This window comes from Rattus norvegicus, chromosome 9 (genome assembly GCF_021556685.1).
Source record: "Rattus norvegicus strain SHRSP/BbbUtx chromosome 9, alternate assembly SHRSP_T2T, whole genome shotgun sequence".
In the NCBI taxonomy this organism is placed as follows: domain Eukaryota; kingdom Metazoa; phylum Chordata; class Mammalia; order Rodentia; family Muridae; genus Rattus; species Rattus norvegicus.
The window spans coordinates 53,871,160-54,113,549 of record NC_141542.1 but is presented as its reverse complement, the minus strand read 5'-3'; the positions used below and the strand labels follow the sequence as shown (position 1 = coordinate 54,113,549).

The following is a 242,390-nucleotide window of genomic DNA, read 5'->3' as shown; positions in this document are numbered from 1 at the left end:
GCCACCAGGAATACTGTATTGGTCAACCTAGCACATTAACAGGAGGGGATGTACCTCGGTGGTCAAGGGCTTGCTTGGTATGTATGAGGCTCTGAGGTAGAGCCTCAGCACCAAGAAAACAAAAAGGGATCACATTCGTGAAGTGTACTCTCTATGGGTTGGGTCTGGAAGGGCCGGATATTAAAGATCTGGTCACCAGCCTGTGGTATCATTGGAGATGACAGACCCTTGAGGAGGCGGGACCTAGCTGGAAGATCACCAGAGACAGGCTCTGACAGGGATGTGGTGATCTGAATAAGAATGGCCTCAATTGGGTCATATATGTGAATGCTTAGTCATCAGGGAGTGGCACTGCTTGAAAAGGACAGAGGAGGTGTGGCCTCGTTGGAGGAAGTGTATCACTGGGGGTGGGGCTTTGAGGTTTCAAAAGCCCAAGCTGGGTCCAGTCTCTCTGCTCTTCCTGCTGCCTACAGATCCATATGTGGAACAGCCAGCTACTTCTCCAGCACCATGTCTACCTGTGTGACACCATGCTTCTCACCATGATGATAATGGACTAAACCTCTGACACTGTAAGCCAGCTTCGATTAAATGCTTTTTAAAAGTAAGAATTGCCATGGTCATGGTGTCTCTTCACACCAATAGAAGAGTAAACAAACAAGGGGACACTGGGACCCTGCCCCATCGTGCCTCTTGGCCATCGTAAGGGAGGATGCTCTACCAAGCACTCCTGTTTCACCATGATGCTTTGCCTCCCTGGGTTCACGTACTGAAACTGCCAAAACAAAGAGTCAAAGTAAACCAGAGTAGACCAGGCTGGCCTCGAACTCAGAGACCTGACTGTCTCTGCCTCTTTCTAGTGCTGGAACTGAAGGCATGCGCCACAACGGCCTAGCTGAAAATCATCTCTAATAGAAGCAGTGTTTACAGTAATGGAGTAATCTTGGTCTATCTGAGGAATAATTACAGAATAATAGTTTGTGTTTAAACTAGAAACTAGACTGTCTCTACAAGCAATTAATGGTCAGAGAGAGAGAGAGAGAGAGAGAGAGAGAGAGAGAGAGAGAGAGAGAGACTGATTGACTGACTGATTGACTCAGTCTTCTCCAGGTCAAGCTCCTGATAGGTTATTCAGTCCCAAGAGGTCAGTCCTGAGTACATATGAGCAACATTAAATTATCTCAGAAGACTGTACTTAAATACACACATACATCATTATAGTTAAAGAATAATAGGCTATGAGCTTCACAAGTGGGAGGAAAATGACAGGATTTGAGGAAAAAGAAGGAAGGAGATTGATATAAATACAGTACTCATATGAAATTCTCAAAAAATAAAATTAAAAATTTTTAAAAAGAAAAATACTTTTAAAAAATTCTATTTCTGGGGTTGGGGATTTAGCTCAGCGGTAGAGCGCTTGCCTAGCAAGTGCAAGGCCCTGGGTTTGGTCCCCAGCTCTGAAAAAAAGAAAAAAAGGGGGGGGGGGCTGGAGAGATGGCTCAGTGGTTAAGAGCACCCAACTGCTCTTCCAGAGGTCCTGAGTTCAATTCCCAGCAACCACATGGTGGCTCACAACCATCTGTAAAGAGATCCGATGCCCTCTTCTGGTGTATCTGAAGACAGCTACAGTGTACTTATATATTACTTATTTTAAATATTATGCATGTTAAATGATTTTAATAGGATATACATACTAATGAAACAATACATTCCCTTACAGCATATAAAGTAAATTTTAAATGTGTATGTATCTGGGTGAGTGAATGCCATGTATGTGTGGATGCCCCCTTGGAGACCAGAAGATGTGGATCCCTGAAATTGAAGTTACATACAAGTTGTTGTAAGGGCCCCACCTGGGTATAGCAAGTGTTCCTAATATCTGAGCCAAATCTCCAACCTTCATATGAAGTATTTTGGGATTTTTTGAGAGTTTTTTTTGTTAAAGATTTATTATATATATCCCATTACAGATGGTTGTGAGCCACCATGTGGTTGGTGAGATTTGAACTCAGGACCTCTAAAGAGCAGTCAATGTTCTTAACCACAGAGCTACCTTGCCATCTCTCCAGCCCTGAGATAGGAGGGTTTTTTGTTTGTTTGTTTGTTTGTTTGTTTGTTTGTTGCTCTAATTGGCTGTGTGAACCTGGGAGGATAGAGCCTAAAAAAGGAGGGAGACTAAAGTCTCATGCAATAGCCAGCATTCTTTAGAGCATCAGACAATTTATACTCTGTGAGTTAAGAGTCATGAGAGTAGGGGTTGGGGATTTAGCTCAGTGGTAGAGCACTTGCCTAGCAAGCACAAGGCCCTGGGTTCGGTCCCCAGCTCCAAAAAAAAAAAAAAAGAAAAAGAAAAAAAAGAAAAAAGAAGAAGAAAAAAAAAGTCATGAGAGTAAATTATCCAATCACACAGGAAAGCAACATGTAGCGAACAAATCACACATAACAAAAAAACAAACATGTTTTTCCATAAAGACATAAAAAATAATAGTCATTTGTAATGAACAATCTGAAGTTAACTCACTCCTATCTGATATACCTGGGAGGGGTAAAAAGCATACTCCAAAAACAAGTCTGTGTTTTTGAAGGAACTGAGACTCTTGCCTCATTTTCTTGGAGTTTTCTGACAAACATTCAGAATTTCTCTTGAAAGACTCCATCTTTGGACCTTGTTTGTCCATGTAGCACAGGCTATCCCGGATCTTACTCTATAGACCGGGCTGGCTTCAATCTCAGAGATCTGCCTGCCTCTGCCTCCCCAGTGCTGTTATCAAAGATGTGGCTAGGATGCCCAGCTGACTGATTCTTGGTGTAACATATGTTGTTTCATTGTTTCTGTTGAAGGCCAGCATCAGGCTGTCTTACATTTTGAATACTTTCAGTAATTATTTAAAAATAATTCAATTATATATAGAAGGGGCTTTGGGTTTTGTTTTTTGTTTTGTTCTAGGGGAGTGGGGTTTTTTTTTGTTTGTTTGTTTGGTTGGTTGGTTTTTTTTTTTTTTTTCTTTTTGGGACAGGGTTTCTCTGTATAGCTTTGGCCGTCCTCTGCAGACTCACTCTGCCGACAAGGCTAGCTTTGAACTCACAGAGATCCACTCACCTCTGCCTTCCAAGTGCTGGGATTAAAGGCATGTATCACCACTGCCTGCCTTACATTGGAGATTTTTAAATTAAAATTGTTATGTAAATCTGGGGCATGCATATGTAGAGTGTATTTTGTGTGTGTGTTCATGTGTAGAGGCAAATTTGTGAATATCATTAGTATGGGAACCCAAAGTTCATCAACTCTTTGTCTTCTTTGAACATTTTCTGATTTACTTATAGAGACAAGGTCTTTTCCTGAGCCCAGAGCTGGCAGACTCTGACTAATCTTGATAGCTAGCTTGCCTTGGGGAACCCCACTCTGGCTCCTGACTTTATGTTGGCACTGTCACCTGTTGGCTTTTGCATGGCCTCTAAGGATCAGAACTCTGGTCCTCAAGTACAGGCAGCAAATGCTTTGCCCACTGAGCCATCTCCCCAGCTTGGGTAAATTCTTTACCCTACATTAGAAATGCAAAAGGTAAGTCCATATAGACAGAACAAACAGTTCTTCACGGGAAAGACCTGGGGATGAATTAGGGTGGGATTTCAGTCCAGACAGAGGCTGAGTACAGCTGAGACTCATTTGCTCTAATATTTCATACAATTCTGTGCCTTGTTGTTTTTTTATATGTATTTGTTTATTTGGAATGTGTGTGTGTGTGTGTGTGTGTGTGTGCGTGCGCGCGCATATGCATTAAAAATGCAAGCACCATTGGGAAGACTAGTCAGTGAATTCCAAAGTCAGTGTTTTGAGGAAATGCTGTGACCCTTTAATACAGTTCCTCCTTTTGCGGTGACCCCTAACCATAAAATTCTTTTCTTTGCTACTTCATAACTGAAATTTTGCTACTGATATGAATCATAATGTGAATATCTTATCTTCCCCCTGGTCTTAGGTGACTCCTAAGGGGTCACAACCCACAGGTTGAGAACCACTACTCTAGCCAGCTTGATCAGGATTTAAAAAAAAGAGGAGGAAGGAAGGTATCTCAGGTGTCCAATGAGAAGGGAAACATCTCTACAAACACTGAAAGAAAAACCTGGGTACACCATGAACATCTTTTCTGCCCATTGAATTTACAGAAAGCTGACAAATTCCAGGACAGATACAAAGTAACAAAACAGGGGCTGGGGATTTAGCTCAGTGGTAGAGCGCTTACCTAGGAAGCGCAAGGCCCTGGGTTCGGTCCCCAGCTCCGAAAAAAAGAACCAAAAAAAAAAAAAAAAAAAAGTAACAAAACAATGTAACTCAAGAAGATACAGCAAGACCACAAGTGTGGCTCAGTGGTAGAGAACTCGCCTAGGTGCAGGTTCCATGTTCAGTGACCAAAAGGAGGAGAAGGAAGAGGAAGAGGAAGATGAGAAGGGGAAGCTGCTACTATCACCAGAACCTGTCTGCATCTCTTTTAAAGAAACATAATTTGTGTATTATAATCTTCCCATAAAGAAAACTCAAGAGCTAGGTAACTTTAGTGAACTCTACCAACAGTTAAGAGGCAATCATCTTAAGATGATTTTTCTCCGATGTTGGGTCTAGTTACATAAAACTGACAGCACAAGTCAATGTATCATTGGCTACTGGATCAATGAAACATAATAGAAGGTAGACAGAAAATATCAACTATTGACAAAGGCACCAAGGCAATTCGACGAAGATTACATATAGTTTCACATGAATTCATATAAATATAAATTATATATTACATATAATTTTTTGAGGCAGGATCCCACTACATAGCCTCTGTCAACCTCTGGAACTCAGAGACTGGTCTGCCTCTGCCCCCCTACTACTAGGAATAAAGGCATATGCCAGCACCACACCCAGCTTCTCCCTGCCAACCCCCTACTATTTTTAACGTTATTTATTTTGTATGTGCATGTGGTTGTCCATATTCCATGGTGCACTTGTAGCGATCAGACAACTTGTGGAAGCCGGTTCTCTTCTGCTATGTGGGTCTCTGGGATCAAACCTCGGTTAGGCAACTTTAGTAATAAATGCCTTTACATGCCGAGCCATCTCATCTACAGAAAGCATATTATTTTCAACAATACTGGAATAAGTTGATGAGTAGTGAAAAAAAATGAGCCCCAATGCTTACCTGATACATGTACAAAAACTAACTCAAATTAAACATAGGCCTAAATGTAAACCTACGATACTTCTAAAATAAAATACAAGAGAAATTATTCACCTAGGGTTTGAATTTTATTAAATCCAAAACTAATGCTTGGTATAGTAGCGCGTGCCTGTAATTCCAGCATTTGTGAGGCAGGAGGATCACAAGTTCCAAGGCCAGCCCAGGTATCACAGAGACCCTACCTCTAAAAACCAAAAAGATGAATAAATCTATTCAAACCGACTCTCCCATTGAAATAATCTTAAGAGCTGGCTTCCTAAGAGGAGGTGTGCTCACAAACATCTCATCAAAAGACGAGCTTCCAGTAGATGAACTCAAAAGACTTCCCAATTAGATATAGACCAAGCACCTCCTTTTTAACTCCTGCCCCCTTTAAGAACCCAGCCATGACATCATCTTACTGACACCGCGCAGCCTACCTTGGCAACGCCCAGCTGTCCTTCCGGGAAGCTTCAATTGGTCAGCCGGCTCCAAGAGGACCCTCCCACTTCCCCCAGCAACCCTCCCCGGCACCCACTGTCAATCACGTCAGTTGGCACCTGTGATTGGCTGCGGGGCCGCGTTCGCGTAGGCAGCGCACTGGGGGAGGGGAGCGGCGCGGTGTCTGGAGTCGCGTCCGTCCAGGTCTCCCCGCGAGCCTTGTAGCCTGCCGGTCCTCCTGCAGCCCGCCTGCTGGGCAGGGCCGGCTCGGCCGGGCCATGGAGTCCTACGACATCATCGCTAACCAGCCCGTGGTCATCGACAATGTGAGGCCGGGCAGCGGGGGGAGGGCTGTGACCCATCGCGGGGTCGCAGGCGGTGGCCCACGCGGGTCGGGCCAGGGGTGGGCCTCGGGAGCACCTCCAGGATGTGCGGGACAGCTAGACACAGCCAGGCGATCTTTGGTATTCTAGGCTGCTGAACACGTCTGTCTGGGGTGGAAGCGCTGGGCAAGTTAAGACCCCTGGTCCTTTGCTTGGTGGTCAGCTCTGGCAGCCTCATGGAGGTTGGCTGACATTTGGTCTCTTGCACACTGCTAGCTTTATCTCTTGGAGGGCCTGGTGATCTTTACAACACTTCCCAAGAGGCTGCACCCAGAGGCAAACACTGCAGGTTAATTTCCTCCAGCCACCACCTGGTGGCCTCTTTGCCGCTTTAACTAACCCCCCTCACTCTAAATGATCCTTTTGGAGAGTGCAGGACCACTTTCCCCAGGACGGAGCAGTTTGGGGTAGTAGTTTGCAAGCCTGGAAGAAAAGAGGTCCTGCTTCCCGGGGCTTTGTCTTCCAGCCTGGGTTTTGCTTGCCTTCAACGGCCCTAGGAGCTATCTAGTCTCAGAGGCCTTGACGTGGCTGGGGTTTTCTGTGGCTGTACCCAGAGCTGATGCTTCTGGTGTGTAGGCCTTGGAGCACTTGCCGGTGACACATTTCTCTTTCTGGGAACTGACTCCTTCCCACGTGAGCCCCTGAATCCCTTTGCGGCTGCCTTTTTTTGGAGCACCCATGTGGGCTCCCTTAAATCATAACTTGTTTATGGGGGGCGGGCTAGTCCTGGACTTGGGGGTGTGCTTGTGTCAGGCTACAGTGTATATCAGGCTACCTACCTGTTTGATCGCCAACAAGCTTATGGGCTCAGAGGTCCTGGCCTCCTTTGGGCTTGGAGCCCATCTCTAGTAACTTGGACTTGTTTATTTAGGCCCTGATAGAGACTGGTAGACAAAGGGTGTGAGTAGGTGACTCATTCGTGGAAGGTGTGCCAGGTTCACGTTGAAAGCCTAGGTCCAGCTTCCAGCAGGGGCAGGGACTGTCTCTGCTCTTACTACCCAAGGAACGTACTTGGAGACCACCAAGTGGTACCCCCTGCCCACAGGCCCAGTATGTGCTCTGTCTGCTGGTGAAGACAGGGATTCTTGAATAGAGAGAGGAAGGCTGAGGTATAGCATTAGAGTGTAGCTGTCTGTTTTCCTCTCCCTTCAGGTACTAACCACAGCATTCACAGAAGAGATGTGTGGTTTCTCCTCACTGATGCCCGTCTGGGGCCAGTCATTGTCGTTAACCTCCACCCACAAGATGCCCCTAACAGCTGTCTCCCCCTTGAGTCCCCACACTCCCCTGCCAAATAAAAAAACCCCAGGACAGGCAATGCAGCATCACACCTAGTTTTGAACCGCTAGTGCTTGCAAGTGATCTTCTCTAGGTCAGGTCTCTGGCTTCCTCCCTGCCCAGCCTTGGTGGAACTGCCAGCTCTCTCCACTTGGGGACACTGACTGCATCTGGAGTCATTAGCAGGAGCTAAACATTGCTTTTTCTTTCAGGGTTCAGGGGTGATCAAGGCTGGCTTTGCAGGAGACCAGATTCCTAAGTACTGTTTCCCAAACTAGTAAGTGTCACTGGGGCAGCAGTTCCCCGAGCCCCTTATTTGCTTTTGGGAATAAGAGGCCCCTGTGGTGTTACCGCTCCCTTCCAGGAGGCCAAGTCCCTCTTCTACCTGGAAGAGGAAACACTAGATTGATGGAGGTGACCCTGAGAGAGTAACTGCTAGATTTCCTCTTCAGAGCCTCCTGCCTTTGTTTCTGGATGAGTCTGTTAGAAGCAACCAGCATTGCCCTGGGGATGGGGTGTGGTGAAGGCGGGAGCAAGAATAAGAGGGACCTCTCCCGGGGGAGGGGTGGGGGAAGAGCTAAACTCCTAAGAGAGTTGGGGGAGGGTTCACAGCCACCCCTTCTTCCCTGGAAAGTTTTTTCTGATTATCATGGAGTTTGGGTGAACCCAAAAAGCTAAGCATACATTCTAAGCTATATCCCCCAGACCTCAGAAATGTTTTCTTTGGGGCTCAGTTACGTATAGCATCTAGGAACTGCTCCTGTCCAGCCCACTCCACACACCCCAGGTAGTGCCAATGGTAACAGGAATGCAGGGTGGTTCTGTCCCAAAACATGGAGCGCCCAGGTCCTGCCTGCCCACTGGGAAGGTTCCCCCTGAAGCACCTCTCAGAGCTTGAAGGATATGTCAGTGGCCTGCAGATCAGAGCTGGACCCTGGAGTGACTTTAAGAGCTCCAAGCCTCTCTGGGGAAAAGGCCAGCCTGGGCTCACAGAGGGCTTCATCTTTCCATCCCAAACTCTGAGTGGGTATCAGGGAAGGCTGTTGGCAGTCTGTGGGGAATGTGGGTCACAGTTTAGAATGGTAGCTCCTCAGATACATGCTTGCCAAGAACTGAATCTCTATTCTGGAAGCCCTCGCAGTCGGGGGAAGAGTGGCCACCGTGGGAGGGATACACCAGGAAGCCACCACAGAGTTCTGGGGCTGTCTTCCATCCATCAGCAGACAAGAGGGTGGGGTGGGCTCAGTGTGGCTACAAAAGTGTGGCCTTGCTAGAGCCAAGCCCCGACGGAATCCAGTCATTCACACTCAGCCCTCCCTGGGGAGAGACTCGTTGCTTCAGACCCCAAACTGCTTGTGCTTCTAAGACCCACGCTGCTGCCCCACTCCCCATAGGTCTAGGCTCTGACCTTTGCCCTGAGCCATTTCCCAGTGCTTAGCAGGCCACCCCCCACCCAGAGCTCTGCTCTCAGTTAGACTATAGTTTTCCTGGACATGGGTTCAGCCGTGCACCTGCCTAACTCACTGACCTGTGACCTTACAGTGTCGGACGGCCAAAGCACATGCGGGTTATGGCTGGAGCCCTGGAGGGGGACCTGTTCATTGGACCGAAAGCAGAGGTAACTGTCCCTGAGTTGAGTTCGTTGTCAATCATAGAGAGCTTGCCGGTGGTCAGAGCAACCTGTTCAGGATGTCTGTGCCTTTTTGGGCCTCTTGCCTTCAGTTTGGTTGTGTGTGTGTGTGTGTGTGTGTGTGTGTGTGTGTGTGTGTGTGTGTGTGTGTGTGCGTGTGCGCGCGCGGGCATCCCCTTTCTGTGCGATGCCAATGAACCAACATTCCTGAGGAACTCCTGGTTCCACCTCGTCGTGTCTGATTTTTAGAAACTGTATGAGAAAGAACTGATTAAGATCACAAGTCTTCTGGGGTCACAGCACTTGGGAGGGGTGAAGGCAGGAAGATCAGAAGTTCAAAGTCATCTTCAGCTACCCCCAAAAGTGAGTTAAGAATTAGAATCACCTAGGTTGGGTGGATCTGATACCTGCTCTGAGGAAGGCTGGGGGCCATTTCTTATTCTGGCTAGGATGGCCTACCTGGGGACTGCACAGCGGGTCAGACTCTGAGGGAGCCAGTATAAGGTGTGGGGGAAGAGCCAGCCGAGCACGAATAGAAGGGCACTTGAGAGGCTGTGGGAGATGAAAGCCAGCCACTGTTGTACAAGAAGCCAAGTGTCCCCTAGACGAACACCTGAGGGCAGGTGGACGTGGCATCATCCTGTAGGAGACAGATGAGGACTAATGGGAGAACTGGGCCAAGAGGCCAGAGCTCCAGCTGTACTCTGGAGGAATGATGGGCTCAGGTGGCCTAGGAGGGACAGTGCTGACAGAACATTGGCTGCAGTGCTACAGGTGGATGCCAGTCAGTGCATAAGGAGATGCTGGGGAGAGCCTAGGCAGTGAGTGAGGAACATCTGTGAGGAAAGAGGGAGTGGGATGGGCATGTTTGAGAGAATTCTTTCCCTGGGTGGATGTGAACAGTGGTTCCTAGGCAAGCGCTCTAACCACTGAGCTAAATCCCCAGCCCCTTTTATTTATTTTTTTATTCATTTATTATATATAAGTACACTGTAGCTGTCTTCAGATACACCAGAAGAGGGCATCGGATCTCTTTACAGATGGTTATGAGCCACCATGTGGTTGCTGGGAATTGAACTCAGGACCTCTGGAAGAGTAGTCGGGTGCTCTTAACCGCTGAGCCATCTCTCCAGCCCCACAGTGGTTCTTTCTAAGGCCCCAGTAAGAAACCAGACTAGGATTCCACCAGAGTCCACCCTGGGGAAGAAGGTTAGAGGGAAAGGGAGTGTAGACCTCTTGAAGCTACTTCCTGCTGATTAGAGACACTGAGCTTCTAGGGTGAATCCAGTCTTCATCGTTAGCTTCAAACAACAACAACCAAGGATGGGGGGACTGTCTTCAGAGTGGTCCCAACCCCTCTAGGGGCTCTGGCATTTATGCCTTCTCCAGAGTTCCCAGAATTTAACTATCTCAGTTGGCAGAATCATACCCCTGCTAGTGCACGAGGTATAATCACCTGCTGGGAAGCAGGCTCTCGTCACACACCTGGGATTAAAACAAAAACCTATTCATACAACTGAGCTTTTAAGGAACCCCAACTCTAACTGCAGCAAACAGTGACGTTATCGGGCTTACTCAGCGTGCAGATGAGGGGATAATCATAGGGAAACCTGAAGCACCTGGAAAGTTTCCACCCATCGTGAGTGGAACTCCCCTTCAGTTGGCCTTCACCTGCTTGTGATGTTGTCTTGCCAACAGGCACAGCTGATCTGATGAGAATGGCTGCTGTTTGGCTCAGAAGACCGTATTCTCTGTGTGTGTGTGTGTACACATCCAGTGGCTCAGAAGACCGTATTCTCTGTGTGTGTGTGTGTGTGTGTGTGTGTGTGTACACACCCAGTGACCGCCAGGCGGAATGTTCCAGGGCCTGGGCTTTAGAGCATGTTGTCATTTTCCTTCGACCTGAGAGAGCTGAGCCCTGAGCTCTTGGAGTCTCTGTACACAGCAGGAGATTACTAGTAGGCAGAGAGAAGCAAGAGGTAGCTTCATGGTTTGCAACATGTAGGGTCAGGTGCTAAGTCTGGCTTTCTCCCTGTCCTCCAGGAGCACCGGGGGCTGCTGACCATCCGATACCCTATGGAGCACGGTGTGGTACGGGACTGGAACGACATGGAGCGCATCTGGCAGTACGTCTACTCTAAGGACCAGCTACAGACCTTCTCCGAGGAGGTGTAGTGCCCACCCTTCCTTCCCACTACACTGCCAGCTTTCTGACTGCCTATTCATAGGACCTCCTGTTCTGTGGTGTGTGTATGTGTGTACACCCAGTGACCACCTGGCGGAATGTTCCAGGGCTTGGGCTTTAGAGTTGATTCATATGGTGTCCTCAGGAGGGACAGACTGTTCAGTGCTTTTAGCCCAGGAAAGCTCTTAGAGGGCCTAGCCTGTTCTGTTTGTGTGACTCCCTCATCTCTCACAGCATCCTGTTCTTCTAACGGAGGCCCCACTGAACCCCAGTAAGAACCGGGAGAAGGCGGCAGAGGTGTTCTTTGAAACCTTCAACGTTCCTGCACTGTTTATCTCCATGCAGGCCGTGCTCAGCCTGTGAGTGCCCTAAGCCCTGATGTCCCAGGAGGCAGCGCCTCATGCTCCCCTCCATGCCTTCTACACTAGTAAAAATAATATCCCAGGGGCCCCTGCGGGGTTGAGATCTCTCACCTCAGTGGCTGGAGTATAAGAATACTGACCTGGTGACAGGTACGCAACAGGACGCACTACTGGAGTGGTTTTAGACTCGGGGGACGGGGTCACTCACGCTGTCCCCATCTATGAGGGCTTTGCCATGCCGCACTCCATCATGCGGGTAGACATTGCGGGCCGGGACGTCTCCCGATACCTGAGGCTGCTGCTGCGCAAGGAAGGCGCTGACTTCCACACCTCAGCTGAGTTTGAGGTTGTGCGGACCATCAAAGAGGTGATGAAGAGCATGGGGTTGTGGGCGTGGCCATGGGTGGGGGTGGCCGGAGCTGGGGATAAAGAGCTTGGGACTTGGGAGTGGACGGGGCAGGGGAGCGGGGGTGATAAAGAGCATGTGGGCGTGGACGGGACTGGGGATAAAGAGCGTGGGGCGTGGTTAAGGAAGCCAAGATAGCAAGCTCTGTCTACAAGTGTACCTGCTACAGCCTGCTTAAGAGCCTGCCCTGCCCATACAGCGAGCTTGCTACCTGTCCATCAACCCACAAAAGGACGAGGCTCTAGAGACTGAGAAGGTGCAGTACACCCTTCCAGACGGCAGCACGCTCGATGTAAGTAGACAGGTCTGACTCCACGATGGTAGCTAATGCCAACAGTGGGACAGTGGGGGCGGAAAGGACCTGCTTCCCTGGAGATCCTGTGCCTCAGGCGTGTTCTCCACAGGTGGGGCCTGCACGCTTCCGAGCCCCTGAGCTGCTGTTCCAGCCAGACCTGGTTGGGGATGAGAGTGAGGGACTCCATGAAGTTTTGGCCTTCGCCATCCACAAGTCGGACATGGACCTCCGCCGGACGCTCTTCTCCAATATCGTGCTGTCAGGGGGCTCAACACTCTTTAAAGGTACTGTTGGGGAAATGGTAGCAAGACCACAGGCCCAGGATGTCTGGCACCTCAGAGCACTCTCTGGAGCCAGCAGTGTGCCGTTGCCATCACCTGTTTGGTAGTTCTCAGTGAGCTGAGTTTTCTGATAGGAGATGCTTTTAGCTTGTTGCATGCTAGGTCTGAGGGCTCACAACTGCCATTTTGGTACTCAGGAAGATCATGAGTTGAGTGCCAAGCCTGGATTACATGGGATGAGACACTCCTTTTAAAAAATGTAAAGAAAGAAACGAAAACAAAATCAGGCACTAAAGTAAGATTTCCTTAGCCATGGCTTTGCAGTGCTCATGACCCCATGCAGAGGACATGGAGTCAAGTGGAGCTGTGTGGCCTTAGACTATATTCCAGTCAGTCTCTGAGTAAGCTCTACCCACCCACAGCCAGGGTGCTACAGCATGGCCACTCAGCCCTGGGAGGGTGTGCAGGATGAGGGAGAGCAACAGCCTGGGTCTACAGGCCACCGTGGCAGGGGGACTGGCTGTGGTCCAGGCTTGGTCATCCTTTGTATCTGCAGGCTTCGGAGACCGGTTACTAAGTGAAGTAAAGAAACTTGCCCCAAAGGATGTGAAAATCAAGGTAGGACTGAGAGCCTCAGGACAGGGCGCTGGGTGGGCAGATGGGACCCCTGCTGGGCCTGTTGCCCATTCTGCACTGTGTCCCACCACCCATGCATGGGCCTAGCTGCCTTGGTTTAAGGGTGGCAGCTGTGTGTTCACACAATCCTTTGCTCCTCCTAGATCTCTGCTCCTCAGGAAAGGCTGTACTCCACATGGATCGGGTGAGATGGGGCTCACGGAGAAGGGCTTGGGGAGAGGCTGGCCAGGGAAAACCAACGGGCTTCTTTCCCAAGGAAAGGATGTGAGATTCGAGGACCCAGGGATGGCAGGTGGCCCATCCCACAGGAACTAACGAATATTGCCTCTCCACCCCCACAGCGGCTCCATCCTCGCCTCACTGGACACCTTCAAGAAGATGTGGGTATCCAAAAAGGAATATGAAGAAGATGGCTCCCGTGCGATTCATCGCAAAACCTTCTAATGCCCAAGGAGGGTGGACATACTGGGAGAGGGAGGAAAGGGGAGCCAGAGCCCTGACCCCTTTTGGTCTGGGTTCGTGTTCTAAGATTAGGGTCCCCTGCATGCCCTGTCCCCGGAGCAGATGGTGCAGTCATGGTCACCTGTAGCCCTCCCCTCCCCCTGTGCTCAGCATACACACAGACACAGAGATTAACGTTTAGCTGCGTGGACGGCTGTCCCAAACGGGAGCATAGGGACTGAGGAACCCAATGTTGAGTTGGTGCAAGTGACCCTCTCAGCAGGGCTACTTTGGCCTGTGGTTCCTTGCTCTGGCCTTGAAGCTCAAAGACCAGACCCACGTGTTCCACTTGCTGTAACAGTGGGGTGGGGCTAGACGCCCTGAATCTCTGGAGTAGGCTGAAGGGAGGGACAGCCAGGAGCTCCCTTCAGGGTGTTGAGGCTCACTGGTGTGTTTCCTGCCGCTGCCTCTTTCTGGCCTGAAAAGGCAAGTGTCCTGTCTAGGACTGACTAGGGGCAGTCCTACATTCCCATTGAGGGGATGTAGCCAAGGGTCAGAGCATCAGAGCCATGGGCAGCCACAGCTCGTGGTTTGCCCCACTCCCTTTGAAAGCACTACACTGATTTGCTACTCCCTCCTCTTTCCCTCGGTGCCCTGGACAGGAAGGGGTTAATGGTCTTTATTTGCTGAGGTAAAGCCATTTAACCAGGACTCAGACCCCAAGGGTAGGCATGTTCTCACCTCCCTCAAGAAAGGTCTTCACCCCCCTCTCCAGATCTGAACAGTAATTTAACACAGTTGCCTGAAAAATACTTGTTTTTATAAATCATAGTAATAATTATGGACAAGGCCCGGTGTGTGGCTCTGATTCTTGTGGCTCTGTGCTCTCATTTGCTCAGCAGTCCCTGGGCGCGTTGAGAGAAAGGACACTGGCAGAAAGCTCTGGAGCTTGAGGCAACAGAACAAGGGAGAGCAGCCTCACCCTCCTGCGAGGCTTGCTAGGGCTGCTGTGTGTGCTTCATGTGATGTGTGTTGGCAGCAGAGGTGTGCAGGTCCCAGCTTAGGGCAGGACCAGAAGGAAGGGCAGCCTAAGAATGGACCAGGTTCCACAGGAAGGAGGACAGTCTGCAGGAGGCCTGCAGGCAGCAAGAGCTCAGCAAGTAGAGAAGTTTGCTTGTTTGGTACTTACTGCACAACACATGTTTGAGGCTGATGGAGAACAAGGTACAATTTTGCCCCCCAAAAGCGTTCATCTTAGAGGAGAAAAATGCCAGCCATTTTGGAACGGTGTTGGGCCGACAGGCTGTGCCAATAGGCGGGGCCCGCTGGCTTATAAGAGCTTGGACAGTCAGTGGGTAGGGAGAGTACTTTGACAGTGAGGCTGGGGAGGGAACATTGGCAAGGAAGGGTAAATTGGTCTGTGGCACAGTGACATAAACCAAAGAGGTCAGTTGGGCTAGCATGTGGAGGATCTGAGGAAGGAAGGACGTTAGCTGTGTGCTAGGTGACAAGTTTCCACTATGGAAGACTAGTGAACAGAGCCAAGTGTTGAAAGCTGTAGGCCAAAGTGCTGATCAGGAATGTGTGCAGCAGATTCTGTGCGGCCCTGTGGTCGTAGCATAGCATCAAAAGTTTACACAAAAGCCTGTGCTAAGGGACCCTGCAAACCAGCTCCAGTGCAGGCCTCCGTTGGCACACTGGCTCCCAGCCACCTGTGTTTGGAACTTCCCTGCTAAGCTCCTCCCTCCTCATGCCCACATTTTGTCCGTCTGAGTCTGGTCTCCTACAGTGCCTCTGCTACCCATGCTTTCCTGTTAAGCCCCAGCTCACAACCCTGCTCCATCCTGCCCACCAGTGTGTTTGCTCATAATCTACTGTGCGGGTAACCACCTCAAACCTGTAATGAGTTATAAGCCATACAATAAAATATTCATGAGTCCTTATGAGTAAATCTAGCCGTGGGGCGTTGGGGGAAGAACTGCAGTTATCTGTTGAGTAGAACACAAACCAGCTGTGTAATGCTGGCCAAGTCACTTCGAGGAACCTCAGGCTGCCACATCTGGGGTCTTCTAACATCCCTACCTTAAGCATACCTAGCCTGTGTCCTGTTTTGCTTGCTAGCCCTGCTGCATTCTTCACGGGAACAGCCCCTCTATCTGCCAAAAAAAAAAAAAAAAAAAAATCCCATTCTTTAAGGTAAAGCCCTGCATCACCTCCATACTCCTCTAGCAGGGATAGCCTGGTAAGAGGTAGCCTGCTGTAATGGAAGAAGCTACAGCTGAGGAAAGCAGCCAGACTAAGCCTCGTTTTGTACTGAGTTACAGGTATGAGCTGGTTTTACTCTTCTAATGCTGACAAGAACACTTCCCTGTGTTCAAGAAAGCACCAGGTTGGGATATGTACATGGGTTTTCTACCTGTCTGCTGGGAGACCTAGAAGTAGTGACACCCCAGAAACAGTGAACATGGTGTCTAGGCCTTGGCTTCTAGTCACTAGCCTTCAGTTCCCTAAGGGGGAAAAAAAGATCCAAATGTCTCATGGCATTGTACAGAACTCAAGTGTCTAAGCAACACATGGGCCAGCTTGAATCAGGACCCCATACTCTCATCTGTAATATAACCAATACGATAAAATAGTTGTGAATCCTTAGTGATCCATGACTAAGGGCTGGAGGGATGGCTCAGTTGGTAAAGTGCTTACCATGCACTGAAAGCCTGCCATCATGTATAGACTCCTCCCACTAACCCCCTTCCCTGCCTTGTGTTGCTGCCATATCTGGGGGACTCAGATTCAGGGATTCAGGCTGTTGCTTCCTTCTGGCTACCCCCAGTACTTGATGAAAAGACCGTATTGCTGAGGATACCTACACATTGGTGATAGGGCATGTAAAAATCAGACTGGAGGGGTTGGGGATTTAGCTCAGCGGTAGAGCACTTGCCTAGCAAGCACAAAGCCCTGGGTTCGGTCCCCAGCTCTGAAGAAAAAAGAAAAAAAAAAAAAATCAGACTGGAACTGACAGAAGCTTTCTCCCTGCTGGCTCACAGCACTGCAGGGTATTATGCAGGCTGCTATGGGGGAAGAATTGTCTTACCCAGCTGGGAACTGAAATGACTGGCTCGGCAAGAGATGCCCATGGGGGCAATTGTGACACCAAAGTCTAGGGAGCAACCAACAACGGATTGAAGAAATGCACGCGTGGGCACAGCAAATCTGCCCAAGGAGTGGCTAGGGCAGCTTACTGCCTCCAGGGTGAACATATGGCTATTATTCTGCTAAAACAGCATCAAACTCTCCTCTAAATTCTCATTTAATTAGTGCAGCTCTCAGACCTTAACAGAGAAGTTAGTTTGTACAGTGGGTGGTGGTTACCACAAACTCATAACTGGTCAAAGTGCAAAGACTCCGTGACCCCTTAGAGATCTCAGACACAGAAGAGACACCTGTGGTGGGACTCCTTCCCCTCCCCAAGACTCAGACCATCACGAAGAGGCAGAAAGTTTGTATGAGCCAGAGGTTGGGAAGGACTGAAACTGTCTTCTGGCGTGGCAGGCAGGACCAGTGCACTCGGGAACTCACAGCAAGCAGCTCTGGCCACCTGCGCAAGATCAGGCCAGTCAGCCTTCTAGCATGGCTTGGAAACATGTTCATGAACTCCCACCCCGGGGTTGGGGATTTAGCTCAGTGGTAGAGCTCTTGCCTAGCAAGCGCAAGGCCCTGGGGTCGGCCCCCAGCTCCGAAAAAAAAAAAAGAAAAAAAAAATGAACTCCCACCCCTATCTGAGGAACTACAGGCCGTTGATTGCTTCTGTGGGAGAGAGTCTGTTCTTTAAGTGTTTAAGTTACTGCTAAATTGACAATGTTCCAATAGATGGCTCCACACCCACAAGTATAAAATAGCACAAATGGAAGTTGGGCTATTAAAATTTAAAAACTATAGACAAGGTCAAAAGAATGAATAAGACAGGAACTGCCCCAGACATCACAATGGAAGGAAATTCAACTCTGAACTGGACCCTCTCACTGGAAAGGACACTGAACTGCTGAATGTGGTGACACACACCTGTAATCCCAGCAAGTAGGAGGCTGAGGCAGAAGGACCTTGAGTTTGTAGCCAGCCTGGGCTATATAGCAACATTTCCCACTCACACACACCATAAAAAATAAATAAAACTAATGAACATTTAGGAAGTCGTGATGCCTAGGGATTATGTGCCTTAAATATATAAACTGTGCTTTCCTAATTTTGATAGCCATCCCGGAGGGATTAGGCAGAGTCTATAAGATGTAAGAGATGAGGTGCAGCTCAGTAGGTAAGGCACACAAGCCTGGTGTCATGAGTCAACCTCCCAAACCCATGCACAATGGATGGCCAGAGCCGACTTCACAAAGCTGTCCTGACTTTTATGTGTGCTACAGACCATATGGTCACAAACTATGTGTACGCATGCATGCACACAGAATAAACTTAAAACCAAAACCAAAAGCCACACCAGTGGTGGCATGCAGCCTTAATCCCAGCGCTCAAGAGTCAGAGGCAGGCAGGTTTGAGCCAGCCTGGTTTACACAGAGTTCCACACCAGTCAAATCAAAATAAAAACAAAAACCATACATACACAGATGATGGAGCACCAGATTGGCAATTTGCAAGTGGTCCTAGAAATGTTTATTCCTGAACTTGCAGGACTATCTAATGACTATTTTCCCTTGTGACAGGAGACAGAACCAAAGGCTCAGATGAAGCCCTCTTCTGTGCAGAACACGGCACTTCCTTCCAAGCCCAAGTGCTCCTGGGAGGTACAGGAGCTACTCAAGCCCATGTGGTTAGATAGCCAAGTGTTCTCAAGTCCCACCCCCCCCCACACCCCCGGACTGCTTCCGTGGGATGGATGGCCTGGGTCCTAAGCCTTGTAGGTCTTGGGTAATTCCAAAGTGCAGCTAAATTAGAGGCCTATGCATGGACTCAAGAATTTACTAGTCTTTTAGTTTATTGATGCTATAAAAAGTTAAATCACGAATGTAGCAACTTAGGACATAAAATCTTTGCTATCTCACACACCAGCTCAACATGGGTCTCACTGAGCTAAACTCAGAGCGTCTGTCTGTAGGCCTTCGGACCTGGAGACTAGGTAATCACTCTTGCCTGCCTTCCAGAGACCATTTGCATCTCTTGGCTCATTTATTCGTGTGTACCTATGCCACAGCACATGTGTGGAGGGCAGAGGACCACACATGGGAGTTGGTTCTGTCCTGCCATCGTGAGGGTCCCTGGGATCAAACTTGGTCATCAGGCTGGGTAGCTGGTACATTTGTTTACCTGCCGAGCAAGAGGTAGCCAGCCAGCTGGCCCTAGCTCCAAGGTCAGCAACCTCAATTCCATCTACCTTAATTCCTATTTCTCCTATATGCTGTATGACCTAAAGTACGGACAGGGTTGGGGGTCGGGAGCAGAATGTGGACACCTTGAGGGGATTACTGTTCTGCATATCACAGCCTGGAAATGTCCTGGAGACTTTACTTTCTGTGCGGTAACAATTGTTAAAAGCAGCGAGGGGGATTTGGCAGTGAGAAGCCTGGGAGAGCACAGACTGACCTAATGATCTAGATCTTTCTGCACAGTGTGAAGGAGTGTGAAAACAGCGTGGTGTGCACCAGGCTGCAGACAGGAGCGCTTCCCAGCAGTATGCACAGTCTTCAGTGTACAGCTAGTGAGGAACAGCACTGAGTAAGATTTAATAGCTCTGGGGATTCCCTTCCCACAGGAAAGGCCAATCGATGCCTGAGTGCCTGGAAGATGATCACTCACAGAAAAGATTGGGAGCAAAGGCTTAGACTACACCTTCTACAGGCCACCAAGATGGTGGGCCTCTCTCCTCAGCTTGCCATCCCTGAAATCAACCCTGAAATTATGTATGTATTATTTAATAGATAGTAACCAAAGTCAACTCTGGCAAATTTCAACACAGAATGATAAGATATTCCCATTTTGGGGTTGGGGATTTAGCTCAGTGGTAGAGCGCTTGCCTAGGCCCTGGGTTTGGTCCCCAGCTCCGAAAAAAAGAAAAAAGGAAAAAAAAAAAAAAGGTATTCCCATTTTATAGGTCTCTGCTTTGAGAATTCACCATTTCATAAACTGGCTGGCTGAGATGAGCTGTTGTCCTCCCCAGTTTATATTCCCACGAGTATTTCTAAAGAAAAACTCCTCACACAGAAAAATTTAGTAAATACCTTGATACCAATACTAAGTTCAAATTATCATTATTATTTTATTGGGTAAAGTCTGTTACCCAGGCTCAGGTAATCTCTCAAGTGACTGGGACTTCCACGACATCACTGTGTCCAGCTTAGTGTCTCTTTTTCTTCATTCTCTCTCCTTTAAAAGGAGCCATGACAGGTGCAGCGATCACAGTGAGGGGTCTCTGGGGGACAGAGTGGACTGGAGCCCTACAATGTCCTTCCCCTAAATCCAGTGTCAGGGTTGGAGTGGCTCAGGAGTGTATGGCTCAGGAGTGTGTGGCCCAGTCATTCAGTCATTAGCAGAGCAAACAGAACCATGAAGGCCCGAGTGAGATCAGCATCTCCTCACTGGTCTTGCCCCTAACAACCCCCTTGGTTGGTCTACCATTATATAAAAGTTAAAGTTTAAATTTTTTTTAACCAGGTGGTGGTGGCAGATGCTTTTAATCCCAGCACTCAGGATCTGATTCAAGGCCAGCCTGGTCTACAGAGCGAGTTCCAGGACGGCCGGGGCTACACAGAGAAAAGAGAAACCCTGTCTTGAAAAACAAAAATATAAACAACAAAAGGTTTAAAAAAAATTTTTTTTAAATAAAAATCTAACAACTCTATACTGGTTTTACATTCTAAGTGGATGTCAAGCCAGAATAGGTGCTCTCAATTAAAAAAAAAAAAAACAAAAAACAAAAAACAAAAAACATAGAAATCAGACTAGCCAGCCATGGAAGGAGCCAGTGCGTTGGCTAGTCTTTATTAGAGAGACGTTTTCCTTTACATTCTGAAATGTTAAACCAGGGGTGGGCTCAGTGGACCATTTGGTAGGGCACCAACTTGTAATGTGTTCCACAGTTGGGGCATCGCTGGCTCTCGCCTTGGTGCAGCCAGAACCAGATGACAGTGCAGTTGTCCTCTTCACCTGAAAAGGAAAGACGGCTCAAAGTCATCCAGCACCTGGGTACCAAGGGAAGCTCTCAATGCTCACCTCCTTCCTTCAGATACCCAGACATAGCAACAAAACTGCTGCTGACTAAGTGACTACATCAAGCTCTGCTCCTTCAAATGAAAAAAAATGGACCTGAGTCTATCTGTAAGATAACCACGTATGGGGTCCCTGTAGGTTCTAACAATCCTAGTTCCTACGCAGAATTCCAAAACAGGATCTGTACTCATATGTATCCCTAGTGCCTGAAACAAACAGTACCTGACATACAAGTTTGTTTATATATATATAATTTTTCACACACACACATAAATATACATATTTGTATGCACATATAGTCAGTCACACACACATATCTGAAGCAATTTATAGATGTTCTGTGTAGCAGGTTATAAACAAAATGGGCCAGAAAATAAAAACAAGGTAGTGGGCTGGAGAGATGGCTCAGTGGTTAAGAGCACTGACTGCTCTTCCAGAGGTCCTGAGTTCAAATCCCAGCAACCACATGGTGGCTCACAACCACCTGTAATGGGATCTGATGTCCTCTTTTGGTGTGTCTGAAGACAGCTACTGTGTACTTATATATAATAAATAAATAAATCTTTAAAATAAAAATAAAAACAAGGTACTTACAGATGCAGCCCACTATTCTCTTGTTGCTAACGGATGGGACTAGATTGGGGTCTTCCTTGGTGCCCGAAGCTGCCTTTGGAGGTAGCATATTGTATGGATCCTGAAAGAGACAAGTGATGACTGTTGTGACAGATAACCCCTGCCACTGCACTGCAAGGGGGCTGTTCTACAAGCTGAGTTGTCAGGACCAAAAGCTGGCTGAAAGGAGACTCCTCTGATCCCATCCAGGCCCAAGGTCTCCAGAGGACACAGAGCTTCTCACCAGTCCCCTCTGTGCTGCTATCATGATCTCCCTCTCCAGCCCGGTAGCCTGCTCCTCATCAGTAGGGACACCACCTAGAAGAAGAAAAATGAATTATGGGACCTGATATGACCAAGATGAATACGCGCTAAAAAGATCAACACGGGAAAGGTGACATTATACGGTTCTTTGGTGGGCTCCCAAGCTACCCATTTCCACAGTCCCCTAAGCCCACTGAGGCATGACTCCTAAACCGAACCGGTTTTCCCTTCCTATCGCGGAAGCTTGGTTTTCGACTTTCCCTAAAATCAAGTCAATGACAGTATATTGGCTGGAGGCGGGCAAGTGATTTGAATGTCGGTCCAGCGCTTTCTCTTCCCTCCAAGTCCCTATCTCCCAAGGTCACCCGGCACCTTCCAGTTAGGGCATTTTGAAAGCGAGGTCAATCGGGAGAGCGGCCGAAATTACAGCAAGACCGGGCGGGGCGCCGGCTCCCGGAGACTAAGGTGGTCAGCAGGGCTCGAGGGAGCTCTAATGGCCGACCCCGCTCGACCGCCCATTACCAACCACGTCGGAGGCCAAGGACACCGACCTGGCGCACCCAGCTAGTCACCTACCTCCAGAAGCCATGGAGCGGGTAGCGGCCACGCCACGGGGTCCGTGGGCCCTCAGGGCCTGAGCCGCCAAAGCGCCTACTCCGCGAAGTAACCTTGAAGCCATCTCGCTCGAGACAAGCAGATGCACTTCCGGGAACAGACAGAGCAAGACAGGCGGGACTTCCGTTGGTAGGTGTCTAACAACGCCCAGTCAGCCTTCCGCTTCCTGCCCCCGGCCAGCCGAAGAAGCGCTAAAGGTAGATGTTGCACATGCGCAGCTCTGACTCTTCGCCGGTCGCGCAGACTCCCGCCGCCTTGGGGGCGTAGCGTCAGTTACCGTGATACCTTGTGGCTATCGTGACTGTTCCGCTTGCTGCTCGCGCCCCAGAGTCGAAGCCACTTAGTAGTGGAGGTGCTGTGGAAGCCGAAGTCCCTCTCAGTTAGGGATTTGAAGCACGAATGGTACAACCTTGGGCGTGAGCTCGGGAAGACTGTTGAGTTTGTTATGCCTGTGAGCTGCAGGTTCGTGTCTGCAGACAGAGCTTTAGCCATTACCAACTTGTTGCAATGGCCCACTGGGTCAGAATTTGACAGGACCTCCCCACAGTCTTAGCCTCAATCCCCGCGCCTCCACTCTCTTGTTTTGTTTTGTTTTTTAAGCACGGTAACACTACGTAGCCCTGGCTGACCTGGAACTCCCTATGTAGATCAGGCTGGTTTGGAACTCACAGAGATCTAGTTACCTCTGCTGGGATTAAAGGTGTTGCACAGCCCTCAATTTTCCTGCTACAGTACTGTCATGGGAGGTGACGGTGTTGACCCCAGGGAGGGAAGAGGGGAGGGAGGAGTGCGGGGGGGGGGATTTGGAAGCATGGATGTAGGATACCGCCTGGTGGCCACTCTATGAAGTTATGAACAAATAAGGATTCTAGGAGAAGGAAAGGATGGAAGGAAAGTTAATAATACAAGTGGAAATCACAATAAGCACTGTAGCCAGAGTCTCTTAATTTAGACAGAAAATATCCCCCACTGCACACAGGTGAAGCATGACAACTTGTGGCAGAGCGTTCACTAGAGACTTCCAAACACTGGCTTCTTCATTTTATTCTCGTTGTGGAACATTCCCGAAACACTCTGGCTGCGTACAACATCTATGCTTCCCTAATTGCGTCCCAGGGATGGACTCTTAAATACTTTGCAGAGGCCTGTCATAATATCAAATGACTTTAGTAAATCCTGCCCTTGGACCAAATATATAGTTTATAGGGCTTGGGACCCCAAAAGGTAAATTTGAGGAAAACTACAAAGGACTAAATTCCTGGGTGTTGCCATTACCCCTTGTAGGTTATTTTCAAAAGGGTCTGGTGGAACTTTCCTTCAGAGGAACTAACCTGGTCTTTGTGGCTGCCCTCATCAAGAAAAAAAAAAAAAAAAAGTCTATACCGGAGCTCTAAATTTCTTGACTCTGTTTGAAGATGTGCTTACATTTTGCATGGTTTTCATTGCTACTTCTTTATCCCCACTACAATTATCTGGATTAAAGTGGAAAAATAATTCCTTAATTCAAGGCATCTTTCCCCCTGTGGAGAAATTATTTTGTGCCTGTATTAAGAGGAAAAAAAAATCCAGGCAGCCCCATCAGCTAGCTCTGCCATGTTTTCTCCTTTAAGTAACACTCAGGAAAACTAAGACTAGATGTCTTAGTTAGGGTGAAGAGACACACGGTGACCACAGCAACACTTATGAAGGAAAACACTTCATTGGGGCTGGTTTAAGGTTTAGAAGTCTAGTTCCTTATCTTCATAGAGGGAAACATGACAGTACACAGGCAGACATGGTGCTGGAGAAGGAGCTCAAGACTTCTACCTCTGGATCCACAGGCAGAAGGAAGAGAGACTCTGGGCCTGGCTTGGATTTTTGAGACCCCAAAGCACACTTCCTCCAACTAGGCCATAGTTCTTAATCTCTGTCAAGTAGTGCCATTCCCTAATGACTGAGCCTTCAAATATATGAACCCACAGGGGCCATCTTTTTCAAACCACCACAGCCAGCAAACGCACATTGTAAAAAAAAAAAAAAAATCACATAACACAAATAACACAAACTGGCAATTTGGCATTTATTCTTTCTGTCCCGCCCCCTTCCATACTAAACCTGAATTTCTCAACCTCAGCACCATTAATATTTTGAGTCTGGAAATGATTTGAAGCAAGGAGGGGTTGAGGGTTTCCTTTGTGTATTGTGGGACTTGTGAGCTCTACCTCCTGGAATTCTCCAGGGTGGCAACAGAAGTATCTTGAGTACAAAGGAATGCATATACACGAGATGTATTTGCTTGTGAGATAAAAATATAAATGATTGAGAAGTTGCTTTTCTAATTTAACAGAATATTTTGTGGACATCCCTTCAGATCAAAACATAAATATAAGATATATCGCATAATATTCTTTACGGATGTGCTGGAATGGCTCCAACTGTCCTCCTGGTGGATACTGAGATTTCAGAGGTTTTGTTTGAGCTCAGTCAGAAGCACCAGAGACACCATGCGGTTGAGCCATTGCTGTAGAGTATTTCTCTAGGCTGGTGTTCTACCACTGAACTACATCCCAGCCCTTTTTGATTTAGACAGTAGTTCTTAATCTGTGGGTCAGGACCCCTTTGGAGTTCGAGTATTAGAAATCCTACATATCAGATATTTACACTGTGATTCACAACAATAGCAAAATCACGGTTATGAAGTATCACTGAAATAACTTTATGGGTGGGGTCACTACAACATGAGGAAATGGATTACAGGGTCACAGAAAGATTGAGAACCCTTTTTTTTTTTTTTTTTTTTTTTTGACAGTCTCACTCTGTACCGCAGGCTGGCCCTTGAACTCTTTTTTTTTTTTTTTTTTTTTTTTTTTTTGGTTCTTTTTTTCGGAGCTGGGTACTGAACCCAGGGCCTTGCGCTTCCTAGGTAAGCGCTCTACCATTGAGCTAAATCCCCAACCCCGGCCCTTGAACTCTTAACCTTCCTTTTTTCCACTTCATTTTTTAAAAAAGATTTATTTATTTATTATATATAAGTACATTATAGCCATCTTCAGACACACCAGAAGAGGGCATCCAATACCATTACAGATGGTTGCAAGCTACCACATGGTTGCTAGGAATTGAACTCAGAACCCGGAAGAGCAGTCAGTGCTCTTAACCACTGAGCCATCTCTCCAGCCCAGTTCTTCTTTTTATTATTTTATTTTTTATTAAGATGTATTAAAGAGTGGTGGTATCATCCTTTAATCTCGAGACTCAGGAGGCAGATGCCAGCAGATCTTGGTGAGTTTGAGGTCATCCTGGTCTATGGAGTGAGGTCCCAGTCAGCTAGGACTACACCGTGAGGCCTTGAATGGAGTTTTCTGCATGTGATATTCCCAAATGTATATGGCAGGCAATAATCAAAGCTAGCTTTCCTTTATGCCCTTCCCCTCCTCAGCCTTCCCAGCTTCTAGCAATTACTATCTGTCTTTGTTAGGGTATCATTGCTGTGAGCAGACACCAAGACCAAGGCAACTCTTATAAAGATAACATTTAATTGGGGCTGGCTTACAGGTTCAGAGGTTCATTTTTGTTAAGGCGGGAACATGGCAGCATCCAGGCAGGCATGGTGCAGGACGAGCTTAGAGGTCTACATCTTCATCTGAAGGCAAACAGAAGACTGGCTTCAAGGCAGCTAGGAAAAGGCCCACAGTGACACACCCACTCCCATAGGGCCACATCCACCCTCACAGGGCCACACCCACTCCCACAGGGCCACACCCACTCCCACAGGGCCACACCCACTCCCACAGGGCCACAACTCCAAATAGTGCCACTCCCTGGGCCAAGCATATTCAAACCATCACACTGTTCTACAGTTAGGGAAACTTATTCAGCTTCCACGTGTAAGAGGAAACCTGTGGTGCTGGTTGTTCACTCTGCGTCTGTCTCTTCTGTCACTTGACACAGTATCCTTCATGTCTCCACATTTTGCTGCAGATGATGAAGCAAGTGCCTAAAACACAGTGAATGTAAGCTAGTGGTAAATGTTGGCCTAGAGGTGTTCTATTCAATGTGCTCATGGTTTTATCCTTTCACAAAAATGGAATTCTGGGGCCAGGAAAATGGCCAAGAGCAGAAGGAGTTTGATACTTGGAACCCCCAGGGAAGGAGAGAACTGACTCCCACAGTCATGCCATAGTACACATGTGCCCACAGACTTTACACTGAATGAATGAATGAATGAATGAATGAATGAACGAACGAGAGGGGAGAGGAGAATCCTAGACATGAAAAAAAAAAAAAAAGCAAGCTGGAGAAGTTGCTCGGTGGTTAAGAGCACTGACTGCTCTTCCAGAGGTCCTGAGTTCAAATCCCAGCAACCACATGGTGATTCACAACCTTCTGTAATGAAATATGATGCCCTCTTCTGGTGTGTGTGAAGACAGCTACAGTGCACTTATATATAATAAATAAATAAATCTAAAACAAGAAAAAGAGAAAAAGAAAAAAAAGAAGCTGTTACCTTTGTGAATACGGACGTTGAAGGGTCGACTTGGAGGGAGCTGGGCCGTGAGGCAAGGCAGAGGTTGGGGGCGGGAGTGCAAAGAACACTTCTCATTATCTGTTTTGACTCTTTTGAGTTTGTGTTTAACTCTGTGACTGTGTTACTGTAATGGTTATTCCTTGTTGTCAACTTGACTATATCTGGAATGAACTATAATCCAGAATTGGAGGGCTCACCAGATCTTGAGGCTGGAAGACAAGTTTCTTAAATGAATCTTGGTATGGAGATGTTGAGGCATAGTGGCCATGAAAAGTTTAGACTCAGGCAAAGTAGTACACACCTTTAACCCCAGGACAGTAAGGCAAGGAGATCTCTGAGTTTAAGGTCAGCCTGGGACAAAGCAAGTCCCAGATCCACCTTTAATCTGGGACGCACCTTCTGCTGGAGACCTACATAAGGACATTGGAAGAGGGAAGATTCTCTCTTCTGCACCTGTTTGCATTTACTTGCCAGCACATCTGTTGGAACCCACTTCTGCAGAAGACCAGCAGAAACAACTAGTCTCATGGGTCTGAGCAACTACTAGATCCTTGAACTTCCCCTCCACAGCTGACCATCATTGGGTTAGTTGGACGACAGACGATAAGTCATCACCATAAATTCCCTCAATATAGACAAATAGTCCATGAGCTCTGTGACTCTTGAGAACCCTAAGACCTGTTCAGAAATTATGATATTCTTTTTCAGGGGAACTGTTTTGCTTTTTTTCTGATTCTTATGTGTTGTCTGTCTGTCTGTCCGTGGATCTGTGTCCTTAGTATGGTCAGAATCACCAAAGCTGAAATGGTGGGGTCAAAAGACTCTTCAGTTGATTGGAGAGATGGCTCGGCTCAGTGATTAAGAGCACTGACCGCTCTTCCAGAGGTCCTGAGTTCAAATCCCAGCAACCACATGGTGGCTCACAACCATCTGTAATGGGATCTGATGCTCTCGTCTGGTGTGTCTGAAGACAGTGTATTCACATACATAAAATTTAAATCTAACAACAACAACAAGGCTCTTCAGGTTCAGATCTGCTGCCTGTGATAGAACTCTGACCTCTAGTGGCCCTAGAGGCCCTGGACACCATTGGAAGATGCATGCTGGGCAATTTTTTAATTATAGTGGGGGTGAGGAGGTAGAGGCTGCTCAGGCCTGCTAGGCCGAAGCCTAAGACCCCTCTGGCAGCCTCAGGAGGACGAGACCCGAGGCTGACCCTCTCTGGTCTGCTGTTTGGAGCCAAAAGCCTTTCAGGTCAGAGTGAAATGTTTTATGCAGACACCACAAATCCAAACTGGGTCATCTGAAATTGCTGCCAGCATGGAGCCTGGCTACCACAGGGCTCAGTGGGGTTAGACTAAGACGCTTATTGAAAACATCTTTTATTTTATGGAATGGAGTCTAGCGTGACAGCTGGGCAGCTGAGTCAGCCCCTACCCCATTTTCAGGTGCCTCACTGAGTTTTCTGAGACCCACTCAGAACCTAGGGTTGTCAGTGGTAAGGATTGTGCAGGGCCGTGGGAGGGATTCGGGTGTGAGACAAAAGCCCACACCTTCCCCCCCCACATACCCCGAACACCCCCATTTCTACCATTGAGCTCCACTGGCAACTCAGAGGGACAGTCTAGACCCCAGGAAATCCTTTGATATCCAGATGTGGAGGAAAGCACCCCTCCCCTCCCCCCAGCACAGAGAGCAGGGGAACAGTTCAGGGAGGTTCTGGGAGGGCGGAGTGCTCAGCCTTGTTCTGTCTGGACAGTCTCTGCTTCAGCCTAGACTTTTAGCCCTAAAGCTACCTGTTTTACTGTGTTAAGAGAACAATTCGCAGTCGTGGGTGGTAGCTAACCTCCATAGCTCGCCATTTGGAACGCTGGGGAAGGAGACTTAGAGTGAGTTCAAGGCTATGTAGTGAGTTCAAGATCAGCCTAGGCAGAGGGAGGGATGGAGGTGGGGAAGAGGGGAAGGGGGAGGGGGAGGAGGAGGAGAGAAAGATTGATTCTGACTCAGTAGTCTCACCAAGCAGGTGTGGGCACACACACATGTGGTTCCCTAGAACACGATCAAAGGAAGTAGATCCTAAGAGGAGAATGGGTCATCAGCTGGCAGGTCAGCTGGAGAGGGCAGTCAAGTCTACAGGGTCTGAAGCAGTCTGGCTTACCAAACCACAGTTTCCACTCTTTCCAGGATCCCCTGGATGAATGCAAATATCCTAAAGACACAAAACTGGAACATGGGAAGTCCCTAAAATGAAAGGAATCCCCTGAGAGATTTGGGGAAAGACAGGTCAGTAGAAACAACAGCCCCAGGGTCCAGTTGGGCTCTCAGAAACCTACAGTGGCTCTGGGCCCCAGCAGGTGGCCCTACAGTCTGTTTCTTATCTGGAAACTGGTTACCTGCACCCTCTAGTAGGGCAGCAGGCAGCAAACGGACTCTGTCCACTGACTTGCTGGGCTTGGCTCTGTGGCTTTCTGTTAAACTTTCAAATGATGCTCATTAATAGAAACCCCCCTGTACTGGCTGGTTTTGTGTGTCAACTTGACACAAGCTGGAGTTACCACACAGAAAGAAGCCTCAGTTGAGGAAATACTGCTATGAGACCCAGCTGTAAGGCATTTTCTCAACTAGTGATCAAGAGGGGAGGACCCAGCCCACTGTGGGTGGTGCCATCCCTGGGCTGGTGGTCTTGGGTTCTATAAGAAAGCAAGCTGAGCAAACCAGAGCAAGCAAGCCAGTAAGTAACATCCCTCCATGGCCTCTGCATCAGCTCCTGCTTCCTGACCTGCTTGAGTTCCAGTCCTGACTTCCTTTGGTGATGAACAGCAAGGTGGAAGTGTAAGCTGAATAAACCCTTTCCTCCCCAACTTGCTTCTTGGTCATGATGTTTGTGCAGGAATAGGAAACTTGACTAAGACACTGCCTAAACATTTAAGATAGCCTGTGCTTTCCAAAGGAAAGTAAGGAGCCCAGAGAGGACTGGCTGATTCCTTGAGTAAACCCAGCCCTCATGAGGCTAAGGCAAGAGGAGATTGGCTATTTTAATTGGAGTTTGAGGTCAGCCTGTGGTGCACAGTGACTACCTGTCTCAAAATCAATTAATGAAATTAAAAGTAAAAATGCTTGAATTAACCAGACCACTATAAGAAATAAAGGTCAAAGAGGAAGACTCCCCCAGCACTCTAGGGCAGCTGTAATCCTGCCCATACCGTCCTGGCCACCAAAGAAGGGCTCCCTCGGGAGACAGGTTTTGCTAAAATCTCAGAGACAGGCTGGCAAAACTCAGCTCCACTGCCCTCCTTCCTGGAGAACAGGGCTGGCAGATCATTAATTAGCTACAAGTAATGCCTAATTAAGTAGCGGTTCCTAAGAGTGTAGGGCACGAATTTTTCACTGAAGACAGATCTGGCTGAGGTTATACCGAAATAACACATGTAAATGGCCTCGCTCAATGTTAGATGCTGGGACAGGGCTCAACCAGTGTTAGCTCACTGTCAATCCTGGAGGGTCGACATCCCTTAAGCCTCCTCTCATTCACACTTGCATGTCCACACTGATGTCCACACCCAGAACAGATCGGTTCTCAAAGCAGAAACATGGCCAATGCTAACCGCTGAAGGGCGTCGAGCTACGCACAACTGCAGCAGTGGCCTCGACTTTTGGAAAAGTGAGATCATTTGGCCGCTGAATGCTAGCTGTGCGTTCCAAAGAGTTCAAATCTCCGCACCTTCCCTCCTCTCTTGGGCCACAAGCCCAAGCTATCCTTGCCGAAAAACCGGAAGTCTGGCTGAACTTCCGAAGCCGAGGGGCACCACGTGACCTGCGTGCACGTGGAGGTTTGCCACGTGATTGGGGGTGGGCACGTGAGAGGCTGACGCCTGTCGCAACGGTCGGTCGTGGCAGGCACAGTGGCCTCCACAGAAGGTCCCTCCTCTCCCCCGCCCCTGCTGACCTGGTGCCTCCCTCCACCGTGGTATCCTGCTCCAGTTTCTTGAGCCCCATCTTCTGAGGCTGCCTTGGGGCCTCTTTCCTGCTCCACAGCTTCCTGTTCCTGCTCTTCAGGTTCTTAAATCCGGGCCTCCTGGAAGTAGGCCTCCATCACAGCTCGAGAGGTAGCTTCATTTTACTGGTGAGTTCCTCGGGGAATACGATTTTACTCACCCAGGGCTCGTGTCTGTCATTAGCCTGGGCCTGGGGGGCCGCTCTAGCACAGTCGCCTGGGTCCCTTTTTAGTTTTCCTGGGTTAACTCAGAGTTAGCCCTTACTAGTAGGCTAAACCCCCATGCTCTCAGGTTAGCCCACAACCCTGTTCTACGGAAGGTGCTGCTGTATGCCAAGGCCTGGTGCGATGGTTTCTGTTTGGAGTGGTGTGGCCTGTTGTGTTTTGTTTCTTAATATTTCCCAGGGCATAAAAATGAGTTGTCTTTCTGGAAACATTGGTTTACATTCCCAGGCCCTGCTTGGTTTGATGGATATAAGAGTTTACAACGCTGGGGTCTGCTTAATTTTTTTTTTTTTTTGAGGATGACACTCCTATCTTAAAGCCTTTCAGCTTGTGAGCTGAGTCCTCCCTGACCAGAGCCACTGCCCTTGCTAGCATTCCTAGCCAGTAAATATTTGTTTAAAAGAAGACATAAAACATAATGTCGGGAGGAAGGCATGTCGCTGCAGCAATATTCGGGAACTTAAGGCAGATGTGATTTTTCCACGTTCATCTTGACTGTTTTGACATCGATGCTCAAAGCGCTTTGGATTTTCTATGTTCAGTGTAGAAAATAGTATATTCCTATTTTTGGATTATCTGTTCTTATTTTCTTCTCCATAAAGCCAGGAGAATAAGAAAGACAAAAGGGTGGGTGGTCACGTGTTGAAATCACACCTTGAGCCCGAGATGGAGAGTGGAGAGAGCTTTGGTTGTCCGTGATTTGGGGGAAGCAATAACTCAGGAGGGAGTGCTTGCTGGGCATGGTCTCACACCAACCAGGGGGCCTGAGGTCACCCGTGAGTGAAGCAGAGGGTCTGGGTTCTAGCTGGCTGAATAATGAGGGATTTAGGAAGGAAAAGAAAAAAGTAGAGGTTGGGTCTTAATTCTGCCTCTCTGACCATAGGAAGCCTTTGTCTCCTCCTGTGTTCTACCCTGGACACCTAACAGCTCACCTCTTTCTAATTCTAAGATGTGTGTTTATTCACATGGAGACAGCTCTGAACTTGGGTCCGATAATTGCTAGGATAGGGTCTCTTTCCTTTGCTGTCTTGAGTCTTAGAGAGCTCAAAAGTCACCGGTGTCCTTGAAATCATTAGCGTCTCTGTCAACTGCTTTGTTGATGGAGTGATTTCAGGTTTCAGATTTTGAGAGATTGATTTGGAAAAAGAGTGAGCTGCTGTCAGACTGGATTCCGAAATCCTTGGACTGACTTCTTTGAAAATCTTTATGTAGTCAAGAAATGTGAGCCCAGGATGTATATAAGCGTGTATAGAGTGTGTGTGTCTGTGTGTGTGTGTGTGTCTGTGTGTGTGTGTGTGTATGTGTGTGTGTGTGAGTGTGTGTATGTATGTTATGTTCTTTTGTGGATAGACAAATGCCTTGGAGTGAAAGGCATTTAAAGCAGCCAGATTTAGTTGCCCAGCAAGCAGCAGGTCCTGCCCTTGGGTCCCAAACGTCTGCTGCTATAGCTGCTTTATGAGTTACTAGTACTCTGAACTCACTTGGAGATGGTCTTTCCCTCCCACCCCACCCTTTCGTGTGTGTGTGTGGGGGGGGTACGTCAGGGAGTATGTACATATACTCGAGGGCACCTAAAGCCAGAAGAGGGTGGAGGACCCCTTGAACCTAGAGTTACAAGCAGTTGTGAGCTGTCTGATATGGATGCTAGGAGTGGAACACAGGTCCTCTGAGGAGCAGTCCGAACTCTACTACTGCACCACCTCTCCAGCCCTATTTCTTTTGTTTCTAAGTTAGCTTGCCAGATGAGCCTTGGGGATTCAGTCTACTTACCATAGTCTAAACCGGCTTAGCGACTGTGCTCCCGGTGAGGTTCTCTAATTAAGCTGCAGGATGTTAGAGTTGCCAGTCAGGACCACAGGTTGTCTGTCAGGTTGTCTGTTTAAACAGATGGACAGGTACTGAGCCTGTAGGGCTGAGTAAGAATCTCCTGGCGACCCAAGGCCGAGGATCATCCTGGCCTCTGTCCTTGTGAGAGAAGACACAGGCTAGACCCCAGGGAAGCCTTGTGTTCTGTGGATTTGACTCCTGCTGTGCCCAGTCTTGGATGATATTTTAGCTCCTTCTAAAATTAGGTTCTTCAGCATGCAAAACATTGCAGCTAACATTGCAGTGGTATGTATGGCCGTTGCCTTTCTCACCTCTGGACAGCACACTCCCAGCTCTCAGACAGAGTCACACCTACTACCACCCCCAAGCCAGGTGGCTGGCTTTGCCTTTTCATCTCCTTCTGCTTTGTTTTGTTTAAACAGGGTCTTTTTTTATATAGCCCTGGCTGTCCTAGAACTCGATGTAGGCCAGGCTGGCCTCAGATTCACAGAGATCCGTCTGCCTCTGCCTCTGAATACTGGGTTAAGATGTGGGCACCAGGGCCAGCTTTGTGTTTTCTTCATCTTTGAGAGTGACTTTGGGGTGCCATTTTAATTTTATTTTGCTTTACTGTTATTTATTTTGTATGTGTATGTATATTTGTGGGCACACCAATATACATGTGGAGGTCACATATATTGTACCATAAGGTGTATGTGGAGGCCAGAGAACAAAGTTCAGGAGCCAGTTCTCTCCTTCCAAAGGTAGATATCCTCCGATCCAACTGAACTCATGCTTGGCAGCAAGCATCCTTACCTCCTGAGCCATGTTGCCAGCCCTGGGGAGGTTTTACTTGTAGATTTCACTTGATCTTCTGTTTTTGAGTTTGATTCATTCGAAGTACTAAAAGTTATTTTTAAAAAGTAAACAAAACTAGTTGTCGAGCACCGAAATGAAAATCTTTCCCGGCAAAGATCATCAGTGGATGCTGAAACTGGGGAGAGAAAGTACGGCAGGAAATGAGATGTTTATGTTGCCTCAGGGCATCTTCCTGGAAGGGACTGATAGTTAGAAGAAGAAAACTGGGTGGCAGCACAGAAACGAAGTGGGTCCATGCTAGCAACAGCTGTACTAGGATAAACAGGCACTGCGTGTGTGCCTTCTGATGAGGGGCACAGAGGGCTGCCCAAGGCATACAGCCTGAGTCTCATCCCCACACAGCCTCCACACAGACCCTGACTGGTAACCTACATCCAGGATGACTCACCAGAACTCACAGTATGAAAATCAGTATTGAGTAAGGTGTGATGGCGACCCCCCCCAACCCCCATCCCAACACTCAGGAGGCTTCAACAGGAAGAAGTCATGGAGGCAAAGTCTGTCCTTTTGTTTTTCCAGACATGGTTTCTCTGTGTAGCCCTGGCTGTCCTGGGACTCACTCTATAGATGAGGCTAGCCTCACATTCAGAGATCAACCTGCCTCCACTTCCCAGGTGCTAGGATTAAAGACCTGTACCTCCACTCCTGGCTGGCAAAGTCTATTTTAGCAAAAGTAGAAGCCATGTGTAGATGTGTGGAGAGTAAAGAAAGTACTGAGAGAGCGTGTACAAAAATGGGCACATTTTGGGAATTTTGATAACTGGCTAAATCTTTCTACTCTATGGAAATTGAGTCAAGTCTGGAATTTTTTCCAAGTAGAAAATAGATCAAGGGCAGGGTGGTGGTAGTACATTCCTTTCATCCCCGCACTTGAGAAGCACCTACCTACTCAGGTGGCTGGATCTCTGAGTTTGAGGCCAGCCTGGTCTACAGAATGAGTTCCGGGATAGCCAGGGCTACATGAAGAAACTCTGTCTTGAAAAACCAAAATGGAAGGAAGGAAGGAAGGAAGGAAGGAAGGAAGGAAGGAAGGAAGGAAGGAAAAAAGTTATACATGTAAGATGAGAACATTTCACAGGTGCCTTTTATGGTATGATAACATCAGTTTCTCATATGATCTAGTGAATTTGGGACAGAAATAAGTTCTTGCATTCCTAAAGAGACAGTTTGAGACTCTCAGCAGTAGAGAGGGGCTTTCAGTGCTCTGGAGGAAGGGCACTGCAGTGGATCAGTGAGCTGTGAGGTATTCCTGTGATAAAATGCCATGTGGCAAAGACAAGTGGGTTAGCACCTCATGTGGCAACATGGTTGAGTCCCACATATGATGCTGGGTAAAATGCAGTCAGGCACAAAGAAGATAAAATATATGTTGAAGCTGTGTGTGGTGGCACATGCCCAGAGAAGGCAGAGGCAGGCAAATCTCTGAATTGGAGGCCAGCCTGGTCTACAGAGTGAGTTCTAGGACAGACAAGGCTATACAGAGAAATGCTGTCTCAAAAAATTAATTATGTATATAATATATATTAAGTAAATACAAAGAAAAGAAAAACATATGGTTATAAATTCGCGTTGAGTTCCAGAATAGGCAAAATAATTGTCACTGTTCAAGCTAAGGTGTGTTTCCTCAGTGAGGGATTATTGACTAAGAACAAGAAGTCTTTCTAGGGTATAAAATGTTGGATATTTGGGGCTGGTGAGTTGGCACACTGGGTAAAGGTGCTTGCCAGCACAGATGCCCTGTTGGAATTGCAATGGCTATTTCTGTTGTCAGCATTCCTACGCCTGGAATTAACTAAAACCCAAGCACTGTATACACTTGTGAGGGTTTTTTTTCCTTAGTTAAATGGTTTAAAGTGTGAAAACCCATTTTTTAATATGGACCTTTTGATGTAGAAAGATCTGCCTTTAACCCGGGCCACACCTTCTGTGGGCAGCTGTATAAAGGACACTCTCAGCAGATGTTACTCCACCCCTCTCTGCTTTTGACTGAGAATTAATTCCTCACTGTCCTTTATCTTTGAAGGAGATGCCAGGCGAGACAATGTTGGTGTCCCTCAGGACCCATCAGTAGTGTACAACCAAATTAAGCAGGCCACCAGAGGAGAGCCAGAAAGTATGATCCATGAGGAGTGTGTATACTACTAAAAGGGTGATGAGTTTGCTAATTCATTCAAGCAGAAGTCTGGGAATATGTGTGGGAATGGATTCTAAGGGTGTGGGATAATGGTGGAAGGAATAAAACTGGATCAGGCTGAGTTTATTGATATGGGTACTCTGAGTGAAGATTCTAGGTTTAAAATAGAAGCTTGTTCAGTTTTTTAAATTTTTTTTTAAGATTTATTTATTTAATGTATGTGAGTACACTGTCACTGTCATCAGACACACCAGAAGAGGGCACCAGATCCCATTACAGGTGGTTGTAAGCCACCATGAGGTTGCTGGGAATTGAACTCAGGACCTCTGGAAGAGCAGTCAGTGTTCTTAACCACTGAGCCATCTCTCCAGCCCCTTAAATTTTTTTTAAGATTTATTTATTTAGGGGTTGGGGATTTAGCTCAGTGGTAAAAAAAAAAAGATTTATTTATTTATGTATGTGAGTAGACTATAGCTCACCACACACCAGAAGAGGGATGTGTTTGCTGGGACTTGAACTCAGGGCTTCTGGAAGAGTAGTCAGTGCTCTTCGCGGAGCCATCTCTCCAGCCAGATCCATAATGTTTAATGAAATAGATATACTTAGAAGTTGGCAGAATTCACACATTGGTTCCCTGACTTGAAGAGAGGGCTACTATGGTTGGAAAGGCTAAATGGAAGCCTTTTGAGTTGCCTCTGCCAAAGAAAACTGAAATAAAACCTTAGAAGAAATATCTCTACGTACCCCAGACCATTGGCTCCTATTGAATCCCTGGAGGAATTGCAGAAATTCGTGCCGCCGTCAAGGACCTGAAAGATGCATGAGTGGTGGTCCCTACCACTTTTCCCTTAACTCTCCTCTCTAGCCAGGGCCGAAGACTGATGGATTGTGGAGAATCCAGTTGACTGTCAAAAACTTAGTCAAATAGCAACTCTGATTACAGCTACTGTACCAGATATGGTGTCCTTATTCAGCAGAGTAACACCTTTTTAAGTAATTGGTATGCAGCTATTGGCCTATCCAAACACCTTTTTCTTGGAACCTGTCCATAAGGACCACCTGAAGTAATTTGCTTTCAGTTGGCAAGGCCAGCAGTATACCTTTACAGTTTTGCTTCAAAGATGTATTAACTCTCCTGCTATGTGACATAACTTAGAAGGGATCTTGATTGCCTCTCTCTTCTACAAAATATCAACATTGGTACATTATATTGATGACATCATGCTGATTTGACCAAGTGAGCCCTAATGGCCACCACTTTGGACTCATTGGTAACCCATATGGGTTATCAGAGGATGGGAAATAAATCCAACCAAAATGCAAGGAACATCCACTTCAGTGAAATTCTTAGGAGTCCAGTGGTGTGGGACATGCAAAAATATTCCTTCTAAGGTTACTGTACCTGGCCGCTCCCACCACCAAGAAAGAAGCACAATGTTTAGTGGGTCTATTTAGATTCAGGAGACAGCACATTCCTCATTTGGGTATGTTACTCAGGCCCATTTACCAAGTGATTCGGAAAGCTGCTAGCTTTGTGTGGGCCCTGGAACAGGAGAAGGCTTTTCAGCAGGTCCAGGCTGCTGTGCAGGCTGCTCTACCCGTGGACCATGTGATCCAGCAGACCCGATGGTACTTGAGGTGTCGGTGGCAGATGGAGATGCTGTTTGGAGCCTCTGGAGGCCCCTGTAGGTGAATCACAGAAGAGACCTTTGGGATTTTGGAGCAAAGCTCTACCATCATCTGCAGACAACTATTCTCCCCTTGACAAACAGCTCTTGGCCTACTGTTGGGCCTTAGTGAAAACTGAACATTTGACAATGGGCCACGAAATTACCATACAGTCTGAGCTGCTCACTATGAGCTGGGTATTATCTGACTCCCAAAGTCACTAAGTAGGACATGCGCAGCAGTAGTCTGTTGTCAGACTGAAGTGGTATATATACATGATCGAACCGAGCAGGTCCTGAAGGCACAGGCAAGTTACATAAAGATGTTTCCTGTGGTTTCTACTTTTGCTACAATGCAGACTGCTACCAAACATGTACCTATTGCCTCATGGGACCTGACATATGATTGGTTGACTTAGAAAGAGACGACTTAGACCTGGTTAACTGATGGTTCTATACATTATATAGAAAGCACCCAGAAGTGGACAGCTGCAGCATTACAACCCCTTTCTGGGGCAACCTTGAAAGACCCTGATAAAGGGAGATCTTCACAGATAATAGAACTTAAGGTAATGCACATGATCATACATTTTGTTTGGAAAGAAAAATGGCCAGATGTGCAAAAATTCACTGAACCAGTGGACTGGCTGGATGGTCAATGTCTTGGAAAAATCACAATTGAATAATTGATGAGAAACACATCTGAGGAAGAAGCATGTGACTAGATTGTCAAGTGGGCAGAGGATATGAAGATACATGGGATGTATCCCATATAAATGCTCATCAAAAGATGACTTCAGTAATCAAGTAGATAGGACAGCCCATTCTGTGGACAGTTAACCTCTTTCCTGGGCCATCCCTGTCATTACCTCATGAGCCTATGAACGCAGTGGCCACAGTAGCAGAGAGAGGTTATACGTGGGCTAGACAACATGAACTTCCAGTCAGCAAGGCTGATCTGACTACAGCTGCTGCTGAGTGCCAGATCTGCCAGCAGCAGAGACCAACACTGAGCCCCAGGTTTGGCACTATTCTCCAGGGGTGACCAACCAGCAACCTGGTGGCAGGTTGACTACATTAGACCACTTCCTTCATGGAAAGGATAACACTTTGTCCTTACTGGAATAGATACTTGTTTTGGTAATGGATTTGCCTTTCCTGAACATAATATTTCTGCCAAAACCATTATCCATGGACTTAGAGAATGCCTCATCCACCATCTTGGCATTCCACATTGTATTCTAGGGCATTGCTTCTGCCCTAGAAACTCACTTTACAATCAGAAGTGTGAGAGTAGACCTAACGATCATGGCTTCCACTGGTCTTACCATGTCCCACTGTCTGAATCAGCTGGCGTGACAGGAAGATGGAATGGCCTTTTGAAGACAGTTACAGGTCTAATAAGGTGGCGGCATCCTGGAAGGGAGGTAGGGCAGGGTTCTCGAGAAGTCAGTATATGCTTTTAGTCGTTGTTCATATATCAGATATGTGGTGCAGTTTCTCATGTAGCCAGGAACCAAGGGGTGGAAAAGGAAATAGTACCACTCACAATCACCCTAGAGACCCACTAGGAAAAATCTTGTTTCCTTTTTCTGTGACCTTAAGTTCTGCTGGCCTAGTAGTTTTGGTCCCAGAGTACGGAGTGCTCCTGTCAGGAGCCATAACAAGCATTCTGTTTGTCACTGTGAACTTGTTTGGTTTTTTGACAGGGTTTCTCTTTGTAGCCTTTGTTGTCCCTAAACTCAGAGAGCAGCCTGTCTCTGCTTTCCAAGTGCTGGGATTAAAGGTGTAAATCCCAACCTCCCCCACCACCACCACTTTGAACTTTTGATGCCCTTAAACCAATGGGCTAAGAGGAATTATGGGGTTAGGAGAGATGATTGATGAAGATCGCCAAGGGGAAACTGGATTGCTTCTCTACATGTAGGTAAGAGATTGTCTAGAGTGCAGGAGGTCTTTCAGGGTGTCTCTTGGTGCTTCCAGGGTCCAAGAGGAAAGTCCATGGGGAACTATGACAGCCTAATCCAGGCCGCATGACAAAGGGCACAGACACTTCATGGTCATGGATGAAGGTGTGGTTTACTCCTCTAGGAAAAGGGTCAAGACCTGCTGAGGTGCTTAGTGGGGGTGAAGGATAAGGGGGTGAGGTATAAACTGGGTAGTAGAGGAAGTATAAATACCAGTTAAGATCACGTGACAAGTAGAATGAAGATTATAGTTAACGTGAGTATTTCTGTTATATTTTGTCAAGAATGTGATCTAACTACTGGGTTCTTGAACCTTCTGTTGATAAAGACAACCAGTGGTGGATTAGCTGGAGCATAGCCTGTGAGGGAGGCATTCTAACAAATCCCCTTGATCTACATATTCATTCTATAAGTTTTGTTCCTCTAGAGAACCCTAAGTAAAGCAGCTACCTGGAGCCTATATGGTAGAAGGAAAGACTCCTGCAAGGTGTCATCTCACTTCACATGTGTGCCATCGTACGCACACATGCACACACACACACACACACACAGTAATATTTTAATTAAGAGTGTCTTTGTTCTATTGGCACTTGTGTACACTTGTCTGTGTGTATGTTGTACAGTAATAACTGCGTCTGCATCTGTGTTCTGTGTCTAGTGCGTTCCACATTGGGGAACAACGGCCCCTAGCTTTCTGCGAATCCTTACTGAGCCAGGCCCTAGGCTGGGCACAGAGACTCTTCCTCTGTGTGCCGAGTGACTCAGGCTCATCAATGTGCTTGAGACACACAAGCCTTTTTGTGAGGTTGAAGAGGGGCTGGGTGTCACGTCATTTTTTTCAGTCAGTGGTGACACATTTTCTCCTCTGATCCACATTTGGGATTACCCCCATTCTTAACCCCTACCCCCAGCCCGCCACCAGTTCCGGGGGGTGGAGCACTGCTGACTTGTAGAACCGCTGGGTGATCTTGAGGAGCAGCCGAAATGGGAACAGCAAAACCGGAGTGGACTGAACAAAGGCTGGTATTATGTCTCCTAAACTTAGCAGAGGGCTCTGCATTGTCAGGATGACACAGACAGCACTTGTGCTCAGAAAAGAAACGGATCTAAAAAGAAGAAAATCCCCCCCCACTCCCGCACACGGCCTGACCACATGGAATTCCTCTCATCCCTCCATCAGCCATTCCTTTTGTGTTTGATTTATCATCTCAGTAGCTGCTCACTGTCTTCAGCAGATGTTGCAGACTTGCTTGCTACTTTAAAATCCTCAGATAAAATAAACTGTCTTTTTAAAGAGAAGTTTTATGACTTCTGTCCCACACTTGGAAGACCTCAAGAGGCATGACTACTCCCAAGGAGCTTCCAGGGGCTTTGTCTCTCCCTCTTGTCTCTCTGTCAGCAGTACGACAGACACCGGCCACTTTCAGAATAAATATTTTTATGTGTATGGGTGTTGCCTACATTCATGTCAATGTACCACATGTGTGAGTGCTTGTGGAGGCCAGAAGAGGATGTTGGAACCCCTGCAACCGTACTTAGAGGCAGTCATTTGCTACCATGTTCACCCCAGTCCTCTGTGCTCATAATCACTGAGCCATCTCCAGCCCTGATGTGAGTAACTTTGTTTGATATGTCTCTCCATCATTGTCCTCTTTTGTCTTTTCTAGAGTCCAGCTTGAGCAGCAACAATGACTTTTTGCTTTCTTCTCCCTCCTCCTCTCTCCTCTCTTACTTCTTTCTTCCTCCTCACTGTGTTGCCAAGGACCACCCCAAACTCCTGGATTCAAGGGACCTTCCTGCCTCAGACTGTCCAGTAGCCAGGCAGATACCACTGTACTGCACAAGGCTGCTCCCGTTCTTTCCTGCAGCTTTACTGAGCTGTGTGTGGTTCCTGAAGCACACTCCACCTGCTCGGGGGATGGGAGCACAGTGGAATTGTGCTGCTTCTCCACTGTTGTCAGACATTGTCATCGCTGCCAAAAAAGGAGTATGCATGCCTTTGCTGCCACACCCAGCGTCCCTCCTTTCTCCAGCTAGACACAGTTACTGACCTACTTCCTATTCTGAGGACTGGCCTTTGGTGGACATGTCATTCATGCAATCTGTACTCGTTTGTGAATGGGTGCTTTCATAAGTTCATCTGTGTGGTAGCATTTGCCTGGATTCCATTCCTTTCTAATTAATGAACAATATTTCATTATGTCACTAATAGCATTTTTATCCATTCAACCACTGGTGAGCATTTGCGGTTTCTGCTTTTAGCTGTTATGAATAATGCTGTCCTAGATGTCTATATACAAGGCCTTGTATGGTTCGTTGGTGGACAATGCCCCCTTCGTGTGTTTTTCAGGATTATGTATATCCAGCTGATATAAGGTGGAGGTGTATGTTAGACCCAGCTTTAGTACTGCTCAGATCCCACACTTTCCTTCAGAATTTTAAACTGTGTGTGCAGTGTTCCTTTCCTGTAGCTGTGCTAAAGCTCCACAAGCAATGCTCTGCCACTCTGTGTGGGCCTCTGCTACGCTGAGCAATGCTCTACCACACAACAGAACCACACTCTGGGTTGTAGTAGTGTTACATAAAACCCACCTATCATTGCCTGTTTTTTTCCTTCAATTCTGTCAGCTTCCTTTATATATTCTAGAGCTCTGTTTTTAGGTAACTATAGTTAATATTTATAGTTGTTACAGATCCTTAATTTTAGCTGGCAAAACTTGTGTGTCCTCGTCGTGCACAATCTGTCACTTTGAAGGACTACATTATGCAATGGCTAAGTGTGATAAGGAGTGTAAGCATTGGTTTACACACTCCTAGGTGGCTGTAGTTATTAATTTGGCTCAGACTTGAGTTATCTGATGGAACCCAACTGGAGATTGTCTCCATCAGATTGGCCTGTGGGCATGTCTGTGGGCTGGGGGTAGGGGTGGGGTTCTGAGATGCCTAAGAAAGCTAGGTGAGCAGAAGCTCCAGAACAAGCCAGCAAGCAGTGTCTCTGTATGATTTCCGCTTCAGTTCCTGCCCTGATTCCTTAATGGTGGATTGGGACTTGGAAGTAGACATTGAAATAAATCCTTTCCTCCTCAAGTTGCTTTTGGTCACCATGCAAGCAGGTTGGCTTTTGTTTGGTTGTTTGGTTTGCTTGGTTTGGTTTTAATCAACAAGCTACAGTCATCTGAGAAGAGGGAGTCTCTTCTGCCTCCATAAGACTGAACTGTAGGCCAGCCTGTAGGTTATTTTCTTGGTCTGTGTCCTCTGCACCGTGCCCTCCCTCTAGACTCCTGCCCTACTTGATTCCATTTGACATGAACAGTGAAGGGCTGGTGGAAGCCAAATAAACCCCCCCCCCCAAGTTGCTGTTGGTCATGGTGTTTACCATGATTATAGCAAAGAAACTAAAACACATACTTACATTTCCTAGTGAGAACACAGACCATGCTGGCTTTGAACCCAGAGATCCATCTGCTTCTGCCTCCCTAGTGCTGAGTTCAAAGGCATGTACCACCATCACCTGGCTGAGAAAGCTTGTCTATTTTCAGCAATTTTAAAGACTGCTATATACATTGTTATTATCTATAGTCATTGACATATCATCTATTTCTTTTTATATTTTTCTGTATATATAGTGTTTGTGAGGACCTCGGAGTCAGAGGCAGCTTTTGGGAGTCGGTTCTGTCTTGTGGGAGTTTGAACTCAGGTCAGTCAGAAATGGCAGTAAGCACTCTTCTTGCAGATCCCTGGCCCCTCTAATAGATTTCTTAAGAGTACTCATTGTAACTGGAACTCTGTGTCCTTCTGACCAGCATCCCTGCTACAGTTTCTTGATGACAGGCTCTGATACTGCCCATGACTCTGAAACTGCACGTGATGTCTGTTTTGTCTCCCATACTAAATTTAGACGTCAAGTGCATCCTGTCTGATGCCAGTAGAGCTCTCATCCAGTTACTATTTGTACAGAATATCTTTTCCCACCCTTAACTTTTCAACCTCTTTTTGCCTTTGGATTGCAGGGTTTTTAAATTTATTTTGGCAATACTAGGGATTGAATCTAGGATGTGAGACGCACTAGGCAAGTGATCTACCATAGGCTGATTCTCAGTCTTGACCATGGTTAGTGAGTCGACTTTGCTAGGGTCTCCCTTTTGTTTGAGAGGCAAAACATCCATACACATAAAATAAATCTAGAATTTATTTACTTATTTATTACTCATCCATTCTCATGAATGTGGAGCTGAGGATGAGGCCCCAGGAGTGAGGACAGGACTGTTTGCCTCAGTGCAAGAGGGCCTGTTGTATAAGACATCTTTCATGCTGTGGTAAAGACCATGGCGGCCAGTAGAAGGAAGGAAGCACTTACTTGGAGCTTAGGATTGCAGAGGGTTTGACCATGATGGTGGAGTGGAGGTGACAGGTGGAAGGAAAAGCAGCCAAGAACTCACATCCTGAAACAGGATCAGGGAACAGAACTAACGCAAAAGGGTCAGAGTCTTTTGAAACCTCAAAGCCTGCCTCAGTAACACACTTCCTTCAGCAAGGCCTCACCTTCTGATCCTTCTTAAAGAGCTGCCAACTGAGGGCCAAGCATTCACATGCCTGAGACTCATGGAAACATTGGGCCACCAACCTAGGTTCAACCCCCAGTCTAACATACTCTTTATATACACAAAACATGGTAACACTTGCCTGTAACCTCAACGTGTAAGAGATGGAGAGAGGAGGCTCAGAAGAGTCAGACCATCCTTGGCTACATAGAGAGTGTGAGGCAGCCTAGGCTAGAGGCCTTAAATTCAAACACACAAAACCCTTGTACACCAATACAGATATAGTCTTCCTTTATGTTGATATTATTATATAAATAACAGCTTTTAAGTCAGTCAGGAGAGAAGGAGTTATCGCACACTGCTTACACTCATCTGCATACTGGTGTGCCATTTAACACCTTTCCCTTAGTTTTTTATATGTATGAGTATCTGGCGTTCATGTGTGTCACTGCATACAGACATGCAGTACCTACAGAGGTTATAGGAGAGCATTGGATCTCCTGGAACTAGAGTTAGAGATGGTATGTGACACCACGTAGGTGCTGAGAACTGAACCTGGGTCCGGAAGAGCAGCCAGTGCTCTTAACCAGTAAGCCATCTCTCCAGCCCTGATACCCCATTCTTTTGTTTGTTTCACTTTAGATATAGCGCTCTCTCTCTCTCTCTTTTAATTTAAAACAATTTTCAGACAATAATTTTAATCATGTTTTCTCCTCCTGAGTTTCTATTCTTTCTCTTAATAAACCATACAAACAAAAGAAAAAAACCCAGGAAACACACACACAACCACAAAAATGGAAATCAGAATAAACAAAATACCAATAAGACAAAAATATCCAAACAAAGCAAAGTGAGACAGAAGGCCCGCAGTTCTGCTGAGCTTGTTTTATGTCTCCCGACTCCTGACTGCTCCTGGCATGAGGTCACCCTAAGGTGTGGCTGCTGTACCCAGTGAGACTCCATTGGAGAAACTGACTTTCCCTTTGCCCATACTTTGAGCTTGGTATATTTGCTAAGACAAGTTTGCTGGCAGCTTATTTTCTTCCCTGCGTTTTTCCAGGTTTCACTGTCTCTGACTTTGTTTGAAAATAATTTCATTCGCTATAGAGTTTTCATTTCTGTTTTTATTCTTTTTGAGCTCCAGAGTTCTGCTTGGCTCTTTTTCTCCTACCTCTCTGCTGACACACAGCTTGGTGGTGTATCATTCTCTTGATTTCTTGTCATGGTCACTCCTTGAACATACTCCAGACTGTTGGTTACATTTGGTCTAAAAGGTCCACTGTCCGGGCTTCCTCGGGAACTGTGTCTGTCTGTTGCCTCCCACCTTTCCTATGAACGGATCATAATGTTGGGATTTGTTCTACTTTTTGCATCCTTTTAATTTTATGTAGAAAATTGACACAATGTGCTTGTCTTGTTAGAGGCAGGAGAAGCTCTGTGCGGCCAACTGGTCTACCTAGCAAGTTCCAGCATAACCAGAACTACAAGAGAGACTACAAAACATTTAAAAAAAAAAAAAAGCACAACTGGACATTGTGTGGGTATATTTAATAACACCTGGCTTGCAGCTGGCTTCTTTTTTTTTTTCTTTTTCTTTTTCTTTTTCTTTTTCTTTTTTTCGGAGCTGGAGACCAAACCCAGGGCCTTGCACTTGCTAGGCAAGCGCTCTACCACTGAGCTAAATCCCCAACCCCTGCAGCTGGCTTCTTACTACACTCCAGGATTTGTTGTCCCTATGGCTCATATATATGTGTGTGTAATGAGTTCTCTAAAGACTATTTTGTATTGGTTATGATCACTTATTTCTGTTGCTTTAGTTCAGTGATTATTACATTATTTAAAAGCTGGGAGTGTCAGGGAGCTGAGGCAGGTATGAATTTGAGACCAGACAGAGCTGTATATTAAGACCCTGTCTGTCTGTCTGTCTCGCCCTCCCTCTTACATTCTCTTCCCCTCCTTCCCCTCCTGTTTCTTACGCTCTCTCACCTCCCTCCCTCCCTCCCTCTCTCTCCTCTCTCTCTCTCTCTCTCTCTCTCTCTCTCTCTCTCTCTCTCTCTCTCTCTCTCTCTTTCTTTTTTTTTTCTCCCTTTGGAGCTGGGGACCGAACCTCTCTTTCTTTCTTTCAAAGAGACTTAATAGAGATTGCCTTAAACAGCCAGAGCTTAAAGCAAAAGAAGAAAAAAGAGAAGGGAAGTTAGGGAAAGAGGAGAGACCTGCAGCAGGAGAGGTCCTGGCCTTGCTTATTGGTTCCCTTGAGTGCTCCTTTAGCTCATAGCCAGGCCTTCTGCCACTGCCTAACTGTGGCTTCCTCACTAGGAGCTACTCAAAGATCAGCCAGTGGTTAAACCTGAGGGTCTTCCCAGGTACTTCCCCAGGGAGACCCACAACAGCCTTATCTCCATGTGATCTCCTTTCCAAGAGTCCTCTGTTCTCTCTTCTGTTTTCTCTGCTGCTCTCTCCATCCAGCCCAGCGTATTTGCCTGGGACGCTTTTGACAAACTTCCCCAAAGGCCACTCCAGCTCTGAAGAAGTTCTAAGTGAGGGGAAGGTGGAATAAAGGCCCAAGAGAGTATTTTTGGGACCAGTTAGTCACCAGATTTGGCTGGGGTCAGAAAATAGAACCAAGGCCTGGTAATTATCTCAATGGTAAAGAGTGAGAGGCCCCAGGTTGCATCCTGGGTACCACAAACCTCAGCCACAGCTCTTTGAGAATTAATTAGATGTCGTCTAAAGTTTCAGAGGTTAGCATATTATCATAGCAGGAAGCATGGTACCATGCAAGCAGACTGAGAGGGCTACATCTTGACCCACAGGCAGAGAGGAGGGGGTTGGGGGTGGAGAGGTAGAAGAGAGAAGAGACTGGGCTTAGTGTTGACTTTTGAAACCTCAACTTGGCACAACCCACTTCTCCCTGAGCATGGGGTCATGGGTTGATTGTTATGTAGGTGCTATTAGATACAAAAATTACTGTTGATGCTAATAAAATATTTATTATAGGTATGCCTTCATTTTATTTTGTTGTGTGTGTGTAGGCATACCTATGTGTATATGTGTGGGAGTGTGCTTACCTGTACAGGTGCAAAAAGAGGCTAGAATTTGACATCAGTAGGTAGGTCTTCCTCAATCTGTTCTCCACATTTTGTTTTTTCTGTGTGTGTACATGTGCGTGTGCGTCTGTGAAAATGTCCAGGATCCCTTCCTTGTCTCCACCCTCTAAGCACTGTAATTACCGGTGGGTGGCCACACCCCCTCAGCTTTTAAATAGGTTCTGAGGCTCTGTACTCTGGTCTTCATGTGCCTGCAGCCAGCACTTTAACTGCTGAGCCACCTGCCAACCTTGCCTTATTTTTTGAGATCAGGTCTCTTCACTGATCAGAAGCTGACTGTTTTGTTTAGACTGACTGGCCACACGTCCCCAGATGTGCGCCCCCACAGCTGGAATTTAAATGCACGCTAAGGATCTGAACTCTGCCACATGCTTGTCCAGCAAGCACTGTACCCATTGAGCCATATTTGTAGGCCCTGGCCACCATTTCTCAGGGTTTTATTGCTGTGAAGAGACACCATGGCCCCAGCAACTCATAAAAGAAAACATTTAATTGGCTTACAGTTCAGAGGTTTAGTCCATTATCATCATGGTGGAAGCATGGCAGCATGCAGGCAGACATGGTGCTGGAGGAGCCAAGAATTCTTCATTTTGATCAGAAGGCAGCAAGGAAGAGGCTCGCAGTCCACACTGGGGAGCCTGAGCATAGGAAAGCTGAAAGCTCACCCTCACAGGGGACACACTTCTCCAACAAGACCATACCTCCTAATAGTGCCACTCCCCATGGGCCAAGCAACAAACACAGGAGTCTGTGGGGACATCCAAACCACCACAACCTCTTTTACTGCTTGTTTTTCCTTTGAATCAGGCACAGTGTTAGGGAGTAGGAAATGTGTGTGACACACACAGACATCATTTGATTCTTCGCTGGTGCACTGCTGCCTTGCATGAGGACTGTGAGCCAAGCACCAGCTGAATGCCCACATGCCAGCCACAGTTGAATGTTCCATACACATCCTTAGTAAGCCTTAGTGCAGCCATAGCTGGTTGCTGCTGAAGGAGTCCCAATTCCAGAATGCTAACTCAGCAATGACTGTTTCAAAACAACTTTTGCTTGACTGGTTGTCATCAAAGCCTCTTGGCACTGTAGCCAAGTTCTCACCCAGGCCAGAGGAGGAGCACCTCTCCAGGTGGCCTAGCAGAAACTCTGTGATTGGTTCACTTGTGGTCCTTCATTTGCACGAAGGGATACAGATAGTTTGCCAATCCCTCTACTGGGGTGAGCAGGCTGTTCTTTTCTGAGTCAGCCAGGAGACATGAGCCTGCGCTGGTTCCCAAATGTTATAGCATTAAGCCCAGTTGCTCTCACTGGTCTTTTTAATTCGCTTGTTTTAAATTTTGTTGTTGTTATTGTTCTAGAGGCTGTTTTGCTTTGGTATGACTGTTGTTCTGTTTTTGTGTGACAGGGTCTCAGAATAACTCAGGCTGGCCTTGTACTTAATGTGTAGCCAAGAACAACAGAGATCATATCTTCCTTGCTTCTACCTCCCAAGGGTAGGATTTAGGAGTGCACTGCTGGGTTTGTGTGGGGGAGTGGGGACGCTGCTAGAGAGATGGCTTCAGTGGTTAAGAGTTCCTCCACAGTATTGGAGTTCGGTTCCCAGCACCCATGTTAGGTGGCTCACAACCACCTAAGACTACAGCTACTGGGGAACCAGTGCCTCTGGCCTGCGTACAAATACACGGCTTTGGGTGTTGGTTCTCTCCTTCCACTGTGGATTTCAGGAGTTGAACTTGCTTGCATCAGACTCACTGGGCAAAGGCCTTTCCCCACTGAGCTATCTTGATGGCTTCGATATTATCACAAGAGGGTGGGTGTGGCTACAGAGCAACCCTGAAGATAGCAACAGCAGCCACAAGAGGGCAGCTGAAGAGTTCCAGAAGTACAGCAGGGGAGGGGGGTGAGGGGTGGGGAAATGGACACAAAAGTTCCAGGAAGCTGCTAAGCCTCAAAGACCAGAGTTTGAGGCCAAGAGCTGTATCACCAGCTTCTGTCAAGAACTGAGGATGCACTGACCACTGCAGGACTGAGGGTTCCAGCACCGGAGGCCTGCTAGGAGGCCACAGTTGGAGCTGCTGCTACTGCTGCTGCCACACACTGCTGCTGGAAGTTGAGGATTACAGTGGCCTCCAAGTGCCAGGACTGCTGGACTGCTGGCAGTCAAACTTCTTTTTTTTTTTTTTTTTGTAAACCCCTAACCTGATGCCTAGAACTTTTAAGTCTCTAGCTTCTACAGCCTGAAACTAGAGGCTCGTAGCTCTTATGGCTTAGAGCCATAAGCTTCTGATCTCTAGTCTGGTCCCTGGGCCTTGGGCATTTGGGGACTTGGGACTGCTGACAACCCTGAAGAGTATTTTCACTTACACTCCTGTAATCTATCCAGCTCGAGCAAAGGGATCCAGCTGGTGGATCCCTTATTTGGATTCATTTTTTGTTTTCTGGGTGTTTTAATTATTGTGTTGTTTGTTTGCTCATTTGTTTGTTTTGAGACAAGGTGTTCCAGTCTGGCCAAGAACTCTATGTAGACCAAGCTGGTCCCAAATACAAGAGCTCTGCCTGCCTCTGTCTTCTTGAGTGCTAGGATTAAAGGCCTGCCACCATGCCTAGTTGTTTGGTTTTGTTTTTAAAGATGATTTCATTTTAAATTTTAATTATGTGTATGTGTATGGGAGTGCAAGTGTGCACAGCACATGTACACAGTACCCGTGGACACTAGAAGAGGGCGTCAGACTGCCCTGAACTAGGGTTACAGGCAGCTATGAGCACCTATAAGGGTGTTAGAAATGGAATCCAGGTCTTCTGTAAAAGCAGTGAGTTCTAAACCATTGAGCCATCTCACCAGACCCAGTTTAGTTTAGTTTTTGAGATAGTCTTACTTTGTTGCCTGGAATGGCCAGGAACTCCAGAGCTCAGGTGACCCTTCTTTTGACCCCAGACTCCTGAATAGAATGTCTGCCTGCGGCCACTACCACATCCAGTTGTTTTTAGGTGTTTCGTTTTGTTTGTTTTTATTAAACTTCATAGTTCATAAAGTGTTGGTTCTGAGAGCTTTACCGGCTTATAGGCCAGTGGCAGCTCATATCCTAGGGCTTTCTTGAATCACTTTTTGTTGATGTTGTTTCAGGGTACATGCATTTTTAATGTTTACATTTCCTTGACAGGTTGGTCCCTTAAAGAAACAAAGCCGTTTAGCCAGTAACGCATGCCTTGGCACAGCACTCGGGAGGCAGAGGCAGGAGGATCTCTGTGAGTCCAAGGCCAGCCTAGTCTACAGAGTGAGTTCCAGGACAGTCAGAGCACTACATAGTGAGACCCTGTGTCAAAAAACAAACAAATTAACAAAAGAAATAAGCCATTTAAAATTTATTATTGTTATTGTATGTGTGTGTTGTGTACATGAACTTGTGTGTAGTAGTATGTTGCATACCCAGATTCATGCACAGAGGTCAGAAGAAATTTTTGTGAAATTGATTCTCTTCTCCCACCTTTATCTGGGTTCCAAGGGTTGGGCTCAGGTCTCCAGATTTACATGGCAAACACCTTTACCAGTGAGGTCCCTTGCTGGCCCCAAACAAGCCATTCTAAGTGTAAGCAGTAATCATCTCTCACATGTCAATATTCATTGTAATCATTTAATTTTTGATTAGTTATCTAAATTAATTTTTGGTGATATCGTGCAGTTATATAGATTTGTTTTTTTTTTTCTTCAAGACAGGGTTTCTCTCTGTAGACCAGGTTGACCGCAAACTCACAGAGATCCGCCTGCCTCTACCTCCTGAGTGCTGAGATCACAGGTGTGTACCATGCACAGCTGATTTGAACTTTTCCACTGTTGTTGGGTGTGAACCTAGTTGGTTTAGAGAAAACCTCTATAAACTCATTTCCTTAGATCACTGGACTCCAGGCTTTAATTCGCTGCTGGCCATCCATTTTCACTGCAGCCTGGTCTTCCGAGCCTGGTCCTGAGTCGATGTCAAGTTTATGTGTGGGACACGTCCATCCTGGCACTCCCAATGTCTCTTTAAAATGCTCTTTGTTCAAGACAAACGTATGGACCCTAACCATGTGCCAGGTCTGGGCAGGTTTGGGGGACATGATAGAGACCAACACAAACACACACACTGAGAGAGAGAGAGAGAGAGAGAGAGAGAGAGAGAGAGAGAGAGAGAGAGAGAGAGAGAGAAGTCCTCTTGGGTACCAGGTCTGTTCTGGAAACATAGGGATCTAGAATCTCTAGGTTCCTTCTGGCGGTCACCTCACCGGTAAGGAGCTCCACTGAGGACAGAGTATCCCATGGGCTTCCAGTGTGGCTGCAGATGACTTTGCTAGCCCTTCCTTGTGGAGAGGCCACATCACCTGCACAGGTAGAGATAAGATGAGGGCAGGGCTGTAGACAGCCATATGGAGGATTACAACCCTAGCCGTGCACATCTAGCAATTGCAAGCTGGCTCTCCCCTTACCCAGTGTGGCCAGATGTCCTGCATACTAATGGGGTGGACTCCTTACATATGCAAAGGGGTCCAGGCAGCCTCTCATTTGCCTATCCTTTCACCTAGCCTGAAGTGCAGCCCCTGGACCACCTCCTTCTCCACTCAGTGTCACAGCTCTGCAGCCCCACAGTGGCTCTAACTCCCAAATCACTGAAGAGGCCCAAGATGCAGATGCCGCGGGACTCATTCCCCACTGACTGGAGCCCACCACCTGTAGAGTTCCTAAACAAGAGCAAGAAGGTACCTCCTGCTAGAAGGAGGCCCCTGGAGGACTTGGAGATGGACCTTCCAGATTCAGACCAGAAGGTGGAGCTGGCCTCACTGGAGGAGCTCTTCTGGAACATGTCAGGTCCAAGCCAACAACAGGCTGGGACCCCGGAGGTAAGCAAGCCAGCGGCCATCTTGGTTTCTCCTCATTGGCCTCTCCTTTCAGTAACCCAAGCCAACCCTTTTTTTTTTTTTTTTTTTTTTTTTTTTTATTAACTTGAGTATTTCTTATATACATTTCGAGTGTTATTACCTTTCCCGGTTTCCGGGCAAACATCCCCCTCCCCCCTCCCCTTCCTTATGGGTGTTCCCCTCCCAACCCTCCCCCCATTGCCGCCCTCCCCCCATAGACTAGTTCACTGTGGGTTCAGTCTTAGCAGGACCCAGGGCTTCCCCTTCCACTGGTGCTCTTACTAGGATATTCATTGCTACCTATGGGGTCAGAGTCCAGGGTCAGTCCATGTATAGTCTTTAGGTAGTGGCTTAGTCCCTGGAAGCTCTGGTTGCTTGGCATTGTTGTACTTTTGGGGTCTCGAGCCCCTTCAAGCTCTTCCAGTTCTTTCTCTGATTCCTTCAATAGGGGACCTATTCTCAGTTCAGTGGTTTGCTGCTGGCATTCGCCTCTATATTTGCTGTATTCTGCAAGCCAACCCTTTTTGTTGACCCCTTCTACAGTCATGTTCCAACTCTCACTCTACACCCAGTCTCTCCAATTCTTGCTGATCACATAACTTACCTCTCCCAAGTCTCATAGCCAAGAGTTCAGGCTTCAAGTCAGATTTCACTCCTCCCCGTGTTTCTACTCCTAACTCTTTTTTTTTTTTTAAGATTTATTTATTTTATGTATGTGAGTACACTGTAGCTGTCTTCAGACAGACCAGAAGAGGGCATCAGATCTCATTACAGATGGTTGTGAGCCACCATGTGGTTGCTGGGAATTGAACCCAGGACCTCTGGAAGAGCAGTCGGTGCTCTTAACCGCTGAGCCATCTCTCCAGTCCCCACCCCTAACTCTTACTCATGAAAGTCATGGGGTAACAGCAGATCGAATGCATTTCTGCATGAGCCCCCTCAAGACTTCCCTGACTAAGGTTAGGGGTTGGCTTTGGAGCAAATAGGAACCTCAGTATCAGGATCCAGTTTTGGTAGCACACAAAGTCATGACAGAAGTTCAATAATAGAGATCCTAGGTAACACTTCAGTGATGTTGTGGGGAGTAGAGTGTGGCACACTCTTTAGGACCATGGGCTCAGGAAGTTTATTCTAAACATAGTGCTTCATTTTTTGCCATAACCCAAGATTACTAGTAACCTAAATGCCTGCCACTGGGGAACTAGGAAACTATGTTCTAGCCATGTGTAAGAATACCCTGATAATGTTAACTGAGCGCACACACACACACACACACACACACACACACACACACACGCAAACCTGTGTGTGCGCACATGTATGCTGTATCACACATACATGCAAGTACATACACATGCACACATGCAGTCCCTTTGGCATTAATATGAAATAACACTCAAGATGTATTTCTGATTGGAAAGAGCAAAGTGCAGGATGAGGTATGAGGCATATGTCTATGTCTACTGAGTTACAGGGACTGAATTACTGCTTGTGTGTGTTTGTATAGCAACATCTGAAAGCACGCAAGCCTGTGGGCAGGCACTGGGAGAGATCCTTCATACTTTTGAATTTTTTTAAAAAAAATCATGTGATCTTTAAAAATCATATATATGTTAAGAAATGTGACCAGAATACATTAACATCAATCTTCCCGCCTGCTTTTCCCTTCCTTCCCATACCTGTGTCCTGTCTTTCCAGGTTTCGTCTGGGGGCTCGGAGTGCTATGTCAATAATTTAGATTACTTACTGCAAGAAAAGAGGTGAGTATGTGAGGTCTGTGATGGGAGCGGGCCATTTCTGTGAAAGACTGGTAGACCAGGGCCTGAGCAGCCTTTCCCAGCAGGTATGTCCTGCCCTGTGTGCTCATAGGCTTGAAAGCAGGTCCAAAATGGAGGCTCGGGACCCCACCCACAGGAGGAGCAAAGCCCTTATCCCAGGTCCTTCTTCCTCCCAGCCTCCAGCCCTGCCCAGTTCATGCCACAAGATGTCCCCTCCAAGGAGCCTGGCCTTTGGCCTGTCCCGGTGCTGGAACACCTTTGGCCGATTTCCTTCTCACATTATCTGGTCCTGCTCCTCTTCTTCCTGCTCACAGCACATCACATCTCATGAAGAGGCCGGGCACGGCATGGCTGTTCCCCTCTGCAGTTTCTGAAGGCACAAGTCATATTGGTCAGATGTAGACATGTCTTAGTGGGGTAGAGTTGGTGTCAGACACTTGCACCTTTCAGTCCCTTGGAGTGACCTTTCAGGGAGAAGGCTGGCTTGTGTGGAGGGGCCTTTGGAGTGGAACTGTAGGCTCCTCCCGTGCACAGCAGATGCACTATAAGGTGGCCAGGAACAGCTGCTCACATGTGGGGCCTGTTTGCTGGCCGGCTGTTTGATGTACTGTAAGCAGATTGTTCTCATGACCTAACTCTCTCCTGTGCATGTGTGCACATAGACCAAAGTCAGGTTCGTGTACACACATGTTGAGTGCAGGTAGAGCTCCTGCCTCTTGACTCCCTCTGGAAGTATCTATGCCTGCCACCTTCTCAGAATCCTTTCTTAGAACCCACGCCCTGCCTTCTTGCCCACAGAATGTACTTAGACACACTGGGTGACAGTGTTTTCTCTGGTTTTATGCATTCTGCCCACTTCAGAGTCAGTCCACCTTCTTCTTCCACACAGTGACTTGGGCTTTTAATATCTCAAAGCTATTGTTTGGGACTTGATGTAGGGAGTCGATGGTGCCACTCTACTTGCCTGGAAATTCATCTTGATTTTGGCTCCTTCCATACTGCTGAGAAGGGCTTGCCTTTGAACCTTGGAGAGGGAGGGGTGCTGTCTTGTAAAGGCGGATAGCACAGACCATGCTGCTCCTGGGGGGGCAGCTGGGACAGGAAATTTGGGTGCTGACAGGTAGGAGGGATGTGGCCATAGATAAAGAGGTGATGTGGTAAAGTCATCGGACACAGACACCCACTGGGTCTTGAGAGCTTCTCAAGAGACAGAAATGTTCTTTTCTGCATGATAAAGAAAGATCACACAGAGCTGGAGAGGTGGCTCAGAGGCTGAGAGCACCGACTGCTCTTCCAGAGGTCCTGAGTTCAATTTCCAGCAACCACATGGTGGCTCACAACCATCTGTAATGGGATCCGATGTCCTCTTCTGGTGTGTCTGAGGATAGCTACAGTGTACTCATATAAGCAAAAATAAATAAATCTTAAAAAAAAAAAAAGACTCACACAGACTGCCCTGGAAGAAAGGGTACAGTGCTGAGAACTAGCAGAGCTGAGAGAGTGGGCTCCTTGGAGGCTAGGGGGTGGGAGGTATGCAGGCTCTTGGTGGTCTTGTGGCCAGAGCTGCTGGGCTCTAGCTTGTTTGAGGAATAAAGACTTAGGCATGTGACCTGAGAAGAATTGCTCACCTGAACTAGAAATGGTCAGGTCTGAACACGTGATAGAGACCTTGGTAGGAGAAAGAAGTTTTCATCTTGAGCTATGAAAACTATAGGGACCCCAAGAAAGGCCAGGTAGAGGGTGAGGACTCCCCAGATTTTTTTCAACAGCCTTCAGAAGCAATGACAGCAAAGGCTAAAGTGTGCTTTCTGCTCTCTAGGGCTGTACAGGACTGTTAGGGTCAGAGGAAGTGAAAGGATCTATTAGTCCTTTTTCTGTTGCTGTAACAGAATACCTGAGACCAGGAGGTTTATAAAGAAGAGAGGCTGTTTGGTTTGTGGTTCTGGGAGTCCAAAAGCATGGTGCTGGCATCTGTACAATGTCTAGTGAAAGCTTTATGTTTTCTCCCCCTTGGCAGATGGAAGGGAATGCAGGAAAACAGCATTAAAAAAAAAGTATTCACCCGTAACTGAGCTCCATCTCAGAGCCCAGTGCCTCTTGATAGCCCTCTACCTCTCTGTCAGTAGTGTTTCTCTGAAATGTGCATTTCCACACGAGTGTGGAAAGGACAGACTACAGGCAGGGCATAGCATGGAGGTGTGGGTCCAGCAGGGTAATGATGGAAAGGCTGGCCAGAGGTGGGAGCGAGGTTCATTGGGTGAGGAAAGGAGATATGGCACTCCTCTCTGTTGCTGGAAAGGGCCAAAGGATGAGGGAGAAGGGTGTGCAGGAATGGGAGGGCTCCGGCCTCTGGAGGATTGCCATGCAAGTGATGAGTTGGGGCTGCCAAGGACCTGAAAAGACAAGCCTCCTCTCGTCATGTGCTGAGCCCTGGGGTAATGGAAGAGCAGACCCAGTTCTGGGGGTGTTAGAGAATGGGGGGATGTCAAAACAAGATCCACAAATAGACACACTGGACACTGTGTGGCAGACACTTTCTACTTTCCCCATTGCCACTGGAGACAAAGCAGAGCTCTGTCCTGCAGAGAAGTCTCAGAGCCTGCTTCAGCATGTGGTCTTCACTCCCTAGCCATGCTGTGTTCTGGGGTGGGGGTGTCCTGCAGCCTGGGGACAGGTGGGCCTCAGGTAGCAGTGACAGTGACTGGCTCAGACTCTCCTTTCCCCCAAAGGGAGCAGGCCCTGGAGCAGGAATGGGAGCAGCTGCTGCAGCAGGAACATCCCAGGCTAGAGTCCTCTACTCGTGATGACGACGACAGAGAAGCAGTGCTCACACCTGAGCACAGGTAGGAGCCAAGCCCTGTAGGGATGGGAGTTTCACCTGGAATGTGTGTCACCTCCTCTTCTTATAGCCAGAGTCACAGATAACAGAGTCACCTGCTGCTGGCCTTCAGAGGGCCAGTGGCCTTCTAGGAGACAGATGATAAAACAGCCCAGTTATCAGCCAAGTTCACAGGGCTCTGTTTCATGGGGAATAGGCACACAAAAACCACAGTCGTAACTGAAAACTGCCTAGAAGGAGATTATGGCCACAGGAAATTGTTCATCTCCCCTGACTAGGGGAAGGAAGATGGCCATCAGTGCTGTCCTCAGCTTTGCTGGCTCTGATTTCATTGGGCTATGGTTTGAGGAAGGGCTGAATTTATCTCTACCACAAGGTCTGAGATGCTGGGGGACATCAACGGAATCCATCTTTATGATAGTCTGTTTTCTGTGTGTGGTAGTTTGAATAAGATGGCCCCCACAGGTTCATATATTTGATGCTTTGTTACAAGGAAGTGGACTCTTTAAAAGGATTAGAGAATTGGAGGAAGTGTGTCACTGGGCCTGGGCTTTGAGGTTTCAAAAGCTGATGGTGGGCCCAGTCTCTCTGCCTGTGGGTCAGGATGTAGCTCTCAGCTACTGCTCCAGCACTGGCTCCAGCAGCCCAGCCTGCCATGCTCCCTGCCATAACAATAATGAACTACTCTGGGAGGAAGTCCCTGATTAACTGCCTTACTCTCCAAGAGCTGCCTTGGTCATGGTGTCACTTGAAAGCAGCAGAACAGTGACTGAGATAGTATGACTCTTAGTCCTTCAGGGCTGCTGTGACGTAGGTGTGGAGGGCAGCAGGAATCTGCTTCTCTGTTTTGCTTTGCTCTGCTTTTTCTTTGTTCAAGATTTCTGTGTAGCCCTGGCTGTCCTGGAACTTGCCCTGTAGACCAGGTCAGCCTTGAATTTAGAGATCTGCCTGCCTCTGCCTCCCCAGTGTGGGGATTAAAGGCATGCTTTGCCACATCCAGCCCTTAGAAGTCTGCTCTCCACAGTGAATTCCAGAGACTGGGAATCTGAAATCATGGTGCCTGCCCAGCTTCTGCGAAGACTCTCAGTCCTCAGATGGAAGACAGGTGGCCTCTCAGAGGCCCCGCAGAGCTCTCTGACGTGTTTTGGGTGTGTTTAGAGTTTTTTCTTTCTCTATTGGAGGACTTGATGCATGCCAAGAAGACATTCTTCCACCAAACTATAACCCCAGCCTGGGTTCTCTTACCATGATGCTCTCATTGATAAAGAGACTCTGCATGTTGGGGACTAGAATTCACTGAATTCACTGTAGGTGACTCAGAAGGACTCATTCTATCTGTATGTCACCAGGCATCTGTCTGTCTGCCTGTTCACTGACTCATTCATCTGTCCATCAGTGTTCCTCAACTTGTACCAAGCTCTGTGGCACCATTTGCTCTCAGCTCAGAGAGACAAACAAACAAGACAAGGCTGATGAGAGAGGAAGATATGGGAAGGAAGTGCAAGGCATGCTGGGAAAGGCCTTTCAGAAGGTGACTGTTGAGCAAATCTAAAGGCAGTAAGAGCCAGACACAGGTCAGGGAACTAGAAGTAAGTCTTGGAGGCCTTTGTTCCGGGTGAGTAGGCACCATTGATCTGACACACACCCAAATGGCATCCTATAGCAAGGGCAGACTGGTGGGACAGGGGCAGAAGGAAGCCACAGGGTGGAGAGCATGTGTTGATAAAACATTAAAATGGTTCCTTTTCCTGGATTCACCCTATAACACAGAAGATGGGGATTTCTCTCTACCAGGAATCAAACCAGGTGATATTTTCTAAAGTCTGTAACTGTCTACCTGGAGACAGTCAGATCCCACAGTAGGGATTCCATCCTGATAATAGCGCCCTGTCCCCACTCCAGATACCTGTCACAAGCCCAGGTTGTTTTACTTGTCCTTCCGACTGACTCAGTATGAATTGGGGATTCAGACACACAACCCATTCCTAAGATAGCTCACAGGACTCAGCATTGCTTCCATAAAAGACGATAGGAAACCTGTGAAGAGACACATGGGTTTTGGGGAGGGGCACAGAGCTTCCCCATCTCTGGGCATGCCGCTGCCCAGGAGCCTCCTTAACTATCAGGAGTCCTCTGAAATCTGCCCTTTTGGATCTTTCTGGAAATTTCCTTGCATAGGCATGATGGGCTGCACAGGAAACACCCCCTGTGCCCACTTGTGGAGGGTCTTAGCCTCCATCTGCATGCGGCGTTCCTCACAAAGGCATGAGTCCTTTGTGATGGGGGGTGTCTTATGACTGTCAAGTAAGGTAGATCAGAGGAAGATTCTGCAGATTCAGGGAGCTCCTGTGACTTTAGGGGACTCCTTTGGGAAGGAGAGTTTTTTTAGTCTCCATGGTTCCCCTGAAGGAGGGAGTCACAAGCCAAAAATCATGGAAAAAAGACACGACGCTATAGAGATGGCTCAGTGGTTAAGAGCACTGACTGCTCTTCCAGAAGTCCTGAGTTAGTTCCCAGCAACCACATGGTAGCTCACAACCATCTGTAATAAGATCTGATGCCCTCTTCTGGTGTGTTTGAGGACAACTACAGTGTACTTATATATAATAAATAAATCTTTAAAAAGAAAAAGAAAACACAAGACACTCGTGTCGTGGTATCACGCACAGTCCCAGCAAGTAATCTAGGAAAAATGATGCTGATCAGACCCATAGGCAGGTGGGAAGGGCAGGCAAGTGCTGGCTGTTTCAGGGAGAAGTGACAGTTTGCTATGGAGTGGGCTAGAGAGTAGGAGAAAAAGAAGCAAAGCAGGGGCACCAAGGTCTTGGGCCTGAGCAACTGGAAGATGGGGATAGGCTTTGTTTTTATCTTTTGAACTAGGTCTCCCAGGCTGGCCTCAAACTTCATCCATCTACCTCTGCCTCCCAGTTTTTTGGGGATTACAGGTATGTTAGTGGTTTGAAGGAGACTGACCCAATAGGATCATATATTTGAATATATATGAGCCCTTAGTTGGTGGAATGTTTGAGTAGAATTAAGAGTTGTAGTCTTGGGGTTGGGGATTTAGCTCAGTGGCAGAGCAAGGCCCTGGGTTCAGTCCCCAGCTCTGGAAAAAAAAAAAAGAAAGAAAAAACAAAGAAAAAAAAAAGAGTTGTAGTCTTGCTGGAGGAAGTGTGCCACTGGGAGTGGGCTTTGAAGTTTCAAAAGCCCGTGGCAGACTCAGTCTCTCCGGTTGCTGCCTGAGGATCAGGATGTAAAGCTCTCAGCTACTTCTCTAGCACCATGCCCGCCTACCTGCCTGCTGCCATGCTCTCGCCATGATGATAATGGACTAGTCCTCTGAACCTGTAAGCCAGCCCCAATTAAATGTTGTCCTTTATAAGAGTCGCTTTGGTCATGGTGCCTGTCCACAGCCATAGAATACTAAGACAAGGCGAGCACCATCACACGTAGCATGGAGGCATCTCTAATTACAGGGAGAGAGATCCAGAGCAGAGGCGGGCTTAGAAGTAGAGTTCAAGGGGCTGGGGATTTAGCTCAGTGGTAGAGCGCTTACCTAGGAAGCGCAAGGCCCTGGGTTCGGTCCCCAGCTCCGAAAAAAAGAACCAAAAAAAAAAAAAAAAAAAAGAAGTAGAGTTCAAGTTCAGGTAGATGGCTGAGGCAAGGTTAGGAATCACCACAGGCAGGTGACGTTAAACAGCCTGTAAGAATCCAGACATGACATGACATACCTGTTACCTTAGAACTCGGGAGGCAGAGGCAGGAAAGTCACCAAAAGTTCAAGGCCAGCCTGGATTATGTAGTGTATTTCCAGGGTTGCAAAGCAAGACCCTGCTCAAAAACAAAGAAACAGCATTGAAACAAGATGAGACGGTGTTGGGGGCTAGTGTACCTACCGCAGGAAAAGCCAGTGTCCAAGAGCTGAGGTCCACAGCTGAGGCAGGGAAACAGAAAAGGCAACTGATCGTGCTGGGGAAGCTGTCCCAGAGCCAGCGCTAGTGGACAGCTGGGCAGTAGGGGTCAGGAAATGCAATAGCATGTAGCAGCACAGCAGTAACTGTGACCTTGTCAAGAGCAGCTGTGTGGGAACAACCTGTCTGGCAAGCGGGCAGACAGGCCAGAGAGAAGGTCAGGAAGGAGCTTCAGAGGAAGGTAGGGCAGAACTTCAGGTAGGGCAGAGGCTTGATGGACTAGTTGGTCAGCTTGTGGTTGTTGATCACTTGTTTCCTTTTTACCTTCATGGGGACACTACAAGAAATGAGGAAGCTGATGTGCTGATGTTGGAAGACAGAATGGCTGTCTTTTGTTGTGGTTGGAGAGGCTGGGGGACATAATAGAATGCAGGTGACAGGAGAAGCTGGAGGGGAGTAATAAGAAGGTGGCCTCAGGTAGCCTTACTTGTGTGATGTCCAGGTGTGGCTTTTTTGTGAGTTTGAGTGCACAGATTAGCCTCAACCCAGGCATAATGACTGTAGCTTTGACCATGCTCAGGGTTTGCTCAGGGACAACATGCTGACATCCTTGGGACCCTGCCTTAAGAATGCCCAAAGGCATCACACTATTTTAAGTTATCCAGAGATGATTTTAGGGTCTTTGTGGTTGGCCATTTGCCTTTTTCACAGATTATTCCTAGACAAAGGTTTTGGGTTTTTGTTTGTTTGTTTGGTTGGTTGGTTGGTTTTTGGTTTTTTGGTTGGTTGGTTTTTGTAGTTTAAATAGACAGTAAATGCTTTAGGCCTGGAGCCAGCCGGTCTCTGGCATAGGGAGTAGGCTCTGGAGTTACAGTTTCACAAAAGTTTCCTAAACATAGGTCCCCTGTAGGCAAGAGTTCAGTGACAAAGTCTGACGATGCAACAGGAATACCCGGGTGTGGAAATGGACCCTGGGCAGGGACTAGCTGGCAGGCTTTAGTTTAGGGGACCCTGCCTCCTGACTGGTATCAGGCTTTGTTATAAATGGGTAGTCTTTTCCCCATTCAGTGTGCCAATCACCAAAGGAAAAAAAATTGCAGAAGAGTTTATTCACCAGACAGTCAAACTAAGAAGAGAGTCCCAAGTCTTTAACATAACTACCTCCCCAAACAGGGCAAGGCAGGGTATAATTATAACCCTGGTACTTGGGAGGTAGAGAAAGGAGGGTTGGGAGCTCAGGGTTATCCTTTGCTACAAAATGAGTTCAGGGTCAGCCTGGGTTACATGAGATCCTGACTCAAAAAAAAAAAAAAGAAAAGAAAAAGAAAAAAGGAAAAGAAAGAAAGAAAGAAATGTGACTCTGCCACTCTTAGGCCAGAGCTTGGGGATAAGGATGCAGGTGTGGGGAGAGATGGCTGGAGAGAAAAGTGAAGGACTGAGGGTCTACACATGTCCAGTCAGCTTTATAACTCTACATAGAGTTGGTTTTAACAAGATTTTAAACATTGGATTTTACCAATAAAGACTCAGGAGCCAGAGCCTACGGTGAAAGCCTGCCAGCTGAGAGAGTCAGAGAAAAGTGCCCAGCTGACCTTCCTACTCCACCGAAGTCCCAGAGGAAAGGGCTCCTTTTCCTTCTCCACGCTGCCTTAAGTGCCCTTCAACACAAAGTCCCTCCTCTCTTTCCTGGGTTTCCTTATGTTCCCGCCCTGTCAACTGGTTGCTTGCTCTGCCTCTTGACCTATCGTTGACTTTATTTAGCTCTTGTTTACAGAAAGCTCTTGGATTAGAGATGTGTGCTAGGGCTGAGACACCTCTCAACAAGAAACAGATTTTTCCAGCTCACAATGTCAGGGTTCGTAGTGCGATCAAATATCCTGCAACAACGTAGGATTCTTGTTCAGAAAATGGCTCCGTGGTAGAGGTCAGAGGGTAAGGCTTTTTGGTCTTTTAGTGTCAAGAGATAATCCACTGGACATGTATGAAGCCCTCAGTGCACAGGGCGTGATTCCAGCTGATGTGAGCTGGACTAATGCCCCCCAAAGAACCAGTGCCACCCGACAGCAGCTGCTGCCCTTTGGATTAAAGGGAGCAGCAGTGATCACAAGCAGGTGAAGCCGTGTGTTTATTCTGGTTTTTCCTCTGTTTCCTCTTCGCTGTGAAAGTCTCAGAACATGTCTTGACAGGAACAGCCACCAGATGGGCACAGCCAGCTCCTTTTGCAGGCTTCCTAGGGACTCAGGGTTGCTAAGAGGTCGTCAGGCTTTGGCCAGATCCCCATAGGGCAGGTGCTGGGTCTGCCTGGTGTCCAGGAACCTCTGTAGGGAAGTGTGGTAGCCGGAAACTGAGCTGAATCAGTGTGTTGGGAATGTTGTGACTGCGTCACTGGGAATGGTTCCAGGCTGTGGACTTGACTTCAGGGATCATAACATGGGATATGTAGCCTTTAGTTAAGGCCTCTTAAAACTTTGGTAAAGTCTCTGAAGTGAGCTGAAATGATAGCAGCTCCATGGACAAAGCGAGTTCATAGCCCCAGAAGCACAGCATTCATTTCTTCTGAGATTCTAGGAATCTAACACAAGATGGAAGGCAGAGTCAGGAGACATCCTAGAAACTGGCTGGCCAGCTGTCCTAGGGTGCATAGTCCTAGGGACACAGAAAGGAGGGAAGAGGAAAAACCAAACAAAAATAGGTGTAGTGCATAGCCCGAGAATGACACAGGCCTGCGGGTCTCTAGAGCCCCAGGCCAACCTGGTCTATGTATTGAGTTCCAGGCCAGCCTTGCTTTGGAGTGAGGCTGTGTCTCAAAACAAAAAACAAAACCAAACAAAAGCAGAACAAACAAAAAAGTCAGATAAACAGACATTGTCTCAAACAAGGTAGCCAGTAAGAACCAACATTCAAGGTTGTCCTCTGACTCCCCAGATGAACACACGGGCACATACGTCATACAAAGTACAAACAGAGACATTTAAAAAAAAATTTAGAGGTAATAATATGAGATATATTTTTTCTTTTTTTAATTTGGTGATTTTATTTACATTTTAAATGTTATCCCCCTTCCTGGTTTCCTCTCCATAACCCCCCACTGGTCACCTCTCCACTGTCTTCATGAGGGTGCTCCCCCACCCACCAACCCACTCCCACCCAACACCCACCCAACATTTAATTTTATTTTTTTCTTTTTTTTTTTTTTCCGGAGCTGGGGACCGAACCCAGGGCCTTGCGCTTGCTAGGCAAGCGCTCTACCACTGAGCTAAATCCCCAACCCCAACATTTAATTTTAAACATCTGTATTACATCTAATTATTTGGAGTGGGGTGTGCATGGCCACAGCTCATAAGTGAGGTCATAAGACGTTTGGAGGAGTTGGCTCTCTCTTCCACCATGTGAGCCGTCTTCCTGGCCCAAAATTAAAAAAAAGTTTTTAAAAACTTGGTAGTAAGAATAATTTTGTTGTCTTTGACCTTTCTACTGAGTGCACACAGGATTGTGGAAGTCATAACTTAAAGGTCAGAAAACTCCACACAAAAGGGAGCTGTGCGTGCAGCTGCTGCCAGCAGAAGGTGTTTGTGCTTTGAAAGCATGGCTCATTTTCTGGGCACATGACACTCTCCAGTGGCACTCTGAGAAAGGCTCTCAGACAACAGCCACTTTGAGGTGGTGGTTTGATGTAGGATCATTGTGGTGTGATGGTTCAATCTTACACTTTAAAATTAAAAATGACTCACTGGTGTAGAAAAGTACCAACCTGTTCCATCTCTGAATGGGACCAGAGGAAGTGGTGAGGGCCAGCAAGGCAATATGGGTGGGGGCTAGGCACCATCTGCCAGACAAGACGTCATGTGATTGCCACAACTGTCTGTGTTAGAAAAGGACCCTGATCTGAGTGTGTGCTCATACACTAAGAATTGGCTCAAATCTTGACAGGATGACATCCTAAATTATCTCTTTCTTAAACTTAAAAGACTTTATGTGTGCGCTGAGTTGGGGAAGGGCAGGGGAAGGGAAAGAGATATTTAAACCACAACATGGCCCTTTATTCTCTGCTCTAGGCTACACAGGAAATCCCTAATTAGACGTGTGACAGTGTCTTGGAATCTCTAATGATACACATACATTACAGTTAACATTACAAAAGTCCCTTTGAGTGATGCCTTAGGGAAAAGGGCTAGGACCCACTTTACAGATGAACCAACTTATTATTGATTTCTTAATAATTTTCACATTTTTCTAGCTACAAAAGTAACAAAAGAAGCTATTAACATTCTAATAGCAAGGACAGGACCAAATTAGGTTATCTTACCATGTATATGGTAGCCATCAAACTCCTTGTGAACCCACAGAGCCTGAACCTTCTGGGTTCTACCATCCTTCCCACACATAGTGCCATTTGTCCCCAGGACAGCCCTCAGAGTCTTACCTTGGGTCACCTGGCCAGAGAGTGATTCAGGTTTACCAGGCTGGCTGTCAAGTGGCAGGAATGTGACCCCAAGGCCACGGCCAACTGCTCATGTCCCAGTTCCTGAGTTGTGATGCCTCCTCAGACAGCATATCTGGTTGGGAACCTGTGGGCTCCCTTCCAGGTAGAGAAGGGAATGAACATGTTTCTGTCACCATTGTCAGTTGGCTTTCATATTGCTAAAATACCAAATAGAAGGTGGCTTTTTTTTTTCTTTTTTTCGGAGCTGGGGACCGAAGGAAGGTGGCTTTTTAAAGCAAGGAGAAAATGTGTTTTCCTCTGCTCCCTACCTAAGTCTGTTCAGAAGGGCGGTAGCTGGGAATATCGGTAACGGGTTGGGGGAGCTTTTGTGTCCAGGTATGTTATCTCTGCATGTGTGTAGAGAAGTCACTCCTTATCTGGTTTCCCTTGTGGTTCTTTTGGTAACCATAGTCAACTGCCATCTGAAAATATTAAATGGAATTCCCAAACACACAGTGCATAAGTAGTGTGAGTAAAGTTTGTGGTCTCCTCCATCTTGCCCAGGACACTAATTACCCCTTTCCCTTTGGGTCCACACTGACTGTGATGCCCACCCATTATTCGCCTGGCCTGACAGAGAGCAGCCACAGGATCAATCAATGCATGTGTTCAGGTCACGCCTGCTATACTTAATGCAGCCCCAAAGCACTGAGTAGTGGTGCAGGAGACACAGATGTGCAGCAAATGCTGTAAAGCGCTTCCTTTAAGAAAACAGGTGAGCATTTAAGAAGGGAAATGGTCTGCTGCTGTTTGCTAAAGTCTGCAGAACAGATCTTCCACCTGCAAAGCTGTGGGGAAGGAGGAGAAATTGGCGTGTCTCCCTGTCACACTTCAAACTGTGTAAGTTACAGCCATGGTGTGTGACAAGAATTCGGTTGTGAAAAATGCATTCTGTCATAGATGACTATATACTATAGTACTGGCTGCAGTGGCAGGCGTCCATTCAGGATCCATCTTGGAATCTATTAGGAGATGACATGCGTGCGCACACTTGCACACCCTCACACCCTAGTCTTCAGCTCGGCATCCCGCCCATCAGTGCACTGTAACTGGCTGTCGGTGTTGGTCAGCTGTGTGGAGACTCAGTTGGGTCTTCCTTCCCTCTCGATTCAACAGAACTGCAGAGTCCCTTCTTCACTTTGGTGCTCCACTCCTGTCTGTGTGTGCAGGGCAACTCTCCTAACTGGCTGACAGGTCCGGGTCTGCATTTCAGTAGGTTTCTTGGGCAGTTGTCCTTATAAGTGCTGGAGCTCGAGGGTCACTGGCCCAACTAGCATGGAGACCTACACTGATGGTGCCCTGTCAGGTGGTACCTCCTCACCCCTTCCCAGACATCACTCTGGCCCTGGCTACACAGCCACTGTTCCCCTCTTAGCACTGTATAGGCTGCTACAGAGCTAGGCACATCTCTAACCCTGCTGTACCCCTTGCCTTGCCAGGATGCTGGTGGAGAAGTTCTCCGTGTCCCTGCAGGTCATTCCACCAGTGCACCCAGGTGAAACTGTATTCTTGCCTAGGCGTCACCCTTTGCCTTGCTTCCTGGACTCCTCTAGTCTAAGGCCACACAGCCAATTGGAAGAGCTCTTCCTCAGGTAAGCATACTGTGCTTGCTATTTTATATCAGCTTGGTACAAGATAGAGTCATTTTGGAAGAGGGAACTTCAATTAAGAAAATACTTCCATTAGATTGGCCTGTGGTCAAGTCTATGGTGCACTTAATTGATTGATGATTGATGTGGGAGGGCCCTGCCTACTGTGGGTGGTACCACCCCTAGGTGGATGATCCTCAGGGCTATAAAACAGCAGGCTGAGCAAGCCATAGGGAGCAAGCCAGTAAGCACCACTCTTCCATGGCCTCTGCATCAGCTTCTGCCTCCAGGGTCCTGCTTTGCTTAAGTTCGTGCCCTGACTTCCCTCAGTGGTGGGCTGTTACCTGGAAATATAAGATGAAATAAACCTTTTCCTCTTCAAGTTGTTGATGGTTATAGCATTTTATCACAGCATGAGAAACTGACTGAGACATAGGGAACACAGAGGAACAGTTCTGTTCTAGGGACAGGAGCCACCTCAGATAAGAAAATGCAAAGCATTGATCTGAACAACATGGATATGTAACCTTTTATGAAAACTGGTGGTGGTATTTGTTACTTTCTGCCCCCCTGCAACTGTAGTAAAACAGATTGGCCATCATGAAGGGATGTCAGGGCAGAAGCTGAAGCAGGAACCTGGAGGCAGGAACCTGGAGGCAGGAACCTGGAGGCAGGACAGCAGAGGACGCTGCTTACTGGTTGCTCCCAGGCTCATTCATGCTCAGGCACCCTTCCTAGAGAGACACCAGGTTTACATGCTTAGGAATGATGCTGCCCACGGTGGCCTGGGCCCTCTTATGTCAATTAGTAATCAAGAAAATGTCCCATAGGCGTGCCCACAGCCAATCTGAAGGTGACAGTTCTTTAGCTGAGTGTCCCTTTTTGTCGGTGTATCAAGTTGACAACCAAGATTATCTGCCACAGTAACATGGTTATGTGTGTCTTGTAGAAAATTTACTAATTTAGATACACAAACTCATTTTAATTGAAAGATTTAAACTTGTGTGTGTGTGTGTGTGTGTGTGTGTGTGTGTGTGTGTGTGTAAATGTATGCTATATGTGTGGGCAGTGCCTCAGAAAGCCAGAAGAGAGTATTAGGTGCCCAGGGCCCATCAGCTGTAGATACTGGGAAGCAACTTTGTGTCCTCTGAAGGAGCAGAAGGTGGAATAAACCTGTTCTTCCCTCAGAAGCATATGCTCTTAACCTCTGAGCCCTCTCTTCAGCCCCTAGAAGCAAAGACTCTGTTAAAGCCTACATTATAGTAAACATGAGGCCGCACGTTACATGTCCATACTGCCTTCCCTCCCCCCACCACAGTTTCAGAGAGCATTCTGAGCCAGACTCACCATGCATGGCCTGATGAGCTTGTTTCATAGCACAGGGCCAAGCTCTGGGGTGTCAGAGACGGTGACGGTCACTCCTCCCTACAGCAGGGCCCTTACCATAGTTATAGCGCATGTCATTTCAGTTACCTGGGGCCAGCTATGGTCTAGGCATATTACATGGACAAATCCAGAAATAATTTATGGGTTTTTACCTTATTTACTATTATGAGTGTTGAAATTTGTGCCATCCCATTCCATCAACCTGGCATATGCATGAACCCTGCCTTTGTTGTATTGCCACTGAGCATGCTCTAATCAACTAGTAGCTGGCTCCATTATCAGATTGATCCATCCAGTGTGGGAGGGCTTTCATTAAGGAACCTCTGCTGTACTTGGTGACCGCCGCAGAGCACAAGTAGAGTGTTGCTGGGGCTTCACACGGGCCAAAGAGACGACATGATGATTCCTTCCTCCAAGTGAAAAGCAGAAAGAAGACTCATAAGCTGGGGTTGCTGGGACAGTAGAGCAGGAGAGACGGGACAGTGGTTGAGTGCACACTACTCCATGTGTGCAGCTCTCAAGCATTGTACCGTACACACCACACACAGGTAAACTGTGTAGGAATCAGTACCAGACACCGTTTTGACCATCTCTTGAGGGTCAAAGGGTCAGATCCCCCACAGACAGAGAAGGAGGAGTGCATTTGCCGGGCGTGTCTTCACTCTCTGTGCCATCGTTCAGAAAGCCTTCCCAGCCAGAAGCAAGCGTGATAACAAAAGGGCAGCTGCCTGGCTCCTCCTCGCTGGGGAGTAAATTCATGCTCATTACCTTGTAACCACTGACAGATTGCTCTGTAAGGGGATTTCTAAACCATTTACCACAAGCATGCCCCAACACTTGGCAGTTGTGAGCTCATCTTCAAGAATATAACAAAGATAAGGAGAATCCAGAGCTGTTGCTCTCTGCCTGGTACACCTACAGGCTGGTGACTTTGGTGGAGGCCAAACGAGTAGAGAAAAGGCCACCACCACCCTTCCATTCAACCACAGCATGAGCCATGTCAGTTTGGATGTTTCTTTTAAAGTTTCAAAAAATTTACATTTATTCATTTTATATATATCTATTTTATATATACCTCTACACATACATATATATGAGTGTTTTGCCTGCACATGCCTGGTGCCCTGAAGAGTCAGAAGAGAACACTGGGTCCCCTAGAACTAGAGTTAGGAATGGTTGTGAGCCACCGTGTGTGTGCTGGAAATCTAACCGAGGTTCTCTGCGAGAGCAACAAGGGCTCTAACCACTGAGGCTTCTCCAGCCTCCTCTAAAGGCTTCTCTTCTATCCTGGATGTCTTATGTGTGTGTGTAGAGGTCAGGGGACAGCTTCTGGGAGTTGGATCTTGCCTTCCACATGGGTCTTGGGAATTGAACTCAGGTCATGAGGCGTGGCAGCAAATACTGTTTCCATCTCAGCCATCTTGCTGGCCTATACGCTTATAGATCATTCTGATTGGTGTCAGAACCATGACCCAGAGAATTGCAGTTTGATCATGTGATGCCACCATAACAATTCCATCCACATTGCTCTAATGTCCTGGCACCCACCTTCTTAGTCTTTTGGAAATTACATTTCTTTCAACTTTTCTCTGTTGTAAATAATGCACCAATGCCTAAAAGTCTAGAAGGTGTCCCTACCTGCAACATGATTATGAGGTGTGCATGTGACCTCTGATAAAGGATCACCTTACCCCAGTAAAAAGGGGCCAAATAAGGAAGTGATGAAAGGCAGAAGGAAGGAAGGACGGGGCAGGCCAAGGAGCAAGGACAGTGGCTGACTGGGCGTGGGCAGGCAAGGCTGGGTGTCAGGAGAAAAAGACTGCCTTAGCACCCAGGTGCGTGCGTGCGTGCGTGTGTGTGTGTGTGTGTGTGTGTGTCTGTGTCTGTGTCTGCATCTGTGTCTGTGTGTCTGTGTGTGTGTGTCTGTGTGTGTGTCTGTGTGTGCATATGTGTGTGTGTGCATATGTGTGTGTATGTCTGTGTGTGTGTGTGTGCATGTGTGTGTGTGTGAGGGCTGGGGAGTGAAGGGAGTGGGATATATGGGGGTGTTGGTACCACCAGCAGATTTCTGCCTCTAACAGGCTGGCTGGAGGCAGGAAATATTTGACAGATGAGATGGCCTGTGGAGCAATGACCTAGGATCCAAGCTGCCCTGCCCAAGGGAGCTAGGTGTCTGCCCAGCTTCCCTAGAGGAAGAATTCGGACCCTCCTCCCTCAGATATACTAATGAGCAGTTGCAGTGGTGCCCAGGTCAGTGGTGTTGAATCATACTTTGCTTTCTGGAGAAGTGCCCTTGTGACATATCCGTGTCACAGTGTGTATGTAAAGGGGGCGAGGCACTGAGTAAGGGCCACTTCCTTAGATCGCCTTGCATTTCCTTATTATACCCAAGTCTTCTAGACTAGATAGAAGAGTGGGAACAATAGCCATTCAATCATGACTCTACGGTATTGGTCAGAAACATGACCTTAGAGCAACGGTTCTCAACCTTCCTCATGTTGTGACCCCAACCGTGAAATTATTTCATTGCCACTTCATAACTGTAATTTTGCTACTGTGCTCAATAATAATGTAAATATCTGAAATGTGAGCTTCTGGGGTCAGAACCCACAGGTTGAGAACTGCTGCCTTAGAGGAAGGTAAGAGATCATGAGGCCTTTCCATACAGTCGATCGTGGGCCCCTGGAAAGAGACCAGGTAAAGTGGCCAGGTAAAGAGACTTGCTGCTAAATCTGGTGACCCAAGTTTGATCCCTAGAACCCACAGTGAAGAAGACTAATTTCCAAAAGTTGATCTCTGACCTCTAAATGTGAACTAGGGTATACATGTACCTGTACTGATACATCACACATGCACATGTACGTACATGCACTTGCACGCACACACATACACACATAATTTAAAATTAATGCTTTGTGAACTGACAAGTAGTTTTTCAAGTTGCTTTCCTGTATTTTTAAACTTTTTTGTACAGTTAGCAGGTATCACAGTAGCCCTTGGAGAAGGGGAAACCTGCTGGGGAGAGGGGCTTGTTTTTTGTTTTTGTTTTGTTTTGTTTTTTTTACAGTATTGTTTCTGAGACAGGGTTTCTCTGAGTAGCCTGGCTGTCCTGGAACTTGCTCTGTAGCCCAGGGTGGCCTCAAACTCAGCAATCTGCCTGCCTCTGCCTCCTGAATGCTGGGATTAAAAGTGTAATACCACCACTGCCCAACGAGTGCTTTTTTGTTTTGTTTTGTTTTTAAATACCTCTTAAAAAGAGTTACCTCTGTACCTTTCCAGGAAGGGAGGAAATTTTTCCCTCTGAGGAAAGTGGAAGTGTCCTCAAAGACCAGGCAAGCCATCCTTCTGGAGTAGCAGGGCAAGACAAAGGGCAGCTGGGCTCTGCCTCCAGCTCTGGCCAGCCTTGTACAGGAATGCAGCCTTAGGTCCCACCACTTAAAGGGAGCAGCCCCCAACCAGCCTCCCGATCTGTCACCCAGATGACTGACAGATGACCTGGGATCAGCTTCATGGGACCACAGGCATCAGCTCCCAGGGTCCAAGAAGGCAAAGCTTGTTTCCCCTTCATTGGCAGCAGTTGAAAGGAATTTCGATCTTCCCAAATAGAGGAGTCTCTGGAGGGCATCAGACTAGGTGAGGGACCACATGCTGTGCCAGGGCACAGGTCCCAGAAAGGTTGAGGCTGCCTCCCCAGCCCCTGAGGAGTTCACAAGGATGTAGGGCATGTGTGTGTGTGTGTGTGTGTGTGTGTGTGTGTGTGCATGTGTGTGTCTGTCCATCTGTCTGTCCTGCTGTGAGGGCAGACGAGCTGTCAGGCAGCCCACGTGCAGACTGGGCTATTCCTTTGTGACTATTAGAGGATTGGGAGGAAGCAGGAGATGGTGAATCTGAACTTCACCCCATGTAGCACCTGTATTATCCTGACACCCCCACAGCCCAGGCTCCTGTTTTGCTGTATGTACTGTTCCTGGAAGAGGGTTGTCACATTGAAGCCAGCTATGGAATGTAGACCGTCCTGCCCATGGCACATGCCCCCCGCCCCCAAAAAAGGGGGAAGCAACAAAGCTGAACCACCTTGCTTGCAGACCTGGGCTTCTGATGGGGTGGTATTCGCACTCTTTAAACAAAGGAGAAGAAAAGTGGAGCGCAGGCAGACATGCCTACCATTATTCATTCTCTTCTGTTTGGGCATTTTATTGAAACTTTGCATCTGAAAAATTGGCAAGGCCCCAGAAAGTCATACTGTATAAATAGTTCCCCTTGGTGTTTATCCTTCTGCTGTCCCTGGGATTCGCACACCATTTAGAGATTCTTCCCAATGGGACTGCTGCCCATACAGTGGACTTGCAGGCAGAAGCTGTAAGGCTCCTCCCTTAGACAATATCAGGGTCAGACACTCCAAGGACACTGCAGCTTTGTTCAGAAGCCCACCATGTGAATGGTCCCCCATTTGATATCTGCTGCTCTCTCTCTCTCTCTCTCTTTCTCTCTCTCTCTCTCTGCTGAGTTTCTGCCTCCCTCCTGTTGCAGCAAACATTGAGGAGGGAATATATCTGCCCTCTGTCATAGCTGCGATAACTGGGGATTAGCCTGTGCCCTGTCCCTCTCATTTCCAGTCATAGCTGAGGGCCTTCCAACTGATCCTTTCTTCACTGGCATCCTGGGAATGACAGCTGGACTGAGTGTGTCTTGCTCAGTCTGATCTGTGTAGCATCTGCTGTCCCTTCCTTCTCCAGAGCCTCTGACATTCTCAAGCTAATTTTTGAACTCAGCATTGGCAAAGGCGTGAACTTGGACCCAGCATCAAGTGTTCTTATTTGGGGTTTTTGTTAATGTTGTCTAATTTTTTATTAATTTGCGCGCGCGCGCGCATGTGTGCGTGTGTGTGTGTGTGTGTGTCTGAGTGTGTGTCTGAGTGTGTGTGTGTGTGTGTGTGTGTGTGTGTGTGTGTATACCACATCAAGCCAGTGGAGACCAAAGTTTCCAGAGTCAGTTCTCCCCCTCCCGTATTGGTCCCAGGGTCAGACTGAGTTATCAGACCTAGCAGCAGCACCTTTACCAGTCGCGCTGTCTGCGGCTCAGAATCAGTGCTCCAGCTGTGGAGATCGGACGTCTCCACATCTATACACCTGACAAGTGACTGTGCCACCCAAGGTTTTGAGGATTCGTGGCATAGCCTCCTTCCTTTCTGTTCCAGGCCTCCATGCCCAGGAGTGTTATAGGGTCTGTCCTTGCTCTTCAGGGTCGAACCCCTGTCATTATGATCAGCAGGCCCCTCCTATCCAGAGACCCTCACTTGCTCATTCCCCAGTCACATCTTGCTTCTTGCAGCTCATTTAGCAAGAGACCTAGAACACCTAGGAAGCCATTAGCTGCAAAGCACTGTGGGGCAAGGCCTCTGGCTCCCTGGCTCCTTCCCTTAAGGATAAAATCAACCTCGACAATGATGAACCTGCAGGCAGCTCTCATTTCCTCGGCAGGAAGTGCACTGGGAAGCCAGAGGAGCAGGAGACACAGTGACACTCCCTCAGAGCAGCAATTGAAAATGTGTTGCTCCAGGCCAGCAGGGGCCTGTACAGTTGGTCCCCCCACCGAGCAACTGGCAGGTTGCCCCACCCCAGCAGAATGCCAGAGCTAGTATCTCCCAGATCTTCCACCAACCCCCCGATTTCCAGTGGCCTCAACACATGTCTCTAGCAAGTCTTGTCAGTGTGTAAGCGCTCAGGCTTTCCTTTGCTAGGGGGTGTCGTTCCTTCCCCTGTGCCAAGAAAGCGTCTCCGTGACAGGCACCTGGAACAGAATGGGTGGGACCTGTACACACACAGGGAAGTCTGTTTCCGCAGTAGTCATCCCATCGTCAGCACAGACACAATGCTTCTTTCTCTTGCAAATTTAAATGACTTTTAAAAATATATATAATTTGTGAATGGCCTGGACAGGCTCAGAGAGACAGCAGCTTGGCTCAGGAAAAGCCTTGGTTTTGGAGTGTTCTGTTCCTGGCAGATGGCAGTGTGATGTCCTTTTCAAAACGGGGTAGGGCAGAGGGCTGGCCAAAGAGGATTGGGACATAGGGTATTATCTGAGTATTCACTTCATGGGTTCATTTCCTGGAGTCCACGTTGGCCATCTTTAGGCTATTCTCTAGAGAGAAAGGGTAGAGCACCCTACCTTACACCCAGTTTCAAGGAATCGGAAATTCAGACAGAGTCTAGTGTAGCCTTCCAAAGCCCTGCAGCTACACACACTGCCCCATATAGCTAACTCCTCACGACCGGGGTCCTGCAGGGCAGGGTGACTGCCAGAGTTCATGTCCCTGCCAGGACTGTTCTGACAGGATACAGAACTACACATGCAGGTTTTGTTTAAAGCCATGTGACTGGCCTGAGCATGCGCATGCACTCCTGGGATGGGTGCAGCCCGAACAGTGTGGGAGCTTTCATTGAACCCTTCCTGGGTATCTCCTTCCAAGATGTCCCCAGCTCTGGGCCTCTTTCTGTTATTTTCCCATCTTCTCAGGTGTCCCCTCTGTGTCAGAAAAACACAAGATGAGGCAGAAACGCTGTGTAACTGGACCCAAAGATGCAGGTGCCCATGGGTAATCCTGTCCACCCCTTGCAGCTGGAGCCCCAGAAGAAGCCTCAGGCACAGGTGCCTGACCCCAAGGATCTCTTACCTGGTTTCTCCTTTGTCATGTAACAAGGACAAAAATACTAGTCAGTTGTAGGTTTAAAGCATCATGCAGTGGTGTGTAAGCAGCTTTGGAGACAACAAGCCATTCTGAGGATGTCACGACTAGTTTTCTCTTTCCCATGATACTTCATACCAAGAATTCTAAAAGTACCTTTGTCCTATGTGTCTCTGTGTGCTTCATGGCTTCTTCCTCTCAAAGCAAGGTGTAGCTGCAGCAAGGCTATTGAGACTAGCTGGCCAGAGAGCCCCTGCTGAGGGAGGCTACCCTAACCTAATTGCCTGACCCCACAGGTCCTCACTGCCCGAGCAGCTCTCCTTTCTGCACAATGGCTTCCTGAGCAACCTCTACCTGCATGCTGCTGATTGCCCTCGGCCTCTGCTGCGGTGGCTGTTCCAGGTGAGAAGCACGGGACTGCCACTAGGTGGCGGGAATGAGGCAGCCCCATAGCCTAGGCAGCACAAGGGGTGGCTGGGTCCTCAGTCTCTTCTGGTCTTGGGTGCTTCTGCTACAGAGGATGGAGGAGGACTGGCAGGGATTGATCTCCACCATGATGCTAATGTGCCAAAGTCAGGGAGGTTCAGGGGTCTGAACCCAGAAATGAAGACTGCCTGCAAGTGTCTGTTCAGCATCCCCAGCCTGTGTGCCTCTAGGGTATTCCTATGCCACTGAGTAAGAGGTGTGGCTTTCCTGGGGTGCCTGGTGTTCCTAATAAGCTTAGAGCTGAATGACTGGGTGCATTCTTTTCAACCAGAGTCTGTCGTGAACACCACTCCTTTCTGGCTGTCCCAGTCATGAGGTGCAGCTGGAGGGGGGCTCCTCTGCAGCAGGGGAGGTTGGGGCTCATGAGTTCACTGCTGTCCACTCTCTGGAGCTTAGGGCTTTGCTGCTCTCTATGAAGTTGTAGGTGGTCTGGAAAATTGAAGAACAGCTGCTCCCTCTGCCCCAGGTTCCTCCCTGGAGGAAAGTTTTGCCTCGAGGCAACACACCTTCTGCCTGAGAATATAAATGTAGGTGAGAGGCTAGCAGACAGTCCAGGACCTAATGCTGCTATCCAACTGTCCTGTATCGCCTTGGCCCCTGCTTAGGCCTGTCCCAGAGCTTCCAGCTGAGGCCTGGAGCCCGGCTGTCAGTCAGGGCTAGCCTAGCATGCTGGGCACTTCTCAAGCTTGGCCTTCCAGGGAGAATTCACTCTGCACCCTCAGGATCCTTGTGGTTCTCTTGTCCTAGAGGGGAAGGATACTGGGCCCCGGAACCCTTGTGCATAGCCGTCCCCTCAGTACCTCCCTCAGTTCCTAGGGTGGGGAGATTGGGCCTGCAGGGTGAGTAGGAGCCAAGAACAGTCGAGCTATTATTCTGCACCCCCAGTGCGGTCTCTCTCTGCTCCTTCCACAGACTATGACAAAATGTACAATTGGCCATTGGGAGGCACAAAGAACCCCTCTCACACATCGCCCACAGAGGATCCTTGTGTGACCCTGACAGGCGAGAAGTGCCCTCCCTTTTGTGGCTTAGACTCCACTAGATTCTGAAATCCAGGCCATGGACTGGATGGAGAGGCCTCCCCTAGCTCCTGTGCGGTATCCTTTGGACCAGAGGGGTTGACAGGGGAGCAGAGTTTAGGCCTAGCCCCAGGTGTAAGCTCAGACTCTGCCGCTTTGACTTCTGCATTGCTTCGACCAAGTCGCAGACATCAGCTGTATGTGGTGGAGCCAACAGTCCAGTGTGGGTTAAATGAAAAAGCCCTACAGTCTGTCTGTCCTTAAACCTGTCTCCTCCCCCAGATCCCTAGCTCTGCTCAGGACCTGGGCAAGGGAGGGACAGCAGCAGCAGGGACACAGTACTGCTGTTCTGTCAGACTCCTAACAGACAGCACTGGGGTCTCCTAAAGCCACTGCAGGGGATCCTCACTGGAAGTCAGACATGGCTAGGCCTCAGCTGGGGGCAGAGAGCCAGGGATGGGGAGGGTGAGCACTCAAGGCAAGAGCATGGCCCAACTGGACTTCTGAATGGGAGACTAGCTAACCTGGTCCAAGGAAAGCAGCTAGATTGGGCAGGTCACAGGTTGTCTAGCCCACTTGGGTCCATTCTAAATGAGGAGTGACCATCGAATCTCCATCGAATCTTGGTTGACCACCTCTGCTTGGTTGACACTCCACTGGTCCTATTGTCACTGGGACTTGGTGGCCCTGAACTTGCATCTTCCTTGCTCCAGGGCCTCTTGAAAATATGCTGCACACACCAAGTGAACCTCCAGGCCTTGGCACTCTTGACTTATCAAGCCAGAAGCTGAGCAAATGATTCATTGTCAGCAGTGTCCTCATTGTGTGTGGTAGGGGTGGAGAGTGGGCTGGGGACATGTTTTGGAGCCAGGAGACCATGTGAGTCATTGTAGTTGAGTATGAAGTTTTGCTACCATTACTTGTAATAAAAATTGTTTTAGGGCTGGAGAGATGGCTCAGCGGTTAAGAGCACCCGACTGCTTTTCCAGAGGTCATGAGTTCAATTCCCAGCAACCACATGGTGGCTCACAACCATCTGTAAAGAGATCTGATGCCCTCTTCTGGTGTATCTGAAGACAGCTACAGTGTACTTATATATAATAAATAAATAAATCTTTAAAAAAAAAATTGTTTTAGAGCAGGTGGGTCTCTGTGAGTTCAAGGCCACCGCCATCTACAGAGTGAGTTCTAGAATAGTCAAAACTATGCAGAAAAACCCTGTTTTGAAAAAAAAAAATCTAACTGAATGAATGAATGAATGAATGAATAAATAAATAAATAAATAAATAAATAAATAAATAAATGTCTTTTCTTTTTGTTTCTAGTTGTTAACATGGCCTCCAGAAACATCTTCGAGAGCATTTGGTCTCCTCTGGGATCTCAGTATAGACGGGCTGTTCCGTCAGCCTGGTAAGTACCCCGGTGTACGGTGGGCACTGTCCTCCCCCAGCATGCAATGGGACACTGCATCACCTGTGCCACAGACATCAGGCCACACATCTTTGGCTCTGGCTCCAGTGTTAGTGACAAGCTGAGCCAACTGGCTCCTCAGCACCTCTGCCAGGGCCTAGGTGCAGTTCTCAGTGAGTGAGTCCAGGCTGACCTCATGGCCACCTGGGACCCCCTACTATCCAGGAAGGTGAGTTTTGCCCCAGGCAGGCTTTGCTTCAAAAGGGACAGTTTGTCATCTGGGCTCTACCAAGGACCCAGGAAGGAGAGCCGTATAGCATTTTGGGCTGACATTACCAGGAAGGAACCTCAGAAGCTACCCCTCTACCCTCATGCTGTCCTGTGAGCCCCTTGAGTGACAGACAGCCTCTGGTCTGTATCTCGGCTGTGGCATTTGGGTATGTTTGACTCAGCATTCCTGGGAAGCATTCATGTCCTGCTGGTGGCTACACCTTCCTCAGCTGTCATCATTCCGTACCTGAACCTAGACACTTTGGCACCAAAAGATATTACGTAAGCAGTTGGAAGTTGCTTAGGGTTGGCAATAAGAGGGCTTCTCAGAGGACTGGACTCCGCCTTTGTCCAGCCATAACCCTCTACCCCAAACCGCACATACACACGTCTCCGAGGGCCAAGGTCATAGTCCCTGGTATGCCAGAACCCTCTGCACTTTGAGTGTCTTCATTGTGTTCCTCTGCTTCAGGAGTTGCCAAGCTGGGGTGATCTGTCAAATCAGAGCATTCCACACACCCCCACGGGCCCCTCACCAAGGGCTAGCTAGTGACAAGCCACCAGTCCAAGCATCTTCTCCCTTTTTGTAACCTCTGCCCCTGTGACCTGTGCTGCCATTTGCAGCCCCAGGGCCGCCTCTGCAGCACGCCTGCCCTTTTGGAAACAGAGGCCTTCCTTGTCTACCCTCTCCATGCTGTCTGTGGTATGCGTCTCCTCCACTCTCCTCTCCTACAAGCCCAATCACTCCCAGGTTCCTGATTCTCAGCTCTGGCTCCTTAAGAGCCTAGCATGGGGTCCTGTCCCCACGAGCTGGCCTAGAGAACTCCCTGTCTGAGGTCAGGATCCCTACTGATTAGGAAGAAGTCAGGCCTGATCCACAGAAGAACTAACTAAAGCACACACAGTACACCTGTGTTCACTGTGGCATCGTTCTTAATAGACAAAAGTGGAAGCAGACTATTGCCTGACGGGAGGGTAACAGAGCGTGCATACTGTGTGCGTGCTGAAACACAACGCATACTCAGATGTTCAGAACGGCCATGTGGTGGGGCAGTGCTAAGCCACAGAGGAGCCCGAAGCCAGGTTGACTGGAATAAAACACTAACCAATGAGACGCCTCGATTTCACATGAAGTGGAGAACTGTAGCCACCAGGGGTGAGGAGGCCATGGGGGTTGTTGAGCAGGTTGGCTTGAGAGGCTGGCTGATGGCTGTGCAGCAATGGAAAAGTACATTGTACACTGCCCCTCTCAGGGCCACTGTTGACCGCTCAGCTGCGCCCAACAGAGGGTGCATGTCTAAGGTTAAGTTAGATCCAGGAAGCTACAGAAGAAAGCCTGCTCATCAAGTTCACACAGCTGGAGGCCTGGGGTGGGGCCTCTGTGAGCACAGTAGAGCTCATGGCAAAACCTCAGCACTGCCTCATGCCTTTACCACCTGTGGCCATGAAATCACCTGACCCCTTCCACACGTAAGTTCCTGTCCCCTGGGGGTGTGCTCACCTGGGGCTGTCCTCTGATGGCTGTCCTGTGGAAGGTCTTATTCGATTGCTTTTAGCCCCACCCACTTCCTTTGTCTGGAGTGGGACTCAGTTTCAGCACATCCTGTGAGGGGAGTTAAAGGCCAGAGCAGTCCAGGGTAGGATGTGTTGAGAAGGAGCTGTTGATAAGCATGGAGTGTGGAATATTCAGGAACATTGTTGGTCTTTACCTCAGGGAATGTCTGCTCATCCACTCACAGATACCTGGAGGTCACCTGCATTAGAGCCCAGCAGGATGGCAAGTGGACAGGGTGACCCAGGCCAGCCCTTGTCCTCAGAAGACTGATAACCTTCTGAGGGCATGGAGGGAGTGCATGGAGTTGGCAATCACTATCAGAGAAAGGGGAACCAGAGTGGGGACTGGACTTCCAGCTGGGTAAGGCTGGCTTCCAGGAGCCAGGACTCAGGAATTGTTAGTCCACCTTTGGAAACTGCAGGATTGCCCTCACTCTCACTTGCCTGGAGACCAAGTAAGCCCCAATGGAGCCCCTGCCCTATGTAAAGCTTGGTTCAGGTCAAGGCATCACATAGACTTTCTCTTGTCAAGCCATGTTTTCATGAAGCTGTACCTTGATTGTTAGCACAGAACAGAAAACCCACAGTGCTTGTTTGTATGGTGTGGGTTACATATACTTCCTTTCTTGATTGTGTGTGTGTGCACATGTGTGCACACATGTATGTGCACACATGCCACAGCTTACTTGTGGAGTCAGAAGGCTATTGCAGATCTAACTTAGATTGTCTGACTTGATGGCATGCACCTCTACCCATTGAGCCATCTTGCCAGCACACATTTCCCTTTTCACCAGGATTGTTTAAGTTTTTTAAGACAGGGTCTCTCTACATAGTCTTGTCCTGGAACTAACTCTGTAGACCAGGCTGGCCTTGAACTTAGTAGAGATCTGCCTGCCTCTGCTTTTGATGCTGGAATCAAAGGAATGTGCCAACATGCCTGGCTTTTTACCAGGGCATTCCTCTCATTTCTAGAACTGTCCACAAGCTTCAAGGCTGCTTGCCATATTTTCTGACTGTCAGTGTCCTTTGAACACCTTGACTGTGTGTGAAGTTTCCATTTCCACAAATCAACCCTCTAGGACAAAACCCAAGAAATCCAGCCTTCCATTAGATATTCCGGAATAATGATGATGAGGAGGAGGAAAATGATTTAAGAATGAGTCTCTCGGGGATGGAGATGGCTCAGTGGTTAAAAGCACTGACTGCTCTTCCAGAGGTCCTGAGTTCAGGTCCCAGCAACCACATGGTGGCTTACAACCATCTGTAATGAGATCCAATGCCCTCTTCTGGTGTGCATGAAGACAGCAATGGTGTACTCATATACATAAAATAAATCAATCTAAAAAAAAAGAGAGAGAGAAAATGAGTCTCTGATCAATCAGCATAACGAATCATACAGCCTTGCCCCTGTGTTAAATACACTGAAGACTATGGAAGGAACCTGATTTGAAGAATAAGAAGTGGTTGGGGATTTAGCTCAGTGGTAGAGCGCTTGCCTAGCAAGTGCAAGGCCCTGGGTTTGGTCCTCAGCTCCGGAAAAAAAAAAAAAAAGAGTGCAGTGACTGAAGAAAAAGAAGTGTGTGCAGCTTTCTTTTTTTTCCGGAGCTGGGGACCGAACCCAGGGCCTTGCACTTCCTAGGCAAGTGCTCTACCACTGAGCTAAATCCCCAACCCCGTGTGCAGCTTTCAATAAGGGATCCGAGGAGCTTCAGATTTTGAAGAGGATCTTGGAACCAATCCCCAGGATTACAAGGGCAGCTACATTGTCTGAGCACAGTTACCACCATAGCCTGTGTCTGTGCCTCTAAGGTCCAGTCATTTAGTTCCTTACATGGCAAAGGTGGCAGGGAAGTAACAGTTTAGACTGTCCAAAGAAACATCAAGTGCTCATCCCTGGAAGGCTGAGTCTCCTAGATGTCCTCTGTTCCTTTCTGGAAATGTTCCAATGGTACACACACCCCGAGCTCTGGCTTCATGAGCCTTCCCCACAGGGCCGTCTGTCAGGAAATAACCTGGGCTGTTTCTGCAGATGTTGGCCCAGAGCCCGTCTGCCACCCACCCTCCCCAGGCTCCTGCACTAAGTGCTAACCCTTGGGCATGCAGACGTGCAGTCCCGAGAGCACACAGCAGCATAAATGGAGTTCCCTTACCAAAGAAGAAAGGATGTGACTGTCATCTCAGCAGCCTAGAACCTGCCACTGTCAAACCAGGACATTTTCAAGTTTCCTTTCTGTTGCTGTGAAAAAACACTGACCAAAACCAAGTTGGAGAGGAAAGTGTCTATTTGACTCAAACTTCCAGGTCACAGCCAGTCATTGAGGGAGGTCAAAGCAGAGAACCAAAGTGGGAACCTGGAGCTTGCTGGCCGGTCACTCACTGTCTCTGCAGCTCAGTCCCCTCTGCTGTCTACCTACAGAATGCTTTTGTCATTCCCAAAGGAACTTTATAGACATTGGCAGTCAGACCCTCCCAGTATGCCCTTCTCCCTAGTTCCTGGCAACCTTGAACCCCCTGTCTCTAAGGCTTTGCCTTTTTGAGACATAGTTACTTAGTTTGCTTTTCTTTTGTTTTTATGGACAGGATCTTATGCTGCATCCTAGACTATTTCATGGATCTGAGAGTGGCCTAGAATTCTTTTTCTTTTGAGACAGGGTCTCACCATGTCCCCTGGCTGACCTGGAACCCACTAGGTAGATCAGGCTGAACTCAAACTCACCTCTGCCTTTTGCCTCTGCCTCCCAAATGCTGGGGATTAAAGGCTTGGACCAGTATGTTCAGCGTCACAATGGCCATTGTGTATACTATCACATAGTCTGGGATGTTTATCTCTGGCTTCTTGCAAAATGCTTTCAAAGTTCATGCCTGCTTTATTCTGCCTTACCCTGAGACTGACTGTCCAGCAAGTTCATGGACATGTTGGAGTTGTAGGCACACATGCTGGTACCGGCTTTTTACATGGGTGCTGGGGTTTCGAGTTCAGATCTTCTTCGTGCAGAGCAAGTAGTCTGTCTATTGAGCAACCTTTAGCTCAGACCCTTACTCCCAGCTTGTGTTTTGGCAAAGTTTAGTTCACCAATCTGTTTCCCCTGTACCTGTACTTTGGATGCCAAATTTAAAGATGCCATTGCCTGGTCCTGACAACTGTGGTTTCTTCTAGATTTCTCCTTTTAAACCATAAGTTTGGGCCTTTTGGCCAGCCTGTGGTGGTACATGCATTTAATTCTAGCACTTGGGAAGAAGTAGAGGCAGGCGTATCTCTACGAGTTTGAGGCCAACCTGGTCTGCAGAGTGAGTTCCAGGTCAGCAACCTGGTGTGGTGGTGATGCACGGCCTTAATCCTAGCACTTGAGAAGCAGAGACAGGCAGATCTCTTGAGTTCCAACCCAGCCCAGGGCTGTACTGAAATACCCTGTCCCGAAAAACAAACAAATAAACTAACTGTAGGCCTTTTGATTCACTTTGACTCCCCTTCCCATATGCATGGTGTGATACTGAGGCTCAGCTTGATGCTTGCACTGGAGCCACCTGTTTACCTGGCACCTTTGTCCCAGCTCCCTGCCTTTTCATTCAATTGTCTTGGCAGCCTTGTTGGAAGCCAATTTGACCACAGATGTAGGGGGTCTTTTTCCGGACTCCTAAGTTTCCTCATTGGTTAATGTCTTAGAGTTTTACTGCTGTGAAAAGACACCATGGCCAAGGAAACTCTTATAAGGACATTTAATTGGGGCTGATTTACAGGTTCAGAGGATTATCATCAAGGTGGGAGCATGGCAACCTTCAGAAAAGCCTGGTGCAGGAGGAGCTGAGAGGTCTACCTCTTCATCTGAAGGTGACTAGGAAAAAACTGGCTCTCACATGGTCTCATTGCCCACCCTCACAGTGACACACTTACTCCGACAAGGCCACACCTCCTAATAGTGCCACTCCCTGGACCAAGCATATTCAGACCACCACAGTTAATGTGCTCGTCTTTACTCCAGCACCCCAAATTGTTGACTAATTATAGATTTCAACAATGAGGTATACCCATCTCTACCTGACCTGAAGTGGTCGCACAGTTGAGAGTTCCACGTTTTCATCTGAGACAGTGTGGGATTCTTTTTTTTTTTTTTTTTTTCTTTTTTTCGGAGCTGGGGACCGAACCCCGGGCCTTGCGCTTTCTAGGCAAGCGCTCTACCACTGAGCTAAATCCCCAACCCCGACACTGTGGGATTCTTAATAGTTATGTAGAAATAACAGCTGGAGTTTTTATTCTTGGTTACGTTGAATCTTTAGCTACCCGAGTAGTGCTGCCTTCTGTCTGAGTCTGTTTGGTGTGCCTTAGGAATTGTGCAGACTGGATTATTTGGAAACAGTAGACATGTGTTTCACTCAGTGTGTTAGAGGCTGAAGTCTAAGCCTGAGGGCCACTCCTGGCTAGGACCATGCTTCTGTGTCACTGTGGGTCACCAAAGGCATCACAGTGTATGTAAGAGAAGGCAGATGAGCTCAGCCTTTGATTGGGAGGCTGCTTTCAAGATAATCAACCCATTCTTTTTTTTTTAAAATTTTTTTTTTTTTTTTTTTTTTTTTTTTTTTTTTAAAGATTTATTTATTTATTATATATAAGTACACTGTAGCTGTCTTCAGACACACCAGAAGAGGGCATCGGATCTCTTTACAGATGGTTGTGAGCCACCATGTGGTTGCTGGGAATTGAACTCATGACCTCTGGAAGAGCAGTCGGGTGCTCTTAACCGCTGAGCCATCTCTCCAGCCCCCAACCCATTCTTAAGAATTCTCTCCTCCTGACTTCATCTCCCGTGAGGATCCCATCTCATTGCCATGGCTTTGGAAACCGTGCAAACCACAGCACCATTGTAACAATCTTGTCCTCCAGTCCATGGGCATGGGATGTCTTCCCACAATGTTCTGTAGTTTCAGTGTACATGAGCTATGCTTCTTTTGTTAAATTTATTCCTAAATACTGGGGCAGGAGAGAGAGCTCAGCAGCTACCAGCTCTCAGCACTCCTGCAGAGGACTCAGGCTCAGCCCCCAGCACCCACAAGAGGCAGTTTGCTCGTGACTTCAGTTCTGGCAGACCAAGAGACCCTTTGGAATCCATGGGCTCCTTCTGAAGGTTACACAGACTTACACATACACAACTAAAAAGAAAGAAAGCTTCTCATACTGTCACTCCTAACATGGCAAAATATGAGAGGCGTTTCTGTCCACTGACCTTATGTCACAGCCTTGCCAAACCTGTTTATTAACTATAATTGTTCTTGTGGGGTTTCTCTTGTGGTGGAGTTTGGTTTGAAAGCAAACATTCTTTAGCAATTAACTGCTTGGAAGTAATGACTTTGTTTGTTTAGCAATGTGTCTTGGCTGAGTGGTCCTAGGGCTTGCAGAGCTGTGGGACTGCCCATTCCCTCTACCCCAGTCCCAGTGAATCGTGTGGACTAGACCCCGGCTGGGGACCAACCCAAACTCTCCAGAGAAGGGACGAATGGCACCAAGGCCTTTCCCACTTCTAGAACAATATAGTTCATTTTCACCTACGCAGTCCACACTATCCCGGAATCTATCCTATCTGTGTGGGAGGAGGGGGTCAGAGTAAGATAGCTCGACCCTGGCCAGGACATTCTTTGGATACTTTGAAAGTGGGCGAGCAATTCAACTCTAAGAATGGACTTAGTTTATTTTTCTGAGCAGGGTCTCTGGGCACTCCTTCCTCCTTGGTCACTGTCAGTCATGGCTTCTTGTGTAGTCTCTCCTTCCTCCCCTTCCTCTCTTCCTTTTGGAGCTCTCCATAACTCCACAGTGTTCATAAGGTGCCTTCTTACAACAAAAGAAAGTCGGTAGAGCACTTGTGGAGCACACAAAGCCCTGGGCTCAGTCCCCAGCCTGCACAAAGCGCTCATCTCAGTGCTTAGCAGGCGGCTCGGAAGTTTAAGCCCATCCTTAGCTACATAGCAAGTCTCAGCCCAGCCAGGCTACGTGAGACTGTCACCAAAGTTGTGTCAAGTTGGCCACAGAAACTAACCAGTGTACCCACAAAAGTTTTAGTGATAATAAATTATAAAGCAGATTATCTTAAACTAGTTCTTTAGAATGTGCATAGTCTTTGTGTTTCCTTGAATTCGTCTGTTTCATCAGTACCGGGATTAGTCATTTACCTCTAGAGCAGTGGTTCTCAACCTTCCGAACGCTGCAACCCTTTATTTAATATAGTTCCTTGTGTTATAGTGACTGTTATAGTGAGAAGCCCTAAAGCTTTTCCTTCACAGGTTGCTGAGGGTCATATGTCCAGGAGTGGCACAGTCCGATCATACACTAGTTCTCCTTTTAGCTTTTAGCGAAGCCTCCATGTTGATTTGCAGAGTGCTGCATCAGTTAATGCTCCTGCCAACAGTGAGCCAGTGCCACCACCCCACCCCACCCCCGCTTGTCACCTGCTCTGCTTGTCACCAGTTTGCTGTGGCTTTCACTCGTTTTTTGAGACAGGGTTGCTCTATGTAGCCCTGGCTGTCATAGAACTTGTTCTATAGACCAGGCTGGCCTCAGACTCAGAGATCCACCTGCCTCTGCCTCCTGAGTGCTGGGATTAAAGTGATGAGCCACCACTGCCCAGCACCACTTGTTTTCTTGAGGATAGACATTCTGACAGGGCTGAGATAGAACCTCAGTGTACTTTTGAGTTCTGATGATGATGGCTAAAGATGTTGAACACTCCTTAAGATATTTATTAGCCATTTGTATTTCTTCCTTTATGAGCTCTCTATGCAGTGGCATGGACTCTGTTTTAAATAGGGTTGTCTGTTTGCTGTTTTTTGTTTTGTTTTGTTTTATTCTAACGTATTCTGTATCGTGAGATTAAGCCTTTGTCAGATGTGTAGCTGGCAGAGGTTTTCTCCCATTCTGTGGGCTTCCTCTTCTCTTGACTGACAGATTTCCTTTACTGGACAAATGCTTTTTAATTTCCTGACACATTTCATTCATCAATTGTGGCCTGACTTCCTGAGTAGCCAGAGCTCTCAGAAAGCCTTTACTGAAGTGCAATTTGGAAGTGTTTCCCCTGCCTTTTTCCTTAACAGTTTTGGAGCTTGAAGTCTTACGTTAAGGTCTTTGATCCATTTGGAGTGTTTTGTGTGCAGGGTGAGAGACAGCAATCTAGATTCATTCTTCTATGTGTAAATATCCAGTTTCCCCAGCACAAATGTGTAAGTTTAGTTTTTTTTTTCTTTTTAAATTGGGGGGTTAGGCTTGTATGAGTTTCTACTTGGACTTCTGTGCATTAACATACATATCTGGTTTTATGCTGGTGCCATGGTCTTCTGTACTATGCTCCGCACTGTTCCTGGAAACCAGCCACAGCTATTTCTCCAGCACTGTTGCTCAGGATTGCCGAGCCTATCTGGGATCTTTTGTGCTTCGACAAACATTTTATTATTTGTTTTCTGTTTCTGGAATTCCAATGCGATTGTTTCGGATCTGCGATGTGTTTTTGGAAGGACAGCCACTTAGTCTTCAACTCCTCCTCCGTCTTTTTCAGTGTGCTAAGGTCTTCACTGAGGGGGTCTCTCGCTCCCCTGTTCGGTTAGTCCAAGGCTGGAGGTGGGCTGGGGCCTGTTTTCTTTTTAGCTTGCTTCCTGTTGGTTTAGAGTCTCTTTTAAAATCACATCTGCGGGGTTGGGGATTTAGCTCAGTGGTAGCGCTGGGTTCAGTCCTCAGCTCCGGGGAATGGAGGGGGGCGGGGGGAGTTGGTCCTTAAAAAAAAAAAAAACAAAAAAAAAAAACTCTTATATGTGTCTGCATGTGGACATCTGCACATAAGTGCAGGTACCCATGGAGGCCAGAAGAGGGCATCAGATCCCTGAGAGTTCCTGACATGGGTATTGGGAACCAAATTCGGATCCTCTAGAAGAGCAGCAATAAATGCTGTTAACCAATGAGCCATCTGTCCAACCACCTTAAGTATTAGATTTTAAAAATCTCAATCGGAGAACTAGTAGCTTCCCAATAGTCAGCATCTGGCCAAAGCCATTCTCCTCTGCTGCTATGATTTCAATAATGTCACTGTCTTCTGTGGCCTGACATGGGGCTACAGTGACTAGACCCCTTTTTCCTGGGCCATGGGACAAGATTTCTGGGTATTCAAGGAGAATTGGTATGCAGGAACTCCTGATCACCTAATCTCCTGTCATCAGCCACACATACTGTTCTATAATGACAGCAAGCTTTCATATGCTTAATGGGACTCAAACTTGGCTGTATATTAATACTACTTGATGCCGTGGGTCGTCCTTGCTTATACCTTACTCATAAAGGCAGAGTTGCTTTCTTTTTTTCTTTATTTTGTCGTTGTTCTTTTTTGACACAGGGATTCTCCGCGGCATAACAGCCCTAGCTATCCTGGAATTCACTCTGTAGACCAGACTGGCCTCCAACTCAGAGATTCGCCTTCCTCTGTCTCCCAAGTGATTGAGGTTAAAGGCATGAGCCACCATGGCCCAGCCTGGTTCCCAGTTTTTATCAAGTATGGATAAGCCTGCTGGAAACACATGCAACTTCTCACAGGCCCTGTTTTCAGCTCAGCTGGCTGCCTCCCAACGAGCGGCGGATCTGCTTGTAAAAGCATGGCGAGCTTTGTGAGAAACGCTGTACTACCTTCCAAAGCAGTGAATGAAGACTCCTGTCACTCTGGACCCTTGCCAGGATATGGTTCCGTCTCCTTCTAGAGATCAGGCATAGTCCTGAAACCCAGAGTGAGGGCCTGCCCTAGGCCTGCATGCCGCAGTACCAGGAGGCTTTTTAATCTAAGTCACTTTGGAACAGGTGTGTGAAGTTGGAAGGGAAGGCTGGTTGGTTGGCATGGTCTCCTGAGTCACACTAAGCCCCACATCATTCCGAGCAGTACAGCAGTACACACTTAGAGGATGTCCTACTTGGCTTTAACTGTCAAGTTGACATAGCTACAGTCACCTAAAGGGATTCTCAATCAAGGGATTGCCCACCTCAGAGTGACCTGTGGACATGTCAGTGGGAGACGGTATTTTGAGGATTCATGTGACAGGACTACTAGGAGCAACACAATTCCCTGGGCTTTATAAGAAAGCTAACCGAGCATTAAGTTCGAGAGAGTAAGCCACCAGGCGGCCTCCTCTGTGGTTTCTCCTTTCTTACTTGAGTTCCTGCCCCGACTTCCCTCAATGACAGACAGTGATCTGGAAGCATCAGCCAAATACACCCTTTCCTCTTCTAAATTGCTTTCGGTCACAATGTTTTCTCATAACAGAGGGGGAAACTAGGACAGATGGAGACATCTGCAGTGACCTTAGCCATCAGAGATATGCAAATCAAAGCTGCAACAGGCCACATCTCACCCCCACCAGAATGGCTGTCGTCAGGAAGTCAAACAGCGTCCAGGCAGGGTAGCACATGCCTCTGGTTCCAGCACTTTGGAGGCAGAGCAGGCAGATCTCTGAGGTGGAGGCCAGCCTGGTCTACAGAGTGAGCTCCAGGCCTGTCAAGGCTATATAGTGAGGAGGAAACTATATCATTTTGAGGAAAATGGATAAAACTGGAGATCATGTTAAATGCATCAAGCCAGACTCAGACAAACAGGTTTTCTCTTACATATGGACCTCAGGGGTGTGTGTGTGTGTATGTGCAGGACATGAAGTACATGTAAGAAAATGTTATATTTTATTTTACATAATATATGCTTAAGAAAGAGGAAAATGGGGGTGGGGGATTTAGCTCAGCGGTAGAGCGCTTGCCTATGAAGCGCAAGGCCCTGGGTTCGGTCCCCAGCTCCGAAAAAAAGAACCAAAAAAAAAAAAAGAAAGAAAGAAAGAGGAAAATGCCTAGAGCCAAGATGTGATAGCTGGGTCTGCAGTTGTCTTCTTGGACCGTAAGATGACCTTGAGTTTGAGAGCCCAAGGCTGAGAATAACAAGGCAGAGCAGTGGGCAGTGCAGACCCAACAGGTACCGTCAGGCCTCAGTACCTGCTGTGGTCTGCACTGCCCAGCCCCCTTTCAGTGTAGAAACCTAGACTTAAAGCTTCCTTAGCGCAGGTGAGCTTTTGTTTTGCTTTTGTCTGTTTTTGTCTAGCAGGTATGCATGCTTCTGTGTTCTGGCACAATACAGTCTGAATGGTAGGGGCCTTGAATACCCTGGTGTTTGGTGACACCAGGCAGTGGTGTATGTTACAGAGGGCAGAGGAAAGGAGAGGTGGCCCGGGGACGGCATCATGTATTCTGTGCACAGAGCCATGAGTAAGCAGGCCAGAGGCCCATGGAGATGCCAGGGGTGAATTCAGGAAGTCACAAACGGGGGGGGGGGGTGTGAGAAACGGCAGAGGAAGGGCCCTCTGCTCAGGATGACTGGGGGGAGAGAAGACAAAAGCAGCCTTGGAGCTGGAGCAAGGACAGAGACCAAACTGCAAGTTCCCAACGACAGGGCATGATGGCTCATACCTGAATTCCCAGTACCTCGGAGAATGCAGGCAGGATCGCAGAGAGTTCAAGGCCAGCCTAGGGTTGCATAGTGAGACCCTCTCTCAGAGGGAGAGGGAGAGGGGGAGCAGGGAAGAGAAGATTTGGAAAGGAGTTGAAGCCTCACAAATGGGGCTGGGTGGGGAGGATAGGGACACCAAGACCAGCAGGATTTATAGAGGATGCTGGGAGAGTGGCTGTGCCCTGTGCTTACATGTGGTCAGAGTGATGAAATGTACATGGGTTTACAATAGGAACTCTAGGCCTGGGTATGTAGCCCAGTGGTGGTAGAGCATGTGCTTAGCACGTGCAAGGGCTGGGGTCCATCTCCTGATCGGATGGAGGAGCGTCCTTCTTCATTCCGTACATAGGTCCATTTGATAACAGGGTCACCTCTCAAGTTCAGCAGCTTCCCTTTGCCATTCATTTCTGGACACGCTACTGCCTCTGTGCCTTTGTCTACACCCTAAAGCCAAGCACCCATTCCTTTGATTCTGAAATCCACCATGGGTTCAGGTTTCTCTGAGCCTATTCTGTCACCATTACTCCTCAGGGTATGTTCCACCTCACTCTGACCACCCTTTTCTACCTGCATGCCACTTGGGCCAACTGGTGTCTCAACCCCCCATCCCCCACCCCCCACCCCAGGTTCATTTTCCACTTGTGCACTGTGGCCTCCCACCAAACTGCCACAGCCAGAATCAGGCCTCTTTCTTATCCAGAGAACATTTACAGCGGCACCCACTCAGCGTTCAGTTAACAGTTGCTGAGTGAGTAAACATCTCAGTGTGTGAAGTTGAAGCTAACGGCCTAAAGCAAGTGACACTGAAGCTAGTTCAGATTCAAGCACCACAGAGCTGTGGGAAGTTAAGTAATGCAAGCTGGGATGGGAAGTAAGTCAGTTCCCAGCCTCCTGTGAGTTCTGTGAACTCTACAGCCTGCGGATGTAAGGATGAAACCTTCCTTTTTCTTGAGAGTCAGTTTCCTCCCCTTCCTGGGGCCTCCGCTCCTCCTGAGGTATGTGGGACATCAGAGACTTAGGAGCCAGGCTGATGGGGCTGCGCACGCACCGAGACACCTGAGCTGAGCTGAGCTGAGCAGCCAAGAGCAGAACCTGCTTCACCGTTGTCAAACCCGCGCTGGCCTAAGATGAGTGCTGGAGGCCCAGTGAGGGAAGAGAGCTGGGCTCAGCACCGCTGGGGCTGGCCAAGTGGCTGCAAGAACGCTTAGGAGGCGCGAGGTGTTCTCATCCATGTCACCGGTGCCCGGAGCACGGCCCTGGAAAACAGCTTCTTCCGTGACACAGATGGAAAAGTCACTTTTATTTTAGTCCAGATGCCCCCCCCCCCCTTAAAGCATCCATTCCATCCCAGGAGAGCCACTGAAGGCTGCCTTCAGCCCAGCTGCCCACGCTGGCATTTGAAAAGACCCCGTGCCCAGGGCTGCTCTGGGAGTCACCTAAAATGACTGCCTTGGGTGTGGAGAAACTGAGGTAGGGGGAGAGCCTGTCAACTTAAGTCTGGATTTTCTTATGTGTCAGCCTCCAGAAATCCCTCATTTGGGACACAGAGCTGAGGAAAAGCTGAGCGCATGGCCTACTTAGGAAGCCTTAATTATGGCCTCTGGGTGGTGTTTTCCTGTCATCCAAGACCCAACTTCCAAGGCTGTTGACGGGGATGATTTACTCTGACATCTGGGCCCCTTCCTTTGAAACTGCATGTCACTTCAGGCTTGGTCCCACTGTGCGGGAGAAAGAGGGTATGGTACCAATGTCCGCTCTCAACACTGCTGCCCTCAGGGGGTTAGAGCCCTAAGCACCTGCGGGGAGGGGGGGGCGGTGCTGAGGTGGGGCAGGACACATCCCCTCCAGGCTCTGGCAGGATGTTCCAATCCAGCCCGGCCTCACCCTAGGTCCATTCTCTTACCCTCTCTGGAAAGTTCATGCTCCCGCCCACGTGTGCGTGCACGTACGTGCACAGGCCCCCGGAGGCCCAGGTAAACACCCTGGTGAACCAACACGTATTGTGTTTTGGAGCCTTTAGTCTTCTCAGCTCATTTGTGAGGAGGCTGAGGGCTGTCATTACCGCTCTCTGACTTGTTAGGTTGCCAAGATGGGAAAACAGTTTTTCCTTCTTTAAGAATCTAATTACTTACTTGGTTAGTCCCAACCCATATACCTTTCTTAGGAGAGAGACACCTTGTGCCTGCCGAGAAAAACCTGGCCTTGGCCAGCTTTCAAAGACTCTGGGCCTGGCCAGGTGCTGTCTGTCAGCACAGCAGACGGTGCGACCTGTAGAAAAGCCCTCTCCATGAGTTTAGGAAACAGAGCCTTGCATGGTTCTTGTGGAAGGAGGCCCCTGTTTTCTATGCCCTGAAGACCCTGCCATTTCCCTTTTTCTGTGCCCTGTCTTGCTAACCTGCTTTTGTCATGGCTTTCCTCTTCAGACGGGTGCCTCCCCAAGCACTACCTCACTGTTCACCACAGTCAGCTCCCCAGCCCTGGACTGGTTCAGTTCCATTTCAGTTTGGGGTTTTATTTTATCTCATTACATTTATTTGTGTGTGGGTGTGTGTGGGTGTGGGTGAGTGGGTGTGGGTGGGTGTGCTTTCACCATGCTTTGATATGGAGATCAGAACACAGCCAGTTGACTCTGCATCCACTGAATGGGTCTAGGGATGAACTCAGATTGTCAGGTTTAGATGCAGGCACCCTTACTGTCTTATCTTGCCTGCCCTCCTGTGCTGGAGCCAGGGCTGCAGGTACAGGAGCACCTGTGAGATGGGAGCTGTGAGATGGACCTTTCGCCTGCCTTGAATTTTTGTAGGAAGACCCTGGGCCTTTGCTTATCTCCCTGGCCCCAGTCTCTCCTGGACCTGTGCTCCCAGAGCAGAGGATGAGGCCTCCACTGGGTTACTCTTCACCTTAGGGTGGGGACACTCATCCTCCCTGCTCTACTCAAGTGTCTTAGCCCAGCCCCCAAGGTCTTGATTCAACATTTGAGAACACCTGTGGCTTTGCACCCAGCCTGCTCATCTCCAGGCTGTTTACTGCTTCCTTCTTACCTGTGAAGCGCTTAGTCACGCTGTTTGGAGTTCTTCTTTTTGTTCACGCGTTCATTCCTTTGTTCATTCATTCATTCATTCATTCATTCATTCACTTTCATGCTGGCTGCTTCTAGGTCCTGGAGGTATGGACATGGCCCACGCCAGTGTGGCCCTTCCCCAGTGGTATTTCTATTTTTATTTATCTTTTTTTTTCTTTGAAAGATAGTCTCATTTCGTAGCCAAGACAGCTCAGATTCACAGCAATCCTCCTGCATCATCCGTTCAGGTGCTAGGCTTATAGACATGAACCAGCACACACTTTTGTGCTGTTGGGGAAGAGACAGATCAGAAGCAAGTAAAGGAACAGATAAGATAATGTAGAGAAATGTTAACAGGACAGAGACAGAGCCTGGGCCTCCCAGTGAGCATGTGAGGGGTCAAGAGGCAGAAAGGCCTGTGGGATGGGTGATCTCCCAGCAGCATGGCCAATCATTGTTTTGTTGTTGGTTTTGAACCTGTCCTTAAATGGTCTGAAGGCAAAAGCCCCAAGGATACAGTTCCCCCTTATGTGGATGTGGGCTGAAAGGGAGGCCAGTGTCCCTCCTGGCAGGGACAGTGTCCCAGCAAGCCCACAGAGGTCTCTGCAGCAGTCCACGGGCTGCAGTGGGCATGAAAGGACAGGAGTCGTGTGTGTCGGGGAGACTTTAATGCTGCGGCTGTGTCTCTCACTTGGCTGGGAGCTGCTGAGCCCAGCTGCTACCTGGTGTGAATGGATGGTCAGGTGATGGATGGTCAGGCGACCGGCCGTTTTCTCTGACTTCGTGGCTTCAGAGCAGCCCATTCTTTGAAGGCCAAGCAAGAGTCCCCAGAGTCCTAAAACACAAAGCACCTGTTGCTTCATTTCTGCAGTGAATGTTCCTGGTGCAGGACGTGCAGAACCTGCTTACCTGGAGCCGGGGACCACACCCCCTCCACTCCTTGGCCTAACTCTGCTCTCCTTTGGCCTGACAGATGAAGACATGCGTTTGTGGTATCCCTCACTGCAAGAGGTCAAGGAGGTGTTCCGCTGCCTGGGAGCCTACAACCCTGCCCTGTACCCACATGGGCCCTTCCAGCACAGCTCAAGGTGTGTCCCTCCCTCCTCACTGCTGCCTTCTCTCTAGACAGTGACTCTAGCCTGTAAGGTAGGAACTACTGCATAAGCACACAAGTGTCATTCCATAACCAGTGTGACCAGAATCCAGACCTTGGCTACTTAGACAACCGGTGTGAAAGAGTTTTGCCACTTCTTTGGCCCCTGCCCCCTCCCACTGGTAGACCCCAGACTTCTCAACCTAGTCAGTACCTCCCTCAGCAGATTTCAGTCTCTATTCAAATCGGTTTGGCTAGTGCTTATAGCAGCTCTTGGCCAGCCAAGCACAGTTTTCTGTCACCTTGGGCTGGGAGGGGATGTGTGTGTCAGAGGGTGTTTTAAGATAGGGGCTCACACCTCTCAAGCAGGCCTCAGACCCTCTGTGTAATGCAGGAGCTTAAACCCAGGACTTCCTGAACTCTAGCCAAGCACTCTGCCAACTGACCTATGCCCCAGACCATTGTTTATCAAGACAGAGTCTTGCTATACAGCCCTAGCTGGCCTAGAGTTTTCTGTGTATACAAGGCTGCCCTCGAACTCAAGGCTACAGGTTCTCACCAGTGTCTCTGGCTTAAAATGGAAAATGTCCTTGAATATCCTTTAGTCCCAGGAAGAAGAGGCAGGCAGATCTTTGTGAGGTCAGCCTGATCTCCATGAGGTCCAAACTAAACAGAGCTACACCCTAAGACTCTGTCTCAAAAAAAAAAAAAAATTGTATCTATAATAAACTTTGTTGTCAAAAGAAAAAAAAAAGAAAAGGAAAAGAAGGAAGGAAAAAGGAAAACCCCCTTTACCAAGGGGCTCACAACAGCTAGACAGACCACCAGCTGAGACTCCCTGCGCCAAGCTCTGTCTTGCTTAGCGTGCCCACTCGGACCTATTTTCTGAGAGTCCATTTTGAGCCTGTACTGGGCTTGGTGGTGATGGGGAGTGAGTGGAGCTAACTGTGCGAGTGCATCCCTGCCCTCCAGGGACAGAGCCACACAAATCCCAAGTGGTGGTTGCCTCTGCCTGCTGACCGGTAGGACAAAAAGGGCAGAGGCTGTGGAAGTGTTGTGTATCACATTGTTCTCCAGATCACAGCACATCCCAACCTCCTTGAAAACTCTTTGCGACATCCCCCACCCTGCATCCGGCAGCAGGCCCTCCACCCAGGCAGAGCTGGGCCCTTTCTTTAGCTGCGGATGTTCCTCTGCAGGGAAAGCAGAGCTTTCTTAAGAACCTGTTCCACGACTGTGTTTAGTAATTGTCTGCCAAACCCAGCCACACTTGGCTCTGCTATAAATACCCCATGCATGTGCCAGCCCGCCACGCTCCTGCCCCTCTCCCTTCTGGAGCACAGCGCTCCATACCGGGTGTAATAAGTCTCTTGCTGCCTTCTAACATACCCTGCTGTGTCTGGGATGAGTCTGGAGAATTGGAATTGCTCAGAAAAGCAAAGTAGAGGAAGGGCCTGGTGTGGAGGGGATCGAGTGAGACACTGTGACACAGAGCACACCTGGGAGATCAGAAATGGGTGAAGACTTTCCCTCCAGGAGGAGGCTGTCCTAGGGTTCCATGCACAAACATTAGCACATGGACTTCAACTAGACCAGGTACAGTGAACCCCTGAATTAGAGGAGGAGACTTGCTGTGCCACGTGGTGTCGCTCCTAGACATGTCTTTGACCCCCTCCTTCACATGAGCCCTGGACATTGGCATAGCTGTTAAGACTGTTGCTTGAAGGAGGGTTCAGAGTAGTCCTGGAGGACCCATCAGTGGTCATGGCGTTTTTTCCTGCTTGTGTCTTATAAGAGCCGGCTGGGAACTGTCTGGAGAGGTTTTCTGCCTGCATTCATTCTCCCTGCATCTCTCCTGGAGCAGGCAGGTGGAGAAGATGTCGGGCATTTCTTGGGTTGCTATGATATTTGATGGTTGAGAACGCTGCAGATTTCATCATGGAGCTGAAAGAGAACTCCTGATAACTATTCATGAAACGTCCCGATAGTCCTGCACTCCTTCCCCGGAGCACAACGACACTCAAGGAGTAGACAAGGGAAACGATGGCTCAGGCCACTTTGTCCCATGGTCCTGTTCCTCCTAACTCTTGGCTGGTCTTGGGTACTGGCATTGTGCCATTTGTTCACCATAGTGTGGTTTGTTTGATTTTTGTTGTTGCTTTTTGGTCTTTCAAGACAGAGTTTCTCTGTGTAATGGCTGTGGCTGTCCTGGAACTCTCTCTGTAGACCAGACTGGTTTTGAACTCACAGAGATCCACCTGCCTCTGCCTCCTGAGTCCAGGGGTTAAAGGTGCCACCACTGCTCTGTGGTGCTAGGTATTTCTCATCTCTATTGGCTTCAAGGCATGTCCCTACCTGGCTCCCTCTGGGCCACCTCTGGTGACACCCCCAGAGTCTCTTAAGAGTAGAAGGGTAGAAGGAAGGAGTTTCCTCTGCACAGAGCCACACAACTGGCTGTCTCTCTACTGTCTCTCTAGTTACCGTGAGAAACTGTGTCTTGCACTATTTGTTCTAAGCTCAGATGTCTGCCACCATCTCTCTTCTGAAATGTGCAGCACGGTTTTCTAGCAGGGCTGGGGAGATGGCTGGTAAAATGTTTGCTGTACAATGTGAGGACCTGAGTTTGGATTCCCAGAACCCATGGAAAAGTGAGGCACGGCTTTGCAGGGGTGGAGACAGAGGATGCTGGAGCTCTAGCTTCAGTAAGAGACCCTGTCTCATAAAATAAGGTGGAGAGGCAGCTTAGCTGCTAAAAGCTAAGTAAAGCTGAGCTAAGGTCACAACCAGAAAGCAAGGTGGAGAATGACAAGAGGGAGGCACGGACAGTCACACATACACGCGCACACACGTGCGCACACGCACACACTTATACCCCTGCAAGCTGAACTATGTCAATCATCTGAGGTCCAGAACAGAAGGACAGAGGAGGGACCAGTGTGGGGGCACAAGAAAACAGGAGAGGAGCATCAGCATCCCTGCTACACAACTAGACCTTGCTTCCCCTGGGAACAACAGCAAGGTCCTTAGGTAACTCCAATAGTCCGCTAGTGCTGCTTCCTGATTACAAAGCTGTCATTTGGCTGTGACAAAACAACCTAAGGGAAGAGGGACATTTTCTTTGGGCTTATCATTTCAGAGGGATCTGTCCTAGGTCAGCTGACTTCATTTCTTTGTGGCAAGGCCGAGGGCCTGGTGGAGGACATGTGCTCAGCTGGTAGTGGGGTCAGGCTACATCCTTGTGACCATGTCCTACAGCCACACCTCCTCTCCTAATAGCCCACTGATCTAGAAAGGTGCCAGTCCATAAGGTTAGCACTCTCACGGGACGTCTCCTGTCCAATCGTAACAAAGGCAGGCTGAAGAGGTGCCCTACATACATGGATCTGGCCTTCCAGGAAAGTTCTGCTACTGTTCTCTGGAGTCAGGGGTCAGGGTCCCCTTGGTTCTCAGACAGGACGTCTCTTTAGAGGCCAGCAGGTGAGTAAATGGATGAACTCACACTGGAGGAACACCCAGCCAGCACTGGGGTAGTGGGCAGCTTCCTGCGGTGCATTGGATCTGGGTGTAATTTGTATGCATACACACAGTCTTGTTGGTTTAGTGAGGAGAACCCAAGTCCAGTTCCTACAGACTTCAGCCGGCTCACTGCTTAATGTCAGATGGTTGTGCACAGTGGTGGTGCTTATGCGTGCCATCTCCCTCCGCAGGTGTCACAGTGCCGTGCAGATGCTGGCTTTCATGTGACTCTTCTCCTCTTACTTCCTTTGGTTTGAGTTTTTAATACAGGGTCTTATGTCACCCAGACTGGCCTCAAGCGCACTATGTAGCAGAGGCTGGCCTTGAACCCCTGATCCTATCTCTACTTCTACCTCCTAAGTCCTGGGATGACAGACATGTACCTCAACATCCAACTTTCTCCTAATGTCTTCCCAATCCTCCAGGGAAGGCAAATGTTGATGTGTAGGAAGAGGTCAATTGATGTGCTCTTGCAAGTTTACTTTATGGGTTTAAAACAATGTGGCTCAGACTTAATGTGGCTCCAGATCCTTAAGGCGGGCCATGAGCCTCAGCAGCAGCTGAGGAAGAAGCTGCCAGGAACTGTCAGCTCACTCCTGGCCTGCTGAGCTCAGGCTGGAAGAGTGGATCCTGAACTTTTGCTGAGTGTTGGCTGTTCCATGGCATCTTGCTAGGTAAAGCCCTGGGGATTAGCCAGTGCTTCGTCCAGAGTAGCAGTCACAGATGTCACGGGATGATGTGCCGTCTTTGCCTCGCAAGCATGATGCCCTGAGTTCATTACCCAGCACTGCCAAATGCGTAAATAAATCACCCTTTCAATAGCAGTCACAGGGGGCTGGGGATTTAGCTCAGTGGTAGAGCACTTACCTAGGAAGCGCAAGGCCCTGGGTTCGGTCCCCAGCTCCGAAAAAAAGAACCAAAAAAAAAAAAAAAAAAAAAAAAATAGCAGTCACAGATGCCAGCAGTGAGTACAGGGCCCCGATGATGTTGCTGTCCAGAAAGAGAAGAGCTGGGAAAAATGTGTCGATCAAAAGGGCAGGTAACTGTACTTGAGAAGGCTGGCGCCCCTTCCCAAGGAGTGGAGGCTCTGTGACAGCCGTACTTCCCATCCTCAGACAGTTCTAAAAAGGCGTGTCGCCAGCTCACACTTTCTTTGCCCTCCTCCCTTTGGCAGCAGCAAACTGTCTGCAAGCCTGTTTCTCTGTAACAGCCCATGGCTGCCCCACTCTTTGTGAACGTCTGAAAACACGCCCAGCCCATGCTTGCGCCAGGTGCCTGCTCTCAGGCTGGTACAGACCAAGACACCCACTCACATATTGGCGTGAGACCAGCAGGCACCCAGATGTGCAAACCCCAGCCTCGCCTACTCTCTGGTCCTAATAAATGCTAAAATCCAGAAGAAAGGCTGAGCCCAGCCCCAGCTTCCCCACCACCAACTTTGGTGTGTTGGCCCCAATTTCTTGGTGTAGAAGACAGATCTCTTTCCCATCTGTGAAACACCAAGGCCGAGAAGTGAAGAAAAGGGAGACTTTTCCTGAAGCCGCAGTAGGTGCTGCACTCACAGTGCCTTGCCAGAGCAGCTGTGCTAGAGTCAGTCCCACTGTTCTCAGCAGTGTGTGTAGCTAATTAGGGTGCACTGCTTTTAGGGACTCCGAGCAGGTTCCTGAGAGTGGGGAAGACAGGATGGGCCTGGTGGCAGCTCTCTTGGCACAGCCCTTGCCTAGCAAGCATGAAGCTCTAGGGTTGATCTACAGCACCATATAAACCAGACATGGTGGTACACACTTGTAATCCCAGCACTCAGGAGATAGGGGGTCAGAAGTTTAAGACCATCCTCCACTATGTAATGAGTTTCAAAAGAGTGTGGATGAATGAATGAGACAGCAGAGGGGAGCTTTGCCTGAAACCTACTTAACTGACCCAAAGTGGCTAATGTATATTTGGTCTGAAAGAGAATAATTGAGTGAACTAAGAAGCTCTCAGGGCTGCCCACTCATGCCAGCCTTGCCAGGAGCAGCTCCAGGCTGGCCGTGTCTGATCTTTTGGGAGGGGACTTCTTTACCCAGCCCCCCAGTCACCAATCTGCCCCATCACTGGAGGGGCTGGCCACACGGGGCATGTGCACGCACGACCTGTCAGATGCAGCATGACAGCCTTTGGTGGGGGTGTGTGGCTTTGTTCTGACTTCTGTCTCACTTGCTAAGTGTTACCATGTGGTTCTGTGGTGGGTGTATTTACCATCATGGAACAGGCAAAGTGATGGCTTTTGTGGAAGGAAGACCATTAGAGAGATCAAAGGTAGGGTTTCCTGCTTTTGAGGTCCCAGAATGCTGAAGCTGGAGAGCTCATCTGACTGTTGAGCAAGTAAGAGGCACTCATGACCACCCCTCAGTGTAGACTCTCCCCACACCAAGGCAGGCTGGCCAGGGTTAGACATGAGTAGGAGCAATGGATGTCATTTCAAGCTCAGGTCTGAAAGGCCACAGCTTCATGGGAGTACTTCCCTCCTGCTCTGGGGAAGGGACTCCAGTCACCATGTTGAGGAGCCCCATGTGGCAGGGAACCAGGAGCCTCCCCATCCATGGTTGTATGGTGGAGCTGAGGGTCCCTACTTAGTCAAGCCTGATGTGAAGGTAGCCCCACCGGCATCATGAAGACAACGGTAGACCCACCCCAGAGCTGTTCCTGGACCCTTGGCTCTCAGAATTTCAGTGGCATTAGGATTGTTTGTAGTTTTCGTTGTTGTTGTTGTTGTTGGTTTTGTTTTTTTTTTTTTTCTTTTCTTTTTTTCAGAGCTGGGGACCGAACCCAGGGCCTTGGGCTTCCTAGGCAAGCGCTCTACCACTGAGCTAAATCCCCAGCCCCTCGTTGTTGTTTTGAAACAGGGCTTCTCTGGGTATCCCTGGATGTCCTGGAACTCACTACATAGACTAGGCTGGCCTCAAACTCCTCCTGCTTTTGCACCCCGGGCGTTAGGATTGAAGGCATGCACCATCAGTGCCTGGCCATAATAAAGGTTTTTAAGTCTCTGCTTGGGGAAGGTCTGTCCTAGCATATGGATGGGACACACATCTACAATGGCCCAGGACAGTGGTCCTCTGTGCACTCTCTGTTCCTCTGACTCTGCTGCTCTTTCTCCTTGAGCACTTCCTACTGCCCTGTTATATATAATGTCCCTGTTTCTGTTTTGTGTCAGGGCGCTTGAGAGTGAGGCCAGCCTGGGCTGCTGGGAACCACAGGATCCTCCCCAGGAAGTGGCTTTGGACATTAAGCTGAGCTACATCTACAGGGTGAGCCAAACTTTCCTTTCCTGACTCACCCCAAAGTCCTGGGGTGCAACCCTGACCTACACAGTGGTTTAGGTGGGTAGCTTCACCAGGCACCCACAGTGAGCCAGCTCAAGCCCAGTGCAGGCTCAGTGGTGGCCCTGGTACCCATGCTACAGAAAGGTGGAGTGCACTGTGACTGCCAGGATGGCCAAAGGGGTCATAGAACAGGTGCCACGCTGGTCTTCAGGGAGCTGGTCCCACAGACACCCCCCCCCCCCGTTCTCACTCTCGCTCTCTCTCCTTCCAGTTCCTGATCCTGTGTTTCCTAGTCCAGCCAACATCCTACACTGATGCCAGCATCTTAGGCCTGATGGAGCTGTTGTGTCGCGCAGGCCTGGATGTGGGGTTGCGCCTGCTGCCCAAGACCGACCTCCAGCAACTCCTGCTCCTGCTGCTGGAGAACATCCAAGAGTGGCCTGGAAAGGTACACAGCCTGGGACTCTGGGGTCTCCCTTGCCCCTGGAGCACTCTAGTCGGGAGAGCATCACTTGGACCTTCTTCCTGAACAGACCTTTGCTCCCCTAAGTTAGCAGGGCATAGGTGAGGGCCGCTTCCTCCAGCAGCTTACTGGGTGCCTCTGTCTACAGCTCCAGCCCCTGTGCTGCGCCCTGAGCTGGGTGTCCGACCACCACCACAACCTGCTGACCCTTGTACAGTTCTTCCTGGACGCAACACCCCGGGGCAGGTGGGTGCTTCTCAGCCACTCTGCCTACTCCCTGATGCTCATCCCCTACCAACCCCAACAAACAAACTGTCTGCCTGGTTTCTAAAGTCTCAGAGGAAGAACTAAAAATACAATTGACTAATGAGTTCTTTACAGATGAAAAAACGCCTAATTTTCTTAACATGATCTTATTAGTAAAACACTGTCTTATGCAATTAGCTTCTGCCAGCAGTGCCCGCCCACCTTTCTTTGGGGCTCTCTCTGCCTTAGGTTTCTTGTCACTTCTTCCCCTCTCTCCACCACCCGTCCCTGCTCCTAATCTATCATCACTTATTTTCTGCACAGCCTTTTTCTGCCATAAATTATCTTACTATTTATTTCCCCGTCTGGACTCCCTCTCCCTCCCTTCCCGGTCACCTCCTGAGCAGGTGCCTTGTTAGGATCTCTGCCATATCTCAGCCCCAAATCTCAGCCGTGCGCCTGGCAGCTGGGAGTGTTTTGTGAAATTCCTGTGGAAGATGGCAGGGACAACAGACTCTGCCCGGAGGATAAGAGCTGTGGCTGGACCCAGCCTTGCCTCCCTTCATCCTCACCCTCCTCCTCCTGCTCCTTACTCACAGCCACAAGGAGAGCCCTGCCTGACAGGCAGTTGTGGTCCCTGGGTGTTCCCCTGTGACCTCCCAAGAGACCTCACGCCAGCCAGGCCTATCAGGCAAACGTACTCATACTCAGTGGACTTGGTGGGTCAGCCATCGCCTACTGGTTTCAGCTTCAGGCTCCTCCCTGTGAATCTGCCCAGTCCACACCCCGTCTGAGGCTTGTCCATGCAGCCTGGACGGGGTTTCTTTCCATCTGATTGGAAAAGACTGAGCCTGCCCCCATCGTCTGTCCCCCACAGGACATTCACTCCAGAGAGCAAGCTGGACTCAGTCATCCTCCAGGCTCCTCACCTCCCACCCTTCTCCCCTAAACCCATGTTCCGTGTGCTGCCTTCAGAATCCTAAATCCCTATTTTTGGGTGCATCTTTCTGTCAGCTCCATGAAGGCCATTGTGTTGACTGGGTCATTTTAAAGCAATCCTCTACCCCCACCCCACCCCAGAGGCAGCCTTGTCTGTTCCTCTCAGCCTTTAGACACCTACTGACCAGTTGCTAATACTAGCGCTTACAGGAGTGCCTGCCCACCGTGTGCACTGCATGTCTCACGTTCACATCTAAATCATCCCCAATCTGATGAATAGAAAATGGTGTCCTCTGTTCTTAATTCTCACCTCCCCAATTGCCAGTGAAGCGAGCAGCTTCTCGCCTTCCCGCTATTGGCTGTTTGTTGTTCCCTTACGGTATCCCTTACCTGACTTCCTGCCAGGTGATTTGTCTTCTCATTAACTACCCTGATTTGCATGTTACTCTCATATTTGTCACAATCAGTATATTTTCTCCTAAGGTTGAAAATTGTCCTCTTTTGAAAGTTAAATTTAGTTTTGCTGGGCAGTGGTGGCCTATACCTTTGGGGGGGGGTTCTTTTTTTCGGAGCTGGGGACCGAACCCAGGGCCTTGCGCTTCCTAGGCAAGCGCTCTACCACTGAGCTAAATCCCCAACCCTGGCCTATACCTTTAATCCCAGCATTTAGAAGGCAAAGGCAGGCTGATCTCTGTGAGTTCAAGGCCAACCTGGTCTACAAAGTGAGTTCCAGGCAACCAGGGTTATTACACAGAGAAAAACTCTGTCTCAAAAAAAAAAGCAAAAAAACCTCTTAGTTTTATTTTATGTATGTAGTATGTAAGTGTTTCTCCTGCGTGTTCGTGTGTGTGTGTGTGTGTGTGTGTGTGTGTGTGTGTGTGCGTGCGTGCACCACATGCATGCCTGGTGTCCAGGGAGACCAGAAGAAGGGAACAGGAGTTTAGATGGTTGCTAAGCTGTCATGAGCTGTCAGGTGAGTGTAGGGAATCAAACCCAGGTCCTCTGCAAGAGCAGCAAGAGTTTCAACCTCTGAGCCAGTTCTCCAGCCTGTTCTTAATTTTTATTGCATTTACTTATTTTGTGTAACTGTAAATACATGTGTACCACAATCAACTTATGGGAGGCAGTTTTCTCCTCTCACTGTGTGAGACCCAGATATCGAACTCAGGTTGTCAGGCTTGGCTGAAAGCTCCTTTATCCAGTGATCTTCTTCCTGAACCATTTTTAAAATTTTGTTGTTGTCATTTTGTTCTTTGAGACAAGGTCTTGCAGTGTAGCCCAGGACGGCCTAGAACTCTTATATTGTAGCTCAGGCTGGCCTTCTGAGTGTTGGCTAAGGTGGCAGGCATGGACCACCATGCCCAGACTGTAAGTAAATGAGTGTCTTTCTCTGCAGTTTCTTTAGTGAACTGGCTTGTACTTTGACTTTGTCAGTGAGTGGGGTGGCCCATTTCCAGGGGTCAAAGCTAGAGCCTGACCCTGCTCAGGCTCTGCTGAGCTGAGCCTTAAGCCCCTCAATAACGGAGTCTGAGGACAGACTTAGATTTGTAGGAAGTGGCCTGCACCGTACAGAGCACTGACTAGGACTTAATGATATAACCTCTACGTCTTCCCCATCTTAAAACCACATGTACATTTTTTAAAAAGTTTTCTTTCAGTACTGACTAGAGTAAAATCTTTTTCAGTATTTTGTTCCCAATATCTCTTAATCCTGTCCAAAATCCAAAGATCTAACTGCAAAGAGTGTGGGTGCAATGCCAATTTATCACTGGAGGTGAGGGAGAGGAGGCGGAGTGAAATGTAGAAGTCAGGTGTGGCACACTAAGTAGTCCATTATAAAAGAAAGAAAAGAAATGTGTTATATACCTTAAGTATATTTATAAATGTATTTACATATAAAGTAAATTATGTGTGTTAGAAGTTTTCACATCTGTATGATCATGAATAATAAGTTTTAAAAGTCATATGTTTTAATCCATCATTTCCTGAAGCGCTAAGGTATTACTGTCTTATCAAACCATGGCTGTGCTTATTCTTCTAGCCATGTTGTAGGCACTGATTTGGGGACTCAGTGTCTTTGTAGCTCCCAGGCCTATGACAAATGCCTCTTGAATGACAGGGAGTAAAATGGAGCATCCTCCCCCTGTATTTCAGACAGAATGTCAACAGAATGCCTTAGGCTGCCAGTTTGCTGGGAAGAGGGTTCCTCATTGGGGTGCCATCCATTTAGATTAGGTGGAGTGGTGGCGAGCACTGTAGTTCCAGCTCTCAAGAGGCCAAGGCAGGAAGACCTTGAGTTCAAGGTGAGATCTTGCCAAAAATAAATAAATACATAGATAAAAAAGAGAAAGAAAGAAAGAAAGAGAGAAAGAAAGAAAGCAGGCAGGCAGGCAGGCAGGCAGGCATAGTGGCCTATAATCTGACCACTTGAGAGCCCCAGGCAGAGGGTTGCCAAATTGGAAAGGTACCTTGAGCTACAAAGTGAATTCCAGGCCAATCTAAACTATAATGTAAGACCTTGTCAAGAGAAGAAAATGGAGGAGGGAAGGGGGAGGAGAAGAGAGGAGGGTGAATCAAACTTGAGGTTGGGTGTGGCAGCAGCAGCACACAGCACCTGCACCCCCCAGCACTGGAAGGGGGAGGGCAGAGACAGAGACAGGAGGATCCCAGGTGTTTGCCCAGTCAGCCTGGCTAGCCAAACCATCAAGCTACAGAGTCAGATTGTCCTGGTTAGGTTCCTGTCAATTTGACACAGGCTACAGTCATCTTAACTGGGAGGAGGAGCCTCAATTGAGAAAATGCCCCCATCAGATTGGCCTGTAGACAACTCTGTGGAACATTGTCTTGATGAATGACTCGGGTCTGCCCAGTCCACAGTGGGCAGTGCTACCCCTGGCCAGGTGGTCCTGGATGACATAAGAAAGCTTGAGCTCTCTGAGTAGCAAGCCAGTGTAAGCAGTGCTCCTCTGTGGTCTCTGCTTCACTCCTGCCTCCAGGCTCCTGCCTGAGTTCCTGCATATACGTACACACACACAGTAATAATAATAATAATTTTTTAGAAGATTTATTTATTTATTATATATAAGTACACTGTAGCTGTCTTCAGACACACCAGAAGAGGGCATCGGATCCCATTACAGATGGTTGTGAGCCACCATGTGGTTGCTGGGAATTGAACTCATGACCTCTGAAAGAGCAGTCGGTGCTCTTAACCGCTGAGCCATCTCTCCAGCCCAATAATAATAATTTTTAAAAGAAGAAACTTTACTTATTTTTCTAAAGAGAGCATTCAAGAAGTACCAAGTTAAGACAGCAGCAAGGAATGAGAGAAGTATCATGCCAGCCCCCACCACCCACCTTCCACCTTATTCACAAACCTGTGTGTTCACAGGCCCCCTGCAGGGTCTTTCTGCCTCAAGGTGTATTTCCTCAAGCCTTGCAAACTGGCTTGGGAAGAGCCAATTCCGGTTCTTTTTCACATCCTGCTGTGGGCTTTAGTTAGAGCTGCAGCAATGGTGGTAATGCAGGAGCTTGCTGAGTGCCTGGCTCTGCCCTTACTGTGCAGCCCCACTGGGCTCAGTGCCCAGACTGACCCCGGGAAGAACAACAGTGCACGAAACTGCCACACTCTGAATCTAATTGATTGGTTAAGTACAAAGCAAGAACTCCCTCCGATGTCCACACCCACAGATTTGCACAGTGCGGTCAGCACCCCTGCCTTGATCAGGACTTCAGGGGAAGCGCCCAGCTTAACCATGAAAAAATGAAGACAAATTGTAAAACAAGCCACCTGAAGTGGGGACAATAGGAAGTGGGGGGAAAGTGACCCCGCTTGGATGAGCCGCAGGGCTGTTGGAGAGAACACCATGCTGTTCTGCACAATGCCAGGGCAGTGGTTCTCAACCTTCCTACCACCCTGACCCCAACCATGAAAGTATTTCCATATTTCTTCATAATTGTAATTTTGTTACTGTTTTGGATGGCAATGTAAGTATTTGGGGAGATAGAGGTTTGCTAATCGGGTTGAGAGCCACGGTGCCAGGGGCTCTATTGCCTGCTGAGCCACCCCCTGCTGCCACTGGAAGGAGCCCCATCGGAAAAGAAGGAGGCTAAGGGCTGTGCTGGCCCCACAGAGCGCTAATGTTCCAGGCTCCAAGGACCTGCCTCCTTCACCATCTGTGACTGTTTACTAAACATCCCAGCCTGCTGCTGCACTGTGGCCTTCAGAGGAAGCCCACTTAAACAGACTGCCTGGTCCAAGGCTTACTAGAACATGCCACAAAATCGACAGCGACCCAGAGTTCTTTGCCTAGCAGACCAGCGCAGAGCTGAGAGAACCATCTCGCCTGTGTTGACAAGATGTGAGGAGACAGGACCAACTCCCAGCTTCACTGTGTGCTCATTTGCTCCGTGCCTCTCAGGAAGGCCATGTGACAGGATCCAATAGACTAAAGTGTACAAACCTGATTTGGAGAGATGGCTCAGTGGTTAAGAGCAGAAGCCAGAACTCACATCACAGCCACCTGTACCTCCAGCTCCAGGAACATCTGTTAACTCTGAAGCACTGGCACTGTACACAAACCCACACACAGACAAACACACACAGTAATATAAATAAAATATAAACATGCATGCAAAGTTGGCTGAACATGGAGATACACATCTTTAATCCAACACACAGGAGGCAGTGGCAGGCGGATCCCAACCTGGTCTACACAGCAAGTACCAGGCCAGCCAAGGCTACATGTAAGAGAGGCTAGGGATACAGCACAGTATGTGGAATGCTCGCCTTGTGTGGCTGGCGTTCCAGCCCAGTGATGGCTGAGGGTGGGACGTAGGTAGAAGAAAGGGTCCTGATGAGAAGGCTGCAGAGCCAGAAAGCTTTACACAAAGGAGAGCTGCCGAACCAGCCCATACCAGCCCATACAGCCCCTGATCTGAGAGGCTGAGGCAGGACCATCAGAAGGCCCATGTGGACTTGGTGAGACTCTTTCTCACAAAGTAAAAAACAAACCCGACGGAGTGTGGTGTCACACAGCTATTATTCTAGCACTTGGAAAGTGCAGTTGAAGGACTGGAAGTACTGGGCTAGCCTTTGCTACCTGAGTCTGAGGCAAACCTTGGCTACATGAGACTTTGAATGTGTAACTGCACCAACACTGTTGAGGGGCAGGTCTCAGGGCACTGAGATCAGCACAGTGTCTTTGCCCTTTGGGCTCATCTCTTCCAGATTCCTTCCCGTTTTGCCTTTTCTCCCAGAGTCGTGTTTACAGCATCACTTTACTCCATGAGTATGAATAAAATGAAGAACCCTCTTCTTACGATTGCAGCCTCAGGCGCTCTAACTCAGGTCACCAGGCCTGGCAGCCTGTGCCTTACCCACTGAGCCGTTTGCTTGGTCTGAACTTAAGATACGATGGAAAATGTTGAAGTTCGTGCAGGAGTGGCCATCAGAGCCCTCTGTAGCCACTGTGGCTCCTGCTGACACAACCCTCACCCCAGGTCACGGAAACAAACCCCAAACTTCTTGTCTTTTTATTTCAGCTGGTATTTCTGAAAGATCGGGCTCCTGTGGGGCAGGCATGTATGTATGCGTGCGTGCATGTGTGTATGTGTGCATGCATGTGTTATATACTTAGTGTGAGCCACAGCATCATGAGTACATCTGAAATATTTGACAAGGAATTGCCACAGCCGATGAGTCTAGTCCAGAACCTTCCAAAGGCAAGCTTCAGCTTCGAAGTCTAGAGCACTTGGGAGGCAGAGGCAAGCGGATCTGAGTTCCAGCCTGGGCTACGGAGTAAGCTCCAGAATAGCCAGGGCTACCCAGGAAGCCCTGTATTGAAACAGAGTTAGAAGGAAACTAAACCTGAGGAAGGCACCCTGGGGACAACAGCCCCCAGGCTTTTCCAGAACCAAGTCCATTGTCTGTGGGTCCAGTGAATTCCAATGCCTCCCCCCATGCCCTCTTAGCATCTTTTAGTTTGAAGTGGCTAATCAAGGAAGTTCAGCCTCCTTGATCCCTCCACCAGGAGTTAGCAGAAATGAAGGCAGCCTGGGAGGAAGGGATTTCATAGGGAGCAGGTGTGAGCATTGGGGACAAAGCAGAGACATGCGCAGGTGCAGAGGGGCTTTCCCTGGACCCTCCCTCTCCCTGCTGTGCTCCTGCATTTCGTGCTCCTGCTGCACGTGCTGAGGGACCAGAGGGCCCACCTTTGCTTCTCTGAGCTCCACACAGCATTCAGGTTCTAGCTCAGTTACAGCACCTCTTGCCCACTGTTCAATCCCTTCCTGCATCTGCTTTAGATTTACCTGCCCCAAAATGGGGTGAGATGGAGCCCCTGACCCCTTCAGGTTTCCTCTTTGTGGGTTGCTGAACAGCCTTGTCCAGGCCCTCAGCAGATCCCAACGCTATGAACAAGCACTGTTGAAATGCTCCACTGCCAGCAAAGGCAGAGTCTCTGCACTCCCACCCCTACAGTTCCACTTCCTCCCTTCCCACCAGAACCCCTAGTTCCAGATCTTGACAGTTCTTTCTTTCCTGGATAAGGCTGTACTCTAGCACCCTGCAGTTCCTCCTGGAGAGTCCAGGCCAGCTGTCTTCTTTCAAGATGATCCATCCTCCTTTCTGTAGGAGCGTGACGTTCCTTACCAAACACTATCAGTTCCCCACTTTGCTGAAAATCCGTTCAGGATGGTGATAGAGAGATGGCTCAACAGTTAAGAGTACTGGCTGCTCTTGCACAGGACCTAGGCTTGGTGTCCTAGCACCCACACAGCCATCTGTTTTTCCACTATCAGCATCAGAGGTCTTCTGAACTAAGCACACATGTGGGCACATACATAAACGCAGGCTCAACACTCGTATACATCTTAACAAATTCTTACCCAGCTAGTGTTCCAGGGCCTCTGGCTTACTCTTTCACACCACCTCTCTCAAACTCTAATCTGTGCTTCCCCATCCCTGTCCCCTGTCCCCTGTGTGTGCCCACATATCTGCCACACCCCAAAATTATGCAGCCATCTGAACTTAAACTGAGCATCTGCTTCACATTTCCTGGAGGAGGCTCCATTCCCGTCCTCACCTGACTGGCCAGGCTCAGGCTGCCTGCCTCACACCAAGCACACCCACCCCCACCCCTAGGGCTAAGGGTTAGCTGGTTTTGCTGAGCCTGGAGCTAGAAGAATGAGAAGGACCACAGGTGGTTTTGCTCTGAGGCTGGGTGAGCATACCTCTTGAATTTAGAGCATCAGGGAGCACCCAGAAGCCGATTCTAGAGGCAAGGTGGCTCCAGCAGCTGGGAGGTCTGTCCTGAGCTCTGTGCAGATGTGGTAGGGAAGGTGGCCTGTGGAGGAGTGTAGCTAGCTGCAGGCCCTGGACCCCTGGATTTCAGCGCTGCTCTCTCATGACCTTAGGGTGAAAGATAAGGAACCGGAAAGTAGAGCACAAAACAAAGCCCAGCCGGGAGTCTGGATGGGAGACAGGCCTGCCAGAGAATGCCCTCAGAGGGGCTGCCTCCCGCACCTGCTCTGCTGCCTTTGAAGTGAGGGGTCTATTTAGGGGCTGATTGTGAAACTTCAACACTTCATCCTTCCTGTTTCACTTCTGTCGTCTGTGCGGTGAGAAGAGTGATTTTATATATGGAATCAGAAGTGGTTGGAGGGGGCTGAAGTCTCAGTGTGGAAGTGACATTTGACAGCCCTAACAGTGTGGCATGAGGATCAGCTCCCCTGCTCTCCCTGACACGCACACGCGCATGCACGCACACACCCACACCTCACCACTGGGAGATGTATAGGTGAGGCACTCTGGCCCTTCATTGGGAGGCTCTGGGAGGCAAGACATCATCCCTGGAGATGGTGGGTGAGCACAAGCTCACAGAAGGAAGCTGTGGTGTCTTGAGTGTCTAGGAATAAATACTAGAGAGGACACTATGGAATGTGTGTGGAGAGTCCTACAGCATTTGATGAAGCCGTCATGACGTCCTAGGGACACCATAGATGGACAAACTGATGCTTCCACCTGCAGCGCAGCATTCTGTGATCACCTAGTTCACTTTTGGAGCAAAACCAATGTCTCGAATGAGGCGATTAGTGAACAATGGTCGTATTCAGAGGCAAGGAGGATCCCAGAAGATCTCAGCCAGCGCAGTGATGGGCTGAGTCAGAAAGAGAGGCTCTAAGAAATGAAGAACAAGGTCTGAGAAATGGGCTTTGACAGGAAGACATGTGAAAAAGAGAAAAAGACTTGGGTTCAATCTGTTAACTGCTTTGAGCCCCACAGTTGCCAAGACAATGAGCATCAGTGTCCAGCCCTGGGAGCATGGACGGCCAGGGTCTTCCAAGGACAGACACAAAGGGAAATGGTCAAAAAGATGGAAAGGCCAGGCTGTCCTGGAGCCTGCAGTAGACAGAGCCACCTGCTGCCACCTGATCACAGCAAATGTGGTCAGGATGGGATGACCCTACCCACCAGCCGGCTCCCGGAGCACAGACCCCACAAGCCTGCTCAGAACCACAGAAGGGCAGATTTTGGCAAAATATAGGGAGAACTCCCTTTGTTTACCCAGAGAATGGGCTGGACCAGCTTGTCAGGCAGATGTTGCACTTCTGTGACATAAATCCTTGGGGGAAGGCCCAGGGACTGTGACACTGCTCGAGCAGTAGACTAGGGCTCGGGGAGGTATGGCTTTGGTTCAGGTGTCCATTGCCTGTGGGTGCCATGTCGTTTACTTAGAACTACACATGAAGGAAAGGACATGTCAGACAGCCAGTCAGGGAGTGTGTTTGCCATCTATGTACACGCAGACTCTGGACAGAATGTCACCTGGTTTCCAGAAACCCCTTTAGGCCCCTTCCACTCATCCCTTCTGCAAAGGAAACCACTTTCCTGGTGATTACTTCATCTTATGATTCGTTTACCTGTTCCTGAACACTGCTGCCAGTGAGCCTGTGCAGCAGGTCCTGTGAGGCTGCCTCCCTATGCTCACATCTTGGGGACACCAGGACAGCTCCCTGGTGACATGAATGCTTGTTGCCTCATCCTGCTGTGTAGCCATCCATTGCCGGGGTTAGTGGACACTGTAATCCCCCTCATCCCGTCCACACTGTTCGTGCCTGCCTCCTCCATGCCCATGTGATTACGCGAGCACATGTGGATAACCAGGCTGCATGGTGGCCTGTACTTGTAAACACAGGCAGAATGGGAGTGCTAACCAAGTTCAAGTCCTGGTTCTTCCTGCCTGGGGAGCAAACACTCGCATTGGAGAGGATTCCCATTAGGGACCGAGGAGCCAGCTATGTGACAGGTGTCCGTAGGTGACAGGTGGAGATGTAGGTCATACAGCGAGGTGTCAGGCAGCATTTCCACAGAGGAACAGGTCAGAGGCTGCTGCATCCTGGGCTGCCCTGGACACATCGGAAAACTCAGCTCACGCCTTTGGCCAAATGCCTGGTAGCCTTTTAGGGCAGTTCAGTCTCAGCAGGGCCTGGTTCCCTTCGGAGGGAGTGAAGACAAGGGAGTAGGGAGGGTGTGTGTGTGTGTGTGTGTGTGTGTGTGTGTGTGTGTGTGTGTGTGTCCGCTGTACCGGCCTGTGTGTCTTTGTCCTAACTTCCAGTGGCACACTAGATGTCCCTGCTGGATGCCTGGTCCCTTATGAGACCCCCCTGGACAGTGTCAGTCGAAGCAAAGTACCTGAATCCTCTGGTTTAGAAAAGAATATTGTTTCATAATTTTCTAGTGCCTTGGGCACCTCTGTGTGCTGATCCAGTGTCCTGGTCTTACAGGCCTCTTGGAGTGGGCGGGACAGAGATCAAGACTGGCCTGGTCTGGCCTGGTCTAGGCACTGTGTTGGAGCCTATTGCCTTATATGACATCTGCTGGGAGGACTCCAGTAGCCTGCATGCTTCTCTGCTTGCCCAGTTTGAGTTCTGGAAACACTTTGCCAGGTGGGGTTAGGCAATTTCTGTGGAAAAGGAGCCCACAGTCTGGGTGGAGCCCTCCGCTTGCCCCCTGCACAGCTGGAGTGGTGCTTTGGGTGGGTCCTTGCTGCTTCTCCAATGTAAGCTCTCCATCTGTCAAATTAAAACAAAGTCCCCTGTCCTCGTGTCTCAGTGAGACTGGGGACTTAGGAAGGGGTGTCAGGAGGGCTGTGGGCAGAGACAGACAGTGCCAGCATGGGGGGCTCTGCTCGGAGATATGGCTTCCTTGCATCCACTTACCCTCTCTGTCAAAGTTGCCTGTTGAAGTAGGGGTGTGTGTGTGTGTGTGTGTGTGTGTGTGTGTGTGTGTGTGTGTGTGTGTGTGTGTGTGTGTGTTCCTGTATGTGCGTGTGTTCCTGTGTGTGCCGCATGTGTTTTCTAGATTGCAGTCCCGGTGTGACCCTCACCACACCCCACACACACACCCACCTCTTCCCTCGGGATCCACCCCCCAGTACTGCTGTGAGGCCTGCCAGCTCTGGCCCAGTCCCTGGCCGCCCCTCCCCACCCTCTGTGGGCCTTGGTGTTGGGGGTTGGGGGTTAATGAAGCCCAGATGCAGGACTTCTGACTCTGGCAGTAAGTTCTATAGTGGGGCAGCAGCAACTTGGAGGAACTGTTTACCTCCCACTGTGTCTGGGCCCAGCTGCTCCTGGCTTCCCATTCTAGAACAGCTGAAAAGCAGGTCCTGCTACAGGCAGCCAGGAGGGGAGGAGGAGGAGGAGCAGGGGGAGGAGGGGGAGGAGGAGCAGCAACAGCAGGAGGGGAAAAGGGAGGGGAGAGGAGGAGGAGGAGCAGGGGAGGAGGGAGAGGAGGAGGAGCAGAAATGGGGGAGGAGGAGCAGAATGGGGGGGAAGAGGAGGAGGGGGAAGGAGGAGGAGCAGAAGGGAGGAGGAGGAGGAGAAAGGGGAGGAGGGGGAGGCGGAGGAGCAGAAGAGGGGAGGAGGAGGAGGAGGCTGGGGCTCAGGCAGGACCTGGAGATCAGGATAGGCTCTTCTTACTGACCGTTCTTTGGCTCAACGCTATAGTTCTCAGGGTCCCCAGGGAAACTCTTGGAGCCCCATCTCCCGCCCCATGCCTCTGCAGAAGGATGGCAAGACTAAAGACTGGCAGAATTCTGTCTTCCCTGTCATAAGTGGGGGTCATGGCTAGTTTTCCCATTTCCAGATGAAATACAAACGATGCAGAATAGCATTCTTTTAAGACAGTAAAGCAGAAAGGTTCTTTATCTGAAGCTTGTGTTTAACAGGGCATCCTGTATTTTAATTTGCTAAACCTGACATGTACAAATCTCTTCCAGGGGAAATCTCTTTTTAGGATGATAGCTTTATTGAACCACAGTGTACAGATGGACAGACAGACCAATGAGCATGTGACTCGGTAGTCAAGCACATGTGAAACTTGAGCCTGCCCAGAGCCATGGGCCTTGCATCTGGTCCCTGCGGTGTCTTTTCAGGGACCTGTCGGAGGTTCTCTCCAGCACTGCTGTTACCGTCGAGCATTTTTCTCAGCATCCAGTCTCTAATGTGCCTTTCCCAGCAGGCTTTAATGCAGGCCTTTCTTTGCTCTCCTTCCTCTGCTCGTCTTACTCCCTGGCATGGCTCAAGACAGTAGCATCTGAAACCCAGCCGGCTTCCGTTCTGAGTGGGTTACCTAGCACTGTGTGGTGGCCATACAGAAGTCACTCCAGAAGACAATAGGAATGAAATTCTGTGGCTTGGCACCTGCCCGGCATATGTAAGCCCCCCCCCCCCGTATCATCCCTATCAGAATAAATAATCCATGCACAGGGCCGACTGCCGGGTTACCAGTGTCCGGAGATACTGGAAGGCCACTGTCCAATCTCCCTAGCAAGGTTGGGTGATTAAATACAGAGTATTTGCTTGGGAGTTTGCCCTGTCACCTAGGCTCGAGGATCCCAGGACAACTCCCAGCCCCATCCTCCGGTCTCTTCTTCCTTCGTCTCTACTTCCCCAAGTGCTTAAGGACCCAAGGATCTGAAGGCCACTGGGGCCTTCATTCCCGAGGAGAAGATGGCTCAGTTCTGAGTAAGTACTGACTAGGCATTGCCACATGGCTGCTTCAGACGTCCAGCTCGGCTGAATGAAGCAAGAGGCCTGTGCCACCTCACAAGTAGCTCGGGGAGCAAATGGTCTAGGAGCTGGGGCTGGTGGCTTCATGGGCATTCCTGGTGCTCTGCCTCTCTTGTTCTCTTTGCTGACCCCACTAAAGTCTGTCCTGCTGGCAGACAGGAGGACAAACAGCACTATAAGGCCTTGTCACATTAGCTGTCCCACAGGGAAGTTATACTCTCTTAACTGTCCAATGAAGACCCAAAAGCTACTTCAGAGTGAGTTCCTCTGAAGCTCAGGATGGTAGGAGGGGAATCCCAAAGGAAAGGTCTCCAAATTATGGGTGAAAACACACACACACAGACACACACACATGCACACACGAACAAGTAATAAAGCCTGATCTCAGGAGGCCAGTCACCCGGTCTGCTTGAAGTCCTTTGAAATTTGAGAGTCAGTGCATGAGGCAGGAGGGGGGTAATTTCCTCCTTAGTGTCAGCCCCTTCTGTCTTTACATTTGTCAGATTATTGCTTTGTTCATGGTTCAGTCCCCAGGCTCTTCTGCATGCTATGCTCTACCACTGAGCCTCACCTGGTTCTGTCTCTTCATCTGTGCATGTTTATTACGCAGAGGTAGGAATGGTGTCCATTTCTGAGTAGAGCTTCCACCCAACCAGACCCACAGATTCATATCGATCTGAGGGGGTTACAGCTCCAAAGAAAAGTGTATTATCCTCTCTCGGGTAACCTGACTTACCCCATGCTTCCCAGAACATTCAGAAGCCTTTGTTCCTCTAGCCTACCCCTCTCAGATTCCCTTGTTCTTCTCTCTCAGGCAGCTTAGAAGTCAGCTGAGTCTCATGGTTATTGCCCGGATGCTGGGTCAGCAGGAGTCACTTCCTCTCTGGGGAGAGAAGACCCAGGTGAGTCTGCCTTAGCATGGCCAGGAAGACCTCTGGTGGGCCACAACCCCCCTCCCATGACTGAGGTATAATCAGAGAGACCATCCCCGACCTAAGCTGCGTTCGAATGCCTTACTCCATCCAATTCATTGTTCAACAGTTACTGGAGCCAGGGCATAGTACAGTGGTAGAGCACTTGCCCAGTGTGTGTGTGTGTGTGTGGCCCTGGGTTCTGTTATCTGCCTGGAGGGTGAGTCTGAGTTCCCAGCTGCAGGGGAGGCCAGGTCAGGAAGGCTGTTTGAGTCTAGGAGTTAAGGGTCCAGCCTGGGCAAGGTGGATGTGATGGTTCACACCTTTAACTCCAACACCTTAATTCTAGCACTCTAAAAATTATTGTCTGCACAACTACTCTGTCCTAGGCACTGGGGATTGATCATATCAGTGAGTTTAGGGGTTGTATTACAGTTTGTGAGTTACGGTAAAACAACAAAACATGATGTCATTTGAGCTTTGTTTTGTTTGTTTGTTTTTTTTTTGTTGTTGTTGTTGTTTTGTTTTTTTGTGACAGTTTCCCTACTCCTCCTGCCTCAGCCACCAGAGTGCTGGAGTTTCAGACTCCGGCTTCAGCAGGTAGTGCTGTCTGTTGTTGGTGTTTTTATTCTTTCAGAATCTCATGCTTGCACACAACATGCTCACTCTCTTGCTTTCCCCTAAGGCCTCCTAGATCCACCCCTCGCCCCATTCCCTCCTAACTTCATGTGTTGCCCGCATACATGCTGATGTGGGACCATCCACTGGGGCAGGCCTCCCCTCCAGGGGCCATACTCTTGAAGAACTCTGGCAGGGCTCGGCAGTTAAGACACTTGTTGCTCTTCCAGAGGACCAGAGCTCAGGTCCCAGGGCCTTCCTGTTCTTTACTTCCCAAACCCCTGTCCATAACTTTTGCTAGACAGAACAATAAAGACAGAAAGAAATGCTATGAAAACTGCTCCAACCAGAGTCCCCCATTCCAGGGTTAGATGTTCCTGGGGCAGCAGGGGTGAGTACTGGCTTCTCCCCTACTCCTCTCGGAGGAGCTCTACCACTGCCTGTAAGCTCAGAGGCCATAGCCCGGGAGACTGCAAGGATGAGTTAGGCAGTTGAAGCCTCTGGCCTCCCTAGGATCTGCCTAGGGCCCTTGCGGTTTTAGGATCAGCACTGAGCAGCCAGGAACACAGGAAAAGGCCTGCTCAGCACATCCCCAAACCAGGTTGCTCAAGAACTAAAGCCAAGTTTTTGTGAGGTAGCTAAGAAGGGTAGTGTTGGTTAGGTAGGAAGGAGCGGGCTGGGTCTGGCCCACTCCCCCACCCCCAGCCTTGAACACTTTCACCTGAGCATGGTGAGGGAGCTTAACATGGCAGAGACAACGTCGTTTCTATTCTGGCTAACATGTCATTCAGGGAGGCCTACTGGCTCTGTCTGCCACCCTCCCTCACTTATATCTGTTGTGTTGCCCACACTCCTGTTCCCAGGCAGAATCTCTAGGGCCCCCAGAAATCAGTGATGTCTGCTTGCTCTCCACTGTCCCTCAGCCCAGGGCCTGGCCCTCACCAGGAAGGCAGTGAAATGCTTGTGGGATAAAGAAAGAGCCAAGTAAGTGTCAGGGTACCTGAGGAGAGGATGCTCCGAAAGCCATCATTGGAGGGCATGGCTGCTCTGAGGTCACTGCAGACACACTGAAGAAGGGAGGGCAGAAGGTTAGAAAGTTAGGAGCAGGCGTAGCTGAGATGCAGCTGCCAGGCAACCTGATAGGAAGGAAGAGGAGGGAAGTCAGGACTCGAAGGGGAGCATGTCCCGGGGCCTCATGCCCAGAAGCTGTGTTAGCAGTGACTCAAAGGAGGGCTCATTGCAAGACCTGGTAGGTTTACTTGGCCTGAGACTGTTGAGGGAGTGTGAAGGGAGCTACAGGGCTGCCTGGGCCTGGAGAGGGGCCTCGGGGAGGGAGGGAGGCAAGTCCTGAGTGCTGTTTGGTTAGTCAGGGAGCTAGCTCAGGAGGTCTCTGTAACAAACAAAAACCCAGGATCACAAGGCCTTGGAGGCAAGTAGAGCAGGGCTCAGCTTCCTAACTGGTTCTTCCCTACACCCGCCTGCTGCTTGTGCCCACTGTGGGCCCAACTGTATACCTGTCTGCCCCTTAGACACTGACTAGGAAACTCATAGCCCAGGCTCAGCCTCAGACGCCAGGTGTGACAAAACCAGACAACTCCAGAAGAGGGTGAGCCAGCTAGCTGTGACCTGGGTGACTAACATTGCCTGAGGCTAGGCTTGTGGAGGAGGGCTTACAGGATGAGTCCATGCTTGCTGGGCCTCCTGCCTGGAGGAGCAGGAGCCGGAACCTCACCTCAGTCGCTGAGAGAGAGGAAGGCCCAGCAGGTGTGTTCAGTGTCTGGTCACTCTGCACTCGACTTTGCAGTCTGACCTATCACACCCATTCCTTATGCTTGCCTTCAAAGGACCACCTTGTCCCCACAGCCAGCCATGACACCTCCACACGCCAGTCCCTGGCTGGGTCTTCTCCCTTGGGCCAACCTCACCCTCCAGATGCACTGACCTCTTCCCACCTGTAATACTTGCATCCATGCAGCTGCTCTCACTGTTCTGAGTGCTGTTCTTAGTGCTTGTCTTCCTCAGAACCTGGGGCTGGAAGAGCTCCTACTCTATCCATGTTTTATAAGTGGGGAAACTGAGTCAGGGACACTCCCCAGGGCTGCAGGGCAGGGGTGGGGCAAGGGTCAGAACTGTACCATTGACGACTTCAGCATGCCACTTCAAGCTCTCCAGCCCAATCCCTGGTTTTAGGCAGCCTAGACAATTGTGAAAGGTCTTCTGAGGTTGACTCTTATAGAAGCAGAGGCTTAGGGCCTGAAGTGGGATAGGTTCTCAGTCCCCCAGCTGCTCCCCCTCCCTCTGCTCCTGTCTCAAACCATAGCCAGAGCTCCAGGGGCAGGACAGAGATAGAGAGCTGGGCTTGAGAGGCAGCAGGCAGGTAGCCAGCAACCACCTAGCACTCTCATGTTCCAAGAGAGTCCCAGGTTGGACCAGTACTTCCTAGTGTTCCATTGAAATACTGGGAATGTTCGGAAACAGTCACTGTTTGGCCTGAGGCCCCAGTGTGCTCTAGAGTCCAGTCTGGGCAGGAAGGAGCTGAGTGAGATGATGAAGCAGGCCAACAGAGGCACCAAGAGAAAGTGACCCTTGGGATGAGCCTATAGAGAATGCCAAGAGCTGAGGAGAGATAAAGGCAGAGAGGGGAGAAGTGGCACTGGACAGGTGCAGTCTCATGAGGGCAAAGGGACGGAGGGACATGTGCGCACAGAGCTCTAGGAAGCCAGGTTTCCTTTGGGTGGGTGAGTGGGGGTCACTTCCACCAGAGGAAATAACTATGACAAAGGCCCCAGGGCTCAGGAAGGAATAGTCATTGGGTCGGAGGGAAAGCAAAGAGGCTGGTGTGGCAAGAGCAGGGGATAAAGGTAGGTCACAGAGGCTGGGCTCAGAGAGGTAGGTGAGAGCCAGAGCCACAAGGAGAGACAAACTGATCTGCAACAACTTTACAGTTGGCTAGCGGCTGTGTTGACAAAGGAAAGCAGCTTTTGGGGGACAAAGCATGGAGGGTGAGCCTAGCATTCTGCAGGGCAGCTGGTCTGGTGGGACAGCAGCAGAGTCGTGGCCAGATACCAGGTCACTTCCCAAGGACACCCAGCAGGGCTAGGGAAAGGTAGGCAGAAGCCCTCCAGAAGCTAACGTGAGGGAAAGAGGCAGGCTTTCCCCAGCCTGCACGATGCAGGGGGGGAAGGTTTGGGAGGAAACAGGAGCTTGTTTCTTATATCAGTCTCTTGCAACACAGAAACAAGGCAAACCATTTTTAAAAATATGTGTTTATTGTGTGTGCAAACTAGTGTCCATGTGGAGGGCAGAGGGCAGCTTGCAGAGCCCATGCTGGATGCAAGGATCAACCTCAAGTTACTCAGCCTTGGCAGCAGGCACCTTAACCCTCTGAGCCGCCCTATCAACCCACTGTTTGGAGACTTGCTGTGAAGCCATTTGCTCTTGAATTTCAGTTCCTCCTGCATCTGCTTCACAAGTGCTAGGCTTACAAGCACGTGCCACCGTGTCTAGCAGCAAACCACTTTGGTCAAAAGAATTTTTTTTTTTTTTAAATTTTGAACTAGGGTTTCTCTAGGTAATCCTAGCTGTCCTAGAATTTCCTATGTAGACCAGGCTGGCCTCAAACTCAGAGATCTGCCCGCCCTCCTTCTGTCTCCCAAGTGCTGGAATTAGAGGCACGTGCCACCACATCCAGCCCTAAATCGTGTCTTGAAATTTGGAAAGCCAGGGCTTTGAATGGGGTACAAAAGTTTGGATCTCCTAGGAAACGGTTAACTAATGCCCTAACCTGCTATTTAGCCATTCACTTGTCTAATGAATACTTAATAAGCACCCGCCGTGTGCCAGGCATGGTGGTGGCCATGTGGACACTGCAGAAGGCCATGATGACAGTCCTGACCTCATAGCCAGGGCGGGGCCGATAAGACATTAAGCGGGTGAATTCTTTGAGTACATGGTGTTATAGAGAAAAAAACTGCAGGGAAGGGGATGCAGAGGTGTAAGCACAGGTGGTATAAGCTGTGGGTTAGATGTGCCAGTGGAGTAGGAACAAGGAGGGGGCAGTTCTGCACTGTTTCCATTCAGAAGCCAGAGAAGGGCCCGGCTCCAGAGAGCAACAGCAGGTCACTTTGGACCTCCTAGTGCCTCACAGTTGCCTCTCCTGCGCACATTGGAGCCATTGCCAGGGATTGAGAGCCTGAGCCACATGCTGTTGTAGACGACTGCTTTGCCAAGATCTCTTCTGCCTCTTCCTGCCAGGAGACTGGCAAGGCCAGTGGAGGCCTGTCCTTCTGGGTGATCTTCACTTCTTGCCCTGAGGTGTCTGCCCTAATGGGCCGAGCGTTTGCTGAGTTGGCACTCTGCAGTGGAGGTGGGGGTGGGGACAATGTTGATCTGCTTCTGACCCTCCCTCTACAGGACCTTTAGGGACCAGAAAAGCCCTAATCCAGAGAGAGGGTGGTATGTGGGGGTGGGGCGACTGGAGAAACAAAAGCGAATCTGAGACCAGATTGCAGGAGTGCACCAAAGCACCACCAAGCTGCTTCCTGGAGGGAAAGGGAAAACACAGTCGTGAGCAAGTGCTCCGCCTGTGCCTCCCCCTGCCAGCCCTGCCCCCACCGCCTGAGCAGGGAGGGTCCTGGCTCTGGTGAACCGGCCTTCAGTCACTCTGGGGGTGTGGATTTGGAAGCAGGGCGGGGCAGCCCTGTGCTTGCACAGCTGTGAGCCTCCAGTGTGCTAGAGGCCAGGGCTGTTTTGAAAATTATCCCCAGACTTAGAAGGCGGGCGCAAGGCAGTGCTGCTCGGAGTATGGCTGCTTCAGATAGAAGCGGCTTCTGCCTAGACCTTCCCCTCTTTTTTGCTGCCGCCTTTCCGCTTTGCAGAGAAGGCCTGGCCTCCTTCCAGGAGCCAAAGCCAGCCTGACTCCTAGTCCCTCACCTGCTCCTCCCTGCCTGCCCAGCTGCTCTCCAGGGCTTCCAAGGTTGGGGGCACTGAAGTGCAGAGCAGGTGCTGGTGGGGGAGTCACAGGAGGAAGCCAGGTGCGGTGCCACCCGCTGCTGGGGGCTCAGTCCTGTTGCCTGTAGCCACACTGCACCTGCTAGATCTAAGCAGCCTGTCCTCTTGCTACCCTCTCGCTGCGTCTCCATCTGCATCCTTCCATCCCGGGGTGGCACATGGATGCCTTAGAATGGCGAGGACTAGGGCCTACCCAGCCATGGCCCAGCATCTGGGCAGTCCTTGCTGGGGCCCTGTCTAGACTACCCAAACCCAAGTTTGGGGTAACTAGAGGGAGGGACTAGCTGCAGGTTCACTAGACGGGGCTGGACTGTGTCTTCAAATCGAAGCAGGAGGTGGGGTGCCTAGCAGATTAGCACATGACCATACCCCCTGCAGACCTTATGTGGAGTCTCCATCTAAACAGACCAGCTGAGGGGATGTTTCTGAGACTGAGAATATAGATATTGGATAAGAGTGAATTGTTGGTTATTTTGTTAGACAAGAAAATAACACAGTGTTTTAGGAGAAGAAAGAGAGAGCTGGGCCAGGCACATATCCTGGTACTCAGGAGGCAGAAGTGGGAAGATGACTGGAAGTTTGAGGCCAGCCTAATGCACATAGGAAGTACCAGACCAGCCAGAAACCATGGCAGGCAGGTCCCTACCTAAAAATATAATAATAATAACAACAACAACAACAACAATAAAAAGGGACGGTAGGCCTGGTGGTGCGAGCTTCCTAACTCCAGCACTCAGGGGGCGGGCCTGTGCGGCGCACAAGGGTTAGGCCACCTTGGAACACAGAGGAGACCTTGTTTCAAACACACAGTGCTATTGGTATTGGTGGACACTGTTATATTGTAGGGGATTCTCCTGTTGTGAGTTCCTTATGACTTAAAAGACTCAATATTAGGAATTTGCAGGACAGGAAAGAGTGTGGTACGGATAAAGAGGACTTAGGCACAGCAGGCAGAGAAGTTGTGGTCATGGCTTACAGGATGGATAGGCAGGCGTAGCTGAGGAGGACACATGGTCCCCTTCCTGCAAATCGAACATGTCACAGCCACAAGCCAAGGGACAGGAGAGGGATGCAGGGGAAAGTGTACTATTGGTTGAGGTCCTGCTCAGTGGCAGAGGGAATCTCTTTCTTAGTCTTGGTTTTCCAAGGAATTACGATAAACCTGTAAATGTTAGAGGAGCTTCCTAATTCATCACAGGGATCACTGCGTGTGTGTGCGTGTGTGTGTGTGTGTGTGTGTGTGTGTGTGTGTGTGTGTGTGCGCGCGCACGCGCACACATGCACATGCCCATGCCCATATACATGTCCCTCCTCCTAGGAAGAAGGGATGTAGACTGTTTTAGGGACTGTTTGGGGATTTAGCTCAGTGGTAGAGCGCTTGCCTAGCAAGCACAAGGCCCTGGGTTCGGTCCCCAGCTCTGGAAAAAAAAAAAACAAAAAAAAACCCAAAAACCCAAGGTCTAAGAGGTCACACAGCTCACTAGTGAGATGGATTCTGACCAGAAGCTGGGGTTCTGAGCCTCAGCCATGAGTTGAGGGTGTCCTGGAGAGGACTTGGGCGCACTCAGTCACTGTCTCCTTTTTCCTCCCCAGCTAGCCTTGCTCAGCCAGCTCCTCAGCCTCATGAGGCCATCATCCCTCAGGCAGTGTCTGGGCTCTGAAACATTGCCATCCAGTCCAGGGCAACAGTCAAAGGCCAGTGCCGAGCTAGACCACAAGGTGAGCACCTCAGGCCCTGCCTGCCTTCACTAACACCCTGCTACCCCATTTAGTGGGGAGGGTGGGGTTATTCCCATTGCACAGCCTGCAGGCCTTGTGGCTGCTAGCCCTTCCAGAACCACAAGCCACTGGAGGACAGAGGCCAGCAGGCTGCCGACTGTGTAAGGAGGAGGCATGCAGAAGTTCTCCAAACCCTTGAATTAGCACCTGTGCCCACCCGTGCATGCAGGCGCAGGTGAGGTTGTGGGCACAGGCATACAACAGAGCTTTGCTCAGCCTCTCTGCTTATTTCCACTAATGTTGACCTTCCCCTGGGTCTTCCAAGCATTGACAGCTCTCCTGAAAGCCAAATTTGGGTGCAGGTCAAGAGCACTGAGGTTCCCTGGCTCGGGAGGTTGAGCATCAGTAATAGTAGAATGTGCATTCTTGGGGTTAGTTTCAGAGCAGGGAGCAAGCCGGGCATGAGGGCTTCCAAGTGGATCTCCATGGGCTCTTCTATCCCTAGAGACTCAGGATGAAGAATGGAGAGAGGAATCTTTAAATTCAGGAAGGTGGGGATTCAGAAATGTCGCTTTTGAGGTTGAGTGCTAACAGTCCAGGAGTCCAGCCTTTGGGCATCACCCTGAGAATCAGATAAGTGAGTTAATTACCTAATGAACACAAATGAGTCATTAAGAAGATGGGATAATCCCCAGGTGCATGCTCCCCTTCCAGAATGTGCAGGGTGCGCTATCTTTACCATAGGATTCCTATCAGTGCTTTTATGAGGCGACAGTCTCCCCAAAGGTGGGTGCCACCTGAATGTCCCTCTTCTTTTGCCAGATGTTTTCCAGTGAGCTTAGAGGGCTCTAGAAAAGAGTCTGGGTCAGCCTCTGGGTAGGTAGTCGACCAGAGCTGGATACTAGAGAAGAGGAGTAGAGGAAAAAGGAAGACGAGGCTGCCGTCTGGGCTGCCTGAGCAGATACTGTCTGGCTTCCAGGAAGGAGCCTTGGGGGTCAGGCTACAGCCTCACCACAGGGGTGTGGCTCCCCGCCCCCCCCCCAGGCCCCAGGCTTCCACAGGGCTCAACACATTTCTGGCCTGCTGGAGCAATCACAGAAGGTGTGTATGTAGTAGTCACTGGATGGGAGAATAAGTAGGCTGTGGGATCCTTTGTGAAGGCTTTATGCATAACACCTCTCCCTCCTTGGTTGCCATTAGAGGTCATGAGTTTTGTCTTAAAGCTGGGGAAGAGGAGAGCAGCCCATCTGAGTGCTCAGTGCCCCAAAGCAAAGAGCATAGTGGGCAGGTGGGGACAATAGTCAGGGCATGGGCAGCTCCAGAGCCCCTGCTGCAGCCAAGACCACGGTAGAGCCTCTGGGCTCCCCTTCATCTTTACCTTAGTGAAGCACCCAAGGGCAGAGGCACGCAGGGAAGGGCAGCAGGGACAGCTGATGTGTGCATGGTGCCCATGGGGTCTAGTGGATTGCTAGGATAGAGAGAAATGAGACGTGGCTCCAGGCCTGTGCCTGGACTGAGTGCTGTGGTGCTGGGAGGAGCCAGGCAGGTGACCAGGTCCCACCCACCGCAGCCGACTGACTCCTCATTAGGGCAGAGCGTGTTTCATCTTCAAAGATGCAGTGGGGCTACTCAGCAGCCAAAACGAGCAGCAGCGGCGTCATCCGCCCGAGTTTACAGGGAGTGGTGGTCTGGGATGGAGCAGCCTTTCATCCCCAGAGCTCAGTCTTTGCTGTTTTTCTTCTTGAGTGCAGTGGGGAAACTGAGGCCAGAGTTCAGGTCAACTGGAGGTGATCATACACGAAGGAGATGGCTTCTTCTCAGCCTCTGGGGCAGCCATACTGAGCTTCTGCCTATCCCGTGCTAAACTCACTCCTGTCTGGGAGATTTCCTGCCCTGAGCTGCAGGGGTCACAGCCCTACCCCAGTCCTGCAAATAGACAGGTCTGCAGGCTCTTCTCTGCTCTCCCCACCTCCTCCCTGCCTCAGGCTGGCTAACCCTCCTCCTTTTGTCCCTCTGGCTCCACTGTTGTCCCTCTGTCCCACTGTTGTCCCTTTGCACATCTGGCTGTCCGTCTGGATTGTGGGCACAGCTGTATGTCTCAGCACTCATGCTTTTTGCACTAAATGAAAAACTGAACAAATGAATGTGTTCCACCTCTCCCACTCTGCTCTGTTCTGCTCTCCTGCCCTCTCTCTGCCTTTACAGCAGCCCCCACCCCCACCCCCGGTCTCTTAATATCCTTGTATCATTAAGACCACAAGCATTTATGGAACCCTGGACTGGAGAAGTATTACCTTGGGTAATGAGAGAGCCAATCACAGGGCATTGTTGGTAATTATAAGTTAGTAAGGTTCCTGCCTGGGAAAGCAAACCACCAAGTACTTGAACAAAAGAAGCAACTGCTTGCTTGCTGGCTTCCAATCTGTGGGGGCAGGGAGGAGGAGTGAGAGCTGCACTAGAGGCAGGGGCAGGCTGGGTTCCCAAGCAGGCTGTTTGTCCTAGCAGGGTCAAAGTCACTTACGTGCTACTAGCACATACAAAATTACGCTTGGAAAATAAGGCTTTCTGTGGCAGGCCAGAGCCTAACTCAGTAGTAGCATGCTTACCTGGCTTACATAAATAAAGTCACATGTTCAAGCCTCTGCAGTGCCAAAAAATTGAGATGGAACTTTAGATGATTAGAGGGCTCAACTTTTTAAACTGTGCCTAGAACCTGTAGTCCAGGCTACTCAAGCAACTGGGGGATGGGGGGTGGGGGTGGAAGGTTCACTCTTATTCCCATGAGTTCAGTTCCAGCTCAGACAGCATAACAAGACACCAGCTCAAAATATTTATATAGAGTGCTGATCTCCTCGATGGCTATCTATGCCCTAGGCTCACCTGATTTGAGCTGGGTTTACCCAGGGTGAGGGTAAACATCTAGGTGAGAAGATGCTTGGGGCCTGGCAACTAACAAGAGGCAGGCCTCCTGTCAGCAGCAGGTGGAAGATGACGTGTTTACAAAGAGGAGAGTGTAACAACAGGAGGGCTGGCTTCCCAGTGCTTCCTTTTGGCCCAAGGACATGATTCTGCCAGAGACAGCTCCTTCCCAGGCCTCTGTGAGACTGGCCTTCTGGCTGCAGGCAGACAAACATTGCATAACTTGACTCAGTTTTCTCCTCCAGTCGACCAGCTCAGCCTTCCAATGCAGCACCAGACTTTACTGGGGTATTTGCTTTGAACCATGGTAAGTGTCATCTGCATGTGGCCAGATGTGGCCTAGTTCTATCGTGTTCAGTCTCAGAGCTGAGTTGGGACCCATTCGCTTTTACAGAGATGGCTGACGTTTTGGTCTTGTTAGATCTGCCCTTATGTTTCACCACAGTCTCCAGCTCATTTTTGCTTTTCTCCAATGTCTGCTGCTATGTGTGTACACATTTACATTTATATGCAGAAGTGTATAGATACATACATATATACATGTAGACATACATACTTGTACTTTTTCTCTGACACTGCTGAGTGTCATGATGCCTGGTCACATGCTAAGCATATGCTTGCTACTGAACTACCTCACAGCCAGGATGCTGTATTAACGGGAACTTTTCCCCCTGTTAGAGATATGGAAGGTATAGGGAACCAGAATCTTGATGATAGGATGGGAGTATTTCTCTAGTTAGTTAAAACTGTCTTCCATTGTGGAATGAAAACTAAGGATAAGGAGGCCTGGGATAACTTGGCCCTGGGAGCCTGCCTCACCTACCCCCACCTCATCCCCACCCCCCACCCCACATGTGCCTCCTCTCAGTGTGTCAGTGGATGCCTTCCAAGGATGGCAGCTTGAAGCTCACTGAGGACTCACTGAGGACTTACTGACATTGGTCAGCTCCTGCAGGTGCGCTCACTTGTGTAAGGTTCACTCCCAGGCTGCTGTGTGCTGCAGAAGCCTGGGGAAAACTTGTTTATGGAGGAGCAGTGTTTGCAAAGAAATGATTTTATGGGGGTAGGGTGTGCTCCTGAATGTGGGTGATGCTGGGGATAGGCTCCAGCCAGCTGCAACTCTATAGAGGTGTGTGTCTGCCAGCCTGTGTGGAGGGTGTGGGCTTGCCATGTGTTTGTGTGCAAGTGCTCTGTGTATCTCCTGTAAACCCTTGTGGTGTGCCAGGTGTGTTGAGAGACTTGGTGAACAAGTTTTGCTGCTTTTTCTGCTGCAACTGTAGACTGCAGCAGTCTGTCCCTGTGCCTGTGCTGGCTGACCTTGCCAAGAACTGCTTTAATGGGAGGTTGTGGTGGGGAGAGGCCCACTCTCACTGCAGGGACAAGATAGGGTTTGCTGCCCTCTGGCATCTCTATGCTCGCCTCTGGCCTCTTGCTGATACTTCTAATCCCAACAAGGGGACCTGTATTCTCTGGGGCTTGACTTGAACCTGTGTCATCTTCAAAGACAAGTGGATCCTGGAGCCTCTCCTCACTTAGTCACCTGAAAATTCAGTAGTTGGCCCACACATACAGTGCTGTAAACTTGGGTCAGGCCAGAGTTAGGAGAGCTGGGAGGAAACTGGATTTGAGGAACAGAAAATAGACATGAAGACTCCTTGGTTCTTCCCTGGCTGCCTTGTGGTTCTTCTGTTCCATCTTCCTTCCTCCAAAATGAGGAGCATCAGCTGTATTTTGTCAGAAACCTGCGCCTCCAAGAAGCTGACCCTGTAGGAGACTTAAACTACATGCAAGTCTAGGAACCTGTAGACCAGCAGGGCCCGGGCCCAGACCAGATTTGCTTGGTTCCCAGAAATCAGGGTTCTTTGTAAGAACAAGAGCCAGGCTTGCAGGGACAGAGTGAAGCCCAGGAGGCAGGGTGGGGTCCAAGGAGCTTTTATTCAAGCCCAGTCAGCTGGAGGGCTGGCCTGCTCTCTCCTTCACCCCAGTCAGCACAGGGCTCTGAGGACCCTTAGGGTTCCTTTCCAGCAAGTAACTCCTCAGCTTGTCCTGCTGTTCTTACCTGAGGGTCTCCATTTCTTTGGGCGCTCTGTAGATTGCCTTCAGACCTGTTATACTCAAGCTACCTGGCTACCTGGAGCCTCTGCCCCATCACCTACAGCCCTGAGATGAAACCTCAGCACCCTGCATGCTGATGGCCTTGTTGTCGCATCTTCCCATCTTCTACTTCCCGTCTGTTGAACCCTGGGGGTCCTAACAGTTCACATACCCTGTGACTTGTGTACTCCCTGCGAGGCTGGGTCCCAAGTCAACCTTAGCCCCAGGCCTCCATTGAAATGCCCAGCCTAAGCAGAAGTAAGGCATGCCAGGGACCCTTCCCACCAGCTCCGCACCCAGCCTGGCTGCTGCTGCTTCTCTTCACCAGGCCTGAATCAGTCCAGAGTGGGTCATAGGAGCACATGCTAAGTGCTGCATTTTGGCTACTGCCTGCTGCCTGCTGTCTGTCTTTCACCCCTTCAGTCCCTTCTCTTTGTCCTTGCTGGACCTCTTTAGATGACCCAGGCTTAAGTAAACCCAAGGTTACATGCACAGTGTCACAAAATCCGCTTCACTTTCTCCATGCTTGGTCTACCCTATGGTGCATTCCCAGAGAGGCTCCCTGCTGCCTTTGTGGGAAACCCTGGGTTGACCTCCTTTTCTCGGTCACCCTGGCCAGGAGTAAAGAAAGAGCATCTGTCCCAGAGTCAAGTCTCACTGGCTTGGCATGGACCATGATTGGCTAGTCCAGGTCACATGTATTCTGCTGGAGTCAACTCTGTAGACACCACCATGGAACAGTTTGGCCTAAATGTAGGGACAGGAAGCGAGGCCACTCTTACAAAGGAAGGGGTATGTCCTAGGTACCTAGAAACTTTGGGCTGTGCAGTACACCCTGTTCTTCTGTCATGGGCTTTGAGGGACACCAGCTCTCTTTACAGATGGCCATTCCTAGTTATTCCTCGAAGGGCTCCACATGCTCACCCATGCCCTCAGGCCCACACGCTGATAAGCATGCATATGTGTAAGCCTGGACTCTCACACAATCACATACGTAGACTCCTGTAGCTAGAGAGGGCCTGGGCAGAGCTAGACTTTCTGTCTAGACTCCCGTGGGATCAGGGTCTCTGGTCCCAGCTGGAGAAGCAGCTGCCTGTCATCTTACTTGCCCTACCCCCACCCCAGGAACCCAGAGAGGAAGGGTGGGCAGGGTGGGACCACTCTCCCGAGGCTTTGCTCATAGCCCTGAGGTTCCTCCCTAGGGAGACAGGCCCTGGTTCAACTGTCAGGATAGCAGCACTTCAGCACATGCCCTCAGCCTTCCTGGAGATTATGTCCCACCCCTGCCTCCTGTGCTGAAGCTTCCCAGCTCCCACCCAGTCCTCAGAGCAGAAACAGAAACCCCTTAGGGTCCACTCTCAAAGTTGAGGTGGACTTACAAGAGGATCCTACTGTGAGAAGGCTCAAACCTCATTTTCTGGGAAGTTAGAACAAGCGCAGGTTCACACTGTGAGGAGATGTTGGGGGTGGGAAATAACATATGGGGACATCCTGGGCCTCTCACATCTTCCAGCACCCTGGGAAGATACCTCCTGCTCCGGACCCAGCTGGTCCTAAGAGCAACTTTTCATTTAGCGGTTGTTCCCATCAGCTGAGCCGGACATCCTGTTCCTGTCTAGATGCTGCCAGTCTGTCCCCTCTCACCCTAGAGTGGCCTCATCCCTGTTCCATTTTCAGGGCTCCACCCAACCGTATGGCCCATCACTTTCGCTTCGAGAATAGGGTGGCCTAGCCCTACCCAGTGGTGAATCTGGCAGGCTATGCTGTGACGTCTGCTGCTGGCCTCTTGACCCTGCATCTTCAGGGACTCTGGGCTATGGAGGGTATTATGTCACACGTCTCATTTCCTAGCAGTTAATCATGTGTCCTCATCACTTCCTACTTGCTAGGGCTAGTGGCCAATGCCCTGTCCTGGGCAGAGGCACTCTGGAAGCCAGCTTTTCTTTCAGAACAGACGTCGTCTGCTTGGTTGCTGATCTAGTGCCTGCCATGGACCTGCAGCCGCATGGAGGAGGAGAGCAGTTTGTAAGGTTTGCACATAGAACAGAGAAGAAATAATGTCTTACAGATAAGATAGCAGGTGCAAAGTGCCAGTATCCAGATAAGGCATACTCAGAAACACACATGTCCTTTTGAGGACTCCTGAGATAGTTAGAGCCCGCTTCTCTCCTTGAGCTGAAACTCTTGGCTTGGGCCTGTGAGTAGCCTTACTTGAGGATTACTCAGGATCAATGATGTTGTTGTTGTTTGCCAAACCCCAGGAGGAACACCTGAGCCATGCCCTTGGAGCACAGGCCTATGGACCCCATCTACACAGAAATACACACAGTGTTTCCTGATGAAGAGGAAGAACCCAGACATCTGTTTCTTGCTAGACTTTTCCCTCACTGGACATGTTGGGTATCTAGCCAAAGTTGAGCTTACACATATGCCATAGAGACATAGGGTTACCAGGCCTTCTCTGTACATACAGAGGGGTCTGTATGTCAGGATGCTGTGATACTGGATTTTAAATTTAATTTTAAAGGGCAAATGAATCATAGTCTACCTCTCGCCACAGGTGGCCTAAGGGTCAGCGCAGCTTCTAGAGCTCATCTTCAGCCAGTGTGCTCAGCCGTACCCGGGAGGACCCACATCGAGGCAGGAGTGGCACTTAGTGCTGGATTCTTCTGGGATCGGTTGTCAGGCTGGGCTGGGCCTCTAACCTTGGAGATGAATGCATGTTCCCCAGGGTAGCCACCAGCCGGGGCCCGTGATGTCAGAGGCAGAAACAGGAGATAGTCCTGGCATCCTGGAGCTGCTGAGCAGGTGCAGCCTGGGCCGCAGCATCATGGCTTAGAGAGTTACCTCCTCTCATCCTTCCTCCTCGGTATTCCTGGGCTAGCCTCAGCTCTCCCCAGTTCCTCCCCACCTAGCAGCTGCCTAGAGCCCGGCTTGACCTGCTTCTAGAGTCTTCTTGCCCATGAGACTGCTGTCCCTTTCTGCCCAGCAGGCTCTGAGGAAAGGGTTCCATTTAAAGACTCCGGGGTAAGACTACATCCTCTGGCATGACCTGAGGTGGGAGAGACTATGCTGCTGTTTTAGAGTTAGCGAGAGTGGCTTCCTGGGAACTCCCTTTTCCCTTCTTCCCTTCGGTGTCAGTAACCCAGCCTCCCCTCCTTGGCATCAGCTAGCAGGGGATTTCCTAAAGGTTGAAGCTCCTGGGAAATGTCCACCCATGTTCCCTTTGTCTCATTTGACAAAATCTTGCAAATGAGTTCCACTTGGCCCTTGAGACTTAAGGAGCAGTTGCTGAGATAGGAACTAACTGGAGGATGACGAGAGGTGCTCCCTGCCTGCTGCCTGCTGGGTGTCGTGCCCTGGGATCCTTTCATCCCTGGGTCCTTGTTTTGGAGGAGGGCCAGAATGAGACATGCCACAGAGAGCTTCTGGGAAGAGCCCTGCCACCAGACTCTGGGGAGAGACCCAGGAAGTGGAAGCAAAGGCCTTGCTGGCAGTGTGACCCAGGGACATACTGCCTTAGCTTGTCAGTACTGAGCCCAGGCACGCCCTGTTCTTCCTCCTCTGCCTCTGACCTCTGAGTCCTTGGCTAAGATTTCCCGATCTCTTTCCCATTGTGGTTTCCCAGCCTGGATCCATGTTCTTGCAGCAGGGGCCGGGCTCCTAAGCTGACTGGGGCCCTGCTGCTCCAGGTGAGGTTTGAGGCCTGGGCATCACAGCCCCACTGTCATGGAGGGGAGTAGTTATACCCCCCCACCCTGGGTACACACACACGAACACAAACTGATAGGACCTCCCATGGAATTTGAGGAAGACCAGTTGTGTCCCTAAAGGTAGAGAGACAAAGCCCATGTCCACACCTCTGGTCACTGCTTCCTGCTAAGTCTCTGTAGTGGCAGCTGGGACAAAACAGGTAACTGGGACAGGAAAATGTATCTCTCTACTCTGGCTGTTCACTTCACATACATCCTGCTCCTACTCTATATCCCTAACCACCTCGGGGGTCTCCAGGTAGTGCATTTAGAGGAAGGGTCTCAGGTTCTGCCTGCTCTGGGCTCAGAGCAGTCCCTAGCTCCTGCTAACGATTGGCTTCCCTGACTGACACAGAGGAACCAGCCACTCTGCCTCCACAAATGAGACCTTCACCTGCATGTCCTGAGGAAGTAAGGGGAGACAAAGGCTAGACATGGCCGTGTCCACACTGAAAGCTGGGTTTGTTTGTTTGTTTGGTTTCTTTGTGTAGCCCTGGCTGTCCTGGAACTCACTCGGTAGATCAGACTGGCCTTGAACTCAGAGATCTGCCTGCCTCTGCCTCCCCAGTGCTTGTGCATTAAAGATGTGAGTCGCGAACGCCCAGCTTTTAGTTGTTTGTTTGTTTGTTTGTTTGTTTGTTTGTGTTGACAGCATCTTAAGTAGCCCAGGTTTGCCTAAACCTTGTTATGTTTTGGAAGCTGAACTCAACTTGTTCCTTCACCTACCCAGTGCTAGGATTATACACATAGCAGGAGTTTGTTTCCTTAAGACAGGCTTTCACTGTGTAGTCCTTAGCTCGGCCTCTCAAATGTGCTCAAAGGCATGAGCCACTCTACTCTTGTTTTAGCAGGATTGAGGATGGAACTGAGAATCTTACCTTTGCCAGACCAGGGTTCTAGTACTGAGCAACACCCCAAGGCCAGACCCCCCCTCCCTCCCAGCAGGGGACCCAAGCATCTGCCTGTCCTGAGTTGGATTCCTGAGCCTTCCAAGTCAGAGTCTTTAAAGGGCCTGCTCTTGTAAGGGGAAAACACAGCAAGCCCAAGGCTGGTGTGCGTTTGGACTTTTCCTTTGGAGAAACAGCTTAGAGAATTTGGTGAACACCCTATCCCTCCTCCCCCAACAAGACCAAACACACAAACACACCTCAGAGTAGTTAATCTGTGGTTTCCCTAGAAGATTAAGTTATGGGAATCAGCAGTGAGGACTGTTGTGAAACTGGAGCTGTGCACTGCTTGCTTTTCCTAGTGAACCCCATGCACAGGGCACTTAGCTGGTAGCCTTTCCTCCAGGACATGCCTGGGAGCCCACAGCCTGCCCTCGAAGCCTCCGCCCGCTCCGGGTAGCTAAGCCCCGCCACCCAGATCATGCAAAGGCCTCCATAGTTGAACTCTGGGTGGGTCAGTCTGGGTAGGGTGGGGTATGCAGGAGAAAGGCATTTAGAAGAGAAAGGTCTGAGAGGTGAGGAGACACTAGATCCTCCCCCTCTGCTGCTGTAGTCATCTGAGGTCTCTCGAGCTGGGATAGTACCCAGTCCTCCGCAGACTAGGCCTGCCCCCAGCCCCACCGCCCCCAGCCCCTCTGCCCTGGGAGGTTCTCTGGCATCCTCTCCTGCTTCTCACCTTGATGCTTTGTTGTCACTAAGGGGCCTTAACTTCTTTCCAAGGCCATGTTCCTTTCTTATTCCAAACCCTGTTAGGCTCAATTAAAGTAGTTAGGGCCCACTAAAAAAAACTTCCACAAATTCAGTTGTGGAATTCAGTGAAATCTGTTATACAGATTTTACTCCAGTCCAGCCCTGAACTTACTGTGTAGCTAAGGATGACTTTGAACTTCTGATCCTCTAAGGCGTGTGACACCAGGCCCAGGTTTAGGGTGGTAGGAATTGTCCCTGAGGTCTCCTGCATGCTAGGCAAGCACTGTACTAAATGAGTTATATCCCTAGTCGCCAGAAGTAGCCACCTAAAAAATATTTTTATTATTTATTTAACATATTTTTATTTTAAAAATTAAAATACAATTACATCCCCCCTTTCTTTCTGTCCTTCCCTGTACTGCCCACCACCTTGCTCCCAACATCGTGATCTCTTTTTCTTTGTTTACTTATATAGGTTATAGTGCGTGCATGTGTGTTTGTGTGTGTGTGTGTGTGTGTGTGTGTGTGTGTGTGTGTGTGTGTGTGTGTTGGGGTGGGGAATGTCCACATGAGTAGAGTACATGTGCTCAAGGAGGCTAAAGGCATCGGAATCTCCTGGAGCTGGAGTTAGAGGTGTGAACCTTCCACCTGGGGTGCTGGCAGCTGCCATCTCTTTAGCCCACCCCAACCCTCACCCCCACCCCCGTATTCATAGCTGAGGGAAAAGGAGGATGTGGGCTGAGGATGCAGCTCATGGAAGAGTGTGTGCTTTACATATGTAAGCTGAGTTTAGTTTCTAGTGCAAACAGACAGACAGACATGCTATATGGAGGACAGCAATAGGAATATAAAAGACACACCTTGGAATCCTTTGTCCCAAAATACTGCGCCTACTGGTGTGTTCAGCCCACAGCAGATACTGCTACCTTCTAGCACCAGCTTCCCCCGCCCAGGAACCTCTAATCAGCCATCAACAACCCAGTGCTCCTTGGCTCCTCACCCTCTCTGCTGCCAGCCCCGCCCCCAAGCCATGCCCTCCCTCACCCAATTCCAGCCCTACAGGCTACCTGGCTGACCAGCCCTGCCCCCTCCCTATGCCTGCCTGCCTCTAGCATCAGCCCTCAGGATCTGTCTGCTGTTGTAATCTCCTGCCTCTGCCCCCTTAGGGCCATTTTTTTGCCTCAAATCCTGTCCTTTTGAGGCCCACTCTGGCTTAGTCACTTCCTCTCTAAGGCCCCCACCACAATCTGTCCAGAGTCAGAAGGACTCTTTCCCTCTCTGGTCTACTGGGAAGCTGAGATTTGGTATTTGTTAAGCAAATCATTCAATGCCTCCCAAAGCTCCTTGCTCTGAATGAAACTGCTTTATAAGTTGACTTAGACAGTTGGGGTGCACAGGCCTGAGGCTATAGAACAAAGGGGGTCTACTGAGGACTCCAGGGGCAGCCCAGAGGAGGTGGCAGCAGTGGGCAGGAGCCCAGTTTGAGAAACTTGGCTATTGCCTCCCCCGTGATGGCCCTCCTGGAGGCCCACGCTTGTTGGCTTTGTTTCTTTTGGACCTGTCACGTATAGAACTCCTCACTGCCACCTAGTAGGTCTATCTGCGGAGTCAGGCCCCCAAGAGGCTTTGGCTCTTCTGCTGGTCTGAAGCAAGGCAAGAACTGCTGCTGGGCACCCAGTGGCATTTCTCCACAGGGAATATTTGGTCTCAAGAAGTTAGTCCATGGCTCCGAGTTGCACACCTCCACAAGTAGGTCTTGGGGAGGGCCCTTGGTCCATGCAAAAAGACTGTTGCAGTCCTTTCTTGGCCGCTGTCTGGTCATCCAAAGGGCAAGGAAGTCATCCAGAAAGGTCCTGGCGCTTCCTGGTCATCCCAGGGCTTGGCTTTTCCGTCTCCTCATCCCAGGATGGCAGATGTGCCCCAGGCCCCAGGTGTGCAGCCATTCTCCTTGTCTTAGATGTAAAGGGACACAGGGGAAGGACCAAAGGGCCTCTGTGGAGCACAGTGTACCTGCAGACTGTGGTCCACAGTAACAAGAGCAGGCTGCCTGGTGTCAGTAACTCTGTCTATCAGGAACTACACAGTTCATTTACTCTGTATAGCAGGCAGATGTTCCCTAAGTGAATATCTCTGATAGAGATTTCAAGGGCGTCATGGGCTAATCCTTTTCTTATCCAGTAGAATTGGCAACTGTCCTAATTTTCTTCCTCTTTCTGTTGTCTGTGTTCATTGTTGCTATATTTGTTTCTTTCATTTTTTGAGATGCGGTCTTTGCAGTAGCATTGGCTGTCCTTGAACTTGTAATATGATCTCCTTGCTTTAGCTTCTGAGTTAGGGACTCCAGGTATGGCCTCTCACACATGGCCTTTGATCTCTGAAGTGTCCAGTGGCAACAGTGAGGGCAGCGGACTGAGTGGAGGCAGCATGCGGATATTCACTGCACACTGCTCCTACTGGCCTCCCCTCCCTCACCATCCTCCTGTCTGTAATCAGGACTGTCAAAGGTGCATGTCTAGGTTTGTGCAGGTGCTTATCCACTGTGAGTCACATTTAAAAGATGGGGACCTAGAGGTGGCATAAGGGATAGTGTCACTTCAGTCCTTGAACACAAGTGTGGATGGATGACTTAGCCAACAGGCTGTGCAGAGGTGGGGAGGGTACAGACCCTCTGGGCTTCTGCTGTTTCTGGAGTCCCAGGATAAGGCATAGGGGGTATGGCTTTCCGAGTGGCAAGGATTCTTTCTTTTTCAAAAGCCATTTGGAGACAATCATTAATTAGAAGAAATGTGGGTCTTGGGTACATGCTACTGGGACAGTCACAGCTCTGAGACAGTGCTGCCAAGTTCTGCCCATGCAGGCCCTCCTAGAAGCTGCTGCTGCTGCTGCTGCTGCTGCTGCTGCTGCTGCTGCTGCTGCTGCTGCTGCAGGCTAGGAGATTGGGCTGTCCACAGGCTCAGAAGGAGTCAGGAAAGCATCCTTGTGCTCTCGCTCTCTCCCCAGGTCTGCTATCTGTGCCACAGCCTCCTGACACTGGCTGGGGTCGTGGTCAGTAGCCAGGACATTACTCCCGATCAGTGGGTGAGTCTCCCAAGATGCTGGAGCAAGAAAGGCTTGGATGGTCAATAGCAGCTACCCAGGACAGAGCCAGCTTTCCCCCAGGAACTGCAGACTGAGAGGCCAAGAAAGAAGTGGCGAGGGTTGCCAGGGCCACCTCCTCCCACCATGTCCCAAAAGCCATTCCCAAGGGATGATGGCCCAGTTCCTAGAAACTGCCCTTCCCACTCCAGCTTCCCAGCAGACACTCAGAGATCCCCTCCTTTCTGACTTAGCTCTCTTCCTTGCCCTGGCCTTTAGATTAAGCCTGGCTATGCCATGCCTCTCCTCCTCTTCCTCCTCCTCCTCAGGGTGAGCTGCAGCTGTTGTGCATGCAGTTGGACCGCCACATCAGCACCCATATCCGGGAGAGCCCCCAGGCCATGCACCGGACCAAACTCAAGGACCTGGCTACCCAGACTTACATCCGCTGGCAGGACTTGCTGGCCCACTGTCAGCCCCAGGTGGTGTCCCATAATCCCCTAGACCTGGGAGGAAAGGGAAGTGGTCAGTGAGCGGGACTTGGCAGATCCACCCCCACTGCAGCTGCTGGACTCCAAAGGGAGAGGGTGGGATGGGCAAGCATGATGCAGGGTGGGGATGTCTCCCGGGACCTTCATTCCTAATCCAGGACCCAGGGAGGGATGCAGAAGGGAACACAGGGAGGCCTGCTTATTAATAAATGCGAAAAAAAACACAGCCCGGGAGAGCTGAGCAGTGCTGGTTTGTCATGAACAGCCAGGAAGGGGCACTCGAGGTAGCAGCTGTTGTCCACCCCCTGTCCACTTGTTCTATAGACCTCAGATGGCTTCTTGCTGTGTTAAGAGCATTTCCCAGGCTGCTCTGTGTTTTTCTTTTTGTTTGTTGGCTGGTTTTTTTGAAGGAGCACAGGGTGAGTACTTGAACCCAGGGCCTCATGCGTGCTAGCATGTGCGCCGTCCCTCCTCCACGTGCCCAGCATCCACTCTCATTTCTGTGGGAGTAATCTCTATCCCTGGAATTGCTTCAGGTCATCTAGGTAGTAACATTTTATAGCTAAAGTTTACAGAAGACCTTTTTCTATAGGAACCTGAAGAACACTCATGAAGCAGGGATGGGTAGAAACCCATTTTACAGATGGGCAATCTAGAGGCTCCTGGGACAATAGCTTGCCCCATCATGCAAGCAGCTTGAGAGAATGTGAGGATGAGGGCTCATAGCCAGCGCCACTCCTTGGCACAAAGCGGCCCCATCTGCACACTCCCTCCACCCCTAATTCTCCAACAAGCAGTGCCTGCTGGGCTGGCCATGAGCTCCCAAGCCCTTAGTGGAGACAGCTGGACTCTGCTCCTCACTTGCCTGTCTTTCCCTGACTCCTCCCTTACAATTCCCTCTAACCCCTGACTTGAGGCTGACACACTGGCCACAGGCTGTGGCTTGGTGCTCAAATTTCGCAAGTCCCTGAGAAAAAGAAAACTGGAACTCAGACTGATCCCCAGGAAATGGATCCCACTGGCCTCTGGTAGGAAGCATTGTTTGTCACAAAGAGGAAGCAATTAAAGCTTGACAGAGTCTACATAGACAGCATCTTCCTCCATACTCCGTGGACCTTAGCATTAGGCAAGGGGAGACCTGGCTGAGCCTTCTAGGCACTGCCTCTTGACCTACTGTGTCTAGACTCTGAGTCTTAAAGGTCTTACAGTACCTGGTATGAAGGAGACCTCTGGGATAGCCTGAGAATGGATGTCATCAGTACAGAGGCCTGTGGATAGAGGGGGTACTGGGCCTGGGCCATTACAGGCTCCTTTCTCTTCTTCACAGGGCCAGTACTTCAGCCCTTGGAAAGACATTTAAAGAGACAAGAGACAAGTGGCCCAAGGCTCTGGAAGAGAACTGTAGGAGGAGAAGAGTGGAGCCAGAGTCAGCCTGGCCTGCTGGGAAGCTAGACTACTGCCACTACCCAGCACAGGGTCCTTGTGTCCCTGACCATCCTGCCCATGAGCTCCCTCCCTTGAGGGCCCAGTTGTCTTTTCTCTCCCGAGCCCTCTCTGTTGGCTACTCTCTTTCCCACACCCTGCTCTCTCTGCCCATCTTGAATATGATGTTCATTTGTACAAATTAAAGTGTTGTTTCCAGCATCCGTGGTTCCAGAGTGTTCCTTCCATCCCTACCCTGAGGGCTCATGCCCAGCACCTAGCCTGACAGAAGACTCACCTCTGCTTAATCCAGCCACTACAGGTTTCACCTCAGGTCATGTGACTGGGGCCTAGGACCCACCTCTTGCACTCAAGGACTCAGTGATTCTAGGATTCGTCCACAGTGCAGAGGCCAGAATTTCTGGAGCCTGGACACTCTTGGATGAGGAACAATTACCTGGACTCTGTCTGGGTCTACCTCACCCTGCTAGGCACACTATACGGAGAGGACGGTGGGTCAGGGCTGCGGTTTTGCTTACTTCAATTTAGAGCTGAGCTCTGAAGCCAACGTCCTAGAGTTAGGAGTAGGGAAAAGACAGCCCTGGATCCTCCTGTTTCTTTCTCTGCCTTGTCTCCAGATCAGTTTCCTGGGCCCTAATCTCTTCTTGCTTATCTCCATGTCCTTGATCTGAACCCCTAGAGGAGTAAGTGGGTCCTTCTGTACCTCTAGGAGCAGTCCCGTCCCCCCGCCCTATTTTCTTTCTTACTGTCCACTCCTCTGACAGAATCCATGCTCATCCCCGGGCCCCCTGATACTTAGGATAGGATGAGTTCTACATCAGGTACAAGAGGGAGCCGGACACGGAGGAGGACACTCCTACCACCCTGACTCATGCCCACTTCTCAGTGTGAAGGCCCAAGGTTGCTGCATACAATCTTCTCTGTTTAGATGCCCCAGGGTTGGGGTCACACCCCAAGTCAACCCCATATACCAGGCCTGACTGAGACCCAGCTACCCTGCTCTCCGGCTCCCCAGAAGGCCAGGCGCTAGAGGCCATCTATTATTTAGAGGACACGGCATAGGCTGCACACTACTGGGTACCACAGAGACATCTTTACTGCCTCAAAGCCCTTGCCAAATGAGAAGTGGAAGAAACCCTTCTGGAGCCAGGTAACCTGGATGCCCAGTGACTTGACTGATAGTTCTGGTTTCTCTTCCTGGACGTGTCACATGCCCCTTTGGCTTACCCTCACACCCCAGCAGCAGCAAGCAGGTCAGCCTCAGATGGTGACAGGAGGGCAGGGACTCTGGAGAGCCAACCCTTCTCCCCCAGCCTCTGGGCACCCCTGCCCGACACTGCACACCCTGACAGTTAATCCTCAGTTACTGGTTTTGCTCTGGAAACCTGGAAATCACCTTGAAATTTCCCTCTTTTGTTCTCATTGCCAAGGGCAGAGATGGGGTAGGGAGACCTGAGAGGCTGAACTGGGGAGTTTCCATTCCTGAAGCTGCCTTTACCTGGCTCTAAGAGAACGGATCAAACTGTCCATCAATGTAGACATCTGGAATCCTCCCTGGCCCTTTTCTCCCAAAACAGACTTATCCCTGAGAGGGAGGTACATCTAGGGGGCAAGAGGTGTTGGTGACAACTCATTCCCTCCCAGAAGCCTGGCTGTAACCTGAGCAGCAGTATGCAATGCGAGGTCACTCAAGGGTGGACACTCTCCCCTGGGTCGTAATTTCCCCACTCAGGGACTCACTGGGGGCTGACCAGGTCTAAAACCAAGTTGGGACAATAGAAATGGAGCCTCTCCAAGGCCAAGTTCCTGCTCACCATTTGCTAGTTCACCATTTGCCCATTCACCGTTTGCCCTCCAGGTTTTTGACCCTAAGCCTTGGGGAAAAGGCAAGGGATATCCTGACAAAAGCGCTGGAAAAGCAGCATCCTGGGCCTCGATGACAGATGTTTTCCTGCTTCCTCTTGCTGAGGCTGGAAGGGAGGGGCTGGGAAGGGAAGGGCTTCCCAGGTGGACAGCTTTGATAATTGTCCTTCTGGAGGACGTCCTCTTCCTATGGCCCAGTTCCCTGAGTCCCAGTGGTTAGAGAACTCCCTGAAAGATGGCTGACCCTAATCTTCTCACTCAGCCACCAGTGGGGAAACAACTGCTGGACATCTTGGAAATGGTCCAGATCCAGGCAGGCCTTGAATAGAGCCCCCAGTGTGCACTCCCAGTCTCATGCCCAGTATTGGGGTTCCACAAGGGTTGGCTCTAGTGGGTCTGGGAGGTATTTAACATATCTTGTGTTCCTTTTATCTGGCTACAAGCATTTAAGCCATAGCCAAAGGGGCAAATTAGGGGAGTCCACATTCTATCAGGCTTGAATGAGGATTAAGGGTGTGCCGTCTTCCCTAGCCTATGCTAGGCAGGCCTGGTGGATCTATCTGCAACTTTTTTTTTTTTTTTTTTTGATGGACAATCCAGGATCTCTCTTTTTCTGCCAGTTGTCCTTTTATTAAAAAGCATGAATCACGAACAAGTAGTCATGGGAGGAAACTTCATCTCCTGCCCACCCACTCATGGAGAAGACCTGTGGCAGTAAACAGTGCGGCAGGGAAGGGGCAGAGGTAGAACGTGGGGGGGTGGAACCCTATAGTTGGGGAGCCTTGTGTCTGAGAAGCTTACAGGCTCTCTTACTGGAATGGTCTCATTTCCACCCCCATCCCTGGCTTAGAAGCCCCTGGCGCCTGCCATGAAGGTACTGAATACTGTCCCTGCCAGTGAAACTAAAACCTTTTGAAACTTTCCACTGGGGCCACCTTGGAGGTAGAGCCAGGGAGCTCAGATCACTACCAAGCAGCCCTCAATTCTGGGGGGCGACTCACAGGTGAGAAGGAAAAACAGCAGGAAATGGAGCATTTGCTCTGTGCTTGGTGACTGTTAGAAAGGTAGAACTGGGAACTAGAACTCACCTCACTTTTTATTTGGAGACAGTCTCATTAAGGGCCCAGGATGGATTTGAACCTCTGGGCTCCCAGTTTTCCTACCTCAGCCTTCCCAAGCAGGTAGGACCATAGACTGCCCCCAGCACTCCAGGATCCCATTCAAAACTTTCACCTTGCTGTCTGTATGAATTTAAACCCTGTGTTTTTTTGTTTTTGTTTTTGTTTTGTTTTGTTTTCTCGATCTTGATTAATCTCTCTGCTACTTGGAGAGAAACAGTAGCTGACTTCGAAGTCTTGCTCCAGCCTCAAGGAGCTGAGGATTCTTAGCTTTTAAAGTATCCTGAGCCTGGTGTGGAGCTTGCCCTTAGTAGATGGAACAAGGGTCAGATCAAGGGAAGTGTGCCTGGGGCTCCCGCCCTGGCCAGCTTCCATAGGGCACCCTCCCTGCCCACCCCTGGCCTGCCTCCTATCTCTGAAGCCACAGCTTTGTTTCCTAATGGGAATGGAGCTGGGAACCATGGCTCTGGCCAGCGAGGGAGAAGGGGCCCTTCTGTGTTCCAGTAAGGACGCAATTGTTACTGAAACCAAACTGGGCTGCCTTTCTCCATTACCCGCATTGCTCTTCTGGTCTCCACTTCTCAAATGCCAAGTTTTAACCCAGAACAAAAGCTGCTGTCGGACGGATTTATACTCCAGATCTGCTTATGCGGTCTGGAGTGCTTTTTCCCCTCCAGGGCTGGTCCCTGGGGGTTCAAAGTTACCACAGAAACCTCCAGGCCGCCTTCCCTTCGTCTCTGTCCCCTGATTCGGGCTAAGGGTGGTCTCTAGGTACCGCCGGGGCAGTTTCAGCGAGGTGTCTCAGTCCACCTGTCTACTAGAGAACTAGCTGACTTGGAAGGACTTGCCAGCCAGCCAGCACCGCCCAGGAGGCCAAAGCTACAAGTTACTTCAAGAAGCGCCGGTGGGCGGAGGCTGGCAGTTCTGAAGGTGGTGGTGGTGGTTCTCGGCGTGGCTCCCTCCATCCCCTTGTGGGGCTCGTGCCGCTTGTTAATCGGCCTTACCAAGCCGCACCAGGAGTCATTTCCTGGGGGTAGCCCAGGAAACTAGCAGCTGCCTGAAGACTTGGGGTCTCCTCTGTCTGTGAACTGCTCCTGCCAGTCCAAGGGTTAGGGCCCCGAAAAGAGGACAACTTTGGAGCCGAAAGACGGACCACTGTGATTAGCCCCCGAGAGAACCTTCAGTTTCTTTTGCTACGCCATCCCCCTTCGGATACAAGTCCCAAAATGGTCTGCCAGCTTTCGTTCCTGTAACTGGAGCGTGGGGGAGCCCCTCAACCTTCCAGAGAACCCAGCCCGCCTCAGGGCTCCAAGGCACACTTCAAGAAGACCAGGTGAGTGCAGTTCCCGGTGGCAACGCCTGGAGTCCCTCCCCGCCCCCTCCACCGGGCGCCGTGGCGTAGACCTTGACTCCCAAGCTGCAAGAGTAGCTAAGGGTCCCCAAACCTCAGTGTTGGGCAAGCACCGGAGCGGGTCGCAGCCCCCTCCTGGGCGGGCCTTTGCGTCCCGCCCCCGGCCACCACTCGACACCCTCCTCGCCTGACGTCAGGGGGTTGGGGGCGGAGAGCGGCGGCTGCAGCGGAGAAAGAACCGGTGCCCGGCGCGGTGGAGCGCCGAACCCGAGCTCTGGGGCGCCGAGAGCCGTGTTGAGACCGAGGGGCGGTGGCGCAGGACAGCCTTAGCGTGCTGGCGGGCGGGCGCAGTCTGGAGCGGCGCGGGGGCAGGGGAGGAAGGTGGCTGGAGCCAAACGCGAGGGCGGCGCCCAGGGATTGGAGCTGCACGGAAGAGGTGAGTGAGGCCGGAGCGCTGGGGCCCCGGGGCCGCCGCTTTGTCCCCTTGCTTGGGTAGGGGCTGGCGCGCGCGCCAGGGGACAGCTTCTGGGGGGTGCAGGGCGGGGCGACAGCTGTCCGATCCGGGTCCCTCTCGAGTCCGCCGCGGGCTGCCGAGCGGACGATCGGCATCAAGGCAAGCAGTGCCTGCAGCTCCATTGGCCGGAGCGGCGGGAGCCTGAGGGTGCGGACGGAGCTAGGGGCAGCGGGGAGACCCTTGGGCTGTCCAGCGCGCGGTCCGAATCTTTGCCAGGCTTGCAAACTGCTCCCGTTCCCCCCACCTCGACGGAAAGTTAGGGGCGGGCTTGGACCGTAGCCGATGTTGTGGGATCGGATTTCCCTAGCGCGGCCCCCCGCCCTCCCGTTCTGCTCCAGAGGCGGGCTGGCACTGAGAACCAGCCCCCTCTCCAGAGCTCGGCCGCCCGGTCCCGCTCTGGAGCGCCGCGACTCACGACCGTGTGTGCAAGTGTGGGGCGCAAGTCCTGGTCCTGCACCCTCCATCCCCCTGGCTGTCCGTGTCCCTTGCCTTGGGAAGAGCTGGGGGTTGGGTCATCACTACGCAGGCAGATTCTCGGAGCGCGCCACCGGGTTTTGACCCCAGCCTAGGGTAATTGGCAGAGAGGAAACTGAGGGTGTGTCAGGGGGGGACTGCCCCGGGGAAGGCAGCCCCAGCCCCCCGCCCTTCCCGCGCTGGGGTTCTGGACCGACAGGGGGCGAGCGCAAGCCCGGCTTTGCCACGCTCCCAGAGCTGCCGCTTTGTTTGCATTCAAATCCCCGGAGCTGGGGGAGGGGAAAGCCCACAGTAGGGAGACCGGGACCGGGTCTTGGCCCGGAACCTTTGTTTTGGGATGCAATCCCCAGATTCTGCATCTCTGCTCCCGGCCCCTAGCGTCTGGATTAGTGGAAATCAGTCCCGTTGGCCTAGTGCCTAGTGCAGGGTCCCCGGGGTGCAATCCCCGAGTTAAGAACGTTCGTCAGAGCCGGGGAGGGCGTGGGAGGAAAGTAGCCCTTGACGACCATTCGTGGGCATCCCCTGTTGTCCAGGAGAACCCCGCTTCGGCCTCCCCAACCCATTTCACTTCCCTCCACGATCCCGCTCCCGCCGCGGCGGGGAGATCCCCCGAAGCCTGGAGCCGACTCGTGGCCCGGCCGCCTCTCTGCGGGAGGGTCAGTGTCTCCTAGAAGGCAGTTGGAGGAACAGGACTGGGCCTGGTCATTTCCACGCCCATCCCACCCACTTCCTGCCTCCCTCTTGGGCAACAAAGGGGCCTCGGGAAGCTGGGCCCATTTGGTTCCCGGCTCCACTCCTACTCCAGCTTTGCTGATGTGGAACCGGGTTTGGGCTCTGCCCGGCTATTGTCTGCGCTGGGGGAGGGGACAGGCTGGGGCCGGGAACTCTGCACGTTGCCTGCTTCACCAAGTCCCTCACTGGAGGTCTTTGCCCAACCGGCTGCCTGCGTCTGCTGAATAAGGGGTCTATCTCCCCGAATTAGGTCTTGGTGTTGGCTGGAGCCCCACTGGTAGCAACCCGGCTTTTAACGGTTATTATAAAAAAAAAAAAAAAAACCAAACTCTGAAATCTTTAAGGCCTGAAGGAGCAAAGGAAGGGGGGAGTCCACACAACTCCCTGTTGAAGAGAGGGAGTAGGGATGGCTGGAGACCACAGAAGGCTTTTTGATGACTGCCCACGCCTAGTACTTGCTGACTAAGTTCCTCTCCTTGCTCTTCTGGGAGATCTCCCCAGGGATCTTGGGGGCAGGGGCCAGTTGCAGGAGCTAGGTCTGCTGCAAAAAAAAGGGAGCAGGGGGAGATCCAAGGGCTCCGGGGGAGGCTTGTTCCAGTGTGCACCCTGTGCTGCCTGTCTCTTGGTGCGGGCCCCCTTCCGGTCTGTGATGCTGACCAGTTTCTTTTCCTTCAGCAGGGCTGCTGGACTGAAGTTTAGACTCTGGGTGTCTGCCATGGCCCCACACTGGGCTGTCTGGCTGCTGGCAGCAGGGCTGTGGGGCCTGGGCATTGGGGCTGAGATGTGGTGGAACCTTGCGCCTCGGAAGACTGTATCTTCTGGGGGTGAGTGCCTGAAGCATGGGAGGCAGGGCCAGAGGGAGCCTGGGGCAGGCTGCTGGGGGAAGGGTGAGGTGGGAGTGATGCTTGTTTGAAGGAAGGAGCGACTGCTGAGGAATTACCCCCAAGCGTACACCTTTATACTGATATGTGTGACTGTGGCTTTCTAAGAAACGTGAGTGGCCCCAGGGACCCAGAACTGGTAGTGCGGGTCTAGATCTGAGCTTTGTCCCTTTCTGACACTGGGATAACTTTGTGGGATCTCTTACCACCCTACCCCCACCCTCATGCTGACCTGGCTGTCCTAGTGTGCGAAGGAGGTAGTTTCTGAATCAACCTCCCTGTTCCTCACTTGAATTGTCACTCATGCTTGGAAGCCTAGACAGAGAAACCTGAACCCCAGAGCAAGTGTAAACCTAACCCCATCTCCAGTCTTTGAGGCTGTCTGTCCCTAGAAGCCCCTTTAATTCACCCTAATGGTCTCCTGTGCTGCTCTAACACTGGAGCCTTCTGATGGCTCTGGGTGGGCATATATAAGCACTGTGCTTTATGGGGGAGGAGGCAGAGTGGACCAGATAGCTTTCCTTTACACACACACACACACACACACACACACACACACACACACACCTGTATGGAGAGGTGGTGATGTCAGGTGTTTGTATCATCCCTGTGCTCTTGGGACGTGGGATGAGCTCACCTCCCACAGGCTGCACTCAGCTGCTATTAAAGCCCCTCCCATGCGGACCCAACTCTCACTGGTCACTGCCTCCAAGCCTGAAGCTGACTTAAGCGGGGATCCTGTGGATAGGTGCAGGTATACGGGCCTCTGGCAGATTACATGGCTGTATGTCTGATCATGTGCTGGATGGCAGCCTAGCTTCCCGAGTTTCAACATCATCAATGATCTCTGAGTCTCTGGTTCCTTTGATCTCCCAGTTCTAACCTCTTCCTCCTTCTCCACGAGCCACCTTGACATCTGTGTGTGTGTCTCTGGCGGCCTAGATGGAGTGAATGGCTTCTTAGACGAGGAATTCTGTGCCTCCCTCCTGCTGCACTAGACCTGCCACTGGGGTCTGCCTGGACCCTGCCGTGGTCAGCAAGTAGCAGAACTGGGAATGGCAACCGAGGAAGCCGGGTTTGGGAGGAAGTGTCTAGCTTTGTGCCTGAGGTACCGCTGACCCTGAGTGAGAGTCATCCATCAGATGGCTTCCTCTGGCCAGAAGCTTTGGCCGAGATATCCTTCCTTCCTCTTTACCGGCCCAGATTGCTTCTCCTCCCCGCCTTGAGGGGGAGGCTGAAGAAGGGTTTTGGAAGCCTGGGTAGGATGGAGCTGTTGTGCCAAAAGGTATACAGAAAAAGTCCTTTATGGGCTGTAGGAGGTTTGACTGTTGTCTGTGTGTGCATGGTGCTAGCTTTTGTGGAGAATCGTGATGATAAGGCCCAGGGGGATCCTTGGACAAAGGAAGATTGATGGGTTCACACAGGGAGGATGCCATCCGCCCCCTGCTCAGCACCACCATGTTGTTGTTGTTCTTCTCCTCCTCCTCTTCCTCCTCCTCCTCTTCTTCTTCTTCATAAAGATTTATTTATTTACTTTATGCATGTGAGTACATGGTAGCTGTCTTCAGACACAGCAGAAGAGGGCATCAGACCCCATTAAAGATGGCTGTGAGCCACCATGTGGTCTCTGGGAATTGAACTCAGGACCTCTGGAAGAGCAGTCAGTGCTCTTAACCACTGAGCCATCTCTCCAGTCCCCCCACCATGTTCTAATCCCTGTTTCTACAGAGCTGGTCACAGTAGTGAGGCGGTTCTCCCAGACAGGCATCCAGGACTTCCTGACCCTGACCCTGACAGACCGTTCTGGCCTATTATATGTGGGGGCCCGGGAGGCGCTGTTTGCCTTCAGCGTAGAGGCTCTGGAGCTTCAAGGAGTGGTGAGAGGTGGGGCAGTGGGAGGCACTCAGAAGGGAGAGGGAAAGGACTCAGGGTGTGTGTGAACTGTGCGGGCTGGCCCTCAGCCTAGAGGTCTCTCTGGGGGGTGTCAGGTTAGCATTGCTTCCCGCTCCTGGTTTCTGCCAGTTGGGGTGGAATGGGGACCAGGTGCCACCCATTGTGTAGCTTAAGGGGTCCTTTGCAGGCACACACTGAGCACATACCTGTGACATTGCTGATATGTCCTGTCCCATCCTCAGATCTCCTGGGAGGCTCCAGCTGAGAAGAAAATTGAGTGTACCCAGAAAGGGAAGAGCAACCAGGTGAGTGCTTAGGGCACTTCCCCTACCAGGACTCCCTCCTTAGGGGACCTCCTATCTCTGGCTTTTAGTTCTTGCTAACCTGTATACCTTTCTCTCCTTGAAGACCGAGTGCTTCAACTTCATCCGCTTCCTTCAGCCATACAACGCCTCCCATCTGTACGTTTGTGGTACCTATGCCTTCCAGCCCAAGTGCACCTACATCGTGAGTGTTTCCCTCTCTTTGGGTGTGCCCCTTGCTTGCCTGTCTCCAACCTTTGTGACCTCGTGGGGCCCTATATTAACACCCGTCTTCAATGTCTTCCCACCCCTAGAACATGCTCACGTTCACCTTGGATCGTGCAGAATTTGAGGACGGGAAGGGTAAATGCCCTTACGACCCAGCTAAGGGCCACACTGGACTCCTTGTGGGTGAGTGGTTGCCGCCATCACAGACGGGGGAAACCTGGGATGTCACACTCTGGACTTGCCTTCAGAGCCCATCCTCAGTTTTCTACCTCCTTAGACCTGCTGTTCTCTCCCATAGATGGTGAACTGTACTCGGCTACACTCAATAACTTCCTGGGCACAGAGCCGGTTATCCTTCGAAACATGGGGCCCCACCACCCCATCAAGACGGAGTACCTGGCTTTTTGGTTGAATGGTTAGTCACGGAACAGGATTGGGGAAGGCCTGAGTGGAAGGGTCTTCAAGGGCCCTGGGACTCTGCCACTGACCCTCCTTGCTTTGTCCCCAGAACCTCACTTTGTAGGCTCTGCCTTTGTCCCTGAGAGTGTGGGAAGCTTCACGGGAGATGATGACAAGATCTACTTCTTCTTCAGTGAGCGGGCAGTGGAGTATGACTGCTACTCCGAGCAGGTGGTGGCTCGAGTGGCACGAGTCTGTAAGGTACCAGGTTCCACAGTGGTGGGCAGAGGGAGCCCTGAAGGCCTGGCAGGGGCTGACCAGCCGTGTCTCCTTGCCATCTGCCAGGGTGACATGGGGGGAGCACGGACCCTGCAGAAGAAGTGGACAACGTTCCTGAAAGCTCGGTTGGTGTGCTCAGCCCCGGATTGGAAGGTCTACTTCAACCAGCTGCGGGCAGTGCACACCCTGCTGGGCGCCTCCTGGCACAACACCACCTTCTTCGCGGTTTTTCAAGCTCGATGGTATGCTGTGCCACTGTGGGGTAGCTGGGGGGTGGGGAGGAGCAGGTGGTCAGGTCAGGTAGGGATGGTGTGTGGGTGTGAGGGCCCCCTCACCAGGCGTCTGGAGGAAGTCCAGCGGGTCAGTGCCTGGCAGCCAAGCTGCCTTTGTGCCTGCTCTTTTTAAAGCTCTGTGGGGGAAGGTGAGCAGAACCCTGCCTTGATACCTCAGAGCTACCTCATGGTCCTGACTGCTCCATATACCAAGCCTTGCTTTTTCCTCTGGAGCTGGGTATGGTGAGGGTAAGTAGGCACGTGACCTGACTGCCAAGGCCCTTCTTTAACAGGGGTGATATGGACCTGTCAGCAGTCTGCGAGTACCAGTTGGAACATATCCAGCAGGTGTTTGAGGGTCCCTTCAAGGAGTACAGCGAGCAAGCCCAGAAGTGGGCCCGCTATACTGACCCAGTACCCACCCCCCGGCCCGGTTCGGTGAGTTTTCGGCATGGGGATGTGCTCCTGACATCAACTCCAGGACCCGCTCATTCACCAGCTGACTGACGGCCGTCCTCCCCACACCCTTCCCCGACACAGTGCATCAACAACTGGCACCGAGACAATGGCTACACCAGTTCTCTGGAGCTGCCCGACAACACCCTTAACTTCATCAAGAAGCACCCGCTGATGGAGGAACAGGTGAAGCCTCGGTTGGGCCGCCCCCTACTTGTAAAGAAGAACACGAACTTCACACATGTGGTGGCCGACAGGATCCTAGGACTTGATGGCGCCACCTATACAGTGTTGTTCATTGGTACAGGTAGGAGCGTTAGCTGTGCCCAAGGCTGGGAACCTGGGGAGACCCAGTGACCGATTCCTCATTTACATATTCCCCTCACCCCTCCAGGAGATGGTTGGCTGCTGAAAGCTGTAAGCCTGGGGCCCTGGATCCACATGGTGGAGGAGCTGCAGGTGTTTGACCAGGAGCCAGTGGAAAGTCTGGTGCTGTCTCAGAGCAAGGTAGTAAGATGGGCCGCACGTACCTCCCTCCATGCTCCCTGCAGCACCTCTGTCTCGCTATCTCTCTGCCTTCGTAGTTGGCCTCCTGTGATTGGCCAGCTCAGGACCCCCTCATTTAGCTCTTTCGAGTTCCCGCCCCGCGAGTTCCCGGAAGTAAAAGATCTAAGGCGCCGGAACCCGCTCTCTGAAGGTTCTCATATAGAGCCAGTCCTTGTAGGGCCCCCATTCCCAGAATCCAAACTCTGTAAACTCCCCTCCTGTTTTCTTCAGGACCTTCCAGGCGGAGCTGGGGTTCTACCTGCAGTCCCTTCTCAGTCGAGATGTTTTGGTGTCCACGAATCAGAGACATCTGTTTTCCTTTAGTCCCCAGTGGGTCTCTGAGCCAGGCGCTCTGTCTCCTGGCTCATTTACTTAAATCGTTCACTTTTTTTGCGCAAAACTGGCATATTCAAAGCACCCTCTGGATTTTGATTTGCTTGCCCTCCACCAGCTACAGTGATGCAGAGTTCCTCCCTAGAGCGCTAAATAATAAGGGAACTATGGGGCTGAGCAAACAAACAGATTGGCAGTCACCATTCAAACAGGAAAACCACCTTAGGTAGACACTGCTATTACTGTGCTGGCTTCTGAGGCTGGGGGAAACTGAGTTTTCTGGACCGCGTGTGAGCGAGTGTGGGTACACCTCAGCCTTGCACGTCTGCCGTTCATCCCTGTCTAATAATAAGATCATGTCTGTAAAGTGATTGGGATTGTGCTGGCCTGTGGTAAGCCCTCATCAAATTTGTTCCTCTGGCCTGGATTTTTCTTCTGCCTTCTTCTTCCTTGGACCTAGTGTGTTTATGCTCTCAGAACAAACCTCAGCCATACCCCCCTCCCCCTCCCGCCCCCCCCCCCCAGACGTGGCGTGGCTCACCCTCTGCCTTATTTTTCTACAGAAGGTGCTGTTTGCTGGCTCCCGTTCTCAACTGGTTCAGCTGTCGCTGGCGGACTGCACGAAGTATCGCTTCTGTGTAGACTGTGTCCTTGCCAGGGACCCCTACTGTGCCTGGAATGTCAACACCAGCCGCTGTGTGGCCACCGGTGGTCATTCAGGGTGAGTCAGTAGTCAGTGCCAGGGCCAGGAGGGGAGGCAAATGTGGTTGGAGTCGGACTGCTGATGTCACCTCACTTCCCTACCAGGTCCCTTCTGGTCCAACACGTGGCAAATTTGGACCCTTCAAAGATGTGTATCCAGTATGCCATTAAAAAAGGTGAGCTTTTTTTTGTTTTTTGTTTTTTGTTTTTTTTTTTTTTTTTTTGTTTTTTGCCTGGATCACAGCCAGAGTTCGTGCATCTCCTCACTGTGAGGCCTGGGGTTCCTGTGTTAACACTTGGTTCTCTCTCATTTCTGCCTCTGCAGCCAGACCTGTTGTTCCCAAAAATATCACAGTTGTAGCAGGCACAGACCTGGTCCTACCCTGCCACCTCTCCTCCAATTTGGCTCATGCCCTCTGGACCTTCAGAGGCCGGGACCTGCCTGCAGAACAACCTGGCTCCTTCCTTTATGACACGGGACTCCAGGCGCTGGTGGTGATGGCCGCCCAGTCCCGCCACTCTGGGCCCTATCATTGCTATTCAGAGGAGCAGGGGACAAAACTGGCTGCAGAAAGCTACCTTGTTTCTGTCGTGGCTGGCTCATCGGTGACCCTGGAGGCACGGGCTCCCTTGGAAAACCTGGGGCTTGTGTGGCTAGCCGTGGTGGCCCTGGGGGCTGTGTGCCTGGTGTTGCTGCTGTTGGTTCTCTCGCTCCGCCGGCGCCTGCGAGAAGAGCTGGAAAAGGGTTCCAAGGCAGCCGAGAGGACACTGGTGTACCCCCTGGAACTGCCCAAGGAGCCAGCCAGTCCCCCCTTCCGTCCTGGCCCAGAAACCGATGAGAAACTTTGGGATCCTGTTGGTTACTACTATTCAGATGGCTCTCTCAAGATTGTGCCTGGTCACGCCCGGTGCCAGCCCGGGGGTGGGCCCCCTTCCCCACCTCCTGGCATCCCCGGCCAGCCCTTGCCTTCTCCAACTCGGCTTCACCTAGGAGGTGGTCGGAACTCAAATGCCAACGGTTATGTGCGCTTACAGTTGGGTGGAGAGGACCGAGAAGGATCTGGGCACCCACTGCCTGAGATTGCTGATGAATTACGACGGAAACTGCAGCAGCGCCAGCCGCTGCCTGACTCCAACCCAGAGGAGTCTTCAGTATGAGGGAACCCCCCCACCTCAGTGGCGGGGGGTTTTCATGGGAGGTGCACTCTTAACTTTTGCACAGGCACCAGCTACCTCAGGGACATGGCAGGGGCAGCATTTGCCCAGCCATGAGGACCTGCTCAGCATGGGCACTGCCACTTGCTATGGCTCACCGGGGCATCAGCCTCACAGGAGGCACACCCTCCTCTGTGAATTTCACATACGTGGGACCCCAGCAGCCAAAACTTTGCAAGGAAGAGGTTTCAAGATGTGGGTGTGTTTGTGCATATATGTGTTGGTGTGTGTATGGAGGGGTGTGTGTGTGTATGTGTGTGTGTGTGTGTGTGTGTGTGTGTGTGTGTGTGTGTGATAACCTTCCTGTCTCTGTCAAGTCTTCCCTTGGCCTGGGGTCCTCCTGGTTGAGCCTTTGCAGCTATGAAGGGGAAGGGGGTCATAGCACTTTGCTTCTCCTACCCCCAGCTGTCCCGAGCTTGGGATGGTGATGTACATACATATGGGGATGGGATGGACAGGGTGTTGTACCCCTTTAGGGGGAGTGCGGGACTTGGGGGTGGGCCTAGCCCTGCTCCTAGGGCTGTGAATGTTTTCAGGGCGGGGATTGGGGGGTAGAGATGGAACCTCCTGCTTCAGGGGGAAGGGTGGGCAGGGCCTCCCACTTGCCTGCCACCTGGTTCGGTGGTATTTTATATTTGTGCTCTTCTGACAGGGCTGGGAAGGGTTGTTGGGGGGAGGGAAGGGAGAAGGTGGGCGTGCTGTGGATACTGGCCTATCTTCTCCCAGCTCTGGGAAAAGGGCTAACAGTGTAACTTATTGTGTCCCCACATATTTATTTGTTGTAAATATTTGAGTATTTTTATATTGACGAATAAAATGGAGAAAATGAAACTTAACCCTGACCACACAGATATTTTGACTCAAACTCACTGACTGACCAAAGAGGGAATCATCCTTTGGCCTGGTCCCATCATGGTCTTAATGCCTGTCTGTGTCCCATCTCTGGAGGGGCCAGCGGAGACGCGAGTGTTTTCCCACAGTGGTGCCTATGTGACTGGGAACCAGACCAGGGCTACATCCCCTTGGGAGCTGGACTTGGCCTGGTGCCACAGGGAAAGAAGGCAGAGCATTGGAGGAAAGGAGGAGAAGGGGTTTGTCTTCCCGGAACTCTAGGGAGGGTGAGCAAGGAGTGAGGGGCTGAAGGAGAGGTCCTCCTAGAAGCTTCTCAAGGTTGTGTGGACAATGTTTTTATAAAAATGGAGGTTAGGAAAAGCTCAGTGGGAGAGGGGCTATTTGTAGCTTTTTACTCTAAGAATGCTGGTCTCAAATGTCCTAACTGTGTAGGGATAGTCCCCTATTGCCACCCAGTCAGTTTCAAGCCCTTGTCTTAGTGAGGGAGTGGTGTAGGCCCAGATGTTACTGGGAAAAACAACAGGCCCAGCCTGGATTCATTTCTGAGGGCCCTTGATGAGAGTTGCCTGGCAATCGAATTTCAAAAAGGAAAATAGGGGGAAAGAAAAAATAAGACGTTTTAAGATTTTTGTGTCGTGCTAAATTCAATGCTGTTGTTGGCTACAATTTGGACACACCTGGTTTAGATCAATCTAACCGGTGCATAGGAACAGACCGCGACAGTGAGCTTCACAACACCCCCCCCACCCGCCGCGCGCCCCCCCTTCCCCCTCGACTGCTCCCACCCCACCCCCATCCATTTGGACGCCCCTTGAACAGGCTGGTGTCTCGGTTTCCATGTGTGGGTCAGAAGGTTGGAAAATGCTTGAGTGTGTTCCCCTCAGCTCAGTTGTCAGCCCAGTGGGTGTTGGCAACCAGCGCCCACTGAGAGGGCGGAGGGTTAAACACAAAGGTGGCCTGCCCGGTCCTTGCCCTCAGGCCACCTGCTTCCAGCTGGAGTGCTAAAGATCCAGGGTCAGAGTGTTAGTAGCTTTCTAGCGGTCACTGCTCTGTCCTGGATGGCCTATGGCTCAGGTGATGCTCGGAAGAGGAGACTCTGGGCCGCGTCCAGAGTCCTTGTGCCCTGGGTAGCCCGCGAGGCCTCGGTTCTGGCGAATGCGACATAAACATTACCAGACGGGCCAAGATGCCTGGTCCCCACACCCTACAAGGCGCGGTTGCATGAACCGTCCCGCCTCCTCCCTGGGTGCGCAGCGGATCCCCGCTCCTTTGCTCCTCCTTGTGCTTTGTTAGCCTCGGGCGCCCTCTGGTGGTAGCAGGGCAGCAAGGCTCAGTCTATCCTGCCACACTTCGCCACTCTCATTGGTTGCTAAGCTAAGGTCTAAATGCAGGATTGGTTTCCCTGGGCGAGAAGGCGGGACTCGAAGGTCAACTACGGACGTGGAGTGGTCAGCCTGGGACGAAGGGGTGGGCATTCCGTAGGAGCGCGTGGCTGCAATCCCGGCAGCCGGGATGGCGGCACCTCAGTCGTGCGCGGATGGCTCCTGCTGCTCGCACCCTGGTGCGGTGCCCGGGGTACAGCAGACACTGGAAGAGATGGACTTCGAGAGGGGTGAGAGGGGTGAGGCGGCCGCGTGGCCGGCGGCGGGCAATCTCCAGCCCCATCTCCGGGAACGTGGACTGAAGGAGGCCTCGAACCGAGTTTGGAGCTTCCGGGCCTGGTGCAGGAAGGCTGGCTTCAAAGCACGGCAGGAAGCCCCTCAGCCACTCCGTCTCGAGTGCGGACGGGTAAATTGAGGCATTGGTTTCTGAACTGGGTCTGGAGACCAACCCAGCAGGAGACAGCCTGGTGACAGAGGAGCTAGGGAAAGAATCTGCAGTTGGTGGTTTGTATCCACCTGGGAGGTCAGGGGAGCTGGCCCTTGCTGATCTCGGGTGAGCGCACACGTTTTAGCTATGACAGTGATCTCCAAAGAGATGACTGCATCTTTACCTGTGGAGCGAAGGGGGTGTAACTGTTTTGTCCAAGATTATACGGAGATTTTTGCCGTTTAGCAGCGCTCCCTGTTTTCTGTGCCTTGTTACTTCGGGTAGTTTGTGCAGCTGTAGCAAGGTTGTCATCCGTGGAGGACTGGTGATACACAAGTCTGCGATAACACTTGACGGTTAACCTGCGCTGTTCCTCTGTGCTTCTGCTACTGCCATCTTTTTTTTTTTTTTTTTTTGGTTCTTTTTTTTTTTTTCAGAGCTGGGGACCGAACCCAGGGCCTTGCGCTTCCTAGGCAAGCGCTCTACCACTGAGCTAAATCCCCAACCCCTGCTACTGCCATCTTTTGGGCTAGGGACATAATAGGACACCCCACCTCCTCTCATGCCCTCTTGCAGTGTTTTCTCCTCCCTGCCTTTGGAAAATCGCAAATGAGAGGATTATTACATTTACACCTTTTTAAATTTAAAGATTATTTATGTGCATTTTCCCCCGTATGCATGTCTGTATACCACACGTGCCAGGAGCTCATAGAAGCTAAGAAAAAAAAAAAAAAAGGGCATCAGATTCCCTGGAATTTCAGTTACAGATGGCCTTGAACAGGGGAGCTGAAAACCAACCCGGGTCCTCTGTAGACCAGCCAGAGCTCTTAACTGCTGAGCCATCATCTCTCCAGCACTTCCTATTGCTATAAGTTCTCCAAGCCAAACTGACTGTTGTGGCCTCCAGAGGTCTGTTTCTATACCTTATTATGGTTCTCACCCTTGCAGCGGTCTCCTTTACAATTCTAAAATATGCAAGCCCTTTGTCTCATGACTTCATCCGTTTTGTTGGCTAGCCACCTTCAGGCTGACTGAAGCTTTTCCACCAGCTCTCAGTTCCATGACACCTCTTCAGGGAACCCCTCCTTAAGCCTTAGTGAGTCCTCAACCTGGAGACAGTTATGCCCAGTTTAGGTCTAGAGACATTTTTGGGTGTCACAGCTATCCTGACATGCACAGGCTGGCTCCCTGTTACAACAAGAGGATCTGGCTCAAAATGTCAGCCGTGCCTCTGTTGAGAAAAAAAAAAAAAACACCTCATCATATTCAAAGCTCTGGTTACTCTGTTACATTAGCGCTTTGCTCTCATTGTAGCAGTTTGGATTGACTCAAAGGCTGAGATGGAAGGTCACAAGTTCAAGGCCAGACAGGGCAGAGCTACATAGTGAGACACTTTGTCTCAGAAATAGATTGTTATCACCTGCTGCAATGTTGTCAGCTAATTCTTTTATTATTTATTTTCCACATGTGATAAAGATACGCACCTATTATGTGATTTTTTTTCTGTAGAGCATGTTTTTTAGTTATTTTTAAAAATTGATGAAAGCCTTTGACTTCTTTTTTTTTTTTTTTTTTTTGTTCTTTTTTTTTCGGAGCTGGGGACCGAACCCAGGGCCTTGCGCTTCCTAGGCAAGCGCTCTACCACTGAGCTAAGTCCCCAACCCAGCCTTTGACTTCTTTAGTCAAAGACTTTTTAAAAAATATTTATTTTATGTATATGAGGACACTGTTTCTGTCTTCAGGCACACCAGAAGAGGGCATCAGATCTCATTACAGATGGCTGTGAGCCACCATGTAGTTGCTGGGAATTGAACTCAGAACCTCTGGAAGAGCAGTCAGTGCTCTTAACTACTGAGCCATCTCTCCAGCCCTCCAGCTATGTTTTTTAGTTTTTAATCTCTTTGTTTTGGTGACTTTCATTGTGTGTGTATGTGTGTCTATGTTTTGTTTTGTTGGTCCGCCCTTCCCTACCCCCAAACCACAGGTCTCACTGGCTGTCCTGGAACTCATTTTTCAGACTAGGCTGAACTCAAACTCACAGAGAGCCATCTGCCTCTACTTTCCTGGTGCTGGGATTAAAGGTGTACACCATCACTGCCAGGCCCTAGCAACTACTCTTAACTGCTGAGCCATCTCTTTGATTTTATATATATACAAATTATGTACACATATGTTTAACGTGTGTGGCTGTTTTGCCTGTATTTATGCACTATGTATGTGCCTGGTCAGAAGAGGAGATTGGGTCCCTGGAAGCTGGAGTTACAGATGGTTGTGAGCCACCTTATGGGTGCTGAGAATCAAATCCAGGTCCTCTAGAAAAGCAGCAGTTCATGAACCATCTCTCCAGCTCTGATCGTTGTTATTGTTTTGTTTTTTGAGACAGCATCTCATTGTGTAGCTCTGCCTGTCCTGGAACTCACTCTGTAGACCAGGCTGTCTACACCCTGAACACCCAGAGATCTACAGGCCTCTGTCTCCCAAGTGCTGGCATTATAGGTGTGTGCCACCATGCCTACATTCTGATTATCTTTATTTCTGTATAATTCTTATCTTGTCAACCGGTATCTTTTTCATTTATGGGAACAGAGGAAACTCCGAGTGAATGTTGACATGAGCAGGACATGTTAAGGACCAGAGCCTCCGACCTATGGGGAAATGGCACACACAGACACACACACACCAGGGGTCTAGGCTTAGAGGGACAGAAAATCCTTCCTCTGGTCCATATGCAGATGTTGACAATGTGTGCAGAAAATATCCACTATTTCTCTCCCTGAATGTTTATGACCTTAAGATAGCTCCCCTACAGAGACCTCTCCTGCTGAAATTAGTTGTGCTCGCCTCCTTGCTCAACTGCATGTAATAACCCCACCTCCTTGCTCAGCTGTATGGAATAGCCCCGCCTACTTGCTCAGCTGTATGGAATAGCCCCGCCTCCTTATTCAGCTGTCTGTAACAACCCTGCCTCTTTGATACAGTAACCTTGGGTAGCCATTCAACTGTATCTAATAACCATGCTGAGCTCCTGGGATGCTGCAGTTCCCGTTCAGAGTCCACCAGTCCCAGTTTCCCAGCTTCTATGTGTGTCTGGGCTCCCTATATCAGTAAGGTTGAGTTTCTGGAGCCATACAAGGACAGGGCACCAGGCACCGGTCCCAGCTAGCGTACCTCTCTGTGATAACTTTTTAGAAGTATGTCGGTATCTGTTCCCTTCATGTTTCCTTATCTCTTTTACCCGTCACTTTGTGCTGCATTGTGAGTAAACTAAGCTACTAGTTAATGCTCTCACCAGCTGGGTTTGTAGTCTTGGTCGACCTATTTGTGATCATTTTACTCCAATAATTTTACCCGGTTTTTAATTAGGACAGGTGGGGTGTCAGGGTGTGAGCTGTGATGTCAGAGGGGACTTGGTAGACTCGGTTTTGCCCTTCCACTGTGTAGGTGGAATGGACTGAACTCAGGTAGTTAGGCTTGGTAGTAGGAACTTGACCTGCTGAGCCACTGTTCCTTGATCCTCGTATTGAGACAGGGCTTCTCTGTGTAGCCCTGGCTGTCCTGGAATTCACTTTTATGACAGGTCCAGATTACAATAGTCTTCGCATGGAATTCTTGCTTGCTTCCTGGGGGTAATATCGATATAGCAGCTCAAGCTTTAACTTAGAGATGTTGAAACTTCAGTCAAAAGGTAGAAGCAATGCTTTCAAAATAAATAAAAAGGAAAAGAAAAAACGTCATATCACTCTGCTCAGAGCTTTGAATGCCTTTCTGCAGGAATCTGGTCGGCCGCCCTGAATGGAGACCTGGGCCGAGTGAAGCATTTCATCCAGAAGGCCACAGACCCTAGCCAGCCAGACTCTGCTGGCTACACTGCACTGGTGAGCTCTGGGAGAGGCTTAACTCTGGGCTGCTGCTCCCTTCCCTTTATTTCCAGGAAGGCCCTGGTGTGTGTGTGTGTGTGTCCCTCTCGCCTCCCCCTTCCTCCCCTCTTGTGTGTGTGTCCCTCTCCTCTCTTCCTCCCACTCCCTTTCTCTTTGTGTGAGTGTGTGTGTGTGTGTGTGTGTGTGTGTGTGTGTGTGTTCCACCATGTGAGGTCTGGGTGTAGAACTTAAGCCATCAGACTTTGCGGTAAGTGCTTTCACCAAACGAGTCGTCACACTAGTTCACTGGTTTTTTGTAGTTGTTGTTTCGTTCGTTTTGGTCTTTTGTCAGGATTCACTCTGTGGTCCAGGCTGTCCTTGCAGTCACTCTCCCTCTTGGGTACTGAGAATCTGTAGTACATGCCACCTCACCCAGCTTTAAAATTTGTTGTTCTGTCTCTTGAAATAGGCTGTCACAGAATCCAGATTAGCCTTGAACTTGTCGTTGATCCCCCTGCCTCCTCCCAAGTGCTGGGATTCCAGACACAGGCCTGTGCCACCGTGACCACTAAGCACCCCCCACCTACATTGCATTTTTAGCCACCCTTCGCTTTTAACTCTGGCCACATCCTGAGCAGCTGGGTATCTTAATTAGTGGAAGGGCACAGCGTTTCCGACACTGCCCCCTGGCTCTTAGCCTCCCAACGCCTTGTCACCTGCCAGGACTTTGCCACCTGACTTCAGTCTCTGACCTTTGCAGCACTATGCTAGCCGCAATGGGCACTATGACGTTTGCCAGTTTCTGCTAGAAAATGGAGCAAAGTGTGATGCCCGGACCAACGGGGGCGCCACGGCTTTGCACCGGGCCAGCTACTGTGGGCACACGGAAATCGCACGGCTGCTGCTTTCCCATGGGTCCAACCCCCAGCTGGTGGACGATGACGGCATGACCAGTCTACATAAGGTATGTCGCTGTCTCCTTCAAGCCTTTTTCTCTTTAATCTTGTACTGCTTTTTTTTTTTCTTGTTGCTTTGCTGTGACCAAAAATATTTTTTTTTAAAAGATTTATTCATTTATTATATATAAGTACACTGTAGCTGTCTTCAGACACACCAGAAGAGGGCATCGGATCTCTTTACAGATGGTTGTGAGCCACCATGTGGTTGCTGGGAATTGAACTCAGGACCTCTGGAAGAGCAGTCGGGTGCTCTTAACCTCTGAGCCATCTCTCCAGCCCCAAAAATATTATTTTTATTTACTTTTTTTTTTTCTTTTTTTCGGAGCTGGGGACCGAACCCAGGGCCTTGCGCTTGCTAGGCAAGCGCTCTACCAGTGAGCTAAACCCCCAACCCCTTATTTACTTTTTTTTGAGACAAAGTCTATGTTATCCTGGTTGGCCTACAACTCTACTCTGTAGACCAGGCTGGCTTTGAACACACAGAGATCTGTTTGCCTCTGCCTTCCAACTGCTAAGATTAAAGACAGGGCGCCAGGCAGGCTGGGACCTCCACTCAGGAGGTTAAAGGGCTCTAGAAATGCCCTCAGACCCGTAGGTATGTGCTGTAGGTGACTGAAATGCCCTCACACCCGTAGGTATGTGCTGTAGGTGACTGTAAACCCCCCAAGTTGAACCGTCACAGAGGGCACTGTGGAGAACAGGAAATAAAGGCAAGGAAAGACCACCTGGAATCTTCCGCCTCACCTCCCTCACCTGCCACCACTTTAGGAAAACGGCTCCCTCACCGTCTTCTCACTACAGAAACTGGTTCCCCCACTCAGTGACAAGCTGTGAAGCTTCCTGAGGAGTCAGCTTTATGAAACCAGCACTGCTTTGCCTCTCTCTGCCACCACTTTGGAGAGTCCCGGGTCATAGACAGGATTATCATTTTGGGGGCTCAGTATTCTACACCCTTTCTCCAGGCATCCACTTTACCAATTGCTCCCTCCCTCTTTCTCTCCAACTGTCTGTCTGTCCATCTGTCCGTCTGTCTGTGTCTAAGCTCTGGGGATTGCTAGGTTTGTGCTCTCCCACTGAACTCTATGCCCAGCCCACATATGCATCTTAGAGACTTGATTTATGCATATGCGTATAGAGTCCCTCCTTATCCCAACACCAACTTCTAAGTTTGAAGCCAGCCTGGTCTACACAGAGAAACCCTATCTTGGGGTGAGGAGGAGGGTTCCCACCAAGCCCTACCCCAGAGGCTGGCTTTTTCCAAGTCCAAGGAGCTCATCCTACCAAGCCATCTGGGTTTGGCTCCTGCCGGCTTCCTGTTGTGAGCTCCTAACCTTGACTCGTGCATTCAAACTCTGTTAAGTCTTTTTATCCCCGTGTACTCACTGTCACTGTGTGTCACAAACTATCCCCTGAATAGCTGTTCCCCAACTCCCTCTGCTCCCCTTCTTTGAGACAAGCCCCCCACCCCACCCTGCCCTTCCCAGCAGAGTTTTGTTTTGCTGCACTGGCTAACCTGGAACTCCCTAATGCAGATCAGGGTGTTCTCAAACATGTGGCAGATAGGGCTTACAGGTTAACTTTGGGCACCACAGGTCCTGCCTTGAGTTCCTGCCTTGACTTCCCTTCACGGTGAGCAACACCAACCCCAGGAAATAAAGCCTGACCTCCCCAAATTGCATTTGGTCACAATGTTTCCTCACAGCAGTAGAAATGTAACCCAGGCACCTGTTCATCCTGAGCTTGAGGTCCGTCTCTCACCAGGGGCAGCAGCTGGGCCTTCTTGTGTTTAACCTATAGCCTTAGCACATGCCCTAGGCACTTACTGAAATCCAACTGCCTGAACAGCTGGCTGTTGGGTTTTGTTAGATACCTCCTAGGCGTAGAAGCTTGGGTCTTGTCTTTTTTTAAAGAAATACTTGTCAGGACTCGTCAGTGGTGCGCACAAGCCTTTAATCCCATCACTGCAGATCTGAGTTTGAGGCCAGCCTGGTCTACAGAGTGAGCTTTGGCTGGGGTGGGGGTAGTTTCCAGTGTAGCTCAGTGGTAGGAAGCCTGACGTGCACAAAGACCAAAGACGACCCAAACATGGCTGCTCACACCTGTAATTCCAACCCTCGGAAAGCCGAGGCAGGAGGATTGCCAAATTTCAAGGCCAGTCAGTTTCACGAAGAGAGTTCCAGAAGAGAAGGAACCGAACCACAGCTGATGCTGAGTAGCTTCCCAGACAGCCCCAGGGCTTCACAAACCTTCGGGTCAGGGAGGCGTGGGGCCTTGGTGGCCTTTGGAAGTGTGCTTACACACCTGGGCTCCTGTGCCAGGAGACATTGTCAGAGCAAGCAGGTTCTAGAAGGAGGAATAAGAAGGTGCAGGGCCCAGCTCCGGTTTGCCTTTTCATTAATCTCTCTCTCTCTCTCTCTCTCTCTCTCTCTCTCTCTCTCTCTTGTCTCTCTCTCTCTTGTCTCTCTTGCCTGTCTGTCTCTCTCTTTCTCTCCCTCTCTCTTGTCTCTCTTGTCTGTCTGTCTGTCTCTCTCTCTCTCTCTCCCTCTCCCTCTCCCTCTCCCTCTCCCTCTATCTCCCTCCCCCAGGCTGCCGAGAAGGGTCATGAGGACATTTGCTCCCTCCTGTTACAACACAGCCCAGCCCTGAAGACTGTCCGGGATCGCAAAGCACGCCTAGCATGTGACCTGCTGCCCTGCAACAGTGGCCTGTGGGACCTGCTGGCCAGCTGAGGCTCCTCCTCCTGTGTCTGGCTGCCCTTGAAGGGTGCACAGACTAGCTCTCCCTGCCCCCAACTTGTACCAACCGCATCGTGCTGCCGGGACCAGGGCCGGAATGCCCTGAAGAGCCCGGTCTGGCCAGTGTGGCAGCCGGCAGGGGAAGACTTGGGAGCCTAGACAGGCGATCATATAAGCGAATCCATGTAGAGATACATAGCCATTTGAAAGAAAATAAAGCTCATCTCTTGATGTCATCCCACGGACAAAGATGAATTTCAAAATGCAGCATTCGGAAGCTAAAAACACAAAACTTTGAAGTATTAGAGAAAACATGGGGCTGGAGAGACGGCTCAGTGGTTTAGAGCACTGACTGCTCTTCCAGAGGTCCTGAGTTCAAATCCCAGCAACCACATGGTGGCTCATAACCATCTGTAATGGGATCTGATGCCCTCTTCTGGTGTGTCTGAAGACAGCTACAATGTACTTATATATAATAAATAAATCTTGGGAAAAAAAGAAAAAAGGAAGCTGTTTCCGGCTGACTGAGCTTGGTGCAGGGTTCTTTTAAGCCCTCAGGGCCCCCGTCTGAGAGATGCAAAGGACTGCCTCACGGTTGCTCTGGGACATGGGAAGTCTGCAGACAGCACTCTCATGAGTGCACGCACTACGTCACAAGCAGCAGGGGGAGCACCGGATGCTCAGCCTGGCCTGGTAGTGCAGTCCTGGAACACCAGCTGTGCTCACCCGTTGTTCAAGGCCAGCCTGGGCCTCAGGTAAAAAGAGGGGCATAGCTCAGTGGTAGGATGTTTGCCTGACATGCAAAAGCCCTGGGCTTGATTCCTGATACAGTGCGATAACAGTGCCAGGACCTCACAGTCTAACCAACGCTAGCCTTTATTCCCGATGTTCAGTTCTAGTAGTCCGACCTTTGCAACTGTGCAACTGTCCAGGTGTGGCTGCACACACCTTTAATCTCTCCGAGCTCCAGGCCAGCCAGAGCTACAGAGACCCTGTCTCTAAACCTCACATAATCATAACTGCTCTCCTGTTTGTCTTGCGTTGATTACTGGTGAGGCTGCACGCCTGTCTCTGACCTCCCAACTATGCCCATTCCAAATGTTTTTGCTAGGCTGGAGAGATGGCTCAATGGTTAAGAGCACTGCTCGTCCGGAGGTCCTGGTTTCAATTCCCAGCAATTCCCTCTGGGCGTTGTCTGTACATATAGAAACATAACGTACATATTGTCTAATGTATATTAAAATTCTTTGTCATGCCATGGCTTGCCTTGAGCAGGCTGGCTTCTGGTCATGGAAACTGGCACACACACTGTAGATGGCAGTTTAGCAATCCCTGTTTAACTGTGTCCAGCTAATCATTGACCTCTCTGTAGCAACCTAGGCAGATCCATCTTTGATACAAAAGTGTCTGCTTACAGACTCATTTACAAACTTTGCAGGAAAGCACAAGGCCCTGGATCCCCCAGCACTGACTGAGAGACTCACTGAACTATGCTGTATATTTAAAAAAAAAAAAAAAAGAGCACCAGGCCTTGAGGCTGATGTAATCCCAGCACTCGGGAGCTTAGGCAGTGTTACCAGTTAGAGGCTGGTCTGAGCAACAGTGTGAGACTCTGTGTGTGTGCACGCGTAAGTGCAGAGATGGGTTCGGGAGGGCTAAGGAGAGGAACGACCGACCTACTGAGAGAAGACACAAACTGACTTGCTCCCTGGTATGAGGGTCAGGTGTCACCTATACCAAATGCTGGCGGCAGTGTGGGAAGAGTGCCAAGCTATTCGGAGTGACACTCTTCAAATATCGTGCTGTGAGGCACAAGAGGAAAGGTTGGGAAGACGTGTTTTCCCCTCAGGCCACTGAGGCAGCAATAATCACGTGGGTCTTTAGATTTATTTTAAAAATTAAGAATTATTATCTTGTTAATTTAGAGATAATAACAGTTAGCTTTGTATGGAACAAACTAGAATTTTCCTAAAATAAAAAAAAATTCCTTTGGTTGGATACAGAGTGGCCTAGCTGAACTTTTTGTTTTTTGTTGTTTTCTAGACAGGGTTTCTCTGTGTAGCCCTGGCTGTCCTGGAACTCACTTTGTAGACCTCAAACTCAGACCCACCTGCCCCTGCCTCTGCAGTGCTGGATTTAAAGGCTTACACCACCGCACCTGGCTGGCTCAGAAGAACTTTGAACCCCAGATCCTCTTTCCTTGGCCTGAGCGTAAGATGTTTGCTTGTTTGTGACAGGCTCTCTCTGTGTAGTAGTCCTGGGGTTTTTTTTTTTTTTTTGGAACTGACCATGTAGACCAGGCTGGCCTCAAATTCCCAGCAATGCTCCTGCCTCTGCCTCCAGAGTGCTCCGATCAAAGGCATGCACCACCTCTGCCCACCCGAGTATTGGAATAGCAGTCGCAAGCAACCAAACCCAGATGCTTCAAATGTAGGACAGTGGAAGGAGAGCTACTCCGACATTCTTATCTGCCTTCTCAGGAGTAACTGTTTCCCTCATCACCAAGGTTGTTTTTGCAAAGAAAGCATTCCCAGGCAGCTTTAAAAAACACTGTGCTGACCCTCCACGGTCTCTGGCCCTTTCAGCTACATATAAGTCTTGAGCTCACACGGTCATCTCTGTTGATGTTGCCTGTGCGAGAATCTTGTTTACTGGGTATCCGCTTTCCTCTCAAAGGTCAAGCTGGAATTCGGGGCACAGCAGAGTGAAAAGCATTCCAGGCTTCTGGAGAATTAAGTATTTGATTTTGTTGGCTAAGACCAGTTTGCTTCGTGGCTGGTTGTCACTGGTATTGACACAGACAGAGCAAGACCCAGAGCAGGTCTCAGTCCCCATGCCCCGTTGAAGGAAGAGCATGTTCCATGAAGAGTGTCTGATGTGGACCTGTAAGCTGATGACAGACTGGGCAAAAACACCATGTTGGCTGTCAGCCTGCTGAGGGACGAGTCTGGGAGGGAAGGGCAGCCTTGAGACTAGCCAGCTGGGAAATGGTATGAAGCCTAGTTTCATCTTGTAGCCCAGGAGAATTCCCAAGGCATTAGGTCAGCCTCTTCTGTTGTCCCTCCTGAGGTCCTCTGTAGGCTGCCAGCTTTGTGCTGGGGTGACAGCACCAGCCCTGGGTCCTTGCAGTATCTCAGGCAGCCAGATTTATACTGTGAACCTGGGCTCCTCACCAGTGGGCTCTAAACTGAAGAGTAAGAGATGTTTCCCCGGGGGCTGGAGAGATGGCTCAGTGGTTAAGAGCTCTAACTGCTCTTCCAGAGGTCTTGAGTTCAATTCCCAGCAATCACATGGTGGCTCACAACCATCTGTAATGGGATCCGATGCCCTCTTCTGGTGTGTCTGAAGACAGCTACAGTACACTCATATACATTAAATAAATAAATCTTAAAAAAGTTTCCCTTGGGTCTGGCCCAGGGATCCCAGCCCATTTGGTGGTAAAATGGCTCCCTGTTAGATGTGGGGTGTGGCAGGTGCAGGGTAGTGGGAGTCTGAGGAGATTGCCGACTCAGTGGCTCCAAACAGCTCCTTTTCCCGCCCCCAGCGGGCCACATTCCCAGACCTGTATTTTGGTTAGTGTGACAGAGCCCCAGAGTCATCTGGCCTGGGCACAGGTTTTGTCGCTCCCCACCCCCAAGAGAGCTCTCTCCCATAAAAGAGCTGAGCTCACTTGGTCCCAGGTGCTCATGGAGAGCAAGGGGGGGACCATGGACTTCATCAGCATTCAGCAGTTGGTAAGGATGTGAGTGGAGGGCGGGTGACTGCCGAGAAATCTGTATAAGACGCAGGGACCCTGACCATGGCCAGAGCAATGAAATCTTTCTGGGAGCTGAGGGTCAGGTCTCAAATGACGGGTGTCAGGAGAGGAAGGACAGATGGGAAGAAGCTGGGTCATAGATGACGGGAAAACAAGTTACCGAGTCTTTGTTTAGCTTGGTGAATGTGGTTCTGGGGCCCCATCTTGGGGCCTCACACATGCCAGGTTAGCACTCCTAACGCTCGATCTGGATGGTGGAAAGGAAATGGTAAGTACCCTGGAAGCCATGGGTAGAGCTGTACATACAGTTCCTTTAGGTCAAGCAACAGGGTAGTCCGGATTGAACTTCCCAGAGGGTCTGGCCATGTTAGGGGTGCTGTTGGGTTCCCTGGGGAAGTAAGAGAAACAGCCTTTGGCAGTGTGGCTGTGTGATGTTGGTGACACCGGGCATGGAGGCATGAGGCACACACATGCCTCACTCTGGTACGGTGGCCCCGCTGGCTCCCTCGGGGAAGTAGACAGCAAAGCTGGGTCCGAGAGGCTTGAGGTTGTGAGAGTGACTCACACCTGTCTCTCTTTTCTCTCAGCATCTGCACCCCCTGTGTTCTCCAGCTCCCTGGGTGTCTGCTAAGGGAATGGGTAGGCTGCAGGGGGATGGTCTCTGAGCGCATTTAACAGAGGCAGAAACATAATTTCTCTTAAGACCCAAGGGCTGAAAGCAGGGATTTGGAATTTGACCCAGGAGCCTCTCTTCTTTAAGCTCGGGTCAGGTGGCAGTGTGGCATAACCCCTCAGGAATCTGGGGGTAGAAGCCCAGGGTGGAAGCTAAGGTGTCGCCTGGCATGAACACAGCAGTATAAATAGACCCCACCTCCCTCAACTCTCTGATCTGCTGATGGGGCAGCCAGTCATTTCCCCTGGGCCTTGGCCATTGCCACAGTTGGTGAAAACTGCAGGTGGCGTGTGTGTGTGTGTGTGTGTGTGTGTGTGTGTGTGTGTGTGTGTGTGTGTGTACCAACAGCACAGCCCACCAGGAAGTGTTCAGCAGTAAGAGTCAGACTGACTCCAGGTTCACAACTGGCCTTTGCATGCCAGGCCTCAGCTATCCTAATGCCTTGCCACTGATTTCAAAGCATCCCTACAGTGGTTCCGATCGGTAATCTATCCTACTTGTCCTGCAGGTAAGTGGAGAAAGAGTTGGCAGGAAAGCGTTGGAGTTTGGCCGTGGAGTTCCTGATCCTGGTGGCTGGCCTAGTGGCTGGACGCTGGGACCCCAAGAGGCTGTGGCCTGGGAGAAACTAAAGTTGGAGGAAGAGAAGAGAAAGAAAGTGAGTGTTCTAGGGATGGGACTGATGAGAGAGGGGCAGTGTGGGTATCTATGAGCAATGAGGGCCTAGAGCCCACGGCCATTGTCAGCCAGCCAAAGCCACTGGTGCTTCCTCAGAGCAGAAATAGTTTAGTCAGCAGCCTGCCCCAAGTCCCTACCCCCTGTGGCTGATGTCTGGCTTGGGTACCTCTTCTGCCCTAGCTGGAAAGATTTAACAGTTCCAGACTGACCCTGGACAACCTGACAGACTTGGAAAACTTGATTCAGAGACGAAGAAAAAAACGACAGAGACACAAAGTCCCCCCCAGGGAACCTGAGTCTGGGGCTGAGGTGAGTGAGAGGGTAGAGCTGGTGTCCCAGAGCACAGATGGCCTCCCATCCTGGGGGCCCGAGAGGAACGGATGCAGGGGCTGCAGCTGCACAGCCGTCACATTGGGAGCTGCATGGAATGCGGATGATCCCAGTGCATTCCTCAGAGCACTGTAGAAGCTGCTTGGCTTCTTATGACAGGACACCTGCGAACCTAAGGGCTTATCTGGACTCACCCTTTCAGAGTATAGTTCACTGATGTGGAGGGCACACAAGAGCAGAAGCTCGAGGGAGCTGTCACACAGCAAACCACAGGCAGGAAGCAGAGGAGAGCGTCCTGCTGTCATGGACATTTGTGACGCACCATGTAGGTGCTAGGGATTGAACCTGGATCTACTGCAAGAGCAAGTGCCCTTAACCGCTGAGGCCCTCTTCAGCCCCAGTGCTTTCTGGAGCTTGCTTTCTCCTTTTTCTTCAGCCTAGGACCCCAGGCCACCAAATGGTTTCACTCACACTTCAGGTGGTTTGCCTCAGCTAGCCTAATCCAGATACTCTCTCCCTGACGTGTCCAAGAGCTTGTCTCCTACAGGATTCTAGATCCTGTCAAATTAACAGAATCAAACATCACAGGCAGCTAGCTGTGACGAAGGGCTGGCCACTGGGGACTTAGCCACACAGACGGGTGATTCCAGTTTGTTCGGGAGCTTAGGTAATGTTTTTAGCAGGGCTGCCCTTCAGCATCCACTCATTGCTCAGCTTCCTGAGGCTGCTGGCACTAGTGCCCCTGGTCTGTAGACAAATCACCCACCTGTACCTTTGGCTCATGTCCCATGTGTCTGCCTGTGCCCAACACCCATGACATAAGGGCATCTTACCCCTAGAGTAGGGCAAGGGGTCTGCCCTCGTCTGATTACAAGTGTAATGACCGTGTTTCCAAGAAGGTCACATCCAAAAGCAGTGGGGTTAAGACTCGGCACGTGCACTAGGGCAGAGGCACAATCGGCACCTAACACTTCCCACTCTAAGTCTCCCAAACCAGAATCAAACAGGACAGGTGCGCTGGGCTAGGCTGGTGAGATAGCCGGGGGCAGGTGTCTCTGTGCTTGGGGACCTAGTTCTGTCCTGTTCTCATCCAGCCTCAGCCCCAGGTCCCACTGGAGCCGGTGGGCCTGGAAATGTTCCTGAAGGCAGCTGCCGAGAATCAGGAGGCCCTGATTGACAAGTACCTGGCAGACGGAGGGGACCCCAATGCCCATGACAAGGTAGGGAGGGTAGGCGAATGAGCTCATGAGACCTATGCCATCTTGAACACTTTTTAGTCCTCACCTGGGTGACTCTGATGACCTGTTCTAGGAATGGAGGGTGTGGCAGCAGGGGTGGGTTCCTCTAGGGAACAGCTCTGCTCTCTTGGCCTAATTTTCTGTCTACGCTCCCAGCTCCACCGCACAGCCTTGCACTGGGCCTGTCTGAAGGGCCACAGACAGCTAGTGAACAAGCTGCTAGCGGCAGGAGCTGCTATAGAAACTCGAGATTTGGTAAGTCTCAAGGGTGGTCCTCATTCATGATGAATGTGGTGGTACGACCCGTAACCCAGCAAGCCACAGCACTTTGATACCTTGCGTTGTAGCTGGACAGGACGCCTGTGTTCTGGGCCTGCCGTGGAGGACACCTGGACATTCTCAAGCAGCTGCTTAACCAGGGAGCTCAGATCAACGCACAAGACAAGGTGAGGGGCGGGTGCCTGCTCTGGGTGGTAACCTGTTAGGGCTTACCCTGCAAGAAGGCACAGACCAGATCCAGCACTGCACCCCACTTGCTTACCCTCTAGATCTGGAGCACCCCTCTCCACGTGGCAGTGCGCATGGGCCACTCAGACTGCCTGGAGCACCTCATTGAGTGTGGCGCCCATATCAACGCACAGGACAAGGTGGGTGACTTGGTGACCAAGCACTCTAAGACAGAGTGGAAGTCATGTGTGTGAGCCGCACATTCCTGCACTGGGTCCATAGCAGTGACTGCCTGCTCTCCCACAGGAAGGGGACACAGCACTCCACGAGGCAGTGCGCTACGGGCACCACAAAGCCACAAAGCTGCTGCTGCTCTATGGAGCCAAGCTAGGCATGAAGAATGGGGTGAGTGCCGACAGGGGAAGGTGAGGTATACCTGGCCCTCGGGGGAGGGAGACTGACCCAGTACCCTTGTTCACAGGCCTCCCTGACACCGGTGCAGCTGGCACGAGACTGGCAGAGGGGTATCCGGGAAGCACTCCAGGCCCATGTGGGGCATCCCCGCACCCGGTGCTGATGATGGGCACCTGCGGGTCACTCAGCCACCATTCCACACCCACAGACCACCCCTAAATGGTTCCCTACCCCAGTCCCAATTTGTCTCTGACTTTGCTTCCTTTCGGGCCTGAGGCAAGAGGTAGAGCAGACCTGGATTTAATTTCAGTGAGGAGCACTGTTCCCTGCCAGGGCTGGAGCAGGGACCACAGGGCAGCAAGAAACAAAGGGATCCAGATGAGGGCTAAGGCCAGGGCACAAGTGAGCAGACCAGCGCTACCCTCAGCTAGGTCTAGGCCTCGGTCTGCCAATCCTTAGGCCAGGAGACGGGTCTTGGCCTGTTCTCCTGTAAGCAGGCATTCAGATGTGGCCAGCAGCTGCATCCAGGGATGAAAGAAGCAGGCTGAGTGCCAGGCACTGGAGCAGGCACTTCTAACCTTTGGGCAGTGTTTCCCCTGGGACCTCATTCCTATCAGTAGCGACCCTGGTAGTGAGTGTGTGCAGTAGTTCTAGCCATCTCTAGTCTTCAGAGCTCTGAAAGGGTCCTGGCAGGCTGAGGGGCATGTCAGCAGGACTGAGGCCCCACTGAAGTCAGTACCTACCAGGTTGCCTCAGAAGCTGGAGAGTGAGGAGTTGGAACTAGTGTTACCCTAGGGAAACTACCTAAAGGCTTTGGGCAGGCCCGCTTGCTTCATGTGAGGGTCAAGCACCGGGTGCTGGGGATTGCTTGTGGCCCACTCAACTCCTGGGGCGGTGGCCCGCAACTCCAGCTTACCCTGAGGCCCTAATGCCCCCTGGTGCTGGAGAAAGCACCAGGACTAGGCTCTGTAGGCCCTGCACATGGAGTCCTGTACCTTGCTTTGGGACAATGCCAACAGTGTACATCCCTCTCCGGCCCCCTGTGCCAACTGGTGGTGTAAAGAGGACCTCACACAGGCTCCCCACATGGCTGCTTTTTCCTCCCAGCTCTGTTCCTAGCTTCACTGCTGGCAGGGCTGGCTCCTTAAATGCTAGGAAGTTGACTTAAAGAGCTGAAGCCGCAGCTGAGCGAGGGGCTGAAAGGTGGAGGCTCTGCCTCCCGCATGGAGCCCCCAGCTGACGCCCGTTTTGCAGCAGCTATTTTCTGATTAACTTTGGCCTCTCTGGCCATTGTTACTATGTGAAGAACCTGACTAGTGTTCCCCCCTAGGGGCACGTATCTTTCCATGGGGCAGGCCCTGCCCTGTTCATGCCAGCCAGCGTGCACCGCGACACTGGTGCCGTGGGCAACAGACATTCAAGACTACTCAATATGACGACTCCTCAGAAATAAGGACACTTGACACACAAAGCAACTTTTTATACAGATCAATGTTTTCTCATTAAACTGACTACTCACCACAGCCTGGTTGTCTAGTGGGGACTGGGAGGAGGCAGGATATTGGGCTACACAGCAGAAACCAATGCAATGGCCTCATCACCCTCAACTGCAAAGACTAAGATCATCACTATCCCAGTGGACAGCATGACATGGCATCAAGAGTGTGTGTGGGTGTGTGTGTATGTGTACATGCATTTGCATGTGTAAACGGGGACCGGCACATGGCTCAGGATCTCTGCTCCTTGATGGACAAGTTCAGAAAACCACACTTCTCAAACTTCAGCCGTTCTTAGAATCACTAAGTTTTAAAAATCCTGTCTGCTGCATGTGGCGGTGCACAATGTTAATCCCAGTACTGATAGGTCTTGCCTTTGAGTTCAAGGCCAGCCTAATCAATGAGGCAGCTCCAGACCAGCCAGGGCTGTACATTGAGACCTTGCTAAACAAAGTCCTGATGTTAGGTCAGGAGCCCTGAAGATGGGATTCAAGTATCGGTTGAGGACATGGTAATCTGTGCAAACTGTAAGGGATCCTAGGCGGGTGGTGGGCCAGAAATACCTACCTTAATAGCCCAGGATACAAAACAAACAAAAATCTGTCTCTTCCCTAATACTAGTGAACACACAGATACAAAAACCACAGTACTACAATTGTTTAAACCTAAGAAAGCACAAGAAGAGTTCTGCACAGTTCCTACCGGAGCCAGATGTAAGCAGGACTCTCCTCAACTTTGTAAGCAAATACATACCACCCCAATCTCACCACGTGTGATGGTAGTGCCTTCCTATACAACCCCAGTACCTGAGTGGACCCAGGGCTGCTTTGAGTTCCAGTCTAGGCTGAACAGCATGAGACTTGAATAAAAGGCAGGCAGGCAGGCAGGCATAGGTGTCATGCTTGTAATAACACGTGGGAGGCAGAGGCAAGGCACTGAGGTCGGCTTGGCCCACAGGCTGACACTTCCTCCTCCCCTTTCTGGTTTTATTTTTTGAGACAGGATTTTGTTCTGGAACTCACTCTGTAAAACAGGCTGGCCTTCAACCCAAAAGATCTGCCTGCCTCTGAGTGCTAGGACTAAAGGCATGTGCCCTGTTTTAAGAGAAACGGGGAAAAAAAACCCAAGTGGGTTCAACTTTAGTGAGCAAGAGCGGTCAGAAACTAATGTGAAGTAGTTGACAACTCAGAGCCACACAAATACAACTGAGGGGCACATCCTTCCAACAAACGGACATCCTCAGATCCTCAGGCTAAACAGGAAAGAAGGGAGCCTAAAAACATAAGAACCAACTAACACCCATAACAAAGCAGTGAAGAGCAGCAACAACCACCACTCTTCCAAAGCTCTCAGGTCCGGGAGAAGCCAGTGTCTGCTGGCAGTAAGCAGAGATATGCAACTCTCTCTCTCACACACACATACACACATACACATACACTCCTCTCTCTCTCTCTCTCACACACACACACACACACACACACCCCAGCTATGACCCAAGTCTTATTTATAGAAACATTATTTCAAAATGGGTCACAAGCTTACATGCAAAACAATTAGGAAGAAAGGCAATTGAGACTGATATGGTAAAAGTGCAAAAGAAAGTTTGATAAAAATGAATTTAATCACAAAAACCTTTAGGATGAGTCAGGTGTGGCAGCGCATGCCTGTAGACCCCTATCTTGGGAGGGAGAGGCAGGTGAACCTGAGTTCCAGGCCAGCCTGGGCTACACAAACTCTTGGCTTGAAAATCCAAACTTAAAATCTGCTTTTGTTCTGTACATGCCCCTGCTGTGAGAACACGGCTCACTGTTAATATGTCAGAGAGGGGGGTTGGGGATTTAGCTCAGTGGTAGAGCGCTTGCCTAGCAAGCGCAAGGCCCTGGGTTCGGTCCCCAGCTCTGAAAAAAAGAAAAAAAAAATGTCAGAGAGGACGCGCCGAGATGGACACTCATGGGAGCCCATGGCTGCTTGGTCCTTCAGACCAGATGCTTATAAAGAGGGAGTAAAGCAGGGGCCGAGGCCCAACACCCCTTTGAGGCCAAGCCCAGATGAACCCAGGAGGCCCTACCTCAGAGGGCAGCCCAGGGATCAGAAGTCTTTAGTACAGACTCGGGGCACAATTCAGATCTAGACTCCAGCAACACATAGATTAAAATCTTTGCAAACCAAAAATACAAGGGATTTTAGAATCTGAGTATTTGAAGAGTTCTCAAGGGAAACAAAGGAGGGGAGGGTGGAGATGTATAAACACGTGGAAAGGAACGTACCAGTCACCAAGTTGAACCAGTGAGCAGATTCGTACTTAGATGTGATCAAGGAAAACTAGACAAGGACCACAGCATGGTCACATGACTTTGGGGTAGGGTGTTGAGAAACCAGATCACTCCTGTATTTCCTGGAGGAATTTAAGCTTGTGCACAGCTATGCCAAAAGGCCAGGCGGTTTCTTTTTAAGGTAAACATCCTTGTCCCTGTGCTGCTGGCACTTCCCCAAGGCAGACACTAATCTTCACACTGAATGTGTACGTGAATGTTCATAGCAGCTTTATTTTGAAAAGGCCAAGAACTGGAAACAACCCAGATGTCCTCTGACAGGACAATGAATACACCATGGGACACCATTTGGCAAGGGGGAGGAACACGCCATGACACACTGACCTGGAACAGTCTCCAGAGCACTACGATGAATGGAGGAGTCAATCCCAAAGGATGCACACCGCTCGGCCCCTTATGACATTCTTGAAGTGACAAAGTGACAGAGCTGAGGAAAGTCTAGTGGTCCCGGGGCTTAGGGCCAGGGCAGGTGGCTCTGAGGGCGGTCCAGGGGGTACCCTGGTAGTGCCAGGACAGTGGGTTAGTCTTCCAAGGTAGCAGAACTCAGGTCTACACAGAGGTGGCGGGGATGCAGAACTCCATAGTTCTGCCCACTACATAGTTTATGAGATGGGAACACTGGGGGAAGCCAGATGAAGGTGCGTGGGCTCTGTGTCTTTGCCATATCCTATGAATCTGCAATTACTGTAGAAGACAAAGTCAGAGCAAAAGAAACAATGGCTCCAAGTGCATCCTGGCATCCTACCCTGGAACCCAGTTACCAGAAATCAAAGAAAAAGTAAAATCTAAATGAAGGCCACAGTTAAGAGTACTCCAGTGTTAACACTTTAGTTTTGATATATGTAACAAGGTTAATTAACATGTTAACATCAGGAGAAGCTGGCAAAAGGCATAGGGAACTCTTCTAGGAGGAAGTTAAAACTACTTCAAGACCACAGCTCTGCCGGTTCAAGGTGAGCACAGGTAACCAAGGTTCTAATTTGATTCTGAGGTTCAGCCAAAATTTAGAATTCTGTTTTGGAGACAGGAAAATTTTATTTGTGTCTGACCTGGGTTTGTTCTTAGAGCATATTCCATTAGAATTTATTTTTCTCGGGCCTCCGAGTCTCACAAGGGCCTGCATTCTTTTAAGGAAGGTTCCAGAAATCCTTCCTTCCCACCCCAATCTATGGTCCCAGAGCCGAAACTGTGGAAAGAAAGTACAGGTAAACTAAAATAAAAAGACAATGTCTTCCCATTCCTGTGTCTCTAAAACATCACTGGAAACAGAAAAGTGCAAAGGATTTGAATATTTCTGAGATACAAGAAAACCTTGACTTCTTAGCAAGCGACGAGGACGTAGCAGGCTCACAACCGACCCTAACTGACTGATGCTCCCGACATTACAGCTGTACATCTTCCTGGATGCTCAGGGCAAAAGCACAAGACAGGTACAACAGGCGGTCAGCATCCGCCTTTAGCCTTCCACACGACCTCAAACAGAAACCGACAATACCGTTATGGCTTCCCCAAGTGGGGAGGAAATGCAAGCTGACCCTGGGCCAGCCTGCTTATGAGTCAGAGGAGCTTCCTCCACAGGAGGGAGCAGAACCGGGGCACCAACTTATTGGGGAGCTCTGCTCTTAGATTTGGCACACAGAAAAAACTGGGGTTCATGAATCAAAATACAGCATTGTAAGAGAAGCCAAAAAGTACATGGCAGGGCCATGGATTTGAACACTTTCATCTAAAGCCAGCACTCCTGGTTTGCTCAGAGTAGTGCCAGTGACAGGCTAATCAAAAGCAAAATGAGCACAGGCCCAGGCCATGTGAAGGCACTGGGCTCAGGGAGACACACACACTGTGCTGTTACAGCACTGGGTCTTCGGGACTAGAGATGATGCTGTTTCTTTTGTCCCCTCAGAAACAGGCTTCTGGAGGGTTGCTCTGTTAATCCCATCTCCTCAAGGACAACAGAGGGGCTGGAGGCTCTGGCACTGAGGAGGCCCAGGACCCACAGCTTCTAAGGGCCATCTAAAACGTGGCCAGGATAGGTGGGGATGGGCTGGTATGAAGCTCCTGCTTGGCTGTCCCAGCTCCCCACGAGCTTGTCCATTCCCAGCTCGGGGCTGAGTGGCAAGCAGTTACACTCCTGGGTTCCGCCCAGGGCTCTCCTCCACTGGGATGCTGCGTCTGCTGCTGCTGGGCCCTAAGGAAAAGGGAAAAGAAAATGGCGTTCACCCTAGTGAGGGAGTAGGCTCACAAAGCCTTTAGGGAGTTTAGGACAGGGAGTAGCAGCCTGGACAGATGGGCCTCAGACCCGCAGGAGTCATCAAGGCTGTTAGCAACATGGTCAGAAGGCTTCAAGAGAGAAACCTACTCCAAGGCCAGATGCCACCGTGAAGGACAAAGGCCATCTATAGCCTATTCTATTGTTGGTTTGTGAGTGCTGCTTCCCTTCTTTGGGGCAGGAGGGGTTGAGAGGTCTTAAGCAGTCCAGGTCGACCTTGAACCCTAGATGCTCCTATCTCTACCTCCTATGAACTGGAATTAAAGGTTTTACCACCATAGTTGCCTTTAAACTTAATTTATTCAATTTACTTTTCGAAGTAAGCCAGCGTCTCATACTATTTGGTGTGTCCATACGCACATGTGAGGGTATGCATGTGTTGGGGTGTCAGAAGTGTGGCGGTCAGAAGGGCATCTCTGAGAATCAGTTCTCACCTTCTAAGGCCCTGGGGACCAAACCTGTGTCACCAGGTTTAGTACCAAGCATCTTTACCCACGCAGCCATATGGCCGGCCCTTATTTTGTTTTGAGACAAAGTCTTGCTGGGTGACCTGGAATTCACCATGTAGTGCAGAGTGACCACAAACTCAAGGCAGTCTCCTGCCTCATCCTCATCCTCCCTCATCCTGGAGTGCTGAGATTATAGGCACGAGTCATGGTGCCTACAGGGTGCTATGCAGTTTTCACTACGGGAGGCTCAAGGCAGCTATGCTGGGCAAAAAGAGCTTCCGTGGATGGCCAAGAGCTGCTGTGCTCCAGTTACAAGGAAGCCTAGTGTTCCAGGACTAACCAGGTGTCTCATATCCCCGTCTTCTAGAAAAAGTAAATACCGGGAAAGTGAAATACAGTACCTCTCCCGACTCCTCCCACAGAGAAGCGCCCCAGCCTGGGAAGCTACCCAAAGTGTCGGCCAACAGCTAAGGGTGGGAAAGGAAAGCAAAGAAAAGGGGGAGGGAGATATTTACCTTGGTGTTCTCTTAAAACAAAAAATGCTCACTAGTCCACAGTCATTTATCAACTGCAGTTTCCAAGTGTGCCAAAGAGGGGAAGGTGAACTGGGAAGGCTGAAGAGAGCAGAGAGAGAGAGAAGGAGACAGGCTGATGACGAGTGGCAGGGACCCGCTTCAGCTCCACATCAAGCTCTGTACCATGCAAGGGTTGCTGGGAAGGCACCAATCGCAGGGCTGCAGGACTCACCAGGACTCAGAGAACTTGGCAAAGGGCCAAGAGTTTAGGTTTTGCAGGTCACCTGATGTCCCAAGTACTCAGCTGCACCTCTGCCACTCAGAGGCAGCCAGGCACAACCCAAACAGACGGGCCCTAATAAGGCCCTAATAAGACCTTATTTATGAGCTCATGCGTCGGCCAAATGAGGCTCCTGTACCACAGTTTGCCGACTCCCAATGTAGCAATTTAAAGTTCTTATACCTTTCAAACATTTCAACAATGTCACTTTTCTGTCAGGGATTTAGTGCCCAAGTCTGCAGGACCTGAGTCTCTCTCTGTATTAATCAGTGCTCCACCGAAACCAGCTCTGTGCAGTAACACTGATCTCAGAGTTGGGGACAAACACAGGGAGACCCCAGAGTTAGGTCCATCTCAATGTGGCAAGCATCGGATCATATTTAGGTGAAAATTGCCAACATTAGGCTGGCAAACAGGGTGGATAAACTGTTACACAGAAGAAATGGCCCACAAGCCACTCTAAGTCCTCTCCCATAGGATAGCCTCAAGAGTCGGCAAAGTCAAGAGGAATGGAAACGATCTCTTGAGACCAGAGGTGCAGCTCAAATGGTAGAAAGCCACCTATTGTGGGCAAGGCTCTAGAGGCAGGGAAGGAGGAGAGGAGGAGGAAGCGAAGTGGAAGGGGAAGACAGAAGGGGGAGGAGGGAAGGAGGGGAAAAAAATCCCCAGTGGAAAGCACCCTCAGAAAGCACTACTGTCCCCAGCTCAGGTCTGCACACTGAAAACAGCCTGCACAGTCTGAGTTCATGTTGAAAACAAGTCTCGATAGAGCTAACGTGACCGTGTGAACTTCTGCTCTGGGGTATTGCACAAGGCAGTGGTAAGCACTGAGACATGGTCTAAACCTGCCTTTCTGAAAGTGAAGGTGACCCGTGCCCACGGCTAGGACTGCAAGGTCTGCCTCGCCTCACAGGCTGTCCCTCAGGAATACTAGAGCTATAGCCCACAGGGCTGAGTCATCACCGTGGCTCAGCGCCATGGGTCTCTGTCCTCTGTACCTGTGTATCGCCACGCCTCTTGATTCAGAAAGCAGTACTACTGTAAAAACGTGCTTGTGATCTCAGGTGGCCGTAGCTCTAAGCTCCTGGGAGGCTGGAGCCGCCGGCCCTCCTGTACTGGACAGGCCCAGCATTCCCACCTCTCAGGCTGGGTAGCTCTGCCAGTGGAGACAGCAGCTCTAAATATGGTGCTTGCAGAGTGAATGCTTTGGCTCCCTCAGGTGGCAGAATGGAGTGAGGGACAGTGCCTGCCTGCCTGCCTGCCTGCCTGCCTGCCTGCTTTCCAGAATACTTCCCAGGCTCATCATGACAATCCTGAGCCTTATCCAAGGACTGATCAACAAACAACAGAAAACCCCACACCAGGGACTGTTAGGCAGGCCAGTGCCTACCCACAATGCAAACCGTCCCCCACCCAGGCGCCTTCTGTTTCCAGCGCTACAGACCTTCACTGTCAACACTGTGTTGTTGACTCAGCTCCACACCAAGTGGTCCTCGGAGCCAGGACCCAATTTTCTAGACCTAACCTTGATCTTAAGTGGGTTGAGTGTTTCTAAACTACACATCTCCCCATCCATCAAGAACCAATTAAGCCATCTCCAAGAGGTCAGAGAGAAAAGGCTGGGCTCTATTTGGAGTGCCAGCTGATCTATATAATTCGGTATAATCTAAGTCCCTACAAACGGCAAGAAGGAAAAGGATGCACAGAGAAACAGAAGGATGGGAGACAGGGAGCAGAAGCGGCGTCCCACATAACCCTGGGCCCCAGCACTTCACAATGCACTGTGTGGTACTTACCTGCTGTCTCTCTGGATTTGTCACCAAGGAGCCTGGTCTGGCTGCCCGGGATGGCCTGGAGCTCAGCGTTCTCTGGAGATGGAGGTAAGCTCTGGGCTCGGGTAGCCAGGAGTGCATTAAGGTACTGCAGCCGTGTGACCTAGAGGACACGAGAATGGAGAGATTACCTAGCAGATGTAGACAGACAGACAGACAGACAGCAGGGTTCCCGCCTCTGGCCTCTGACAGGCGGGACTTTAAACTGGTGAAAGGCAAAGGGGTTTTGGTTTTGGGCCTAGTGTTAGGATCACCAATAGAGAGAGCAGATGTAAGGTTTCCACACAGGCCCAGGTCCCAACATCCAGGGTCACAGGAGGCCCCACCACTTAGGGTGTGAGCACACCTTCTCAAGCAGAGTTCACTTTCCGTCCTTACACTGACCAGCTAGACTAGCCCCTTGGGGGCACAAAGGCAGTTGAAGGAGCACCAATACGCAGCCCAGACAGTCACCTTAATGAGCTGCAGGTCAGAAAGGGCCCTCACAGTGTAGTCAGGACAGTACGTGCAGGAGCGGGTACTGTCCGCTGGTTCAGGCTGCAAGTCATGGCGGATGAGCTGGCGTGAAGACACTGGGGACTGATGAGCTACGGAAGAAATAGTAAAAGGCGGTGGACGCCAACAGAACAACAGCACAGCCCTCAGACCTACCCATCAAGTCACCTTTGAGAGGGGACAGCGGGAACATGGAAGGTGGGGGAGCCACCCTGGAGCGTTTGCAGGGATCGAGTGAGCAACCGAGATAAACAAGGCAGAAATGCAGCAGCTCTGCCCTACACTACCTAGTGACGGGCAGCTTGCTGTGGGCAGACCCAGACCTGCCGCAGCACCAGAGTTGAGGGTTCCAAAGCCACGGCTTACCTGAAGATGGAGCTGTCAGGGCGGACACGCCATAGTATGTGAAGGCCCCGTTCTCGAACTTCAGGCCCTCTTTCCCGATTTCCACCTCGACCCTGCCCTGAGAAGACGACGGGGGTGGACAGGTTATTTCCCCCATCACAGGAGAGAATACAGAGAAGCCCTCAGTGTTTAAGGGTGTATGTCTGCATCACTCTCTCAGGCTTCAGGCCTGGGCAACCAGAGTTACCTGCAGGATGAGAATGAAGTAATCTACTGGCTGGCTGCGCTGGTACAAATAATGGTGTGTGGCCAAGCGGTTGCTCTCGTCAAACTTCACCTCCTGGTTGACACTGGGATGCTTCAGCAGGTGCAGCAAGACTTTCTCAGAGATTCGCAATGGGCTGAACACATCCACCTCTGCCCCACGGTGGGAGAAAGGGACAGTGTCCACTGGGGCCCAAATGGCCTGTCATCACACCTGCCTCCTGGGCTCTCCCAGTGGCCCCTGGGCTGCGGCAATCAATCCACACAAGAGAGCCAAGAGGACATATGCATGAGCCAGATGAGGTTCCCAGAACACGCCTTACCAGGACACACCACTAGCTCTGCAGAGGGAAGCAGATGCTCGTCCAGAGCCTCCAGCTCGCTAGGAGCCTGGTGTCTGGCCTGGGTGGTTTCTTGACCCTCTGGGTGGTGAGACCGGGGGCCAAGGACCACCCTTCACCCTCACCTCGGGAAAGGAAGCGCTGGGTGGCCAGGAGCAGCTGAGGCGAGATTTTTACTTTATATTCATCATCAGACACCTTGAATAAGGAGAATTCCTCCTTCCGCTTGAGAGGGGCGCCCAGGGTGACGGCCTTCTTCTTCACCTTTGTGTCTGCTGGGGTAGTGAACAGATGGCGTGAGTGGCTGTCAGCACCCAACCATGAACACAGACAGACAAATGCTTCGGCTGCCTATCCCCTTCTTCCCAGGGTTCAGGGATTTCAGGGAGGATATTGCCAGGACCCTACAGACACAACCTTGGAACTGCTTCCTTCAAGACAGTAATCCTAGTGCCCAGGACAGAGGAGGCGACAGCTCACATTGGGGCCACGCCCAAGAGGAAGCCTGGCTCTCCTGCTGTGAGGACCACAGAAGGGAATACGTGCTTGACCATCACCCGCAGCACCTAAGGGCTTCACCATACCAGGGCAGCGGCTACCCTGGTGACCTGCATCAGCCCAGGTACAGAACTGAAAGCACAGACATGGCAGTGCAGGGTCCAAAGTGGCTACGTGAGGCTCCAGCTACAGAAGGTCCCACAACCTGCTTGGTAGTGAATAATTTGTTTGTTTGTTTTGGAGACAAGGTCTATTATGTAGCCCGGGTTGGCTGGGAATTTGAGAGACTCACCTGCCATTGCTTGGCTAGGATTAAAGGCATGTGGATGGTCTTTTAAAACCTGTGTGTTGAAGGTGATCAAATTCAGCTCCATTCAGGCTAGATGAATACTCTACTACTGAGCTTCAAATCCAATTCAAAGAGTGTATCAAGGAGCGAATGTGGGCTGGCAAAGGCAGAAGGCATAGGCCTGCCAACAGCAGAAGCTTCTTCCAGTGATGGAGGGCTGTCTGCAGAGCCCTCTGTTCACAGAGGGTCACAAAATTCAACCTCAGGTTGGTCTGCCTGGCTTGTATAGAGGGACAACACTAGCCCATACCAGGGCAGGGGAGGTCTGGTCTGGCTGGAGCTCCAACCAGTTTTCAGCAGCATTAAGACCCACAGGCCTCTGACGGAGACGCCCTTCAGGCTACTGGAAGGGCTTTGAGAGAAAAGCAGTTGTCAAACTCACAGTAGTCTTCAGACTCATCCAGGATCTCAGACCTGATGATCTCCTCGATGACGTCCTCCAGGGTGACCAGGCCCAGCACCTCATAGAAGGGATCGCCCTCGCCCTCATTGTTCACCTTCTGAACGATGGCCAGGTGGGACTTGCCTGTAGGAGGGATACTTATTTGCAGCCTGCAGGGACCCCTGACAACTGCTCAGTCTGCTGAGTCAGGGGCACTGGGTCGGATCGGAGTGCCTACCGGGTTTCTAAATTCTTTCTAGTCCTTGCTGCTAGTGCTGGCGCTGGTCCAAGCTAGCAGGCAGGTGCCATTTCCACAAGGGCTGATCTGCCATGGGATACAAACTCATGAGGCCAGGCAGGAAAGGCCACAAGTGCAGCATTTGAGTTTTGAATTTTCAAACCCCAAGGCCACTCAGAGAGGCCTCCACTCAGCTCCCTCCTTGCAAGAGTGAGTCCCTTTGGGTACTACTAACAGGAAGGATTAACCTCTCCTGTGCTCCTGGACTTCCTTGAAAAAGGCTCACGATTCTGGGGCCTGCTGCGCCGGGATCAATCAGTAAGCAGGGGAAGGAAGCTCCCAGCCATGCGAACCTAAGACAAGGTGCGTGCAAAGGGACAGAAGGCCTTTCCAAGGCAGCAGGGGAACAGAAAGCAGGGAGGCTCTAGGGATTAACATTGTGTCCCCACTAGACAGGACTGAATACTCCCCAGGGCAGATATACAATCTGGCTTGGCCAGCTCCACAGAACCACGGCAGGTAATGACTGCCGTGCTGAAACAACCAGACCAAAGGCCCTAGAGTTCTCATTTTCATTAACAGGCTCAAATGCACTGCAGTTATTTGGAAGCTGGAAGACCCATCATGATGCATGCTCTGTGTGTGTGTGTGTGTGTGTGTGTGTGTGTGTGTGTGTGTGTGTGTGCGCGCGCGCGCTCGCGCACACGCTCTCATGCGCACACGCATGCTCTCTCCCTCTGCTGAGCACAGAAACCAGGGCCTCGTGGTTTCTCACTATTGCCAGCATTGACCTGTGCTTCAAGCCCCTTTGCTCTCTTCTAAAGTCATCATGTACGTGTACACACTGAGAAAAATCACATGCCAACACGCCTTTCAGAACTGAGGTCTCAGTCAACTCAGCACCATGACAGACAAGAGTAAACCAAACCTCAAGCTGGTGAAGACAGAGGCTGAGTAGAGAGCTTACTCCTAATCCTTCCTCTGCCTCAAGAGGCCAGTGGGGCTGGCAGGGAAGAAAGCAGGGGTTGATTGCGTCATAGAAAACACAAGTCGCTGCAGCTCCAAAGCACTCTCTCTCTCTCTCTCTCTTTTTTTCTTTTCTTTTTTTTTTCGGAACTGGGGACTGAACCCAGGGCCTTGCGGTTGCTAGGCAAGCGCTCTACCACTGAGCTAAATCCCCAACCCCAAAGCACTCTCTCTTTTGGGCACAAAATAATCCCTGCCATGGGCACCTCTCCCCTGGGGACATAATTCCCAAACTAATGCTGCTTGAACTGACCTTGAACTCTAGGGCCTTTGGTCTGGTTGTTTCAGCACTGCAGTCATACCTGCCATGGTTCTGTGAAGCAGGGCCCCAAAGGGTAGCTAGCAGTCCAGATACCAGAGACTTGAGCTCCAGGAAGATCAGTGGCTACCTCAGGCTCAGAGGCAGGGAGGGGAGAGAAGTGATCCAAAGACTGTGACATCAGTGAAGTCAGCAAGACGGTAACATGCCTAACATGCCCTTTGTTTATTCGTTCCTTTTTTCTTTCTTTCTTTCTTTCTTTTTTTTTTTTTTTTTTGAGACAGGATTTCTTTGTATAGCCTTGGCTGTTCTAGAACTTGCTTTGTAGACTAGGCTAGCCTCGAACTTACAGAGATCCTCCTGCCTCTGCACTCAAGTGTAGGGATTAAAGGTGTGCGCCACCACGGCCTGGCTGCTCTTTATTCTTTTTTTTTTTTTTTTTTCGGAGCTGGGGACCGAACCCAGGGCCTTGCGCTTCCTAGGCAAGCGCTCTAACCACTGAGCTAAATCCCCAGCCCCTTTTATTTATTTTTTTATTCATTTATTATATATAAGTACACTGTAGCTGTCTTCAGATACACCAGAAGAGGGCATCGGATCTCTTTACAGATGGTTGTGAGCCACCATGTGGTTGCTGGGAATTGAACTCAGGACCTCTGGAAGAGCAGTTGGGTGCTCTTAACCTCTGAGCCATCTCTCCAGCCCTCTTTATTCTTAAGAGGAGAAAAGTATAAAGGAGTCAGGAAGGAAAGGACCCACACATGGAAATCCAGGATCAGAGATCAAGGAAGCTCCTCATTCACCAGAGGACCTAGGAAGTCAAGGCAGGCAGAAAGGACCCCACTGCTTCTACAATTCATGTAATCAAGCAGCTTCTGGAACAGTCTCTTTAGGCAGAGAGGCATTCACCCCAAGTCCTTCAGTATCAGGATGCTTGGTTCTCCAGAGGCCACCCACATGGACGTGGCCGTCCCTGTATGTAACATTTCTTTCCTGCTGACATGTTAAATGCAACCTGCTCCATGTCTCATCCTGCCACACACCCTCCATCCTTTGGTCCTGTGCCAGTTCACTGCTACCTGGGCTCAACTTTACAGCCCCACATGAATGAAGGCCATCTACCTGCATCCATTCTCCCAACTACTCCTCAGCCCCAGGACCAAAGACCAAGGGCAAAATCTCTGTGGCAGTGGCAGAGTGCTTGACTAACACGTACTAAAAAGCTCTGGGTTCCTTCCCTAGCACTCAGAGGAACAAAGTCAAGGACATTTCGCTGCTGATCTCTCCTTATACCCCCACTCCTTCTCTTACAAATATCTCTCCCTTAGCTTTCAGGAAATTCTGAGACTCTTATTTCCACGGTCCAGCCTGTTCCTAGCAATTTTTCGGCCCCATTCTCCTGCATGCTTTGTGTTCTCAGGGTTTAGGCTTTGGTACCACTCCTGTAGCTCTGGAGATTGATGAGTTAACCCTGACTCTCAGTTAGCAGTTGGTATCACAGCTGCCTGCTAGGAATCTACATCCTGGGACACAAACTCCAATGTAAGAAAATGTTCACCTGCTCCTGGCTCCAGCCCTTAGGGAAGCCAGAACTTGTCCTCCAATACAACCTCTGGCTCCATGGCCCTAAGCCAAGCACAGCACATGTCCTCTATTCCACCTGCTAATGCCTCCCTGGGTTACCCCTCAGGCCAATGTGGCACCTGACCAGCTTCCCTGAGTCACTGGTACCCACATCAGCCACCATCAATAAAAACCAGACCATCAAGGTACTGGGTACGGAACACACAGAACACTTTAGTGCAAGCCCATGGGTGGCAGAAGCAGGAAGATCTGAGTTGAAGGGAGCCAAAGCCACACCATGAGACCCCGTCTCCAAACGTAAGACACTGAGGCAGTGCTGCTCCCAGCTCCCAGCCCTGTTGACCAGATGAGCCACGTCCAAAAGGTGACGCACAAGGGCTCCACTCATCTCCCCTGTGAGCACTTTAACTAAGGGACTGGAAAGTGAAAAAGAGCCCCCATCATGTCATCCTTAACCCCATCACTATGTCTAGAAGCTTAAATTCAGTTCTCTGCAGACAGGGACAACCCTTACTCCTCCACCATCCCTGACCTGAGCTGCAGATGGGATGGGACATGGCGACGAATGCCACCCCTGCTCACCAACCCTCCTCCATTCCACATGGCTTCCAATTCACAATCCCCCTGCCTCCAAGCTGAGACTTTGTCTTGTCTCTTGACACGAATCAACCAGAACTTGCTCTGGCAAGGCATGTGCCACCATCCTTGATGAGACTGAGAAATCTGAAGAGAGTCTGGGGCATCAAAGGGACAGTGAAGGTCTTTATAGTCCAGGTCACCCTTAAAAGGCTAATTTGCCGGGCACCAGCCAAAACCATCTCCCAAGGAGTCACTAGGTGACAAGCACATCAGACCTGAGTCTCTTTTCTTTGGTAAAATAACAGAGCAAGAGAGCTGTGGCTGTCTTCCTAGGACCTGGGATCTCAAAGTAGGCAAGGAAGGTCACCTGCTGGCTGGCTCCCACTCTGTGAGGAATGACAGCAGCCCAGACACCATACTATCTACCCACTCCCTAGGAGGAGGCTGCAGGACCAAGTTCTAGGATAGAGTCAGAACACACCTGAGGGCGGACACAGTCAGAGGTGCTCACTCAAGCCTCCCGCGTCACCCATTCCTGATCTACACACAGACCTCCTGCAAAGACAAGGGAGACTGGGCATGGAGGGTGCCCGTCAGAGCCTGGCATGTGCTGTGTGCAATGCAAGAGCTGCCTCTCCTGACAGGCGCTGGGGCCTGAAGACCTGCCCACTACCCTGTTCAGGAGGCTCTGCTCCATCTCACTGTGCAGCCCCATCCAGCCAGAGCCCTGGTGTCCATCCCTACAGTCCCAGGCAGCACACACATCTGGTGCACGGGAGCGCCCAGGCTCTGGAAGCAGCCTAGAGATGAGGAGTTGAGTGCTGCAGAGGTGCCCGCATCTTGTTTTTGTATCAAGACAGGATTTCCCTGTGTAGATCTCTCTGTGAACGCAGAGATCTGCCTGCTTCTGCTCCCCAAGGTGCTGGGATTGAAGGTGTGTGCCTCCTGCTCCCTAGGGCTCTACAGATTAACACGTGGAGCACCTCATAGTTTTTACTGTCAACCTTAGTAGATGTACAAATACATTTGCTCTTGCAGAAGACCTGGGATCAGTTGCCAGCACCCATACTGTGTCTCACAACCATTTACAACTCCAGTTGTGGGGGGGGGGTCCGAAGCCCTCTTCTACCCTCTCAGGCATCAGACACAGTGTACATAAACACACGCAAAGCACGCACACAATAAAATAAGTGAGTCTTAAAAAACAAAACAGGCTGATCAGGCAGCAGTGAAAGGAGTTGGTGAAAAAGGAGAGTTAAGGGAAAATCCCAGCAACAGTAAGGCAAAAAACGGGGGTGGAGGGGCAGGGGGCACGACACTGGAACTGGAGATGTGGTATGGGAGGAGTGAGCAGCTGGCACAAGCTGAAAAACAATTTAAGTGAAAGGGAGGAGACTGGAGAGATGGCTCCGCTGTCAAGAGCACCAGAGGACCCAGGGCTCAGTTCCCAGGACCCACAGGGTGGCTGTAACTCCAGTCCCCAGGAACCCAGCGCCCCCTTCTGGCTTTCATAGGCACTGCATGCACAAGGGACACAATACATGCACTCGTACATATGAAAATAAAAATCTCAAAAAAAAAAAAAAAAAAAAAAAAAGAAAAGAAATAAGGAAGGAAGAGGAAAGGAGAAAGGGAGGAGGGGGCTGGAGAGATTGCGCAGTGGTTAAGAGCACTGACTGCTCTTCCAGAGGTCCTGAGTTCAAATTCCAGCAACAACATGGTGGCTCACAACTATCTGTAATGGGATCTGGTGCAGGATACATGAAGGCAGAACACTGTATACATAATAAATATATTTAAAAAAAGAGAGAGAGAAAAAAAACTTAACGGGGGGGTGGGGGTAAGTAGAGGGCGGGTGGGTGGAGGGCAGGAAGCCAAGAAAGGAAACTAAATCACTATTTATGAGTTGCTTTCGATGACATTAAAATGAAAGTTCTCTTGGTACCTATAGGAAGTATTTGTGAGTCCCTCCTAATCCCACAATCTGGAAGGGCCAGGAGCCATCACAGGGCCAGCTAATTTAATGTTAAAAAGGCAAAGACAACGGTTTCTAGTTACCTAACCCTTTTGACATCATTTTAGTTATTATCCAAGAATCTGGGGCAGCTAGGAAGCCCAAGTGTACAAAAAACGGCCCAGAAGGAAACCTCTAGGATTAGAGCCAAGTAGGCATGCTCACTGCCTGCCAAGGGAGCTTTTATTCATTCATTTACTTTTGAGACGGAATCTTTAGTCCAGTTCAGCTTCCATTCTTCTAAGTAGAGGGCACCACCTTAATTTATGTGGTGCTGGGGAGTGCTCAGGGCTTCTTGTATGTTAGCAAGCACTAGGCTACCTCCCCAACTTTTTTTTTTTTTTTTAAATACAAATTGGGCCATCACCTTCCAATCCTCCCGCATTGGACTCCCACAGCACTTGCTTCTGCTTCTAAAAGGTGGGTCTTTAAATATTTCCAAAGGTCACTCCCAGGTGCAAGGCCATCACTTTCTGAGAAGGGTCAAGTTCCTCTGCCTTCTCTGGTGGAGTGAGACCCTTCCCAACAAAGGGCATCCCCTTACCTCTCTTGAACTCCTCCAGGACGGCGTCCAGTTTGGTGTCGTTGAAGACAAAGTGGAGTGGATGGTTGTAGAATCGGGTGATGGTGCTGAGCGGCGTGCAGTCCTCGGGGTCCACGAAGGCCAGGTCTTTGAGGTACAGCATGTCCACGATGTTGGAGCGCTCCTCCTCAAACACTGGGATGCGCGTGTGGCCGCTCTGCATGATGCTTGCGAGGACGCTGAAGTCCAGGACAGTGCCGGAGTCCAGCATAAAGCAGTCTTCGAGCGGCGTGAGCACGTCCTCCACGGTCCGGTAGCGCAGCACTCCCTTGCTGAGGTCGCTGTAGGGGTCGCCACCGCCGCGCGCCAGCTCTAGCACGCGCTCCCGCAGACGCCCGGGCCGCGCTGCCAGCTCCAGCAGCTGCCCGACGGGCAGCGCCACCGGCAAGGTGAGTAGCACCGCCAGGCGGCTGAGGCCCAGCGCGCGCGGCGCCAGCGCCAGAGCCCAGCGTCCGCTCACGGCGGCCGGCAGCACCTCACCTACCAGGAACACCAGCCCCGCGCAGCCCAGCACGGCGGGAACGGCGCGCTGGCCCACCGCCCCGTACAGCAGCACCGCCAGTGCCGCCTGTGCCAGGCTGGCCAGAAGCAGCAGCGCGCCCAGGGCGCAGCCGGCCCAGCGCCGTGCGGGTTCCAGGCGCCGCGCAGCCGCGCGCTCCGCCTCCGAGCCGCTCTCGCGCAGCACCTGCACCTCGGCCGGCGCCAGCGCCAGCGCGCTCAGCTGCAGGCCGCGAGCCACAGCCGCCAGAGCCAGCAGCCCGGCCGCCCCCAGCCCCAGCGCCCAGGGCGCCGCCGCCTCCTCAGCTGCCCCGCCGCCCGGCTCCACGCGCACTGCCAGCAGCGCGGAGCGCGGGTGGCCGGCCTCGGCGCGCAGGCGCAGCAGCGCGCGCCACTCGCCCGTGGGGGCGGCCGCCTCCGAGGGCTCCGTGGCCCGCCCGCCCTCGGGGCAGCCTGCGCCCTCCGGGGCTACCCAGGTCCAGGAACTGTTGGCCAAGCCTGGGCAGAAGAGTCGCAAGCACAAAGTGGCCTCCGGCGCTGCCCTTCCGCGTAGGGAGCCCGCGCCCGGAGCACCGTCCTCCTCCGTGCAGAAGCTCAGCAGTCCCGCGCCCGGCGCCGCCTCCCCTGCGGTGCTGCCCAGACAGAACGCAGCAAGCACCCAGCCCAACCAACCCGCCACAGCCGCAGCAGCCGCCGCCATGGCCTGCTACCCCTTCTGGGCCTCGGGCGCAGCCTACCCCACTCACCCGCGCCTATGCTGTTGCGGCCAATCGGCGCGGGCCTTCCCGTCACTTTAACCAATAAGCAGTTGACGGGGGCGGGCTCTGGGGAGAACTAGGCTGCGCCGGGGAGTAAACAAGCGGCGCGGGGCGGGGCAGGCCGGGGGGGCGTGGCGCTCGGTTGGCGAGGGAGGACGCGGAGCGGCCGTCTGGGACGACCTTAGCGTCCCGGCGTGTGTGGACGAGCAAGGTCGTTAGCCCTCTGGCCTGCAAGGTTAAGAGCTGAATAAGAACCAGGCGCTGGGCACACGGAAGCCAAAGATTGATTTTCTTATTTGTATATATGTATGTGGGTTTGCGCATGCGAGTGTAGTGCTTTATGCGGACAGAAGAGGGCGTCAGATCCCCCTGGAGCTGGAGTTCCAAGAACTGAACTCTGTTTCTTTCTTTTTTTTTTTTTTTTCCGGAGCTGGGGACCGAACCCAGGGCCTTGCGCTTCCTAGGCAAGCGCTCTACCACTGAGCTAAATCCCCAACCCCTCCTGAACTCTGTTTCTTAACACGCATTCTTTAACCTCAGCCAGCTCTCCGGCCCTATTGGTTTGTTTTAAAGCTGACGTCTCTCGAAGGCATTCCTGCTTTGCGTTGGACTCTGTGGATGTCAAGACAGACACCTGCTTTTGAGCAAGTTACTTTGACGGGACGCTCCATAGTAAATACTCAACCCCAGAAAAATCAGTTTCCTCGAATCTTCACACCTGTTTCATGTACTTAATCTTAAGGATAGAATGAGGTTTAGAGACTGAGTCTGTGTGCCATTGGGTTCTGACGCGCACCTGACAATCCAGGTCATGAAGCCACGCAGGAAGGTAGCAGTTTTCAGGAATGTTCACACTTGCTAGCTTCACAACCGCACTTTATCCTGATTCCTTGGGCCGAGAAAGCTGTTCTAGAGGGTTCTTTCTGTCCTCATTTTGGAAGACACCTATATGGATCAGATGGAGCGGTCTTCACTCTTTGCATGTAGTCTTTGTGATTAGCTCTTCTGTAGGTATCCACGTTTTTGCAATTTTCTATTTTCTCCCTAAATGCCCTAATACATGGACACATCTTATACATAGATGTTTTGTTTTGTGTGTATGTGGTATATGTGTGTTGTGTATGCAGGTGCAGAAGGAGGCTAGAACAGGTCACTGCATCCCCTGGAACTAGAATTACTGACATTTGTGAGTTACCATGTGGGTTCTGAGAACCAGGACTTCTGCAAGAGCAGTTAAGTGTTCTTAACCACTGAGCCCATCTCTCCAGCCCCTTGAATGTTTTTTAAAAAGGATTCTGTAGACATAACTCAGTGTCCTAAAAATATTATGTAATATGACCACAAGTTGTGTAGAAGATAATGTACAAAAACAAAACAAAACAAACAAACAAAAAAACAGGCCCCTGAGGAAAGACCAAGAGGGAAAATCATTGGTGAAAAGTTCTTACCCAGCTTGTAATCTCAGCAGAGGCCAGCAGGGGCCTCATAGTGAGTTAGAGGCCAGGTAGGGCTATATAGTGAGATCCTGTCTCAAAAATCAAAACAAGGGGCTAGAGAAATGACCCCATGCTGCTCTTCAGAGGACTCTCGTGTGGTTCCCAATACCTCCACTCAGGTGACTCACCACCACCTCTACCTCCAGCCCCAAGGAATCCTGTGCCCTCGTCTGCCCTCACATACATCGAATACGTACATATACACACACACCTTTAAGAACTAAACAGAGTCCCCCCAAAAGTCTTTACAAAGTTGGCAGTGACTCTTCTACATTGTAAACTCAGAATGGTGGCTGGCAAGTCGCATCTCTGCTCCCGTTTTTATTATCTGAACAGTGCTATATGCCCCAAGAAGTTCTGCCTCTAGGGATGACAGAGTAAGCCACCAGTAGAAGCAATTAAGACATGGTTGCTCTTTTGCATTGGAACTGTCTTGCTGCCTTTAAGGACAAACGTCCTTAAAGTGAATGCAACCTTTAGTTCCCACTGTGTCTCCAAGTCAAGATAAAATGCTGACACCGGGCTAGAACAGATGGTGTGCATGCAGTGAATCACGTGTCCGAAGCCATCAGCCAGCAAGGAACAGCCTGTAGGAAAGGAAGGAGGAACTCAAGAGACTTTTCCTCTCTCTACTTTTTTTTTTTTTTTTGAGGCTAAAAACCTTGAGTTAAAGAAGATTGAGTACAATGTAGAAAACAACAGATGGTCTTTTAAACTGTCTATATCTAAGCCCATGAAGAATGCAGGTTGCTAGAGTGGCCGGTTTCAGTTTAGAGCATTCTTTCTCCCTGCTGTTTTTTTTACTCCCATTTCTGGTTCATCTCAATTTCAATGGAGACGCTTGCCTTTACTTAGGTTTCTCGCTGACCCTCCCTAGGACGTTCTCCTTAGTGACCATCTAGGCCAGAGCATTTTTACTTTTTATCAAGACATTTGCTTTTTTTTTTTTTTTTTTTTAAGATTTATTTATGGGGTTGGGGATTTAGCTCCGTGGTAGAGCGCTTGCCTACCAAGCGCAAGGCCCTGGGTTCGGTCCCCAGCTCCGAAAAAAAGAAAAGGAAAAAAAAAGATTTATTTATTTATTATATATGAGTACACTGTCGCTGTCTTCAGACACACCAGAAGAGGGCATCGGATCCCATTGCAGACGGTTGTGAGCCACCATGTGGTTGCTGGGAATTGAACTCAGGACCTCTGAAGAGCAGTCAGTGCTGAGCCAGCTCTCCAGTGTGATGTCACCTGATTGTGTTGATGAGATTGGGCCAAGGATCCAGCCAAGATCTTCACTGGCTCACGTGATGAGCATTTCCTACGCTGAGTGTGTGTAGGACAGGTGCCTTCCAAAAGGCTGCGAGTCTGGCAGGAACAGCAGCCTCTGCCCCCTTCACGGTGCTCAGAATCAACTCTGGTACAAGAAAACGTTTTAAGATCTGGCAGGAAGTGTTATGAGGAAACATTGAGGAGATGCTGTCTGAAGTGAAGGTAATCAAGGGAGGCTTCTCGAAGGAGGTAACATTTGAACAGAAGTTGAAATGACACGAAGGGCAAACCTTCTAAGGTCTGGGAAGAAATATCCCAGAAGGAGGTGACAGGAAGTGCAAAAGCGGTGGACCATGCTCTCTTCCGGGACTCTTCCTCACAAAGCTAGCAGCTGGTGTGTAGCAAGCAGGGGCTCAGCACCAAACACACTTGCGACAGACAACAGACAGTTGCCACTTCATCTCATTTCTGCATACACATTTCCATGTTAGCCTTTCGTCTGCAGTATTCCTTTGTTGCCTACCCAAGTGCTTTCCTTTTCCCCCTGTTGGCAGGCCTTCCTGTATAGCCTAGGCTGGCCTCAAATTCATCTTTTTTCTTTTTCTTTTTCTTTTTTTGTTTTGGAGCTGGGGACTGAACCCAGGGCCTTGCGCTTGGTAGGCAAGCGCTCTACCACGGAGCTAAATCCCCAACCCCCCTGGCCTCAAATTCATGATGCTGCTGCCTCAGCTTCTTGTGTGTTGAGGTGACATGCCAGCATGTCCTGGTCAACCAGGGTATTGGAAGAAAGGAAGACAAATGGAGAGCAGCCAGCTCCACAGAGCAAGATCTCTTCTAAAAAACAACTTAACCAGGGCTGGGCGTGGTGGCGCACGTCTTGAATCCCAGCATTTGAGAGGCAGAGGCAGGTGAATCTTTTGAGTTTGAGGCCAGCCTGGTCTACGTGGGAAATTCCAGGTCAGCCAGAGGTACATAACAAAAGCCCTGTCTCAAAACAAGCACAAGACCTGAGATGCCAGTTCTCGGAGCTGGAGGCAGTGGGTCACCACCACATGAGACCAACATGGGCTCCACAGGGAGATCTTTATCAAGTACAAATGAGCTCTGCTTGATTCTCCAGCCCTTGGCACCCAGGACTGCACACGTAAGTCTTCAGCGTGTGTGTTTGCCACCAAAGGGTTCCACAGTTGCGGTTCTGAGTGATAACCTAGGCAGCACAGCGAGGAAACCTTAGGCCAACCATTTCTGATGGACACTCCAACCCCCAAAGCCACCCATGGGGGCTACGCAAAGTAGTTTCTGTGTGTTGTGAAACGCCGCCATCCCACAATTGCACGGAGCCCAAACAGCTCTCAGCCCCCAGAGTGGAGGGAGGGCAATTTGTTCGTTCTGGTTGCTCCATCCCAACACTCACAAACTCAACATCCCAAACTCAAAACCTATGACATCTGACCAACTTGCCCTGCGTGCCTGCCAGCAGCTGCCACTCTGCGACTCTGTGACAACTGCCGTGATTATATATGTTTGTAAACTGCAGTTCTTGCGTCTCGCTTCCAAATGGTTCTACAACACTCAGCTGCTCTGGTCCTGTCACAGTGACAGCTAGTCACTTCTGTCTGTACACCAATAGTCCAGAAGCAAAATACCCAGTTATATGCTCACCAAAACGTATGTGCATTTCATTTTTTATTACCAATCAAAAATAAATTCCATATATTGTTTAGCAAATATTATCATTGTTTTGTGACAAAAGACACAAGAGTCATAACAACAAAACTCCCCGAGAGTCAAACTCATAACAATGCCAAAATAAATCACAAAAATATACAAATTAAAATCTTAATGCAAAATAAATAGGAGTCATCTGCTATGGCGGCTGTGACTTGCCTACCCACTTGGACGCCGTCTGTGGAGTCCTCCCCTGCTGGGAAGACACGCAGACCAGGCCAGTTCCAGGGTATGGCTCTGCCCAGGAACCAGAGGTTGGAAGAAGTGAAAAATTGCACTAGGAGGAGGAAGTCATCAGAACAGTAATATTTGGAAATAATTATGACCCTCTGCAAGAAGTGATTCTAAGTGAGGAGGGGAGGGGCGGGGCCCGGCTGTCGGTGACTGTGTATGCAGAGAGGTAGCTGTGGAAGTGTGTGCACCTGCTACGTTTGCCTCACACCCACCACAGGGTTTTGCTCTACCTGGCACTTAGGTCTCACAGTAACACAGCTAGGCACCTCATCTACAGACTCAGGAGCATGCCGCACCTACAGAGAACTAAGAGTTTCTTAAGGAACGAGAGGTCTGATGTCTTTTTCCCTTATCGTTGAAAGCCGCCATCTCCAGGCTTCTCAGAGTAAATTTTGTGAGTGGAGGAGACTTCAGATTGGCCAGGGGTACAGGACACCTTGGTGCATCATCCTAGGAGTTAGGATTCTCTGGGTACACAGACAGCAGAGTACCTGGTGTGACAGGACTCCGCTGGCTGAGGAATGAAGTGAACAAACACAGATGGCCTGTGCTCCCACTCGCCCGTGCTCCCGCTGGCCTGGCTCTTATACTGCAGCTCCATTTGTCCCAACAAAAGGTAGATGTGGCCCTTGGTCATACAGTCTCCCTACAATAGAAGTGTGCAGCTCAGTCCCATGGACTGATTGCACTCAGGTTTCCCAGGTGGAACTGGGGTAGGATTTCACATGGTGTGGATTGCCCTGCAGTACCAAGAGCTTCAGCCTATGCTCATCAAATACCTCTCACCAGCACAGGCCTCAGGCAGAGAGAACCAGGCCATCTGCTGCTTGTCCTTAGGGAACCCTCCTTTCTTGGGGTCCTTAAGTGGAAAAGAGCTCAGAGCTCAGGTGGTCCTCTGCCCACTACACAGGCAAGGACACAATGACTGAGCTTGGGGGGCTTCCAGTCCCCAGAAGGACCAGGATAGATAAGAATGGGGAGTCAGGAAAGAGACCTTCCTGGGCGGACTACTGAGCCCTGACTCTTCCAGCAGGTGGTTGGGTAGGAATGACTGCTGACACAGATCTACCTATTATCAGATAGCCTGAGACTACCAGGAGTGCCCAATAAGTCACCTCTAATGTTGATGCTCTCCCCTCTGAGAGGAAACCTTTGGTAAGAGTGAAACCAGAGCCAGGAAGCAGATAAGCAACTGCAGAGCCAAAGACCACGCCTAACTCTTGGGGCCAGACCCTTCCAGGGGAGAACTGTCCAAAGTGGTAGGTAGATGAGAGCCAGGTCTGGTTCTCGGCCGAGTCCCGCCTCACCAAGAGAGGCCCTGGGCAGGGTTCTAGGAGATCACTGGATCCGGCAGTTGATAAGAGCAGATGTATCCCTCTCTGATGCTGGGGTCACCGTGTCCCTGATCCGTTGCCCAGCACTTCTCTATGACTTCTGCTCGTGTGTCCCGGCAGTCGATGTTATGACCTGGATCCCTGCTTCCTCCCAGGAATCCCCTCCAGTGGGCTCCAGGCCCCCACTGCTGCAGAAGAGCGCCTCCTGGAGCAACAGGCACAGGCTGCAAGGTCTCTGCTGGAAACAGGTTATGGCTATTGCTTCCTGGAGTGAGGAGCCCTCCTCCCCTTTTACAGTTTGTGGGGCTTCTTGAAAAAAAATTTTGTTTTTTTACATAAAGTTCCTTAACCCTGTCTTCCCTTCCCAAAATGATATTTAAAAAGAGGAGCAATGCGCCTAGCTTAAAACTTCTCTCAGTGTTTTAAAAAACAAAACCCCACAGCCTTTGCTCACTAGCTGGACTGGGTAGGTTTCACGTCAGAGCTGTTCAGAGGTCCCCATCTGCAGCCAGAGCCCCTGGGCAGGGACGTCTGGTTGCTCAGTCATGCAGGATATCTACCTGCACCCCTTCTAGCCTAATAGGCTCCCTGACTTCATGTGGGCCCACTGGGGAGACCCCGCAGGGTGGGCGGGAGTCCCCGGGCCCTCCTGTCAGATGGTGCCCTCTTGGGAGGCTCTGTGCAGCAACAAGTTGCGTTCATTGAGAAGAGTCGTCGTCTCGTCCACCACGGGCAGCTCAGGCCTCTCGGATAAGTTCTCTGTGCAGGTGGCACAGCCATCCAAGGTGAGCTGGGGGCTGTTGTCCATGCGGGAGGCCAGCAGCCCGTTCTGGTACTGCTGTCTTGTGACCTGCACAGGGAGGAGGAAGAGAGAGAGGAGGACAAGTGTGAGGTGCTCGGCTGAGATGTGAAGACCCAGCTAGACTGGGCCAGGAGAGATGTGATCAGGTGGGTCCTTCCAAGAGAGCTGGGAGGAGAAGTGTTCTAGGGGCCAGCAAGAGGGATCAGCAGGTAGAAGCACCTGCCACACAGGCTTGGGCACCCAAGGTCAACCCCCAGAACCCACGTAAAAGTGAACAGAGAAAACTCTGCTCTTCATCTTCTCACTTACCTACCTACACGCGCACACACACACACTCACACGCACGCACACACATGGATATACGCCACCACTGCCATCATCAAATTGCTAGGCCAGGTGTGATGGTCAATGTCTGTAATCCCAGCACTCAGGAGGCTGCTGCAGGTGGTTTTCAGAGCTTGTGGCCAGCCTGGACTACATAGTCACACTGTGTCTCAAGAAAACAAAAGTACAAAACAAGAGGGGCTAGGAACGTAGCTCTATGGGGCAGTATTGGCCTGGCATGTACAAGGGACAAGGGCCTAAGAGATATATAACAGGTGACATCCAAATTTTTCTTAAAAAGACAAAAGAAAAAAAGAGTGTTCTGGTGTGGAGTGGCCACACTGGCTGCAGAACAGAGGCACATAAATGCATAGAGCAGGCCAGCAGATGCGGGGGAATTGTGAGAAGCACTTACCTTAATGTACTGCAGGTCTGTGAGCGCCCGCACACTGAAGTCAGAGACATACTGGCCCAGAATGCAGCTGCCAAACTGGTTGCTGCCTGCCAGGGAGGAGGGTGTCATGTCTGTGTTGCGGTCCGGGTAACTGAGGGAGGCTGAACGGCTGAGTGGAGTTGGGTGGGCTGGGGACCGGTCTGTGGGGACAGCAGACAATCAGCACAGAGCCAGCCGGCCCTAGGGCCTGCTCGAGCGCCTGGCCTGACCTCGGCCATGGGTGTTAGGGACTCCAACCATGTTCCGCACAGAACAGGTCACAGTTCTCCGGAGCAAACAGGAATACACACACAGAAGCTCTTTCTGCGCAGGTCAGCGAGTTATCGTGCTTTGAAGTGTCACGTGAGAAGTAATTAAGAATGCCACCCAAGCAAACCAACCAGAAATGAAAACCAAGACAACAGTTATGGCCTCAAAACCCCTCATTAGTCAGGATAACAACGATTTCCCACATGACAGATAAACTATCCTGGTCTAACACCAACTTACACAAAATGACTCTGCCTTAAAAAAAAGAATGATCAGGAGACAGGCTGACTCGGTTAAGAGAGCTCGCTGCATAATATGAGGACTGGCTTTCAGATCCCGGAAGCCATGCATTGGGTCTTGTGCCCCTTCAACATCGTCAAGAGATCTGATAACTTCTGGCCTTGACATAGAGGTGCATATATATTCATGCAGACACACATGAATGGAAAGGTAAAATAATTTTTAAAAATTGAGGCAAGGGGGTTGGGGATTTAGTTCAGTGGTAGAGCGCTTGCCTAGCATGCACAAGGCCCTGGGTTTGGTCCCCAGCTCCAAATAAAATAAAATAAAATAAAATAAAATAAAATAAAATAAAATAAATTGAGGCAGGGTTTCTTTGTGTAGTCTTGGCTGTCCTGGAATTCACTCTGTAGACCAAGCTGGCTTCAAACTCACAAAGATCTACCTGCCTCTGTCTCCCCAGTGCAGGAATTAAAGATGTGTGTCACCACCACCACCCAGCTAAGTAAAATAATCTTTTTTTTTTAAAGATTTATTCATTTATTATATATAAGTACACTGTAGCTGTCTTCAGATACACCAGAAGAGGGCATCAGATCTCTTTACAGATGGTTGTGAGCAACCATGTGGTTGCTGGGAATTGAACTCAGGACCTCTGGAAGAGTAGTTGGGTGCTCTTAACCGCTGAGCCATCTCTCCAGCCCCCGTAAAATAATCTTTAAAGCTTTTTTGAAGCAAGTCTCATTACATAGCACAAGTCGGTCTCTGACCCACAGTTCTCCTATCTGCCTCCCAAGTGTTGGGATTATAGGCGCACAGCACCACAGTGCATTAAGCTGCATATACTAAACAAAATACATGTATTAAAAAGAACAGCTGACTTGCCCGTGCTTATAATCCCATTTTAGACTAACCTCAGCTAGTCTAGCCTTGTCTCAAGAACAAGAAGACCTACAGTTTGCTTTGTCACTGTGAGTCCTACCCTGGCAACATGACAGCTGCCATGCTCTTACGAGGGTCAAAGGTGTGCTCTATGTGTAGCTGCAACCCTGGAATGGGGAAACCAGTCTTGTCCCAGAAAGCCAGAGGCTCCAGAGGCAACACAGATCTCTCTATCCAGGTAAGGGCAGTGACTGGAGTCTAAAGGTAGAACAAAGATACCTCGGCACTGAACACTCCCATCCTTGGTTCTCAGTGCTGAGAACACTTAGAGGATACTGGCATGCACAGAGACGCTAACTCACTTAGAGGACACTGGCGTGCAGGGACGCTGACTCTGAAGTGAGAGGGAGCCTGCTTGGAGCAGACTAAAGTGGGCTCATCTGCTCTAAGTGGCTATGACGTTATCAACCTCTGAGTTAGCTGCACACAGCAGAGACAGAATGTTAGATCCAGTGACTCAATAGACCAACCCAGCCTTTCACCAAGTGAGACCATGCAGGCGCCTACGGGTAGCTTTGATTGTCCTTTAGAAGAAACTAGGAACAGACACAGGGAGCAGCTCCACTGCTAAGACTGCCACAGGGTCACTGGAAGACCACGTGCAGGAGCCAATGTAAACAGAAACTCTGCTTAGCTTCCAGGGAATAAAGGAATACTGGCATTATTACTTAATATTATCACACTGGCCACCAAGCCTAACGACCTGAGTTCCACCCCCGGGCCACAGGATGGAAAGAGAGAAACGACTCCCACAGGTTGTCCTTTGACATACCTGTGCACACTCGCTTGCACACATACACGCACAAGTAAGTGTAATAAATTACAAAGACCCTTCATAGTATTTGAATGACAAGATGTTCTTTCATTAATACTAACACAACAACAGGAGCTGGATTTGTTTACTCTCTTCCGGGGATCAAACCTTGGGCCTAGAATATAGAATACACTTACCAAAGGCTCTAACACTGAGTAGTCCTGAGAACCGAGTTTAAAGTGCCCAGTACTACATATATGCATAACCAGCCCGAGCTACACAGTGAGCTCCAAGCCATTCTGGGCTACAGAATAAGACCCAGTCTTTAAAAACACAAACAAACAAACAAACCCCGAACATTGTAAGGTGTTGTGTGGCTGCTGGGAACTGGACCTGTATATTCTACAAAAGCAGTTAGCATTCTTAACCATTGAGCCATCTCTCCAGCCCTTATTTTTATTTTTTTAAAGATTAAAAAAAAAGTATGCATTTTGTGTATGAGTGCTCTGTCTGCACGAACACCTGCAAGTCAGAAGAGGGCAACGGATCCCATTACAGATGGTTGGGAGCCACCATGTAGTTGTTGGGAATTGAACCCAGGACCTCTGGAAGAGCAGTTAGCTACTAAGCTGTCTCTCTGGTCCCTTTATTATTATTTTTCTTCTTTTTTCGGAGCTGGGGACCGAACCCAGGGCCTTGTGCTTGCTAGGCAAGCGCTCTACCACTGAGCTAAATCCCCAACGGTCCCTTTATTTTTACCTTTTAATTTGTGCGTGTGCATGTGCATGCATGTACATGCATGTGCATACTATGTGCACTCATGGAGGTCAGAGGACAGCTCTCAGCAGCCAAAAGTCTCATGCCACATGGATTCTGGGTACTGAGTTCGGGTCTACAAGCCATGTGGCAAGAACTATCACCTTCTGAGTCTTCTCGCCTGACCCCATGGGAGGAAACATAGAAGAGTGTCCATTTAGGTACAAACACCAGGATTCAGGCTAAGGGTGCGTAAACTCCTGGCCACCCATGAAACAAGAGTAAGCACAGGAGAGGGAGAGAGGGAGGCTGAAGTCGGTGAGTTGCAACTAAGTCATCATTTTATTTATTATTTTAAGACAGGGAGTCAGAATAGTGTGGTATACTGGGGAACACTCAGAGAAAAAAAAATCACATAACGAAAGGAAAAATCAGGGCTGGAGCAATGGCGCAGCGGTTGAGAGCACTCACTGCTCTTCTGAAAGCCCTGAGTTCAACTCCCAGCATGCACAGTGGCTCACAACTGCCTGATGTTGTCTCTTAATGTGCATAATATGTACATGCAGGCAAAGTGCCCATATACATAAAATACTTACACAAATAAATCTTTTAAAAAAAGAGGAAGAGCAATCAAGTACAGTGGTAAAAACAAGAAAATCAAAGAAAAACTCGAGGGGCTAGGGAATCAGCGCAGTAGTAGAGTACTTGTCTAGCCTGTGTGAAGCTTCGGGTTGTGAGAAGTGGGGAGGTGAGAGGGGGAGCAGGGGAGGAGAGGGGAGACAGACAGACAGAATGACTAGATAAGTTCCAAGGCTGTCCTGAGTTGGTCCTGACCTGCCTGTGCAGGGCTCAGCAGCTTGGTCAGAACCTGAGAGTGACTGGCTCCTTCCCACATCCTTTGGGGCTGTAGTGTGTGTGAGGACCTCCAAGCTGAATGTCTCTAATGGCTCCCATGGTTCCCAGAGAGGCCAAGTCCAGGAGCAGCACCTGGCATTTGTTTCTCTCCTCAGTAGCTGACGAAGGGAATGTCCCGAGTCAGTTGTTACAGAGAAAAGAGGCCTTGCAAGGCCTTGCGAGTTGGGCTCTCGCGTCTTCTACCTGGGCTCTCTGCCTGGGGACAGTGCTAGTCACATGTTTCAAGTGCGAGGAGGACAGGGATGGGGCTTAGCTAAGAACAGTAGATACAGATTCAGAGGGATGGGCGGGCTGACCGGGGCTCCCTCCTTAGGCTATGAAGAAGCCTAGCATGGCACCCTGCAGAAGCGTGTGAGCGGGTTGGAGCAGGGTGCTGGCCAGCTGGGCTTTGTTTCCTCCAGGCTGAGTGTGCACACCTGGCTTGCTCTGGAACAATCCTCCACTCCCAAGCCCGTCATCTGGGCAGTGCGTGTGTGTGTTTCTGCTGGGAAGTAATTTCTCCTGGACTGATGGACCTTTGAAAAGGCCCTTCCAGGACTGTGGCAGACCTATCCAGAAACTGAACTCTCAGTCACGCAGAGACAATACCTATTAAGAGTCAGGCTAGATCCTAAGTGTTCCCAGAACCTAGTTCCCAGGTTCCCCCGGGAGCCATTAGTGCAGCTGCAGTACAAAGCTCTAGCAACAGGTGGCGCTGCGCACTTCTCGAGCATGCCCCATTACCTGCGAGCCGGGAGAGCAGGGAGTTCAGTTTGCCTGTTGAGCACCCAGCCTGCACAGGAGGCGCTGGAGCAACAGAGGAGGAAGTCAGTGACCGGGAGGGGTCACAAACCCCAGGGACAGAAGGGAGAGGCAGATTTGATGGGCCAGGCTACTTCAAGCAGGGTAGGGTGGGACTTAGATGGAAGGGTGCTGGTGGTGAGGACAGACCAAGGAGTTGTATGGAGGAAGTGCCTGGCTTCCAGTCACTCTTCCTCAGCACTGGGAGGAGTCCCTCAAGCCCTTCTCAACGAGAACTCCCCAAACATTAGCTGGTTCCTACACTCTCAGCAGGAGGAGAAAGAGTACCGGCCAGCTACAAAGCAAGGCCATTCCAAAAGACCAAAACTCTCCCAAGCACCAAGACAAAGATGCCCTCGCAGGGGCAGGTCGGTCCTTGCTAGGCGTGACAGGTTCAGGCTAGACGGCGCACTTGCTCTGGAGCCCAGCTTGTTTGCCCTTGGTCTTGACCCCCAGAGCCTGTAATACCTCAGCTCATCCTAATGCAGGGGCAGGGAATGTGGTGGTTAGGCTGTGTTGATATTCACGGATGCCCTGGTCATGTGCATTGGGAGCTTCTTGTGAAAGGGACAAGCATGGCACAGGGTTCCCAAGAGCTACAGCCAATGCTTCCTGGCATAGCCTGCTCTAGGCACCAAATGTGGCTTTTATTCTTTGCCAAGGTTAGAGTGTTCACACAGGGAAAAGCCTGTGGGGGGTGGGGGGGAGATTTGCTAGGATGTTGAGGTTCTACCCTTCCCCAAAATGACCTCCTGAGCCACCCAAGACCAGAGGTCATCCTTGGGGGACCCAGCTCCCAATGCCTGCCCCTACGATCAGAACCAAACCTGACCAGAATGCAGTAGCTGAGGCCCTGAGAAAGTCATCTCCAACTTCCCCAGGCAATCAGCTCTGAGCTGCCGCCTAACACCAGCATACCCGGACTCTGCGGGCTACAGGCCTTCATGTACCTCCTATCCTACCCTGATGTTTCAGTCACGATACTCCAGTGGCTCTCTACTGGTCCATCCTAATCTCATCACGGTGTCCGAAGCTCAAGGCAGGTGATCACTTTCATTCTAAAGCTCATCAGCTGCCTGGTCCCTTGACCATCCCTGTCTGCAGTCTTTCCATATCAGCTGGTCCCCCTCTGCTCCTCTCTTGCCCTCAGTCTTCCAACAGAAAAGAGGCCCTTAGCTGCCTCCTTCTGCTATGAGCCATCCAGGCCCCTTAATTCCCAAGTGTCAGAGAATCCAGGGACCCAGCCCACCGCTCACCTGGGGGCGCCAGGGACAGAGCCATGGTCCCATAGTACGAGAAGGCACCGGTCTCAAACTTCATGTTCTCCTTGCCTGCTTCCACCTCCACCTTCCCCTGAAAGAACATAGGGTTAAGGTCACAACATAGCTGGAGATGGTTTGAGGCCTGCGTGGCAATGGGAGAAGGGTTAAAGCAGGGCAGATCACAGAACAGAGAGGCAGCAACACTTGGCCACTGAGCCCCGCAGCACTCGAGGGCTGGACCTGTGGGCACGAGACCCTCAAGGGAGACCATGCATGTGACCTGGAGCACGCACGCTCAGGGGCAGGCTGTACCCTCCCTTGTGGTTTATCAGAAGGCCACACATGGGTGTGGGGTGGCCTGAGCAGCTAAGCCCTGGGTCTGGGCCCACCTGCAGGATGAGAATGAAGCAGTCGGCTGGCTTGTTCCGGGTGTACAGGTAGTGGCGGGTGCAGTGCTTGTTGTGCTCGTCGAACCTGAGCTCCTGAATGACGTCAGGGTACTTGAGCAGCCGGAGCAGGATCTTCTCTGACATCAGGGAGGGACTGAACTGCGGCACCTCTGCACAAGAAACGGACGGGTCACCTCTGTGCCAACATCTAAGTGACCATGGCCACTCTGTGCCAGGACGGCTTCCTCCCTGCTTGGCCATTTCTTCAGCCTGCGCCTCCCGGGGAAGTCCCACATTGGTCTCTGATGCTGAGATGGCATCAGCCAGCCTACACGGCTCTGGTCCGACAGTCATGACCTGTCTCCATTTTCTCATCAGGAAGATGGGGACATGACTTCCCTGGGTGGTCTCATATTTAAGTGGATACCACAGGCAGCGTCTAGAGGCATTCTCAGCTTGGGATGTTAATTAAGTGCTCCTTCAACTACTACTCTCTGCACCGTATCGGAAAACACCACGGGAAAGGGATTTACCAGCACCTTTGGCAAGTGAGCCAGAGGGAAGCTGCAGCTAGGGAGAGACCATGGGTGGCAGGGTGTGTCTCAGCTGTCACCCAGGTCCCAAAGGTGCTTTGAATTAGAGGAGAGGGAGGAGTGCTGCTAGGATGTAACCATCTCAGAGGGAAGGTGGAGGCCCTTCAGGCCAGGTGAGTAGGCTAGGGGGAGGTAGCCTGAAGGGCCCGGGCTCCCAGGTACTTCCTTGGATGTCTCAGTACTCGCTCTGTAAACTAGCTAGATTGTGTCTAGAAGTTTGTGGCAACCATGGTGAACATGGTGCTCTCCGTGGGCAGGGAGGGAGGGTGGTGGTCGTGGTTCCCAGACCCCTCCGAGGTGAGGGTGTCCTAGCACTCACTGCTCTCTCTGGGAGGAAGGGTCAGAGGCCCAGGGTTGCTCCCTCTGTGACTATATCTCCTTCTCCCATGGCAGAGGGTGCTCCACATGCTTACCTGTGGCCAGGAAGCGGTGAGCGGCCAGAAGAAGCTGAGGTGAGATTTTCACTTTGAGTTCATTGTCAGCATCCTTGAAGGCAGAGAAGTCACGCTTGTTCTTCATGGACACCCGTTTCCGGGTTCGATTGTCAGCTGTGAGAGCAAAGGCCTGGACCTGAACCCCAGTGCTCTGGGAAGGTTTCTCTCCACAGGGGCAGCAGGCCCCAGGCAGGGAGGGCAGAGGAGGCTCAGCACTGTGCCCTTCCTCCCAACGGCCAATACAGGGTGCCTAGCAGGCTGCCAGACCTGACTCCAGGCGCCCAGGGCCTCCACACCCCTGCACTGAAGCCTCTCTACCTAGGGGCACAGATTCAGAGAGACAGTAGGATTCTGCGCCTGCAGAGAGGGTTCGACTCACTGTACGTGTCCGACTCATCCAGGATCTCAGACTTGATGATCTCCTCGATGACGTCCTCCAGGGTGACCAGGCCCAGCACCTCGTAGAAGGGGTCGCCCTCGCCCTCATTGTTCACCTTCTGCACGATGGCCAGGTGGGACTTGCCTGTAAGGACACACACTAGGTCAGGCATAAAGCAACATCAACACATTGGGTTGAGTCACTGGGTGGTCACTGGGGTTTGCTTTCCTTTCCAAGTTCTGATGCTTCTTTTGCCAGCAGATACTGCTCTTATGAATAGGAGGACTCACAGTACTTGTAAAGGCCTTACATTAAAGACCTTTTGTTTAAAGAATACAAAAACTGGATGTGATGACTCACATCTGTTAGACCAATACTCAGGAGGCAGAAACAGGAGGATTGCTGTGAGCTTGAGGCCATCCTGGGTTACCCAGGCTTGCCTAGAATATATTTAACGCCCTGTCACTAGAAGAAAAAAAAAAGATGGAGAGGAGGAAGAAGAGGGAGAGGAAAAGGATGAAGAAAAGGAAAAAGAGGAAGAAGTGGAGGGTGAGGAAGAGGAGGAAGAGGAAGAGGAGGCGAGAACCTAAGGAGGAGAGAAATGACAGGCTCTGCCTGGTGCTGCCTGCCAGGGCCTCCGAGGCCTCTGAGAAGAGAGAGGCTATAGTACAAGAACACAGGAAGCCCTTGGTCAGGGGTGTGTATGTACCAGCTGGACAGAGAGTCTAGCAGCTACCCACCTGACAGGCACCTTGTAGGTATGTAGCCACGGGGAACCACTGAACAGTCAGCCTTGTTCAATGCCAAAAATTCTTGACACTGTCCCTAAAGATGGCTCGCCCACTGGACCTCACAAAAAGGTTCCTGGCTAGGAGAACCCTCTGCTGGGCTAGCTCAGGGCCCCCGAGCTGTGTGCTTTGCCAGTGGGGACACCTGTTTGTCTTGGCAGAACCTTTCTTTCCCACAGAAGACGCTCCTGTTAAGGTCACCAATGACCTTCAATGGGAAGGTTTCATTCTGGAAGGACCTACAGGCCAGGGGTCCTTGCTCCCTCCTGGAAACCCCTTTCTTGTTGGCAACAAACACCTCTCTCCACTGTGCTCCTGGCACCAGGGCTTCTCTTTTCTCTGATCTCTAGTTTGCTTTTTAAAAAAAAAAAAGTGTGTGTGTGTGTGTGTGTGTGTGTGTGTGTGTATGTGTGTGTGTATGTGTATGTGTGTGCGCACACACACACACACCCAGACATATTATGTATACCACATGTACTCTTAGTGCTCCTGGAAGCCAGCAGAGGGTGTCAGGTCCCCAGAACTGAACTGAAGTGACAGTCATGAGCAGCCAGATTTTGTGTTCTGTTTTTGAAATAGGGTGCCCTGGTAGCTGGTGCTGAACTCAGTGATCCTCCCAACTTTAGTTTTCTAAGTGCTTGGATTACAAGTGTGTAGAGGTGTGCCACTATCCTGGCTCCTCCCTGACCTCTTAAGGAGGGCTGAGTCCTTGCAGCTGGTACCTTGCCTAGTGACTGAGTCACAGGTCAAGATATCTCAAATAAAAAAAAAAAGTTTGGTTTTTTCAAGTCAGGGTCTCACATAGCTGAACTTCCTGAAGCTCCCTGTGTGGCTGACAATCTCCTTGAGCCCCTGACCCTCCCACCACTACCTCCCAAGGTAGGGGTGCAGGTCTTAGAGGGCCGGCACCATCCTGCCCACCTTATAGAGTGCTGCTGTTCCAACCCAAGGCTGTGTGCAGTGTAGGCAAGCTCTTTAACAACTGTGCTATATTCCCAGACTCCAAGTAAAATTTCATAGCCCTTTCCTGTGCCCCCAAATCTTCTATCCAAACTGCAAGCTAAAAGCCTCAACACCTTGAACCAGACAGGGCTAAGAGCTAGCCCATGACCCCACGGTCTTTCTCCTCTGCTCAAGACAGCTCCATTTTGTCCTTTCAGTCAGGCAGGTGCCTCTCGCTCTTCATCTACTCAGCGGCAGAAGAAAGACACTCAGAGAAGGAAGGAGAAAGGGATACACACATGAGGAGACGCATGTCAGGGTTAGTAATTTGAGTTTCTGTACTGCTAATCTACCATGTAGAGCAAACAGGTCACCAGGAAGAGAAGACAGCTATGGGCTAACCATCACGGGCCACTGCTGAAGCAGCTGCCTGCCGGCCAAGATGTACCCACTGCTGCAACAGCGCCCGACTGTTGCAAGGCAACCAGGCACTTCTCAGCGGACTGAAGCCAGATCCAAAGGAGAGGAGTCATGTCTGTTACAATAAACCTGCTCAAAAGCCCACATCTGGGGAGACCATAGGCCCCAAGGTGGAGCTTAGTAGAGTGGTTTGCTTAAATGGTCATATTATCAAACTACTTTTTAAATATTTGTTTATCCATAGATTTGTGCTGCTTCTCAACCATAGTTTGAGAAACTTTATACAGAAGCCAGAAGCTAATGGACAAATTCATTAACGGGTCAGAGTGCTGAAAGGGACTATGACTGCTCAGCCCTAAATGGGACAGGTAGAGCACTACCCCCACAGCACAACACCAACCACAGCACAACACCCACCACAGCCCCGCAACACCCGCCACAGCCCCACAACACCCACCACAGCCCCACAACACCCACCACAGCCCCGCAACACCCGCCACAGCCCCACAACACACGCCACAGCCCCACAACACACGCCACAGCCCCACAACACACGCCACAGCCCCACAACACCCACCACAGCCCAACACCCACCACAGCCCCGCAACACCCGCCACAGCCCCACAACACCCGCCACAGCCCCACAACACCCGCCACAGCCCCGCAACACCCGCCACAGCCCCACAACACCCGCCACAGCCCCACAACACCCGCCACAGCCCCACAACACCCGCCACAGCCCCACAACACCCGCCACAGCCCCACAACACCCCCCCACAGCACAACACCCGCCACAGCCCCACAACACCCACCACAGCACAACACCCACCACAGCCCCGCAACACCCGCCACAGCCCCACAACACCCACCACAGCACAACACCCCCCTCCAGAGCACAACACCCGCCACAGCACAACACCCACCACCATCAATAACCAAGGCTTAAAGAAAGATGGGGCAGGAAGAAGGATGGCTGCAGAATGGGGAGGAGAGCTGCGCTATGTCCTTGTGGACATGACATGCTCACATGTTCATGAGCTCACGCCAGCTCCGATTTCCTGCACAAGACTGGCACGAGCTCAGGCAGGCAGAGCTGGAAAGTCGCTAACACGCCAGTGCACAAGGGGGGCACAGCTGGCCCTAGTGGGTTTCTTTGTTATTTTTTTTTTAAGATGTATTTATTTTATGTATATAAGTAGCTATCTTCAGACACACCAGAAGAGGGCATCAGATCCCATTACAGATGGTTGTGAGCCACCATGTGGTTGATGGGAACTGAACTCAGGACCTCTGGAGGAGCAGTCAGTGCTCTTAACCACTGAGCCATCTCTCCAGCCCTCTTTGTTATTTTTTTTTTTTTTTTTTTTTTTCGGAGCTGAGGACCGAACCCAGGGCCTTGCGCTTCCTAGGCAAGCGCTCTACCACTGAGCTAAATCCCCAACCCTCCTCTTTGTTATTTTTAAAGATTTATTTATTTTTTATTTTATGTGTCTAAGTGTTTTGTCTGCACTTAATGTGTGTCATGTGAGTGCCCGGTAACCAAGGAAGGCAGATGACCCCTGGAACTGGAATTACAGATGGCCGTGAGCCTCCGCGTAGACATTGGGAACCCAACCCAGATCCTCGGCAATTAGTCCATCTGCGTTACAGAGAAAATGCAAGAGGATATGAGAGAGACAAGCTAGAGGGTGGGAAGGGGGTATGATCAAAATACATAGTACCTATCCATGATATTTCAAATAATAATCAAAGATATTTTATAAAGAGGCAGGGGAGATGGCTCAGTGGTTAAGAGCACTGACCGCTTCCAGAGGTCCTGAGTTCAATTCCCAGCAACCACATGGTGGCTTACAACCATCTGTAATGGGATTCGATGCCCTCTTCTGGTGTGTCTGAAGACAGCTACAGTGTACTTACATACATGAAATAAATAAATAAATGAATAAATTTTTTAAAAAGATATTTTATAAAAATAATGAAGCACACAGATCAGGAGCTGGAGACGCAGCTCAGTGTTAGAGAGCTTACCTAGTAGGCCAAGGATTGCCACCCCAGCACATGAGACAGAACAAAACTAGGAATGTCAACTAAGACTCAAGTTTATGGTTTCCCTTACATGGACTGTAACCCTCGTATAACTGTATTTTAGTGAGCTACCTCACTTTGTGGTTGAAGACCATTCACCTAGATAATGGGGCTTGGGCTGTGGCTGAAATGGGAAATGAGGAGTATTTAAATGGCACATTTACAGCTGGAGAGCCCACTTTTCAAAGAGGAAATATGATGAAGCACTAATATTTGGCTGGTCCATATATAATTGCTGGTACTTGGCTGCTTTTGACCCAAAACAGCAATTTTATATAGGGTAACCCGAGGACTGGCTTTCTCATTGTTCTCTTTTTCTATACAGACACTCCCAAGTTTCCATAACCAACTGCATTCATTTTATAGTCAGCAGGAACACTCAAAGTAACTTTTTAAAAAATGGCTCTGGGGAGGGGGCGTAGCGAGATGGTTCAGCGCTAAGCACATTAGCTGCTCTTCCAAGACTGTGGTCAGTTCCCAACACATATTCTGCGTGGCTCACAACTGCCAGAAACTACGGCTCTAGGACATTTGCCATCCTTTTCTGGCCTCCACAGGTACCTGCATGCATGTGCACATGCTCACACACTGACACATGCTCACACACTGACACAAGCTCACACTGACACATGCTCAACACACTGACACATGCTCACACACTGACACATACACACAAACACATAAAAAAATAAATAAATAACAAGACAGCATGCTAAGGTCTGCTTTGCCAGATGGTGTGGCCCGGCCTGATGGCTTGAGCTTAATACAGAGAACCCACCAGGTGGAGAGAACACACAACAAGACAAAGCTACCTCTGACATATGCATGTGTGGGTCATAGCATGTGCATGCCCACACACATATAAATAAAACAAATGCAAGGAAATGTTGTAAAGACATTCTAACACTGCTGCTCCCGATGTCCTAAGTGCCAGGACTGTTTGAAAGGGGACAGACGAGTGGGTGGGAAGGAGGCATCCTAGAGTCCTGGCTGTCCTGGGTGCATCAGGTCCTACTTTGAGGCAAGCTTGCCCACTCTACCTTTTACTGACCTCTGTCCCAGAACTAGCCAGGAGGAAACTAACCTCCCCCAGCCAGCCATAGGTGAGCTTCCACTCCCTCAGTCCCCCTCGCTCCCCTCCCCGTCATCCCTGCCATGGCCCTGGTTCACAAGGAATGACAGGTTAAAAGCTGGAGGCAAAGGGAGAAAGGACCTATAACCTGAGCCCCTCAGCTTCCCAACCTTCTGCTACCAGCTTTCCCGTGTCGCATTTGGTTTTGCTTAGTCAGGTTGTGAGACAGGGTCTCGTGTGACCACGCTAACCTTGACTTCACTACGCAGCATGTGATGATCTTGAACTTCCAACCCTCCTGCCTTCCTTCCCAAACGCTGAGCTACGTAAGTGGGCTACCATCCCCAGCTTGTGGCACACCTGTCCTCTCTACCCAAAGCTCACACATCACCCCAGCTAATCCTGAAGCCTCCTTATTCCCAGTATCCAGTGCTCTGAACCCTCATCCAGATTTCTTTCAAGGATTTATTTATTTTATGTATGTGAGTACACCGTCACTGTCTTCAGACTCACCAGAAAAGGGCATCAGGTCTCATGACAGATGGCTGTGAGCCACCATGTGGGAGCTGGGATTTGACCTCAGGACCTCTGGAAGAGCAGTCGGAGCTCTTAACACTGAGCAACCTCTCCAGCCCTCTCATCCAGATTTTAAAAGGAAGTCTCCAGAGCCCTAGAAGGCCAGAACCCCACCCTGCACCACACTTCTTTTAGCAAACTGCCATGTCTTCCTCCCTCCCATAAAAAAATGTTTACAATCCGTCAGAGACTATAAGGAAATGTGTTACTGCGTTCTGGCTTTCAAAGTCCAAAGGGGCCCCCGTCAGCCCAGCTACTTTTCTGCCTGGGAAGAAAAAAGGCCCTGATCAAATGGGATCTTCCTATCAGAGATGGTGCTATGCCAGGTGGCCTTCCCACTGGGTCACCCAGTAAGGCCAAATCCCGAGTTCTCACAACAGGTCCTGGGTACTGACTTCTGACTGGACACCGTGGCCTTGGGTCACTGGTCGGCACTTACAGATGGCTGGACACTGATTTCCTGGCAACTGGCTCTCTTTCCTCCCTCTGCCCAGGCTTGAGCAGGATTAAGCTAGCTATTAATAGTGCTGACCTCAGCCAGCAGGAGGAGCAGCCGCCCTTCCCAGAGCGAAAGGGGTGGGAGAGGCATGAGCCAGAGTGGGACAAGGTCCTTGCCTTCCAGCCTGGGAAGACTGGGGCCATTCATCCATTATCTTAGCTACATCTATGGTGACCATTCTCCTCCCAGGCCTGGCAAATGACCTGGCAAAAGCTAGGAGACCAAAATGCTGTGGCTGCCGGGTAGGCTGTACCCGCACGCACCGTGCTCAGTCATGCTGGGTTTCCAAGGCTGCAAGAAGGCAGTGGAGGGTGGGGGGGTCAGATGGCGCAGGTGGTAAATTACTCGCACTATAGCAAACAAGGGCCCAAGTGTGAGCCTACCTGAAATAATTATAGTTAATCCTAATAAATAATAAAGGAAAAGGTGGAGTCGCTGAGCACTGAGAGGACCCAATACCACTGACCCACTGCAGCCTGTAAGTGGGCAGCGAGGGAAAGGCGTGGCCACACTCCTGTTCCCCCAGAGAACAGACAAGAGAAGCAGTCACCCAGCTGCCCAGGAACCCAGGCTGTACCATAGGCTACCAGAGCTCAGGAGCAAGCTGCAGTTTCACATAAAGGTCTTCAGTTCACAACCCTCTCCCCCCTCAACCATCCAAATATTGAAGATCACTTGATCTGCAGCTTGGGGCTGACCTGAGATACCCAGGCCAAGGCAGAAACTGGCCAGTCACAACAGAAAGGAATACTAAAAGAAGCCTTTACTTTAATTCAAGTTAATTTTACTTATACCCCTAAATAATTTCACTTGCTATTGTAATGTGTGTATGTTGGGGGTGGAGAGGCATACCCCAGTGCCTGTGGGAGGTTGAAGGATAACTCTGTGGGGTTGATTCTCTCTTTCCATATTTATGTGGGTTCTAGGGTTCTATGTCAGGTAGGTCAGGCTTGTGAAACAAGGGTCTTAACCCTCTGTGCCATCTCTTACGCCCAAATCTTGTTTGTTTTCAAAATAAAGGAGGGTCTCATTATGGTACCCAGGTTTCTCTCAGACTCTTGGGTTCCGAGGATCACGTAAGCCTCTTACCTTGGCCTCTCCCATAACCACATGCTACTATGTCTGCCATGTCTGGAGATAAGGTTACCTTTGACTACAGCAGTGTTGCCTGGGCAAACCAATGAAAGGGTTCAGAAATAAAGTCCAGCACTTAGATGGTGGAGGCCAGCCTGGGCTACAGTGAGCTTCAGACCAACCAAGCTGACCTTGCTTTTAAAACAAACAAAATAAAACCTCCACTTGACACACCCCCTCGTGTGTGTGTGTGTGTGTGTGTGTGTGTGTGTGTGTGTGTTAGAGAGAGAGAGAGAGAGAGAGAGAGAGAGAGAGATCAGATTACAAATCTGACATTTGAATCAAATCAAAAGAAAATCAAAAGAAAAGAGTCTATTTTCTGAGAGGTGTTGGACTAACCAGGCTAGTCTTTATATCAAAAGTCACAAGTCTCGTCTGTGTTTAGCCACTGAGCCATCTCTTTGCCCACCCTACCCCACCCCTTTTTTTGGAAACAGGGTCTCCATCTGTACCTCATGGTAGCCTGAAACTTTGTAGCTTAGGCTTAAATTCACTGCATTAAAAGCTTAATTTTAAATACAAATATAATAAATACAAATTAACCCAAGGGAATGCAAATTTCGTTGGGTTTGAAAAATTTACCTATCAGTCTGTTGCTTAATTTGGCAGTGCTAGGGACCCAACCCAGTAAACTACATACAGGAGTAGGTGCTGTTTTGGTTTATCAGATGGTTATTCTGCCTTAAAAGAACTAGTCACTACTGATAGGAGTTTAAATATTTTCTTCAAGACCATGGCAGCATATATAAAAATGTTCAATGTGCAAGACCTTGGACTCAGCCCTTCCTCCCACTCCTAGGAAGTGACTTACTATTAAGGAAATAACCATATAGTGTACAAGGTATAGCCAGGAAGAGCCGAACTATTTGTAACACAGAATTGCATCGGCTGTAAAGGATGACTCAGGCCTAAATTTATTGGAGGAGCCAGTGATTCACGGAATGTGAAGGACAAAACAAAACAAATAAAAGTTATAAACATTACAGAAGCCGGGTGTGGTGACGCATGCCTGTAACCTCAGCACTCAGGAGGCGGGGCAGGAGGATCACCACAAGTTCAAGTCCAGGCTGGACTGTAGGGTAAGTCTCATGTCAGGCTGGAAGACATAGTGAGACTGGCTCAGACCAACCAACAAGGGCAGCAAGGAGAAGCAGCACAGAGAAAGTGACCACTGTGCTTCACTGTGCAGAAGCTGCATTGTACCAGAAGGCAGAGACAGGAGGATCTCCATGATTTCAAAGCTAGCTTCATCTACACATTCAGTCATAGGCCAGCTGAGGTGGCACAGGGAGACTCTGTCTCAAAAACCCAACCATACAAAAAGAAATACTGCCTGCCCCTTTCTGAGCCTTTTCTTTTTAAACCCTCAGCCAGGGTCCCAGAGTTCCACCCACTTGGGCCACTGATACACACCAGCCTCTTTCCTGTCCATGCTGACATCAACGGTGAAGCCAATGTGGTCTCCACATCCCCTAATCAGCAGGAGTCCCGGCTTCACCCTTCCCATCAGTTACCAGGGCGGCCTTGCTGGTTCATTCCTCTAGCATAGCTAAATACAAGGGATGCTCAGGAAGCCAGCAACTCAGTAGGCACCACCAATGGGCAGCATGAGTAAGGATGTTGCTTTTAATTTAATTTAGTCATTTAGTCGTTTTATTTAGTCTATTTATTTTTGATTAATTAATTAATTTTATGAGACGTCTCATTATGCAGTCTTAGCTGGCCTAGAACTCAAGCGATTATCCTCCCAACTGATGGGATTAAAATTGTGCATCACTATGTCTGTCTTAGATATGTTTTTAATCTTTTTTGTTGTTGTTGTTGTTTTCTTTTGAGACAGGGTTTCTCTGTATAGTCCTGGCTGTCCTGAAACTTGCTTGGTAGACCAGACTGGCCTGGAACTCACCTCTGCTTCCCGAGTGCTGGGATTAAAGGTGTGTGCCACCATGCCAGGCTATGTATTTTAATCTTTAGAAAACATTTATTGATTTTTATTTTATGTATATGGGTGTTCTGTGTGCATGCATCTCTGTACATGTTCCTGTATGCATCAATATGTACTATGTGCGTACAAGAATACCACAAGAGGGCGGCAGACCCACTGAGCTGCATTACAGGCAGTTGGAGCTGTCCTGTGGGTGCTCAGATCCAAACCAGGAGCTAGGCAAGGGCAAGGACTCTTAACTGCCGAGTCATCTCTCCAGCCCCAGGTTTTTGTTTAAAGGACATCAATGACAAAGGGAAAACCAATGGAGCAAAAGACAAAGAAGACAAAAATGTTGACTGATGACAACCTCAAGGAGAAGAGAGAGAGTGAGTGGCCACTGTGACCCACTTGCCAAAAACAGAGATGGGAACCAGGTGGTAACAGGGCTTCCTGGAAACTGCACAGCCCACAGATCGCAGGGCCAGGCCTACCTGGAACCTGTCAGTACCGGTTCTGTTTACACTTAGGTCCGAGTCCAAAATAAGTAAATTTCTCTTTTGTTTGCACATACCCCGACTGTGAGCCTGCCGAGATCCTGCTCATGGGAGGGTCTGTACATTCTTCTGCAGCCCAAGAGGGAGCACACACAGGGTGTCCTGCACTTTAAGCCAGATAAATATTCATCAAGCAGAGACCTAAGGTGCTGTGCCTCCTGGAAGGTAATGGCAGGCTCTGAGGGAACTCGACTAGAAAGGCCATGAGCTGGGCCTGCTAAGACAGCTCAGGGCTTAAGAGTAGTGTCTGCATTTCCAGAGGTTCAATTCCCACCAACCACAAGGTGGCTCATGACCATCTACACTGGGACCTGATGCCCTCTTCTGGCATGCAGGTGTGCATGAAGATAGAACACTCATAAATAAGTAATCAGCAATAAATAATCAATTAATAATACTTACAGATAAATAAGTAGAACAGACTTCTAGGTATTGCCATTAACCATAGCCCCTACCAGGGGTGTACTGTGTGTCTTGAGAGCCTCCAGATTTTGTTTTGTTTAGATTATTGTACATTAATAACTGTTAGGAAAACAAATTTAAGTATGGTGACTTCATCTTTACTTCTTTAAATGTTATAGTGAGATGGCTCAGTGGGTAGAAGGGCTCACACTGAGTCTGATCTCTTGGCTACGTGGTAGAAGGAGAGAACCAGTTGCCACAAGTTGTCCTTTGACCTACTCCCCCCTCTCACACACACACACAACAGGGCACAATCTCGAATGTGTGCATATAAACATAATAAATAAATAAATACATACATACATACACACATACATAAATGTAATGGAATTGTTCTTAATTGTTTTATGAAATGTACTATTAAAATAGTACCTGTACATATATAATACCTGTGAGAGCAGAGGTACAAACGAAAACCACCTCTTTGGAATAGGGTGTCCATTAGAAACTTGGAAATCCCTGTGGCATAACCCTGTGGCCTCAGTTCTTCAGGAGGCTGATGGCTAGGATGAACAACAAAGTGGGGTCTGTTGTCCAAAAGGAATAAGACTGGGGCTAGTAAGATGACGTAGCAGATAAAAGCACTTGTCACCAACTTGAGTTCAATCCCCAGTCTGTTCACACTCTCTCACACGCACACTCTCTCTATATATAAAATTTGATTGAAAGAAATCAGAGCCCCATAAAGATGGCCATGCCTCAGTTACCCCTTTGCATAGCAGACACCACATGGTGTCATCAGCACACCCTTAGGACGACCTTCTCCCCAGAAGTCAGTCTGTCTGTCCCCACAGTCATTACTGAGAAGGGTCCCAGGAAGTGCGGCTTTGTCTCCTACTACAGACCTCGACCTTGAGCTTCACCTCGAGCTTCACAAGAGAAGCCACATCCAGGGTCATTCTGCAAGGACCAGCTGTGTGCTCCTCCATCCCAACCCTCAGCTCCAAGGGCAGAGCTGTTGACAAAGATGGGACTGGGACCCGGGGCCGCCCTCCCAGCCCAGGGACATGCTCACCCGCACCTTTCATTTTCTGTGTCGTTCATTATGGGAAATATTAAACACATGCAAAAGTGGAGGGAGTGACATAATCACAGCCTCTTCTTAACTACGTAACCGCCCTTGGCCGGTCTCCTTCCCTCTCTCTGCTCCACTCACTTCGCCGGATTTTTTTTTTTTTTTGAAGTAAGCCTGGGCTTTATCTGTAAACATCTATAAAATTATACCTACAGATATCTAGATATCTAATATTTCAATTTGTATCTCAAAAGGACTTTCCGGAGACAGAGTTTTGCCCAGGCTGGCCTCAAATTTGCTATCCATCTTGCCTATTGCTGTGATAAAGACCAGACAAACAAAGCAACTTGAAAAGGAAAGGGTCTCTTCCGCTTTCACAGCCCAAGCCACAACACTCCACCGAGGACAGTCAAGATGGAAACTCAGGGCAGGAACTAAGTGGAGGCCAGGGCAGTGCTGCCTCCTGGCTTCTCCTCATGGCTAGCTCAGCTTACTTCTTATATATCCAGGATGCCTGCTCAGGGATGGCCCCACCGCCATGGGCTGGGCCTTCTCCCATCAATGAAGAAGAGGCCCGCAGGCCAGCCTGTGAGTGAACCTAATGGAGGTCTTCTCTCAATTGAGGTTCCCGTTCCTCAGGTGACTCTGGCTTCAGTCAAGTTGACACAAACTAACCAGCCCCCTGCTTCTCACCTCTGACTCCTGCACAAGGAGGCCTTTCTTTTCTAGGATGGGGTTTCAAGGAGCCAGGCTGACCTCAAATTTTCTATGCAGCTGAGGATAACGTGGGGTTTCTGATCTCCCTGCCTCTGCCTCTTGAGGTCAAAAGCGAAGGCTTCAGGTGTGCAAGGCAAACACTCTACCAACTAACATACACTGCCAACCCCCACATGTCCTGTTAGGAGTAAACAGTGATAGTGCTGTACATGCATCTACAGACACATAAACACATTCACACATGCATATACATACATGTACACATGTGTATGTATATATATGCATGCATGGTAATAATATACACATATATAAATATATATATTTCATTTTTAAAATACCCTCACTCCCCCCCCCCACAAAACTACAGTTAGCTGTAGTTATCCTGAAAAGGTAGGTGTATATATCTGTGGTTTTGAGACAGGGTCTCTACACGGTCCTAGCTGTCCTGCAACTAACTATGCAGACCAGACTGGCCTCAAACTCAGAGACCCATCATCTATGCCACCTGAGAGCTGGGATTAAAGGTGTGTGTGTGTGTGTGCCACCACTCCTGGATGTGCAGATATATATCCAGGAATGTTCCCCATTTCTCCTTGACGTTGGTAACAAAAGGAAGTGAGGAAAGTAAGAACGTTTATAGACCCGCCTTGCTGGAGCACAGTTTAACAGAAAACCACAATGCCAAGCACTTCATGCCTTGGACTTAGTCCCTAGCACTTGGAATACGCCTACCTTTCCAGGATAACTATAGCTAGCTGCAATTTTTGGGGAGTGGGGGTATTTTAAAATGGATATAAGAATGTGTAGCGTGATGCCACAGACCAGCACCCCGGCACCGGGGAAGCAGGTGCAGAAGAATCATGAGTTCTGGGACAAGCGGAAGGAATAGCAGAGCGGGGTTGGTCTCCAAGACGAAACCTCTGTCTGCACAGGTGACAAGCCACAGTACCTCCACCCTCTGGGTCAGATGCCCGCATACGGGGCTTTGTTTGTTACTTTTAAAATACTTCGCATTCTTTTTATTTCCTGTGTCATTACGTTTTTATTGAGCCAGATGTGAATCTGAGATACATAAAATCTCTAAACACCTCCCCCACCCCAAAGTCCCTTTTCCAGGGCTGGGTACGGCATACAGTGCCACATGCCTCTTAGCCCAGCATATGTGTACACAGTGCTCTTCAACTGTGCCCTCCCCTTTGATAGCACATGGAAACTCTGTGTGTGTGTGTGTGTGTGTGTGTGTGTGTGTGTGTGTGTGCGCGCGCGCGCGCGCACGTGTGTAAAACTCTCTCTATCCCCTCTATTTAAGATAGGTGTCCAGGACAGGTTCTTTAGATGTTTCTGAAATTATCTAATATAGACGCAGTTCAGATCTAAGGTATCTAGGTAGGATGGATAGGGACAGTTAGAAGGACTCACACGAGACTTAAGGATCCAAAGCCAGGCACAAGGACAAAAACACAGACCTTGCCCCACTGGTCACAAAGAGAGAAGAGTCTGGGTGTGCAGCCCAGGCGCTGACCAGGCTGAGAACCTGGTGTGTGGGTGCAGGCTCTCTGCACAGGAAGAGCGCAGAGTCAGGGGCTCTCAGGGATCCAGAAGTACACCAGCACCGCCAGCCTCCTTCTGGGCTCATCCCTTCCCAGCACTGACCTGTCCCAGCAGCATCCAGCCAGGAGCCCCTTCCCCCTCCTGCCTCTGCCTCTTTACCTCAGGAGGTCCTTGTTCTTCAAACCCCGTGGGCAGCTGCCATAGATATGTCGGTAGGTCATACGTCAGACCACAGTGGGTGAACACGCTGTGCATGCTAGCCATAAATATCTAATAGGAAAGTCTGCTAAAGGCTCTGCTGAAATCCAAGCACATTCTATCCTGCGACCAACGTTCCACTGCATGAGCCTAGTAATTCTACCCCATTACACATTAATGAAAAGAAAGTTAGCAATTTTTCCCCTTAGTGAACTCCAGTGGGTTCCTGGTAGTCATATACCAGTTCCAAATTGTTTACAAACTATTAAAATTATTCTAGATCTTGATAGACAAACCTGAAGAGGGAGAAAAACGACAGCAACCGCAGCATAGGTGATGTAAGAGGCCAGTACTTGAGCAGGAGAGAGACCAGAGGACAAGAGGATTATCTGATATGTTCAAACTTGCTCACCTAAAGTGAGATATTAATTACAAGAGGGGGAAAGACTTAATTATTAAACAATTATTTTTTTCCTGCTATTAAAAGAGCCGATGGCATCTTTATAATCGCAGGAAAAACAATTACAGCTCCATCTCTCATGAATGTAAGTGCCAACATTCCCAGAAAAGATGTTAGCAAATTAAATCTAGTGATGTTAAAGGGGAGCAATAAATCAAGAATATGACAGGTCAGCTCCAGTCATGCAGCATTTGAATTAACGTGGGAAAAACATCAGTATCTCAGATGAAAAGGGGTTAATCATTGGGTTATATCACCAGGTAAAAAGGGGTTGCCGTGCAAACCTAGCAGCCTGCGTTCAATTCCTAGAACCCACGGAAAGGTGGAAGGACAGCAGTCCACTAACCTGAGAGAGAGAGAGAGAGAGAGAGAGAGAGTGTATTTAACTGCTCAGGGAAGAATGTCTCTGATAAAGGAGGTCTACAAAGTTAAAAGAAGCAACATCACAAGTGACAACTGTTAGGGGGCTGGAGAGATGGCTCAGCGGTTAAGAGCACTGACTGCGGGGCTGGGGATTTAGCTCAGTGGTAGAGCGCTTACCTAGGAAGCGCAAGGCCCTGGGTTCAGTCCCCAGCTCCGAAAAAAAGAACCAAAAAAAAAAAAAAAAAAAAGCACTGACTGCTCTTCCAGAGGTCCTGAGTTCAATTCCCAACAACCACATGGTGGCTCACAACCATCTGTAATGAGATCTGATGCCCTCTTCTGGTGTGTCTGAGGACAGATACAGTGTACTCATATACATAAAATAAATACATCTTTTAAAAAAACAAATGACAGTTGTCATTCCTCCCATCCTGAGTCCCACCCCTCATGCTAGTCCAGCATCCTGAGTCCAGCATGCCAGGCAAGCACCACACTGCCGAGCTACTCCCCAGCCCTCCACGGTCAGCTTTGAAAACTTCCCCAAGACAAGAATGGGGTGAGGACACTAGGAGCTGTGACACCCCAACCACTGAAACAAGCAAAACAAGACGAAGAGCGGGAAAGGTTTAGCAGTGAAGGAACAAACTGCCACCGCTCACAGATGGAGTGAGAATCACTGCGCTGACTCGGTTTATAGCCAACAATAAAGGCTAATTCTACTTCTCGGCACCTGCATGTAGGCTAAAAGGGTTATCTGGTGTTTGACCCTGGTTCCCTAGTTCTCAGCACAGGGCTTCAGAAGCCCAAATATCTTTGCCCCAATAAAGAAGCACCTTGGGGGACTCCCAGACAGCTCCAGGCACTAGTCACCAGAAGAGCAAACTTGCTAACTAAGCCAGCTTGGGACTTTGCACTGCCAGTCTCCAGGATGGGGAACTGGGACAGACTTTCATCCAACCATGCCTACATACTGTAGCCCTGATACAAGTGGGTGGGGCTTCCAGGCTGGTGACCACACTGCTGCCCCTGGAGGGGAGGTGCCTAGGTTCCACAGGCACAGGCCCTTTTGGTCTATATGCCTTCTTCCTTCAACGTGATACTGCAATTCTACAAGTTGCACTTCCCTAATTCTTTGGAGTTGTTCTAGCGTACTGGCGGGGCTGGGAAAGACCTCCCAGTCTTGTATAAGCAGAAGAGCTTTTGTCTTGTGTGCATGAGACTACAGGTTCAACCTCCAATCCCCAGCACCAAAAAATAAAATCAGTGAACTCAAGTGAACCCACAGGAAACCCTAAACTTCTCACAAGCTGTTCAGGAGTGCGCAGGGAGTAAGGCCCCGCCTGTGTTCCCACAATCTATAGGCAAACTACAGCTCCATGAAACGTTCTAGGTGAGGAGCTATGCACTAGCGCGCGCGCGTGCGCGCGCACACACACACACACACACACACACACACACACACACATTCTTACACAAGGTGCTGAAGTCATCAAAAGCTTTGAAGCACTGACTGGGGGTGGGCAGATATTGGTCTTCGAAATGAGCTGAACAGCTCTATTGTACAACACGGTGACTATAGTTACTAACAATGCAAGACTAAATGTTCTTGCCACACACATACACACAAAAATGTTAATTACATGAGGGAATCCATATGATAATTAGTTTGATGTAGTCACTGTACAGTGTGTACACATATCAAAACCTGTTAAAATGACAGTGATGGCACACACCTGAAATCCTAGCACCCGGGGAGACTGAGGTCAATGAGAAATCAGTTGAGGGTCAGTCAAGGCTACTTAGTGAAACTGCTCCCCTTCCTGCCCCCAATAGTGGGGAAAGCCAGGCAGAGTGGCACATGGCTTTAATCCCAGCATTCAGGAGGCAGAGGCAGATGGGTCTCTATGAGTTCAAGTCCATTCATGGTCTACAGAGTAAGTTCCAGGACAGTCAGGTTTACAAAGAAACCTTAACTTACAAAAAGGAAGAAAGGAAGGAAGGAGGGAGGGAGGAAGGAAGGGAGGGGAGAAGAAAGAAAGGAAGGAAGGAAGGAAGGAAGGAAGGAAGGAAGGAAGGAAGGAAGGAAGGGTGTTCAACTAGAGGGCTCTAAACCTGTGAGTGTGGAGACCTGAATTCAGTCCTGGATACAGAAGGTGAAGTAGAAAACTTACTCCTGAAAGTGACCTTCTAACCTCAACAAACGCTAAAGCCCAGGCAGGTCTTGAACTTGCAATCCTCCTGCCTCAGCCTGTCGCTAGGGTAACGGTCCGAGGCCACCCTTCCACCTCCCTCACTGTCACTCTCCCACCACAATCTCTAAATCAATAACTGAAGTGACACCACCCAGTACTCAGCAGGGCAGCCTCTGGAGCCATCAGCATGGGGTGTGGAGACACAGGCCTGCTGAGCCTCAGCCCGTCTAAGGCGTAGATCAGTATTCCATAAGTGTCAGTATCCAGACATCTCCTTTAAGCTCTCTGCTTGCCCCTCTTTTACTTCATTTATTATTATTTTATGCTATGTTTCTTCACTTATTTTGGGGTGTGATTGTACCAGTTTCCTTTGGAGGTCAGAAGACAAACTGAGGAAACCAGTTCTCTCCTTCCATCATGTGTGCCTCGACTAAACTCAGGTCACCGTGCCTAGCAACAAGTAACTTCACCCAAAGGGGCAGCGGCCATCTTGCCAGCCCCTCTGTTTTTCAGAAGGCAGCCACTTCTCAAAGGACTGGGCTGGAAGCCACTGTCTGCTTATGCCATAGTTCCCAGGCAGCAGCATTTGCATGCTCCCTTACCCTTCTTGCTTGGACACTTCTAAGAAAGGCATTCTGTTTCTGTTTGCTTGTCTGTTTTTTCCAGGACAGGGTCTCTCCGTGTAGGCCAAGTTAGCCTTCAACTCTCCAATCCCTTGTCTCTGCCTCCCTAAGTGTTAATAGGACACAGTTGTGTATCATTGTGAGATAAACGTTTTGGGCACAGTGGTTCACACCGATGATTGCAGCACTCAGACAGATCCCTGAGGCAGGAAGATTGCCATGAATATGTCGGTTTTACACAGAGAGCTCTACATCTGCTGTGACTGGTACGAGAGGCCACGTTCCTCCTGCCTGACTAGCCTGCCTATGCCCTCGTACTTGGGGAATGGGTGTACCAGCAATTAAGATGGGACTCAACATTTCCCAGTTAGCAGGGAGAATGTACTGCTGGGGGTGCCGCTCATTAATAGAACACAGGCCTAGGGTGCTCAAGGCCCTGAGTCAGGGGTAGAGAGGAAAGGCAAGATGGCTCAGAGGGTACAAGACATTTGACACGAGGCATGATAAACTGATTTCCATCCTGGGGACCCACATGGTAGACGGGGAGAAACAATCCCCAGAAGTTGTCCTCTGACAGCAGCCCCATCATGGCACACACACAGATGCACATGCATATGCACACATAAACACACAAACACGGGGTTGGGGATTTAGCTCAGTGGTAGAGTGCTTGCCTAGCAAGCGCAAGGCCCTGGGTTCGGTCCCCAGCTCCGAAAAAAAGAAAAGAAGAAAAAAAAAACAAAAACAAAAACACAAACACACAAAGAGAATATCCTGTTTTCAGTTCTCGCCCAGATATTATTTCCTTTCTGCTCAGCTTGCGATTTACAAATAAGAGAATATTGGACTTTTTGCAGATGGCTTTCTAATAGGCTTTTAAAAAACTGAGTGACTTGCTTTTTACAGAAACTAAGTTCTTTTTTTTTAATTTATTTTAATCGTGTGCATGTGTGTGTGTGTGTGTGTGTGTGTGTGTGTGTGTGTGTGTGTGCGCGTGTGCATGTGTGGTGATGGGCATCGGACCCTAGGGGTGGAGTTCCAGGTGACTGAACTGGCAAACATAAGTGCTGGAAACCTGCCTTGAGTCCTCTGGGAGAGCAGTGACTGCTCTTGGACAATGAACCATCTCTATCCTATAGTGGACTTTTGGCTGAGCTCAATACATTTATAACTTAAAAAAAAAGGCAGGTGCCACGCTGAAGAGTGGGGCCGACTGTCATGCATAAGAGCTGCTGTGGTCACCAGCTGCTGTCACTGCCAACTCAGGCACCTTCTGGACAATGGGAACGGTAACAGTTAACACAGCTAATGTTTACTACACAGTGACATAGTACTGGGCACAGAGCTAAATGCCTTGCATGCCTGACCTCCTTCAGTCCCCACATCAACCTGGAGGTGTGGATGGGCAGATTCATGGCCACTAAGGGAATTTTTCTGAGTTCAAGAGTAAGGTCACCATTCTAAACAATTCACAAAACAAACTGGCTGTACGTGGGTTATTTACTTATTTTTCAGACTCGCTTTCACTCTTGGGAAAGCTGGAGAAGAAAGAAGGACGTAAGCTGGGAATAGGTCTGTGGGTTACAGTGCCTGTGCATACAAGTGTGTGTGTGAGCCTTCAAGTACCAGGGCATGGCCCTGCTTGTGCACACAGACAAGGGTGTGTGTGTGTGTGTGTGTGTGTGTGTGTGTGTGTGTGTACGTGCATGTGTGTTCACAACTATGAAAATGCAAAGCTGGGGTAGAGGGATGTGTGTGGACATGTGAATGAGCCTCCCTACCTATGTGGGGGTCACATATGTGTGCTTGTCTGGGGTAGGGAAGGGATCCTCCTTCTAAGGAGGCTCCAGGTGCCTGCAGGCCAAAGACTACACATTCCAGAGAGCCCAGGGAACCAGTCTTTCTAGAGCCCTGCCCAGGTCACAGTAGATCAGGCCTGCAGCAGGAAAGCGACTCTGATGGTAAGCTCTGGAGAATGTCCCAGCCCCACCGAGTTTAACCCCTCAACCAAAGGGTGACACTGCACATTGGGCCTCTCTGGGCTCTACTTCCTGCAGACCCACGTGGGGCAAAACAAGACTGAGAATGCAGGACACAAAGAAGTCATTTCTTACCTAAGAAGAACCAACCTAGGCTGTGTTCCAAAAAGCTGGGTATAAAACTGCCGACAGTGATGTTAATGTTAAAGATCTAGGGCGGCTCCAGGCAGAGCACACGAATGGAGAATAAAAATGGTTTTCGTTGTGTTTTGTTTCAGACGGAGTCGAGAGATGCAGCCCTGGCTGGACTGAAATCTGAGATCTGCCCACTGCTGTCCCGTTTGTTGCCAGGGTGGCAGACTTGTGCCACTGTGGACATGATTTTGATACTGCTGTTTGTTGTAAGAAGTTTTAAAAACTGTGACAATGGTAAGCCTCAATCTCCCTCCCTTTCTCCCCGCCACCCTCCGGGGAGTCTCTGGCCACCCTAGGCTTAAACTCACTATCTTCCTACCTCAGCTAACAGATGTGAATGCTAGGATTTCAGTATGCCCCAGTGTGCCCTACTGTGAAAGTGAAATTCTAAAAAAGCTGTCACAACGCATTAGAATATTCCAAGGAGTTCCTTCTTGGTCACACGCTGGTAGTTTGGTTTGGCTTAGACTTTTTGTTATCTTTGCTGAAGTTCTGGCAGTGAGATGCCTGTTTTTTTATGGCTATGAAAAAAAAAATAATGACCAGCAATAAAAGTAAAAGAAAAAAGAAAATGGCAAATAAATAAAACAGGAGTACAAAGAAGCAATCCAGACTTCAGTCTACAGAAGAGGCTGCAAGCTTTTCGCAACAGTACATCTTGGCATGCTCAGCTGTGAGGACAGGGACAACTATGGTCCAGGACAGCTGCGACCCGTGCAGGCATACAGGATGGAGGCTGGTTGAAATGGCAGCGGTGCCTAGGGTCATGGTGGATAAGTGGGGGAGCTTGGATAACCCTCATATCCTCAGAGAAATTCAGAGTGTCTGTAAGCCCACAAGAAATGTTGAGAGAGTAGTAGTCTGAGGGCAAGCAAGGGCAGCCTGTCCCTTCTCATGGGCTGGATAAAGGAACCAGTAGGTCCTGCCAACGCCAGGCACTGAGACAGTGGCATAGGAACCTGGCCTGCTCCCCTCCGATTCATACTTCCCAGGACGTGCGGCCTTTCTGTAACCAACTTCGAGTGCAGGCTAAGCACAGTCTCTGTCAGCAGACTGGAGCTGGCAGGTAAGTCACTCTCAAGGCACAACAGGATTCCTTCTGTTCAAAGATGTCTTTGTGGCTCTGTCTAGAGGATGGTAGGAGCAGGGACACAGAGAAAATAGTGATCTGTACTTCAAACCCCAAAGGGCTGAAAAGCAGTCCCAAGAGGCACAGGTTCTCTTACCCATGAAGGACCAGTGAGGTCATTTCCTATCTGTTTGTCTAAGTGTCCCAAGAAGTGTGTGAATTAGTGACCCCCTGTGAAGAGCCCACAGAAAGGTCCTCTTGCTTCACTGCTTCTTTCTCCAGACTTCTAGTGACAAGACAGCCTCCTCTCCGAGGTCCCCTGCCTTCATCCCCTGCCCCCATTGGGTGCTGTTCTGTGACCTTGTGTTCTCGGTACTCATCTGTTTCCGGGTTAAACTTTGTTCAGTGACCCTTATCCTGACCTGTGGTGTCAGGAAACCATTAGAGCTAGACGCTTTCAATTAAAAAATGAGCCTTTTGCAAAGCCAATGCTGGAATGCTAAGAAGCTCTTATTAGGGCCTAGACGTAGGCAACACACCCTGGCACACCCACAACTGGTTTAAGGGAGGTCTATGCACACTAGGTTCCCGGGATCACTGCGCCCCGGCTCCTCGGAGAGAACCAGCCTGCAGGTGGCGAGGTGCCAGCCTGCAGGTGGCGAGGTGCCAGCCTGCTCGAGAGTTTTGCCCCCTACTCACAGCACAGTGGCAGAAAGAAAGGAGGCAGCAGCCTGGCTGGCAAAAGGCTATGTCAGCTGCCCACACTTGGGACCGATGCCCTATGTCCAGAGTGACATTCACACACAGATGGCAACCGTCACTCTCAGGTGCGGCTCCTCAAGATCAAATCACTGACTGATGAGGGGCTGATGGACATCAGCTGAGCAACTGTCCCTGCGCTGTCCCTGAGCCCCTGGCTTAGATGTCCCAGGCTTCTCCTTGCGCAGAGCCCAGTACGGTCCTTGACACCTTTTCACCTTCTTCATGAGCCTGGCAGTGACAGTGCCCAGCCCGACCCTGGCCTTCCTCCCGGGCCCCATGTGAGCATGTCACCTGCACAGGTGCTTGGCCACTGAGTGGGACCCTGTCGGAAACGCAGACTATTAGGTGTGGTGAGTCCTGCCTATAATCCCAGCACCTAGAAGGTTGAGGCAGGAGGATCCTTGTGAGTTTAAGGTCAGTGGCTGGCTACAATGTAAGATACAGTCTCAAGAAAACAAAACCAGTTCAGTGAGATGCTGGGCTAAAAGCATTTGGTCCCTAGAACCAACAGCAGAATGAAAAAACTCCTAAAAATTTCAGTGCACTTGAAAAGGCTAAGTGAAGTGGCATATTTCAGGGTCTTTGCTGGATCTTTCACCCCCAAACACACACAAAATGGCTTTAGAAAGGAAATGTTAATTTTCAATAAAAAGGCTGGGTGACTGAAGCAAATGTGAGAAGCTCTAAAGTTTACGGTGCTAAGCAAAGGAGCAACAGAGGGTGAGATTTTTTATTTCCTTTTGCTCCATTCTCACCAAACTGACGATTCTCCTTTCCCTACCACAGTTAAACCACATTGTGATCCCCAAATCACAAGCCAGACACCTCAGACATTGACGTTTGTGCCTGCCTGCCCTATCTGTGTTTGTACAACCAAGCCTTGGTCTCACGCCTGTCTCCCTGACAGACTGTGAGCTCTGTGAATAAATGCCTTGAAGAGTCTCTGACTCCCCACAGCCAGCGCTGTGTCTGACACGCAGTGCTGCAAAAAGTTAAATGCTTATTGAACAAATGCCTGAACAGGTAGCTGTGTTGGGGAGCAGGAGACATTACTGTTGGTGTGTCACATGGCAGGAACTGAGGGTGAATGCGAAACTCAGGCAGTGTTTTTTTCTTGACTTTATAGTTGTTCTGGGAATAAATTAAGTAGATGGGAAAATATGACGTGGCACAGGCAGGAATATGGGAGGGATTTTTTTTTTTAACACGAAAATATTTCTAGCTTGCTTTCTTCTCCAAATTACACCCTGCTAACTTGCTGGGAGGAGTACTAACGGGTTCAAGGTCACGTCATAGGTCAGTGACCAAGCTGGGTAGAATGTAACCCCAGTTCTGGCTGGGTGGAGTGTTTATATCCGTCAATATACAGTGGTCCAGAGGGTTATAAGGGGGGTAGGGAGAGATAAGATGGTTAAAGATGAGCTAAGGCCTGGCAAGGGCAGGACTCCCCAGGAAGGGGCACAGAAGGGCTAGAAGGTGGGCTCGAGGTTGGGGTGGGGGGAGGCATCATCCATGACTCTGCCTTAGCATTTGCAAAAGCATCTAAGGGGAAGTCAGATGTAAAGTGGCCTAGGAGTCACTGGGCTTTCTCGTTTCAGGATTCCAAGCTGTGACAAGCCCACTCCCAACACCCAGTACTGCAAACAGTTTTAGGCGAGGTTCCAGTAGAAGGGCCAAGGTTCAAACTCCGTGAATCTGGGTGGCCTTGATTAATGGCATGTCTTTATGCCACACAGCGTCTTACTCCTGAGAGTCCCTAGAGCACCTGCAAGCCTGTCCTGAACGTGGCAAGAGGGTTCAAAAGCATCTACGGTTACCTGTCTTGAGGTAGGAACCAGGATTCTCTACCTTAATCCTAGGGGAGTTCAGCTCCCCATACCCACACATGTGCTGTGCAGGGCATTTCGTGATCCACCTTAATGAGGGAGACTGTGTAAAACCTCCCACGGCCAAAGACGGCTCACTAGCAGGCAAAGGGACACAACTGGCAATGGGCCTTGAGTGTTACACTCAGACAGTCCCAAACTCTCCATGCCTGGAATCGAGATACACACACACCACTTCTCCTGGTGCAGACGGAGATGCCGGAGATGCCACAGTACTTCCCTTAGCCTTGTCATAAAATTCCGAAGCTTCTAGAACAGCAATAATGTTCTCCCAAATCTGACAAGTCCTTCATTCACTAGGTAAAATTTTATTGAGGCCTTACTATGTGCCAAGGGCCATACCAGAGCTATCCATACAACCGCCAGGGCATGGAGCCTGCCCTTTGGATCTTATATCGTACTGGGTGGAGATGAGGGCTTGGCAAACCACTAAGCCCCTGAGCTGAGGAGGAGAACGGAGCACAGAGGTAGAGGACTGGGAAAGTCGAGAGAGATGTTGGGGTGACAGGCTTAAGTGGGGTGACCGCAAGGCCTCCCAGAGGCAAGGCTGAGGAGGTGAGTTAGGGGAAGGAAGCCACACTAACTTTCTTGGACAACAGCTGGGGCAAAGGCCCCAGAGCTGGGAGTGTCGAGGTGTGTTTGAGGAACAGAAAGCCTGGCAGACAATCATCCATTCATTTGTTCAGCTAACGCTCACGGAGGCCCCATCTGTTGGCCAGGCCTGCAGCGGTGAAAATCAGTAAGGCAGGGCCCCATGCTCAAGGAACTTAACAAAGCTAGGGAGTGGGGAATTAAAGAACCTGGTTTAAAAAAAAATTAGATGCACGCTTGGGGCGCAGACCTACAGTCCGGTACAGCCTCAGCTACAGAATAAGAAAGCTGACTCAAGCCAAACCAAACCTCAACAAGACAGACAAGACAGAAAGTCTTTAGTCAGGGGGGCTTCTGGCAGAGTGAGGTCTAGAGCCATCATACAATTTGGGGGTGAAAGATCCAGCAAAGACCCTGAAATACGCCACTCCGTCTGGCACAACGCTGGCACTGCTGAACTGTACTTGTTCCTGGTTAGTAACAAAAAGAAAAGAGCCCTCCAAACACTAACCTTGAAAAGAAAAATCTTAGAAGCTGTAAGTATACACTAGGTGTGTGTCACATCCTGGCAGCCTCGGGATAGGTAGGGGTGGGCACCAGGTGGGACCCAGAAAAGCCCACACAGCAGGGGGCAACAGCAAGACACCTCTGTGGAAATTTACCAAATTAAGACTGGTCTCCTAAGTCCTCCAGACATCAGCAAGGAGGCATACATGGCCCAGGGTCTGTTCATAAGGAGTGACCACTGTGTCACACTGTTATCTGACCACAGGGTAGATTGCTCCTGCTTTTCCATGAACTGCTTGGGATCCACACTCTACGGCCTGGACTCAGGCCACAAGACTCTGTCAAGGAAAGTCTGGTGGATGGACCAAACTGTGGGGATAGGGTTCAGCTCAGGACAACTCTGGCCTACGAGACGTCAGCTCTGCTTTTCCAGCTCAAGGAAGGACACTTCTTCACAGGACAGAGCAGAGTCTAAAGTCACCTTGCTCAAACCCAGTATGCTCCCATGAAACAGAGGTCAGCCCTGCTGGTCAAGAGCTGGACATCAGAGGTTGGGGATTTAGCTCAGTGGTACAGCGCTTGCTAGCAAGGCCCTGGGTTCGATCCTCAGCTCCGGGGGGGGGGGGGAGCTGGACATCAAATTAAGCCAATTCATATTAGTTGGATCCAGATCTAACCAAACTGATGGGGAGGTACTGGTAGGTATATCTGTCACCAGAAAACCACCTCAGACCACAGAGGCAGGTAAGGAGGAAGCTGTCATGGGAATCCTCATGAAGTTCCCAAAGAAGCCACTGCAGGGAAACTTTCAGGTCCTTCAGCTGCAAGATGGAGGGAGGAGACACACTCCCCACTGCTCCTACTCAGAGCGAAACAGGCTCCTGGGTCTACAGCACTAACTCTCCTTCCATGCCATCCAGACTATCTCCTGTCCTGGTCACCATCCTCAAGATGCCCTTGGCTCTGATGCTGAGGATCTCTGTAGAAAACTTAAAAGGGAGAGTTGCCAACCTGCCTCCTTGGCCGTGACCCTGACCCAAGTGCGCCTTTGAAGATCAAACCTGGTAAGGCCATTTCTTCTCTCCTGATCCCATTTCAAGCCTGTCTACCACCTTCCGGATTCGGAAATGACCCCGGGCTTATCACAACTAGTGTTCAAATGTGGCTCCCGGGTCAGCCGAGCCTTAGCCAGAAACAGCTCTATGTACAGGAGGAAGGTTGGGACCAGGACTGTGAAGCAAAGTCATATGAGCTTCAGGGTCTCCTCTACAGAGTTCCCTTTCTTCCTCCTCACCTCCTTCACCCTAGGAGAGTTTTACTCTAGAGCTGCCTTGTTTACAGCCACTTTTGGGAGTTTCGGGGCAGAAGAGGGAGGAAGTCTTTGCTGGCAATAAGGAAAATGGTGTGTGCCCTGAGCTTGGAGGCAAGGGAGTAGACCCTCTTAAGTGCCTACTTACGGGGGAGCTAGCCAAGCACACACACACACATCACATACACACACACACACACACACAGCAAGGCCACCTGAAGACTGGGAGTGGGGGCAAGTTTATGTTTGACTCTTGGGAAAGATGGAGCAGTAACCAAAGCTCTCCCTCCATGCTTCTGCTAAACAGCAGAAACTGTGGGAGTTCCGAGTTGGGAGCCCAGGAGAGACCTCCCAATTTTGCTTGTGGGCTGGAGGGTGAGTGATACTACGCTGCCACAAAATCTAGAGCTCCAAACCTGGGGCAAACTCGAGGGGGAAAGTGTGAAAATATCCAAGCTGTCCCCTGGTGGTCATGGGTCAGAAGAGCCAGGAGGTCCACTAGAACCACAAAACAATCCTCACAAGAGCGGTGCAACCCAGTCCCAAGTCACTTCATCAGTCAAGATTCCCCTCAAATGTTTTCCCCTGTGACAACATCCTCAGCTCCCAGACTACTTCCCCTCACCACCCTTTACGTCTCCATGAGGCCTGGTGGCTGCTTTTCAGCCACGAGCCTTACCCTGTATCCCTCCCGCAGCTCCAGACAAGTGTGTCTCCTTCAGCTTGGATTCAACTAAACACAGAGCACAGTGAGAGCTGCTTCTGCTGCGCCTGTGATAACGTTCACCCCAGAGGTACAGGAAATGATGGACAGAGGGACCCAGAGTCAATTGCACAAACAGAAGAGTGAAACAGAAAACAGAGAGCACGCAGGAGATGCTTCAGGGAAAGTGGTGGGGGGAGATATCAAAAGGACATTTAACCAGGAGCCACCCCAGTCCTTACCCTTCTTGAATTCCTCCAGCATGGCATCCAGCTTGGTGTCATGAAAAACAAAATGGACCGGGTGGTTGTAGAAGCGAGTGATCGTCTTGAGCGGGGTGCAGTCATCTGGGTCAACAAAAGCCAGGTCTTTGACGTAAAGGATATCTACGATATTGGACTGCTCATCTTCAAACACAGGAATGCGAGTATAGCCACTCTCCATAATCTCCGACATGGTGTTGAAGTCCAGAATGGCATCACTGCGGATCATGAAGCAGTCGTGTAGCTGGGTCATGATATCCTCCACAGTTTTGGTCCTTAGTTCCAGAGCACCCTGGATCATGTTTAACTCCTCCTTCACCAGGTCATTATAGGGCTCTGTCACCTTCAACATCTCCATCAGTTTCTCCCGATTGTAAACAGTGCGAATCTCCTGACCCAAGACGAAGTCCAGGAGTTTGCTAATGGGGAAACTCAGGGGGAAAGTGAGTAACATAAAGATTTTGGTGAGAACAATAGTGTTGGCACCCACAGCCAGCCCATGCCTGGAGCACAGGGCTTGAGGTAAGATCTCCCCAAAGATGACAATGCCAATGGTGGAGGAGGCCACTGCCATGATGCCAGAACCGATGAGGTTGTCTAGAAGGATGGTGAGGGAGGTGTTGACTAGCACATTCCCCAGGAGCAGCGAGCAGAGCAGGTAGTTGCCCTTGCGCCTGATGGGCTCTATCTTGCGAGCGTACCTTCTCTCCTTCTCAGTTCCACAGTTCTGCACGATGCGCAACTCCATCGGGTCCAGGGCCATAAGCCCCAAGTTGAGGCCAGAAAAGATGCCCGACAGCACCAACAGCACCAAAACAAGAAGGATGTGCAGCCAGAGCGGCAGAAACCTCCCATGCTCCTCCACCATGAAGAGCAGGGAGTCCTTGTCCGTCCATTTGAGCCAGGGCCCGTCGGCCCGGGTCCGGGTGCACAGCGCGTACAGCTTCATGTTCTCACTCCTCCGCAGGAACTTGGTAATCACCACTAGCATCCCCGACGTGTTCCCGCGGCTCACGTTGACCAGCCGCTGGACCACTAAGTCCTTGGTGAGCTCCAGGCAGTTGGTGGAGTTGTGGACCGTCTCGGCGTCGTCCACCTCGGTGAAGGAGATCAGGTTGCTAGAGATCTCGCCCAGTCTGTGGCCGTAGAGCCTCAAGTTCACCGTGCTGCCCTCGGACACGAAGATGATGCCATCCGGGTTCATCCCGCACGACTTGTTGCAGCTCGCCAGCCTCATGCCTAGGATCACGCTCTGCTGGGGGCTGCTCTGGCCGCTGGCCGCCCGCGTCCATAGCAGCAGCAGCAGCGCGGCCAGGAGGAGGCGCCCTCGGGCCGGCCAGCCGTCCCGCCGCCCGCCCCCGCCCCCCGGCGCCATGTTGCTCCGGCCCCGCCGCTGCCCGCGCCCCGCCGCGCGCCTCACTCGGCGCCGCCGCTCCTGCCCTCCTGCCGCTCCGCCGCCGCCGCGCCAACTGCCCCAGGAGAGGGCCTGACGTCAGACCGCGCCCCGCCCGCCCCGCCCCGCCGCCCCACGCCCCTTATTTGCATGCGAGGTCCCGCCCCTACCCAGGGCTCGCGCTCCGGGCTTAAGGAGGTCTGAGCGCTTAAGGTGGAACGGCGCGAGGCGAGCGCGGGAGCCTGCGGCGGGGGGGCGCCCAGCCCAGCCTCCGCGCCGCGCGCGGCTTCTCCCGAGCTCCTCCTTAGGGAGCCCGGCTCCCAGGCCTCACGCGCCTGGCTGCTTCCGGGTCCCCTGCACTCTGTTGCTCCGTTCTAGGGCGGGTGTGCTTCTCCACAAGCACAGCGAGAAAAAAGCATGCCATTTCCTGGTTTAGAAAAAGAAAAGGGAACCTGAGGGCTCAGGCTGGCATTACAGCCTCCTCACTTCTGGTATTTTTGCTGGCCTTGACCCAAGGCCAGAAATAGATTGTCTCTGCCCCCGAACTCCCCCAGCCCACCGGTCGCTTCTGTCTGGAGACCACCAGCCCCCTAAGGTGCTGAGGATTCAGGCTCTGAGCTAGGTTTTTCACCTGTCATTTCTATTTAGGGATGTTTTCATTGAATATGTATACTTGCAGACTCTAACAATAAGGCAACGAACACGCCAAAATTCTTGCACACCTTAGTTTACAGCCTAGCATCAGAAAAAATGGCAATAAGCAAGTATAGCTATACGGGGCGGGGGGTGGTGGTGGTGGCGGGAGGGGGAGCTCAATAAACAAATACACACAGGAACAGTTATTGAATCCTTCTGGCCACGTGAAGTATTTTATATCTTACAGATTTGAACCTAGGCACAAATCTTAGGCCTTTCAGATCTCCACCGTTAATCCTAGTTCCTGTCTGTAAACGGCGGTAAGAATGACTATTGAGACAAGATCTTACATAGCCCAATATGGCTTTGAACTCTTCAAATCTAAGGCTACCGTGAACTCCCCGATCCTCCATCCATAGACTCCCAAGTGCAGGGTTTACAGGCATGCACCACCATGCCTGGGTTGATTTGATTGTTCAGCTATGGGTTCAGTTTTTAATTTGATGGCAGGAAGAGTGATAACACAGCATCACCTGGCTAAAGCAAGTGAGAACAATTGGCTTACACATCAAACATGACATGACAACTCTCTGTGAATAGTCTTTGCCTGTGTAGTAATAGTCATTGCTGCCTGCTCTTTCAGAACCGTACCCTTAACCCCAAATTGTGGTGACTGGCCAGCTGAGGCAGCTGCTTGTGGAAATGAACCGAGAGGTGTGGCTGCTGTTCTAGCCTTGAGATCACTGCTTCCTGGTCAGCCCTACTTGGATGTCATCCGGCAGGCAGCTATGAACTCAGTGTGTGAGGATGACCACAGCCATCCACCCACAACTGTCCACCTGTGAAGGGCAGGACGTGGATGACAAACATTCTTACCTCAGTTGCAGGAGCTAAGCTAAGCACGGGGCCTGGGTTGACCCCTGGGTCTCCCAGCAAGGCTTCTGCTGGCCCCAGAGACACAGAAAGCCCTTCTCCATCTCCCTGTACAAACCCCTGTGTTTATTTTTACTTTGGTACACAGTCTGCCAATAAAAGCAGCAATCAATACCAGCAGCAAAAAGCCCAAACAGAAAGGAACACTCATGCAGTGTTGTGGGGGAAGTTTGGTAGCAGAGGCCTGACTTAATGCTCTGGCATCGCAGCTGGTGGGTTCTGTAAACAGACAGCTGGAGGAAGTTCCTTGTGAGGAGGTGCCTCCCCTTATACCCTTACACCCTTACATCCTTACACACACACACACACACACACACACACACACACACACACACACACACAGAGTGAGGCCAGAAAACCAACTTTTTCTGGTGAACAATACCTTCAGATTGGGCAACTGTCCCCTCCCTGTCTTTGTCAACCCAGAAGAGCCACCTGTATTGTTTGAAAATACTCCCCTCACCCAGGTCCCTGGAAGGGCCTAGCAGGCTTCCTTATCACCATCCCTGTAGTTTATAGATGCTCCCACCCCCACCTCCTCTGTTCCCCCACCTCCCCTTATAAACTCTGCAGTTCTATTATTGACCAATCTGCTATTTTTATTTTGCCCTTTTTGGGTCTGTGTTTACTCATGCTCTGTAGGTAGGCACTCAGCCTAAGCAGCAGAAGCCAACAAAGGAAAAGGAAAACAAGCGTTTGAGCCACTTGGTTTAAAGGTAGAAGGGAAGGAGCAGGGGGAGAAAAGCAAGACAGGAACAACGGTGGATAGGTTGTAACAGATCCATGGTCTATTAAGGCCTAGTTTACTCACAGTAGGGATCCCAAAACCATTAGGAGAATAAGAGAAGACCCCAGAAGTAAATGAAATTCAGGGCTGTAGAGATGGCTCAGTGATTAAGGGCATTTGTTGCTCTTGCAGAAGACTCAGGGGAGGTGAGTACAGTTCCCAGCACCCATGCGGTGACTTGCAATGGTCTGTAACTCCAGTTCCAAGGGATCAAATGCCTTCTGTTCTCTGAGGGAACCAGACACACACATGCTATGCATACACACATGCAGGCGAAATGTTCATACACATAAATAATAATTAGTAAATAGATGGTAATGTAAGAGGTATCAGGGGAGGCCAGTCTTGTGCCTGGGGGCTGTGGTTGTCAGCTTGAACCTCTAGGTAGGGAGACAGAGAAAGACATCAGTCTCTCTGTGGGGGTGGGGGTGGGGTGTCAAGTCCATACTTATCTGAGATGCCTCCTTCTGCAAGAGAACGTGGTCCTTAGGTGACGCTCTCCAGTCTTGAGGTCCTGAACAGCCCTATCTGAGTGTATATGTGTACCTCCCCCTTTAGGCAATGATGCTATCTTAAGAGGGTTCGCTCCTTTTCTTTTTTAAATATTTTTTAAAGATTTATTTATTTTATGTATGTGAGTACACTGTAGCTGTCTTCATGCACACCAGAAGAGGGCATGGGATCCCATTACAGATGGTTGTTAGCCACCATGTGTCGTTGCTGGGAGTTGAACTCAGGCTGAGGACCGAACCCAGGGCCTTGTGCTTGCTAGGCAAGTGCTCTACCACTGAACTAAATCCCCAACCCTGCAGTCAGTCTTCTTAACTGCTGAGCCATCTCTCCAGCCCTGAGCCATCTCTCCAGCCCTGAGCAATCTCTCCAGCCCAGTTCACTCCTTTTCTTGTCCCTGGTATCGCGTTTATGCCACGGGGATCTGAATTGGAGAACCAGGACCTAACCCTTCCAAGATGGATTCTTAGTCTCTTCACCTTCTAGGTTCCCAAGATGGAGGAGATGTTGGCAAACAGGCTGCCTTTCTCCTTATAGTACCCAGAGCCTAAGCCTTGCTCTGAGCCAACACTGGAAGTCTCCCAGGGCGTGTCATGGGCCCTGGAATGGATAGGCTGGCTGGAGAAAGTGGGTGCATTTATCAGGGGATGGTGCAAGCCATCACTGTAAGTTTGGCAGCCTGTGCACTTAGCCATCACAGAAACCTACGTTATGTCACGTGGATATGTCCAAGCCGTTGCATTGTCTCACGAGAGAAGGGACCTTTCTCCCTGTACAGGGAGACAAAATAAGCCAAAAATTAGCCAGCTCAAGTCCCAACTCAAATCATCCCAGCAAGCAAGGGTGGGCATGGGGACCTCAGTGTAGAGAATGTCAGGAGTAAACAAAGCTAAAACATCAGGTGGGAGGGGCCAGACCGAGGAAAGGGTGTGTCTCGGGCAGGAATGCCAAGCCACAAAACAGAAGGACAGTTGGTGTTAATTGGGCAAGTAGGTTTCAAAAGTCCCTGGGGGGCACCTGGCATTGTATTCTCCTTGGGACAGAACCGCAGAAAGCTGGACACTTGGTGTTGGGTCAGAGTTTTGAAAGCCCCACTGGGAGCTATCGGCTGCTGACTGTCTATGAGGCCTGGGATTCTGAGTGTTATGTGAGGATGCTCAGTGAGGTCTTCACTGGTTATAGCAAGAGTTCAACAGATGCGCTGGGTGACCACATGAGGCAAATGCTTTTTAGAGAGAACACGCCCTTACTCCTTGCTCGGGGGGAAAAAATTCTATTTGTTCTTTAGGAATTTGGTATATGCAGTCAATGTATTTCGATCACATCTACTCCCCCTGGACCTCTAACCCACAATGTCTCCCTCCAACTTCATACCCCACCCCTTTTCTAAGCCACTGAGTCTGATTAGCGCATGCTCGGTTGTGGGGCGGAGCTTCATGGGCAGCCAGCCAGAGGGTGCACTCACAGAGAGAAGTTACTCTTCCTTTCCCACCAGCTTTCAATAGCTTCTCATCTAGGGCCGGGGGATTTCAGGTGCCTGTCCGCTATCCATTCTGAAAACGTAATCGGTTCCATCTAGGGCGGGTAACCACAACCACTCTTAGTTCGTGTGAGTGTCGTGGCCATTGCTTGCCCAGAAGACAGCTCTGCTCTCTGCCTTCCGCTCTTCAATTTCTTCTCCGGCCCAGATCTTCTGAGATGTTCTCAGCCTTGATGGTGCGTATGGAGGAGAGGGATATTAGTATAGCTGCCCCATTTAGGGCCGAGCACTCAGAGACGCTCATTGTCAGCATTTTGACTACTTATGTCCTCTTGCAAGACGAAGCATCTCCAATCAAAGGAGAGAGCAGCACAAATCCATGGCTATACACATAAATATTTAAAAGGCAGTTTGGCAACCTGGTCATTTAGCAAAAACAATAATAGTAGGTTCCTCCCCAGATGCTCTCATTTATTTTTTTTAAATCACCGTGTGTCTCCATCTACCCCTGGCCACACGGATCTCCCTTTTCTCCAGGGGGAGATCCGTAGAATGGTGGGGAAAGGAGAGAGAAGCTGAGAGAAAGGTCACATAAGACTAAACCAGATCCAATCTGGGCACTTTGGCCTCTGTGGGGAAGGGAGAAAGGAAGCTGGAGGCAGTGACACTGGATAGAAGTTAGAATCGTCTTCACAGAATAAAGGGGTCAGAACTTAGAAGTCTTAGCAAATCAGGGAGAGAGAAGCCTACCTGCTATTCAGCATCCAGGAGACCCCCAAATTCTGCTTGTCCAGAGCCTCTGTGAAGAGCACCAGGTTACATGAATCTGAGGGTCTCCACAGACCCTAGCTGGGACTCACCCTCCTCTTCCCTCCCTCTTCTGCCCACTACTGCCATCTCCACACTGGAACACCCACTGTCCCCCAAGTCTGGTTACCCAAGCAAGATTGTTTTGGTTTTGTTTTTTTTTTTTTCTGCTTCTGAAAACACACAAACACTGTCTGTCTGTGTGTCTGTATCTCTTTGGATTCTTTGGTCTAGAGATCAAAACTAAAGTCTTCTACTTGTGTGGCAAATGTGACCTAGCGTTGAGCTGCATCCCTAGTTCTTTATACACTCTTGAAGCAAGTCCCAGGTAACATCTGCTGTCATCCATCCAAACGGTTGTCTATTATTCGTTTGTGGCAGGGTCTTGCTGTGTTGTAATCCAGGCTGGCCTTGAACTCACTATCCTCCCTATGAAGCTCTTGAGGGCTGGCATTGCAGGCATATGCCAACACACCCGCCTCTTGAAGGTGCTTTGCTTTTCTATGCTGGGGAGAACACACAGGGCTTCCTACACATAAAGAAATGCTCTATCTACCACTAAGCTATGTCCCCAGCCCTGACCTCTTCTTATTGTAAGGGATTAAGTAGGGATCACTAGAGAAAACCGAAGACCAAGATAACAAACGCTAAATATTTACAAAGGAATGGAAGCAAAACTCCTGGGATCACCGGCCCCTGGCACCTGACTATGGTCTGACCCTTGCATGCATCTGAAGCTGGTCAATGGGCTAACTCACTCCCGGCTCTGGCAAGTCTGTTGCCCCACTGTCTGTCTGTCTTACCTCGTGCTTTTTGTCCCAAACAATTAGCAGATAGGGCCAGCCTGACCTGAAAAGTATAACAAATCACAAAGCACATCACCTTGTAGGGCCTCTTTTAGCTTTATAGGAAGCAGAATGTCTGAACGACCCGGTGTCCCTAGATTCTAGGATCTAGAACAGCACAGAATCAGCCAGTGATGCAGTTTGGTGATGGGTTGCTTTGCCTAGCATAGAGAGAATGTCAAGAGAATTATTATAAAGATGAGTGGTCATACCTGGTTTTGGCTAAAATTGAACAGAAAGAAATTCCACAGACGCTCAAGCTTTTGCAACCCTTGGCAAGATAAAGGAAGGGTCTCTCAAACGAACCCAGAGCTCGTCAATATGGTTACACATGCTAGCCAGCTTCTTCTGGGGGATCCACTGTTTCTGCCTATTGAATCTGAAATCACTACATGCATGGGGTGTTCACCATTTACATGATCCATCTCCTCAGTCTTTAAACAATGTTTTTAAGCTGGTCATGGTGCTTTAAACCCAGCACTGGAGCCAGAGACAGGCAGATCTCTGGGAGCTCAAGGCCTGTTTGTTCTACACAGTGAGTTCCAGGACAGCCAGGACTGTGTAGAGAGACTCCGTCTCAAAGATAATTTCTTTTTTTTCCAGTTTGCCAAGTGTGGCAGCATATACCTTTAATCCTGGCACTCACCCGGCAAAGGCAAATAGATCTCTAAGAGTTGAGGCCAGCCTGGTGTTTATGCTATATATGGGAAGTGTCAAGCTTCCTCCCTCCCCCCCCCAAAAAGAAATTAGGAAGCTGGCTGTGGTTGCAAGAGTTGCCTGTGAACCAGCCCCGAGGGTGTGAGAGCAGCCTTTGAAGCTGCAGCATTGAGTGAGCTAGCTGGGGCAGAGCTGGAGAGCTTGCCCTAGTGGTGTGGGTGCTGTCCAGCTCAGCCACCACCCAGGCTCAGCTCCGGGCTTTGAATCGGTCCAGCCCAATACCAACAACATCTATGAACTGCTGGAGTGTGTGAAGAGTTCAGTGCTGCAGATCCAATGCTGCAGGAGCTCCATGACACAGGGCCACAATAGGACATCCAAGGGGAGTGAGGAGCAATAGCATATGAGAGGCCAGAGGCCTCGAAGTAGACCAAACACGCATGGCAATGAACATGGTAAGCAAGGAAGTGTGAACAAAAGGGTGTACTGTGGGATACACTGTGGCACACTGCAGTTTCCACAATGAGTTTTTTTTTCTCTCTTGTGGGGGATTGCAAGGGTGGAGGGTGGATACCAAAGGATGGGGAAATGAGTGGGATTGGGGTGAATGATGTAAAATTCACAAAGAACCAATAAAAAGTTAAATTAAAAAAATAGGGGGCAGAAGAGATGGCTCAGTGGTTAAGAGTATGCTACAGAGGTCAAGAGTTGGGTTCCCAGGACCCAAGATGGCTGCTCATAATTGCCTAAAACTCCACCACCAGGGAATCTCATGCTCTCCTTTGGGCTCCATATATGTACATAATTAAATAAAGAGTTTTAAAAAAAACTAACTTACCTTTCTTTTTCTGTGTTCATATGTGTGCTGTTTTGTGTGTGTGTGTGTGTGTGTGTGTGCCGTGTGTAAATGTGTGTATGGTATGTGTGTATGTATTTGTGTGTATGTAGTGTGTATATGTGTGTGCATGTGCATATGTGTGTATGTGTGTGCATGTGCATATGTGTATATGTGTGTATGTGCATATGTGGGTTATATGTGTATATGCGTATGTGTGTATGTGTATATATGTGTGTATAAGTGTGTATGGGTGTTTATATATATGTGTGTGTGCTGTGTGTGTACTGTGTGTATGTGCATGTATGTATATGTATATGTAGTATGTGCGTATATATACATGTGTACATGTGAGTGTATGTGTAGGTGTATATATGTATGTGTACATAAATGTGTGTATACATGTGTGTACGTGTGTGTACTTTGTTTTTCCTGTCGCTCTGTTTCTTGAGTGACAGGCTTCATCACACAGCAGAAGAACCAGACTTCTCAGATTACAAGCTAGCAGTAGGAAGAGGCTCTATCAAACTTGAAGGCTCATAGCCCTCCACAGCTGTTGAATTGGAGAAGCGTTCACACACACACACACACACACACACACACACACACACACACACAGAGCCCTTTTTTCTCCCTTTGGATAGGGACCAAGAGCCTTCAGAAAGGACTAAATGAGCCAGTGGCCCAAAGTCACTCCTTGGGCCAGGACTTCAGTGTGGTATTTCATTTGATATTCAATCAGGTATTTTCATATGTTTTACTGCACTTTTTTTTTTTTTTTTTTTTTTTTGGAGCTGGGGACCGAACCCAGGGCCTTGCGCTTGCTAGGCAAGTGCTCTACTGCTGAGCTAAATCCCCAACCCCTTTACTGCACTTTTAAAACTGAAAAACAGAATTTTCTTGTAGCAAGGACAAGTAGCATAAAGTGTATGACACACAGATTGCTTGCCCATCAGGCAGCTTCTCTTCCATTTAGTGTTTCTCCATTACCTGCCTTCTTTGCTTTCTTTTCGACTCTGGACCATCTTCCACTAGATTGAGAGAGCCTCTGAGACAAAGCAAAACAAAACAAAATTTTTTTAAAAAGCACAAAGCACTGATTAGCAACATGTGGAGAATGAGGTCTGGTAGGCAGAGATATACACTGGACACAAGACAGAGACAGGGAAAGGCCAGGGTCTAACAGCTGTTGAGGTGCTGAGGTGGGGCCCAAGTCAAGTGATGAGGACAAGGGGTCCCCCAGCCCCACCCACCGAACCATTCCTGGTACTCAGAAGTTGCTAGAGATCACCACGTTCAGCACCGTTGGTCACCATGCCCACTTGTCCCAGCAGTGTGCTGTGACAGCTTAGACATCTGTAGAGTGGGTTAGACCTCCTCTAAAGGGGCAGCAAAGATAGGGACAGAGACTGGGGCAGGAGAAGAGGAAGCGCTCAGCCAGTGGCTTTAGATATAAAACTACAAGTCTGTTTCCTGAGACTATTTTTAATCTCTCTCTCTCTCTCTCTCTCTCTCTCTCTCTCTCTCTCTCTCTCTCTCTCTCTCTCTCTCTCTGCAGAGCACTCACAAGTATACTGGGGTCAGGAAAACCAGTGGCTTTAGCTGGAGTTAGAGGCTGTTGTGAACCACCGGATGTGGTACTGGATCTAATTCAGACCCTCTGTTTGAGTTGTACATGCTCTAAACCACCGACCCATTTCTCCAACCCCTGTACTGCATTGCATTTTTAAAGATTTACTTATTTTACGTGTATGTGTTTTGCCTGCATGTGTGTATGGGTACCACATGCACGCCTGGGGCCTACGAAGATAACGGTAGGGTTTTATATCCCTTGAAACTGGAGTTATAAATGGTTGTGAGCCACTTTGTGGGTGCTGGCAACTGAACCCAGATCCTGTTCAAGAGCAGCAAGTGTTGTTAAGCATTGAGCCATCTCTCCAGCCCTGGTTATTTTATTTCCTGAGAGAGGGAGGGAGAGAGGGAGAGAAAAAAAATCTGATCTTGATCCGGATACATGGATTTTTTTCCCCCTTTCTGTTCTATTTTGTTTTATTTTACGTGATTTCTCTGTGTAGCCTTGGCTGTCTTGGAACTCACTGAGTAGGTTAGGCTGGCCTTGAACTCAGAAACTCAGCTGCCTCTGTCTCCCGAGTACTGGGATCAAAGGTGTGCACAACATCCACTGGGCTTAAATTGATTTCCTGACCAACACACAGTAAGCACAGTACTGGTCTCATGTGTTTCTGTAAGCATTGGAACTGCCCTTGGAGGGTTAGAACCTTCTCTCAGTTCTTCCTCATTGGTGGTCGCATTCATGGTGTGCAGGATAGTTTCATGTCAACTTTGACACAGTCGAGAGTTATCTGAGAGGAGGCAACCTCAACCGAGAAAAGGTCCTCGAAAGATCCAGCTGT

General features: G+C 50.0%; 8 protein-coding genes and 1 long non-coding RNA gene across 44 annotated transcripts; 5 read left to right on the top strand and 4 right to left on the bottom strand.

The window, feature by feature from the left end:
• The first annotated feature begins 5,815 nt into the window (after positions 1-5,815).
• Actr1b (actin related protein 1B) lies at positions 5,816-15,482 on the top strand. Its single transcript, NM_001039028.2, has 11 exons — positions 5,816-5,968; positions 7,516-7,580; positions 8,846-8,921; positions 10,977-11,102; positions 11,353-11,477; positions 11,631-11,847; positions 12,086-12,178; positions 12,291-12,465; positions 13,019-13,080; positions 13,242-13,282; positions 13,440-15,482. The coding sequence occupies exons 1-11, from the start codon at positions 5,921-5,923 to the stop codon at positions 13,540-13,542; spliced, it is 1,131 nt and encodes a 376-aa protein (NP_001034117.2). The 5' UTR covers positions 5,816-5,920; the 3' UTR covers positions 13,543-15,482.
• A 5,013-nt stretch (positions 15,483-20,495) lies between these two features.
• On the bottom strand, positions 20,496-22,322 carry Cox5b (cytochrome c oxidase subunit 5B). The gene is made up of 4 exons (NM_053586.2): positions 22,204-22,322; positions 21,608-21,681; positions 21,346-21,445; positions 20,496-20,688 (listed from the first exon to the last, which is right to left on the bottom strand). Exons 1-4 carry the CDS (start codon positions 22,304-22,306, stop codon positions 20,576-20,578), a joined length of 390 nt encoding a protein of 129 aa, NP_446038.1. The 5' UTR covers positions 22,307-22,322; the 3' UTR covers positions 20,496-20,575.
• A 3,415-nt stretch (positions 22,323-25,737) lies between these two features.
• On the bottom strand, positions 25,738-30,532 carry LOC120094668 (uncharacterized). 3 transcript variants are annotated; one of them, XR_015629471.1, is made up of 4 exons: positions 30,288-30,532; positions 26,729-26,958; positions 26,092-26,218; positions 25,738-25,864 (listed from the first exon to the last, which is right to left on the bottom strand). It is a non-coding gene; the product is annotated as an uncharacterized LOC120094668 (long non-coding RNA). The 3 variants fall into 3 exon arrangements; XR_015629470.1 differs by having other exon boundaries at positions 25,739-25,864; positions 26,121-26,218; XR_015629469.1 differs by lacking the exon at positions 30,288-30,532 and having other exon boundaries at positions 25,739-25,864; positions 26,121-26,218; positions 26,729-28,150.
• Positions 30,533-30,604: 72 nt separating this feature from the next.
• On the top strand, positions 30,605-138,436 carry Fam178b (family with sequence similarity 178, member B). Of its 18 annotated transcripts, XM_087567247.1 has the most exons (18): positions 30,605-30,872; positions 43,048-43,118; positions 50,231-50,344; positions 51,627-51,941; positions 53,658-53,719; positions 56,467-56,580; positions 66,410-66,562; positions 74,927-75,032; positions 77,461-77,545; positions 93,906-94,020; positions 100,738-100,831; positions 101,118-101,294; positions 101,458-101,555; positions 115,381-115,468; positions 122,699-122,824; positions 136,227-136,304; positions 136,631-136,783; positions 138,120-138,436. In XM_087567247.1, the coding sequence occupies exons 4-18, from the start codon at positions 51,726-51,728 to the stop codon at positions 138,150-138,152; spliced, it is 1,698 nt and encodes a 565-aa protein (XP_087423373.1). In that variant the 5' UTR covers positions 30,605-30,872; positions 43,048-43,118; positions 50,231-50,344; positions 51,627-51,725; the 3' UTR covers positions 138,153-138,436. The 18 variants fall into 18 exon arrangements, 16 of the variants coding, with proteins under 16 accessions (XP_087423373.1, XP_087423372.1, XP_087423374.1 ...); XR_015628843.1 differs by lacking the exons at positions 43,048-43,118; positions 50,231-50,344 and adding an exon at positions 125,989-126,050; XM_087567246.1 differs by lacking the exon at positions 43,048-43,118.
• Positions 138,437-142,133: 3,697 nt separating this feature from the next.
• On the top strand, positions 142,134-152,629 carry Sema4c (semaphorin 4C). Of its 10 annotated transcripts, none has more exons than XM_087565162.1 (15): positions 142,134-142,549; positions 144,966-145,111; positions 146,897-147,045; positions 147,304-147,366; positions 147,470-147,568; positions 147,678-147,774; positions 147,890-148,006; positions 148,100-148,251; positions 148,336-148,511; positions 148,835-148,979; positions 149,082-149,304; positions 149,392-149,504; positions 150,440-150,597; positions 150,684-150,754; positions 150,904-152,629. In XM_087565162.1, the coding sequence occupies exons 2-15, from the start codon at positions 145,003-145,005 to the stop codon at positions 151,734-151,736; spliced, it is 2,505 nt and encodes an 834-aa protein (XP_087421288.1). In that variant the 5' UTR covers positions 142,134-142,549; positions 144,966-145,002; the 3' UTR covers positions 151,737-152,629. The 10 variants fall into 10 exon arrangements, with proteins under 10 accessions (XP_087421288.1, XP_087421287.1, XP_087421293.1 ...); XM_087565161.1 differs by having other exon boundaries at positions 144,963-145,111; XM_087565167.1 differs by having other exon boundaries at positions 144,963-145,111; positions 146,897-147,052.
• Positions 152,630-154,118: 1,489 nt separating this feature from the next.
• On the top strand, positions 154,119-162,510 carry Ankrd39 (ankyrin repeat domain 39). 2 transcript variants are annotated; one of them, XM_087567048.1, is made up of 4 exons: positions 154,119-154,257; positions 158,226-158,329; positions 159,072-159,285; positions 161,831-162,510. In XM_087567048.1, exons 1-4 carry the CDS (start codon positions 154,158-154,160, stop codon positions 161,914-161,916), a joined length of 504 nt encoding a protein of 167 aa, XP_087423174.1. In that variant the 5' UTR covers positions 154,119-154,157; the 3' UTR covers positions 161,917-162,510. The 2 variants fall into 2 exon arrangements, with proteins under 2 accessions (XP_087423174.1, NP_001128486.1); NM_001135014.1 differs by having other exon boundaries at positions 154,126-154,257; positions 159,072-159,275; positions 161,856-162,510.
• A 3,148-nt stretch (positions 162,511-165,658) lies between these two features.
• Positions 165,659-171,062, top strand: Ankrd23 (ankyrin repeat domain 23). Of its 2 annotated transcripts, none has more exons than NM_001108211.2 (9): positions 165,659-165,739; positions 166,944-167,090; positions 167,291-167,419; positions 168,535-168,660; positions 168,835-168,933; positions 169,026-169,124; positions 169,227-169,325; positions 169,432-169,530; positions 169,607-171,062. In NM_001108211.2, exons 1-9 carry the CDS (start codon positions 165,713-165,715, stop codon positions 169,700-169,702), a joined length of 921 nt encoding a protein of 306 aa, NP_001101681.1. In that variant the 5' UTR covers positions 165,659-165,712; the 3' UTR covers positions 169,703-171,062. The 2 variants fall into 2 exon arrangements, with proteins under 2 accessions (NP_001101681.1, XP_087422169.1); XM_087566043.1 differs by having other exon boundaries at positions 165,685-166,030.
• Positions 171,063-173,555: 2,493 nt separating this feature from the next.
• On the bottom strand, positions 173,556-188,903 carry Cnnm3 (cyclin and CBS domain divalent metal cation transport mediator 3). 4 transcript variants are annotated; one of them, XM_087565158.1, is made up of 9 exons: positions 187,632-188,903; positions 181,388-181,531; positions 180,284-180,433; positions 179,801-179,970; positions 179,575-179,671; positions 179,167-179,300; positions 178,678-178,816; positions 176,602-176,700; positions 173,556-175,556 (listed from the first exon to the last, which is right to left on the bottom strand). In XM_087565158.1, exons 1-8 carry the CDS (start codon positions 188,866-188,868, stop codon positions 176,651-176,653), a joined length of 2,121 nt encoding a protein of 706 aa, XP_087421284.1. In that variant the 5' UTR covers positions 188,869-188,903; the 3' UTR covers positions 173,556-175,556; positions 176,602-176,650. The 4 variants fall into 4 exon arrangements, with proteins under 4 accessions (XP_087421284.1, XP_087421285.1, NP_001100371.2 ...); XM_087565159.1 differs by having other exon boundaries at positions 180,284-180,430; NM_001106901.2 differs by lacking the exon at positions 176,602-176,700.
• A 4,447-nt stretch (positions 188,904-193,350) lies between these two features.
• On the bottom strand, positions 193,351-232,564 carry Cnnm4 (cyclin and CBS domain divalent metal cation transport mediator 4). 3 transcript variants are annotated; one of them, XM_087566651.1, is made up of 8 exons: positions 231,073-232,564; positions 204,252-204,395; positions 203,852-203,986; positions 202,846-203,015; positions 202,451-202,547; positions 201,138-201,200; positions 196,520-196,698; positions 193,352-195,828 (listed from the first exon to the last, which is right to left on the bottom strand). In XM_087566651.1, the coding sequence occupies exons 1-8, from the start codon at positions 232,466-232,468 to the stop codon at positions 195,631-195,633; spliced, it is 2,382 nt and encodes a 793-aa protein (XP_087422777.1). In that variant the 5' UTR covers positions 232,469-232,564; the 3' UTR covers positions 193,352-195,630. The 3 variants fall into 3 exon arrangements, with proteins under 3 accessions (NP_001257979.1, XP_087422777.1, XP_087422778.1); NM_001271050.1 differs by lacking the exon at positions 201,138-201,200 and having other exon boundaries at positions 193,351-195,828; positions 231,073-232,468; XM_087566652.1 differs by lacking the exon at positions 201,138-201,200 and having other exon boundaries at positions 196,520-196,605.
• Between the last annotated feature and the right edge of the window lie 9,826 nt (positions 232,565-242,390).

What these genes read in the sequence shown, in the direction of transcription:
- Actr1b (NM_001039028.2), top strand. Translation starts at nt 5,921, where the DNA reads ATGGAGTCCTACGACATCATCGCTAACCAGCCCGTGGTCATCGACAAT. An exon ending in AAGTACTGTTTCCCAAACTA is followed by an intron (nt 7,581 to 8,845) that starts GTAAGTGTCACT and finishes GTGACCTTACAG; the next exon opens with TGTCGGACGGCCAAAGCACA. An exon ending in TCATTGGACCGAAAGCAGAG is followed by an intron (nt 8,922 to 10,976) that starts GTAACTGTCCCT and finishes CCTGTCCTCCAG; the next exon opens with GAGCACCGGGGGCTGCTGAC.
- Cox5b (NM_053586.2), bottom strand. Translation starts at nt 22,306, where the DNA reads ATGGCTTCAAGGTTACTTCGCGGAGTAGGCGCTTTGGCGGCTCAGGCC. An exon ending in TAGCAGCACAGAGGGGACTG is followed by an intron (nt 21,446 to 21,607) that starts GTGAGAAGCTCT and finishes TGTCTCTTTCAG; the next exon opens with GATCCATACAATATGCTACC. An exon ending in GAGAATAGTGGGCTGCATCT is followed by an intron (nt 20,689 to 21,345) that starts GTAAGTACCTTG and finishes TTTCCTTTTCAG; the next exon opens with GTGAAGAGGACAACTGCACT.
- Fam178b (XM_087567249.1), top strand. Translation starts at nt 51,726, where the DNA reads ATGCAGATGCCGCGGGACTCATTCCCCACTGACTGGAGCCCACCACCT. An exon ending in TGCTGCGGTGGCTGTTCCAG is followed by an intron (nt 75,033 to 77,460) that starts GTGAGAAGCACG and finishes TTTTGTTTCTAG; the next exon opens with TTGTTAACATGGCCTCCAGA. An exon ending in TCCAAGAGTGGCCTGGAAAG is followed by an intron (nt 101,295 to 101,457) that starts GTACACAGCCTG and finishes CTCTGTCTACAG; the next exon opens with CTCCAGCCCCTGTGCTGCGC.
- Sema4c (XM_087565160.1), top strand. Translation starts at nt 144,937, where the DNA reads ATGCTGACCAGTTTCTTTTCCTTCAGCAGGGCTGCTGGACTGAAGTTT. An exon ending in CCACACTGGACTCCTTGTGG is followed by an intron (nt 147,775 to 147,889) that starts GTGAGTGGTTGC and finishes TCTCTCCCATAG; the next exon opens with ATGGTGAACTGTACTCGGCT. An exon ending in TGGTGCTGTCTCAGAGCAAG is followed by an intron (nt 149,505 to 150,439) that starts GTAGTAAGATGG and finishes ATTTTTCTACAG; the next exon opens with AAGGTGCTGTTTGCTGGCTC.
- Ankrd39 (NM_001135014.1), top strand. Translation starts at nt 154,158, where the DNA reads ATGGCGGCACCTCAGTCGTGCGCGGATGGCTCCTGCTGCTCGCACCCT. An exon ending in AGAGATGGACTTCGAGAGGG is followed by an intron (nt 154,258 to 158,225) that starts GTGAGAGGGGTG and finishes GCCTTTCTGCAG; the next exon opens with GAATCTGGTCGGCCGCCCTG. An exon ending in CTGCTGGCTACACTGCACTG is followed by an intron (nt 158,330 to 159,071) that starts GTGAGCTCTGGG and finishes TGACCTTTGCAG; the next exon opens with CACTATGCTAGCCGCAATGG.
- Ankrd23 (NM_001108211.2), top strand. Translation starts at nt 165,713, where the DNA reads ATGGACTTCATCAGCATTCAGCAGTTG. An exon ending in AGATCAACGCACAAGACAAG is followed by an intron (nt 169,125 to 169,226) that starts GTGAGGGGCGGG and finishes CTTACCCTCTAG; the next exon opens with ATCTGGAGCACCCCTCTCCA. An exon ending in AGCTAGGCATGAAGAATGGG is followed by an intron (nt 169,531 to 169,606) that starts GTGAGTGCCGAC and finishes CCTTGTTCACAG; the next exon opens with GCCTCCCTGACACCGGTGCA.
- Cnnm3 (NM_001106901.2), bottom strand. Translation starts at nt 188,868, where the DNA reads ATGGCGGCGGCTGCTGCGGCTGTGGCGGGTTGGTTGGGCTGGGTGCTT. An exon ending in CCTGGAGGAGTTCAAGAGAG is followed by an intron (nt 181,532 to 187,631) that starts GTAAGGGGATGC and finishes TCCCTCCTACAG; the next exon opens with GCAAGTCCCACCTGGCCATC. An exon ending in CCTGACAGCTCCATCTTCAG is followed by an intron (nt 179,301 to 179,574) that starts GTAAGCCGTGGC and finishes TTTCTTCCGTAG; the next exon opens with CTCATCAGTCCCCAGTGTCT.
- Cnnm4 (XM_087566651.1), bottom strand. Translation starts at nt 232,468, where the DNA reads ATGGCGCCGGGGGGCGGGGGCGGGCGGCGGGACGGCTGGCCGGCCCGA. An exon ending in GCTGGAGGAATTCAAGAAGG is followed by an intron (nt 204,396 to 231,072) that starts GTAAGGACTGGG and finishes GTGTCCTTACAG; the next exon opens with GCAAGTCCCACCTGGCCATC. An exon ending in CCTGCTCTCCCGGCTCGCAG is followed by an intron (nt 196,699 to 201,137) that starts GTAATGGGGCAT and finishes CTGTCCCCACAG; the next exon opens with ACCGGTCCCCAGCCCACCCA.